The sequence below is a fragment of the Toxoplasma gondii genome, chromosome VI (genome assembly GCF_000006565.2).
Source record: "Toxoplasma gondii ME49 chromosome VI, whole genome shotgun sequence".
In the NCBI taxonomy this organism is placed as follows: Eukaryota; Apicomplexa; class Conoidasida; order Eucoccidiorida; family Sarcocystidae; genus Toxoplasma; species Toxoplasma gondii.
Window position 1 is genome coordinate 351,901 of NC_031473.1, and position 231,327 is coordinate 583,227.

Consider the following 231,327-nt stretch of genomic DNA (forward strand, 5'->3'; position numbering starts at 1 on the left):
GCCGGTCCGTGTCGACGGTGTTCGGTGGCGAAAAGACAAAGGTAGTCTGTCATGAACCACGAGTTCTGCTTGCATTCGGTGTGTCATTACAGGTATCTGCATAGCGCCGTATTCCCTGCCAGCTGGAAGCGCTTGTCATGCGAGCCCCCATGTGTGTGCAACGGGGCTTCGGTGCACGGCCACCTCGCAGGTGTGCTCGCCAATTCTTGCCACGGGAGAACGATGCCTACCGGAGGAGTCCCATTTGTGTTCGTCTGGCGTCTGCCGCCTCCGCTCCATACCGGATTCCTCGGTGGGGCAGGTGAAACTTTTCAATGTCAGTTCGTCAGTCAGAGCTTTTGGATTGGCTGACGAAAGAGAGACACCTACGTACAGACAAGTGAGACTGCTGGCTTCTGCGCTTCGCCAGCATCCTCGCCTTCAACCCCTTTCTCCACAGCTTGGCGCACGAGAGGCGCCGCAACGACGTTTGCACAAACGTGGCAACACAGCACTGGCTTCGTTGCGACGGAACTCTCACCGTATGCCAGCAGACCAGACACAGCGAATCGACGCAGTCAAAGGCAGTATAGATTCATCTCGCCGTCTCAAATCGATCGGCCGTAGTGGAGTCGAGGGCGACTTCAGCAGCAGAGTAAAGACGAAAGCAGAAGAGACGGCAGATGGAGAGGTGCAGAAACACGATGAGGAAAGGCCCTTTTCTGAGGGTGGTGATAGGCACCGGAGGCGATTAGCGTCCCCGGGATATGTAGAGAACGAGTACTTTTGTGTAGAGGAGGCCAGTTGGGGACAGGCCTGTGACGGCCTGTATGTGGTTTGCAAGTCGGAATGTGGAGTATGCTCGGAAAAAGGCATTTGCGAGCCCCTGTCGTCGACTCTAGGTTCGCATGAGTCAGAGGTGCTGCCTTCACAGATGGCGTTTCGTTCACTATCAGCCAATCGTCCTTCAGGGGTACAAAACGAAGCGTTTTTTCCGCTTCCAGGAGTACCAGCCAGGTCACTTAGCCGACAAGGAAAAGGGGAAAAAGTCGATTCATTGTTTTCTCCAGACTCAGATGGCGTATCTGTGAGTAGCAGTGAGTCGTCTGCCTTCGAAGGTACATCTCGGATCCTTCAGATTCCTCAGCGACAGATGTCCATACAGGAGACAGACGTGGCAGCAAAGGCACCTTCGTGGGGAAACGTACACCAAGAAAAAGAGGGAAGCTCAAACAGGTTCCTGCAGACCGTCCAGAACAAACAAGAGGCTGAGGGATGGGACCGAGGAAGAAAGGAGAGAACGAATCTTGACTTCGTCTTTAAGTACCGCTTCAACGGTCCTGGCAGATCCGAAGAGGAGCAGGAGGAGACAGAACCTGTCACGGCCCAGTCGCCTCTTCTCGAGGAACGAATTATGAAGAGCAATAGCCGCCAGGAAGGTGAAACCACAAGCGACAGTTCTGGGGAAAACGATGAGCAAGATGATGATGACGATGCTGAGGACATTGGAAACGAGAACAGCGACGAGGGAGTTCTTGACGGTCAACACTTCACAAATCAAGGGAAGAAGAAAAGGCTTTTCACAGCTAAACGGCCGATGTGCAGCAAGTCTTCTTCCTGTGGCGTTCCATCTCATCTCGCTTGGGCCAAATATCCGTCGTTTGATGCTTCTTCCAACAGCAAGAACTACAATATCCCCTGCGCTGCCGGGGCATCACAACTGCTTGCGCCTCTCTTCAGCCAGCCGATACCTCAAGCTCTTCCCATGCCACCGCCTGTCGTGCCCGTCCCCTTCCCTTACCCAATCTCCACGCCTGTCCCCACTCCCGTTCCGACCCCGGTTCCGGCGCCAGTTCCGACCCCGGTTCCGGCGCCAGTTCCGACCCCGGTTCCGGCGCCAGTTCCGGCGCCAGTTCTGGCTCCTGTCTCCACTCCAGTGCAAACCGCCTTTCCTTCAATGATCGCTGCGCCTGGTCCCATGCCCCTGTCTGGATCTCTGCTTTCTGGGCAGATCCCTCCTCAGCTGAATCTGCCCTTCTCGCTGCCTGAGCTGTCTCCTCAGCTCCCTTTCTCTACTTTTGCGTCTCCAGGTGCAGAGACCAGCGTCTCTCCGCAAGCCGCTGCGCCCGCAACCACGCTTGGGCTCCAAAGGTCCTCCGCACCGTTAGGAGCCCTGTTGGGGGCGGATCCTACCGTGCAGACAAGCAGCCTTGTGTCTCCGTACCTTGCTACGCGGGATGTCTCTGCTTTCCCGTCTGCCGTCTCCATGCCGGCAAGTTTCTCGCCCAACAGTCCCGCCTCAACCGCGCCGCCTCCTGGGGCTCCGGGGTCGCCGTCTGCCGCACTGGCGGCTGGAGCGGCCCGAGCCGAGGCAGACGCTGCGAGAACTTTGCTGTCGCAGGCTGCCTTCTCTCCCTTTTCATCTTTCTTGGTGTCTCCGCAGATCGGAGGCTTGCTGGCTGTAGCTGCTCCTGAGGGTGTGGCCGCGGTGCAACAAGGTGGGGGTGGCGGAGACAGTCTCCCATTCGGAGCTGCAACGCTGGCAGCTCTGCTTGAATCCATTCAAGACAGCGATGCGGGAACCGTGGCGCCTTCAGGGGCACAGCGCCAAGAGGGCGTTGTGTCTCTAGTGCCCCCCGGGCTTCCTGGGGGGCTTGGAGGGTTCCCCCCCGTCTCCGTGCAGCCGAGAAGGTACCAGGCGACGCCCAGTGCTTCCCGGAGCAGCCCCGCCGCGTTGGGTTCTATGCGCCCAGAAGATGCGGTCATTCTTGTCCCTGATGAAGTGCAGACTGCGACTGCGTCGGAGACAACCCGCAACGCTAGGCTGGCACCCCCACGGGAAAGTCAAGGAGGGACAGGCCAGGAGCGTCTCGACATTTCACTAGCCTCTCCATCCCCACTGGGTCTTGTGAATCAGACAGCTCGTCCTTTCTTTCAGTCCCCTTTCTCCCCTTCAACACAGGCGTCTCTGCCAGGCGGCCTGGCTCTGCCGCCTGCGCCTTCTTCGTCTCCGACTTCAGCTGCTTCGCTCTTCGCTGCGGTCGGAGGCAGGTTAGGGGCAGAGGAAGAGAAACAGGGACTTGGAGAGTCGAGAACAAAGTCAGCCAACAGCGACGAATCTGTTGGCGGAAGCAGGAGCTCTTCTCTGCAGGCTGTGACGCTCTCCGTGGCTGCTGGACTGGAGGTGCCTGCAGGGGGTCCAGGGATCCTGTCCCCAGAGGGGAGAGAAACTCTTTCAGATGCACAGTTTTCCGCTCTGCTCCAAGAGCTGCTTCTGAGGCGAGACGCGCTGACAAGGCAAACGCCCTTTGGAAATCCTGAGCACACCAGTTTCTCGTCTGAGCGGGGAAGTCGAGGAAACAGTGCCCCACTGCTGAGAGAGGCACTGGAGAGACAAGAAGGGCTAGAGCGGCAACAGACGCTGAACAGACAACACGTTCAGTTCCCGGGAGAAACGGAATGGCAGATGTGGTGGCCAGAGGTGCAAAGCGAAGATGTGACCAGCCGCCTCGCGGAAGGCTCTTCTCTTCAGCTGCCGGTGAGGGACGTGACAGGAGAGAAGCAGGGAGAAAGGGAACCAGGCGGGGTGTATGGACCGTCGAGCGAGAGAGAGGAAAGTGCACTTTACGGCATCCCGAGGCGCAAGCAAGAAGCAAGAGAAGCGGCGAAGACAAGACAGCCAGGAGAAACCAAGTTGGCGGCAGAGACAACGAGACGTGATGCAGAAGCGACGCGGCAATATGGGCAAGACGGCGTCTACCCTCTCCTGTCGTTACCGCACATCACTATGCGAGGAGAGGACCGCGCATTAGGAGGCGAAGGAGAACAAGAAGGAGCGAAAAACACCCAAAGAAGAAGCGACCCAGCATGCGCCAGACATCTCGATCTGCTCCAGAACAGAGGCCCCGGAAAATCCTCTCTGATAACGTGCTGCTGCGACGAGGTAGGAGTCGCAGTGACTGAGAGGGAAGGGGAGGGGTGGATGCACATACGGAAAGAAGAAAGAGAAGAGAGAGAGACACGCATGAAGGTGTCTGCCTTTTGGAAAGCCAAGCAGAGACCGATGGACTGCTTCTCGTCATCGTGAGCAGATCCCGTTCATGTGCCAGGAAACTGCCTGTCCTCTCTCTGAGACGTCTTGGCCTGTGTGCAGGTTTTCAGTTTCCATAGAGCTGTATGCGCCGAGTTTTTCTTTCAGGTTCTCTGTTTCTCGTTGAGGGTGTCGACTGTCTCGAACAACTCTTTGTTTTTTCGCGTGACCTCTCCCCGGCCGGAGTTCGGCTGCAGTTGAAAGGCCCCGATCGTTCTCCTTTCGGCCGTTTTCCTTTGTTATTTCCTTCCTTCTTCTGCTGTGGCGTACACATCTCCTTTCTCTTCACTGCTTCGCACTGAGCACGTTGGCGAGCGCTTCCTGCCGTTTTTCCACCACATTTCGTTTTTCCCTGCGTTCTCCTCCCTCTCGTTTGCTCAAGTTCCGATTCGCCGTCTTTCCAAGCGAATCTCTTGGAGCTGCTCGATGCTCCTCTCCCTCTACCCTCACTGTTGCTTACCGCCTTTCACTTGTGTGTATACACTGTCTCCCTGGTGCCTGCAGCGTTTCTTTTGTCCGCCGCCATCGCCCTTTGCTGGCCACGTAGCCTGCGAAACACGTCGGGGAGAGCAGTCTGCATGCTCGGGCAAAATCCCCAGAGAATGTGGTCCCGGACTTTTGTGTGTGAATTATCGCTGCGTTCCACCGTTTCCCTTTGCTACGGTTTCTGGCTCCATCAACCGTTCGGCCCCCCTTCAACAGGTCGTTCCTCTTCCTGAAGATCCGCCGCCTTTCCCTGAAGTCTCTGCGCCACCCGCTGCCGCTTTTCCCCCACCACCTCCCTTCTATCCTTCTTCTTCTCCCCCTCCTTCTTCGTTTCCTGCTCCAGCTTCTCCTCTCGATGCACAGGCATCTCTCGCTCCCCCCTTCTCTGGATCGCTCGAGTTGCCTTTCATTCTTGGAGAGGGCGTCTCGCCTTCGCTGGTCTGTCCGCCTGGAACGCGGTTCGCCGGCGTTGGAGACGAAGAGGCTGAGAGAGACTCCACTTCTAAGAGAGACTTTGTCGAAGAGAAAACGCTTCGGCGGGGGCAGTGCCGGCCAATAGACGGAGAACGATGCACCTTGGACAGCGACTGCGGCTGGTACGAGTTTTCTATGGCGTTTTGCGACACCACAGACGGACGGTGTCGCTCCGCCTCTCCCCATGCTTCTTCGTGTCTGCTGCATCTCCGGACGCTTTTGCGGCTTCTTCTCTGGGTTGCAGAAGGCGACGGAAACCTCAGCGGTGAACCGCGAGCGTCGCTTTCCGCTGCAGCTGCCTCTGGAGTCTGTCGAGAGGGACACCGGGCGGAGCTTGCCGCCTTCGAAGTGCGAGAAGAAAGTCGCAGAGAGGCGGATAAAAAAGGCCATACGGCGTCCCTGCCGGAAGAAACCAGCGTCCTGAGTCCTCAGGTGCTGCTGGCGTGGATGCCGTCTCACAGAGGAGCAAGGAAAATCGATGGAGCCCAAGAAAGCTTCCAGAACGCCTCGAGCTTCTCTGCAGACACTTCAGCGCCTTCTTCTGGATCGGGACCGGACACAGCGAATGACTACGTTGAACAGCTTCGCGAAATCCGAAGACGTTTTCTATGCTGCTTGATGGAAGATGTCAAATCAGAGCAGCAGCGGGGAAACCTCCTGTCGGTGCTCTCTTTGTGGGACTGGCGGACAGGCGGAGAAAGGCCCTCCTTTCCTGATGTGCAAAGAGCCAAAGACGCGGACTTTGCCTGGCACATGGAGTCGCGAGAAGCCGGAACGTCGTTGCCTTCTTGGCTTTTCCCGATGTTTCCTGAGGGCGTTGTAGCGTGCGAAGATTCAGACGAAAGTCGAGCCAGTGTCGACGAAGAAGCGCAACGAGACAGAAGACCGAGAGACCACTCGACCGCCAGTGGATACACCACATACGTCGAAGCCGACTTGCGACAAGATCTGCCTTCTGGCTGGGATGCCGAGCTCTCGGGGAGGGAAGAAGTGAACAAAACAGAAGAGAGAAAGACGCCTGCCAACTCGGTGGCAAGCCGAGGAACACTGGAAGGAGAGACAGCAAAGGAAAACACCCACAGAGAGGAAGCTTTGTACTCAACTAGAGACAAGACTGAGGTGGAGAGGCCCGAAGCCCCGTCTCCTTCGTCTGGATCGCTTCCTCACTCGCTGCCGTTTATCTCCAGCGATGAAGCGTCTGCTCTTTCTTCTCCTCTCTCTTCTTCCTCCTCTGCTTCTCCATATTCTTCTGCTTCACTGGAGGGAGACAGTTCAGAGCCGAGAGACGCCGGAAAGGCTGGGGCGTCCGAGATACTCGCGACGCGGCAGCAAGGTCAGGAAATTGTCTCTCGTCCTCGCCTTCAGAGAGAAGAAAGGCGACAGAGCGAGTGGCTACACCAAGGCGGAGAGCAAGGAAGAAAGGAGAGAAAGGTGGAGTCCGATGCGGATGGCGTAGGACTCGAGGGTCGAGCGAAGGCGAGGGTCCGAGACAGAGAGAATGATGACTCGGCAGAGGAGGTTGAAGCAGCAAAGAGAGATGAAGCTCCACAAAAGAAACGCGAGAGAGGGGGGGAAGGCACACATGCTTTGCCGATGAGAAAAGACCGGCCACCCTTCTCTTCCACGCGTCTCCACTTTTCTTTCCAAGCTTCTTTCGAGCAAGTGGCAGACGAGAGGAGAGAGGAGGCCACAGCGAAACTCGAGGACCTGGCGAGAACGACAGAAAGTCTCAACGAGCAAGGCAGAACAGGAGGCGAACAGAGAAAGCGGAATTCTTCTGAGGAGACGGCGAGGAGAAGGGGCTTTTCCTTCGACCGCGCCTCCAGCAGCGTCTCGTTAGACGCTTCGCCTTCTCGAAAGAAAAATTGGAAGCATCGCCAATTCCCCTCTGGAGAGTCGAGCGAAGCAGACGAGCGGCCACAGGAGGCAAGTGGAAGCATGGAAGAAGAACGCGACAGAGGGGCGACTGACCACACGAAGGTTGAACGCGAGAGACGCGAGCCTGATCGTGGAGAAGATCGAGAGTCGAGAAGAAGCGCGACCGCGAGAGACGAAGAGACCGAGAGAAGAGACAAGACAGGAAGCAGGTGGAGAGAGAACTCAGGAAAACTGCCTTCGTCGCTGCTTGTGGCGGGTGAAGCGGAGACAGGGAACAAACAAGACAGCGAAGCATCAACGCTAGAGGCCAGAGAAGAAAGGAGTGCTTTTCCTTCCACCTCTCGAGAGGGAAGCGAGGAGAACGCGACGACAAACCAGGGTCTGCCAGTGAAGAATCCTACTCAAATGGAACAGAAGAATGCGCAGGAAGCGGCCGAGCTAGGAATGGAGACAGATACAGGCTTCTCTTCTTCTGAAGGAGGAACTGTGTCTCCATTTTTCCACGCACCACATGGCTCTAGTTCCCTGCCCGTGGCGTCCCCTGTTTCTTCTCCTTCTGCTAAACTCGATTTCGCCCCAGCATCTTCGGAGTCGTCCTCACATGATGCCTCGTCTACACAGTCCTTCTCGCCGCCCGCAGGGTCTCGCCCATGGGGCATATCAGCTTCTCTCCAGGTCCAGAGAGAAAGCGATGAAGGCCGAAGGCAACGCCCCGCGCCTGCGGACGCTCACGGTGGACTTGAGGGTCGAGAGGAGAGAAAAGAGGAGCCCAGAGACACGTGGAGAGGCAGCGCGAGAGAGAGGGGCGAGGCAGAGCGACACCGCGTGCAGATACCTTTTGGTGGGGTCATGAATGAGCCACAAATGGAAGAAAGCGGCGAGCAAGAGGCAGTCGAATCTCACGTTTTCTGGGAAGGAGAGGTCATTGTCACTCTTGATCGAGGAGGGAACGGGACGCAGTTGAAACGCATGAAAACTGTAAGGAAGAAGTCTCTTTCTTTTCTATACAGGCCTTCACTGGAAAAGAGAAACCTTTCTTTCCAACCAAAGAAACAGCGCCAACATAGTTGCTGACGTTCTGTACCACCTGCATGTCTACGCTGGCAGACGGTTTCTCGCATTTGTTCCTCCCAAGTTTATATAGATACATAACTATGCATATTCAAATATACCTTGATACACATCTATACACATGCATATACATATATGCATGTGCGCCTAAAGCTTGCAGGAGTTTAAGGGAGCTTTCTGAAGAGACAGAGAAAACGCTGTGTCGGAGTCGGTGAGCACTGCCCATCGCCACATGAGACGGACTGTGGGATTCACAAGACAGAAATTCAGATGCAATACAGCAAATCCTAAACCCTCTGCCTGTTGTCTCCATTTTCCCCCTGACTTACTCGACCTCAGCGTCGGCACTCGCTCCAGCTTATCAATTAGCCCTGATCAGTGACGGAATTCACGGGGCTTTTGTGACTTCTGCGGTGGCTCTTTTTCTTGTGTACGTACAGCACGACATTCTCTCCCTCCAGAGCTCGCTGCTTCGCGCTGCCTCCGCCCTCCTGCCTACTCCGCCACTGTTGGAAGACAAGTTTGTCTCTCCTGCGAGCACGCAGTGGAACTCGAGAGACGCGGACGCCGACTCCGAACAGAAAGGAGATCGAGAGGAAGAAAGCGATGTGCTCCGTGAGAAGGAAGAGAACCGCGCAGGCGGGAAATGGTCTTGGGCGGTCCTGTCGCGCGCTGGAGATGATCGCCAGGTGTATGTACACCTCGCTCTCCGGTGTACGGGCCTTCGATGCAGCTCCTACAGGCGTTCTCACCCGCTCGCGCGAACAGCCGAGAAAAACCGAAACCCTTTCCCCTTCTTCTCTGCCTTCCCTTCGTCAGTCGCTGGGCGACAAATCACAGAGACGTCTGAGGAATACGTTCCGGCGGAAGGGGAGGCGAGGATGAGCACGAGCCAGGACACAGACAGCGACGTCTTGGCAGAGCAGCTGGAGAAGAAACTCCTTCAGTTTAGATATTTCCTTCAGTCTCTCATGGACTCTGAAGACGGCCACTCTTCTCCCTTGCGCGCCGCGGAGTCGGAGAGCCTGGATTCGTGGCTATGTGAGTTTTTCGCCGTCCCTAGGGCTCCAGAAGGGGAGGAAAAGAGTCTTGATGGAATCAGACAATATATCCGTGCTTAGGCTTTCAGCATCACTTGGTTCGTGTGGAAGTCATGAACACTCCGCAGAGGCATGGAGCGCAGCCTCCAAGAAGGCGCATGCCGCTTTTTAGGGGTCTTGTGCCTTCATGAAAAAAAGACACGCAAGATGCAGAGGACGAGAAAAACTCGCTCGTGAGTTGACGCGACCCTCTGTCTGACACGCTGTTCCACGTGGCCAGCCAAACATGTCTGATGTACAGACACCTGAAAAGGGCCCAAAACGGTCTGCTTTCAAGTCTTCCGCTGTCTCGCGGACCCCTATTTTTTCTCGGTTTTCAGGTGAAACTCTGCGGTCCCGTCGCGCCCGAATCTCTCTCTTGCTCGCTCCTCAAGCGCTGGTTTCAAGTCCGTCCGAGTCGTCTGCGTCGTCTGCATCGTCTGCGTCTTCTTTCTCCCCTCGTTCAGTTCGCAGCGCTCCTTCAGCTGCGCTGTCTTTCTTTCTCTCTCCGAAGTTGAGCGACCCTGAAGTCGAGTTCTCAGATGTGCTTCTCGACCGATTTCTCCTCCTCTTTGCTGGACAGGATGAGGAAAAGGAGCTCGTCCGAGACAGAGAGGCGAACGCAGAGCTAGACAGGGTCGCAAGAGGACATGCGAGAGAAACCGGCAACGAACGCGAAGCCGAGGATAACGGCGAAGATCAAGGCGAAGAGGCCCGCGCCGAAGACAGAGTGCTCAGGTATCTCGAGAGTCTCTTTACACACGCGGATGGCGAAGTTCGTGCTTCTGTGCTTTTTCTTTTTTTCAGTCACCTCTTTGAGTCTGTTGACTCGCGCCAGCCGCTCGACCGTCTCGTGTCTCCTGAGCCGGCTGTCTCTGTCTCTTCGGCTTCTTCCGCCGTTCCTCCGGAGCCTCCAGAGCCCACTGAGGAGGCCAGAAACACGAATGAAAAAAAGAACTTTTATGAGGCCTTCCTCCGAATCTGGAAGGAGATATTGCATCGCGAACTCAGCGACCTGTACGGGGTGAGTCAGAGGCACTGAAAGATCAGAACTGGAAGGAGGAGCGCGGCTCGAAATTCTCACGGAAACGAGAGAGAGGTGTAGTCTGAGGTAGAAAGGTGTCGACAGAGGAGATAGATAGAGATGCTCGTCGAGACACGTTGACAGACAAAAGAGAATCAAGATAGAATACTACCACAGAGGCCTCAACGCGGAGAACGCGAAGCCACGCGGAAAACCTAACTGAATCCACTCTTGTTGAACAACCTTCTAACCGCCGTGTCTACGTGGTGAGAAATACAGTGTATCGAGTTTCACTGCCTCATTCGTTGTGGCTCCTCGGTCTTCTTTCCTGCCCTCATCCCCTGCCTCTCAGCCTCGTGTGTCCATCGACGCTGTCGGGCACCAAGCGATGACTCTCGTCATCCATTTCTCCGTAAGTCACACCCGAGAAGAGCACGATATTCGTGAGCATACACCTAAACAGCTGGGCTTCTCTGCCTTCTTGTTAAGAACGTGGTACACGCTCTTAAGAGAGATATGACTTGGAGGGCGGAACAGCTGTGGGAGGCCTAGAGAGCAGAGAGGAAAGCAAGCAACGCCCCCCAGCGGCGCCTGAAAGGAAAGCGAGAAGAAACAAGAGAGCAAGGGGTCGGGGGTCATTTGGGGAATCTGACATGGAGGTGGCGGTCGAGATCATACGGGCGGCGAGAGCAGGGAAGTTTGTTTCACCGAAAGGCGAAGTTTAACCGGGAAGCTAGGCTCGAACACTATGAAAACCGAGTATCAGCATAGATTCATAGATGAACATACTTCAGTTCTAGTGTCGCGTTCTCCTCCTGTTCTGCTGTTCAAGGTTTGGGTCAGAGTCTACAGAGTCTAGTTGGGGAAGTAGCTTCAAACATATGTAGTCGAGTTTCAACCGAGATGCACCGCCGGACGTAAGGAATCGTTAAATGGTTTTTTCTTCGCTCGGGTGGGAGGCCCAGGCACGCATGCAGAGGCTTTGCCTGCGCGAAGCGAGACTTTTGGAGTCCGTCTGTTTTCAGTATGTAATAAATACACTTCCTTGATCCATGTTGAGATCTATTTGCCAGGAACTACATCTGCTTCTTTCTGTGCGGATTATCTGCGTACATGGGACCTGATATCTGTATATCTCTATCAATCTGTTTATCTACCTGGACAAAACCTAAGCTTTGGAAACACCCGCGGTCGCGAGACACCTCGCCAGTGCCTCACTCTTCATTTCTCGTCTTTCTACTTTCCCTGTATCGAATGCCATACCTGTTTGAAAACTCCCGTCGTGGACACAAACCGGAGTTTGAAGAAGGAGACACGGATTGTCGTGAATCGTCTCCTTTCTCTGGAGGTAGAAAGTCGCATTTTCTGACCCTGCCCGACTAGGGTACTTGTGGAAAGCGGCATCGCCTTTGACTGTGTAGACACAGCCGTCCTTCCGCATTTCCTTGTTTTCCTTCCTTAGGTAGATGCAGAATCAGTTGTCGCCGTCAAGCGACAGTCCATGCTGCCTAGGAGTGCTCTCCTGCAAAGAAGCAGCTTTTTCCAGGGTGTGAGACCCCACGAACTTCTTCTTTGTCTAGGTAAGGAGTTTGACTTCTTTTAGTCTCCTCGATTCTTCTCATCCAGTCCGCCGTCGACCTGTCGATTTCTGCCGTGTCTCCTCACCTTCGCTTCTGTATGCCGCCTTCGGTGTTCCCTTTTCTTATCTGTCTTTTCTTTCTCCTTCGATTTTGTGTCCCTCTTCTGTGCCAGGGCACCACCTTCCTTCGCGCTCTGTCGGCGCCGTCTCGCCCCACCAAGATCTGCTTTTTTTAGTCAATCTCAGTCGGATGTCTCCTCCATTTCTCCACCCGGATTCGCCTCGTCGCCCCTTTTCCTTATCGCCGCCCACGTTCTCCTCCACACAACCCTCGTCCTCTCCTTCATCCGACCTTCCGGTGCCTCCTGCTTCGCCTTCTCCTTCGTCTACGGCCTCCTCTCCCTCTCCGACTCCAACAGGAGTGTTACCTGTTCTCGTTTCCGCTAAGCCTTCGCCGGATTCAGAAGAAGAATCTCCTTCGCCCTCGAACGCCTTCTCCTCCCAAAACGCCCCTGCAGCAGATGGGCACCAAGAAGCGGGAGGGCACCGTGGAAACAATGGAGACAGTGGAAACAGTGGAGACAATGGTGATAGAGGAGACAGTGGAGACAATGGAGATAGAGGAGACAGTGGAGATAGAGAAGACAGAGGAGACAGCCATGCCTCGGGGCGGCTCGCTGGCCAGCCTTCGATCCGGCGGGGGCCACTCCATTTTTCGCCCCGCCTTGGAGAGTTGCTGGGGAGCACGAGCTCGGCTGAAGAGGCTCGAGAAAAATGGAATCTAAGAGGAGGGGTGCTGCCTTCCGAGAACTCGCGACGGCTCTCGTTCCAACGGATGCAGCGAAGCAAGAACCCACACACAGTTTCCGGAACTTTTTTCTGCTCTTCAGAGAGCGACGAAAAGAAGGGAGAGGACGTGAGCGAGAAGGGGGCCAGCGAAGAGGACAGAGAAAAACCGAAGGAGAGAGAGGACGATAGCGAGGCAGGGACCCTTTTCGATAAGGGAAGTCGCCAAGACAGCAGCAGAGAAGGCAAAAGCAACGGAGAAGGCAAAATCAGCGAAGAAGGCATCAAACGAGGTGCCGAGTCATCCAAAGCCAGGCGACAAAGGTGTGAGGTGGACCCAGACAAGAAGGAAGTACGGCAAACCGTTAAAGAAGGTGAAAATGCGCGTGTACCACGCCCACGGGCTCTCGCAGCGCCTCCTGAAGTTTACGAGGGAAACGGAGACGATTTAGAGCGGGAACTGTCTCTGCACCTTGCCCCTGTCCTTCTCTTTCTCGATTCTCTCGTCACAAAGACATGCGCAAACACATGCTTCGGCATGCGAGGAGAAACAACTTTGACTCACAGTCGTGTGAGAGGCGAGGAGTCAGAAGAAGGACCTGACGCCAAAACGCTGGGTCACGCGTTTTCAGGAGGCGGAGACGCTTCACATCTACGTCAAGGCGACAGCCTAGAAGTAGTCGCTGCAGTTCCTATACGAGTACGTGATGCCTTTCCAAAAGGCGAAACCGTGTCGAGTTGTAATTCATTCACATCGCGACGCCGCAGGAGTGCTCCAGACAGCTTGAAGTGTTGGATCTCCACGGCCCTCAAAACGCTGCGCAGAACGCGATGTTGTGAACAAACTGAGGACAGAGACCGATTCCAATGTCCCTTCGAGTCTTGAACGCTATACATACATATACATATAAACATGTGTGTGTATAACATATATATACATATAGATATGTAGTGTATATATATATATATATATATATGAAATGTAGATGTGTAGATAGACACGTATATATATAACATCTGCATAGATATAGATATGGAAGTCTCGAAGACGAGGGGGGTCGACGAAACGGAAAAGGAAAAGCCTTAGGCTGTGTTTGACTCTGTCAAGAAACTGTTGGGGAAGTAGAAGAGAAATTAGGTGGGGACAGGAGATAAGCTGTGTTAGACCAATTTCTCAGATTTTGGGCCAAGTGATAAAAAGATGCCGACCGTTGGTTCTTATAGGTCTTTCGTCTCGCAGGCTCAGATTGGTGTGCGGGGACAGATTTGGTTTTTCGAAGCTAGCGAAAAGATCTCGATTTGTGATGACTTTTTCCGAGGTTCTTCCCTTCTCTCTGTTGCAAAACGATGAAAACCTTCGAACCCTCGCCTGTCGCAGAGAGCAAAGACGATAAAGGGCAAGGTTTGCCTAGCATGTAGACTCGCAGATAAACTGGGTGTTCTAGGCTCGACGTTAACACGTTGGGAAGATTGGCTCCGGTAACCAGAGACCTCCCGGAAAAAACACACTAGAAGTTGAAGTCGCTGACTTCCCAGATTTTCCGCGTCTGTTTTCTTCTGCGTGGACCTCTCCTCTCAGCTGCTTCCAGTTCCCTACAGCGCTCCCGAGGCGCTTCTTCCTGTCATTTCCGCGCTCAAACGCCACCTTCTTTTCCCCTCATCGCCTCGCTCTCCCTATTCTCTCGCTTCTTTCCTTCCCGTCGGTTCCATCATTGCGAGGTGCTGGACGCACCCGCGACTCAGTGAATCTGCAGACCTTTTCAATTCCCCCCAAGCCGTGGAGGCGCGAGATTTCCTGTTTCGCCGTGTCTTTCCAGTTTTTCCAGCGTCTGCAAAGGCCATCGCTTTGTTTCCGAGTTCTACACCTGCTCTCGGGTCGGCTGCGGAGACGGCGGGAGGGGCGGACGCAAGCGCGACGGGAACTTCAACCCTCCAAACTGAAAGCGAATCGTACTTTCTCACAGGCCAAGCAACGTCTGCGTTCGATACTGAGAGTTACTTTCCTGCCCGTGGAGAAGAAAGCAGCGGTGGGGCTGCAAAGAAATCAACCAACTCAGAAGGGAAAATGCAAAAGGAAGGCGGCGCTGTAGGCGGGGCCGCAGTCGAGGACAGTGCAATCGCGACACAAACGGACAGTGTCACGGTCGTGTCTAGGAACGGACAGACAGAGAAAGAGAACGGTGCAGAGGAGCAAGACGGAAGACAGACACCGAGTAAAACAAGCAAACAGGAAAGGACGGAAGGAAACGAAGAACACTCGAGATTCGGTGAAGCTGGACCAGACACAGGTGATGACCTAGGTAGGGTGTCCACGCGCTGGCGTACGCCTGCTTCACTTGCAGGACTCCTGAGAGAGCGACGCGAAAGATCAGACTTGCGTCGGGATTAGTGGCATGGCAGAAAAGGGAAAAAGTGGGGGGTTGACGGTCGACACAGAAGCAAACGATTCGCAAGCACGGAGTTAATCTGGAAGGAACAGGTGTGTCTCGTCGCGACAGTGAAACGAAGGAGGGTACAAAACTGGAGTTTCACGACATCTCTGTGGAACAGGTAAACAGTAACCAACACTCTAGATATGCAGAGGTTCACAAGCACTCTGGCGGTCAGATAGACAGGGCTCACAATCACAGGTTTTTTTCTGACTGTTCATTCGATGAACCCAGCTCGAGACATTGGATATCTTTTGACGAACAGCGTGTGGTTATTCTATCGATAAAGGGACGTTGACTTCGATCGTCCACCACGGGGAAACTTGAATGAACCAGAACCGGCAACATTTTCTGGAAGTCCCAAACGACGGGACACTAGAGAGGAAGCGAGAACCTCAGATGCACGACTTTCAGGCTAGCAGAGTACCCACAGTGAAACTTCCAGTCTAGGGTGTTACGCGACAGAAAAAAGACTTTCTTTTTGTCACATCATATGCGGTGTTTATCCCCGCCCGAACAATACTGCCACACTTCGCTCTTTGTCTCACCCCTTGGCTTCTAACGTAGAAAAGCTCTGGAAGACGATACCCATTCCTAGGCGCCTCACAAAGACCCCTTTCAGTAGCTCATCTTAACTGCAGGGCTCCACCATGGACCAGGTTTGCTACGGAACATGCTGATCTTCGAGATGGTCCTCCGTTTAGGAGAAGTCATTGAACCCTTTACACTTCTACGTTTTAAAGCAGGTTATCCTGGAGCTGGGGGCTCACTTTGTGAAGGCATTCGTCGGAAGACCGCCAAACTCAAGTGTCTGTTTTTCAATCTCAGAAGCCAGGCGTGAGGATCGCATTGTGGACAGAAGGTCAGCCCAAGAGGTTTTTTTCCGACCGCACTAATTCCTCAAAGAAAGAAGCCTGCTCATGGCAAGCGGTCGCATTTCGTGTCTGAGAGGTGAGAGGGCTTTCACTTGATGTATATATGGCTGATTCACATAGCCACCACGATCCGGTGGCTTGGGGACAACTCTTTCCTGTAAATGAAATAGAATATGTATGTGCAGGAAAAAGACTGTGAGCACGAAGTTGAAGAAACAAGGTACTTGGTGGTGAAACGGTAGTTGAACCAATCTTTTTTTGTGCTGAGCTGACTCCAGTCCCGATAAACTACAGTTTTGCTTCAATTAACGTTACCTGCTCCAACTTGCCTCAACGGCAACCGGTTAAAGAAGGAAACACAAGAATCGTGGTCCTGAACGCAGAGTCTCACTCCGTAATCGTGTGTCCCTGAAGCCCTGATGATCTTCGGCATTTTAATCCATTGTGTTCAAGCGGTTCTATCTCTAATTGACTCAACCTCTTAACAACGCTCTGGCAACAGACTGGACCTTGAATCTGCATGTCAGTTTCTTTCGATATCTCTGCCTCTACTAGCTCTGCGTTTCGTAAGCCTGAGACAACATGGGCTTGAGAGCCAGGAGAGAAGAACTTCTCCGCGGGGACAGCCTGACAAAGAACGGCTTTGCCAAAGTCTTCCCTTTGTTTTCGAACTCTTGAAAGTTGTACCACGGGATTTCTGTAAAAACCCGTCCACACGTAGCCATGCACGCTGAGGCGGGCAGACCCCGAGAATCGTGCAGGCGCCTCCCCCCCACTCGAGTTTTTCCCGGTAAAAAACACATCGAACAGAGAATATCCTGGCTTCAAGACTGAAACGGAGCTGAAGTTCGCGCCTTACCACTGACGAAAACGCCTGAAGCCCCACAAAAACGAGACCCGTCCACCTCAGAGGCGACTCGTTCGCGGTCGCTACAACGCGCCCGGAACCTCGGCCTCAACGAAGCAGCCCAGTGTGGGCACGAGGCGTTCACGTTTTTCTCTTGGATATTTGATGTTTTTAACTGGCCCGCGGATTCGTTTTCTCCATGTTTCACCCAAGTCAAGAAGAAATTTCTGTTTAAGGAAGGCCGCCTCCCCCTCTTTTTCTTCACCCGTGCTTTCTCCCCAACGTTAAGCGCTTGAATACGTCGCAGGCGAGCGAGTAGGCTCGCGTGGACGCCTGCCCGGAGAAAGTCTTTTAAAACTAACCCCTGTCAACAAACTGGAAATTTTCTGACTTCGCGTAACCAGTGGACAAGTCTCTTCTAAGAAACAACTGGGTTCGCCTGCACGATTCGCCCCTGCTTTCTCATGTCTCCTCCGGGCTAGGTCCTCGCCGAATCGATTGTCCTGATATGCGCCTTCGCCGTCTCGCAGGTCTCCGTAACTGACACCTCTTTTTCTCTGACTTCCTTGTTTTTTTGAATCTTGCTCTCTGCTCTCAGCACCCGTTTTCACGGACAGGGCCTACAATTCCCTGCCTCCCTGTCGACCCCTCATCATTGCCCATTTTCCAGCATCCTCTTAAGAACATGTGCCTCACGGCCTTCACCGTTTTAGTTAAGGAGTCCTTTGTACACACCTTCACTCGCCTGCCAGTTTTTTTCTACCCGCCCTTGCTCTCTCCTTGAATCCGAGCGAGCAGCAAAGAGCCTCCACCAACACAACCCGGGCGGTGTTTTTATGAATTGCCTGTACACGCTGCAGACTAACGGGTACAGACACCGCGCTCAAAGCTGTCCGCTGTCCCAGTCCTACGGGAGCGCGTAGGAACCTGACAAGGCCTTCCTCTCGAAACCGTCGTGTTCTTGGATCTGCTCTCTTTTTTCTTCGTCTGCCATGTCTCTCTTTCTGCGTCCCCCTGCAGCTCCCAATGCCGCAACCACGGCGAGATGATGGCCTCTGCGCGAGTGCCCGGAGTTTCGCTGGTGTTACCAGGCGAGAGAGGGAGGAGCAGGAAAGCAAGCAGTGCCAAGGAAAAACGCGTCTGCTGCTCGTTGAGCACCGGTCTCCACAGGGACGACGCCGGACCCTTCACTGCATTTCCTGTCTGCTTTTCGCGATCATTTTGGCAGGCTGTACTCTCCATGTTGATCTAAACCGAGGTGGGCACAACGACTCGAGAAACGGACTGGCAAACTTGGCTCGTAATTCCAAGTGGCAGCTGGCCGCGGCCGACAGTCCCTGGAGTTTCACCGCTGTGGCAGCTGCCTCGCCTCTGAGGGAGACTGCTGAACTGGACAAGCGACTCGAGAGCGATCAAAACTCACAGATATTATCGCCCCAAAAGAACGAAGACGAATTGAGGGGAGAACCGGCTAAGAAACACTTGCTTGAGAGGCAAAAGGCGGACAACAGCTTGCTCAGTGGACCTTTCCAAATTGACAGTGGCCGTGGCTCTCGAAACGCTCGTGAAGAGAGATCGTCGCTGGAGTTTGCGACAAAGGACGAAGAGCAGGGGAACGATATCGACATCAGCGAGGCGTCGGAAAAAAAGGGTACATTGACGCAGGCGATTGCTGGAGACCACAGACCCTTAGGCGAGAGGGAGGATGCAAAACTTCAGAAAAACGAAGTGAAATCAAGTTTCCACGGTGAAGAAGAGTCTCCGACGAAGCGGAACGCGACGGGCGATGAAGCCGGTGGTGAGCGAATAAGGAGTCAACATTCTGGAGGAAGAGAAGGGCAAGAGACAGACTCACAGGAGCTCCCAAGTGATGAGACAGAGAACAGGAAAGGCGAATCTCAGAGGAGCCATCCGGTCCCTAACACAGAGACTTCGCATTCTCCCGCTCGATTCTTCTTTTCGCTTTCTTCCGGGCTTTTCTCAGCCTTTGATGACACGACTCATGCGAATGAAGTGCAAGCAGAGTCAAATTCCCCGGCGTTAGGTCAGGCCGGAGGCCAATCACTTCAGGACTCTCGCAGCGAGACCCCGTTCGTCCAAACAGAAAAGCTCATGAAGGTCCCATATGAGGCGCACAGCAACGTCAAGGGAGACCATGCAGACGTCGGCATCTCGCACTCGAGCAAAGTGACCACCCGCGCCCGTGTCACACATGCTGAGACCCCAGGGATCACCCCGCCCCCGACCGCCGCCCCGCTCGAGCAGACTGCGCAGGCTGTAGATCAGCCAGAGACGGCCCAGGAGGTACCAAGGCTCGGGGTAGACAGTCCGAGAGAGGACAATAAAAAAGCGGACAGACAGGGGACAGAAGATGCGGTGAGTCTGGCTTCTGTCGAACATGCTGAGACCCCAGGGATCACCCCGCCCCCGACCGCCGCCCCGCCCGAGCAGGCTGCGCAGGCTGTAGATCAGCTGGAGAAGGGGGCCCTGCGAAAGGTTCAGCAGAAAAGGATACATGAAAGCGTTCAGTTATTGGAACGGACTCGTTCTGACAAGCCGAGAAGCAACCCCGTTCTTGGAAGAGACCCGAACAGAAAACCGGAGGAAGAGACAGATCCGCAAGATTGGGAGTCTCTGAAGGCGACCGGTGACTCGCAGACGACAGAGGGTGTGAATCAGGCCGAGAAGGAACGCAGCGCCTTGCCAAATGCTGGGATGAGGCTCCACCGGTCGAATGTCTTACTTGCAAAGGCCGGAACAGGTAGGGAGACACAGGAAGACCTGCGGGCAAAGCAAGACTCCGAGTTGGAATCGCCGGGAGACAGCCGCAGCCCGGGCGGCGGCGTGCTTGGCCAGCAGCGGGAAGAAGGCCAAGAGACGAACGAAGAGAGAGACACAAACGCGACGACAGCAGACGTCCCTGCGAGTCAAACGGCACGCCGCGAACGCGGGAAAAGCGGCAAGGCGTCAGAGCAGCCGTCCAGTGAAGGCGAATCGCCGCAAATCTTCGTCGACGTGCTCCAACTGCCGAGACAGTCCTCGGTTGCCCCCTCGGAGAACATCGCGGGTTCACCTGTGGCCTCGGTGTCCATGTCTGAGGTGGAAGACGACTCGACACCACGCGTGGAGATGGGAGTGAAGCGGGCGGCCGCGGAAGTCGACGCAGATGTCGGGAGCTTTCTTGAGCAAATGCAAATCTTCGACCCAGAGGTTAAGGGTCTCCGTCGGGGCCTCGCAAGCCTTCTCGTCGCCTCCCTCCTTCTCCCGGCTTTCCACTTCCGGGGAACCTCGCTTTCGTCGGATATCCACGACTTATGCATGCAGCGCGAAGAGTTGGCGGGGTCGACGTTCTTCGGGCTTGTGTTCTACGGCGTTTCAAGCGTAGTGAGTTTCCTTAACAGCCTATCCCGCCAGCGCCAGTTCAGGAAAAGTCTCGCCCGCATTCAAGCCGGCTACTTCCGAAAGAGACAGTTGGCCCTCACGGCCGCTGCATCCGCTGCAGCTCGTCGAAGGTTCAGGCAGCAGCCATTCATCCGGCCAGCGGCCGTGAAAACAAAGACGAGAACCGCGAAGAAATCCCCGAGGATTGGCATCAAAAGGCCGAATCGACATGCCGCAGACGCGCGGCTCCGCGTCGAGAATCGGCCGCTCGCCGGGGGAGCTCGAACAGACACCGGGCAAGCGCAGGCATCTCGCGAGGCGAACACGAAGCGAGAGCGAGTAACGGTAGCTTCGGAGAGAAAAAAAGGCGAAGCAACGGCTCCACGGGAAACGGTGGGGAGGAAACATGAGGGTGGAGGCCACGCAGGAGGCCAGCGAGGCCCCGTAGATTCGCAGATCGAGCAGGCGATGGGCTTCTCGGGAGAGCCGCAGCCAAGGCAGGCGACCTCTGAGCGGAGAATGCATGAAGGAGGGGAGAAGGGAGGATCTAAGGGCGAAGAGCGTGCAGAAGAGAACGGCAAGCCACGAGCCCCCGTACAAAAGAACAAGAAGCCCAACCAGGTCGATATCAAGACTGCGAAACAGGAACTGCCTCTGCACGTGAGCATCCGGTCTCGGGACCGTCGAGTGTCAGTGGATTTGGACCTTTTTGAAGCTTCCATGAGTCGACATAAGAGCGCGAGACAGGTTCCAGCCCGGAACAAATCAGAGCCTGCGGGGTTTCCGCTGTCTTCGCGTGCTGGGGATCAAAAGGTGCTCGTTCAAAGTAGCCGCGGTGACCGACTGAAACATTCCGCAGTGGCTCTCAAGGCAAAGCCCGTTGTAGCGCCTAAGACCCAAGAGAGCACAGAGAAACACAAGATTCTGGAGGCGCCAGCGAAGTCCCAGAGCGAACCCGCTCGAGACGCTGCGGGCAACAAGGCCTCGCCTGAGGCTGACTCGAACCTCGACCCTCAGAAAGGCCGTCACGGCCCCGCCAGGGGGAGACTCAGCCAGGCAGAGAAGACGCTGGGTTCTCCGGAAAACGAGGGGCGCAAAAACCGCTGGGGCGCTTGGATTGTTGCTCTAGAAAGAGGTCTGAGAAAGCATGTGAACGGCGACGAGTTGACGGGTCGGAGAGCTCTGAAGGACGCAACGCCTCCTTGCTCCGCTGACACGACACTCCCTGCCACCCCACAGAACGCGAAGGCTTCCTGGCGCCCCTCAGCGTCGCGGACTCCTTCGGCCTCTCCGCTACACTCCGAGAGCCACATGAAGGCGCAGCCCGCGTCGGGCCTTGCGGGGCGAGACGGGTCGCCTCACGGGGGGACTCTCTCGGGGGCGTCCGACTCGGAGGACGATGAGGCCGAAGAATTGGGAGATGGAGCCGATAGCGACGCGAAGAAACGGGTCTCAGTTACACGCGCACGCGCCCTGACAAGGCAGAGGAACGCCCTCTTTCGTTCCGGCCGAGCGAAGGCTGTGAAAGCCGCGCTCCTCGCGGCAAAGGCAGACCTCATGGATCAAGCGTTCGACGCCCTGACGATCCGGCAGCTGTGCCCGATCAACGGGGCGGTGGGGATTATTGTGGTTCTCTTCACGCTTTTGTACAGCGTCGCGGGTCGCCTGGGTCCCGAATCGACTCAGGCCGCGTCCGACACGGTCTCTGATCCCACATCCCTTGCATTCTTGGTCCTCACCTTTCTCGTCTCGCTGGTTCGCCTGCAGAGAAGCACCAAGAGACTCGAGGCGCAGCGAGCCCTGATGGAGAAGCGGCGACAGCAGAAGGCGCGGAATTTGCTGCGGAACTACTCAGACACACCGGAGGGGTGGCGCCGACAGCGGATCCACGCCCCCCTGGTCTACGCGCCCAGCGGCCGAGAAGACGCAGGCGTCCGGGGAGGCGCCGGCGAAGGTAACTGCCGCGGCAGCTCCGCCCCACCGGCGTGGCGGCGAGGCCTCGTAGACTGGGTGGCGGCGAGACAGAAACGAAGGGAACAAGAGAGAGGGAAGGACATGGACCAGCAATTCCACTTGTCACTAGGTGTAGAAAAACATCCGACACCGGATGCCACTCCAGAGCAGCGAAGCGTCACACGCAGCGGGTGGCGAGCGAAACTCATGCGCGGGCTGCGAAGACGACTCAGGCAGCCGTCTGAAAAACACGATGAGGTGCAAGACGAAGGAAGCGAAGCCCATGAAAACGAGTTGTCTTTTGAAGTTCACGACCTCGCGATGGAAGATGTCTCGGTGCAGGAGGACCTGACGCCGCGGTAGAAGCTCTGGGCTCGAGGCACCTGCTTGCGCTCTCTTGAACTCCGCTTCCGACGGAGGGTTTACTCCTTGTTGCAAGGACCCCCGTCCATGCTCCGATCTGAGACACGAGTGTTTAAAAGTTTCTTCCTGGGGAGTATAGACTACAACCTGGAATACTGGTTTAGATATTGAAGGTCAGTTTTTTCGTGGCCCTGCGTGTTTTGTCAGAGCCACGGGAACGAGTATTCTATGCCATGAGGGAGAGGAGGCGTTTTCGGAGCATCTTTACATTCGGTTGGGCGTCGAGGCTTGAGGTACCTCAAGGTAAAACAACTTTTCAAAGCAGGAGAGGATTTCCCCCTGGACCGTGTTTGCTGTCTGCTTTTTTCTTCGAGCCATCTCTGTTTCTGGTTTCGATATCGGCGAGCGATGGCTATTCGGGCAGCTGCGATCCTTACCACGCTTCCCCGACGTTTGTATCCACAACGTTGGCCTTTTGAAACTGCAGTTATACAGTGCTTGAATGGTATTTTTTACCGAAGGAGGCGGTGTTGAAAGAACGGAATTCCATCCAAAACCGAAGCGAGTTCCACCCACGCCACTGCTTATGGCAGTGTAACCCTGCAAATACAATCCTTTTCCCGCGGGTTCGCGCTCTGTCAGCTGAGCTCACAAAGAAACAACCATAAGCTTTCTCGTCCTCCGGTGGAGTAGCCTCTTCACTTTCGACGCGTTCTGACTCTACCCTTGTTTTTCGTGATGTCTTCTAGTGACCACTGGCATCACCGCAGAGCAACAGAATTGCGACCGTTCGAAGCGCTCAGTATTGCCGTCCTTTTGGCAAAAGGTTTCTCTGCTTCAGCGACACTGTTCGTGCAACAGCGGGAACCTGCTCCACAAAGAGAGAGCCGCAGTTCTTTAAGTCCTCTCAGTTTGTCTTTCTTCTCAACCTGGAGGAAACTGAGCAGTTAAGGTGGTCCAGAAACCCGTACGAGGACTGATTAGGTCCATCTGACCATCTACGTTGCTACTCGGTTATACATGGTAGACGTTAACTTCCCGGGTACAAAAGCTTGACGTATCAAAGCAACACGAGCGTGCGAAGTCGTGCTGTTAAGGATAATATTTCTAGACTGAGTAAACCACCTTCCTTTGATGGTCTCACGCGGCACAAGGAACAGAATCTTTCTTTAGACATGAAACCGTAGCTTAGGGCTGAGGCGTGGAGCACGCAGAACGTGTATCACAGTTCAACTCTAGATACTGCGACTACCACTGGAGACGAGCGGAGCGAGGAGAGAGATGCGTCGACACGGGAGCCCCGACGAAAGTGAGCTCCGAGTTCGTGTTGAAAGAAGTCCAAAAAATGACCCAAGCAGAAAAAGTTCGCAGAAGTGGATTTCTTTCAACCAAACGGTGAGTTTTTTCTGGGTTGGAAGTTACATCATCGTACTTCTCGAAGTCCCTGCATGTCTGCCGAAACACAGACACTGACGAGACACTGACTCCCGCCCGCGTTTCTCCCTGTCGCTGACGAGAGCCAGAAGCGGAGTTGCTGGAAGGCTAGCTGCCAGATGAAACAACTCCAGGGAAGCTTCTCGTTGGTTTCGTGAAGCAACGGAATGAGAAATGCAGGAACAGGTGTGCAGAAGAAGTGGGGAAATGCAAGGTATATTCCTTTTTCCTTCAAGGGGACGGGGGGTGCGACTCGCGCTACACAAGACTTCGGGCGGGTCTGGTGGTCCTGAGAGCTCATGTCTGTCGTGATCGGGGCACGTCGATGTAAAAAACAGCAACTTGAGTGTCTTTCTTTTCGGACAGAAGACGAGCAACTGGAAGCACGCGGTCTAACGAAAGGGTTTTCTCCGTTTTCGTCTCGATGAGGGAACTTCAAACCAAGGCTTGCTCTGAGTCTGGAAGAAACCGTGGGACAAGCGACAGAGGGGTGAGATGTTAGGTCGCAGAAAGAAGCCCCTTTGTCTGCTCCATTCCAGAAATTGAGCGCAAGTTGCCAAGGATTCTGGAATCCAGTGTGTGCCATCCAAAAGGGTTCGGTCAAACGTTATTTCTCCTACTCAAACCCTGTTTCTCTCTCTAACCTTTTCCTATCGTGAGTCCACTGGCTGGACGACACTGCACGTGCAGAGGAGGGTCCTGTAGATTTGTTGTTGGCCGAGAAAGCCACTACTTAGAACGTATCTTTCCCGGTGTTGTGTGAAAACCAGGGGTCTTTGTGTCTTTTCTTCCTAACTTTTTCCCGGTCAAGTCCGGGACCCCGTCCCGCTTTCGCGTCCGATGCAAGGGTACATGCCTTCTGAAACGACCTCGATGCCTTGCGCTGCTCCTTTCCCGACGAGGTCGCAGAGTTTCTTCCTCTGCACATTTTCTTTGGTGTTTTCCCTCTGTCTAAGCTCCCTTATACGTGCCTTCTTCAGCGATCTCTCCCTTGAAGCCTCGTCCCGTCTGTCATCTGCGTAACTAGCGGCTGTCTCGCTCTAAAGACAGACCCATTCTCAGCCGGCCGGTAGCCCTCTGCTTCCGGTTCTTTCTTCAAGAGCAGCATCCTTGTGTGTCCTTTAGTGACGGGCTCATGTTTCTGTACACAGGTTTTCCTCTGAAAGGCGAAGCAGAAGGGGCAGAGAAACGGAACACCAGCATGGATCGCACAGTGGGAAGGAAGCGCGGGGGAACAGCTCCTTGGCGAGGCGACCGCGACGCTCCCTGTTGCTTCTGCCATCTCTCTTCATAGATTTCGCTTGTTTTCCTTGGCTACGGTGTTTTCCTGTCTTCTACTTTTTCACCTGCTTATCCTCCGGAGGCTCCGTAACTTTCCTGCACTTCCCCTTTGGCTGTCTCGGCATTTTCTCCGGTGCGTTTGCCGCAGTTCCAACAGCGAAGGCGCTGTGGCTTTTCCTTCGTAAACTTCCTCTCTCTCTTCACCGGAAACAAGGACTCTCAAGGCCGACCGTACCTTGGTTTCCCTCAAAGGAACGAACGGCTTGTGAACAGGAGCAGCAATGTGGTGCGATCATTCACAAAAAGAAAGCAGAGGGGCGGTGGGGGCAATTACACCATGTCCGCGCAGTTGTCGGATCTCTTCCAACTGCGTCGCCATGTCTGTTCTTGAGACAAAGGCGTCGTTCCGACATCGTGCACTTTCCAATCGTGCGTAGTTTCGTGTTGCTTTCTTTCTTTTCTCTGCTCTGTCGCCTTTGTCCGTTTTGCTGGCTTCGCGGCGTCATTCGCTTTGTTCCAGAGGCCAGAGCCTTGCGCAAAGCACAGAGCCCACCAGGCAACGTCCCCGTTTTTTTCGTTTTTTCCATTGTCGCTTCCAGGTTGAAATGGAGCTCGTTCTCTTCTTGGGCTCAGCAGTCGCACGTCGAAACTCAGCCCAAACGTACGGCCAAGCCTTTCGATTGAAGTCAAGTCTACAGTCTACCGTAGAACGTTCCGTCTCGATTTCCACTGTTTGTGCTCTGTCAAAACTTCTCCAGTCTCCATGCCTTCCCCTTTTTCCATTTTGAGTTGTCGGGGCCTAAGAATCGACGGCCAGTGAAGAATCGCTCCGAGAATTCGGGAGTACGCAGCGCCACAAAAATCCGAATGTGGCGAAACAAAGTAAATTTCTCCAAAGTCCTCCCCTCCACGTCTCGGTCTCCCCTTTTTTCGGTAGAAGACTTCATTTCCGACACCCGAGAACGCAATATCCTGGGTTCCAGACGAACGACGTTGCATTTTCCCGCGTTTGTCCGTAGCATTCTTCAACTTTACCCTCCCGTATCCGTTCTCTCGTGTGTTTCCGTGTTTCTGTGTCCGTCTCGGTGTGGTCTTTTCTCTCTTTCCGGAGTCTCCTTTCGCTGGGTTGCTTCTCCATCTCACGGGGTGAACTTCATTCCTCTTCTTTCGGAGTCCTCCTGGTGTCGTTTTTCATCCGCGTGCGGTCCTTCCGTCTTCCCAAAGAGTTTTTCTACAGCTCCTTTCCTCTGTTGTTTACCTTGAGCTACACCTCTCATAAACATCTTTCGACCAGCGAAGAAGATGGGACTGCAAGTGGAAACGCAGTCCTTTCTGCTACGGCAGATTTTCCGCCTGGTGCTGGACTGCTTGGTCGTGGGGGTATTTCTCGGTTGCATGGCGTACATTGCAACGGTTGAAAACACGTGGACAACAGTGTCGGCGCGCTTTGTGCCGTCACTCCTGGGGTGGGCCACTTTCCTTTCCTCGATTTTTATCTTCGAGCCCCTGTACCAGCTGTATGACGGGATAACGACGGGGCAGTGGCCGTCGTGGATCTCGCGGCCAGGTGCGGAGGCACACATGCACGGGCAGTTTTCACTGGAGAAGAGATCTGGGATGAAGGCCCGCGAGGAGAACCTTGTGGAACCCGACTCGCAGAAGGCTTTGTTCCGCACGAAGCACAAAGCACTGCGCTTCAACCGACTCGTGACGGACTTCAAGATGCGCCGGAAACTCAAGTTTCGCCAGGGCTTCGTCAAGGCATCGGTGGTGCGTGTACTCTACTGGCATCACCTGATCCGACACCGGATCCACCGCGTTAGCAGCAGGCCTTCCTTCGCTCTCGCGACCGTCGTCTGGAACTTCGCGTGGTCTGTGTCATGGTGCCTGACGCTTCAGCGCTGGCGCCGAGACAGCTACGACGACCAGTGGGACTTCAGCATGCTCCACGGGTCGGACTACGCGACGCAGGAGTTCTTCCTGTCTGCGGCCACTCTCGAGTTCCTCATGATCTTCCTCCAACAGACGGAGATCCTGCAGATGCTCCTGTGGCCGTCGTTCTGGATCGAAATGTTCACGCTGCCGCCACTCACGGTGCTCGTCTACTTCACCTTCACGTCCGTTTTCTTGAACCACTTCATTGCAGCAGAGATCCTCCTCCTCACGGGCTGGCTGCGCTGGATCAAGACCTTCTTCATGACGCGCTTCATCAGTGCGTCGGTCGTCTGGGGCAACGCGACCAAGGGTCATGTCGTCCAGCTCGTTCTCGGAATCATTTTCCTGCTCACAGCCTTCGCTGCCGCCATGTTCACGTCCGACGGCGTGAATCCCGAGTCGATTGGCGACCTAGACCGGAACGTGTACACCCTGAAGGAGATGTTTAACTTTTGGTACTTTGGAGTCGTCACCATGTCCACCGTCGGGTACGGAGACATCTCGCCGCGGACGATGACGGGGCAGTGCTTCTGCATCGCCTTCATCGTCACCGCCTTGATTTGGCTGCCCAGCGAGTTTGGTCGCCTCATCGAGTCCCTGACGTCGCGGAGAAAAGTCTGGGGGCGTCTGCCGCTGCGAATCGACCACACGGCCTTCGTCCTCCTGCTCGGCGACGTCGAACCCGCCCAGCTGTCCACCTTCTTGCAGGAGGTGCGGCTGCGGAGAGCTGTGCCCCCGAAGATCGTGGTCCTGAGCAACCACCAGTTCGAGGACTACCGGAACCAGATGGAGGAGGCGCAGAGCGGCCAGATTCGTCTGTGTCTCGTCACGGGCGAGGCGGGAATCGGCGGCGACCCTTCGGACCTTCTCATGGTCCAGCCGAACCACTCGCAGGGGGTCTTCGTGCTCTCTTCTCCGTCCGCACTGACGGCGTACTACGACCGCCAAACGCTCACGAGGCTCCTCAGTTTGATGCGGCTCCGAATCGACCCGTCCCACGTCGCCGTGCAGCTGTGCACGAACGTTTGCGCCAACATTATCGCCTCCATGGGCTGTCTGAACTACTCAATTCTGAGCGACTTAAAGATGGGTTTGATTGCGAAGGCCCTCTGCGGCCACTCGGGCATCATTCCCCTCATTTGCAACCTCTCTGGCAGCACCTATCCAGATGTGCCTCTTGGGAAGCTCACGAAGCAGTTCCCGCCCGAAACACTTCCTGGCCTCTGCGAATATGTCAAAGGCGCCCTGCACTCCTTGTACGCCTTTCGCGTCCCGCCCTGCATGTTTGGGGTCCCCTTCGAGGAGATCTGCCTTGGCTTGTACTACTGTGCAAACATCATCTGCGTCGGGATCGAGCGCGACCCGGAGCCCAGACGTGTCGATGACGAAACCGCTTTCGGGTGCGGCATAGGCTGCGCGAATGTCGGCACTCTCTGCAAGCGCATGCTCGAAAGGAAGCCCCAGAAAAAGTCAAACCGTCGCCGCGCGTCAGCCAGCTCCGTCTCGCCGGCAAACAGTTCCATGCCGCTCTGCTTGGCCTCCCAGTCCTCATCGGACTTCCAAACTCTGACGCCCCGCTCCAGAGACGGATCGCCTGGCGTGCGAGGCGAGGGGGCCCTCCCGCGGCAGGGTTTGCAGGCAGACGGCGCTCATGACTCCGACGGGTCTCGCCATGTCAGTTTCTTACCCTCAGGCAACGCTGTGAACGCCAGGACTCGTGCGCGGGCCTCGCCGACCCTACGAGCACGCAAGCGAGCCGGGGGAAGCGGCTCGGACTCCGGCAGCCACGGCGAGCAGAGGGAAGACCAGCGGTCTCACCCAGACGGCTTGTCCCCAGAGAGAAGGCACACTTCCGTCTCTGGCCTTAAACAGCCGAAGGCAGCGCCTCATTTCTGTCCCTCGCTGTCTTGTTGTTCTTCCGTCCTCACTCCGGAGGAAGCGAATTCGGACTCGCACAAGACCCAGTCGAGCCCCAGAGACCCCGGGCTTCCCTTCTACGGGCCTTCTGCGGCTCAAAAGATCTCCTTCTGGGTCAACCCCGCAGGCGCGCACTACTGCCTGAGTGAGGGAGACAAGTGCGTGATCATCGCGCCGTCGGTGGGCGCCGCCGAGTTCCTCGAGTCCGCCACAGTGGTCCCGTGGTCCCATGTTTTCTCGTCGCCTTTGGGGCGCTTCGTGGACCTGCTGGCGACTCAGCCGGCGCGGGCAGCGGCGCAGGCGGCGGGGCAGGCAGTTGCTTTGGCTGTGGACGCGAAGGAAGCGATGCAAGTGGCAATCACGGCCACGAAGGATGCCGTCGGGAACGTGGCGAGAACGGGGTCTGACGATGAAGGTTCCGCTGTGTTGAGCGCCCGCGATGACGACATGTTGTCGAAGAAAGCAGGAGGGACTGGAACTCAGGTGACGCAGACACTGTCGCCGAAGAAGCACAGAGAACGCCCAAACCCACCCGGCGGCGTCGCGGGCGGCGCTCGCGGGCTGACAGGGGTCGGAGGTGACCCGGCGACGCCCCAGGAAGGGAAGCGCGATAAGAGCTTCCTGGACAAACCGACGCAAGCCAAAACAGTCAAAGGGCCGCCGGACAGCCAAGGCCAGGGAGACAGTGCAGGGAACGTGCAGAAGGAAGGCAGTCAGGAAGGGAACAAACTCCGGAATGGTGAGGAGACAGCGCCGGGAGCGGACGGGCAGCACGAAGGCAGTCGACACGTTTCCGGCTCAACTCACGAGAAGCGTGAGGTTGAAGAAAGCCAGGTGCGCGGCCGCAGTCAGCCGCGAGAAGAAACCCCAGCCTTGGGCATGGACGCAGGTTCACTCGTCGCCACAGTCGACGGACTTCAAAGGCTCCGGGGCCCAGACGAAAGGAAGCAGAGCAGGCTGAGCGAGGGAAGCCTGCAGTGGTCACGGACAGGCGAGCGAGAGAAGACTAAGACAGCGGGAGAAGAGAAGTTGGAGCCACGTGGGCAAGCGAAGCAGTTCTCGCCTGCTGCTCAGCCCTCGATGGCTTTCCCCCATTCTTCTTCGACAGAGTGGGGTGACGGTCTCACTCTCGAAAACGGCGCATCCGGAGCCCCAGTCTCTGACAGTCGGCTGTCTCTTCGCCCTGGGAACTCCAGAGCGGTTTGCTCGGCCTCCGTACGAGAGTCGCGTGACGCGCGTCCCGAAGCTCAGCAGCGCTTTTTTTCGAATCCAGAAGACAAGGCCTTTTCCACGGACCGCTCGGCCAGTTTTACATCTTCCCCAGGCAGAAAAAGGCAGAGAGGAGAGTCGAATAACGTCGAGGCTTCTTACTCGTTCCCAAGCCCTTCTTCACGCAAGTCGTCGTGGGAGGCAGAGCCTCACTCACCTTCTTCGTGTTACCGCCCTGCCTATTCAGTCCATCCTCAGGCGCCTTCCGACTCGCCTGCAGTTTCGTCTGCCGGGTCTCCGTCCAACTGTCCGAAGCAGTCAATCCCGTCGCTGCACTGCCTAACCCCTCCACCTTCTGGCTTGACCGCTCTTGCCGCAGACGGGAGGGCAGCTTCAGAAGTTTCCGCGTCTTCAATCGGGGCGCTCGCTCCTCGCCTTCTCCCGCTCCATTTTGCCCAGCCTGCGTTTCCCCTCGACGGCGATAGGGAGCCGGCAAACGTAGAGAACGTGGCGTCTTCACTGAACACAGAGAGACCGAGTGAGGCGTCGAGTTGGACGCTCGACGAGGGTGGTGGCTATGTCTCTTCGCGGGAGCTGAATCGCGGCAGGCGCTCTCACGATCACCTGCTCAGAGGAGAGCGAGACCGCGACGAACCAGGCTTGAAAACAGGGAGAAGCTGGGCAAAGATGCCGGCAGCCATACCCTCGCCTCTGCAGCTCCGAGAGGGAAGAACAACCGAGATCAGTCCGTCTGCAGCTGCCGGCGCCAGCACTGTCATCAAGAGGCTGTTCAGCGCCGCCGCGGGGCCAGGAATTTCTGACCGCCATCCCATCCAGGCCTGGGATGATGGAGGGGTAAGCATCGTGCCCCGACGGGTCAAGACTCCAGAACTTCCGACTTGCGATGAAACCACAACACATGAATCTGTGTTATATCTACACATTCAGCCACAGGCTGGTTAACTCAGTGAATTCGTGGTAGAGTCGGTGAAAAACTGATGCTGTGCAGTCGCCTCCAGCCGACGGTGACTAGCCGACTCAGAGCTGGCAAAAACACTGGCCTTGAGCTGCGCGGGTGTGGCCTCCCCTCGCTCGCGTCTCGCCTAGTTGTATGCAGATGTACTCATTGCTCTTTCTTTATTCATTCGTGTGCTGATGTGCCTCCACAGAATGAAGAGCTCGTCCAAGCATGTGTCCGCAGACAGGCTTATGTCCTATCGGGGGTTGTTTCACAAACTAAGACACAAAAGTATGCATGCACATGTATTTAGAGAGAAGGACCAAGATAAAGATATCTGGATCGCGTCAGGGCGACTATGGCGTCAATGGTTCTCAAAGACTTTTGCCTGCTTTTCTCAGGATGAAGAAGCGACCGTTCCCGTGGTACACGTCGGTGACCAAGAGGATGATGACCGTGATCTGGATCCGCTATCCGTCGGGTGTGCAGAAGGGGGACATGCAAGCACGAAGGTCGTTTCTTCTTTTCCAGAGGCGGAAGACGACCCCGGGGAAGCGGAACGTAGTATAGACGCATTTAAGAAACACGGGTCCAGACATAGTGGACGAGACGTTCCGGAGAGAGGCATTTCTCGGGATGCTGCCGCGCGAGACGAAGGTGGAGTGACGGCTGATCCAAGGAGAAGCGCGGCTGTAGCGGGAAACGGGGATTCGGACGCCTCCGAGGACTCGAGCACTGATGAGTCTGACATTTTCGCAGAGCCTAATAAATCGTATTCTGACCAGGTAAAGCCATGGAACGCACATCTCGATCTGCAAAAACTCTCTCGTGGCGAGTCCTACACACCTTTTGGTGCGCTTGCGTACGAGCGTATCCGTGGATAGTTCAGTCAAGGGAGAGACAGAGAGAAACAGCAAAGACTTCTTTCCACCACTGCATCACCACTTGTTCTTCGCATCGACATAAAATGCAAGACTCATTGAGGAGGTTGCACATTTGTAAACAGACGCATGTACAGAGAACGGGAAGATTTGTCTATAGACAGGCAGGAGCCCTCGAAGGAGGGGAATCAAGAGGAAAACATGACAGGGAAGTGGCTGCATTTGCCTGGCGGAAGGTAAAACGGCAGTGCTGTCCCGCGTCATAGGATTCACGATCACTTGAAGTTCTGGTACGTACGTCTGTTGCATGTGACGTTTCTGCGACACATCCTGTACCGATTTCTCGCGTCGTCCGGAGGGGTCCCATGGCAAAATATGTTCACTTGAGAATCCCCCACTGTTCACTCGCGGTGACCTTTCCAACTTCCTGGATCGACTTCCCCTGCAAGTTGCTACTGTCGGCAGCTGGGCTTTTTGAGTCCCGGCCAGTGAACGTCTGGCTGTTTGTCTGAGTTTCTTTGCGAGCCTTCGGCTGTTCTGTGTGCCTTGATTGCTCTGCTGCACTTCGTCGGTTGTGATGTGAGGTGAAGTTTGCCGGCAACGACTGTTTGACGTTTTTTCAAGGCTTCCTCTGCGGAGTCTGATGTTTCCGATCTTTCTGTGTCGTCCTTCTGCCTTTCTGTTCGCTCAGATCTTTGCGTCGAGCTACCAGGAAGCCCGTCGTCTTATCTTCTTCAACCCTGACCGGCCTCTTATTCTCATTTGCGGATGGCCGAAACACATCGGAGGCTTGCTGATGAAGATTAAAGCTATCGGCGGGTGGAATGTTATCGTTCTCACTGCAGAGGTAACTCGACTGTGTTCACCCAGGTTGTCGTGTTTCAGTCGCATCTTGTTTCCCGCTTTGTGTCCCTGATCAGTGCGAGGAAACCGAGTTCGTCGATTCCGTGGTGGTCGTCTCCTGTCCGTTTTGGCTGCTTCTGTCTTTGTCTCTCCCCTACCTCAGTTTTTTCGTGTGTCTCTCCTGTCCGCCATCTCTGTCGTGTTGTTTCTCCTCTTGCGGGCGCCCTAAGTCGCGTTTTTCGGTGACTCTTATTTCGCCTAGCCCTCGATGGGAGCCTCCGTTTGTTGTAGACTCTGTTGTCTCTGTGTCCCTTCGTCACCCTCAATGGCTTCTGATCTGTTTGTCTGTCGTCCCGGAACTGCGTGCAGCCTTCTTCACTCATTTGCCAGTCCAAAGCGTCGCTCTTTTTCCATCTTCTCTCTTGCGCTTCGGTTCTTGTCTTTGTCCGGTTCTCCCTCTCAGGCGCCGCCGCCTTGGGGAGACTTGCGCTACGTGCTCCCGTTCCGAAGGTTCACAGCCATCGTTCAAGCCCGGCCGCTTTCCGAGATTAATCTCGTCAGGTGAGACGAGACGCTGTGTGGGTGCCCACTTTTGACAAGAGAGAAAACGAGTTGTGCTACCGAAAACGTCACCCTGAACGCGTCTGCATAGTTTTTTCGAATTCCAGATTAAATGATGCAAGTGAATGTCACAGTGGTGTCACGACCGGTGCGATGCACGTGCTGCGACACTCGGAAGGAAAACGCGTTTTCCTTCGTGTCTAGAAAAAACGGAGGGTCGCTGTGTCCTCAATGGCCAGCTGTGTGTCCGGCGGAGAGAGTGGAGCGATTGCTGTGATCCATTAGCTTTCTCCGCATTAGTCTCCACTGTTTTGTGTCGTCGGTGGATTCCACTTTGTCAGTCTGCCCACTGGAGATAGAACGAGACGAGATCTGGCCTCAAAGGCAGCGCCTCTCCGGTGACATCGCCTCGCTGGCCGTACCTCTGCATTTGTCCTTGCTTCTCAGTAGTCGTTCATCTGCTTCCTTTTCCGTTGTCCGCTGGCGTTTATCAGGGCAGGCGTTCTGGACGCTAAGCGCTTCTTTATTTTCCCTCTCGGGCTCGACAACACACTGACCGCAACTAGTGAATCAATTGCGCAGCAGGATGACCGCAATGTCATCCTCGTGTATCTTCAAATCAAGAATTTGCTTCTTCAGGTGAGCGGATGAGTGTGTCGAAGCCCCCGAAGCAGAGGAAACAAGCCGGAGTGGTTCGTCGTATCCTGGGTCAACGAAGTGGATTGTCTGTCGCTGCCCTGAACGGCATCGGGACGGCATCAGTGAGTCGTTGTAATGACCACAACCAGTGCAAAAATGAGATCTCCTGCACTTCCGATTTTCACTCAAAGCCGTTTCTCAAGAGGGTCTGCCTTCTTCCTCATTCACGCTTGTCGCAGAGCTCCTGTTCGTTTTTTGGATTGCCTCAAGCTGCCGTTGTGACCTTTACGGTCGTCATTTGTGACGAGTGTACCTTTGACCTAAAATCCCCTTTCTCTGTGTCAAATAAAACTCTACTCATCATGTCCCCATCCGGAATATCTACAAACCTCTCAAAGAACTGCTCGTGCCTCAGAGGTGACAATTCCAGCGAACTATATATATATATATATACATATATATATATGAGTTCTCGCATTCATGCCTGCTCAGAAAGCGGATATGCTTCTTCGTCTTCGCACAAGCTTGCCTCAGTGGCCGGGGGTTCCTGGGTGGCGAGGCCCGCCTCGCCGGTCGGGTGCGAAGACGGGTGAAGCTGCTGAAGCTCCTTCGAGATCTGGAACGCGGAATTTAAGGCGGAGGCGGCCTCAAAAGGATTCCCCTGTGGCTCAGACTTCAGCCTGGCCAGCAAGGAACGACGGTGTGTTTGCTCATCCGCTGTTTCAAAGGCAAGCAGTGCACCAGCAGTCGTTTCCTCTCTTGGACGAGGGCAGAACCGAACCGAGGGGCGAGACGCCAGAGCGTGAGCCTGTTTGTCCTCGGCAGACGCCTGCTTTTGGAAGTGAGGACAGCCTGAGGCAACAGTCACAGAAGCGTTTACGCGTTCTTCAATCTGTTCACCGTACAGATTATTGTAGGCAAGATGGTCCTGCGAAGACTGAGGACAGAGGAAAGGGCAGAGACCGTTTTTTCCACGATGTCTCGCAACACAGTGCTTGTCCGGAAGGACGAAACATAGAAGGCGGACTGCAACTAACAAATTTCTTTCCCAGCCGACGTCACAGCTCGCTTCCAGTGTGTATGAAAGAAGCGAAAGGCACATGTGATGAAGGCTGCGAAGAAAGGGACGGACAGCGCGGCTGGGAATCTTGGGGAGTGCCCACCGATCCAGAGTCAAGAGCGAATGAGCAGCTCGGACACGGTCTCGAACAGTGCAGGATTGTCTCAAATCTCACTTCCGGAGAGAAGGCGAGAAGCGCTCTAGGGGACCTGCTTGCCTCTGCTACGGAAAGGTGTAGGGAGGAAGTCCAAAGTCGAAGACGTCCTTCATCTGACCTCCGTCCAGAAGAAAAAGAGAAGGTCGAAGAAGCAGACACGAGTGTCAAGAGAGGGCAAAGCGACAGACATCCCCATGTCGACAGGGTAGGACAAGGCAGCACCTGGAAGGAGACGGAGGATGATCGTGGAGAGGAAAGCAAGAGGTCAAGCACATGTCGGCGACGCCCTGCTGACTGTGGGTCCTCGGATTTCCCGTTTGCAAGTGTCGGTTCGGCGGAAATCATGAAAATCGCGTCGGAGGCGTCCCTGAAGACAGACTCTTCACCCTCTTGCCTCGACACAGAACTCTTGCCGCAAGATTTTCTTCATGGAAACCTTGAACTAGGGCGAGAATTCTTGAGTGACAACTTGGCAAGTCCGGCGGGGTACACGGATCGCGAAAGGGTCACCAGGGAAGGCATGTGTGCAGCGGCTTCTACAGGGGCTCTTCAGAATCGAGAAAGTCAACATTTGTCTCCACCGAAACGACGAGGAGTCTCGTCTTCCCCAGCATCATCATTGGCTGTCTCCAGCAGTTGCCGACGAAGGATTACCGCGTGTCTTCGGCTGTCCAGAATGGCGAACAACAGGGAGACAGGAGGTCACTCGGCAGCGCGTAACCGGAGCTGCGGAGAGACGACAGATCAGCAAACGAGAAAGGAGATCGAGGGGCGGCCGGCCGTCGCTGAATTTGACAACCCGGTCCGTTCCCACAAAGACAAAGGAGCACATGCGAGCAACTGTGCTGAAAACGCTGCGTCCAGTGGCGAACACCAGGGCGCGTCGCCGCTTTCACGGCATGCCAGACGAAACGCCTTGCAAAATATAGAGGCAAAAGAAGAAGAAGCGCTCATGCTCGAGTTACATGATCAAAACAACTGGAGATTTGTCAACGATGATGAATGGTAAGGTCGGTCGAGGGAGACAGTAGGCAAATCTAGAACTTTTGCAGATCAAAGCACCAATCATCAGACGAAATGCGGAACGCAAGAGGCCCAAAGAAATCCACCTGTCAGTCGAAGGACGATGGCAAGGAGGCTCTTCCGTTTGCGCAGGGGGGAAACTAAAGAAGCCCAAGAGAGCAGCGATAGAAACCCATGACTGCAATACATAACAAAAATGAAGACGCCAACACCGAATCCATGTTCGTTCAAATAAATAGACAAATCGGTACAGATGTGGCACTGGGGATTCGAGGCGCGACTCGGTGATATCTTTATAGTTCTTTTCCGTGCAAAATCATTCGCCGTCTCTTTTGTGGGAAGAGCACTGTGTACCGCGGCAACCCTTGCATTTCGTCGTCTTTTCAGGATCGACCGGAATGTAAAGGATTACCCCTGCTACAGCTCAGCTACTTACCTGCTCTCTCCAGAATATATCAGTGGAAACCTCTTTGCGGATAGAATGAATTTCAGTTTTCTTACGCAACACCCTGCCATCTCCCCCTACTCCGTCACGCCGCAATTCCTCTCGGAGCTTATTGGCTATGCTTTCACGGGCAATTGGGTACGTGTCATTCTCGATTCAGTGGGTGTCGCCGAAAACAACAATAAAAGCGAAAATGTAGCACAGAAAACAAGCCTCCACAGGCGGTTGTCGACCAAATGGTGGACTTGCTGGCGGCTCATGCGTGTGTCTGTCGAGCATGTGTCATGTGTAGTTGCATGTGTATATACAAGAACAGGCCCCTACGTTGTTTGTATTAAGTTCGATCAAGTCTTTGTCAAAAAGGAAACGCAATTGAAACAGTGGGTTCAGTACATGCGGAGTCGGAGTCTTTTTGGATCAGTCTTGTAGTCTCGCTGTGAACAGAGTCGTATCCTCGGTGTGGTGGCGCCGAGACGTCTGTGGACGTATAAATGGACAAAGGCAGATAGACACAGAGCCATGTGAAATGTGACTTCTAGACATTGGCGCAGGTATACAAGCAGAGTAGCATACACACTTCAATTTGTATATATATATATATATATCGATGGCAAAAATAGGAATAATGGTTCTCCATCTGTAACTGTATCGATGTGTGTATATCTCGGGCAATTTCGTAGCTTTACAAGCATATGAGGCTCGAAAAAAGGCAACTCGACATACTAAATGGAATTGTGAAGAGAACAAGAACTATTCTTGTTCTCTCATCGTCGGACGGCTTTACCGTGGCTTGGATGCCGCCTGTCTGATACTGTCAACGGGAGAACGAAGAAAACATGTGTTTCCATTGTTGTTCGATAGCCGGGTATTCAACTGGAGTCCATTCCACCCTCGTCCCTGGAAGAAGGCCTCACATTCGGAGATTTGTTTCGTACCCTGCTTCTGGACAAGAAGAAGATCGCTGTCGGGTTGTACCGGTGGTGAGACAAGATTTGCCTTCCTCACTTCTCCTGCCAGCGGTTTCGTTTCAGTCTGGGTAGAGATAACATTTCTGCGTTTCGTAATATCCGGTATCTTCTTGCATAGAGTAATGAACGTGTTGCTCTGGTCGGCTGCTGAGGCATATCTCTTGCTTCCTTGTTTTCATCTTGCGTTTGAAAGCAGTGTAGCGTGCTCACTCCTGTAATCGCTCCACGCAACGTTCCGTCTTCTTTTCGTTGTTCACCACAATGAAATTTTTTCTCTTTTCTGGACATGTTGCGCGATCAGTGGTAGAAGTTTATAAAAGGGCAATAACGACACATTCCGTGCTCGGCGATGTATTCCCCTGCTCGTCATGTGTTTCCATCGTTCCATCGGTGTCTTTTACTCAACTGATTCACTCTTTTTGTTTCGCCTATCATCTCTTTTCCTGACCTTTTGTTTTCTTGCAGCGGTGTAGGATCACTCAGGAGTTACGTCTATACATGCCCGCCGCGGCATTGCCTTCTAGAGTCGACAGACCGGGTGTTTGTTATTCCAGTGGGCTTCCCGCGGCCTCCCTTGTCTCCGGAAAAAGTAATAAAGAGAGTTAATGCATATCTGGCAAAGACAGTGGCTGCTAACTCTAGATAGGTTCATCGTTGCATGTCAGTCGAAGACCGCGACAACGTCGCGATGCCCCCTCGCAAGAGTAGAGACGCGAACAGAAACTACGCCCAACATACCGAAGGCACGAGACGAATCCGCACAAGAAAAGGTGCTACTGAGCGTGACCAGATCGTTTACGCTTCTCTGAATGAGCAGAGCGTCCCCATTAATTCCGTGATAACAGAGATTCCAGATTATGGGCCCTGTTTGTGGGTTGTCTCAAAGGGCCATATTCTTCTCAAAAGACTGGCAATGACGAGCGTGTGAGACTCCCCGTGCTCTTAACTGTATCCTCCTACCCCTGGAAACGATATTTCCTGGGCATGCTGCAGAGGCGTCATGCAGGATTCAATATGTGTGGTTGGTGTCCGTGTAAAAAGTGGTATCTACTCTTTCTCGTGGTAGGAACAGCCACGGCAGGCATTATGCAACTAGGTTGTCCAAAAGGAATGCACAAAAAGCTGCTGAGTTGCCACTGTCTAACGGTGATATGGCATCCGAGTGTTTCGGCTGGGTCCGTCTTATTCGTTATCTGCCCGTATCATTTTCCCAAAACCGAACTTCCGCCACCAAAGCAACGCAGCTGTAGTTGTCCAGGCTCGTAGGCATATCTAGGAAGACACGCGAGAGAATATGTCACTTCCAGAAGCTGACTGATACTGATGAATTGCCTGTTGCATACCCAACAAATAGAGCTGCCGAAAAGGTCGCACTTGCACCGTTCATGGCATGGCATTGTTGTTCGCGTCGTGTTTCACTGTATTATCCGAAGCCTCAGGGCTCACTGAAAGTTGCAGTGAGGCTGTGCCCTCTGCATGGAAGAGGTGGTAGAACGGTGTACACTTCGAGCGACGCCTTTGGCAGTATTCCCTTCAAAACATTTGACAGAAGCAACCAACGGTTGCCTTCCCGAGAAGTGATTTGGCGGTGTAAGATCAAGATGGTCGGGGCCACTATAGTCCGTCAGGCCCCTTAGATGCCTGCATGCAGTCCGACCTCTAGTGACTGTTCCTTTCCGCGGAAGACCGTCACACCGAAGTGACTAGATTGTTGTGTTCGGAAACACAAGAACGCACACACGCTCAAAGTTACGCGAAGTGGCGAAAAAACAACTCCAAGCCATGCATCTCCGCACCGCAGGCAAAACATTTGATCGTCGTTCTAGTACCCGGTGTGGTGCCAGCTTACAGACAGCAACAGATGTGCACCACGAAAACAAAGAGAGGTGGTTCATTGTCCTATCATCCCTGGTGTCGTGTGAGCCTCATGGAAGAGGACGATTGTGCAATGGAACCTGAATACGAATACGTGCTCCTCTTAGTGAGAGGCAATCGCGAGCATATTGTGCCATGGCAGCACGCGAACAATATCGATTGCTGAGGAAAAGAAATCGCCCTACCTTTCCACCAAAGAGCGCACTTCGGTAGTCACTGACGGCCAATATGAAGATCCAGTAATTCTGCGCTGCTGAATACGCGGTCTCTCTGTCCTCTACCCTGTTACGCTCTCGGGAGATCTGCAACAAACCCAGCGATCTGGCGCATGAACAACAGCTGCTTTGTAGGAAGAGAACGGCGATCAGACAATTTATAATACACATTCAGAATGAAGACTCACCATGCTCTGCCTGCCGCGTTTCTTCAGCAGCTTCACCAAATACCAACGTTTTTGCAGCAACACGATGGGCGGGACTGAATGAGTGCCTCGTTCTGTTTAAGCAAATGCCAGGCGCGCTTAATGTTGGCTGATGTTACCTCACAGCGAATTTGGACGCTCTGAGACAGGCTGATAATGCCAACTGATGTCAGGAAGATCCGTCCGACATTCTTCTTCGGGATCGGCTCGAAGATGAATAAGATCTGCTCCCAGAGGATTCAGACCCACTAAAAGGGGAGAGATATGGGCCTGAAGAAAGCGAGTCGCTTGTCGCGTAACTGGCTCTGCTCGAAGTGGAAGAGTCGCTTCCTGTAGATGAACCAGTGAGCCACCTTCTTCTGGTCGACGGGGTACTTTCGCTCGAACTCGAAGATCGCGAGCGAGGAGAGCGGGGCGAGATTGGTGAAGAACTTGATGAGTCCGTGCTGCTGCCGACGACTGGTTGTTCCGTTGCGTTCGCCAATGAGATTGCACCCAACCTACCAACTGTTAAAGTCCGTCTCTGTTGGGGTTGTGATTGGACAGCGTTCGCCATTGAGATCGCTCCCATCGTACCAACCGTCAGAGACCGCCCCCTGTTTGTGAAAGCCGGGAAAAACGGAGGTTGGGGATGCACGACAACCGGTGTTCCGTGTGGAGCGTAGACCACTCGCTGTGCCACTTGTCTGGGGGATGGAACCGCGGACAGGAAATAATAGACCGGCTGGGCGAGTAATCCGTCACCTGCTCCCACGCCACGAGGTACATTGACACTCGCCTCGTGAGCCGGCTCAGTCCCATACGCGACAGGGCCAGTCGTACGGGATGTGCCAGCGGAAACTGCTGCTGACGGGTCTGCTGCCGACGCGCCAGCTGTGCCTCTGCCTGTGGCTGCCCCATGTGCACGAGCACCTGTCGAACTTCCGGTTCCGTCACTGGGGGGGGATGGAAAAAGCCCAAACGGGACAAAATGCTGCGGTATCGGCTCTCCCAGTGGTGGCACAAATGACAGTCCTGGCGTGGACGGTAACAAGGATGGTTCCAGTACGGTGATTGGCGTAAAAATTGGCAGCAAAAGCGCTTGCTGTTGAGATGGCTCCCCAACGGGCGGAATCTGTGGGGGAGCCGCTGTGGCAGCCTGTAGCGAAGCCTCTAGCGGAGTCTGTAGGCGACCCTCTGGGGGAGTCTGTAAAGGAACCTCTGGGCGAATCTGTACTGGACCCTCTGCTTGGGGAGTCTGTAAAGGAGCCGCTTGGGGAGTCTGTAGGGGACCCTCTGGTGGAGTCTGTAAAAGAGCCGCTGTGGCAGCCTGTGGCGAAGCCTCTAGCGGAGTCTGTAGGGGACCCTCTGGTGGAGTCTGTAAAAGAGCCGCTATGGCAGCCTGTAGCGAAGCCTCTAGCGGAGTCTGTACGGGACCCTCTGAGTGGGCCTCTTCGCGAGACCCTGGAGGCTGTGTCGTGGCGAAAAAATCGTCAACATTGAATCCTCCGCCACCACCAGAAGTTATAGAACTCTCTCCAAACAGAAGATGGTCACTAGGTGTCAACGGCGACAGTGGTCGCTGGCGTGCTGTTCCTCTCACGCCTTCACCCACTGGCACCGTCAATGGTGGTACAGAATCGCGACTCGATGATCCCGGCAACTCCAATAGCTTTTGTGGCGAAGCTGGGTCCTCGAGGCTTGAGTGGGCCTCTTCGTGAGACCCTGGAGGCTGTGTCGTGGCGAAAAAATCGTCAACATTGAATCCTCCGCCACCACCAGAAGTTATAGAACTCTCTCCAAACAGAAGATGGTCACTAGGTGTCAACGGCGACAGTGGTCGCTGGCGTGCTGTTCCTCTCACGCCTTCACCCACTGGCACCGTCAATGGTGGTACAGAATCGCGACTCGATGATCCCGGCAACTCCAATAGCTTTTGTGGCGAAGCTGGGTCCTCGAGGCTTGAGTGGGCCTCTTCGTGAGACCCTGGAGGCTGTGTCGTGGCGAAAAAATCGTCAACATTGAATCCTCCGCCACCACCAGAAGTTATAGACCTCTCTCCAAACAGAAGATGGTCACTAGGTGTCAACGGCGACAGTGGTCGCTGGCGTGCTGTTCCTCTCACGCCTTCACCCACTGGCACCGTCAATGGTGGTACAGAATCGCGACTCGGTGATCCCGGCAACTCCAATAGCTTTTGTGGCGAAGCTGAGTCCTTGGGGCTTGGTGCAAATTGCGCTTGCTTTGACTGGGGAGGAGTTGCGGGAGGAGACAGTTGTCGGCGCTTCTTGCGGTGAGCCTTCTCAGACGGGCGAGGGGGGGAGTGTTCCTGTCTTTGACTCACATATGGGGAAGGTGGTGAATCAGGTTTCTGTCCTTGTTCCTTCCCCGTTCCGGCGCTTGCAAAAGCCAACCATGGCGTTGATCCGAGTGTGTTGGCAATGATAGCAATGGGCACTAGACTGCAGATGATGAGTCGTACCCCTGTGCGGTGATCGCCGGCCCTCATTATCCAAAACCAAGTTTTGTAAGAATCGAGATCGGGTTTCGGAGGTCAAATGGTAGTACCATTGCCTGTGCTCTGGATTCCAGGCCTCCTACGATACTCCGTGGGATGTACAAGTCTTTCCTACTTTTCTATGGTTCGTGCTTGAGACTGCCTACACAAGCAGAAAAGGCTTGAGGTGAGGACATACGCGTTCCGCAAAATCAGGTAGATGTCGCAATGCTGCAGGTTCTAACTGGAATGCAAGGCGCTTCCTGGGCACTTGGACGAAGATATTCCGCCTACACATCCGTGCACAGCGACGCCGGTGAGTTACCCAACGAAGGTCGACCCAGGCTTCTGCGCAGGGGGTTGTTCGCCCGACACTTACGGCGTATTCCACGGAAACATAAAGAAGTCCTGATGTGCAAGGCAGGCGAGAACTTGCATCAAGGATTATTCGCTGTCCTTACTTGAGACAAATCTGTATTAACAGGAAAGTGAAGAGGGGGGGGGGAAGTGAGGCGGAACTGATGCTGGTCCCTCCTCATCACAATGATTCGAAGGGCGCCGCTGTCTCGGGTTGCCGATACCACACCGCCAGCTCTTCACATGAATGCCGCACTGAGCAGCACATGAGTGACATCAACTGTTTCAAAATAAGTAACAGGTCTAAAAGACCCTCCTGATTTGTGATTGCGGGCTGTCACAGCGACGCGCCCTACACATGGACCAATGGTTCACAACGGATAGAAAACAGGCTGACAACAGAACGTATTAGTGAGTATTCACGTGTTCCCGCGTCGATTCTGTTGAGTCATATCGGGTGTGGGGTCCTCCCACCCGCCACCATGCGGGCACACCATTTGCGTCGTTAAACCATCCCCACATTCTCGAGCCGTCTGTTATTGAAGAACGTGAGTGCCTGTTTTCTCAAGAACCGACGGTTCACTCACTTCACGTTTCACTTGATAATGAAGCGTTGACATTAAAAATGAGAGATTCGCACGCAGTTGCATTTATGCTCATCTTACGGGCCGCTGTCGCGTCGCGCCTTGTGGCAGTCAGTAGAAACGAAAGTGACACACAGTAGTGCTCCGACGGCCGCTAGTGTTGGCATCAACGCTGTGTGGGCCATGCAACACGCCCTCACGTCAAGCGTCATGCATCTGGACGTCCTACAACAACGACAGTTCTGGCTGTCAGATAATGCATACTTAAGGCTTTTAAAGAAACTCCCCTTTCGCCTTCGCCGGGAAGATTCAACCTGGAGGGCCGGAGACGCAAGCGTCTGTCCCATCTCCACCTCAAACGTCTGGTGATACCTTTTACGCGCCTCAGCGATATTTCATGCACCAGGTGAAGATGCAGCGTGAAAACCTTCTCCTGGGACTGCATGGTTCCTGTACTTTCCTTAAGCATCCTTATACATATCCGCAGGTGGCCCCCGGAAGACGATTGACGCTTTATGCGACGGACACGCGGGAGAGCTTAGTATCCCTCAAACATATTCACCGGATGGGTGCAGTTTTTGGCCTAAACTGGTGCTACGAGCTCGAACCGATTTGAGGAAAGATACCCGAAGAAGGTCCGCAGGCGGAGGAACATAGCATAATCTCCATCCAGTCAAATATGCATGCAGATATAGCATTCTGAGCGGATAGCTTGCTGTGAACGTTTATTTGTGCTGCGTTGAAGGACGCTAGTCTCACGATTTTCAAACGCGCTGGACAGCCTTTACGTATCCAGTAGCTCGAAAACTCAACAGTCAGGCTAAAAAATCACGTGAAAGGAAAGGGTGTAGTGTGACTCCACTGCTCATATTTCTTCGGATGGTCCAGTGGGGTACCTCTGACACGTCAGTCAGGTGATCGTTCACCTGCTGGACCGCTTGTCAAATCCGCAAGCCGAGACTTTCATTCCCGTGCTTCGGGTGCGATGTCTGATACCGAGCTGCTGTGACATCCGTGATGGATTGATCAGTAACACAGATTCCCTGTACATGCGAACAAATTAACTGTTGCTTCGGATTCTGGCACTCAGACGAAAACAAACGGGGTGCTGCGATCACACCCGTGTACTTTCCGTCAAACGGAGTCACTTCGCGTTGCCGATTAATGGGGTGTCATCTGCAGTTCGGCACACTTCTCGGAAGACTAGAGTGGATCTCTTGCCATGGGGATTTTGTTTAAGTGCGCTGTAATCTCCATATACATATCTATCGCTGCATAGTTCATTTCACTGAGCCACCTCAAATTTCTACCTTGTACAGAAGACAGGATCCAAAGCCGCTAAATACTGAAGAACGCTGCTTCGAGTGTGGTGTGACACGGGGCTACACACATGATACAGGGGTTCCCTTTTTTTCAGATTCAGGGCAGTCCAAACCAGGGCATTGTCTGGGGGCATTCTAGAGATTGGCCATTCACATTGGCACGTCTGTACGTATCGTACTGAGCGGGTATCCCAACCGGTTCGCCGATGATGGAATCACCCATCTGGAAGAAGCCGAAAAATGTGGGCGACAACAGTCCCGACACCGGTGAAGGATCCTGTGCCGCGTTGACGATCGAACGCGCTATCGATGCGACTTCAGCGTGTTTTCTTCGGTGCTCATTGAACCGCGCCACGATGGGAAAACCTACTGTTTCTTCAGACAACAAAGGTAGCATTCGTTGCGTGACCGGGATCGACTGCTTGGCTCGGGCTTCTGAAGCTACCTACGACGCCACGCACGTCTGATTAGTGTCTGAGAGTTTCTTCTGCTTTGTGATTTGCAAGAATTCCTCGACATTTTAGTTTCTAGAAGGGGATTGGAGCGATTGGAAGTGACGGAACTGTCCATACTTATTGCCATCGACCGGTGCCTACTACAGGAAACAACATGTGGTTTTTTCAAAGCCATGCAGAGCGCAGCGAGGCCCGTCGATGCATAAGTTTTTTGCGGCTATGCTGTTGCACACCGATCTTCCAAAAGTGTGCGCTTATTTGTTGTCAGGTCGGCCAACTCGTGCTTGCAAGGTGCTAACTACGTGGTAAATGACAATATGCGAACTCGACGACGCGCTGCAGCTCATGATGCCGCTTCAACTGCTTTGATTATTCACTGCTACGAAAGAGGACCTCTTCGAGTTTGCGGTAACGAGCATGGACGCTATATAATGATATGCGAAGAACGCTTTTGTCTTGTCATGGCCAGGCTGCACTTGGAGGCCCTCTACGTCTGGCACTTTACGCGACGTAATCGATCCGTGCGTCGCTGCGTCTTGGTGCAATTGCATCACAATTTTCGGATTCAAATTCTTTGAAGAATCCCTGAGAAACAGTCTCGTGTGAGTCAGTATGTGGATATCGTTTCTGAGGAAACGTATCCCCTCTCCTGCACCTCCAAAACAACGGGTGGTGGAGCTGGTGCGTCCCCACAAGAGAGCATGACAAAACATGGGGACTCACAGCGGATGGCGAGGGAACGAAATTGGTTTCCCCGTTGATGCCACAGCGTGCAACCGCTTTTAGCGAACGCCGCTCCCCACTCGAGTCACAGGAGTTCATTGTCCCCGAGTGACCCGTCACACTTCGCAGGTCTGCCACGGCCATCCAGAGAGGAAAGCGAATGCTGACAGGAGGCTACCATTGCATGGACATTCACTCACACGAACAATGGAGAAACCTTTTCCCACAGAGACCCAACTTTCGTCACATAGGTGACTTTCATGATGATACGTACATCGAGACGTGCTACCGTGTTCGAGCAAACGTGAGGACGACCGACAGACTGCACTCCTCCCAACATGTGCAGTTCTCGGCAGCACATATGAGAGGCAAAACACAAGCCATCCTCACTTCCCTCCCTCTGCAACCTTCACGAGGTGTCGGTACACCCCGTCGGGGATTGCCATAAGTTCGTCGTGCGTCCCGACCTCCACCACCTGACTTCCGCGTTTATCTTCGTTGCTCAGGACGACGATCTTGTCTGCACAGTCGACACACACATCAGCATTCTCTCTGCAAGTGCCACCACATTTGTTCCCTTATTCTTTGCACTTCCTAACTGTGTGGAACGGAACCGACCAGCTGGTAAGGTTGCGTTCAGGAGCTCTCGGTTTTATCCTGTCATCTGCGTGGTAGTAGTTCTGTTATCACTCGTGTTACCAGCAAGAGAAAACGCAGGAACGAGGATGCAGCACTGCTCCGATGCTTCGAGCAAACGAACGAGGGCCGCACTGTATGGGTTCGCATTTCCTCTCACTACTCACAGATGTGTGTGCGCCACAGTCGCTCCTGTCTGAGAGGCTTTCTCCCAGTCCGAGGGGGGACCGACAACCGTACCATACGAGAGCCGTCGTTCTCGAGGAAGCAAGCAGGTGCAAAGCGTACAAGGAGGACGTCACTGAGCACCGCCCTCTACACGAGTGATCTAGGCTCGGGAGGGAAGTCTCCCCTGTTCTTGAACACGATCCCGTTGAAAACGACAATTCCCCGTGAGGTGGAATACGGACGCACGTATTTTAAAAGTATATTTAGAGAGCTCACCCCCCCCCTTACAGAGTGCGGAAGTGGGCGCGAAAGTAATCCAGTCTGAAACTCCGATCAGGGAATCTAAACAAGCTTTCACTTGTTGTATCTACTTGTATCTACCAAGCGTGAGAAATTGACCTCGCCAACTCGTTCTCTGTGACTGCCGTGCACCGCCACCTCACTGGACTGCTCAAGGCAAGTCGAAGCGCATGCCGAATCTCAGCAGTCCATGTTCCAGAGAGAGAGAGGGACAGAGCTAGCTGCAGTCATTGGATAGGAAACAGCGAACAGCGACTCCTACCGGCGTCTCGAACTGTGGACAGTCGATGAGCAATCATGAGGGTCACTCTTTCCTTAGTGGCAATAACGTTGTCGAGCGTTGCCTGGACGATGCGTTCGCTTTCTGCGTCGAGTGCGGATGTGGCTTCATCCAAAATCAGCATCCGCGGTTGCGTGAGCAGCGCCCTGAACGCCAGTCGTGTCACAGATGACAGAGAACTAACGTCCGGAAAGTTCTGACTTGATTGACCTGGAGCTATACATCGGTGCATCTCTTGTGAGAGCAGTTCTCAGCTGCATTCACCTCCTCCTATGCACCCCGCCGGCAGCAAGCGCACCTTGCGATAGCGATTCTTTGTTTCTGTCCACCCGACAGCTGACTTCCACCCTTTCCAACTTGGGTGTCGTATCCGTCCGGAAACGTCGAAATGAAGCTGTCGGCGTTGGCCAGCTTCGCCGCATGCACGACTTCTTCCTGAAGGAAGACAGAAAGCAACGAAAGTCGTTTCGATTCAGACGATGAGAAATCCATCACTTGCATCTTATGCACTTCCTCGCGTTCAACGTCGACCTATAGGAAGGGGAGGAAAACCGGACGGGGTTCCGGATGCTGCAGGCCGCAAAACTCTCTGTCGTTCGCAGCCGTGTTTTTTCGGTGTAGTGGCTCGTTCTGCTCTGCAGACCACAGGGCTTCGAGCTCTTCCCAAAGTCCCGCCTCTCTAAAATCTTCAGCGAACAGTGAATATGGCCATCGCCCCAGAATCGGTTTCTGCGGGACGGGCGGCCTTCAATGCACGGCCCTAAGATGCCACAAAACACGCGAAGAATGGAGAGCGCAGTCCAAAACTCTGATTGAAGAGACAAGTCAAAACTCCTACGAACGTTTAATGTCGCACAAGCAAAGGTGCATCTGCGAGGACTCGATGCTGCGTCACAGCGCTTCTTCTACAACGGAGGAAACCCAGTTTTCGCTCGAGAGAAAAATCTCTCTGTCCTTCCTTTACTCGACAGAAAGCACACTTAGCGTTCCTCTTTGTGCTCGCAAAGTCATCCCTTATGGAAGGGAACGGACTCACGCGTCAGAGCGACAACGCACTAGATGGGGTGTTCTTTCGATTCAAGCATGATCTCGATGAGTACCTACAGTGCTACTCCACTAGCATCATACGTCTTTCTTTTGACTGGTAGAGCATCTACTGCCGGTCACCAGCACCCCAGTGGACTGCCACCGCAGACCGTCGCGCCTGTTTGCCCGCAGATGGCCAGAGAAAACGGACTGCAGAGCCACTGGCTCGGCACCAGGCAACCTCTCAGACCGCGACACACGAGAAGCATGTTGCACGGACCTCCACATGAAAAGGAGACCTTTTCGGCGGCGTCGGGGGCGCCTGTTGAGGCGACATCAAGTAAGACAGAACCTGCATGTCTTCTCTCCTAGAAATCCACGTGTGCGCAGAGAAGAGAGGAGACTCTCCTCGCCGTTTCTGGAGTCCCCAGGCGTGCTCAGCGAAGTTTTCTGTTTCTTTCGAGGCCTATCAAGTCTCCCCAGCTCTTTTCCTTTGCCAAAATGGAGCCAGGACTTAATTAGGAAGAAACGGATTGCTTTTTTTTCATTCCCTTCGATTTCACCCTCGCGAGAGTGTACTAGAGAGAGGCTCCTGTAGCCTCAGCGGAACGGAGGAGAGAGCTCAAATCAGGAAGTCAAGAACGGCATTTCTTCCAAGTCACCACACCTGCACGGGCCTACGCCGCGACTTGGCCTCTTCTCATCTCGGTGCCAGCCTCTCCCGGCTAAACGTCGCCGTTCAACGTCACCAGGAGAAACCACGAGAAGCGTAGACAGACGACCTCACAGCTGCCTCTTACACATCCTACCACTACTACTACTACTACCTGGGAGGTAGTTTCTAGGGCACTCTGCGCCGCTAAAAGAAAGTGCATCTGCACTCCGATGGTCTGGTGGCGCTTGCTTCATCGTCATGTGAACGAAGTATCAACACAGACGAAACACCATCAGGTGTGCCATACAATCCCTTTGCAAGAGAGGCCTGGTAGGGCGGCCGCAAGTAGGTGAACGGTGCTCACTCCCAGGAGATAGGGAGGAGAAGACAAACCGACGAAGTCGGAGACGAAGCGAGAGGAGCTGTCGGCGAAGCGCATCGCTCATTCTGGAGAGGAAAGAGACGTCGTACTGAAATGCATGCAAGAAAGAGAACCTTACCAGCGTGGCTTCTGGCTTGGCGTAACGGATGTTGTCTGCGACCGACATGCTGAACAGAACCGGTTCCTGCCCAACCAAGCCGATGAGAGAGCGAAGAGATCTGCAAGTGCCGGAAGTCAGGAAAAAACGGAGAACTGTCTGTCGACGCATCAACTGTTCCTATGGGGCTCCGCAGATCTTCTCCCAGGTTGCAGTTCAGGCACTCTCGACCTCCCGAGCTCCACTACACATTTTTGCATGCATTTTTTTTCGCGCGTTGTGGCTCACGGCGAGAACAACGGTGTGTTGGTTTCAACGCGTCAGAAGTCTAGTGATCAACAGAGTTTAACAGGACAAGAGGCCCGCCAAGACTCCTACAGTGCAAAGATGTTTCCAACGGACTTCATTCGGAAGAACATAGAGCGGAGATTCAGCTCTCTTCTCCTTTCTGCTCTCGACCAGAGCGGGTGCAGGTCCTCCCTCACACAGCCCAATTCGTGTATCGGTGGACTTTCTGGTTGCTCTCGTTCTTCCACTTTTGCACAGTACCTCTGTGTTTTTCTCTTCCGCCACGCCCCCCCCCGTTGGTCCGTCTCGCAGTGTCTCTTTCTTTCTCTTCGGACCTCGAGGCCGCGCCAAGACGCCGTTTCCTCGCCTCTCTGCGCTGCAATTTTCTGTCCCCGCGCTTCTCCCTTCTCTGCAAGAGGAAACTACCTACTGGATGTTGATTTCGCGGATGTCGATGCCGTCCAGAGTGATTCTGCCGTTCCTCGGCAATTCCACCTCACGCGTCGCGTCCGCGGTCCGGGGGCCTGACGGATCGGAAGACGCGCCAGTCTCGACGCCCGAGCTGTTCTCCAGGTCGTAGAATCTCTCCTGAATTCACAACAGGCGAGGGGAGAGACAGAGAGAGAGCTCCAGACGTCTGTGACGAGAAACGCAAACCGGCCGGCTTCCAGTGCGACGAGCGCATGAAGAAGCTTCAAACAGTTCCAGGACAGAGAAGCAAGAGACACAACAGCGTTCGCTGGAGAAACGAGAAGGAAGATGGAGAGTCCATCTCCAGTTCCCTTCTGCGGGGTTCGACGACGTTTGCCTTCCAGCCGCGAGCACAAAAAACAACACAGGGGACAGAGCGCAGGAGCACCCGTTTCCACCCTGGAGGAAGACACAGAAAAGCTGAAAACATCAACGCACGAGACGCACCTCCGCATGCGCGCAGCTCCTCCCCGACGAGAGGCAGACGAAACGCCCAGGGAATACAAACGAAGGCGAGACTCGCGAGAGCTCGCTGTGTACAGCGATTAATCGTACACTGGAGTGTTCACTGGACGGTGTCCGGCAGAAAGAAGACATCGCAAGAGGAAGAGGAAGGAAAGCGGACGCCCGAGAGAGAGCGAACACAGAAGGACGGAGACGCGTCGTAGCCTCTCCACTGTGTTACAGTGTTCGATGAAAGAAACGAACTCAAAAAAGGAAGACGGTCGCTTTAAAAGGCGACTCAGGGCCTACGCATTTCAGCTTAATTTCCTTCTGCACTTCACCCGTGACGAGAACTCTGAGAACTTTCACAAAGGACAGAGGCGGGGATCTGGCAAAACTGAACCTACGAGAAGCTGCACGACGGTCGACTTTCCGCAGCCGGAAGCGCCCACGAGAGCAACAGTCTCTCCGGGCTTCATCTCAAAGGAGAGCTCCTGATAGACCTGAAAAGACGCAGGAAGAGAGAAGCAGATAGAAGTCTCAGTGACTTTCGATGCAGAGCGTCGACCGCCGGAAACTCGACCCCCCGTTTCGGCTTCTTTTTGCTGTGCTTCTCTGGTCTACCGAGACGCATATAAACGCCGAAGAAGGCATCTCGATTTCAGATCCGTCGGTACAGAATGTCAACCTCCTGCTAACTACCTGAGTTAAACAGTCCATGGTTGAACTCTTTCGCTGCTTGGCTGGTCTTTGCTCCTCCGGCGCTTCGCCTCGTCACGAGCAAAGAGTTGAACGCGAGGAACTTGACAGGGAAGACAGGAAACAGACTGTTTGGGTCTCTGCGACTCTTCTTTCTGCGTGCTGGCGAGTTTCCGCAGCCCTCAAGACGAATGCGGAGCAGGATTTCCAGTTGCCAGTGCAGACTGGAGTGCAACGCAGAAGTAGGAAACTGTGCGAGGTCGTGTGGAAGAGCGACTTCCGAACCACACACACAGAGGAGCGGCGCAGGGGCGTCACCCAATCCTCCGTGTACGAACAGATGTCGACCGAGGCAAAGACGAAACTTCACTTTGATCAGTTTTGCGCCGATTCTTTGGTTGTCTCTCCACGCGTCTAGTTCTCTGCATATGCAGTTCCGTTTTTTTCTCGCGTCCTCTCGAAACCTGAGAAGTCTCGTCTCTCTACGCAAACGCGCCTCCCGACGAGCCGGGTTGCCCCTGCTCTCAGGCATTTGTTCGGCCGCTCATCACGTTCGTTTCAGCCTCCGTTTACTTTCCTGCCCGCCTTGTTCTGTTTTTCTGTTTTTCTATTTTACGTGTGTCTCTCTGTGCGAATCACCTTCTCCGCTTTTTTCTTCTCGCTCCTTCTTCTCCCCTCCTTGTCTGTCCTTCGTTCCGCCTTTACCTGTTTTCTGCTGGACTCACTGGAATGTTGGGGCGCTCGGGGTACCGGAATCGAACTTTCTCGACTCGGACGAGCCCGCTGAAATCCTTCGCGTCGATGACTTTTCCGCCGGTGTCCCGCGAGTCAATTTTGGAGGGCTGCGATTCGAAGCATAGCGGCACAGCAGCCAGAGAGCAAGTGGTTTGACTCGCGATTCCAGTTTTCTTCCAGTTTCCACTGACGCCTTCCTAGCTCCTTTCGACTGAAGAAAGGAACTTCAAAGCCAAGGCCACTGCAGAGCGCGGAGGACTCAGGAGCAAAGAGGAGGGGTGAACGCCGAAAGTGAGGAGATCGAACCGAAGGAAGTCGAGTTCCACGGTCGACTGCACGCAAGAGCGGCCGCGGAAAAACGAGCAGAACCGGGAGAGAAACGTTCCCCGCATAAGTGAAACATGCATGAGCGAAAAAGCGCACAAAAACAGAGGAGACGCGAGGCGAAAGCAACAGACACAGAGACAGAAGAGAAGCAGGAAAGGCGTCGTGGTGTCACAGAACTCGACTTCGCCTACGCGATCGAGAATGCAGAAAATGCGTTCGGACGCCTTCTCGGCCTTCCCTGCGTCAGAGGAGAAGAGAACGGCTTGACCGATGGAGGACCCCGCAAACATGAGGGCGAAGGTAGTCTGCATGATCTCTGAACAAGGAACACGGCGCGGAAAGGGAAGCACAGAAGGAAGTCGATCAAGACACCCTGCGTTGTTTTTCGGGGAGCCCCAGAGAGGGAGCTCGCGGCTCTGGACTTCAAGGTCCGTCGAGCAGCAGAACGCTTCACTCGGCAAGGAAGGAGCAGTTTCTTCTCTCGCGTCTTGTTTCGCTTTCACGGCTTCGTTTTCTCGCCGCGACCTGCGAAAAGAAAACAGCTCCCCTATAAGAACTCGACTCTCGAGCCTGCGGTTTGGTATCGGCTTTTTCTTCAGAGTTTTTTCTGTCGCGCGTTCGGACAACCAGTTCCGTGCTTGCGCGCCTCCTCTGAAGGCCGCGCCCGCCTCTCGACTCCCGTCGCTTCTCTCTTCGGCTGGATAAGAGAAAACGCTGAACGAAGAGGAGAGTACGCACTGGCATCGTTTGTCGACTTTCGTCTCCAGGTGGGGGAGTGTCGGTCGACTCACCCAAGGGATTCTTCCCTTCGCTGCTCACGATCTGGCCGCCATACCAAAAAATCAGCGCCTGCAGAGCGTACTGAGCTCCCTGACAGACACGCAGACGCAGCGGCAAGGAGACGCTGAAAAGAAGAAAGACAACCGGAGAGCGCGGAGAACAAAGAACTGTGAGCGTGCAACGACGGGATCAAGGACGACAGCGAATCTCCCGTCTTCAGGACCTCGACGGGCATTCCGCATGGCAGGTCCTTTGACTCCGAAAAACTCTGCGGCAGCCTCGATGACCCTTACCCCCCCGGAACATCCCCGAGAGCTCGGTGGAAAAAACCTCTCATTCGAGAGCGACAGATCAGGCTTTGCTAGTCGAGCCAGAAGGCAGGAGAAGGAACGGAGCGAACCGCGGATGCGTCTCTCTGCGCGGACGAGTCTTCATGAGCAGGCACCGCGACGTTCCAAGAAGCAGAAAGAGAGAGAGGAGAGAGGAGAGAAGCGAGAAGCTCGGGAACTCACGAGGAAGCAACAAAGATCTCTCCTCGTCACTCACGTTCCGTCGACCTGCATGGCAGGCGTGACGCGGCATGCACAGCAGAAGACCTTTCGAGGTCACCACACACACCGCCTCGGACGTCGAGAAGTCTCGATCTTTGTGAACCACAGGGCTCTGTTTTGTGTGGCGGAACGAAGAAACCAAGCGCTTAGGATGGAGCTCACTGGAGAGCAGGAAACGGATCTTCAAACGAGTGTCGACGTCCTCCCGCGCATCCGAACCGAAACTCAAACGCGCTCCAGAGAGACGACATAGAAGACAGAGACGTACAATGAGAGAAGAAGAGACAACGCGGCAGGGGGAGTCTGACGTCCGACCTCGACTCGAGAAGTCGCTCGCCAAAACGTGTGTGCAGTGTCTTCTGTTTCTTTCCAAGTTCTCCAGTCCGAAGAAACCGGACACTCTGACATGACTCGATACAGGGACCTGCCCGCCGACTCTTTCCTACTTTCAGCGGTCCTCCCTGTTCATCTTTCCTGTGACATTTCGGCATCTCTTTTTCTTGGTTTCCTCGCCTTCTCACCTGACTGAAGCCCCAGAAAAAGCCGAGGAGAGCCGCAGCGCGCTCTTCTTCCTTCAGCGTCCTCAGAAGAACGCTCTGGTACCGTTCCGTGAAGTGAGGCTCTAAACCGAACGCTGAAACAATGCGAATACCGTTCAGAGCCTCGCTCATCACGAAGGCAGCGGTGTCGCGGTCCTCCACCTTCTCCGCCTTCTTGTTCGCCCCCTCACCTGCAGAAAAAACTCCAAGGTTTCCAAAGCCTCGTGAGGCTCCCCATGAAGCTCTCCGCCTACGCTTGCGCAGATTGAGGCAGAGCAAACTACGCAAATGTGAGCCTACATGTACACACAGTTTCGTCGAGATTTGTACCTATATCTAAGAAGATTTGTACGGAAATGCGGGTGTGAAGCGGCAGTTTTCGAGGTGGCGTGCATACATCGACGCGACTCGGAGACCCAGCTTTGAGGAGACAGGAGAGAGAAAAGGAAACGGAGATAGAGCAGGTGGGGAGATCAGGTTTGCTCTGGGAGACGTGGACGGTCGCAGACGAAGAAGCAGACGCACGGAGCGAGCAGTGCAAAAAAGCGCGAGACAGAGCCGGCGCTGGGGAACTTCTGAGGAAGAATTCGAGAGAGAGAGGACCGTGGTGAAAAGCCAAGCTAAACGCGTGGACTTCCAGTTCTGCGGACTTTTCGGAGCCGAAATGTGAGACTGAGCGGCAGTGGCGGGGAGCAGAAGAACAAAACATGCGAGGACCACGGCGGCCAAGCGCGCGTCTCCAAAGAACGCGATGATGACACCTGAAATAAAGATAATGGAAAAAACAGAAGAAAAGCAACGGTCTCTCGCGCAGTCTTCAATCACGAGTTGACGCACACACGCATTAGGGGAGAACAACCTCTGCGATGTTGGATGCTTCTTTAGTGAGTGGACGTTTCCAGAAATCAAATCAAAGTAGCACGACACCGACAAGCAAAGAGATGTATACTTTCGTTCACGAGCACTGAAAGACGCGTCTAGACGCCTACGGATGCAGAGGGATCTGAAGCGACGAGTGAACAGTCAAAAAGCTTTCCGGCCTACCAGTGACAACAGCAGCCAATCCCTGGGTCATCGCGAGTGCGTTTCCAGCGCTTCCTGTCTTGACGAGAAGGACGTCGCTGGAGAGAACTCCCGTGAGATATCCTGAGGTCATTTTTTAGAAGAAGCGAACACTCTGGCGCGGCGTCTTCACTCTCGTGCTCACAGAAAGAATGAACTCACGAGACCCATGGCAGGACAAGTCTCAGACAGACACACACAGTGGGGAAAAGGCCGCATCAAAACGCTTCGAGGGACGATTTCGAGGTTCCCGAAATCCGGGGGGTGCATGCGCCCCAGGAAGGTACGTTTAGACACCGCAATGCCTACGCAGGACAGCGCCGTCGCCTCCAGTTGATGGCATCTCCAGAGTGCAACTGGGGCTGTATCTCTTCCCTCCCCCTCCGGCTCTCGGCTCAAAACTCAAACCTCGATTTCTTCGCGGCAGTTCGGACAACGTTCACCTACGTCCTGCCTCTCCATGAGACGCTGCGGCCGTACGGCAGGCCGCGGCTACAGGTCAGCGGGCATCAGCAGCTCGAGGCCTGCAAAGCCTTTCGTCTCGCGCCTTGCTCACCGACGTTGTTTTCCTGCCGGTCGAAGAAGCCGACTTCTTGGTGGAGAGTCTGAGTGAAAGTCTGGCCGCGAAGGAGAGAAATGAGCTTGTAGCCGCTTGCCTCGATCGCCATAAATTTGCTGCTCTCCACGAGCAACTGACACCCCGCCATCGCAACGAAAATCAAACTCCAGAAAGAAGACTGAAACAGGAAAACAAGAGAGACGCATGCAGTCCTGAAAAAACAGGAAACCTTCGACTCCCCAGCGGCTAACCGCACCGAACACATATTCCTCTAGACACACTCGCAAATGCATCGATCCACCAACATGTACATATATATATAAATATATATAAATATATATAAATATATATAAATATATAAATATATAAATATATATATATATATATAAATATAAATATATATATATATATATAAATATAAATATATATATATATATATAAATACATATAAATATATATATATATATATAAATAAATAAATATATATATATATATAAATATGAAGATATGATAGGAATGTAGAAGATGACTATACATCAGAGTCTGTGTACGCAAACAGCGTATGCAGACTACTCATTCATGTACATTTGCATGCATGTGTGTGTGCTGCGCAGATCTCCACGGCAAGTTAGAAAGCGAAAAACGGCAGTAGAGAGGACGCAAACAAGGGAGTTACGTGGATGTTTACTTCGTCTCTTATTTTCTCCGGATCAGGGAAGTAGTAGACTTTCACGAACTTGGAGAAGATCACTCCGAAGACGGGGTACGTGGCGCTAAAGAGGCAAATCGAAACACAGAAACTCGCACTCGAACCGCATGCGTTTTTTTTCCGCATGCATGCACGTGGATCCCAGCATGGAGGCTCCACGCATCTTGACATATCTGCCTAGATCTCGGGCTTCTGGACGGAGACTCTCAAGAAGACATCCACACGGAGCTTGCACAGCAAGACGCGGGAGCATCGAAGGCGAGGCACTGACGAGAAAGGTTCTTTCGACACCCGACGAGACCCGCGAACGAACAGAGGAGAAGGAAGGAACGAACTCCTTTTTCCGGCGAGAAAACGCAAACTCGAACTCATGAGTCGCGCTCTAGATTCGCACTCTCCACAAGGCAGCCTTCTCTCCTTCACTCTTAGGAAAGGCGTTAAAGAAAACGCTCGAAAGAAGCTGACAGTGGTCTGCCTCAGCTCTCTACAGTTTGCGCGCGCCTCATCGATTTTGGTGCTAAAGATTCTCCCGCCCCTGGACATGGTCAAGCCACTTTGTCGAAGAAGCTCTAGCGAGCGAACTGTGGAAAAAATCCTTCTAAGGCTGCCTAAACTTCGGTTCTGAAACAAACGTTTTCCTGGGCCAGGAAGAGAGTGTGCATATGCCCCCCCCTCCACGCATGAGCAGCTTCCATGCAAAGCGAGGAAGGGAGAGAAGTCTCCAACTCTCCCTCGCTCTCTCTCTCTCGCTTGCTCTACACCGAGAGAAACGGCCTGTCGAGAGAGCGAATCTGACGCGCGATACTTCCACTTGTGTCGCCTTTAGCCCACGACAGCGACAGAGACGGCAGTCGACTGCATGCCTCCAACCTCGAAGAAGACTTAGAAGACTTCTTTCCGACCCAGACTGACGACCAGACGAACGCGCTTCTTCTGTCTCACTGCTGTCCTCGCCTGCCTCACCCTGAGAGAATCGCCGCGAGCACTCCACCCACACAAAATGGCCACCAGGGGCGAAGAAGTGAGAGAGTTCGAAGTTGAAGGAAAGTGGAAGCGCGTTTCCGGAACGCGGCGAAGGCACCGACTTGTGGACTCTCCGCTTCGCTCATCACTGCCGCGGGCAGCGAACTCGCTGAAAAAACAAGTCGGCGAAGGTCGCGAAACAACTCATTTTTATTCCAGACAGGCATGTTTCCCCGAAGCTTCAAGGGAAACCTCGACGACGCGATCGTTTTCTCCCCATATGCTCGCTGTCCCTCGGCCCCCGTCTCTATCTTCACCTGCTGCTCTGTTTCCTGTCTCGGTTTCTTCCTCTTCTATCTTCTTATCTTTTCTGCTCTCTCGATTCGGTGTCTCACTCGGCTGGAGTAGAACCTTCTTGGAAGACATCTGCCGAAGAAAAGACTGAACTCTGCTTCCCTTCGACTGCAGGGAGAGCCGCGCAGAAAGCTGCTGCGAAATGGCTTCCGCCGTTAGGTCTTTCTCGAAAGGCGGAGGCGGCAGGCCATGCGCCTCTTCAGCCTCCCGCGCGAGCCCCGCCAGCTGCGACTGAACCAGCTGGTAGTAGAGACCGTCCTGTGAAGCGAAAGAAAGGCGAATAAAAAATTAAAGAGAAATGAAACCTTCTTAGATCGAACGTTCCAGAAGAAGGTCCAGGAACTGGCGACATCCGGAAAAACAGTTCAGACGAAAAAGGAGCACCTGGACTGGAGACAAAGAGAAAGAGGGACCTCCCAGACTGGAGTGCAAGGTTTTCTTGTGGAAACAGGAGGAGACAGAACACGCACACTGAAATACAAGGATTTTCTAAAAAGAAAGAAGAAACAATTGGAAAGAAAGCGAAAAGGTTCCCGACAGAGAGAGGCAGCGAAACGTAGGAACGATTGGAGAAAGTCGGAAGCACGGCAGAGGCTTCGCCTACGTAGGACTCTTACCATCAGTCCCAGACCTGACACAGCTCACGCACCTCAAAAACGCCTCTCTGAAACAAAGAAAACAAACAGCTCCCCTTCTCCTTTGTCTCTGAACTCTGTGAAGAGCGCGTTGCTTTTTGCGCTGGTGAGCTGCTTTCCATCAACTCGCTCTGCACAGAGGGTAAAAAAATTGCTGGGGTTCCTCCAGACATCCCTCTAGATGTTTCCTCACTCTTCTTGGAAGCATCTTGCGCAGGAAACCGGAGGCCAGAAGTGAAACTCGAGGAAAGTATACATTAACTCTTTGAAATGCTTGATTCTCTAGTCGAAGAGAAAAAACGCATTTTTTACTTCCGACATACCTCCTGACTCATCAGAGACTGGTGCGTACCGACTTGCACCACTTGAGAGCCGGTGCCGTCGCGGTTATCGAGGACGATGATTTGATCGGCGTTTCGAATCGTCGTCAGCCGATGCGCAACGATGAGTGTGGTCGCGTTCGTCGTCTTGATCAGGCTGTCTAGAGCGTCCTGAGCACCGAGAAACTCGAGAAAGTCGACTCAGCAGAAAACTCGCAAGGGGAGAGCGAGGCACGCGCCCCGCGTCTGAAAGAGAGACGCTCGACGTCCAACGTTCAAAGAGAAAACGCGCGAGGCGACGAAGGCAGTGCCTCCAGGCTTGTCCAGACACACTCGCGAGAGGATCGGAAAAGACAGAACAGAGACTTGGCAGGTTCACAGTCTGTGGGGTGTATAGGCCTTGCGCACAAGGAGACGGAACGGCCGGAAGGGCAGAGAAGGAGAGATAGAAGAGAGAAGAGGGAAGAAGAAACGAGGAAAGGGAGAACAAAAAGAGACGACAGAGACCAGAAGAAGGACGGAGCAAGGAAAAAACGAACAGGAAACGGAACAAGGAAGGGGGGGAGGTTGGGAAGAAAGACGTAAGGGCAAATAAAAAGACAAACGCCCCTGCGGAGACGAAGACACGCATGAGAGATTGGGAAGGACAGAAGTCGCAGGCGTCCCCCCCGAGAAGGAGATACCTCGACCGAGAGCAGCAAAGCGAAAAGAGACAGAAAGAACGTTTTAAAAAAAGGAAAAAGGAACTCGGAGACACTCGTACTTGAACTACTTTCTCAGAGACGGTGTCTAGGGCAGACGTCGCTTCGTCGAAGATCAAGATGGACGGCCTCCGAACCTGCAAGAAAAAAGAAAAATGCAAACGTCTGCGACTCGCTGCGGTCTCCTTTCGAACAGCAGCCAAGAGAGGAGCCTCTGCGTCCGGCAGAAGACTCTCGACAAAGGCACGATCCGCCACTGTCTGCTTCGAATTGGAGAGACACAGGAAAGAACGTAAAATTCCAAGTAAAAAGTGAAGGCACAGGAGCAACGAAGGACGCTTGGACGCGTAGGTGAGTGAAAGAAACAGAGACAATAGAGATCCGAGGAAACTGAAGGACTCTTCATTTCTAGGAGACAGACAAACATCCCAGACTTTTTCATGGGGGTTGTGTGCATTTCCTTCTCTCACGATGTCCGATCAAGGCAATGAAAATGTCCGTTATCTACGACCCCCGCCAGCTCTTTTCAGACCTCCCTCTCGCCGTTCCTCAGCTCCGTCCTTTCTTCTCTCGTTTTCTCTCGGAACTCAGAGAGATCGGTGTAGGAAAGATGTCTGTGCGTCTCGTTGAAGACACGGTTCTCGCTCTCTTCAGCCGTTTTCAAAGATCTGCATCTCGCTGTTTTCACTGATTTTCTCCCTTTTGTTCTCCGAGTTTTTGCCCATTTTCACTCTTTCGCCTTTTTCAGCTGACCAGAGCCCGAGCAATGACAATGCGTTGCTTCTGTCCCCCTGAGAGCTGGCCGCCGAACAATCCGCAGTCGGTCTGGTATTTGTCAGGAAACTGCGAAATAAAATCGTGAGCATTTGCCTTCTTCGCTGCCTCTTCGATTTCCTCCTGAGTCACAGGATGGTCTGCTCCCAGGGCGATGTTCTCTCCGATCTGCAGAAACAGAAAGGAGCTTAAATGGCTTTGAATTTGCCTGAAAATCTCCGTGTTTGTACCTTTCGCAACGAGGAGAAACACAGTCGCGAAAAAAATGTACGCAAATGCACTGCTTCCCCATTTGAGCATCTCGAACTCGCAATCCGAACTTCGCAGCCTCAGTGGCAGGGAAGGGGAGAAACAGACAGCGAACGATATGAACGAGGCAGCGCGGGGAGGACAGAAGACAGAACAGGGTGGGCGAAAGAGGAAAAAGAGCCGGAGGGCGCGAAGGAAGGTGGAAGAGAGGAAGGAAAACCATCGAAGGAGTGAAGGAACAGAGAAAAGCGCAAGAAAGCCTCAAAGTGCAGGGAAAAACAGAGAGAGGCGTGGAGAGAGAGGCGTGGAGAGAGAGGCGACGAAGGAGCGAATGAAGGAAAGCTGAAAGGGAGAAGACAGAAGAAAGAACAGAGGGGGAGTAGAGAGAAAACAACAGGAAAGAAAAACAAGACAGGATTTCGCGGTGCCGTACCGAGATGGAGAAAAGTTTCGCTTCTTGACTAACGATGCCTTGCTGTGCACGCAGATACTGAATGTTGATGTCCTTGATCGGTCTGAGAGGAAATGGAAAATAAAAGCTTTTAAATTTCAGGAAACCGACTTTGAATATGAAAGAACCACACAGGCTCTCATCCCTGAAATAACGAGGGCAAGAAGAGCTCCCCTCTGATCGCTGCAGGGCGTTCAGAGGTTGCGAAGGAAGTGAAGAAGCGAAATAGAGACGGTCTGCTTCGTTTTTTCTGTCGGGAGATGCCGAGGCGCGAACCACGACGCGGACGGAGAGAAGACACTCGAGGGTGCGTCGAAACAGTGAAACAACAACGCTGAAGGCGTCGCCGTCAAAAAGGAAAAAGAAAGGTGACAGACGGAAGGAGTGAAGAGACCCATAAAATGGGGGAGAGCAGCGCAGAGAAGAGCGGGCAGCTTAAGAGAGGCGCGCCATCCACAAACTCGCGCTTTTCGTCCCCGTCCGAAACGCAAAGAAGCTCACATGTCTCCGATAAAAATGCATCCCTCGTCAGGGTCGTAGAGACGTTGAAGCATCTGCACGATCGTCGACTTTCCACTACCTGCACAGAAAGCCAGGCGGAGGGGAGAGGGAAATCTGCATCTCACGCGAACTCGCACTGGCTGCAGTGTCACGACGCATTCCGAGCAGCGAAAGCGTAGCGGTGAACAAGAAAAAATGGACTTGCCGTCGAAGTCCACTTGTGCACTGCATGCGGATTTCCTACTGTGCGGTGACGAGCATGAGAAGAAGTCTTCAGGACGGCCTCACCAGAAGAGCCGACGAGAGCAATGGTCTTGCCCGCTGGCAGAGTCAAATTCAAGCCATTGAAGATTTTCTTCTCCTTGCGCGCGGGGTACGAAAAGACAACGTTTTCGAAGCGAATGTCCGCCTGTACCAATACGTCTTTCTGTGGCAGACGCAGAGAAAAAATCGAAGGAAAAGGAGGGAGAAGTGGAGAACTCTCGTGCAGAGAAGAGGCAGGAGCCTCAGAAATCTCCGAAAAAACAAAGGCGAAGGGTGGAAGAAAGCCAGATGCACACGAACGCAAATCGAAGAAGTTCGACAACCTTTTCCCTCTCTCTTTTCCCCTCGTCTTTCCGTGTTTCTCTTTCCTCCGGCCTCCTCTCAGAGCGTTGCATCCATCTTGCCATGCATGCAGTCGTCCTCTCCGTTTTTCTTCTCTCACTCCCCATCGAGTGCCTTACTCTTCCCTCGGGGCTCAGAGGGTCGATCGGAGACTGGCGCTCGATGACAGCCAGCATGTCTGCTGTCGCTGCAGCTCCCTGCAGAGAAAAAAAAGAAGAGAAAACGGAAAAGAGAGAGTGCAGCTGCGCCGAGCAGAGCAGGACGGCCCGAAGTCGACGCCGAGAGAGGGAGAGAGGGACAGAGGGAGAGAGGGACAGGAAACTGAAGCCAAGGAGGCAAGAATCTCGACAGGAAGAGACGAACGAAGACCCGCAAAGTGGAGAGGAAAGCGGAGAGACGGAGACCTGGAACGGAGCGCGGCAAGGAAACATGTGAGTTGGAGATGCAATTTCTCGTGCTGTCACGGATTCGGATCTCAGGATCCCCAGTCTCTCTCGTAGCCCCGCTGTGTGTCTTACTTTCATGTACGCAGTGAGGTTCGGAACAATATTTCCGACGGCAAAGCAGGCCTGAATGACAGCGAAGAATACCGTGATCGCATCTCCGCCTCTGAATTTGGGCGTCGGCCACTCTGACGGGTCGCTGCCTTCCTCGGGAGGATCTTCATCTGAAAAGAACACAACGGCATAACCCGTCGACCGTGCCCGTGGTTGAGTTATCCGGTTCGCCAGAGCAAAAACGCGGTCTCCTCTTTCCTCGGAGACTCCAAAGGGATCTGGAGGGAACTTCTGCATCGCAGACCTTTTCCTTCTTTCGAAGACAGACAGTCTCTCGCAAGCGTGTACGCAGATCAGCAGCAGCAGCAGCGACGCCCTCCTGACGAAAGAGTGCCGAGAGACAAAGCGCGAGGAGGAAGACGAGCAAACTGTGCTGCGCCAGGTTCGAAGTGGAGACTTCCAGAGAAGCTCGGTCTCTCCAAGACGAGCAGGGATGCAGGGCATCGTCAGGGGGCAGGCAACGAAGGAGACGAAAACAAAGCGAGACGCCGGAAGGCGAACGGGAAAAAAGAACCCCCAGAGACAACAAGTGCAGGAGACCTGCAAGAACTGGTGGGCTATGCGCGTGGAAGATGAGAAACGCAGAAGGGGAGAGAAGGAGCGCAGGACAAGGTGAAACACAGAAGGTTTAAAAGACACAACTGAAGGAGCGAGAAGAAGCAGGCAGAAGAGAGAAAACTTCTGCCACAACCACAACGAGCACGGACAGAGGAAAGAAGGAAAAACCGAGGCGAAACAGGACAGACCCCCAGCGCCAGCCCACCAGGGGCGACACAAAGAAAGAGGCAAAGCTGTGATAAAGAGAGAAGAAAGGAACCGGTCTCGAAGCCACAGGAGACGAACAAAGAGAACAAGGGAAGAGAGAAGGGGAAGGAGAAGGACGATCAAAAGGAGAACAGCTACAGGGAGAGGACGAAGAGAAAAAACCGGAGCAACAGCTGAAGGGAGGAGAGCAAGTGCAGGTGAAGTCCAAGGCGAGCAGGGAGAATCTGGGGAAAAGCGAAAATCGAAACCATTTCCGAGAAAACGCATTTTTTTAACCTCACCACCCAAGGCTTCTTCGACGCTGTCGGCGACCATCGTGCCTCCATACCAGAATCCCAGGGCGAAGAGAAGGAAGATTGTCCCCATGAGAGTTCCGATGCCTGCAGCACAGCGACAAGGAGGCGCATGTGGACCAGATCGGCTTTTCCTCGGGGTTCACTCCGAGAGCTGAAGCGGAAAACAGAAAAAATGCGAAACTTGGGTGTGCAGCGCCCTCCTCCATACAGGTGGAGAGCGCAGAGGAAGTCCAGAGCCTTAGATGAGCAGAAAATCCTGGCGATCAATCAAGAAGTCCTGGCTACTCGATTTCAAAGACTTCATCTAGGCGAGCAGGAAAGATGCAAATGCAAAGACTTCTAGGCGAGCAGGGAAGATGCAAATGCAACGCAGATCCGGAATCGCAGGGTGACAGCCGACAATAGTCCTTCTTCCAGAGAGCATGCAGTGCGGATCTGAGAACAGCTGATGACTCTGGACAGGGATCCAGCTTTCCTCTGCATGCAAGAGTAGTAGGTACAGACTGATCTTTTGCGTGTCTAGGAGCATGTCGACTTCTTGTCTCACACTCAAGGATGCAACTCAGCCTGCTCTCTGCTACAAGGACTGCGTGAGACGTTCCCGGCGTCGAAGAGAAACCTGTCTCTCGCTGCACAAAGCTGCGACCCACCCCCCAGCCCCCCCCCCAGTTTCGCAGGCCGAAGACGCGCAGAGACGTCTTCGAAACTCGCGAGAGAGACCAGCTGAATCGAGGCAGAAGTGAGCGACGCGATGTGACGCACGGATGTCGAGTATCTTCACACCCCACAGGAAGCAACGCTGCGGACAGAGGAGCAAGCGCTGAAACTTCCTCTTGCGATGTCCCCTCCTTTGGAGGGAGGGAGACCCTCGAATCGAGTGAAGAGAGGCGCGAGATGTCCTCGAAGTTTTCCAAACTTGTGACCCCCTCCATGCAAGACACACCGACATGTTCTTCGAGACTGTTCCGCACAACGCGACGACCCAGTCCTGGCGAGCTCGAGACAACTGACCGTGGCGGACTTCAACGTCCTCCAATTCCCTGTCTTTCTGCCGAGAACAAGCCTTTCTCGGCCGCTTGCATGTCGACCTCTGATCAAGGAAACGAGGTTCCTACTGTTGATGCGAGGACCCTCACATCGCTGGCACCTGCCTGTTGAACTTTGATAGGGCGCTGGCGCGTTCTGTTCGCTGTCTGTGGTGAGAGGAAAAAACGGTTCTCCCGCTTACAGAGTGAAGAGCGAAGGCTCCAGGACATCCCGACCTTCTCGGCTTCGTAGAGCTTCTTCTTGTACGCGTCCGCAGTTCGCTCTTCTCCTCTGAGCGCGACGACCGTCCGGATGCCGAGCAGCGCCTCCTCGGAGAGACTTCCCGCCGCTTTGTACTTGGGCATCGCTGCGACGACGCACGGAAGCAATGACATGCGACACAAAGTCGAGGGCGCAACGCAGCCTTTTCACAAGACAGTTGGCGCAGTGCAGAGAGATCTGCCGTGGGAAACGCGGCTGCTTGCGTTTTTTTTCGCCAAGACTTCGACGACACCCGCGCCCCGAGAGAGAAAGCTTCTCTCACGAAGACGCGGCTGCGGAGACGAATTCATGCAGGGCGCTGAGCAGGCTGTACGAGCTCAAGCAACCGAGAAGTCAAACAGTAGAGAAGGGAGTGTGTAGTGAGAAGTCTCTGCCTCAGGCGTACTTTCTTGTTCGGCTTTGCTGAGACAGTAGCCTAGAACGGCTCCGAGCAGAACAAGCAGAGGAAGCCCAGAGAGTGTGACCAACGTCAATTGCCAGCTGCGGATGAATCCCAGCACGAGGCCTCCCAGAGTCACTGTGGAGAATTGAAACATCTGAAAAGCGAGAAGCAGACAGAAGAATGGCGCGCGAGAGAGAGATAGGCAAAACATCCGCATCAAGCGACGAAAAAAAGAGAGAAGAGAGAGAGAAAAAAGAACCTCTGGGTGTCGTTATCTCCCTTCCCCTTGGTCTCCTGTTTTTTCCATTTTTCTCGGCATTCTTTTCTGCTCCTTTCTTTCCTCGCACTGCTTTCTTCACATCTTTTTCCTGTTGTTTTCCCTGCCTCCACTTTTGCCATCTCCCTCTCTTTCTCCATCTTTCTCGCTTCCTAAACTGCCTTCGTTCTCGCTTCTGTCGCTCATCCTTCTCTTTCGTCTCCCCCGCTTCCTTCCCCGTCTTCCCTTTCTCTTCGTCCTGTCGTCCTTTTCGCTCCCGTCTCTCCGGTCGCTCTCCGTTCCTTCGAGGTCTCTTCGCACCATCGAGAGTTTTATTCCGATGGCGTTGCGAATTGTGACGGTGTCTGACTCGAGGCGCGTCGGCAGAGTGCCTGCGTCGTTCATGTCGAAGTACGCCATGTCCTGCAGCAAGACAGGTTCTGCAACGAAGAGAAATCTGAAGAGTCGAATCGGCGCTCGCGCACAGAAGAACGGAGAAAGACGTTCTTCATCGCAAGAAAAGACGGCAAGGAAGAGAAAACAACGCATGCAAACCGGAGACGACTACACGGAGTCAAAGGAGACAGCATCCATGAGCGAACCAGAAGTCCAAGACACGCACAAACAAAATGCGCAAGCAGAAAGGCGCCGAAAACGGACATTCGAAGGAGAGGGAACAACAGAGGAGAAAGGCTGTCCCCTGCGTCGTCGAGAACGAACAAGATGTCTGTCGTCCGTCCTCGAGACACGAGGATAAAAGAAAGCGTATTTTCTTGTAGCCGTCGAACTCGAACTTTCCAATCGAAGCTCACACCTTCAGGTTCGCTTCCCCGTCTGCAACTGCAGACAGACGGGGACAAAACTCGAACCTGGTCGAGCGTCGAGCTTGAAAGGTTCGAGACGCTTGAGCTTTCCATTAGGTTCTTCACTGCACCATTCTCCACGTGCGACGCGAAGCGACAGCAACTTTTCCCGAGACGGCCGTCCCCAAGCAACAGGCGAAAGGCGTTGACGCAGAGCTCTGAGAGGCTAGGAGACGAGACAGGGCGCCTGGAGAGGCGCAGAGCCACCCACTAGAGAAAACGAAGAGGAAAGCGCAAGTCGAAGAAAAGCGTTTCCCAGCGAGTCCCGATGAGGAGAAAGGTCGGGAGGAAATGCCTCCTGAAAAGCAGCCCTACCTGTCGGAGGATCGCGCTGAAGTACTGCAGCTTGATTCGCGCGATTTGCCGGTCGGCGACAAATTCAAAGCATGACGCCGACACCCAAGAGGTGACGAACGCAGCCGCCTGTGCAGAAAAGGAAGCGAAGCGATACGCGGCTCAAACAGCTTCGCGGATCTTCTCGCGCCAGAGAGCCGCATGGCCAGAGAGGAAGACTTGCCTAGCGAGGGGAAATGAGCTTCCTAGCTAGCGCGAAGGCGCCTGACACGCAGAGCGAGAAAGGTTCAGCTCTCTGGAGCAAAGAAGTTCGTTGCTCAAGAGCGAGAGGAGAAGCTAGAAGAAAACGGGTCGCGTCACTACATGCAAACGAAAGGCAGACAGACGCCTGCTCCTCAGTGTGTGTATGGGGTAGCAGCCTCCGACGTTCCTTCCACGTTCGCCGTCAGAAAACGAGCAACTCAGTGAAGAGAGTCCTCGAGACTCCCGGACGTCGGAAGCGAACTGTCTGCGAGGTCCACCGTCCAGCGCAGCGCATGCGAAATCCCCGGTGGGGGACTCGAAGAGAAATGTCCCTTTGAGCCATAGAAGCAAGAAGAAGAGAGACAACCGGCAAGAAGAATGAGAGACATCCGAGAGACAAGAGGAAGAAGGAAGCTGTTCTGTCTTCTATCAGTGAAGAACGAGGTCGCAAAGAAGAAAGCTAGAAGGAAGAAGAAAGAAAGACACAGGGAGGAGAAGAGAGAGGGACAAACAAGTCAAAGAGAGGGACAAACAAGTCAAAGAGAGGGGGAAACAAAGAGAAAGACGCAGAGGAGAAGAGAGAGAAACGAAGGAGAACAGATGCAGGATCCGTCCCCAGAAAGCAGAGACGAGGAGGTGACAAAGCATCGAAGAGCGCTTACGGCGACAGCGACCATGAGAGTGCAGACGTAGTTCATGTCCAGCGTCGTGTTGAGTTCGTTCAGCATGTCTCCAAAGAGAGACATGAAGATGGGCTGAAAGGCAAGGGAGATTCGAGAAAGTGGAACGAAACGAAACATGACACGGGGCGCAGGGTGTAGATACACTCCAAACTCTGCACAGTTCTCTTCCTGCGCGCAGCGATATGCGTTATGCGTGGGTAGCCTCGAGAAGCAGGCATCTTCTCTTATGTCCAGTTTCGTCCCCTTGCTCAGTCGATGGACTGATACAGGGTGCGAACTGTCTACACCTGAAAAAAGTCACGGACACTGTTTCTCAGTCTCTCTATCTCCACACGAGGCGCGAGAGAGTCCGCATGCGTCTTGAGACCAGGGAGAAACGAGGCAAGCTTCTGCGGATCTAGAAGAAGTTTTCGCACAACGAAGTTGCGTGAGATGCGGCGCTCGGAGACACTGTACGCTCCTGGACACAGAGAGGAACGAGGAGGAGAGAACAGAGGAAAAAAAAGAGAAGAAGGAAAAAGGAATGGCGAGGGAACACATACAAGAAGAAAGGAAAGAGGAACACAAGAAAAGGAGGAAGGAAGAGAAGAAGGTCGCACAGAAGGACCTACCATCATGGAGCCTCCAGCGATGCTGAAGAGAGCTCCGACGACGAGAAGAACGAAATCTACTTTTGTTGCGTATCTGAAGAAGAGAAGACGCAGCACTCAAGCCACTGGAGTTCTCCAGCTGGCTTGTTCGTCCACCGAAAAAGGAATCAGAGGCGAAAAAAGAGACAAAGCAAACAGGACTCGAGAAAGAGGAGAGAGGTTCGCCCAGCTGCTGCGGCCTTCTCCAGAGAAACAAACGCACGGCTCGGCCATACAGCCTGTCCAGCGAGAGTCGAAACGATAAACGCCAGATGGACCTCTCGTGTCTTTCAGAGTGTTGACGAGCTGGCGGCGAGAAAACAGAAGAAGACCGAGGAGCGCACAACGGAGTGACGAGGTCCAATCAAGGCAAAGGCCAGTTGTCCTCGTCTGCACCCCTCAAAAAAGAGAACTGCGAAAAACCTAGCAATCTCTTTTTCTCTTTCGACAGAGAACCTAGGATTCATGTCAACGCCATTTTAAGAACGACAGATTACGACTTGAACTGGGTGAACAGAAGACAGCCGAGCTGAACGGACCGTGTGACGACCATCGCGTCAGGCGTCTACCTCAGACCCGCGATGCGTTTACATCTGGATGCTGAAAGAGGGTGTGCAAAACTCTAAATTTCTTTCGCTTCCGAAAATCATCACTTCGCAGCAGAAACGTTTCTAGATCCGCCTCTTTATGTCTTTTTATTACATCCTAAACTGATTCAGACAACAGCGAACCTATTTCGCCGGCCATGCAAGGCACAAAAATGAGGAGTTCAAACCCAAGGAGAGGAAACGACGCCCACAGAGAAAAGAGGATACAATGGAGAGAAAAGAAAGAGCAGAGCGATGAGAGAGTTGGAGAATCTCGGAAGAACGTTGTCAGGACAATTTCCAGGAAGATTCGCTTGCGACAGCAACAGCATCAGAAACTCCTGAAGACGTCTCCAGATCGGCGTCCGTCACCAAGAAAAACGAAAACGACGAGGAAGAGCAAGGCGAGGAGTGCACTCACGTGTACGGTGCTAGGAAAGAGCTTTTCCGTTTCGCCTGATGAAAACGCAAAACACACTGGAAAAAGCGCACCAATGTGCCTCTGTCTTCTTTCGCGTTGCCAAAGGATCTTCCTCACCAGTTCCTTCCTTTTTCTCTTGTGCTCTCCTGTTTGTCCGTTCCCTTTTCGATCCATAAAATCCACCCAGCTTTCCGACATATGAGACATTCTGCCGCAGATCAGTCTCTCTCTCGTCCGAATCTCTCCCCGCTATCCAGACGCTTTTCTCTGTCCCAGGCATCTCGCCATCTCTTGATCTCCCGTCTTGCTCGTCTGTCGCTCTCGCCGCCTCCTTCCGGTCTTCGCCGCAAGCTTCTCTCTGCCCTGCGCAGCTCTTGAGCAGAAGGTTCTTGAAAGAGGAGCTCTGTACTCACCTCTCCCGCCGCTGGCGCAAACGCCCTTGTCTCGTCTGTCTCCTTTTCGGAGGCGGCATTTGTCAAAGCTGCGTCCTCATTCAAGGCCTCTGCGGCGACTGCGCTGGCGGGGAGCATGGGCGCGACGAGGCCTGCAGTCTCCGCCGCGGCGGCCGCCACTGTCTCGGTTGCCGCCTCGACTTTGGAGCCCAACGAGCCGGTAGCCGAAGCGCGGACTTTGCCGGGCTCCGGCCCCCCGTCTGCTGCTTCGCTCATTGTCGGCGAGTCTGGAAGCAAGGAGAGGAAAAGAAGAATCGCGTTATATGTACAGAAGACGAAGCGTCTGCAGCAGAGGCCGATGGTGCAGAGTTGGAGAAGCCGCGGGATGGAGAGTCGGAAGAAACACACGGAGACCGGGTGGCTTTCGCGCCTGAGCTGGCAGGCCGCGGTCTGCTTGTAAACTTTTCTTGAAGACGTGGAGGGGAAAACAATCTGGGCTGTCCCAGCGCGAACAGCGAGCAGATGCCTCAGGAGAAGTGACAGAGACGAAGCTCTCCTATACGCGGTTGAAACGCAGAGGCAGAGCAGAGGGAAGGCGCAGGAAACCTCGCGCGATGCTGCGCAGACGTGTATACGTACAGCAACGCGATAACCTCAAGGTGAATCGAGTACGGAAAGACGAGAGTGTCAGGCTGCAGGAACACCGAGAAGTGACGGCCAACAGAGTCCATTGTTCTTTTGCTAAGAGCGGCAGGCCAGCCGCTCTTGTTTTGAAGACGGGGGAAAGGTCTCTCTGTTCTTCGAGTCGACACACTGAGAAAATATCACTTGTTCGGCAACGGATCAATCACGCAAGCAAAGACCCGCAAGATGTGAAGAACCGAGGAGACTTTCTTTTCCGAGTCGAGCGTCTAGGACGTCCGTTTTCCGGTGTTTCGCACGAACCTGCGAAGAAGAGAAAAGCGGAAGGGGAAAAGACTGTGAAGGGCGGCAGAAAGGGAGCGCAGGATTGCGCTCGGAAAAGAGGCGACGCGTCAAAATCGGCGCGCGAAAGGCTCACACAGGCGGCGTCTGGTGTATGCACACTGATCGGTGGAGGCGAGATTGAGCGTTTTTGGGGCGTTTTCTCGCTTTCGGATATATAGAGGTCGCGCGAGAACTGGGGAAGAAAAACTCGAGAATTCCACTCGATGGAGAACAACCGCAACGGCGGAGTGGACTAACCTGAAATCCGGGAGCGCCTTTGCAGACAGCGTTCGCAAATGAGAGTCGCTGAGATAGTGGCAGAGTCTCAGAATCTCGAATCGGTTGAGAGAACGCGCCCATCACGAGCTGGCGACAGACCACCGCAGCGAAGCGAAGACTGGAAACGGATCTAGACAGGAACGAGGAAAGGTCACGAAGAATCGGAGAGGAAAAAATCGAGCAGACCCGGACAAAGACGAAGAGGGAAAGAGAGAAAGAAGGAGCGAGAATGGAGAGAGGAGGAAGAAGAGGAGGGGGGGTGGGCGACTCAGAAGACAGGGTTCGCCGCAGATCTTTTCTCGGCGGTTCAGCGCCTCAGAACGCGAAGAATATACGCGCAACCGGCGAGTTTTTCTGCCCCTGGAACCGGCAGCGAAGCCGTTAGAGCAGAGCCTGTGAGAAGCCGGTTACGGAACGAGAAAAAGGGAGAATGGCGGGCGAGGCGGCGGCGCGGGGGGACGGCTAGCCGAAGAAGGCGCGTCCGAGCAGAGAGTCTCTCGCGAGCGAGTCCCGTCGGCGCGGCCGTGCGGGCGATGGGAGGACATACGCGCGGGAAGGCGAGAGTTTCGTGGTGTCTGAGCTGAAAATCAGATTGGAGCTGCACAGAGAGACAGAGAAGCAAAGAACGCAGAGAACGCGAGCGTTCGTTGGATGACGTTGGTCTCGTTTGTTTGAGCGGAGGCTCTTCCGCAAAACGCAGCGAGTCGCGACCAGAAGAAAGGTCCGGAGGTGTATGTACACCCGAGAAATATAGGATCGCGTGTGCAAAAGAGTCTGCGCTCGCGCTCTGTCGGAAGGCGTTTCTCCTCTGTGATTTTGCGCGCCCTTTGTCTTCGCACGTTGCAAGATCGCGGGAAGGTGACACCGAGTGTCGTCTTTTGGTTTCGACGTGTGTACAGTTCCGAACAGTTGCAGGGAAAGGTGTATTCTTCGCGACTTTCTCAACGAGCATCTGAGGTCGCTGTTGCATACGCAAACCCTCACTCAGCCCCGCCACACAGCTCGCTTTCCGCCTCTCACGCGAGTTTCTCAAGTTTCAAGAAGGGTTTGTGCAGAACGCGAGAGCGACGGGGAAAAAGAGTCGGAGTGGACTGGAAAAGTGAGACTCGCTCAGGTGTGAAATCCCAAGGGAAGAGAACCGCGGGTGGTGAATGTGACGAAACGCTGGCAGATGAGGAGTGTGAGCGCTGTCTTGTCAGGAGTCCACGGTTGTCGGAAACAGAGAAAGAATCCAGAACAAAAGTAGACGGAAGCCACTCCGACAGATCAACTCGTGAAATCTGAGATCGACCAAACGTTTGACAGGACACGCTACACATCGGGTGGCGCGTCGGTCGCCTCTTTGCGTACCCTCTTGTTCCTTCTCCACATTCGCCGAAATGCAATTTCCGCCGTCGCTGAGAAGAAAACTCCGCGGGAAACTCGAACCCCATATCGCATGCGGCACACCCTCTCCGTCTTAGGGAACTGGATGGAGTGTGGATAGTTTCACGAAAGCCTGAGAATGCCAAGAAATCCGTTTTCGCTGCCTTTGAGAGTCAGGCGGCTGTTTGGTCAGCAGTCCCGAAAGTGGAACAACTGCCTACAGAGTCTCCTGTCGCTGTCGAGGTACACGAGTGAGGAAAGTAGTCCGTACATTATGCTTAGAACAGTGCCGATCTGGAATGCGTTCGACGGTCTCGCCAAGGCAGATGCCTTGGGAGGTTTTAGGTGACCCAAGTCTGTTCCTGCAAAAGTGTGCCGCTGGAGACAACGGAACTGATGCTTCGCGTTTAAATCGCAGTTAACATTTCCCTCAAGTAAAAAGGGCATACGGTGCTCGACAGACGATAACTGGAACTCGAGTCCCTGTGCCACAATGTATCCCAAGAGAGCACCGACAGCAACCTCCTTGAAACGTGACCAGCAAGAATTCAAAGATGCCATTGCCAACTCCACTCTCATTAAGGATGATGATAGATTGACCTAAGGATTCTGTAAAGGCGAACACTGGGAAAGAAACAAAGTGATTTTTCTAAGTCTGCATAAACTGCATTTTGTGGTAGGGAGTCGACACGCCAGTCCCGGCGCAAGCAATGACCTCGGCTTCCTCTCCACTACTTTTTTGCTCTTGCTGAAAAAGCACGTCAGAGTTGCAATTCTCCCACGACTCCACCGGTCATGGGTTCTAGGCGCCGACGTTCTTGCATCATTTTCTTTTTCATGGAATATTTACAGTACCGCGTCGTAGGTTCTGAAAACGCGTTTGGTTTCTTGCGGTAAGGATCGCTGCTGTGTCTGAAAAAGGGGTCGCGACACATAACTGTACAACGCATTACGAATCAACGAAGACAATATAGTAAGTAGAATCACCTCTGGGAAGTTCCCAGAAACTTCGTGCCGTGCACAGTGTAACGGGACTGCACAGCCTCGACGTCTTTTTCCCCTCGTTTATCGCTTGCCTCTTTGTGTGGTGAGTTGTGTCGAGTGTCGCTCCGAAGACCGCGATGAGAGAATGAACACTTTCGCAGACGCAGGGGGCAAGCAAGACAAATTGAATAGAAACATTAGAGCACCTAGGAGGTTGAATGTGGCTCGACTCTTGAGCATTCCAACGACCGTGGTTACTCCTTCAGCTGTTGACGTCTCTGTGTCCTTGCACACGGGACTCGCGAAGAACCGTGCAACACTGGAAAACGAAGCGGCAGCTGGTCATGCATGTGCAAACATGTGCTGCAACTTTAACGACGACCATATGTGGTCTTGAATCAGCAAACAGTGCGGCAGAAGGGCTCTGCGTTGATGCAGGAGAGACGGGCCGCATTTGGGTGGCATCTGCTCATAAAAGAATTCACGCCTCTCCAGAGATCGTCAAATGAAACGGGAGAGAGCAAGCGTTCCACCAGGGCTTTTCCGTCTCTGGACAAGTTGTAGTCTTTCTGGTCGACATAGATCGGCGCCCTACCAGCGGAGACCAGGGTTGGCCGCAGCAGTGGTGTCTTTAGCAGCACTTTTTTACTTGTCCATGTTTCCGTTTTTTCTCCTTTTGGAGAACCTTTGCTCTCCAGCTCTCGCTGCGCCTTCGATTAGCTCTCGTAGTTGTCACTCTTGTCACTCGTCCGACGGTGCCTCCCTCAGCGATACAGAAGCAACCGCAAACCAATGAGCGTACGAACTTCGGTTTACGGCTAGGGGTAGTCTCACAGTAACGTTCTTCCGTCTACGATTCTTCTAGCGGTACCCTTTCAGTTAAAGGTCTTCATAAGTATCTTCGAGCGTTTTACGGTTAGCATAGCTGTGCACTTTTCAAACCACGATGTGCAGTTGCTCGCCTATTTGACACCACAGCCGTCACGACACAATCACCTGAATGGTGTTTCCTGGCACACTATTCGGCGTCTTTCTGTGCAGTGACGTGCATTTTCCACCGATTTATGAAACAGATAAAAAGTGGAGGGCCCCGCGGTTGCCAGCAGCAACCAGACTGAAGTTCTGATGTCTTAGACTTCGAGGTGCTCTACAGGACTCTATTTCTCACTGTTGAACCAAACAAAAGAACGGGGTCCCTTCTGATCGAACTCTCCAGGAAACACAGAACAAAGGCGTGACGGACTCAGATTGAAAACTACTTTACTCTGCGCGCACAGAAGTCTCGCCGAGTATCAGGGCAAGCATAGGCACCCTCACATCCGTCGAAACAGAGCAGAGGACCCGAAACTGGAACCTCAGCATCCGTACCTCAACAAATGTGGCGCGCATACTCAGAGCCCGTCAACTGGCTGCTTCTTGCGGAACAACCTTGCCGTCTTCATCCTCGTCAGCCTTGACACGAACACACGACAGGTCCCACGATACTGAGAACAACTCGTTATGAGGGCAGCAACACTTCATTTGATTCCTGTACAGCACGCGGGTCGAAAAAAAACCACCAAAACGTGGCACCAGTCAACACAAGCGTCCAAACTGGATGCCAGTGGAGGACACGGCTTCCAGAAAAAGCAAACGCAACAACGAGGTCAGCAATCGAAACCTCCGTTCCGTAGTTACGCACGTCACGCAATGACAGTCGGTCCAGCAGGACAGCCACAAACATATTGCTCTGCTACAACTACGATTGCTATTCCTACATCTTTCGCTAGCTAGGTATCTCCACGCTTCGAGACTCTTGGGGGCGACCCCCCCCCCCCCAACAAGGCACCTCAAATGTCTGCCTTCTACCTCGAATCCCGAAAAACGCGCGCGTCCTCAAAGCTACAGTCGCGCGTAGACTCGCACATTCTCGCGGCTCTCTAGGCGTGTCTTGCTGTGTGTGACTCTGGAGCTTTCCCCGGCGCAAAGCTGCGTAGATTGGTGTTGCAGTTTGGATGGTTAAGTACATTCCTCACGCTTGCTGACTTGCGCGCAGTGAACTTACAAAAAGACACGGGGCTGCGTGTTTCCGTAAAGGATTGCAAACGCTCTACGTTCTCTCGCGTTAGCGGTGCTCTGTTGTCTGTTTCGCAGAAGTGATACTCAGCTGGCAAAGTGCTTCACGAATACTTCGTCTGCTGCGCCGGAACAGACGACTACGCTCGCGAACGACATCTCCACCGTGAGCCTAACTCGAAAGCGCTTACTTTGTACAAATCACTTCCCTTTTCTGAAGGACAGACAAAGCATGCGTTTCACGAAAGTGCACAGACCAGGCGACTTCGCGCCAGCAGTGCGAAACGGCCGTGTTTCGTTCCATTCGGAACAACTGACACTTCGCCGGGCGAAACACGGACACAAAGGTTAAGCCGACATGGCAGTGGCAGTTCGCGACGCCTAAACAGAACCGGTTACAAGAGGAAAGACGTTTCGCCCGAATCAGGGTGACAAACTGAGAGGAACTCCCGCACGTTCTGCACCACAGCCTCCACAAAAGTGGGACATCTACCTGTCAACACGGGAAAACACGAAACAACCGCCCCGTTCGTGCCTGCATGCAGCAAGATCACTCTACCGCACTCACTAAGCATTCCGAGAAACGCTGGCGAGTCTCTACTTTAAAAAGAGAACTCCACACCTTCATCTCTCTTCAGCACACAGCACCAATTTTCCCTGGGCATTGGTTTCACGACTGCACTTCCTCTTCCGCGAGCATGCACATGCGACTGACGTCGGAGGACCGCCCGCGAGGGCTGACCCGCCAACCCCGTTGCCCCGGATATTCTTTTTCGTCGGGGAAGAAGACACGGACGAAAGGGAAACAAATCGATTAAAAAGAAGAAGAATCTGGCGAAAAGGTAAAGCCGACGACGGGGCTCGAACCCGCGACCACGAGGTTAAGAGCCTCGCGCTCTACCGACTGAGCTACATCGGCAGATACCCACCACACACGCGAGAACTCGGAGAAAGGTTCCAAACAGACTTTCTAACTGCCAAAGAAAGAATCGCAGAAACACAGGATATCGGGTCTTTTCTCAGTCACAGAGGACATGCGAGCTGCGTGGGGACACAAATGAAAGAACATGCTGATTCATGAGCAAAGCATGTGGAACTCCACTGGACTTCACGTCATGCGGGACTTGTCAAACCCCTACTACCTGAAAGCGCCGAATAGCGACTCCGAATAGAACTCGACACTCACAGCACTGGCATCACATCTAGAGAGATGCAGCCGCCACAATCATGGTCTTTGTGTCGGTGAACTGCGTACCTGACGTCTGAGGGATGCGGGGACTGTACACCTCCCTGACAGCCAGCAAAGGCGTTCGAGATACTAAAGAGTCCAGTTCCAGGTGACGTTTCTGTCCTCTAAGTGCTCGTTAGCAAAGCAACGCTCACAAAAAGAGCACGTCAGCTCGGAGAAAACATAACACCAGGACAGCTACGAAAATCCAGAGGAGGCACGATGGGACTCTCGCCGATGTAGCTCAGTCGGTAGAGCGCGAGGCTCTTAACCTCGTGGTCGCGGGTTCGAGCCCCGTCGTCGGCTTTTTCCGGACGCGTTTTTTGAGAGAAAATGTTTGCATCTTCGTCGGCGATCGCTTTTGCGGAAGACAGAGATTGCTGCCCTTCACTGAACGACTGCGTTTTCTCTGGGGGACACCGCACACGGTTGCCGGGCTCGGTTCTCCACGGCTTTGCTGGTGGATCTTCTTAGGAGAAAGAATTCCCCCAGCACGAACAGCAGAGAAATGGTTTTATCCGAGCCACCGAAAAAACCCGTAGATTAGACGGGAGAGCTTCGTTGTAAAGCCTCCCGACAAATTATTGAAAGGCTCGGCGACAAGTTCTCACAGGGAAGGTCGCTCTGCCTCTTCTTGTTGAGAGCGCGAGACACCAGTCTCTACACGAAACTGCCACTCTGTGTTGAAAGAGGTTCTACTCTAAACACATGCTGTCTTGCTGGATGCTGTGTCACACACTGCACAAAGAAGCAGGCAAAAAGCTGGCAGGAAACTTGAAAGCAAAGATACCTAAATCCCCGAACCAGGGGTGTCAGTTGGGGTGTATGTACACCGCATGGAAGTCTTGAGAGAAGCTCTCTACTTTTTTTTAGTAGCACGAAGGAGCAGCGACAAAGACGGCACCCATCGGACTTCGCTGCATACTCTGACAGTCAGAGAGAGGAAGAAAAGAGGCTTTCCTGCCGCGTGTCGTTCAGTTGAGAGCCGAACGGGCGGCGATAAGCTGGCCCAGAGAAGACCCTTAGCTGGAACGCGGAAAACAGGCAAGTCCACACGACTATGTGTGACAAGGCGTCTAGCTTCAGTTGTCTCTGACAGGTAGAGAAAGCGTCGCTGTGGTGACTGACGACAGGATGCTCATTAGCGGGAGCACAGTTCTTTTGGAATTAAACTCAGTGGATGCGTTGGAGAGAGACCCCGACAGGCAGCTGCCCACAGTTCGCCTCTCGACGCACTCAGAGTCAAAGCCGCAGCACTTGACTGCCAGCAGCACAGCCTCTGTCTCTTTCAGTCTCAGCATCTCATCCCCTCTGCGAGGAGACGAAGACTCACCGTCGTGCAGCGAGGCACCGGCAGGCGGCACCGACGACGCGACGACCCGAACAGCAGCAGGAGAGCCACCCAGAAAGAAAGCCAGGGAAGAGAGAGGAGAGAAGCACAGAGGGAGAAGCAAAGAGGGAGAAACGGAGAGATACCGGACGTCCGAGGAGCCAGGGGAGAAAAGCGAGAACGGGAGACGCCCCGGAAAGGGAGAGGGCCTCCCCTCCAGAAGCAGAAAGAGTTGCAGACTGCCGTCGAAGAAGACAGCGGCAGTTCTCACGCTGCCGTTGCCGTCTTCCCTACATGCAGAGATGCCCCCCTGAAACACGGCGGCAGAAAAAGAGTAGGAGAAAAAGTGAGAAACGCAGAAGCCGCGTTCGACACGCACTTGACAAGACACACGATTCGCACCCCCCTTTCTTCGCTTGCTCGCTTGCGTGAATTTCTCTGTCCCGCGCGAGCAGAACGCACTTCCTCCTTCCCTTTCGCTGCCTGTAGAGACCGACGAATTTTCTTCTTCCTCTCTCCGCCTGTTTCTCGCGTCCCCGCCGTTTTCTCGAGCTCGTAGAAGCAGAGAAAAAGAGCAGACGCCGCGCACAGTAGGTCCGCCCCTCTGCAGACGCACGCAGCTTTCTTTTTCTGGGAACGCTGCGGACGCCTTTAGTGAGAACGCGCTGCTTTCTCCGCATTTCTTTCTCGAACGAGACTTTTCTCTCGGGAAATCGCCACACTCGCCGGGTGTGCCCGCCAGAGAAGACTTGCGCCACTAAAAGAAGGGAGACACTGCGGTGAAGAAGAGTGAAGAAGAACAGCGTTGCGTCGCCGCGCGCGCTCGTCGCTTTTCTCCTTGGAACTTCTTCATTTGCCGAGGAAGCTGCGCTCCCCGTCTCCACTCTCCTCCACACTTCCGCTGCGTCGATGTCTCCTCCCGCGTCTGCGGCCTCGGGTGTACGTACACCGGACGCCGAGCCGTCCTGACGACTCTGCAAGGAGGACGTCAGCGCGAGTCTGCGCGGCGCGCGCCCGCCGCAACTGCTCAGGTTCCTCTCGCCTTCCGTCCCTCGTCTTCGTCGCGCAGCTCTGCCTGCCTCTCCTGCTTCTCCTGCCTCTCTTTCTCTCTCTGCATGCTGCGACTTCAAAATGCCCTCACGCGGAGGCGCGTACTCGACTCCTCCTCTCTCCTTCGTTCCACAGCCGCCTGAGCCCCTCGGCAACAGCGGCACGCTCTTCTACAGGCCCGGTCCCGCCCCCGTCTCCTGCCGCACTTCTCATCGACACACAGAAGTGAAGGCTCTGAGCAGAGAGGCCGGAAACAGGTCCTGCCTGCGTCTCCGAGCGCGCGCGCTCTGGGAGGAAGACGCCGCAGGCTCGCCCCCGTGTGCAACCGCAGAAGATGCAAGGAAACGGGTGCACCAGACAGAGGCAGAGACGGAGGAAGACAGAGAAGGCGAGGAAGGAGAAGAAGAAGGAGAAGAAGGAGAAGGAGAAAAGGGGAGAAGGGATACAACGCGCGTTTCTTCTTTCAACAAGTCTTCAAGAGAAACCGCCGGACATCCGAGAAACGAAGACGACGAGAACGGCAAACTGAAGTTCCCTTTGGGACCGTGTCTCCTTCGCTCGCGACACGACTTGCCCGCATCCCGTGCAGACAGCTACTCGAGTGTATGTACACCTGGCCCTCACGCTGGGACTGGCGCTGACTTCCTCTGCCGCTACTCTCCGAAAAACGACGCTGGCTTCTCGCCTTTTCCACCGCAACTCATCCAGTCCTCCGCCGTCCTTCCCTCTTCTTCTGCTTGCTCTTCTTCTGCTTGTTCTTCTTCTGCTTGTTCTTCTTCGTCTTCGTCGTCTGCTTCCTCGTCTTCATCTTCTTGCTCAGGAGAGGGTCCGCACTCGCAGGCAGCCGACGAATTTGTGGCTTTTCAGCGAGTACGCTTGCAGTTGCTGTCTCTGCAGTACACCGAGAAGTTCGACCCCGTCAATACGCGCCTGGTGGACAGACTTCTCCAAGATGTCGTGAAGGCCGTGGAGAACTTTCAGGTCCTTATGAAGAAGTGAGGTGCATGCACACGCATGGAGTTCAGCGAAGGGGACATGTGATGCAGAACTGCGGATGAAGAAAGCCTGTCAGTTGAAGGCGCCAGCTTCACACTGGGGCCAGAGTGACTTGCCGGCATGTTTGCCTCCTCAGTCTCTCTGGGCATGCGTTCTTCGCTCCCTCCACTCACAGCTGCTGGCTGTACATCCTCTGTTTGCATCTTGCACCGATGCGTCTTTTGCGTGTCTCTGCTGCCGCACCGTTTTCTCTGACGAATCCTCGCACTTGAATTCTTCTCAAAAATATTAGTCAAGTGTTGCTTCTCAGGAGGCCCTCGTCGATGACTGTTGACTCTGCGGCTCTTCGTCGCCGGAATCGCCCTCTCTCCCTACACAGCGGTATATCTGTGTGAATGCCATCTGTGCTCTTCGGAGACATCAGTTAATAGCAAATGTCCCGCGACCGCATCCGCTAAAAACATACCGATACACATATACATATACACATATGTATATTTATATATATATAGATATATTTATATGCATACACATGTGTATATATATATATATATATAAATATGTATACGTGGAAGCGTGGGGATTTCGCTGGCGGGGTCACTCTTTTTTCTGTGTTTAGATTCAAGGATTTGCAGTCTCAACTATTGAAAGAGCGCGAAGCTGCGGCGCTGGTGGAGTTGGCGCGCATACGTTCGGAAGAGGAGGCGAAGAAGGCTCAGGAGCGACTGCGAGATGTGGAGAGAGCACACGAAGAGAGAGAAGAAAAGTGGAGGCGAGAGAAGAGAGATAAGCAGCAGACGGCAGAGACGCTCAGAGGACTGCTCGCGCAGGCGAGAGAACAAGTCCTCAAGACAGAGGAGAAACTGAAGAAGCAAGAGTAGGTGCCTGCGGAAAAGCGCCAGATGACGTTCAAACGAAGCAAGGAGAATATCGACTTCACTTCAGCATCGCATCTCTTCTTCTCTCGCCTCTTTTTCTCTTCATCATCTACCGACTTTTCTCTCTCCTCCCTTTTCGTTTTCCTCTCCTCACCACATGGAAGGCATCCCTATGCAAATATATATATATATATATATAATACATACATGCATGTTTATTTATGTGTGTTTGTCTCTCTCTATCTATCTACAGTTATGGACCTTTGCATGCGTCTACTTAAGTAGAGGCATGTGCATGTGTATATCGCTACGTGGATGAGCCTGTCGCATTTCGATGGCTCTGCGTGTCGAGGTGAACTCTGTCACATCGCCACTGCTCTCTTCCTCCCATTCTGCTGTCTATCCACGCTTGTCTCCTTTCCTTTCCTTCCCGCTGGCGTCATCCTCCTTTTTCGCCTTTCTTGTCTTCCCCGCTCTCTCTGTCGCCAACCTTCCAGAGAGCAGAACAGACACCTGAAGCGCATGCAGGGGACGAGTCGTTCTCCGAGCCTCCCGCGTCGTTCTCCCTCAGGGCGTCTGGCGCCTCTGCGCAGCGGGAGGAGGCCGCTGTCTCCGCCGGACTCGCGGGGGGCGACAGAAGTCCAGAGCACTCACAGTTCTCCCCGAAGAGAAGAAAGGGAAGACAGAGAAGAAGGAAGAGAAGAGAGAGACGAGTGTCTCTCCGACCAAGTGCGGCACTACAGGCAGCTGGTCGAGAGTTTGCGGGAGCAGCTGGAGGCGGAGAGACGTCGGGGACGAGCGGCCAGAGACGCAGAGGCGGGTGTACATCCACTGGAGAGAGAAGCGTTTTGGGAAGAGCAGCTGAGGCAGAAAGAAGAAGAATGTCGCGTTGTGAGAGCTCGCGTCGACTCCCTCAGTGCTCTCTGTCGAGTAAGAGAAGCTCCGAAGAGGACGAGAAAGGTGGATCTCTTCAGAGTCTGTCTTCGAGAGAGAGAGCGAGGGAAAAGTAGATCTCCTGTTTAGATTTCATGGTCGTGTGACGCAGAGAAACAGCTTTTTCCAGGAGTCGATCTCCCGTGGTAAGGGCGGGAGCTGCCCTTGGCGAAAAGGCGAGCACGATTCGCGCGAAAAGTATCTCTTCATTTGCATGAGAAAGGCTTTCCAATTTCCTCGTCGTCTTTTTCGAGTGTCGAGACTGTCGCGATACCAGGCGCACTGTGTGAGGGGGAAGGAAGTCCGAAGGGCACTGACTCTGGAAAGCATCTGTTTCAAAGCAAACTCTCAGATTCTGCTGTGCATGTGCTGTGCCTAGAACAGGGAACTGCCACCGGTTTCGTAGGCGTCCGTGAAGACTCCATCTGCATGCAGATGCCCAGACATACATCCACTTATGTACACTTTTCTATCCATGTATATGTTTACATACATATACTAAATAGTACATATAAATGCATATATATATATATATATATATATATATGTAGTCGGCAACAACATCGTGAGGGTGGTACATGCAAGTGATACCTGTATCAATCTGTTTATGTGGGTGCTGATAGGTATACATGTAACACCTGTATATATTGCATATATATATATATGTATATATATATATATGTATATATATATATATACGTATGAATACGTAAATACACATATACACACGCATACGCCCATATGTATACATGGCTCTATTTGTTTTTGCAGTTGCAAGCAGGTGAACGTGAGTGTGTGTCGAGAATGTTCTTGGCTTTCAGGAGCTTGAGCGTCGAGCTGGTGGCGTGGATCCTTCGACGGCCCTTTGCTCCGAGGCGCGAGAGGGCAAGCGACTCGTGGAGGCAGCACCAGACGACTCGTCTGAGTCTTCTGCAGCTGCACAGTTTCCAGCGCCAAAAAAACGCGGAGAAAAGAAAAGAGAGAAACCGCGGGGAAGAACGTGGACTCCTCGCAGCTTGTCAAGAAAAGGCGACGAAGTACCGAGCAGTGGAGACAGCGAAGAAGAGAGAGAAGGAGAAGAAGAGAGAGAAGAAGAGGGAGAAGAAGAGGGAGAAGAAGAAGTTGAAGGGTGGAAAGCAAGTACGAACGCAGAGGAAGACTTTGTGGAGGAAATGGAGAACGACGTCGCAGATCTCGTCGCAGAACTTGAGCACCTTCAAGTCAGTTTGAGAAAGGGGAAGCCCAGCCTTTCTTGTTCTTCTAGTTGCTTCAAGTCGTTCTAGATCTGTTTTTCTTCCTCGTTCTCTTGTTTCTCTCCTCTTGATCTTTCTCGGCGCACTCCGTTTCTTCTTCGCTCTCCTCCTGTTTTCTTCCCCTTCTCCTGTTTTCTTCCCCTTCTCCTGTTTTCTTCCTCTTCTCCTGTTCTCTTCCTCTTCTCCTGTTCTCTTCCTCTTCTCCTGTTTTCTTCGCCTTCTCCTGTTTTCTTCGCCTTCTCCTGTTTTCTTCGCCTTCTCCTGTTTTCTTTTCCTTCTCCTGTTTTCTTCGCCTTCGCCTTTCTCTCCCCTCCATGTTCGTTCCCCTGACTTTGTTCTGTTTTCCTGTTGACTCTCGCCTGCTGTTTCTCCGCCTTCCCTCCACTTTGCGGCGCGTCTCTGCAGAGGAGACGACGAGAGGATGCGAAGGAGCTTTCAGGAGGGCGTCGGGCGGCAACCAGAGAGGAGACGAGGCAGGCGCAAGATCGAGCAGAGGAAGAGTAAGGGAATATGCTGCGTTGCATGCATCGCGCGTTGCAACAACGAAGACACAAGCGGCGTTCTCTGGACGAGCTTCTCGAGAGAGGCCTGCGGAGAGCTGTCGAGAGAACGGGAGACAGTCTAGCATCGAGACTGGTTCGTGAGACGCCTGGAAATGCGCGACTCGACAGAGTTCACTGTAGTAGCTGTGGTAGACGGAGTGCGAGAAAAAGCGACAAGGAAAATCTTTTCTCATGGCACGAGCAGAGAAGAACGCATTTTTGCTTTCCTCGGAACTTCCTAACATGCGAGAGTCTTCTTTTCTTACAGACTCGCCGATTTGAGCGCCAGGGTGAAGCAGCTGGAAGAGCAACTGGCAGAAGTAAGTGCAGAGAGGAAGATGAAAAAAACTCCACTTTCTCTCTCATGCCCTCGGAATTACCTCGAGGAACGCCCCCGTTTGCCTCCACCTGTAACTTTCGTTTTCCTCCCTTTGCCTCGTTCTCTTCTTCTCCTCAGGTCAGTCTGCTCTCTTTCTTCTCTTCTTCTTCTCTTCATTTTCTCTCCTTCTTCTCTTCTGTTTCTCTCTTTCTTCTCTCCTTCTTCCTTCCTTCTCGCTTCTTTTTCTTTTTTGCCATGTCTCTGTTCGTCCTTGAATCTCCCCCTTCTCGCCTGCGTTTCTGTTTTTCGTTTGCTCCAGGAGAAGCGGCGCAGAGCGGCTTTGGAGGCAGAGCTGGACGCGGTGCGACGCGACCATGGCGAGGCGGGAGAAGTGCAGAAGGACGAAGTCTCGCGTTCGCATTGGGAACATACCATCGGTCTGCTGGAGAAGGAACGCTCGCGGAGCTTGCAGAAGGATGCCCTCATCCAGCAACTTGAAACGGCTCTCACGGAAGTCAAAGACGAAGTCCGCGGCATCGTCGAGAGAAAGGAGGCACTTGAAGAGGCACTTGAAGCGAAGCAGAAACGAGCATCGGAGATGGAAGAAAAGGCACAGGTGAGGCGAAGCAAAGCAAGCGGAAGAAGAGGCGAAGCAAGCGAGCGGAAGAAGAGGCGAAGCAAGCGAGCGGAAGAAAGCGGACGCAGAGGAGAGAAGGCGAAGAGAAGAGAGAGAAGGTGAAGAGAAGAGAGAGAAGGCGAAGAGAAGAGAGAGAAGGCGAAGAGAAGAGAGAGAAGGCGAAGAGAAGAGAGAGAATGCAAAGAGAAGAAAAGAGATGAGGCAGGGTCGACGTGGAAACAGAGAGCGATGTGTTTGGCATTTAGGAAGGAAAAGGAGAGAGAGAACAGCGGCTGCTCTTCTTCTCTTGTTGTTTCCTTGCTCGAAATAGAGAAACTTGTCGACTTGTCATTCTCTGCTCAGACTCTGGAGCGACGCGTTCAAGAGCTTGAGGTGAGCCCCAGAACTTTTATCGGAACGCTGATATTTCTCTCGCTCTCTCCTCTTCCTCTCTGCTTTCTCGTCTGTTCTCTCCACTTCGTCGTCTGGCTGCTTGCATCCTCTCGTCTTCACTGCTGCGAATTCTTTTGGTGTCGCCGCTGTTTTTCGTCAGACCGCTTTTCTGAAACTCGAGGCGCAGCCATGCCCAGCGACTTCTCCCGCCTCATGCCCGCCTCGACCGCCTTCTTCTTCATCCTCTTCTTCGTCTTCTTCCCCCGAGGAAGGACTCTTGCACGTACAGATCGCAGACAGAGACGCACAAGTTTCAGAGTTGGAGCAACAGGTAAATGTGGACTTTCCTGTGGCGCTAAAAAATCGAAAATGACAAGCCTGTGTGACGCGCGCGCGCATGCGCATGCATTTCCACGACATCTGTCTCATCAAAAACATATACGTAGCTCTTTCTGGATACACCAGTGTCCGTGTGTTTGAAGAAGTGCAATTACCCATAAATAAATATATAAATAAATTAATATATAAATAAATATAAATACATGTATATATACATATATGTACATATATGTATTGTATCGTGAGATATATCGAAGAGAACGGCTACATATTCCTATATTTCTCAACACTGTATAAACATGCATGCAGGTACAGGTATGTTCTTCGAATGAGTGCTGTGGAACGCGCGTTTCTCTGAATGTGCCTATTGGTATTTTTTATCTACGTACTATCTATGTTTCTTTGTGCACACAAATGTTTGCATAATTCTTGAAATTTTCGACATGCCGCTTCCTCTGTTTTCCTCTTTTGCCAGGTTGCTCGTCTTTCGCAGCTGCTCGCGGCGGTGGAACAGAATCGAGGAGAAGAACTTCAAGTTCTCACAGAACAACTCGCTGTAAGAAGGCGATTCTCCATTGACTCAAACATTTGTCGATCTGGGTCAATCCAAAGATCTACAGAGCGTCGCTGCTCTCAGGCGTCGACGAACGTGTGACGTGTATGGCGTACAGGCCTTCTTCGATCCTTGTCTCTTGTTTTTCTTTCGTCCTTTTTTCAGGCGTCACGGAACAAAGTCAAAGACCTCGAGAGCGGTGAGGTTTCCTTCTCGGCCTTTCCTTCACACGCAAACGCGGGCCATCCTTTCTTCCTTCCTTCCTCTCTCTTCTCCGTCTCCCCTCTCGCTGTCTTCTCTCTTTCGCGCTTCCACCATCTTCGGCGCTGAGTCCAGACGCATACATATGCATGCACGTAGATATACATGCAGACATATATTCATATAGACATATATACGTATACATATGGACATAAACTGATGCATTCTTGTATTTCTTTCCGCATGCATTTATACAGTGGCGCATATCTCTACGTGTATCTGTCTGTCTCTCTCTATATATATACATATATATACATATATATATATATACATATATATATATATATATATGTAAGTTCCTGTAGTTTTAAGATTAGGGTAGGTTGTGTCTTGAGTTTGTAGAGGAAAGTCGATTTCGGCATTTTTCGTATTTTTCACGCATAAAATCGATTCTTTTCTTCAGCGGCGACTGGAAAAGAGAAGACGGAGGCGCTCTGGCGCGGCTACCAACTGCAGCAGCTCCGCGAAGAGCTGTTTCTCTCGGATCGAGAAAAAGACTCTCTTCACAGAGAGGTAAAAGAGTGCAACTCGCGAGCGCGAACAGGCAGCGCAATCTGGAACAGAGAATCAAAACTTCGAGGCAAAGAAAACTCCGCATAGAGACTCCACGAGAAACAAAAACGGATCGAAACGACATCTGGCGCATGTATATAAACATTTAGTGATGTCCATCTACATACCTATACGTATAATATATATATATATATATATATATATGGATAAAGGCGAATATGCATGTAGGTATATATATATATATATTATATTTTACTTTTGTTTCATCAGGTGAACAATGGTCCTTTTAGATTTACTTTCTCATGCAGAATGCAGCATGGGAGTCGCGAGTTCGACACGAGTGACAACATCTTCCGGATGCGGTTGGACGCTAGAAACTACTCTTTGCATTTGCATGCACCGGCCGGTCTGCCAGGTTGTGTTCTTCCATGGAAGCAAAGACACTGGGGATTCGAGTCACAGTTCAGGGATTTTCTCGTGGAAGAATACTCTCTCGCTCCGTGAACAGCGAGCTGCACACACAGACGCACCAGGTCCGGAGTTTTCTTCTTTTCTTCTTCAGCTGGCTGTGAAAGAAGAAGCCGAGGCCGCGCTGCAAGAACTTGTCAAAATCCGAGAAGAAGAAAAGACCCGCCTCCTCGCCGTACGCCTGAAATCGGCCTTCTTTTGCAGACGCAAGACGGAGCCTTTCACACTTTCCAGAACAGGCGAATTCATATATATATATATATATACATATACAAATATACACATATACAAATATATACATATGCAAATATATGCATATATATACATGTAGACTGTGGTCTTCGTTCCTTCATACCTCTGTAGCTCTCGACGTTCACACATCTAGATAATACGAGAAAACCTATGTTCAGCGAGATATCTACTTTCTTTTACGTATGCACGCATATTTATACTTATTTAAATGTACATATATATATATATATATGGATATATTGGGATATATGTCGATACAAGGATGCGTCGGTGAACGCGCTTGTGCGTCTGGAGCATTTTTCCTTCGTTTCTTGTTATTTTTTCCATGTCAGGACTTCGCGAAAAGCCGACAGGCAGCTAGTGCAGAGCGGGAGGCCTTGACGACTCGGGCAGAAGAAATGGAAAGACACTTGCAAGAGTTGCGAGTAAGGAGAACTCGTTCTTTCAAGACAGAGAAAGGCTGTTCTGCAGTGAACCTCGTTTGCCATCAGACGTCTCTTCTGCGGCTTCTCTGTGCGCCTTTCGCTGTCGCCTTCCCCCCAGGGGCATTTCCAAGAGAGCGAAAAACAACAGACTGAAATGTCCTTTCTTGCACTCTTTCTCAGTCCAGAAAGCGCAAGATGGCAGCACGAGGACGGATCTTTCCGACTTCCTCGTTGGTCGCGCGGTCCTTCGAAACAGAGACACTGCCTCTGTTTCCTCCTTTCTCGCTGCGTTCCGAGTTTTTGTGCGTCCGCTTCTCTGAAGAAGCGATGTTTCTTTCTTCTCTCTTCTCAGGTGCCTTCTCCCTCGAGCCATTTTTCGTTGTGCGGCTCTTTCGCCTGTGTCTCTCGCTGGTTTTCTCAGGTCGAACGAGACCTGCTGCAGCAACGCACTGCCGTCCTCCAGAGTGACTTGGAAGTGAGTCCAGTCTGCGGGTCTGCGGCAGTATCGTGTGAAAGACTGAAAGTGGAAACGAATGAAGAGAACAGAGAGCCTCCTGCGTGGATGCCTTCGCTTCTTCCGAAGCTGTTTGCGCGCGAGCGGAACAGGCTGTCCCCTCGCTTTCTGCGTCGTCTTCTCACCAAGAACAGGGAAGAAAAAATCGCAAAAAAGGCAGACGAAACCTCTGTACATACTACTTCGCACGGTTACTCAATATAAGCAGGAAAGCTGAACATGTCTGCGTGGATGCGTCTCCAAGGATGCAGAGAGAAGGTCCTGTTTTATGGAAAATCGACAATTTTCACTCCACAGGACTCGTTCCGGAAGAGAACATGCACAGACCAGAACATGCACAGACCAGAAAATGCACAGACCAGAAAATGCACAGAAACGGGCAAAAAAAAGAGCACCGTGTTCGACTTCTCTTCTGGCGAGGCGCCCGTCGCCTTTCGGCGTTCTGTGGCGGGAGCATTTTCTGCTGCGCGTGAGAAGCAATGTCCACTGGCGACGGCGGCCTCGAAAGGCGTCTCCGCGTACATACTTTGTCTGTCCTTTCGTCGACTTTCTCCAGACACTTGGGCGTCTGAGCGAGGAGAATTCCTGTCTGGCTGACGAGATGCAGTGCATGCAAAGGAGACGCGACGAACTGGAGGAGCAGCTGCGTCTGCAGCGCATGGCTCACGAGCAGGTGAGAGGAAAAGAGGTTGAGATCTCTTCTCCCTCTGTAGACGGTCGCGAAGGCCGAGCAACCTTCTCCTCTTCCCGGCGGAGTGCAGCGTCGAGCGTTCAGAGGAAATGCTCGGCGCGCATCCAGTTTCTTCCACGCTGCACACCAGAGGCAGCGTAGACACAGCGAACAGTTGCGCGCGGCCAGGTTGGAGTCTGCGAGAAAGAATAGAACTTTGAATGAGGCCGTGCAGAAGGCGAGAGGAGGCGCAGAAGACCCATGTCTTTTTGTGTCGAAGTCCGGACTCGAAAGAAAATCGCAAGAGAGACAGAGTCAGACGCAGACACACAGGCTCAGACTGGAGATATGTTGGATGCTGGGGAAACTGAGACTGGAGCGGTGAATCGACTTTGCGAGTCGGTACGATTGACAACTGCATGCTCGTCGGTACGAGCATCACATGCAGGAAACGCCTGCAACGGTGTGCGGGGTTGAGAGCCGTCCTCTCTGGAAAGTCAACGGTCATTGGTTCTCACTTGGCTTTGCGAAAGGCGGTGTCTCCTCCTGCTTCACTGGCTTTTTTGTAGGTCGTCAAGGAACTCCAGGAACTGCAGAAGCGACATGAACACACCATGGCGCTCTGCTCGCAGGTGCGAAGATGTTTTCTTGTCTTTCTTGTCGTGGAACTCTCTCCAGAAAGCAACGCTTCTTCGATTCCGACCCGTTTCGACTCTCGGTTCAAGTCGACAGACACGCATGCAGTGGAAACGAAAAGGGGGAAGAAGAAAGGAAGAGTCGCAGGTGCCATCAGAGACATGGTCCATGCTTCCGTGCATGCCTTACTTTCTCTTTTCGCTCATCTGTCTCTATGTCGTTTTCCTCTCTCTTTTATGTACCTACTTTTCTCTTTCTTTCTCCTCTCTTCGTCTACGTCTCTCTCTCTTCGTCTACGTCTCTCTCTCTTCGTCTACGTCTCTCTCTCTTCGTCTACGTCTCTCTCTCTTCGTCTACGTCTCTCTCTCTCTCTGCCTCTCCGTCAGACCGTTCTTCTCCATGTTCTTTCTGTCTCTTCTTCCATTGTTCCCTCTCTTTGCCTGTTCTGCTGTCTGTTCAGCTGACGCTGGAACGTTCGGAGGCGGTGGAGGCGTCGGAGGCACAACGGCGCCGGACTGTGGAGTTGGAGGTACGATTGTTGTCTGCTGAAGAGAATCCTCCGAGGTTTATTTATATCGCATCTGTTTCCAGCAGTATTTTCAATTGAGTGGCGTGGACCATGTCCAGCTCGATGTTTCTCATAACTCACTCCTTTCACGAGAAATTCGATCTTTCTTCGTCTCGTTTCACTCTCCTCTGTTACCGCGTCTCATGCTCCGCCTCACGGACCGTTGCCAAAATCGCAGCTTCCCGGGTCTTCTCAAGCTTCCTTGTAGGGACGCCTTCGAAGAAAAATGCTTCTGATGTTTTTTACCGACTCTCTGCATCGTTCTCTCTTTCTCGTCGCCGCACTCGACATAAGCCTCCTCTCGAGATCTCTTCCTTCCCCGCTCGTTTTTTCATATACTTCTCTCTGGGTATCCCTGCCTCCTCATGCCGCTTTCTCCCTCTCTCTGTGCTAATTCTTCGACGTTTCTCTCTTCCTCTCTTCCTCTCTTCCTCTCTCTCTTCCTCCCTCTCCATCTGCCTCTATATATACATATACATATATATATATATATATGCTTTTTTGTATGTCTTTCATCTCTCTATCTCCCTCTCCATAACCATGTATCGTCTTGTGTGTATTTATATAAATATATATATATATATATATACGTGCATGGGTGCTTGTGCATTTTGTCTTTCTTCCTGTGTGTGTCTCTTTCTCTGCGTCCCCCTTTTGCTCCTCTGTTCGCATGTGTGAACCGGTCTGCGGGTGTTCGCTCTCTTTCTCTTTCGCTTCATCTGCTGCAGTCCGAGTTGTCGCTGATGGCCGAGCGGCAACAACAGATTTTGCAGGACTTGGCAACGACGCAGAGAGCTCAGAAACGCGCGGAAGAAGATTACTTTCTTCTTCTCCAGAAAATGGAAGATCTCACGGAACAGATCGCCTCCGCTCCTGCCGACAAGATGCCCTCTCCCAGCGCCTCAGCTCTCACCACGACAGTCTAGGGGAAAACGCTGGGGCAAAGATGCACTCCCATCTTTTAGAGATATCTATTTATAAATATAAAGGCAAACGAAGTGCAGAAACAAGGCGAGCCGCTGAGTTCCTCGGTTTCGGGTGCGCGTCAGTTTTTGCGAACGCAGATCCTATACGCATTCGCATGTGCGTATGCATGCATCTGTAGACTCACAAATCCTCATGCATTCACATGTATCTTTGTTACTGTGTGAGATCTGTTAAAAGGCTTTGCTGGAGCAACGTCGAAGAGAAGAGTTTCTCCTCCGCATCTCCTGAGAACAGCCGTTTTATACATATATATATATATATATATATATATATTTGTGCCTGCCTGCTTACATGCATGCATATATATATATATATATATATATATATGTTTCGAACTTGTCAAACGCTTGCTTGTTGAATTGCAGTGGAATAGTTGGAGAGTGACGAAACGCACGAGGAAGGCGGCGAGTTCTCTCTTCCTCTCGTCTTCGCTCTTGGCTGTTCAGTTTCTCTGGCTGTGTCGCACAACACAAAGAAGTCGGCTGGATCCATCAGCAGGCCTCCTCCTGCCCTTCGTGGGTGGAATGTTCTGTAGCGATGAAGACGCTTGTTGCGCCTCTCGACTTGAGTCTTCTTCAGCCTTCTCGATAGTCGAGTATTTTTTTTTCCCCTCCGCGGTTTAGACTCTACGGTTGGAGTCCAGCCGGAAAGGTTCGTGTCGAAAGCATGCATGTGCGACGCCTCGTCGTCAGGCTGAGACGCCGTCGACGTCGTGAACGTCAAGCGTTTTGGATAAAAAAATACGAGAAACGAACTGAAGCGAAGAGCAACAAAAGCAGCGCTGTCTTTCTCTCGTAGCCAAAGGTCCACTCTTCTCTCCACAGTGTGCAAAAAAAGGCAAGACACCATCTGCTACACGACTGCCTCTTCCTCTCTCTTGTCTCCTTCCTCTCTCTTGTCTCCTTCCTCTCTCTTGTCTCCTTCCTCTCTCCGTCCTGTTTTCTCAAAGGAAGAATTTGTGCTCCTGCAGAATGAATTTCTGCAGAGTATTCTGCTTGACGCCGAGTTGCATGCGTTGCTTCTGCATTCGCTTGGCGAATTGCTCGCGAGGCAGCACCACTCTGTGCTTCACTTCTCTCTGCGTTCTCAACTGTTTCTCGGATAATCCACGGCCGCTGCGCCCCAGACAAGCCAGCAGGCGTCGGTGTTTCTCCTGCCGCAGGCGAAGAGCGAGTTGCGCCTTCCGTTGCGCCGGATCTCCAGGACAGTGAGAACTTGCGAGAGCAAGAGCGCCGCGTTCTCCGCCGCAAACGTCTCGGAGGCTCTGTACGCCCTGAGAGACACGGCAACCGGAAGCCGGAAAGAGACATCAACAGACGAACTCGCGTCCTCCTGTGTGTGCGGCAAGAAGCGAAAGAAAAACAGTCTCCAGGATGAGGAACCGGAGAGGCGCGTCCTCGCGCCGACGTTTCTCTCGAAGAGCTGCTTCACTGCTTTATTCTTCCGAGTAGTGCAGCAACCAGACAGTGCTTCCGCTCGAGCGGGAGAAAAATGCATGCAAAAACGCATGAGTCGCAGAAATCCGAGAATCTGAAACTCAGCTCCGAACTTTCCTCACTCCCGAAAAAGGAAACAAAGAAATCCAAGTTCGGCTGAAGAACTCCACTCACGCCACTCCCCCCCATATGACCTCAGTCCCCACACACAGAGAAAGACATGCACATAAACTTCTATTACATAACGCTAGACTACACAAACATGAACCTCCGCAGACACAGATGCACACGGACGCGTTTCTCCGTTATACGAAAACCTGGAGTACTTTTTCCTCTACCATCATGAGCATCTGCTCCATCGTAAGACATGCAGAAGAACATACATGTGCGTACATACTCACATACTTGAATAGACACATGCATACATATAACTACAGGTGTGGATCTACCTGTACATACATACTTACATATATGCATATATATATACATATATATATATGCATATATACATACATATATATATGCATATATATATATACTGTTAGAGGGACTGTGAGGTGTGAAGACGCCGACTCGCGGTGCATGAAAACATTTGGCTTGAGGTCTCTCGGCGAGGAAGAAGAAAGTCGAAAAAGCAAGAGAAAGTGGAAAGAAAATGTTTTTTCAGTGGGGGTTCGAGAAACTCACGTAGGCATCCGCGAGGACTTGCGCCTCTGCATCGCCGGGCACCCTCCGTCCCAGGCGCTGCTTGTAAATGTAAGCGACATGTCGATTGACGAGTCTGGCGCATAGAAAAAAAGCAGAAATTCAGAAAGACGAGAAGAATCTCCAGTCCGAGACACATCGAAAGCGCCGCTGTTGGCAAGCGTACTTGCTTTTCTTCTGTCCATACAGGGTGCACAGACGCGCAGAAAGATTCACAAAAGATGCGCAGACAGAGAGACACAGGGAAACAATCCTGCAGCTTCAGAGCTCTGTTTAGTCACTCCTACGTACCGAGACAGCCACAGAGAGAGACAATCCTACTCCTACCAAAGATACAGATGCATGTTCGTACATATGCATCCACATTTGTCTTACGTTGGATATAGATCCACAGCTACACACTAATTAATTTTGGTGTAGACATCTAGATGAAGATACATAGACACAGATAGACAGATTGATAGATACATAGGGAGATATAGAGATAGACATATACATATAGAGAGAGAGAGCGAGAGAGAGAGATACAGTTGGTTACGGAGGCAGATGTGGACCTGCAGACGCAAATACCGGTACCCACACCAACAGAGAGGACTTAATTTGCAGATGACGCCACAGCAGTCGCCATGCGTCGAGACTGTAAAAAGCGAGAGACTAGGAGAGAGTTTTGCCCGAAGATCAGGTCTTACTCTCTGCCGTCGGGAAGGCGCAGATCACCTGTCTCCGTCAGTCGCGCCTGCATGTCTCCGCTGAATAGGTCCAGGAAATGGAGGAAGAAAAAATGGAAAACCGTGAGAAAACTCAGACACCGTGACACTCGCCGATAGTGCAGAGATCCCCAGTGAAGAAATCCAAGGCACACGACGCATAAAATTGACACACCACATATACACAGGTTGAAACCAAGGAATGATATACTAACGCACAGAAATATATATATATATATATTTATTCTATACATATATATGTATCTAAATATTATATATAGATATATATATATATATATGCGTGTGTGTGTAAATACGGCATGTAAATATATATACATACATACGCATACACACAGATAAGAGCACATAGATAAAAGCGCACAAATATAAGTATATATATATATATATATGTAAAGGTGCATGTAAATGTAGGCATGTAGATATGAATACAACTATGTAGAAAGAAAAACGGTGCTATGTGTGTGACTGTGAAAGAAAGAGGATCTCGTCGACTGAATTGGAGATGCGGGGGAAGTTGATGCAGCCGCCACTCTCGTTCTCGCCTGCGTTTTCCTGCTTCAACTGTCTTCTCACCACTGGCGAAGGATGCGTCTGAAGTCCTTGTCCGTCAAGCCTTTGCATTCTTCTCTCAGTCGGGCATACTCATCTTCGATGTCTCCTCTCGGCTTTTTTTGCACGTCGCTCGGCTCTGCAGCCTCTTCTGAGGCGACTGTCCAGGAGTCGCTGTCGTCGTCGGAGACGTCTTCCCAGAGGTCTTCGTCGGCGCTCTGAGTCTCTTGGATCTCGTCGAGCGTCTCCTCAGGCTCTCGGTCGCGTCGGTCGCCTGTGTGACTCAGAGCTTTCTGCGTTTCTGCCAGCTGTGCGCGCCTCTCCAGCAGCGCCAGGTACGAGGCTCGGAAGTCGAAGCAAGGCTCGAGCGCCCTCTGTAGCGCAGAGTCTGCGCTGTCTGCCCATCGGAGCTGCGTATGTCCCTTCGACTGCATGTGTTGCTGGGCCGCCTCCACGGAGGCGAAGCGCTGCATGCACCAGAGACACCGCGGCTTCCTCATCTGCGCCTTCCAGATAATTCTGAGAAACCTCGCCGGATCCACCAAGAACTCCGCGTGAGGAAGCGCAAAGGAAAACGTCTTCTGCATGTACGTCAAGTTCTCTCGCCACGACGCGAAGGGCGCATGCAAGTCAAACAGACTCACACACTCTGGAGAGGTCGCGAGCGCCGCCAAGCGCGCCTTTTTCTCCAGTTGCTGCGCCTCGCTCGAGATCCCGCGAGCGCCGCTTCTCTCTGGAACAGACGCGGCACCGTCTGTCGCAGCGCCCCGCGAGGTCTCCGAAGCGGCCAGAGGAGGCAGAGGCCGCGGCCCGGCCTTCTCCGCCTTCTTCCCTTTCAAATGGTCTTCCCCGCGAGAGGCCAAGACGCCCAGAGCCGTCAAGGTCGCGACAGCCTGCGCGCGTTCTCTCTCCGTCGGAGGCAGAGGCGAAGCAGAGGACGCGAGAGAAGAAGAAGAGGAGGAGGCGAGAGGAGAAGCAGAGGAGGCGACAGGAGAAGCGGCGTGGACAGAAGAATTGAGGAGAGTTCTGTGGAGGCGAACTGCGGCGTCGATGTGAGCCTCCTTGTCTCCACTTTTGTCTTGTTTGAGTTGAGAAGCGAAGAGAGCAACCTGGATTTTTCGCGAGAACTCTTCCTGCGTCACAGGTCCTAAGTTCCCCACACTTCGGCGCTGATTGTAAGAGTGCCAGTCGGAGCGTTGATGCTCCTTTCGCTCAGTCAAAGTTGAAAAAGAAACGCGGCAGCAGCGACAAGCAAAGGCAGAGGGAGGGGAAGAGGGAGGGGCCCTGCCGCCATCCACGGAAGCCTCCATGGTTCGTGCGGTGTGTGAGCAGAGAGAGCGAAGGAGGGCAAGGTGAAACCTCTGAGAAGAGACTCCAAAAGAAGAGAGACGAAGAACTCCGTTGGCAAATTCCGAGAAAAGGTCTGCGGCGTGTGTCAAAAGCACAGAAATCTTCAAGGTCTCTCTCTTCGCCGCGCGGGGGACGGACGAGCTCTCTCGCGCTCACGAGCTTCTTGCGCAGGCCTTGAAACGCTCTCCTCGTCCTCTGGAACGCGAGACAAACAGCAAGACGGTTATCGTGGAAGGCCAAAAGAGTCAAAAGGTTTCAAATTCTTGCTCACGCTTCACTTTTTGCCGGAGGCCGCGGGGAGTTCCTGGGAGGGCGCAAGTCGCGCGGAAAAAGAAGAAGAACAGCCGTGGAGAGAGGCGCGGAAGAGGACGCGAGAAAGAGCTGGTGCATGCGAAGAAGGGAGAGGATGGGGAAAGACGGTTTTGAATCTTTTCTTGTCGCGGACAGCAAGTTGAGAGACCGTGTCTCCAATGAGAGAGGTCAAGGCTCTGTGACGTTCGACTCCCGCATGACGCAGCTTGAGTCGCGCCCTCTTGTCTTTTCTCTCTGCAATTGTTTCGAATTTTCTGATTGTTGTTTGCGTACACTGTTTTAAAGCCGCTCAGCGGAAGATGAGAAGGAGAAGGAGCGGTGAAAACAGAGAGAAATTGAGGCGAAGCATGCAACGCGGACGTCAAGAAGTCGCTGCATGCGCGATTTCTTGACGCCCCGCGCTGCGCCGCTGCGCAAAGTGACAGGGCCTCTCGCCAGTCCGCGCTCTTCTCTCTTTTCTCTCTTTTTTCTCTCTTTTTTCTCTCTCTTTTTTCTCTCTCTTTTCTCTCCCTGTTTCTCTGAAAGGTGTGTCTGCACATCTGGCGAGAGTTCTTCTCTTTGCGTTAGCTAGAGCAGAGATTTGGGAGGCGGAGAGGCAGACAGATCGCCGGAGAACAGAGCAGAACGAGAGAAGAAAGGAAAGGCTCAAGACGCTTTGCGGGGGTCTCTGGAGATGCCGCCGATCTCGCCAGCGTCGTCTTGAAAAATCGCGAAAATGTCTTTTTCTCGTCTTCGCAAATGCTGAGGTGTCTGTGAAAGAGATGAAGGAACTGTGGAGTTTCCAAGGGATTTCTTCTCTTAAGAAGGCTCTGTAGTCTTTTCTCTCGCCTCGCATTTATCGTGTTGTTCACGGCGACCAACGCTGCTTCTCGTCCTCGCATCTCATCTGCAAGGTTTCTTTCCTTCCTCGCTTGCCCACCACTGCACTTTTATCCCTGTATTTCTGCCTTGCATCTTGTCGTTTCTCTTTTCTCTCTCTCGCGCGCGCGCTCGGCGCCTCTCGAGTCCTTCCGCTCTCTGTGTCGTCTTCCTCCGCTCTGTTGGAGCTTCTTCTCCCCGTTGCGTTTTTTCCTGCTCTTCCCCAGCTTCCTCTCCCGTCAGATCCTCTTTGTTTTGAGGTCTCCTCCTCGCTGCGCGGGCAGGCGCTGCTCTGCATGCAGGCTTCCGGACATTCCTCGCCTGGGCCAGAGAAGAACACCGGAAAAAATGAATGCGGAGTACGCGTTTCTTTCCTTCTCGCGGGGGAACAGCTCGCCTCGTTTTTCTCGTTTCATGCGTTTCTCTCTCTGCCCTTCCGCCCTCTCAAGCTGTGGCTCTGTCTCCCCTCCCTTCCTCTGTCTTGTTAGCCTCGCCTCCAAAGACGCAAACGCCTACATGCGGGCATAGTTCTGCATGTGTATACAGATCTGTATGTGGATACAGAAGAGACCTCATCTGCTTGCATACAGTGATATCTCATATATGTTTATATATATATATATATATATATGTATATATATATATATATATATTACTGTATATGTACATAGCTGGACGGGGATTTGGTGTAAACAGTGAGACTTTTCTCTGCTGCTAATTTGGAAATCATCCGTCTGTGCATGTCAAAGTCAGAAACGTTACAGCCTTCCTGCTGTTCACTCTACACACATCTATGCATATTTACACCTACATATATATATATATATATATGTATGTGTTTATGATATATCTATATATATACGTGATATATATATATATATATATATATACGTAAGTGACTATGAATAATTCTCCAGGAGTCGCCTGGTGTCTACGGTGTGGGCCTTGAGGAAATTCTGGGAGTGTCCTTCCCTTGGTCTTGTTCGCATGCAGACCTTGGCAGTCTGCGAAGCTTTTTCTTGTTTGAAAGTGGAGGGACGGCGCGGCCGAAGAGAAGACTTCCCCCGGCCTGTCGCAAAGCTCCGCAGAGAGGAGGGCACCTGTGCAAGAACGTCCGTCGAACGTTTCAAGGCTCCCTGGAAAGGAGTTGCTGGCACTCGTGAAGAAGCGGCGAGAAGCTGATGGGGGACCTCTGGACGCGCGCAGATGGCTGGAGGCGATTCAGCGGGGGCGGACGAGGAGCGAACGCGTCGCAGGAGTTGAAGAGACGAGGAGGCGCGCCTTCAAGACGCCAAGGCGCGTCGGCCTCCCTCAGAGGCGAGGAGAGCAACGGCACCTTGTCCAGCCGCGAAGAAGAGAGAGACCCTGTGCAGCCGCGGGAGAGGGAAGGGCAGAGAAACATGGCGGACTTCCACGTTTCTGGAAGAGAGACGAACGGAAGACGAGAGAGAAGCGACGATTCTCTCGCGCATGCGGGAGGTCACTTGCATGTCATGTCATTCAAGGTCTCGCATTTGATCGGCTCTTCCCCGTCCTCTCCTTCCTGGTACTCTGCGTCGCACTCTCCAACGCGAGCAAGTTTCCCTACATCGCCTGTCTTCTTGTCTCGACTTTCTGCGTCATCGTCGTTCGTCTCTCCTTTGCCGTCGGCTTCTGCTTCCGTTCCGATGAGCTCCCCTCACTCTCGGTACTCTTCTTCGCGTCTCCGAACTCCAACGGATGTCCCCTGTCGGACGCTTCGTCCTTCTTCTTCTCCTTCCTTCTCGTCTTCTCTCTCTTCTTCTCTCTCTTCTTCGTCTCCCTCTTCTTCTCTCTCTTCTTCTTCTCTCTCTTCTTCGTCTCCCTCTTCTTCTCTCTCTTCTTCGTCTCCCTCTTCTTCTTCTCTCTCTTCTTCTTCTGCCTCTCCTCTCTCTTCTTTCTCTTCTTCTCCGCGTTTTTCTGGGACTGTGCATGCAGCTCGAGCTCGGCGCTTCTGGATGACGCACCCGACCGAGGTTGCGGCCGCGGTTTGCGCAGACGCTGCTGCTTCGCATGTCGCGTTGTGTCGAGAGAAGGGCCGTCGCGGAGAGAGAGACTCGAGCGAAGGTGGAGAGACTGCGGCGCGAGCGAAGAAGCAGCAGACGCTGCTCGTGCGCTGGTTCACGACCGACGCTGGACTCCACCTCACCAGCGGCGCCATTGCAGGTAGGAGAGGAACCGCTCGAGACGCAGAAAAAACGGGGACGGAGAGGCTCATGGTCTGCGTGGAAAAGCATTTCCAGCCTGCTCTCGACGCGCAGGTCCACTCGTCCAGAATCGACGTAGCGGTTGTCTTCCGTTCCGCTCCTTTCTCTGTCCTCCGTGGTTTCGTCTTGCCTCTCAGTCTGTCTCCTCGTCCTCTCTCTCTCGACATCTCTCTCGATACGCCGCGTTCTCTGCGTCTTTCTCCGTCTGCGCCTTCACTTGTCCTCCCACTGTCTCTTCCTCTTCCTTTCCGACTCCCTTCCCTCTCTTCCGCTCGCCAGTGCGCGACGCCGCTGCTCGGCTTATTCCTACATATCTATATCTATATCTATATATCTATATATAGAGATATAGATATATATGTTGAATAAAATACATGTGTATTTATGTCTCTGTGTGTATATGTGTTTATGTTTCTCTCTCTATGCATGTTTGTATCGAAGAAAACGGATGCATATACACCCTTTTCTCTTTGCATGGATGTCAGGGAACAAATGGTACATTTGTATTTTTATAGATGGGTGTGTGAAGCTCTTTGTCTGCAAGGGGAAACTGCGTTTGTGGCTGCATGTAAATGTATTTCTGTGACGCAACATTTGCGAATTTTTTAGGCGCGGTGTCTCGGACAGCGACTGCTCCACTGGATCGGATAAAGGTAGTTCTTCAGCTGCAGAGAGGCGAGCACTTGAGTCTGAGTCAAGCTGTGCGAAGAATCCGGACGCACGAGAGTGAGGATCCTCGAGCGAAGAGAAGACCTGGGTGGACAGGCTTTTTCCGCGGGAACTTGACGAACTGCGTCAAGGTGATGCCGGAAACCGCCATCAAGTTCTACGCCTACGACTTCATCAAGCAGCGTCTCCTCCACTTCAAACAAGAGAAAGAGCAGAATGCATGCAACGCAGCTTCCCTCGTCGCCGCAGTCGCCCGCGAAGAACGCGCCAAGGCCGCGCGAGGGGGAAGCAGCGAACAGCCAGACGCAACAGGCGCTCCCTCCACGCGGAGGAGAGAAGCAGCGAGTCCGAAAGAAGAGGCAAAGGAGAAGAAGGACGTTGCGAGTGTGGGGAAGGACGTCGGGGCGGATCGAGAGCTGGAAGACATTTTCGAGCGCCAGAGAAGACGGCCGACTTCCGAGAAAGAGGATCAGTCTTCCGGAGCCCACAGGTCCTCAGAAGGCATGGGGACTGGCGGAGGCTGTCCAAGCGTCCCCGCGGTTTCTCTGACGCTTTTCGACAAACTTTTGTGCGGAGCGGCCGCGGGAATGATCGCACAGTTCACAATATATCCGATGGAGATTGTGAAGACTCGCCTGGCTGCGTACTCGCCGTTGTGCCGCTACGATGGCATTCTCGACTGCCTGGTCAAAACGTTCAAGGAAGGAGGCCTCCGGCGTCTGTACAGAGGTCTCGGTCCGTCTCTTCTCGGTATCATTCCGTACGCCAGCATCGACCTCGCACTCTTCGACACTCTCAAAGGCATGTATATCAGCCTTGTGTTGCTACCTAAACTGTTGAGTGAAGAAGAACGAGAAGGGCAGGCAGGAAGAGAGCGGCCAAGACGACTCGGAGAAGAACTCCCCTCTCAGCCAAACGAACAACGTTCCTGTGTCCAGTCATCTTCCTCTCAGAGCTCGCCTTCTTCCAGCATCTCTTCTTCCTCCAGCTCTTCTCGATCGCCTTCTTCGTTGCCTTCCTCGGGCGCTGCTTCCCATCCGCCGTCGGCGTCTTGCCTGGTGTCTGAGTGTGCGCGGGAGGCGTCCGCGGCTCCGTCGGGGCCTGCGTCTCTCTGTGCGCGGACTTCCTGTGCGTCGTCGGATCCGCATGAGGCCCACAAGAAGGCGGCGTCTCCGAACGTCTTCGTCCTTCTCTTCTGCGGATGCGTGAGCTCGCTGTGCGGCCAAGTGGTTGCCTATCCAACAGCGCTTGTCCGTACGCGCATCCAAGTCGACGGCGGCGATGGACAACCTCCAAAATACAAGAACAGCTGGGGTGCCGCGCGCTGCGCCTGGTCCGACGGCGGCGTGAGAGGTCTGTACAGAGGGCTGTGCGCCAACCTCATGAAGGCGGTGCCGGCCGTCAGCGTCAGTTGGCTGGTCTACGAAAAGTCGAAGGAGGCGATTCGACGGAGCGTCGAAGCCTACGAAGCGAACGAGATACGCAGCTGACGCCACGGGGGGAAGCATCTAGACGAGAAAAAGGAGAAAGTGGAGAAGGTGGAGAAGGCGATCGAAAGGGGAGAGAAGAAGACAGGACATCTGCAGGTCCCCACTGTGCAGTGCAAAAGGGCGAGGTGCAGCCACAAATGACAAGAGCCTCAGCGAGAGAAAGAAACGGATTTCAGAGGGACCTTTCTCTTGTCTGCAACTCCATCTTCCTCTCCCATCTTCTCCGGCTTCCTCTCTGAGTCTGAGCTTCTTCGCATTCGCGGCAGTGCACCAGCGGGTGGATTGCCTTTCTTCGGCGTCCGTGGGGATCGCTCTACAGCAAAAGAAAGGACTTTTTTTATTCCGTCTCCCCTCGCCTTTTGCAGCTTGTTTTGTACCAGTGTGCATGCCTTCCACTTGCAGTTGAAGACTTCTAGCGGCCTGGGGCCGTGCGACGGCCGCGCCACAGCTGCGTTTGTTCAAGTCCTGGGTCAGCCAGAGGCGACGGGAGAGAGAGAGAGACGAGAGCCGCGTCTTCGTCTCTCTCTGTAGGGAAAAGCAGAAGACAGAGGCAAGGGGGGACGGAGGAGAGGAGAGAGTCCACGGAAGGCAGAAAGTGTACGCCAAGGAGCGAAACTCGGCGAGCAAAGACGGCGCTCGTCGCATGTTTTTCCTCTCGTGAGCACGGTGGAAAAAACTCCGTGCATGACAGATGGTCGGGACCGAACTGAAATCCGCTGCAGTTCGGCAGCAGAACGATGGTCCGTGGAAGTCGTTGATGGTAACGAAAAAGGAGGCGAGACTGGAAAAGAAGAGCGATGAACTGTCACTTCAGAGCCTTTTCTGGACATGTCGGATGCTCTGGTCCGCATCGATAAAAGCAAAAATGGCTCCACGCGAATCTCACTCGAACAGCCAATACGGAACCGGCATGCGCAGAGAGACATGCATCTGGAGAAAGAATATATGTTAAAAAAATGTAGATATAGAGATATTTATAGCAGAAAGCACTGCCTGGAGCCCGAGTGTCCGTCGCTTCCGCTTGTCTGTTGAGAAGAGTCCGTTTCAGCAGACGTTTTCGGTTGCGTGCTGTCGAGCTTTCACAATTTCGAGGGATGGAGGTCTGCATTGAGTCGATTAGCTTTACGCGCAGTCGGCGATCAGCGAAACGAGACAAAAAAAAGGGATATGACCTCGATACAAAGCGTCAAAGCTCTTGCCATTTCCATTAACGGAGCTGCAAATTAGATTCTCTGCGCGCCCTTGTGGAGTCATAAGTTGACATTCTGACGTAGCCAGTGTTCAGTTTAAACGTAGCGCAATTAGCTTTCTATGATGTGGTGTGAACGACGTTTTCGCACATAGAAACGACTCCCTCACATGCCGCTTCTCTCCCTCACCCGGAGTGCGGAACTCACTCCCCTGAGAGGTCGGGCAGCAGTTCAAAGGAGTGTCTGTGTGATGCATGGAAAAAACGAGCAAGGGCTTCACAAAAGGCAACCTTTCCTGAAGAAGTCGTTTAAAGAACCCCAGGAATCGCGAACGCATTCGTCCTTGCTTCGTCGGAAGAACAGTCGAAACAGTGTCTTTGTTATCTGCCAGCTGCTACACGTTTAGCCGAGACTAAAATGGGTGCTTTGTGACTCGTGCAATTTCTACTTTTCCCCATCGGAGAAGGTTTGTGTGTTCAGTGCTGCATTTTGGGGTGCCGGGGTCTTTGCCCGGCTCGTGGCTTCGAAAACCTACTCCGCAACGGTTTGCTTGAAGAAGTTGCTCCTTTTCCAGGAATCAGCGGCTTGTTCACTTTCACTTTGTGTTGAAAGTAGAAAACGGAGGCGACAAAAGTGAACAGAAACCCAAATTTCTCCTCCCGCATTTCGCGAGAGAGTCGTTTAAGAGAATGGCGCATGCTGTCACTGGGTAGCGTAGTCGGAACCATCGTCCTTGTGGCAAGTTTTAATTCTCCGATTGTTTCGTTCTTCTTAAAACTCTTCTCTATTCTCCACATTTAGTTCATGGATCAGAATGCGCAGATCTGGAGTGGCTGCAACTTTGAAGAGCTCCAAAAGACAGTGTACGTCGTGTTTGCATGCTCTGGGTGTATTTTCTGGAATCGGAGCTGTTGTCGGGAAAACGGCTGCACCGTAGCACCCTGAGCACCATCAAATCACCTGTATTGTTGTATCAGATTCCTCTGACTTTGTACAGAGATCCTTGATTCAATCCCTTCTGTGATTGCCTTTTTTTACTGAGCATCGCATGCTCACAATGTGCTCTCCTGTCATGTCGCCTCTGTTCTTTAGGTGACATCTCAGTCCTTTTCTGAGGGCTTTACAACGTTCCGGTTCTGTTTGTCTGACGATTTTTATATGTTTTTTTGAGTCGTGGGAAGAACCAGGGGGCTGCTGTCGCCTCTAAGGTGCGCTAAACCTTCTGTTCGCGTGTAGGTCTGTTCGCGGCGGGGCTGGCAAAGCAACCCCGACGGGGAGAATTTCTGTTAAAAGAGGCGCCGATTGTTTTCTCTCCTGACTCCTGTGCATGTCACATCTTCCCAGGATCCATGCTGGGCGCTTTTTCTGTATTTCTGTGTCTTCCCTAAATTCTTTCTCTCGACCCCTTCACCTCCCGTCTTCGTGTGTTGTGTCATATCTGCTTGGGACGAAGGGGTTGTGGCTGTCGTAGGCTTCTTTCGCCAGTTTTTTTTTTTGCTATTTCGAACAAAACAGTCGAAAGAGAGAACTGGCAAAGAAGCCAACGCATGCGATCCTTGTGCTTGCGGCTGGAAGTTGAAGACCAATAGCAGGAACGCTGGGTTTCTCGGAGGGTCGAAGTTTCCTGGTTGTCATGGCGCTTCGCCTTTCCACCCCGCTGCTCATCGCAGATCGAGTGCGAACGAGCTGGACATATCGGTAGGTTTCGTGACAAGAGTGGAGGCTATGTGAGCTCTGAAGGAATCTAAAACTGACGCAGGATCCATATCTGTGAAGACTTGTTGATCCATTTGTACCGGCACCCTGGCGGGGTTATGAAAACGACGGAGCGTTATGCTCAAGTCACTTCACACCTCATTCTCCACGTGCGTCGGCATATTTCTCGGAGTCTGGCCTCGAAGAAGTGACAGTGGTCGATGCTTTTCGCGTCGGCATCCGAATTTGCGAGTTGTCACTGCGGCGAACAGCCGAGACACGGTGGAGGGTTTACGGTTCAGTAGTCTGCCGTCTTCGTCTTGTCTGTTCTGTGCACTTCTCTGTAGGCACTCGCGGTACAGCGGTGGAGTCCGGTTTTCGCTGCCGCGGTTTATGGTAACGAAGCGGACGTATTTGTCGACGAAGTTTCGCCGTCCGTCAACCGTCACGAAATGGGGAAATCCGCAGTACACGCTTCCCTCAAATGTCCAGCGAGAGATGCAGGAAAACAGCGCTGAAGGTGACACGGATCAGGCAACATCTGAAGAACTGGGAGGACGGACAGGCAAGAAGGAACTTGGGAGGAACGGGAAGTCTGCAGGGAAAACGAAAAAAGCGGCGGATACGGCCGCGCAAGAAGTACAACACACGCCCAAATACTGTGACATGCTTTTTCTACATCAGGAAGACCAGCAGAGCAGGCGAAGGCCGCATGCGAATTTCTTTTTCCGGTGAACAGACACGGTTCATCCCCGAACCCCGTCAGCATGTTGAAAAGACCTTTTCTACAGATAACGAACGGAGCGCGTTCCGCTGCTTTTGGACAAGAGAAACGTTTTTGCCGCAGATGGCGCGAGACACAAGTGCCCTCACACAGTCGCATATCTAAATCACCCTGTAGGAGGACCAAGCGTCCTTCAGGAGGTGAAGAGGGCAGAAAACGGATTTGGAGCCTCTGTGGAGTCGAGTTGAGCCTCAGAATGCTGGCAAGGTGGTAGAGAGCTTCCTACTGTTTCGTTCTACTGGAGCTTTTTCTCGAGCCATCACGCATTTCTCTGGCGATTGTAGTAGAGTGCACTGACGAACTCAGACCCGACACAGTCTTTAGGTGCTGACTTCATGTGGACCAGTTCGGACACAGAACCATTTTGAGCGAGTCAAAAGCTCATACAGAGTTTCTATCTTTTGTCCTTTTTTTAAGGGAGTGTTTCGAAACAGGGCGACTACATGTATCTCGAAGCCTCCATTTCCATCTAATTTGTGTGACGGATCTGCACATGTCTACGTATACCGATGGCGAGTCTCTTTCTGGATCTCTCAAGCTGCACACACCGGTGTCTGCGAACGGGAGAAGCGAAACGATTTGCACCCCAACAATCAGCGAAGGATGATGGGTACCGTCCGCACATGCAGTACTGGCCGGTTGAAGCAGGAAGAAGCCTTAACAAGCTACTTTCGCGGCGGATGTCGGTTTGTACAAAGCATGTACTGACACGAAAAGTAGTGCAACTGTAGCGCCGAAATCGGGGAAACGATCGGCGATACAGTCTCATCGGGTGGCAAGCACGAAACAAAAACAAACACGATATATGCCATCCTCGAAAATCGTTCAGGTCTTTGAGAACGCTTTCGACATTGTCCTGAGCGCGCATCGATATCGACATCGTCTAGCACCAAGGACAACGTAAGGTGACGGCGCAGCAGAGCGTCTGAGAACAACACCGCTACTATGGACAACTAGTGACTTTCGTTCCGAGGCCCCGGCAAAGGCCGCAACGAAATTCTGTCGCGGTGTCAAGCTGGACCCCACGAGGTGTGACGCCAGCGGCTTCGAATCCCTGACATTTTCTACACTGGAATAACCGCTGAACACTGTCAGCTTGTCGATGTCTTGTCAGTCGCAACGTGTGGTAAGAGCACAGAACAACAGATGCTCAGAGCTGTAAACGGTTCGCGAATCAACTCTTCAACATTTCTTTGAAGGAACGGAATGGGCAGCGTGACTGTCAGACTTTCCGTCTTCTTGAACCTATCTCTTGGACTGTCGTCCGTCTCGAGGCGAAGCACGTGAAAGAGGCCGACGAGCGCGTCAGTAATCAATTAGTTTGCTGACAGGAAGCTCGCAAGCGATGCAAGAATGCCGACAGAGATAGATGCAGTGGCAAACGCAGCAGCCCCCGATGTCACAGTAAGCTTGAGCATGCACTCCGTAGAGGCGCTGCCGGCCTGAGTTCTCGATTGCTTTGCAACGCACTTGTAGCACAGATGCTTCGCGTCGGCTGGGAGTTCACTTATACTCAACGCATACTCTCCGTTATCTTCCTGTTCTGCAGCAACTGCGGCAAGTGATCCATCAACAAGGGAAGTGAGAGCGACCTTGGACGCGCATTTTCCGTCTTCGTCATCGTACACGTTCTGTACGTCCGGAGGGTCCAAAGTCAAGTCCTTACATTTTAGTGACAAGGCGTTCCCCGTGACTTTGACTGTCGCCACATTGATCTCTCCTGCCTTGCACTCAATCGCCGATTTGATTTCAGACGCGAAGACTTTGACCACAATTTTGCATGATTGCGACGCAGAGTTGTCGGTATTCTTGCCTGAGGCGTCTTGACTTGGCTTTTGGCACTTGTATTGGAACGTCTTGTCCGTTCGTTCGGAGGGAAGAGTTAGTGTGTATTTGGAGTTTTCTGAATCGTGAATTAGTGTGGCTCCCGAGACAAGCGTGTCCAACGCCACCGTGTTACTGGAATCTGTGTTGTCGTAAGCCTGAGTTAGATCGGCGGGTTGAAGGGTCCAGGTTGATGGGCATCGGAAGGACGCTTCGCGGTCATTTCCCTGAAGAATCAGCGTCAAGGTGCTCTTCTCAGTGCAAGAGGGCGTGGTGTCAGTCCCCTCTGGCGCCTGAGACGTCTCGGAAAACACGGGCAAAACGCACAGAAAAGCCAGAACCACCGCCAAGCTAACGGACGCGCCTGTGGCCTGCATGTTGCCTGAAACGTGAGAAAGGGGACAGACAAAGTTCTCTAGTGAAGGGCGCTGTCGAAAGCGGTGTGATTCTAGAAAGTCTTATGGAAATAAATAAAGTGAAAGCAGAGGCATGTCTCAGTAGACGAGAGGACTTCTGTACGAGAACCTCAACAGCCTTCGTGTCCTGTGAAAGAGCGGGGCAACTCCTACTCGCCTAACCCCCGGTAGGCGGTGGATTTTCGGGCTCCTGTCTTGTCGCCACCCCCCAGGTGTGTTACGCCACACAGCAGCGCCTCGTACCGCCGCTCGTACCGCCGCTCGACGGTCTTTCGTGTCTTCTGGAGGTTAGACACAGTATCTCATGGCCAACGGAGGGAAGTGTCTTGTCGTTTATACTGAAGTGGGTTTCGCCGAGTCGCCCCCTGAGAGCATCGCGGGAAAAAGTCGCGGCTCTGTCGACTGTGTGAGGCACACCGGAAAATGCGTCAGGTTTCTGTTCAGAAACGCCAGGTGCTTTGACTGGAGCGAGCACCACGTGAGGGCCGGAGGATTTTCTGTTCAGTGAGGAAAGACTGAAAGCAAGAGGAAAAGGAGTATGCCTCCGTGTCGACTGGAAGCTTGGTTTCGGGTCCATTTCGGACTTCTCTTTGTTCAGTGTAAAGAAAGCCAACGCCAGGATGGGAAATCAAAACGGCCGGCACAGCAAAAACAGTAAAAAAGGTGCAAGCTACTTACAGTGTCGCTACAGTAATACCGTACCGGGAACCATGCAACTGCAAATGCCTCTATATGACTGAAAAACGTTGTTCCACATCGGTCAACTCCCCATTGCTGCTGCGATGCCACAATCTGGTGGAGACGGAAAAAGAGTCGGGAGTTCAGAAAAGAAACGTGGGCTTTAATTCGAACGCTAAACAGGTGTGTCACGGCTACGGTTAACGGGATTGGAGGCGGTTAGGATTGTAACGTGAGCCTGTTTTAGTCAGATGTTTGTTCTGTGGGCGTTGAGTTCATACACCGCCGGCCTTATGAGCAATCGACCCGTACCGTGTCGACACTAGCTTTCATTAAAGCAGTACTAAAGCTCGTCTCGGCTAGAGTGAACCAGTAGAGACAGCCTTGCTCCTAACTATCCACACACAACGCGAGTGTATTCTGAAGTGGCATTTTCGCTGTTGTCCCAATTGATGTCCGGGGGGAGGCCACTGGGACCGAGTCCAGCAAACTTGTGCACGTCTTCTTTGTCCCAAGTCAAACATGAGAGTCAACAACAGGTCTCATCTATGCTCCTTCAAAGAAGTGGCTTTAAAGCTTTAAAGGAATTCCAACACGAGCTGGGGAGAGTGTTCCGGGCTACCACAGTGGCGGGTTTAGACTCAACATGAGACTCCGACCACGGCAACACATCAATGCGTCAAGCACGCTCACTAGATACTTACGAGCAGACCCAGGTGCGTTATTACTCGTTGAAGCCGTTGACAGCTTCTTCCATGCTAAGGAAAATGCGATGTGCTTCCGCGAGTGGAGGTCGTGCCGTTGCTTGCAGCCGGAAAACGCTCGACCGCCGTGCTCTTCCAGTGGAATACATTTGCCGGACACTGTGCATAGAGACACCTGGACATTCTGAAAGCTTCTACGGTACGTGTGATGCTGTTTCTTCACCCCTGACGCAGATTCTGTTCAATTTGTCTACAGCACTGTTGAGAAGAAGCTGAATCTCCTAACGTGCACACAGGTGGCAACAACAACAGCTTCAGTCATTTCCCTAACTGCATCTGAGGAAAAGAAGCGGACAGCTGTCATGAGTTTGAGCTGTATGCGACTCCCTGGAAACAGAATGCTCCTGTGTGTGTTATTCTACACACATGAACAAAAGCTGCTGTTTCTGGAAGGTGTCGCCAACATGCAGATGAAAGACCACATGGCAGGCAGTTCATGAGTGAAGTTTTTTCAATTTAGTGAGCGTTCGTTCGTCGCCTCATAGGTACACCTCTGCTGGTCAGTCGCATAGCCATTTACGTACTATTTGTCGTAACAGAAATTAAACAGAATCTGTGTTTGTTGAGGTGAAACTCCATCACCAAAATCCATTCGAATGGCTCTGGTAACATCTGCGTATTTAACGTGGACGCAGGAGTCGGAACAACTGGCTTCCCATTGACCATGTGAGGACACACCGTGTCAGGGCTACTCAAACCGTCGTACAGCTCTTAAAACTGTCTAGCATTTGGAGATCCTACATCTCTCAAAAAAGATTGCACACCGCCGAGAGAGTGGGGATGCTGTATGCATAACATGAAAAAAATGTGTCCTCGTAATGTATCTTTCTGTCCATATTCTAACTTCACCCCCTTTCAGTCGAGGGCCCTGCCTCAAAAGACAGATGAGAGAAAAAGAGTGGAGTGTGGCATTCGCCTTGTGCCGTCATTCACACGAGAAGCTCAGCACAATATCTTTCTCACTTTTTGTGTGTTCCCAAGGCCGGCAACGAGGCTCAAATTCTTGTAAGCGAGCTTGTGCGAGGCTGTACGATCGTTTTCTAAAACCAGTACCTCCTGGTTCCATCCTGTCGGCCCTGAGAAATAGGGGGACAGCAGCCGTAAAAAACGGTTGATGCAATTCCAGTGTGCAGATATTTTAAAAATATACGTAGTACGTCTATTGCGGGGCTATGTTACTACATTTTGTGTGGAGTGGGTAGCATCGCGAACTAAGCCGATCGAGGTACCGGGCGATGCGTCCAACGCCTGGTTGCCAGTCTTTCATTTTCGGAGTCTCACAATGTCCTTACGTCATGTTTTTATCTTCCTTCTTCTCACAAAAACCGACTTTAAAATGAAGAAGCGAATGTGTGTTGATATTTGGAAGCGTCTTGTCTGGTCGCACATTTGTCACATTTGTTAGTTCAGGGAAACACGTCTAACGAACTCCCTACGATCGTTTTTGGCAAGTCTCCGTATATAAGCCGATCTGCGGTGTCGCGCCTAGGTTCTATATACGGACGCGTGCTTTGCAAAAATATGATGGTTTCTTTTTCCGTCCCCACGTGGTGAGGCAAATGCATGCGAAAATATTTCCCTCACTGTGTAGACCAGCGAAGAACTGGTAGTATGGGGACGATGGGGTAGCCTTTTCGCCCCTTTGTGCTGTGCTGGAGCAAAAACATGAATATTCGGCTGCTCTAAAGACGAGGTAAGGGCAATTTCACCCCAGTCGAGGACGGAAAAAAAGCTGTGCCTCTGCCTTCGTCTCTCGTATGTTATTCGCTGTCTCCCGGTCCTTTTTCCCGCGGTGGCGACTGCGAGAGAGGGCGCCATTTCAGAGCCACCCCACAGCAGGCCACGTTTCAGTTTTCTTCGCGTTTCGGCCAACTCCGACGGGTCTCGTGTCTCTGGCTTTTCTCTGCAATCCGTTTCTGCTTTGCAAAGGTCGTTGACACGTTTTCCACGCCTTTTCCTGTCGCTTCGGGTATGCCGTAGAGGCGCAGCGCCGCTGAAACGGCCGCATTTACGCGTGCATCTGTATGTATGCTGGAACGCCCACAGAACCCACCATTTATTTGCGCATATCCTTTTCCCTATGATTTTGCTCCTGAATATCTGTATTTCTGCGTATGGGATACGCCGGGGAGCGCCTGTCTACATCGAGTGCGGGCGTCTGGCGCGAGCGTTGAGCCTGCCAGGGAATGGGGGTGCCGGCTGTGACGAATCGACGGCGCAGTTCCCCATGTCCTCCTTTGGGCAATCCGCAAAGATTCTTTTTTTTCCAATGAAAGTCTCTCGACTGTGTCTCTCCGAATCGCTGGCTCTTTGCCGGGAGGGGCAGGCTGGCCAATCCCCGCTGTGTTCCCCTGTTTCTTAACGTTCGTGTGGTGGCTCTACGCGCACCGGAACTCCACGCGAGCAGCCACACTCACGTTTTTCCTCCTGCATCTCGATGGTTTTTCTTCAAAATGCGTTTTCTTCCAGTGGCGAAAGGCGCAGCCATCTCTCATTCTCGATTCGCCCACCCACGTACTTGACACCGCTGTTCTCTCTGTGCAGCTGTCGCGGGTCGGCGCGAATATGTGGCTTGTATGATGTACAACCTTGTGCATGGGTGTATTTGCGTGCGTGAAGACTCTGTTCAGTTTGGGGGAAGGCTGGCAGGCACCAGAAGTTTTTCTTCGGGCGTTTTTTGTCGCCTGCTACAACCAGAGTTGACGACTGGGTGTACGTGCATGTAGTGCCCCTGTGGATGTTCAAGTGTCGGTTTGATGAGAATTGCACGCAGAAAGTTTGCCAAATTTTCAGGGTTTCGACGCTGTGGTCGATGGACGTTTTCTTCATCTGGATGTGCAAGCACCTGGTGTCCGGATCCTTTTCTGCATTGACGCGTGGCTGTGTCTTGCGTGTTTCCTTCAGGACGTTCTGGTGATTTCTCCGATCTGTCGCCAGGATGATGAACTTTAAGAAAAAGATCGTGAAGCCTCAGGGCGTCGAGCCCACTGAGATCGAAAACGAGGTCGCCAAGTGTCTCTTCGATATCGAAGTAAGGACCCGCGAAACAAAAATCCTCCAGACGCGTACGCATATACATATCTAGATATATGAGTGCATTTTTTTGTAGAGGTAGTGTTTGTGTGTGTGAATGTAGCGAACTAGAGAGAGAAGGTGAACAGCGGCGGATGTGTACGTGGGCCTTGTGGCATTGGTTTGACTGGGTTATCAGTGGGTGTGTACGCCGAGGGTGTATGGGGTTCGCTGTTTCCAGCGTCTTTCCTTGTCAACGACAAAAATTCGCGCGTGAAGACGTTTCCTTTTTTCGTCTCTTTCTCCAGACAAGCAGCCAGTCGGACTTGAAGGGAGATGTCCGCCACTTGGTCATTAGCTCTGTGAAGGAGGTGGAAGTACCGCAGGGGCGCAAGAAGGCGTTTGTCGTCTTTGTTCCCCATGCCGTCTACCAGAAGACAGTGAAGAAGATCCAGGGGCGCCTCGTTCAGGAATTGGAGAAGAAACTGAAGAAGCATGTCGTCCTGGTCGCCCAGCGCACAATGCTTCCTCTCGACTTCAAGCGCAAGGGCCTCAAGGTCCGCCCTCGCAGCCGCACTCTCACTGCTGTTCAGGATGGCATGTTGGAAGACATTGTCAGTCCCACAGAAATCGTTGGCAAGAGGTAAGCGCGTCTTTTCAAACCCTATGTTCGTGCTGTTCTGGAAGAAGACAAGAGTCCCCAGCTGCTGTGCAGGAGGGGGGGATTTCGGACCCTGCTCACGTTTCTTCTGTTTTTTTCTCGCGAGGATGGCGCAGTGCCGCGCCTCTCGCAGTTCGGGGACGCGTCCGGTCGAACTTTGGTAGAATTCCTTCGTCGCTTTTGTGTATCTTTCCTTCAGAATGCGCGTGCGTGTTGACAATACCAAGATGCTCAAGGTGTTCCTGGACCCTCGCGACAAGCAGAAGGACAACATCGAGGACAAGTTGGAGACCTTCGCGGCGGTCTACAAGAAGCTGACCAACAAGGACGCCGTCTTCTCCTTCCCTCAACATGTCTACTAATCTGGTGTCTCGGTCTCTGTTCGCCTTTCGCTCGCGGGACGGGAGGGCGCAGAGAGGGGGTTCCCTCGCTCCTGCGAGAACAAACGCATGTGTGGGCGTGGTTGTAGGGGAGTAGGAGACGAGCCAGAGACGACCCTCGTGCATGTCGCGAGTCTGAATGTTTGCAGGGCCTGCGCGACTCCTAAAAGGCCTCTCTTCGTCGGTCCTCTCCGTCACAGCTGCGCTTCCCGCGGCCCTAGCCTCTCGAAGAGAGACTCCTTGTCACTTGCCTTAATGCACTCAAGGGTGTTGTTTGTCTTGTGTGGAGGTGTCGCTCTATCCTGCGGTGCACGCGTTTGTGGGCTGTGAGTTCGGACCTCTCGTCTACTCTTTCAAAGTATGCTAGACTTTTTTCTGTTCCGGCTCGGAACAGGTGCATCTACTCCCGAGTAACCGCGCGGTAACCAGGAGACAGGACAAGGAAACACGAGGCATGCTTTGTGTGCCGGTCTCACTCGCAAACCGTGAAAACGAAGCGCCCTGGTGTGTCGCGTTTAATAGCTTACGTGGACATTGCCTTTTGAAGCGGCTCGCAGGGTTGCACCTGTATGTAGACGCAGGTTAGAGCACAGCTTGGCAGTGCGTAAATGTCAGTTCTGTTTCACAACGGTTCGCTAGGTTTCCGAGTCCGTGGGTCTCCGAATAGCAGTGGTAGAAATCCATGACTATCCTGAAAGGCGTGGAACCTGTACCGGCAGATGATAGTGCTGACGTTAGCTGAATTGGGTAGCGGCGGATGTTCGAAGATGAGACGCTTACCAACTACCATTCTTGGGAATGCCTCCTTCCCAGTTAACAGTGTGGAGGTGAGGGGTTTAGACGCCAAATGTATCTTTGGCAAATTTGGAACGACAGAAAGGTTCGCGGACGGTCTTCCGTGCGCTGGAGTCACAGTGACGTTGCCACGTGTCAAATGACATGCGAAACGCAAGGGAAGCTAAATCTTTGGAAGAACAGCAGTAGGTTACCTCGGTCGTTGAGTTTTTGTGCGAAATTGAGGATTTCTGGGCCGCGGCTATCGAATTTCGTTTGAGCCACGGGACTGCAATTGACGACCGACGCAGCGTGCTGCACGCCGGCACGAATCGCTTGCTTCAGAAAGGTCACATCGCCTAAATAGTGGAGAGAGTGAGGCATCGATTTGTTTTTCACGCACTCAACTGCCCCACGCACAAATATGAGGACCCCTTATAAATCCTAAAGCGATTTCCAACAACCGGTTTCGTTGAAAACGGGCGAAGAGCGGACGCGTCAGACTTCGCAGTTTTGTTCAGGTCTCCTCACACTCGAAAAAAGAGAAGTCCTCTCCAAGCGAGGGCAGCTGAACAAAGAAACGAGGCTTCTCTGTAATAAGACCGCAATTGTCGAACGTGTTCGATTCGCCAAGTGCAAACCAGGAGGGAAACGTGGCGGTTACAGAGGCACTGGAAGTCGTAACGCCTTTTTCTCTGGGTTGAACGGACCAAAAGGCCGGTGACCAGGCTGCCACTGCATGCAAAGAATCTCGATTTTTAGACTCTCTCTCTTTTCTATCAGCAGGACGCCCTCAGTTTTGTTTGCTGGAGCATGCACCTTTCGTCTGATCGGGGGTTCGCCCGCAAATCATACAGCAATCGCTTTGCTTGTGACACACACGCAATTTTATTAAGGCCGCGCAAATGAATCAGACTGCACTTTTTCGCGGGTTTCCGGTCTCTACATGCTGTCTGCAAAAGGCATTTCCTTCAACTTGTAGACAAGGTACCAGAACACGTGATTTCTGGAGCAACGCTCTAACTCAACTATGTAGCAGACGCAGGCTCTTGTTGGAATCGACACAGTTATGTGCACCCGAAATTTGATTTCCCGAAAATCAAGCCTTACCCTTGCTTTATTTGAAGACGGTCGAATGTTTTCGAGAACTCTACATAAACACGGGCCAGCGTGGCCAACGGAGCAGCTGCCCCATTTTCCTTTGACACCAAACACCCCGGGTACATCGAGACGACACGCATGAAAGCATCACACAAGCGAGACTTACTTTTCGGCTTTCATTCTCCGAAGGCACAAAGAAACTCCATAGACAGGAAAAAGAAAGATCGTCGCAATTTCCCTGCCAAGCTGTTCTTGGGGCCAATCTGAATCGAGACAGAGCAGCGTGCAGAGCATCTAGTTGTTTAGCTTCTCTTCCACGACTGTGAAACCGACGCTTTGTCTCACAAGATGCGAATCACAGAACAGCTCCTGCGACAGCGGTCCGAGCACAATGACGGTATTCTGTCTGAGCTGGAAGAAGTCGCACTCCATCAGTTCGAGATCGAGAAAATCGAGAATGTCGACAAGCTGTGCAAGCATCTCAAAATTCTTCTTCTACAAAACAACATTATAGGTAGGGGGCTTTTAGAAAACACCGGCTCGAAGCCGCCGCGGGGCTTTCGTGCTTGTCGCCCTCTCCTTTTCCGATCCGCGCGACTCCTGTCGCAGAACCGCGGATCGTATGGCGGCCATCGTTTGCAGGTCTGTGTTCGGTGTCAAAAGCTCAGGATTCGTCCATACGTTCCTCCACACTGTCTGTAATAGATGCCTTTGTTAAGCCGTAGACCCTTGCAGAGAATAGCCCTGTTCCCCTCCGTCGAGATATGGAACAACGAACTCAGATGAATGTGTGTTAAACAGATGTCGCCTTCGGTTGCACCACCTCAATACCGTGAACGGAAGAAGCAGGAAAGTGGCTTCACTCACATGAAGTTACTTTTCAGTATAACTGCGTAGGCAGGCTTCCACAAGAAGAGAAACGGATGCGTGTTGGCGATTCCTACAGAGAAAATTGAAAACGTCCAGAGACTCAAGGAACTGGAGTACCTGAATCTGGCACTGAACAACATTACGAGAATAGAGAATCTCGGCGGATGCGAAAGTTTGAAAAAAGTGAGTGTCTCGAGACGCACGTTTCCCTCTCGGATGCTCTCAGAAGGGACGAGGCATCTTGTATTCTTTGTGTTCGTCTCCAGAGGACTGCGTAGATTTCCCTTTTTAATTCCACGAATATCGAAAAAAATGTGTGCCGGCATTTCTTGGGCGAAACTTTTGGGACTGTCCAGATGAAAAAGGTGGAAGTGCCTTCTTCACATTCTGTCTCTTATTCAGATGTCGCACTGCAGCGAAAGGAGCCGGGAATGGGGGACCAGTTATCCACCACCTTTCCTTTTCAAAATAAAACCGCTAAATCAACTGTTAGCCATTAAAGGGTGCCTTGTTCCTGGAGGAACGGCCGCCAGTTCAAATGGAAATGATCGGCCATGCGCTCCACTCTGCTGTGTTCAGCTCGATTTAACTGTAAACTTCATCGACGTCACTGACCTCGAAGAATCCGTCCTCAACTTGAAGGATAACGAAAAACTGGAAGACCTTTATCTAATGGGCAACCCGTGCACAGAGTACGTGCAACCAGCTGTTTCCGTCTCCATGTATACGTCCGCCTGCTGCGTGTAAAAATCTACATATATATATATATATATATATAAACAGATATGGATATATGTGCATATGTATGTATATATGCATATATATATATGCTAACACGCACGACAGCGAAAGATTGGAGGAGCCGGATCTTGCAAAGCCTTGACGTTCACCACATGCAGACGAGCTCTATGCACCTATCCGCCTGTAACAGTCACGCACGCATACGAGCGCTTACTTGCGATTCCGTGGACATACACGCGTTTGTTTCGAGTTGTATCTTTTACATGTAATTATATACATATATATATATACATTAGAGTGTATTCGGTATATTTCATGTTGTTGCCGGCTCGAATGTTCTACTTGTGTTGCTGTTTGGTGGATCCTATGCGGCCGTTTGACTCTGAAGCTCGTTCGTGCTTCTGGTTTGCTTCCCCTCTCCTCGACCATTTCAGATGGGATGGCTGGAGGCTTTTCGTCGTTGCCAGTTTGCCCCAGCTGCGTCAACTCGACGGCAAGCTCATTACACCGAGTGAAAGGATTGAAGCTGCGAGACGCCTGTCGTCTTTGAAATCTCAACTAAAGGAAAAAATCAAAGAGAAACAGGCCAGACCACAAAGTAAGCTTGGCGCTAACTGAAGAGGACTTATATAAATATATATATATATGTTTGTCGTGACGTAATGGGGTAGGAAGCTACAGCAAAGGAGAGAAAGATAAAAATATACAAAGGTCCCCAGAGACACGATAGTGTTACTGACAACATACAGAATCAGGTCGAGCAATGGAAGAACCAAGCACCGGCGCCAGAGATTGAACTCGCTTGGATTGCCGTAGCGTTTTATGAGTTGATAGCTTGGCTCTAAAAAAACAAGGCTGAAAAATGGAAAAAAATGTCTCCAATTTTTGCCTGGCACAGCTCCACTTGTGCACTTTGCGTTCCCGAACAGGTGAAACATCTTCGACTGCGTACACCACAGAAAACAGAAAGAAAATGTACCTTGAGATGGCGAGGGTGAGCTTGACCCCCGCGTCAGGTCGGGGTTACGTTTTAACTTCGAACGGCGATCACGTACACCGCAGACGCAACTGTAGAGTCGAAATGAAGTACATGACGATCGTCTGAGGCCTAGCGGCTTCTGTCACGAGCGAATCATTGCATATAACGACCGGTGTAGAAGATTCACAGAAGGCAGTCGCAAAAAGCTACGCAGGGTCTGCACGATATTGAGAAATCCATGATGGTACTCAGACCTTCAGGAAAATTGACAAGTAGCGACTGGTTCCACTTGTCAGAATCGTGACTCGAATGGTAGTCAGTGGTTGGGTCGTTCTTGGGTTAGAGTAGGATCTTCTCAGGTACTCAAGGAGATGCTGTGCCGCAAGCAATACACATCTACCTTAAATAGAATCTCGACGGTCATAAGTTGCGTCAAATGATCTACCGAAGGTGCTTAACAATCTTAATTACACAAACCTGAACCCATTTCATACGAGCTGTTCGATCACACCTCGCATACGTGTACGTAGCCTATATAAAACTGTACATACGTATATATACATATATAGAGAGAGTTCGCAGAAAAGGAATTGCGTTGATTTACCGCGAGCAAACGCGGCATCATACAAGCTGCATGGAATCATGAGCTCTACGGATTTGCCTCACAGAAAAGCAGAATTCTGCGAAGAGATCAGGGGGCTAGAGTGGTGATGCGTCTGACTCTGTGCATGACAGGAGCGAGAAGAAAAGGAGAGGAAAGCAAACGAAGGCAAGAAGAAGGCAGGTGCTTCCCGCTTCACATCTACACTTCCTTTGCCCGGACAGTCTGCCGCCCTGCTGGAGCCTCGAAGATGCACAAGCGAAGCTCTTAAAGCCATATTACCTCAGTTCCCCGCTGTTTTCTGTTCGTTTGTACATCTGGACGCGACAGATAAAAGAGTCCTGTAACGAGATACAGTTATGAAGAGAAGGACGCCAGTCCCCGGGAAAGAAACAAGTACACCGTCCTAACCAGTCACATTTTTTCATCTCAGCCAGTAGAGCATGAGTCTGTTCAACCTAGGCATGAGTCTGTTCAACGTGATCATTCTTAACGCAGACTAACAACGCATCTCTCTCAATTTATTTTCGTTCATCGCGGCCTTGGAAATTCGGATCTATTCAGTGACTGAGACACATGAATTGAGACGCTCACACCTTTTTATATTTCTTTCACCAAAAACTGGGGTAGAAATTTTTCAAACTCGGATCAATGCACTTGGAATTCAAAACTCTTTCTCTACGAATCCATGCATGATTCTGTCTCGTGAAAAGCGCTCATCCACTCTCGGTTTTCTCGCTCTGGTGCGCAACTCAGGAGCCTGTACAGCCACCTAGCGTGTACACGAATAAAGGCGAAATCCGACAGTGCAATCAAGGTGAGGCAGAACTTCTGAGGATGGGACAACCTAGTTCCTCCCTTCAACTGAAGGAGTCCTGTGCTCACAGCGTATACTGTTATTACATTCAAGAGCGAACCGTCATACTCGATGGTGTTCTGTGTCTCCATTAGACAAAATACAACTCAGCCGGAGTAGAAAGAGACAAAAGTATGGAACCTCGGATACTGAATATGAATCCAGTCATCAGACACAAACAACTAAGTCTTTATGGTTCCCGTACACCGCTACCCCAATGAATCGCTAATTCTCTCTGTCTTGAGTAAAACGTTCAACATTCGCCTGCAAACTGGTGACTGCAGGCCGCTATCGCTTCTCGCTCGACCAGTCCTCCGAACCGGATAAAATTATTCTCGAACTCGAAGCCCCAAAGTAAGCCTCCTGTAGATTCACCTGTGTATGTCCGTCTTCATGGTTCATCGAGATAAAGTAGATTACAGGTACCCTTCTTCTCTCCTGACGCTCTGTAAGCGGCTGCAGCCACAGCTAGACACCAATAGAGAGGCAAGGGACAGATAGGTGACTACGCATGTGAATAGACAGAGGGACGCCGAACGAAAGGTGGAAAGACAGCAAGTAGGTTGAAAGACGGATCTAAAACTCGAGTATGAGACAGCTGGAACAGACAAGTCGAGACACAAGGAAAGACGAGGTGTAGAGGGTAGAGGCAAGGTGCCTCGAATGACGCGGGAACCAGCACACAAGGCAAGAGAAGCGAACGAAGAAGGTCGACTTGAACACCGAACGATATATGCGTCGACAGAGATGCTGTTTAGACATAAGATGCTTGAAAGTTCAGGAAAAGAAAAAGATCCGCAGACGGTTCGAGATCATTTTCAAGAACCTGCCTTCCGCCAGAGCGAAAATGTTTTCCTCTTCATGCTCCTAGGTACCTCTGCACCTCGGCGATTGACGTGGATGTACATCCCAGTTATGTCCGCTGCACGATCAAGAGTAAGCTCCAGCTGCTGTTCTTTGGAGGAGGCTAGACGTTGTCTTAATCAGCGCCATTCTGGAAGCATAAAAGGAAGATGTATGATAAGACTGCGCGTAGAGTATCGAACGGTAATAGGTGCTCCAACGCTCGTCTACGTCTCTACCATACCTTTTCCCTACAGCTGAGCGGGACGCAACGATCCTCCAGACAAAGAACATGATATTTTTTCTGCTCTATATCGCGGATGTTTCACACGACGCTTCAGTCTTCTTCACAGATGCACCTGTGCAGAAGGATGCGTGAGTAACTATATCGTATGAATGCGGCTATTGCTGTGTAGCGTTGTGTCACCTGCATATCCGCTTCGATACATTTTTTTAGATATAGGTAAGATATAGGTAGATAGACGTAGACAGAGAGATATTTATGTGAGTTCGCCTCTTCTTCCACTTTTTGACTGGTCGTGCCTTTCAGAAGGCCTTACTGCAGTTCAGATTTCTTGTTTCATCGATGAGTCATGTTTCCATTTAAATACAGTGTCTGTGCCTCGGTTCTCTGTTCATGCTAGACAAAGTTACTCAACTCCGACTGCCGGCTGAAGTGCGCGTCGAAGAATCTCGAGTGAGGCCCCAGCCTGTAAAGGCGACTCCGAAAGTTACGGTCTTCTTCACGGAGACGTTTCCTCAGGGCAGCCAACAGCTACACCTATCTCCTGTGCCATATGTGCAGGCATGCCGTCCTCAGTTCTCCTCTGGACTTGCCTCTCTCTCAGTCTGTCGCCTCGCCTTCATCCGGTATATTTATACTTGTTTTCCCCCTTCTGTGTACACACTTGTGTCTGCATACTCGTCCTCGTTCATGCGTCCTGTGACCTGCCTCTGTTCACTTCTTTTCATCCGTCAGTTTTCTCCTGGTCGTGTCTACACACCTTACCATCTGCCACTGCCTTTCTTCCATGATCTCCACCATTCTTTCCTCCCTGTAAAAAGGTCTGTCGCCTTTGTGTGACCCGGACCTCTAAACATCATCAAGATCGACATACTTGCCTGCTGTGCTGCTTATAGACGCACTTCTCTGCCTACCCTGAGTCCACCGCTCTCTCTCTCTCTCTCACTCTCTCACTCTCACTCTCAACCCCTAGGATATATCTTTGTACGTAAAAATGTGTTGAAGTTGCTTCGTTTGCATTCGCCTCTTCACCGCCAACGAAAACGCAAATGTTTACTGCCTCTACAAATGACACAAGAGTCTTTGTTTGTGTGCTCTACATCTGCCGGCCTAACAGGTTCAGCGCTCGAAAGCGACGGGACATCTGCGGATAGAAATGCCGCTTGTCGAGCCTCCTCCTTGTGCAGTTCGCAGAAAGAAAATCGTTGCTGCATCTCCAGTCTCCGGTACGAATTGTTCAGGGAACCGTTTTCTCTGGCTCCTGTTTCCGCTCTGCATTCCTTCCGAGAAAAGAAAGTCCATACGCGCGCGTTTGCCCGTTAGTTCCCCCACAATGGTCACACGAGACAGAGAGCGAAAAAGAGGAAGGTGGAGTTGTCCCTTGAGGTAGGTTCTTATCCTTGAAGAAGATATGTGAGTTTTCGTGGTGACGACGCGTTGGAAACGAACGAGGACGCCTGCAGTTTCCTCGATATTTGATTGATCGTTTGTTGAGGACGGAATAACAGGCAAGTGCTGCTGACGAGAAGGGAAGAGCAGATGGCAACGTTCTGTGTGGCCATAGGGTTTGGAGGACTTGCGACTTTCTTCAGAAGGGATTTTGTTGTCGCTGTGTGTGCATGCGTCGATCCCCAGAGAGAGACGAAGAGAAGCGACAGGAAGCGAACAAACGCGGCCCTGCCCACCCAACGAAAACCTCTGCTGCGAACTCCGTACCCATCAAAGAAATGCTAAATGTGACAGGAAAGGCGAAGCAGTTCATGCCGGAGACGTCGAGCAGGACTTTCTCTGCAAAGACAGAATTGCGTAAAATATTGGAGCGCAAACCTGGGGGAATAACCGCAGGGGGCGGTGGTCAGTGTGAAGTGCCACAGAGGACCGCCGCCGGAGACCTGGAGGCCGACGGATTCTTAAAGGGAAAGGAGAATCTCGCGGAAGCAGAGAATTCAGGCAGAGCAGAAGAAGATCGATTCGCTGACGACGACGCTCTTCCGGAGCTGGAACTTGTGTACTGAGAAAAAAACTAGTATTGCTTCGCTACTTCATTTTGACTCTTTCCTCGATATCCTTGGTCCTACACCCGCGTGCATCAACTTCTTGACAGTGTCAACAGAAACAAACAAGAAAACGAATAACTGTCTGGTTTCTCTGCGTACGCAGACGGTGGGAACATACTCCTCATGTATGATGGAAAAACGGAGATCGGCTACACTTTTTACGGGTGCCAAGAGTGGATTCTTTTCGGAACTCCATCTCGGTATCTCCGACTTCCTTTCAGTTTACTTGGAGGGAGGTGCGAGCCTCGCGTTTTGTTAAGTAGTGTTTAAAGGGTGTGTACTCGGCAGGCTTCTCTCCGTTCCAACTCGTCTGATCCTAAGTTCACAGTGAATTATATAGATACAAGAAACATGACACGAATCATTAGATCTTTATAAATGGCAAAACCGCGTGAGTTCCGATCTGTTGGTGGGGAATACCAATAGTACTTCGCTGAGATAGATATTACAGCGTAGAACTGTGTAAATAGTGTTGTGTTCAGACACAAGGAACTGGGCAAGCATCACTCCATCTGCATAAGCAACAAAAAGAATCTCAACGTTTCTCTTCTTGAAACGCTTGTTGTGTAGAGTCTGCGCCTTTCATTGATTAGTTCGGGTCTGATCGTTCCGCCAACCAAAAGCCGTCGCCAGTTTGAACAAACGTTCCCGCAGAAAAAGGCGGCTTATGCTCGTTGTCCCTCTATACGGTCAAAAAAATGAATTTCGATCGTTTGTGGACTCGTGCTGTATGTTGGTGGTGAAGAGGGAAGGTGCAGGACTGTGATGCCCCAGTCCAGCGCTTTGACGGCAGCTCGGGTTTGGCTGTGGAGAAACGGAAGCTCTCCTTTGAAAAGCTCGATTTTTTCCATGATACGTTGTAATTCACAGGGCCACCTTCCAATGTCACTCACTCACACAAGGCAAGTGTCTAAAGCAGAGATGCAAGCGTTGCCATCGGCGTCTGTGGCGAAGCAACAGACCTGGGGTGTTCTGTAGAAATGGCGGATGAAAATTTCGCATCTTTCGCACATGAGTCTGGCGCTGGACACAGACCTGTTCTGCGCCATGTTGTAATGCTACACAGAGAAGCAGGGTAATCTGTGGACGAATCAGTTGACTGGAATAGAGTTCTCCATAACAAAGCTGTCGTTCACAAGTCACTGCACCGCTATATATAATTACTTTTCAGAGATAGAATGTAACGCCGGCCCTTACCCATCTCGGCTGCGTCTTCCCGAAAGCTGGCCATGACATGGGATGCTAATGGAAGGGTTCTATACATCTTTGGGTAAAATCGGTTGACTCGGAGGGTTTCTGAGTGCTATGCTTGTTCGCTATGACCTCTGTTGTCAATATTCACTTCCGTACCGCAGCGAGCAGTTGGGACGAGCGAAGAAATGCTGCGTACAGTTATGGACCGACCCTCTCTCTGGCTTTAGGAGTATCACATAGAGAAGGGAATGTCAGTGGACGGCATCTTTCGACGAGAAGCTTCCTGATTTTATCCAGATGCACCTCAGGCGCCATGACCTTGGTATTTCCCCGCAGTCCAGATCATCTACACCAACGTTCTTGCAGCAGGGATTCGGAGAGTGCGCGCTACTGTTTGCTGCTCTTACAGCTGAAACAATGTGAAGCTACGCTCTTCCTTTAACCACATTTTCACGCTATCTGCTCGAAAGAGTCTGTTGTCTTGTCTGATTGCTTGCTCAACGACACCACCACCGCACACCGTTCATGTGTCTACGCTAGACTCAGACGTCGGCAGCCTTTCGCATGTGTAAACGTAAATTAGAGGCAAACATTCGATGTTACGTCTTCCGTTTTCTGCCCATTTTGCCCGTTCTGCACCTTTTGGGCCACTCTAGTCGAACGAAAACCCCGCTTTTCCTTTTACCGCGCCGGCTTTTCTTGACACGCATGCACGGCTTTTCGATCAACACACTTCTTGCGGCATTTCGGCGTACCGTCGACTCGTTTTTTATCGCCTTTCTTCCACGCCTCCGTAACTTTTTTCTTTCGTTCGTTATCGCAACAGAGAGGCAACTTCGAAAGTGCTTCTTTACCGTCCTCTGTGTCAACTTGCTTCTTCGTTACTTCTTTGACGCATCGCAAACGCTCGTGTTGCACGCTGGCAAGCCAGGCGCTGCGACAAGTTCGACTTCCGCTTTTCTCCGCCATTGGCTTTTCTCGACGGGGAGCTTTTCCTGGCCAAGACCGTGTCTCCTTTTGCTGTCGTCTTCGTGTGTGCTTTGTCTTGGTTATCTTTCCGCCCCTACGTTTGAAACGAGTCCTATTGACATATCGCGAGTCTTTCTTGCCGCGTTTTTCGTAGCAATTCTCCAGGGCGGTTCTTTTCTTTCTTGCTGCTCTCTGTCTCTCTCTGCTCTCTCTGCTCTCTCTGTCTCTCTCTCCTGTCTGTCTACTACTACTGCTTTTCCTGTTCCTTTCGACCTCCGTTTATGCCCTCGCTCGTTCGCAACCCATTCTGTGTCTCCGCAAGCAGCTTCTTCTCATCCATGTCGGCTGTAGGCGCCTCAGACGAGCAGACAGACCGAGCCTCGTCGCAGACGCGCGAGCTCTCTCGTTCTTTCGTCACGCGTTGACGCGTTGGAAGAGGAAACAAGAGAATGCGTCAAGCCATCGAAGGAGAGAGCAACATTCAACTGCGCAGCGAGACGCAGAAGGGGGAATGAGGATGCAGTGGCGGCTTCTTCGCGGTCCGTTCAGTTGGCGTACGCAGCTGCCTCTCTCCACTCGGTGGACGATAAAGAAGGCACTTGGAACGACAGAGGGAAAGCGGGGACGGAGAACGGAACCCAGAAAAGCAGCCAAAGGTCGGAATCCTCGGCGTTGAAGGAAAAACAGTACCGAGTGGGACGAGAAGGACCGACGAGAAACAGAGGTCGTCTCGCTTTTTTGTCCTCCAGCGACTCAAGTCCCCGCTTCCACGTGTCTCCTGTCTCTCCGTCTCCTCCCCACATGTGTTTCTTCGCCCTCTGCAGTCTGTCTCCTGGAACGACCCGCGAGGAAATGGGGAGAAGCCCCAGCGTCTGGTCCGCTGTGCATCCGCCGACTACACCCCAGAGAGAAAAAGATGGACAGAAGGCGGACGCCGGTCGAGAAGAACGGAGGCGCGGTGGATGAGGAAAATACCAAGGCGTCCGGAAGACAGCCGCAACGAAAAGGCAGAACGAACGAGAAGTTTTCTACGCAGCTGGATCGCCAACCCCCCCACTCCCATGCTCTCGCCTCCACCTCTTCTTCTTCCTCTTCTTCTTCCTCTTCTTCCTCTTCTTCTTCGTCTTCTTCTCCCTGTACCTCTCGTTGTCCGTCTGTTTCCTCATCTTCGTCATCCGCGGCTGCGGCTGCTCGCTTCACTTCGTCTTCTAGAGTCCTTGCGCGCACAAAGAGAGAAGCGTCTCGTCCGCAGCGTCCGCCTGCGGCGCAGGTCGCGAACTCTGTGAGCGGCTGTCATCGCAGCTCCCTGCAGTCTCTGCTGGCGTCTCCGGATTTTGCGTTGGCTGAGTTGAGTCGGAGAAACCGGGTGCCGAACCCAAAGGCGATCTCTCCCCTTCCCTTCCCGTATCTGAACGCGTCGCTCGCTTTGGCTGACGAGCGGAGCAGAGCAGAAGCTCCTTCACACCGACGAGGAGACGCCGGCGCCCGAGCGGAAGCCGGCTTCGCCCCCCAGGCTCCCGCCGCGAGTCTCAAAGACGAGGCGGAGCGGGGAGCCAGAATCCGAGACACCCAAACCTGGTGGGCCTGGGTGAAGAACAGCTTCTTGCCAAGAAGCACGAAGCGAAGCGAGATCCGAGAGACAGCAGGCCCCGAAAAAAGAGAGGGCGAGAAGCCGAGGACCGATGCAGGCTGGAAGCGACAAGACGCCTGCAACGCCTCCTCGTCTTCCTGGGAAGGAGAACGCGACAGAACCGACGGCTCGGCGAATGAAACGCCTCCCTCCCTGGGCATGACGCGCCCTTCGAACTTCCCCGAGAGCCCCGCGTCCTCTCTCCTCTCGGTGCCGCAGCAGCGACCGCGTCCCGCGCTTCGCGCATGCATCATCGTGTGGGCAGACAACCGGGTGTATCGCGGAGAGACGTTTGCCTCTGCCGTCCGACACGGCTGTGGATACACTCTGTACGGAGGGACCGCGTCGGCCGCTGCGGCCTTCATCGAGAAGGAGCCGAGACGGTGCCTGCAGCGAGCTCACCTCTTCTCGCGCTCCGCTGCCCAGGTCCTCGGCTTGTCAACGCCCCTCCTCGCGTTCAACGACTGGAGCGCGCTGGCCCTCCTCAAGGGTGTCGCAGGAACGCGCGACCTGCCTACGGTGTACAGACAGCCGGCGCAGGCTGACCCTCTGCTCCTGCATGCGCGCCAGCCGCCAGTTTCGCAGTCGGACTGCCTCGCGCACCTGCGCCTGGTGACCGGGAAGGGTGGGACGGGGGGCGCCCGCGGCTGGGGCTTCGCTGGCCTGGAGACCTGGAGACGCCCGCAGGGAGGTTCGTCGCGGCGTCGGGGAGGCAGGCGGCGCAGAAACGGAGAGCGCGCCAGCGATCTCGAGGCTGCAGAGGATGCCGGAAGGCGAGAGCGCTCGTGGAGGGGCGCCGCGGCCGAGGAGGAGGAGCAGCTGGCTGCGGCTCTCGCCGTTCTCGCGTCTGCCTCTCCTCGAGTCCCTGCAGGGTACTGTGGCCACTGGGAGAAGGACCAGCGGTCCGGCTGGGGGGTCTTCGTGCGAGGGAATTCCGGACTCAAGTACGAAGGCTTCTGGCGAAACGACTGTCGAGAAGGACTGGGGATACAGACCCTCGCGCAGGGCGTCCGCTTCGTCGGCTGCTTCCGAGGCGGCGTCCGACATGGCAAGGGAGTTCTCTTCCAACCGAATGGAAGTCTCTACGCAGGCGAGTGGGAAAACGGATACGTGGTGAAGCAAGAGCTTCTTTTCTTCGGCGCTGTCTCTCCAGAGACAGCCGATGCATGCGTCGACGGCCGAGGGGCGACATGCGAGACGACGGGGACAGCGGCAAGGCTGCAGAGAGAGAGATCCAGAGGTTCCACAGGAGAACAGCACGAAGAAAAAGGAACGGCGGGAACTTCTCGCGCAGGTAGTGCGTACCGGAGGCGAGGCGAGAAGGCGCTCGACGCTTCGGAGGCAAACACAATTCGAAGAAGGCGACCGCACAGAGAGAACAGAGAAGGAGAGCGGGAGGGGCCAGAGGCGGCTGTCTGTCTCTGCGCGGAGACCGGATGTGGGGAACGACGAGAAGAAGCGCGCCATGCCGAGAGGCCTCTTCGGATGAAGTTTTCGCAGTCGATCTCCTCGCCGGTCATTGACAGCAGCGACCTGCCTTCGTCCTGGGATGAGACAGAGGAGAGAGAAAAGGATGAGTCACCTATCATCTCCTGGAGAGAGAAGAGAGACCGATTGCGGACTGGCAGCCGAGCAGAGGCCAGCGGGGCGCGTCAGAAGCCTCGGTCTCTGCTGTCGTGCATGCAGACGAAAAATGTGCACAGATACACGTCGCCGGGAACGCGAGAAGAGGACCTAAAGAGAAGGCGACGGAGGAGAAGAAGAACAGGAGGCGAAGGTGGACTCGCTTCCCCGCGTCACCGAGACGCCTCCAAGAACAACAGAGAAAAAGCGACAAAGTCCCAACCGGAAGGCACAGTTCCTTTTCAAACGAAACTATCTTTCTCGTCTTCCTGCATGTCTTCCTGCATGTCTTCCTCTTCTTCCTCTTCTTCGTCGTCGGCGCAGTCCCCACGACGCGGGAAGGGAAGAGCAGCGCATGTGGATTCTGTGTCTTGCGCTGTTGCATCAAATGGAGACTCGACCCCGAGACTTCTGCCGCCTTCCTCTGGATCTTTGCCCTCTCGGACGTTTGTCTCTTCGGCAGCAGCAGCGTCTTCTGAGGAGATATCCGTCGAGCGTCACGGCGAAGCGCCGCGCTGTGTGAAACACAGCGCATGGGCGAGGAGACGCAAGGAGACCCAGGAGACTCAACGGTCTTTGTGTGGGGTGTCCGAGGAAGGAGGGACGCGTCAAACCGGCCGAGAGAAGGGAGCAGCGCCGCAGCGGAGTTCGAGTGGAGAGGGAAATCGGGAACGGAGTTCACCCAAACACAAAGGAGACAGATCGTATCCCTTGCCGTTGAATGCAGCTTTTGGAGAGAAACCGACATTTTCAGTGTGCGATCCGCCCTCACAAAGTGGAGAAGCCAAGCGCGACGAGAGACAGAAGATGTTCGTGGATTTCCAACGCCAGATGGCCGAGGCGCGTCGCTTGTCGTCGGCAGCTGCATGCGAGGAATGGGGCACAAGCGAGGTTGCTCACTTCTTCGCCTGTCAGGGAGTTCCCCTGGCGCTCCGGGAGCTGCTGGTCTCTCAGGACGTCGACGGCTCTGCCCTCCTGCAAATGCAGGAAGAGCACCTGGCCGAGATGGGAGTGCATGCATGGGAAGATCGGCGACTCCTGCTGTCAGTTGCAGGCATTCTGCACAAACTGAAGAGACGGCACGCGCAGCGGACGCTCTACGCGTCTGCCGAACAGCTGGAGCAGGCTCAGGCGGTCGTCGCGACTCTGGAGATCCCCGCCGACGAAATCAGCATCGAAGGCCGCGTCGGCGAAGGCGGCTACAGTCGGGTGTACAGGGCGAGGTGGAAGTACACCCGGTCTCTCGAACTCGAGCAGCAGCGCCAGGGCTTGCTTCAGTATCAACAAGACGTCCAGAACTATTACGCTTGGGTTCGCCAGCACGCACAGAACTCGACGTCTTCTCGCTTTTCCGGCGAAGCTCAGAAACCGAAGGCCGGGCGCAGCTTCGCTGCTCCTGGGTGTGAACTCGCAGCGTCATCTTCCTCGTCTGTCGCGTCATCGTCGGAGTCTTCACTGAAGGACCGCACGAGAACTGAAACAGATAGGCTTCAGTCTCTTCGCGAGTCGCGCTCCTCGGGAAGAGCGGATGGCTCTCAGGTGGAAGGACGCTCGCTATCCGATGCCGCTGCCTGCAAGGCCGCAGGCTCGTCTGTCTCTCCAGAGTTCTTGCCGGCTGTCCTCTTCCCAAACGCGTTCTGTTTGGATCCCGCCGGCGACGGGAGTCTTTCCGCGTCGACGTCGCTAGCCGTCTCTCTGGCGCCTCAGCTGCCAGTGACGCAGCCTTGTCCGTGTATGCAGGCTTATCCTCTCCCGCCGCCTGTCCCCGCGTTTCCTCAACCTCGGTGTTGCGAAGGCTTCGCGAGCGGCTCTGCGTCTTTCTCTGGGGACATGCGTGTCGCAGTCAAGGTCTTTCGTCAGCGCGAACTGCGGACTCTGCAGCGCAGCTTCTTTTCCGAGTTGTCGGTGCTGGGTCGCCTGACGCACCCGAACATCGCGATGCTTCTCGGCGTAGTCTCCGCGCCGCTGTATGGGCTCGTGACCGAGTACGTTCCAGCAGGTTCGCTCTTTGACCTCCTCCATGTGCGACGGATCCCTCTCTCGTTCAGCCAAGTCGCGCGGTTCGCCAGAGACATCTGCCATGGCATGCGGTACCTCCACGAACAGGGCGTTCTCCACTGCGACTTAAAGAGTCCGAATGTACTCCTGGGCCGACGCGGAGAGATCAAGCTGTGCGACTTCGGCCTCGCGACCCTCATCGAGACGGCTCCAGATGCTGCCGACGCGCGCTGCGAGGACGGCGAACGGCGCGATCCTGCTGGAGGCGACGCGGCGGCCGCGCAGTGGGGCAGAGAGGCTAGGAAACCGCAGCTGCAAGAGGCGCACCTGGGATGCGTCGGCACTCACCACTGGATGGCTCCCGAAGGCAAGGCCAGCGCGAAACTCGAAACGCGAGACAGAAAAGAGAGGAGAAGAAAGAGAAGGCAGACCAGAGAGAAGGGAGAAGAAAGAGAAGGCAGACCAGAGAGAAGGGAGAAGAGAGGGAAGGGAAAGAGAAGAGAGGAAAGAGAAGAGAGGGAGGGGAAAGAGAAGAGAGGAAAGAGAACAGAGGAAAGAGAAGAGAGGGAAGAGAAAGAGAAGAGAGGGAAGGGAAAGAGAAGAGAGGGAAGGGAAAGAGAAGAGAGGGAAGAGAAAGAGAAGAGAGGAAAGAGAACAGAGGAAAGAGAAGAGAAAGAGAAGAGAGGGGAAGCGATGGGCTCTTGGGAAGAGTCGAGAGAACTTGGAATTTTTTTCGTTGGTGTGTTCTGCAGTTCTTCGTGGGGAGCCTTTCACGGCTGCTGCGGATGTCTACTCCTTTGGCATGGTTCTGTGGGAGATGGTTGCGAGGAAAATTCCTTTTGAAGGTGAGTTCTTTTTTAGTGTGTTTTTCTCCGAGTCTCAGAGTCTCAGAGTCTTGTTTTTCTCTGCACTTTCCTGTTCTGGTTTGGTCTGTCTCTTCGCCATTTTTTTTCGTCTCTGTCTCGTCTTTTTGTATCTCCCTCGTTTTTTTATTTCTGTCTGTCCCTAGTCTCTCTCTGCTTCTCTCTGTCACTTTCCTCTCTCGCGTTTCTGCTTCTTTCAGGCATGAATAGTCCTGCGCACATCATCACGGCAGTGGGGTACGGCGGCGCGTCTCCTGTGTTGTCTCCGTCGCCTCCGCCTCTGCGGGAAATCCTGGAAAGATGTTTGAGTCCTTCTCCGCAGAACCGGCCTTCGTTTGCGTGGTGCGCTCAACAGCTGCAGTCTTTGTACGCGGCAAATACGCTCGACGTCGAGGTGAATCTCAGCACACTGCTGGGTCTTGAGTGAAGAACTGGAGGCATGTTGGGAGAGCGCTTCTGAGTCCCAGGCCTTGGCGCGGCTGAGGCGCTCAGGTGAGGCATGCTCCTCTCCTGTCGCGGTTGTGGGGGAGAAGAGAGCGACGGGGGACGCGCTGGTCTCTGCTCCTCAGGCACAGCCTTCCTGCGCCGCATCGGCGGTGGATTTTACGCGGGCAACATGGCGTCGGAAGCGATGGTAATCGAGAGAAGGATCGAGCAGGCGCGGAAGAGGAGCTGTCTCATCTTTGAAGAAGGTCGAAAGAGAGAGGGGGAGGAGAACATGCAGGAAGAGAGAAGACCTCGAAGAAGCAGGGAGAGGAAAAGGGCAGGCGCGAAACTCGCGCCTGCCCATAACGGAGACAGTCCGGCGAGCGAAATGTCACGAACGAGGGGAAACAGAGAGCGGAGAGAGACGGGGAGAGGCACCAGCAGAAAAAAGGTGGACGCAACCAAGCAGCAGCGGGGGAGGGGAGGGGGGGAGAACAGGAAAACGAGAAGTAACGAGAGAACGGGGAAGTTGCCTCTCGGAGGGTCTTTCCTCGCTTGTGATGAGAGACAATGAGCATGCAACTGAATCGGTCTATCGCAGACTCAAGGGAAACCACTGTTAAAAAGAACTCTTTTCCTCACAGATTCAGCTCTCAACCATCTGCGGAAGCTACAGCGCGTCCCCTAGATGGAGGGAAGCTTCTTCAGAGCGATCCGCTAAACTCCGGACCTCTCTGCCTAAAAAAAGACCTCTCATAACAGAAACTTTTCCGTGAATGGAAAACGCGCTTTCAAAGATATATATATATATATATATATATATATATTGTGAATGTGCATGCAGTGGTTATACAGTTATATATATATATATATATATATATATATTATATATATGAGTATATGTTGAGAGAGAGAAGCTTTTAGAAGGGTACGAATCTACGGAGAGAGGTGCATGTAGATCAATGTAGCGATGTGGAGTGTGTATGGTCATCTCAGCTGGCGACTGAGAGTGGAGAGGCATCTCTCTATTCGTGGGGAGCGTGACGGAGGTATCTTTCCTCGCTATCTGAGAATGCCAAGAAGAGAGAAATGTGGAATTTTCAAAAGAGAAACGCGTCACCGGCACAGTCACTGTCTCCGTGTGTGTCCCTGAGGCAACAGCCATTTTGCGGCTTCTTCGTTCCTCACGAAAAGCGAGGCAAACGGAGAACGTAGTGGATTAGAAAAGCGAGAAAAACGCAAGGGAAAGGCATGCAGCAGAGAAGCGAGGTCAAGGGAGAAGCGAGAAGGGAGAAAGAACAAGACCGACGAGGTGCGTAAGGAGGCGAGGGTGAGAAGAAATGGGGAGAAGACATGAACAGCGCGTCAAAGGAAATGCTAGACACATGACTTGTCTGCTTGCTTCCCTTCACTCTGAAGCTCTCCACTCTTCCGGAAAAAAACCGTCTCGCCTCCTTCCCTTGTCTCTTCCTTCGCCGCTTGAGAAGACAGACGGAAGCCGCCTGTCTCCTCTGCTGCTTCCCTCGACGCCGAAAAACGCTTTTGCCGCAGAGCAGCGCATACCCAGATGAACAGGGACGCACATGGCAGACAGTGTGCATCCACGCGGGCATGCATGGAGGTAAGGAAAAAGGAGAGAGAAGAGAGCGAGAGGAGGAAACGAGACGAATTCCCCAAGTCACGACAAGGGGGGCTGGGTGGGAGGAAAGAGAAGAACATTTTTAAGTCAAGACGCAAACTGAGAAACGTCAAAGAAGCGAGAAAAGTCAAAGGAGAGAGGAACTAAAGCGGGCAAGAAATCAGAAGCGCTTCTGGAACTCGTTTGCCAGCTGGGCAAACTGGTAGTCGCTGAGGAGGCCTCGACTGTACGCTGTCGCCAGAACCTGAGAAGGAATCAAAAACATGTCGATACAGTAGATCTGCAGAAAAGAAGAGCGTCAACGACGTTCACACCCACAGCGCTGGGAGAGAAATTGCATGCGTTCTTGCGGAGAGCGCATCCCCGCTTCCTCACCTCACGATACGCATGAGTCCTGAAGGAAATGAAAAGAGTTTCTCCTTCGAGGCCAGATAGAAATACTTTGTGTACGAAGAAGACTCTGCATCCTAAAGGAAACTCACTGCTCTGCCAGCATCGTGTAAAACGTCCGGAGTGGAGATGCTGAAACTTACCTGCTGGACGGCCGCGAGGGTCTGCGTCTGCGCTGATTTGTCGGAGGCAAGCAGCACAGGCGTCTCTCCACTGCAGAGCGAGTTCAAACACAAAGTGGATCGAAAAGTGAAACGAGAAAGCAGAGCAGAGAGAGGAGACACAAAGAAGAGAACGCACAGCTGTGGAGGCACCACCGAGTAGGAGAATCAGCGGCCCTACGCTTCACAGGGAAAGTCTGTTGCGCGTCCAGGAGAGAGGAGCAACGCGTAGGCGCGAGCAACGGAGTCTCCACTCGATGAATGCGAGTCTTCCGGAAAAAGGTCCGAGACAGACAAACGGCAGCGGCCTCCATTTTGAGTCGCGTCGGTCACTGGAGATCGGTAACGACCAGCACAGAGAGCTGTGGAGAAAAGAGAATCTGCGCCACTCACTGCCATGTGATGTGCATCGTCGTCTCAGCCTGAAGCATGGTCGGTTCGCCGTCGATCTGCAGCGGAATCTCTTGAGGCAACACCAACTGGATGTCCCGGCCCTGACAAAGTCGAACCGGCTTCGCCAATCCCACCTGAGAACCGAAGCCAAGCCAGTATATATATATATATATATATATATACAAATCTATATGCATATATGTATACATATACATACATATATATATATATAAATATATACAAATCTATATGCATATATGTATACATATACAAATATATATATATATATATATATGTGAGACATGTGTATATTTGTGTCCAGAAGGTTGTCCAGTCCTGGAAGGAGTTGGGTACGTCCAGAAGAGTTCTGGATTGGCAAATCGTGGGTGTGTGTTGGTACCTGAACTTGGCCGAGGTGAAAGAGACTCTTGAAGCCGACAACTTCGATGAGTTGATCGTTGATGATTTGCTGTCTCCACCGAGTAGGGCCGTTCGGCGACTTGATCTCGCTTTTCGTGCCTTCTTCTCGTTGCGCCTGCTCCTTCATTTCTTCACTCTCTGCGTTCTTCTCTGATCCGGCAAGTCGCTGAGGCCCTGCAACATTCGGCTTGCATGCAATCTCAAGCTTCGGCTCTTCTGGCCCTCTGTCCACCGCGAGAGTTTCGGCGCGTTGACTTCTGCGCATTTCTCTTCCTTCTCGTCCGGACGCTTCAACAGTTTCTCTCTCTCCTCGGTTGCTCTCTTCCGACTCGGAACCACGAGGCCCACAGCTCGCGCTCTTTCTCGAACTCGCAAAACGCGTCCTTTCTCCCTCTTCTCGCTCTTCTCCTTCTCTCCGAGACGCAAAACGCGTCCTTTCTCCCTCTTCTCGCTCTTCTCCTTCGTCTCTCCTAGGCCTTATAGACGGGGAGTAGGTCGCGTCTCTCGCGTTGCTACAGCCACAGCAATCCCCGCAGCAGAGTTTCGTTCGGTTTTCTGGGAACCGCAGCCAGGCACTGCACGCCACACGGCCTTTCCTGAGTCGCTCTTCAACGTTTCTTCCTCGACGCGCGCGGCGAGGAGACAGTTCGGAGACAGATACGTCTTCCAGAGACTGGCCGCGCGTCTGCCAGACTCCTCTTCCTGCGCCTCGCGCCGATCTCTTCCTGTTGTGGCTGTCCTTCGTTTTTCTGTTCTTCAGCGGCGATGTCGAGCAAGAGACTCTTGACTTTCTTTGGGAAGATCCCGCGAAAGGCCGGTCTACAGAGTCGTCGTCCTCCTCAGCTGCTTTCGACTGAGACTTCTTCTGTCGGTCTCGGGTGCATCCATCCGAATCCTTAGGTGAGAGTTCCTGCGGAGCAACTGCGGGGGCGATCTCGGGATCCGCGGTCGAGCGCGAGGCCTTGCTGCCGCTTGGAAGATTCCCGCGGTCGCCTTCATGGCGATCTCCCGCATCTGGAACAGGAGTTCTCTCGAGTCTTCGCTTCTCTCGGCTCTCCTCGGAGACGCAGCGACGCCTCGACCCTGCATCCGTCGGCGAGGCACCGCGAAGCTCAACCGCAGGTTCCCATGGCGGAGAAGACAGAGCAGAAGAAGAAGCTCGAACGGAAGTCGCGTGCACAAAAGAGGTAGGTAAGGAGGAGGAATTCAAGGAATGGATGCTGAAGTGCATGCGTTCGTGTCTCGCGCGTTTTCGCCGAGAGAAATTGGTGTGGAGGGCGTCGCAATACTCGCCGGAGAGCGAAGAAGACATGCGAGGGTGCGGGGACTGGGTCCTTGTCCCCGCGATGCGTTCTCGAAGTCTGAAGTCGCGGAGAGAAGCCGACACCGGAGGAGCGGAGTCGGTACAGGCCGAGAACCGCGACGAAGAGGACCGAGCACCCGTCGAGACGCTGTCTCCGCGAGGAAAAGAAGGCAACGTGACCTGCGCCCCGCAGCAGCAGCAGCGACAGGCGCGGAACTCCTCGGCTGCGGCCTCGCAGGCGCGGCGGGACCGGTGGTGGCTAGCGGAGACACTGCGACCGGAGACAGAGGTCCGAGGAGGCGCCAGGTGGAAGACCGCTGCAGACGACGCTGGGGAGAAGGACGGAGGATCCGACAGATGTACTTTCTCCACCGCCTGCCGGTCCTCGCGCGCCCTGCTCAGCCGCGTATGCATGCGCCGCCGCGTCGCCGGCAGTGCATGTGCACTCTGTGACAAATGGGAGACTGCATGCGACCTCGACTCCCTGTTGTGCGAGACGGGGAAAGAAGGCAGCAGCTGGCGCTGCTGGGGCGCGCGGCCTACGTCGTGAGAAGAATACTGCAGCGAAGGAAGCGGAGAGAGACCGCCCGGAGACGCCGACGCCGCCCAAGACTCCGGAGCGGTGTCCCACAACTCCACTCCGCCTGGAAAGATCAGCAGAGGAGGGCAAAGAGAACAGACGGTAAAGCGCATGCGCCCATATGTTTGTTCACATATGCACCGAGGTGAGCTTGTAGGCGAGGCTGCAGGGGCAGTCGCCACACCGGCAGTCTCCATGCAGTGCGCCTGACTACGGAATCTGAGGATCGAGACAGAATCGACAGGACTCGAATCTCCGGTTGGTCACCGAACCGTGCTCCAAATGCATATGATGTACAGGGCGAACGACCGAAGCAATCGAGAGACGGAGACATCGAAGATGCACAGGCGGAGACGCGTCCACGCAGCTGCAAGCAGGCGACCCGCTTCCAGGATGCCCCACAGCGGCGAGACGCGAGGGTGGCAGGCGACAGCGAGAGTACGTTGAAAATCGCTTGTCTAAATACGGACGGATTCCCCTTGGACGAGTAAACCGAGGACGCATATCTGACGACTGTTGATTAGCGGCAACACGGTAACCAGGGAAGTTTGGTTTTCCTCAAAACGGTTTGGACCAAGAGGCGCAGCAACATTCGTGCACTTTCAAAGGAACCCCACAGACACTTCGCTGCATGCGCAGCGCTCGGGGAAAGCGTGAGTGGCTTCTCGCCTGCATGCAGCCGCTGTGGGCTCTGAAAGGGAAGACGCTGTTTCTTGACCGGAGCACGACGCGCAGTTCGGTTTACCTGCGAAACTGGGGATGTTGACGACGCAAATGCCTTCCAGATACGGGAGAGCGATTTCCTGGCCGTCGCAAAAGATCTTCAGGCCTCTTAAGGCGATGTTGGGGGTGACGAGAAAATCTCGAAAGCCGACTTCGCCGTAGAGAAACTTGTTTCCGAGCTGCATGCAGGAAAGAGCCGCGAGACGAAACGAGTGCAGCAGCGGAGGTGGGGAGGGCCTTGAGAACTTGAGTCGCTTTTTGCGCAGAGACAGTGAATGCACATGAGCTGAAAAGGACGGTACGGTACATTTTGAAACGAATGCAGCAGCGACGGGTCTCCGCTTTGTTTCCGACAAAATTTCCCCTGAAACACGGTGCTCGTTCGGAACCGCGCGGCGGCGGCGCGTCTCATCGCGGGAGAAAACAGGAAAAAAACGCATGCAGAGCACCTTTGCCGAGCATCTTCGCCTGTGATGACCCCATTCAGCAGTACGCACCGAGGCTCCGGTACACAAACGTCAGGAGTCCACCGCGCGGCAAAGACTCCAAAGACGAAGGTCGTCGAAATGAATTCAGGAACTCCACTTCCACTAGTACGAGACAACAGTCAACCTCTTGTAGCGGCTATCTATTGCATGTTGGTGACGTAAACAGAGCAGCCACCCACAGCTTCTGGGCGCGCTTCAACCTCACACACAAACAGAGAGACACTTGCCGCGAGTCGCCGGCACGGCGCCTTCGAGAGGTCGCGGCTCCGAAGAAGACTTTCGCGGCTGCGGAGACCCAAAGTGAAGGTTTTGTGGCGACTACGTTTTGCCCAGCTCTCGAGTAAACCGAACGTCGCTCGTCTGACGCTCAACATACTGGCAAGGCCTCTTACGCGGCTCTGAAACAGCTCGGGATTCTCTTCCCGGAGCTTGTGGAACTTGAGGACAATCCGCGCAGCCACACCCACATCGAGGTAGTTCGAGAAAGTCGTTTCGACGAGCGTCGCGTTCGTCTTGTCAGAAATGACTGGAAAGAACATGCAGACCGCCGATGCACGCGCGTAAATAAAGAAAAGTCCGCAGGCGAAGCCAGCTTCGCCAGTCTGTGCAGGTGTTTCGACACCGAAAGGACCTCGAGAGCCAATTTTGGGAAGGAAACGGACCCTCTGACGACCGTAGGCGCTCGTTTTCAAGTGAGGCCTGCCACAACGAAGCGAACCATGGCTTTCCCAGGTCGAGAAGAAACAGCGCGCGGCCTCTCGCAGGGCATGGAGGGCAACTGCCCCGACAAAAAGAGACAGCAAAAGGGACAGAAGGAGACAGCAAAAGGGACAGAAGGAGATAGCAAAAGGGACAGAAGGAGACAGCAAAAGGGACAGAAGGAGAGAGAGAAGAAGAGAGGGAAGATGAAGTTGACGTACCTTTCACTTTCCAGAGATCGAGAGTGGAGGAAACGGCGCTTTGAATCTTGAGCAGGTGCTGCAGGCGTAGCCACACCAACGCATGCAAGCCCAAGCGCGTGAGCGAACGTCGGCGGACGACCGACACTGCGTCCCAAGGTCGCCTGCTGCAAAGAAGTTCCCCAGACACTCCCCTGCGTTTCTCCTTCCGGTCTCTTTCTCTCTGCGTCTGTGTCCTGTGTCCCTGTGTTTCTCGCTAGGCTTCTTTCGCGAACTCGCAGCCTGCCTTTTCAGCTCTCTCCCCCCCAAGGTTCCCCCCCCCCCCCCCACACACAGGCTTTCGTCGCAGGGAGCGTGCATCTCGGTGTCGCGGAGGCGTCTCTCCGTCGGGTGTTCGTCTGGGTCCCTGAGTGTACCTTTTTGTTTCGCCTCTTCTTTGCGCGTCTCCTACCTTCATGATGTCTCCGTCGAAGGAGAAGCCCCAGCCAAGGACGTTGCTCAAATCGTTGCCGGTGCCGAGAGGACAGATGCCAACAGGGACGAGGCTCCGCAGGTCGCATGCGCGATCCCGTGAACCCCAAGCGACGCCTTCGCTCTCTCTGCGGCCGCGCCTGCCCTCGCCCTCGACTCCAACCTTTCCTGCGGCCTCTCCCGAGTCGACCTCGTCGCCAGTCTGCGCCTCGCTGCCTCGCTCCTCCTCCGCAGCTTCTGCCCCGTACACCTTGTGGATGCTGTCGATGATCCAACCGACAGTCCCGTCGCCTCCACACACCAACACACGGAGCCGCTTCGTCATCGCCAGCGGCCGAAAAAAAGACAGCGCGCGGCTCGGTCCCCCTTCCGCCTGGATGTCGATCACCTAGCGAAGGAAGAGACAGAGACGCAAGTGAAGTAAAACCAGGAGGGGGAACGCGGAGAGCGGTCAAGAGACGATGAAGAAGAGCGCGACGGAAAGGATGGAAAAGCTACGCGAAGGAGTACACAGGGAGAAGAGAGGCGTCCAGAGCGTCGGTCGAATGCGAGAAGCCATCGGACGTTTCTTCCATTCGTTTTGCCAGCGAGGAGCAAGAGCAGAAACCAGACGCAGAGAGAAGGACGACGACAGAGAAGACTTGTGTGTACAGGGTGCAGGCGCAAGCAACAGGCAATGACTTGGAAACATTCGGTTCGCAGACACGGCAGCTGGATTCCTCTCACCGCGCGTACCAACAGCTGGAGAACGACTCCTGTGTTGTATTCATGTCCAGCTTTCGTCACTAACCTGGAGAGGATTGAGGATGGCGACCAGATCTTTGTAGATCGCTTTTCCAGTTTGACCGCCGCTCTTGACATTGACAAACACGAGGAGAGGCGTCGCTTGGGGCTCTGAAAACCACAGACTCGGATTTGACCGCAGTCGCCAGACAGCGGCCATCGGTGGCATCGCCTTTGCCACAGTGTACATCATTTGTGTTCGGCTGCTTTCCCTTCTGCGCGTCTTGCTTCCAGCTCCCGGGAGCGAGCTTCCGTTCCTTCGGGGCGTCTTCAGTCTCAGCTTCTTTCCGGAGACGACAGACGCGTCTTCCTTCTCCAACGCTTCCTCAGAAGGCGCACCTGACTTCTGCCTGCCGTCAGGCTCGGTCTGCCTGGCATCCTGCCCCTCACTCCCTTTCTCCAGTGATGGTGTCCGCAGGTCTTCCTCGCTCCGTTCTTCTGTGAAGTCTGTGAAGCCTCCCACTCTGACGACGTCGCCGGAGCCGAGACCGTCGTTCTCGCTCTCTGTCTTCTGGCACCTCGATTCGTCTCCCTCCTCGCTGGTTGCCGCGCCCGCAGTCGGTCTGTGGCTTCCCAGAGGCTCCGGGGGACCGTGACAGGCGAATGACGACGCGGCAGAAGCGAGGAGACAGGCTGTTCCCTCTCGCTGCTTCTCGTCCCGTTGCGTCGAGGCCAGCTTTCGACGAGCGTTGTGAGGGCAGGGAGGGTCATCCCTCGCTGGGGTGTGGAGGGTCTCTCCTGAAGAGTCGGGAGCCCAACCGTGAGGCTGACTCGTCTCTGCCGCCTCGCGGTCTCCTGTCCCTCTCGCAATTGCTGCACTGTCGCCATGCTGCTCCACGGCTTCTCCCGCTTGCCCTCCTCCAGTGCTCTTGTTTTCTCCCCACGGGGAGGCGTCTGTTCTCTGCGACCTTGCGTCCTGTGTCTGTTCCGCCTCTGGCAGTCTCTGCGTGTCTGAAGACGCGGCAGTGAGAGACGGAGCAGCAGAGTCTGTGGAACTGTCGCGGGCCGTCGTTGTCGGCTTCGGCTGTCCTTTGCTTTCGGAAAAACGAGACAGAATTCGTGGAGGTTCACTCCGTCCTCCGTCTTTTTTTCCTCCAGGATCCACCGGAGGGTTGTCGCTTCCGTCTCCCCGCGTTGCGTCCTCTTGCTCTTCTTCGCCTACGAGTTCACATGTCTCCTCCCGAGGCTTCTTCTGCGCATCCTTCTCTTTCTCTTTGTCCACAGACTCGTTCTCCACTGACTTGCTCTCCCTCGTCGCCTCGTTTGCCAGTGGATCTTCTCCGCTCTCCGCCTCTCGGCTGCCTCCCGAGTTGCCTCGGCACTCGGCTTCGCCAGAGGCCTGCTCCGTCGACCGGTTTTCCTCCACTTCGCTCGCGAGCTGGTGCGCGTCCCCCTTCCCTTCTCTCTGTTTTTCATGGGCTCCCTCGAGTCTCGTCTTCCCTCGCTCACCCTGGACGACTTGTTCGCTGTGTCTTTGCTCGAATTTGAGCGATTTCTTCAGCGGCTGCACGATCGCTTCGTTGAACTTCCTCACGCCTTCCTGCACCTCCCGCAAACCTTCCTTGACGACTTCCTTGACGCCGACGCGGCGCCAGAGGGAGGAGGCGACTCGGAGGAGGCCGCGGTTCGAGGAGAGCAGCGAGAAGCTGAGACTGACAGCCGAGGGCGGGAGAACGAGCTGGCGAAAAGGACCTAAATCGCAGAGCGGAGACGGCAGGCGGTGGCGGCACTCTTCGTGGAGCGTCCGGTTGCACCAGAGACAGCGGAGGCCGTCGAGGCCGAAGTTCGAACTGCATGCGAGGCCACAGCAGCAGCAAGTCGCCTCCGCAGAGAGGTTCCCCTGAATGAAGACATGGGGCGTCGGCGCGGGAAGACACGGCGTCTTGCAGTCAAGTCTCTCCGCGAGGCGGAGACACTTGGTGTGGGCGTACCGCTGACACAAAGTGCAAGCCCAGCCTGTGTTCCGGTAGATCAGGAAACCGGAGATCAGCTGCCGACAGACCGAGCAGTAGCGCGGAGACGAAGAAGAAGAGAACGGCTCCCACTGATGCAGAGACTTGGGGATCAGACCCTGAGACCCCGATTTGTTGTAGTGGTGGACCCGGTACCGCCAGAAGATCTGAGAGAGAAGCAAGAGGAAGCAGACGGTCGCCAGGACGCTCAAGACGATGTGAATCATCCGCGAGGTCGCGCCGTCGGTGGCCAGGAAGGGTACTAAACGAGCCAGGCCGGAGAGGCCGGCCTCGAGCGCCGCCGCCGAGACATTCTTCCATGTGCGGAAGCAGAGCCCCAGGGTCTGTGCAGCGAAACTGAGGAACGACGGACAGTCGCTGTCACCGTAGTATGTGCAGAAGAGGTCTTCAGACGCGTCCGCCGGGGGCGAAGGAGACACGGGGACTCCCAAGCAACACCCCAGACCAACGAAGAAAAGCACTGCCAGCGAGGCCAGCAGAAAACGGCGCGAACCATGACAAGCAGACGAAGGGCCAGCGCAGAGGGAACGCGAGGCCAGCTGCGCCATCTCCGGGGCCACCGCTCACGAGAAAACGCAGGAGGAAAAGAAGGAAAAGAACGAAAAGAAGGAAAAGAAGGAAAAGAAGGAAAAGAAGGAAAAGAAGGAAAAGAAGAGACAGACAACGAAGAAGGTTCCAGGGAAACGGACGCAAAGACCGCGTAGAACGTCCAGAGAGAGAGAGGGGACAGCGTAGAGTCCAAAACGTGGAAAGACCGAGAGACACATGCGGAGAAACCTGGAGCGCACCAGAGGAGCCTCGCCAGAGAGGAAAAGAAGGATACGAAAGGGTGAGAGCCGTCAGCGAGACAAGGCACGCTCTACTTGTTGAACAGAAACGAGGAGTAACGCATCGGGTCTTCCTGGAGGAGTCTCCTTGTGTCAGTGCGGAGACACAGTAGTGCCATTGTCGGAGGGAGACGCGACGATAACAGAAGACAAAAAAAATCGCGGCAACCGCGATCGACGGAAAGGAGAAGGACGAAGTGACAGAAACACGCAAATGAGAAATACAAGGACGATGAAAAAAAACAGTGTATCGATAGTTCGTACCCCGTCCTCCGGCGTCGCCTCAAGGTCGACGCAATGATTCGTTCCGTCGGCAAACGTCAATTGGACATGTGACCTGTCGATTTTGAAGACAGTTTTCGGAAAGGACGTTTTCTATGTCTTGTCTGTCTTCTTGTTAGTCGGGACTTGCAACTTGAAAAGAAAGGAAACCCTGAGAGGGAAGATGTGCTTAGGAAGGAAGGCGCACTGGGCCGTCTCCAGTCCGGTCACCCCTGACGGTCTCTCATAGTGTCCTGTGGCCTGTGACACTGTCTAAGTGAAGATGTGTAAAAGGGATTGCTTCCTCCTCGCTCTTGAGCCCTCGGCGCCCGATCGCCGCAGATCCAGAGAAGTGGAAGTTATCCGTCAGCTTTAAAGTGCAAGGGAAGGCTGGGACATCGGGCGCCGCGACTGAAGGGAGAAAGAAAAACAAGTTCCTCGTACAGAAGGGCAACTCTGGAGAGGTAAAATGTGTCACGTAGGGGAAAACGCACTGGTCTTTTGCGCGAGAACGGAGTGGCTAAACGAATTTGGGGCGCGGGCCGGGAAAGAATGCGGCGTCGCCAGTAATGCTCGTCGTCACCTATCTGAAGGAAGAATGCACTTACAGGACTCTATCGTTTCCCTTCTAACAATTTTGGCATCGCTCGAAGAATGTGCAACAGAAAAGCCAGTCACCGAGCCGAGATTTGCACCGTTGACCACGAGACGAGCCGCTGTGTGGAGGGCCGGTGCGATGTTCCACAGGTGAGAAAATGCGAAAGAAGCGCTTTTCGCGGCCCAGAAGGCGAAAATTGGCGATAGAGAAAAGGAAATGAGGAGACGGGAAACGGGAGAAACGAACCGCGATTTGAGAAAACAAAAAAGCGTGCCGCCACCGGTTAGTCCGACAGGATAGTGTGGAGACAGACATGTCAGCTGACGGAAGACGGGTGCAGCAGATTTATATTACAGTCTCACTTCCTTTCAATATCATCTTTCTCTGGGAGAAAAGGCTCGAAAAAACACTTGCGAAAACGGGTATTTTTTCTCCGTTTATAACGCGAAGCAAATCCCTGCACGCAGGTTTCGGACGATGCCAGTAGGGACGTCTGCGGAGCGACTGCAAAGCTGGGGCAACGAACTCGGTACGACACAGCAGGAGTTTGTAGGAAAGCCACAAAAAATGATCTTTACACGCACTAAAAACAGAGCAGACAAGGCACTTGTCCAAGGGGCCGTTTCCTGTTTCGGGCTCTGGCAAGACCTTTTCTCCAATTTCTAGGTCTCGAAATGGAGATGTGGTGACTCTGAGCAAGTCAAACAGATTGTGTAAGATTGTACACACGTGCAGGTCCTGCACCTGCCTCGATGCTGCCTTTCAGAAGCTTTTGACACAGAGGTGACAGGGACGATTCTTCAAGGATCTCTCAGAGTTCTCTGTCAGGAGCCTTGAAAGACATCGATACAGGAGAGTTACTGAGCACGTTTCCAACGAACAGAGGCCTTCGGGGGAATGAGATCGTGTCACCTCGTCATGTGGCGCTTATGGGGAAAATGCGAGAGAGGGGGGACTAAAAGTTTACCTTCTGATTGCCTCTCTTTTTCTGATGTGAGAGCTGTCAGATTCGTGGAGCTGTGGCTCATGGATGCTTGGGATACACCCATGTGCGTAAGGGTGCGAAAATTCTAGTATACGACCGTATATTCGTAGGTAGAACCCACTTCATAAATGAGCTGTTATGTCTTGCTGTTGATCCATAAATGAAGTCAAAACGATCTGGACAATTCGGCTCCTTGTACAGACGATACACTCGTTTTACCCATGACACGCACAATACGCATGAAACCTTGCAAACACAGCATTCGGCTTCCCATGAGAGCTGCAAATGCGGCATCATCGTAAACTGGATAGGTAGATACTTCCTGCATATGCTACAGATCCCACCACGTCATTACCCAGATTTCCGCTTGATTTGATCGAGAGATTCAATCGAAGTTCAGGTACTTCGTTCTGGGTGCTAGCAGGAATGCTGCCACATACAGGGCTTTCACAGGCGAAGTCTGGACATGTAGTAGCCTAATAAGTTTGATGAATGCCTCTTTCAGAAGTGCAAGCAAAAAATGGGGTATGTTTCGTTGACGTCCAGTATCGTTTCTGGGTAGGTAACTGGATGTCTTCAGTCTATTGGGGTGCAACTTGGCAGCAAAGCCCGAACTCGTGGCAAACACCGATCAGTGGAGAAATCCAACACTAGAATAACTCCGAAAGCCTTGACTATGAGAAAAACTAACTTCCACTTTCTGACGATGTCGACTGTGTTGACAGACAGACCGGTCAAATTCACATATCAGGGCAGACTGAGACCAATCCTGTGACCGTCATATTCGCTACAATTACTGTTTTCAAGAAGCTGCAGTACCCGTTCTCACAGGCATCTGTCTATTTGATTTGAGATGGAGAGCTTGTTTCGTAGAGTGTAGCGTTTTGATATCGTAGCGCTAGCACACGCGGGTTAGTGGTGACGTAGTGCGTAACTCTCACACGGAGTTTAGCAATTGTTGTACCTCTGCATTCACCGACACCATTTTGCAGGCGGTTCAACGGCGTTCCCAGGGATGGGGTGTCAGTAACGGTCCAAGCTGTAAACTATGGACTTCTTAACTTAAAAGGAAGAGGCATCTCATTCAGGAGATCACCCTGGCATTCGCTGTTTGCTGATATCAGCAGGATTCCTGAATGGGTCACTGGAGACTACATGATTCGGGAGTGGCTATGAGAAAAACCTCAAATCGAAAAGCACGTTATTCTGATAACAAGTCGGTGGCTCTGGGACTGGCGAAAGAGCTGGAATGCATCTTTCCAATTGTTTGCGCGCAAAGGACGATGCCGATACAAAATAGTTGTACGGTCGTGCAGCAGAACAGGACATGTCTGTCTAAGTAGCGCAGCAGCGGCTGCAATGTAAACATCTCTCTATGAATTGCATTGGAGTGACTAAGATTCTTTAAAGACACGTATATGTCTGTCGAAAAACGTTTTTATCATCCGTTGTACATAATGGACCCAGAATTCTTCACATATGGAAGACGTTGCCTGGTTCTGGTGCGGATACAGAGCTTCTGTAAGCTCATCGACGAGGCCTTTTGATTCAGAGTTGCCTCCCAATGTGTCCTGGTAAGGAACAAAAGGCCCAGAGTCGTCATATCGTGAAACCCTTTTTGTGACTGTAGAACTGTTCAGACTTGCCGGCGGTTACCATTCTGCAACACTTACGACCGTAGTAACAAGCTGCGCAGCTTCGACTTTCCGCTTAAGGCAGCATTGCTACGGTGTTGCACCAGATACAGAGCCTGCGAAGAAGGGTTAGCGTAAACTCTTGAACAAAGTGCTCTATGGAATTTACCGACAGATCTGGGGATGAACCGGCGTTTGTTGCTTGCCCTGTGAATTGTATTCTGCTTTCTACCCCTGGTCTTGTACAATCTTCTATGCACAGCCATCTACAAACATCGATTCTGCAAGGCAAGAAGCGATAATGAATACGGCAGCTAGAACACCCGCTCGACATCGCCCCTACCTTTCCCATTACATTGAAAAGAGCAATGCTGCTACTATTCCTGTTAGCTTGACGAAATCCTCATTAAAAAACGCAGAGCATAATTGTGCGAATATAGACCTGCGTCATGCTGCTCCAATCGTTGATCGATTAATTGCCATCAGCCAAGAAACGCTACCACGAGGCCCCCGCTCTTGCATTTCAAACAAGCGCAACCACTTCGATATGCGCGATGGGAAAGATCCGACCTAGTCGCAGCGGCCGATAAACATCCTCCACTAGTCCAACCACATTCCACACATCCGTCGTCAAAAGCAAAGACATAAAGGGATTACTGAGCAAATGACCACAGCCGAATATTACTGCGGTCTCAGAAATGGAGCAGCACCGTTACGGGAAAACCCGCATCGTGGCTCCATGCAAAACGCGTGAACAAGCTTGATAACAACGTGCCCAAAAGGCTTTGGCGACGCGGCTGCTTCGAGAAAGGAAACTGTGGTGGCTTCTAGTGAAGCCTAAAATGTTTGGGACACTTTACTTGCCCCGAGAATCAGAGAAATGAAAGTTTCGGCAAAATCTCAATGCTACCACTATCCTCGCGCGCGGGGAAGATACCTCCCCCCGACGCGGATCAACATGGGAAACCGCAGCATTTCTAGAGCACCACTCATTTGTTCTGCCTGTTTAGCTTCGCTTGTTCATTTGCACAATTTAACCACCGAAACCGTAGAGGGTTCTGCCCTGGCGCTTCAGGGAGTAGACGATGTCCATAGCGGTGACGGTCTTTCTGCGAGCGTGCTCCGTGTAGGTGACGGAGTCCTTGATGATGTTCTCAAGGAACACCTTCAAGACACCACGGATCTCTTCGTAGATGAGACCAGAAATACGCTTCACACCACCACGACGCGCCAGACGGCGAATGGCCGGCTTGGTGATACCCTGGATGTTATCACGCAACACCTTTCGGTGACGCTTCGCGCCTCCCTTTCCCAAACCCTTTCCGCCCTTGCCTCGGCCCGACATTTTGCAGAAAAGACAGGATGTGCGTAACTCGGAGTGGAAACGATACAAAATGTATCGAAAGAATTATGGGTGCAACGAAGAGGCGAAAGAGTGAAGCACTCAAAATTGATGTGGTTCACCCGCCGGCAATCATCCCCCCTACACTCCCTGCCGTCTCAGACCCACTTTCAGACGCCGCGTGCGGGGGGATGACAATTCCCTGACACCAGGTGCACCTTTCCGACCCGGAGTTTTTAAACGAGCTAGCCGGCTAGTAGCAGTCTGTGCGACGAATAAAAGGGTGCGTCGCTGTGTGGATGGTGGTGATGGAGATGATGTGGCGGGGGTTTGTTTTTCTGCCGGGATACGCAGGATTTACACACACACACACACACACGCAGTTGTTCTCAGTTGCAGTGAAATCGGGTTGCCGAGTGGATATGTTTTAGCGCCCGTTCAGAAGTATAGCGTAACACCTCGCAACAACTTCCTGCTGCACGGTGGTGCATAGCAATCGGGGATGCGTTCGATTTCCCCTCGTCTTTTTTCTACCTGTTCCGGCCAGTTCACACCGGACCATTGCGGTGGGAGTGAGTGAGTCGAGGGAGCATCCCACGACGCCTGCCTGCCGATACACACGAAGCTGGATTTTTGGACATAGAAACACGAGGACAGTCACTGGACGTCTGCTTTTCCGGCGGTACTGAGACACTTTTAGAGAAAAATTGCTTCGTGGACGCGGCCCAGTCCAAAGCGCCAGCTTCGAATTGCACGCAGCTACACTGGTCCTCCCGTTAACATCTCACCTTCCGCCTCTGCCAGGATTTTTTTGCCCTGTGAAGAGCGGAAATTCTTTTCACGGGTGTCTGTGTTGCGCCCGGTTTTTTCTTTTTTATTTACGCCGATTTCTAACGTGCGATCTGAGCTGTATGCAGCATCTGTTGTATAGTAGTTCGTAAATACGTCTCAGAATATCTATGGAGGGACAGTTGCTTCGCCATGTCTGGGGCAAGCGAGTCGTATAGAAACATTTGTCCCGTGCTGTCTGCAGTAGCGTACACGCTTATGACTGTCGTTGTGGTTGCACCAGTTGGGGTGACCGCAGCGCACCGGTTGTTTTATGGTCCTACGTCAAACATTACCTCTACCATCGGGACGAAGTTCACTAGTTGCCGCACGGAGCGATCACTAATCACGTCAGCGATGGCACGCAGTTGGCGTGCGATAGCAGGGTCTGTAGTACCTAATGTTTAAAAGTCGAGCCGTGAAAATGATATTCAGGTCCCCTTACGGTAACACATTCGGTAGTGATTGCGGGTGCAGGGTGGCTTTCACGACACCGATGATTCTGTTTGAAAAATATTGAAACAGTGTGGATGGTGGTTGCAGCCAATGAATGCAACGTCGTCTTTCTCTCATGGACAAAGATAATGTACATTGAGGTGTGCAGAGTTGGCGCGTGTCGTGCTGGAGCACGCGAATCCGACAGACTAAGCCAACCGGCTCCTCGACGAAGCAAACCATGTACTCCGGGTATAGCTGAGCTTGAAACTTTTCAGAAAAGCGCCATCGTCGAGCACTTAGGGAGACCAAACGTTAACGTCGAACGTAATCGCCTGTGAGTATTTGTGAGGGAATTCGATGTACGTTTGTACAGTGTCACGGTCCCGGATCAACAACGTTATTGGCAGTTTCACAATGTACGCACGACACGAATTACGCATATAACTAGGTAGTTTAATACGCATCTATGGAGAATTGTAATACATTTCTGGATAAACTTACAAGTGCCCCTGCGAAGGTGAATAAAGGAAGCACGTTCGGGGTGCGTCCCGCGAAAAATACACTCCGATTTCGCACAGAGGGCTTTGACGCTTGTGCGGATCGGCCCACGCTTCTGTGTCCGAGAGGTGCACTTGCAGTCCAGCATCGGTATGAACGACTGCGAGAAACACGTAGAGGTAGAGAAGAGGAGGAGGCAGCAGATGGACATAGAATGTGGTTGACCCGCGACGTCGGAATTTTTTTCCTTTGTTTGTCTGTCTCTCAATCTCTCCAAAGAAAGACCTCCGTGTATATTATGTGCACTAAACTGCGTAACTACCTAGAGAGCGCTATTCTGTAGATATATGGCTAACCAGATCTACCGTTACACCAAACGTGATACTCATTCACATGTAGCAAAATTTGCATGACTGTCGGTGTCAGACGAGTCTAGATACGGTGTAGATAACTACTCAGGCTGACACGCTTCGACCGGTCACGAATGCCAGTGAACAGAGGAAAACAGTTTTGTTTGGCGAGCTTCGACACGCACCGCATCTGCTCAGGGTTTAGATGTTTCATTGCCAGAAGCTGGAGTGGGGGTTTTGGGTGTATATTTCTAGATATTGTTCGGAACTCGGCATCGGGGCCCGCAACAACGCTTGTCCCTTTGTAAATAGCACGAATGGTACAGCAGACACCAACCTCACACAGTAGTTCGAAAATTATAATTGCGGCCATAATGTACACCATTCAAGATGGGTGTGGTAACCTGAGGTGTGCAAAATTGGCGATGGTGGACTCACACGTGGCTGACATTTCGTTGTTGAAGCGTTGGCCCAGAGTCAAAGTCAGAGACAACTGAAGCTGACAGTGGACGGCATGGCCTATAGTACGGGCAAGGCTTTGTAAGAGACATTGCACATGGGTAAGGATTAAGCACTGCCGTCATCAGCGGCAACCTTACAATGCCATGAGATCTAACGGTGAAGGCGACTATATGCCACGGTGACGGAAAACAAATCAAAAGAATATTCTCCACAGGGGAGAAGGACTTCGCCTTCACACTGCCCTTCCCCATCATTTCAAACCTTCACTCACACCGATAATCTGGATCTACCAGACCAGGTGTCTGACATAACCGAACGGCTGCACACCTCTGTTCTACACCTCTTGACACATTCACATATCCGATACCAAAACTTGGGCACATGGAAAAATACCGTTAGAAAACGCAAACATCTATTTCCAGACTTTACTAGTTACATATGGAAGATAATCACCACATCTAATTTCACAAACACAAAACTCTTTCAATGTCAAAGCACCCCAGTTCGTAGGCATGACGGACGTGCGACAGATTTCGCCTGAACTTAGCACAACTTCGTATGTACTAGCACTCTCTTGAACTCTCTTTGCACTCACAAAATTCCCTGTTCTTGGGAATGTCTCCATCTTGCCCATATAGAAATTTGATTTGTCCAGCCGTAGAAACAGCTTTTCGAGCACGTTTGGCACTTCAGCTGTCTGGTATGGAGGCACCGAGGCCTCCAACTTTGACGAGACGCTCCGCGATGAGTAGGAGACATTCCCTTCACGTAACTTGCCAAAATAATTTCCCCCCTATGCCATTACTGTGAAGCCGTTTATTCCATCTCGACTGCCAGACACCAGGAACATAACCACCACCGTCACCTTGCTCTCATTTTACAGTATTCAGCCTTTGCTACTCGAGGAAGATCGTGCTGAAGAGGAGATGCTAGGGAATACCGGTACGATTCGAAAGTATGTTACGAAGTGGTCGACTGGAATGAAGTTATCTGGGTGTGACAATTCGATCAAACCAGACGCCGCTTGTGAGACTAATCAATGGCTCATGCTAAAGATTCAGCATTCCCCATAAACAAATGCTGGGAAAAGGCAACTCTGAGGGTGCGAGACCCGAGACAGGGTGTGCGCCGCTGTAGGGGCCGGACCCCTTTATGTTTGGTTGAACCGGCCTGCTCCGGATGGAACGCCTTCCCCTGATTGGCAATGGCTTGGCCGTTGCAAGTGCATCACCGCAAAAAATATGTTGAACACTCGAATGGTACTGAGATGCGCACCTCTACGTCAGCACTGTTGATCGAACAGCGTCCACGAGTGTACAACCTTGCCTGCTGCTTACAGAAGGCGCTTTAAGATGCATGATGACTGTCGCCTAAAAACACGCACAAAGACGAGACAGATTAATCACTCTGAAAAGTTGGCTCCCAATACGGCTCCGCATCTATACCCGCGAGCGACCCACACATTCAAAACAAACACGGGGAGGCTAGAACCAGAAAAGACAGAACGCATGCGATGTGAAACATCAGCATGAGCCGGAATTCCCTACCCGAAGAAGCACAGAGACGCACCGATCCAAGAGCCATGTTTCGTCTGCAGCTTGCAAGCGGACAAGTTACCACAAGTGAAAGAGACGTGCAACCACGGAAACCGGTCACCTGAAATCCTTTCTCGCAACTGGAAGAACACACACAATGAACTAACCCTTCGCTGATAGTAAGAGAAAGAGCAGAGACTTCCCGGCTGGTGCTTCGCGGAGTCGAGATGCTGACTGCAGATTGCCGTGTCTGACAGTCTACATCGATGTTTTTCAGACCCGCAGCCCGTGGTACTCATGTTAAACAAAAATGAAAGTCAGTTGCTCGCTTCGCCTTTTCCCCGGTCGTGCTTACTCGGCGGAGGTGAGGGAGAACCACTCGATGACCTGGACTGGTCTGATGGTTGCCGGTCCTCATCTGAAACAGCGGCGACCCCCATCGGGACAGACTGATCCTCGGTCGGGGACCCGCTGAGGACAGGAAGGGAGAAAGAGCCAGAAGAGGCGAAAGAAGTCGTGGACAGAGGACCTGTTGAGGAAGAAGACTCCTTTTTCTGCGGAGGACCTAGCCGAGAAGAACGAACCTTCCTTCTGCGGCTGCCTGTGACAATGGAAGACGTAGGATCTCCTGTGGAGGACGGAGACGAAGTCGCCCGCGGGGCAGAGGACGGAGAAGCTGCAGAATAAGATGCTGAAGTCAACAGCGTAGAAGCAGAAGGACTTTCTGTCCGGCCGCCGGTACGGGAAGAAGGAGACGCTGTCGGGGAATCGGCGGAAGCAGGAGCTGAAGAAGGCCCGGTGGAGGGGGGAGGCACTCCTGGGGTGTCGCTCGAGGCCGACGGAGACGCAGTCGACGATCCAGTCGAGACAATACGAATGGTGGCAGACGTCGGCGTCGTGAACAGAGGGCCTGTCAATGAAGAAGACTCCTTTTTCTGCGGAGGACCTAGCCGAGAAGAACGAACCTTCCTTCTGCGGCTGCCTGTGGTAATCGAAGACGTAGGATCTCCTGTGGAGGACGGAGACGAAGTCGCCCGCGGGGCAGAGGACGGAGAAGCTGCAGAATAAGATGCTGGAGTCAACAGCGTAGAAGCAGAAGGACTTTCTGTCCGGCCGCCGGTACGGGAAGAAGGAGACGCTGTCGGGGAATCGGCGGAAGCAGGAGCTGAAGAAGGCCCGGTGGAGGGGGGAGGCACTCCTGGGGTGTCGCTCGAGGCCGACGGAGACGCAGTCGACGATCCAGTCGAGACAATACGAATGGTGGCAGACGTCGGCGTCGTGAACAGAGGGCCTGTCAATGAAGAAGACTCCTTTTTCTGCGGAGGACCTAGCCGAGAAGAACGAACCTTCCTTCTGCGGCTGCCTGTGGTAATCGAAGACGTAGGATCTCCTGTGGAGGACGGAGACGAAGTCGCCCGCGGGGCAGAGGACGGAGAAGCTGCAGAATAAGATGCTGGAGTCAACAGCGTAGAAGCAGAAGGACTTTCTGTCCGGCCGCCGGTACGGGAAGAAGGAGACGCTGTCGGGGAATCGGCGGAAGCAGGAGCTGAAGAAGGCCCGGTGGAGGGGGGAGGCACTCCTGGGGTGTCGCTCGAGGCCGACGGAGACGCAGTCGACGATCCAGTCGAGACAATACGAATGGTGGCAGACGTCGGCGTCGTGAACAGAGGGCCTGTCAATGAAGAAGACTCCTTTTTCTTCGGAGGACCTAGCCGAGAAGAACGAACCTTCCTTTTACGACTTCCAGGGACAATCGACGACGTTGGATCTCCTGTGGAGGACGGAGAAGAAGTCGCCCGCGGGGCAGAGGACGGAGAAGCTGCAGAATAAGATGCTGAAGTCAACAGCGTAGAAGCAGAAGGACTTTCTGTCCGGCTGCCGGTACGGGAAGAAGGAGACGCTGTCGGGGAATCGGCGGAAGCAGGAGCTGAAGAAGGCCCGGTGGAGGGGGGAGGCACTCCTGGGGTGTCGCTCGAGGCCAACGGAGACGCAGTCGACGATCCAGTCGAGACAATACGAATGGTGGCAGACGTCGGCGTCGTGGACAGAGGGCCCGCCAAGGAAGAAGACTCCTTTTTCTTCGGAGGACCTAGCCGAGAAGAACGAACCTTCCTTTTACGACTTCCAGGGACAATCGACGACGTTGGATCTCCTGTGGAGGACGGAGAAGAAGTCGCCCGCGGGGCAGAGGAAGGAGAAGCTTCAGAATAAGATGCTGAAGACAACAGCGGAGAAGCAGAAGGACTTTCTGTCCGGCCGCCGGTACGGGAAGGAGACGCTGTCGGGGAACCGGCGGATGAAGGGGATGAAGGGGATGAAGGGGATGAAGGGGATGAAGGAGATGAAGGAGACTTGGAAGGGTCAAAATGAGATGTTGCCGGGGAGCTAGCCGGAGACGGTGTCGATTGCTCGGAGGAGGAGGAACTTTCAGATGGCGGCGAGGAAGGATGTGCAGAATCCATTGATGCTGTCGGCTGCTGTAGAGCACCACCTGAGAAACCAACGGAAAACGGTCGACTCTCGAAAGGGTGAAATTGGATCTCCTCCGGCAAGCTGTCTTACTTGTCTAGTACGAGTTAGACGCGAAAGCGGCGGGCATGCTGCTTTGTTGCCCACCACAGCGTATCGCTGCGACAGGCCTTTGGAGAATGACTGACTGGGAGACTGTTTCCGAAAAAAACCTTTGTCAGTTCGTTTGCAAAGCACAGAAGCACAGCCGACAAAGAGGGACATCCCTGGAGTAGTTATATGACTACACATCCCTACATAATATCTGCCTACGGATCGAACTGTCTTCCTGGACCGTCACCATCCAGATACACCCGTCCCCACAACCCAGAGACGCGTAAACGATACGCCCATTCGTACGGATCATCAGGCTGCTGTGAAGTGACGAGATACTCGGCTTAACTTACGAGTTTCGTTGATGAATTGTACAAGCAACGAAGGCTGATTGACGGCCACACCTGCAGGACACAACCCATCACGTTGCGAGTGAAACAGTGAACTCGCAGTTGTCCTGAAGAACAGGGAACAGCTTTCTGTTCTTTCAGAGATGTGAGTCGGAATGGCCAGTTGTTCGGTATACAAGCCGGGCCACCATCGTGAAGGCTTACACAAAGACGTACTAGGCAGAAATGCTGGCGCGGAAAAAATTTCTTCGGCACCGCAGAGATCCGCCAGAGGCGAACCTGGGAACGGCACCATCTCTTGGCAGCCTCAGTGCACTTCGTTGGAAGAAGTGAGGAAGCGCGCTCTCTTACAGCTTTTAGAAACGGTTCCACCTCTTCTTTCAGTGCTTTCCACGGGTCACCTAAAACGGTGTGCCGCAAATGTTCTTGTCGCAGTGTTTTTGCCTGTTTCCACCATCGAGAAAGCGCAGCGTGGATTTACGGCACTGCAGTCCAAGACTCTCCGCCCACGAACCCGCAACGGACAGAGAGGACTGTGAAGTCGGGGAAGAGAGCAGCGAGAAGCGACTGAACTGCTTCCGAAGTTCGTTCTAGCAAGCATGTGTGGACGTTACGGAATAAACAGAAAGGAGCAGACAGTGCATGCAGGAAGACTGTGAACAGATTCCACGACCGCGGATTTCCATGAATCAACAGTGTGGCTTCCAAGGTTCCCCAACAAGGAGGGGGGGAAACTTACTTTCCAGAACTCCCGGATGCGCATCGTCCCACTCCAGTAACGGGTCAACGACGTCCCAAATTCTCACGAACACTGCAACCTCTGCAGGGAGAAAGAATGCCCACAGCAGCGGTAGCTGCACCCGTATAGTGGCCGCCTTCAAGAGCCGATAGGGGCGTCGCACGCTCCCTACTATAACTTCTCTCATACACATGCAAATTCCGTACTGCATTTGCGCGGACGCACACAACCCTCGTGCTCTCTTTACTCCTACGCAGCTGTGCGGGGATCCCAGGGATCCCAATTACATGCATCAAGGACGTATGCGTGCAGAGACGGATCCTTGTCACACATGCGCTTTCGAGTTTCTCGGGAAAACGCAAGTGTACATATTCACTTCTACAAGGACCTCCGCAAGCGCCATGCAGAAGCATGGATGTGCATTCACGAGGATCTGCACAGACGTATAATTCCCCATGAGTACATCATGGTGTGCTCAGATCAGCCCGTGCATATGCCAACTCCTGTACAGTGCTGAGGAGGGTGCCTGCTCACAGTCGACCAGCATCCAGCCTACCACGTTCTTTCACCTCCCAAACACAATCAATTCCTTGTCCTTCTGAAGACGCATGAGAAATGTCTGACAGGCGCACGGCGTATTACCTTCATAGCCCCTTCGCTGTGTGCGATCCCACCTGGTAGCTGACCAGGAATCATAAAACCGGACTCCTGGCGACTCTCATCTACGCGCGACAACCGCTAATGAAGACCCGCACCCGTTTTCTTGTCGAGCGCAACCGAAGGACGTACAAATAACCGGGTGCTCACCGTACATTCACAACATGTTTCCCGGGCGTGGATGCACGGACGCATGCAACACTCTCCTTCAGCAAAAAACGGACTGTTGGACCAGTCTGTACCGGCTGCATGCGGGGTTTCCAAGGTCCACAGTAGCTAGCGCTATCACACATGTTTGACGGTGCACCTGCGGGTTTACCTTAACTTGCATCTTTCCATCTTCTTCTCCTCTCTGAACCGAGTTCCGTATCTCTTTCATCCCGCACTGTCCGTTTTTCCAAACAGCTCGTATCCTGTCTACGTATCCATTGACTTGGATGGTTTTTCACCTCTATGCCTTACTCGGTACAGGGCTCGTTTCAAGTGGGCATCGCGTTACATACACGTGTTGTATATCTTTTAGATCAGCAGGTACCGAAGAGCTGCTCAACAGAACCCACCGAAAGACAGGCAGTACGTTTGGACCGTGGGAGGGCGCGCTGCTTCGCCATGGTCAAAACTTACCACCAAATACCGAGTGAAACAACATATACGGTGTTCTTGGCGCCATAGTCGCATCGGAGTGGTAATCACAGAACGCCTCGACCAGGTCACCAAGCAGAAGCCGACGTAAGCTCAAAGCTAGCTCTCCATCAACACCAAGTCTTCGCCAGTGATGCTCCGAAAAGGACAGCATGTCTGCGACTACAGGTCTTAGATCCGGCGCTCTTTCAAATATGTTGTAAGCCTTGGCGAGGTACGTGTAATGGCCAAGAGCGAAATCATTCACGACAAGATGTCGCAGCAGTCTCTTGACCTCTTTCTGAGGAGCCATGAGAAATCCAGACTTCACCTTTGACAGAATCTTCAACCTCCTGATTACTGCTACCTTCATCTCGGAGGCCCACCGGCCTGCCTCTGAATCTGATGAGAAAGGCATGCAGAGCAAAAAGAAGCAACGGATAACTGGGACGCAGAGTCAGAGGTACGCTTTTTCACCGCCTTCACACCAAGCTGACACTTGTGTAACGCAGCAGTTCATCCCGCTGTCAAGGAACTGAAACATGAATGGCAAGGACTTTGCACGGTGTGAATGACAGGCCCTGCCCACAGCGGAACCCTATTAACGGAAAGAGGTGAACCACAGGCCATGCACCGCTCCGCCTGAGGAGAGCCTCGCCTTAGCAAAACAAGGTTTCGGGTGCTTCTGTTCACGTATCTCGTTCGACTTTTCTCAGCTATAGTCAACGGAGAAAGCACGACTAGACAGCACGAATACGTTTAGGAAGCAGACAGGTGTTGGGTGCCTTTCACTTTCCTCGTCGACCGTGCACGAGGTGAATCTTTTGTTTTTATCCGCTACATAGTCCTTTCTTGAGCTCAAAAGTGCGTGGCTGCCTGTTTCCCAGCTCCTTAGGTCGTCTCCTTGATGGCACCTCGTTCAGAAACACACGCGGTGGTATTTTGCATGCTATCTCTCACTGTCAGGACTTCTCGCACAGCTCCTTCCCCCCCTCCCCCCGACAGCGAACGGCATTTGCTTTCAGTTTAAACGCAACGCGTTGCTTCCTAGATTGGAAGGCCCAGACGCACTATGCCCTGAACCCTGTGGCATAGCACCTGTTTAGTAACTTCGTAAACGATATTTACACTTGGTATGCGCCGATAATACTCGACTGCTCTACAGTTTAGCCGCTAGTCCTGGGACTGTCGAGAAATCAGCTTTCTCAGGTCAACCTGTGATTCCTGCTCCTCTACACGACGCGGTTCTTACCGGGAGGGAGCTCCTCGAAACGCACTAGCGGCTCGACGACGGTAGCCAGTTCCTCAAGTGGACTCATGGCGACTGCGAATTCGTCCAACTCTTGTGTCGGCGAAACGTTGCGCGCCACAAGCAGACGTCCTGGAGGCATCACTCGAGCGCTTCGGCACTTTGGATTGTTCTTAGATTCGAGGAACTGTGGTCGTGAAAAGCAAGCCCGCAAAGAGGTCACGCGGGAGAAAAGGAGCACATGCAGACTGCCTGTCTGGCTCTGCCTATAACGAGGTTCACTGTCACTGGCTAGCGACGATGTGCATCTGCACCCTGACACATGGGCATTTGACGTGTGCGCAGGGAAACGGAGGTGATAAAAAGGACGGCTCGACGAAGCAGCTCCTCAAGATGACGCTCAGCGAGTCAACGATCACGAAAAATCGATTCTCCTCACTGGCTAAAAAGCAACTCTTTTGAGGAGTCAAACGAACGATTCACCACGAGACACGATACTGAGACAGTGGCCCCGGCGACCCGAGTTGGGCACTGTCGTCGGACATAGAGAACCTGTTCAAGGTACCATGTTCTCGTCAGAGAAAGACTTGCGTTGGACCAAGGAAAAGAAAACTCAGGCACCCGCCTCTTCTGTCGGAAGGTCAGAATAACTGTCTACATACAGCTTGGTAGAGAGCGGGGAGCGGGATAACGGAGAACATCCCCACAGTGCTTCGAGTCTGTGAGAATTGGAGAAGCAGCAAGTCTTCGCTGAGACAGCTAAAGTACCGAAGAGTCCCTGGCCTGCCGATCTCCGTCATGCTCAATCCTAAGTGTTTCCCTTCCTTACTTCAGCTAGCTTTAGGAGAAAGCAGTTGCGGCTCCCGTAGTGGGGAGAGAGTCTACGCTGCTCTAGGCATGCCGCGTCTAGTGCTCTTGTCGGCCAGAAGCACAGCCGAGTTCGCAAAAACACGATCGACCAAGGAGGAACGAGGTGCTGGAGCTCTAAACGTCCGTGAAAACGAAACCATCAAGTCACCCGTTACGCGTTTCCCCCCGATCACGTTCACACACGGAGGCGTTCTCTTGCTGCCATAGACTGGGGAAACAACAACGGGGAGAAGGAAGCTTTTCTCACTTGTCACGATCGCCGGATTATTCGAAGGGAGAAGCAGCAGCGCCATGCTGTCTTCAGCAAGTTCTGCACGCACGGCAGACAGGAGACGGATTCTTGGATTCAGGCGCTGCTTCTGGGATTCAATCGATTCACCGCCCCAGGAGCCCTCGGCTCTTGGTTGAGCTGCGCAGCCCATTTCACGCAAGGCGCGACATGCGGCCAGGCGTTCTTTCCTGTGTCCATCGTGCCAGTTCAATAGCAAAGATCCCCAGGGAGTTGTGCTCCCATTGGTACAAACTGCAATATAAGACATCAGAGATCAAACACCAATCAGAAACAACGAAGGTCGAACAGGCAACACGAGACGACAACTTCGCCAACTGCACGGGAAGCAGTGCAGCGCTAAAGATGGAACTGCAAATTGCGAAGTGAGCAATGCCGGGGGTTTCTGTGCTTCCTATGGCCGAGCTCTTCGCACGGTTCGCCACGTACGTGCTCGGAGTTCGGGCCGCTCCGCCAGCCAGACGTCGAAAAGCAGCACCAACAAGTCAGGCGCCATGCTGAGAGCTGCTTCTGAGGGAAAGAGAAGAGCAGATGACATGACCGGAGACGCGTCGACAGAGAGCACAGTGCCTGCGGTCTTAAGTCTCCTCATCATCCCAGGCCTAGTGGAGCTTTAGCGCAACGCGTTTTACCAGGCACCTGTCTCTTTCTCACAGCGACGCAACCGCCATTTTACTGGAACTCTATGCCTCCCAAGAAACATTTCCCTCCATGTTTTGATCCACAACACAAAAGGCTCCATTGCTTCAGTGCGTTGGTTCAGTGCGATGATGAAATCTTTCATTCGTCCGTCAGAATCAGTGTTTGCCCATGTCGATCTTCCATAATTTGCTTCGGTGGTTCTAGGCCCCGCCGTCCTCCCTCTCCACGTGTCTTACGGCGGTCGACTTCGTTCAGGGCGTGTACGGACCCTGTGGCGGTACCCTGACCGTGAACAACATCGAGGACGGCGCCCCCAGAAGCCTTGCAAAAAAGATGCTCCAGCATCTCTTTGACGACTTCAGGCTCGAACGTTATACCGAGTTTTTTCGCAACTGATGTACGGATGGTTTCTGTAAGCTTGTTCCGGCCGAGGGCGGCGGTGACAAACTGGGGAGTCACTTGAAAAGACTGCGCCTGGACAAGGGCGTCGAAGCGGCTGACGTGGAACTGTGCAAGAGCTGCTTGAGAGAGGATCGCCGACACAATGTGGAGAGTAATCAGTCTCCGAGGTTGTTTCGAAAGCTGCATCAGTGCCTCTTTAACCTCATTGAAAGAACCAACGGAATGATCCAAGAAGGCCGACGGGTCGAAGCCGCTGCCTGAGGAAGAAATGACCCACAGCACACGTTCCAGTCACGACGACTTGGGAGCCTTCCATATCTTTCCTGCTTTTACGTATAGGATGGATGCACAACGGCGCCTCTCCCGCAGAAATCGGGTGCCGATCGAGACTCCTCAAGAAAGATCTGATGTGATGCAGGCCGATTATGAACGAAACTGTCAGACCGGTGGGTCTGTCAGGACTCACCGGGTTGTGTAATAGAGTTGAAATACTCTGTAAAGGTGCTTTCCAGACGCGACCACTGTATCGGCAGGTTCGGCTGGTCCTCCAGTCCTGCCACTTCGCATAGCAAACCGGAGAGGACAAGAGAGGCGATGCATGCAGACCGGCGAGGGGAAAACTCTGCAGACCAAAGAGCTGCTGCGTGACCAGACCCAAGGAGACAATCTATGCACACACCTCCACCGGGAATGCACACCCACAGAGACCCCCGCTAGTGTCGCCTATAAAAAATTCCAGACGGCAGACACGCAGAACAAGTGAACTGTCTGATTCCTTCTCGATGGAAAACGCCTGGGCTACACAGTGGCTGCCTAGACGCAGGAGAACGAAGCTCCTGCGCGAAAGGCCGAATACCCAAAAAAACATGTGTACGGTTCAACGACCGACGCGTTGCTGCTCGAGAAGGAACCAAGCGCCTACGTGTAGCTGCGTCGGCACCTGGCGGCACCCATGGTTGAAGGAGATCCCTAGGTCTGGCATCTGCAAAGAAAGCGACACTCAGGCGAGCTAGCGGTGAAGCACGACTGACAACGCCATGGTCTATGTGAGGGGGCGGCGAGAGAACAGAGACAGCACGCGGGCGAGTCAAACGCAAAGCCGCCTACATACATGAGCACTGACAGCTCCGAAAGGATATGCACACATTTATTTGTCCCGCTGATAGTACACAACCGAGGAAGGCAGTAGACATGGTAAGCAAATATGGAACTAAACCAGATATTCAGGTGAGATTGAGCACACAATACGAAGGAGGCTGCCGTAGCAGCAGCACCATAGCTGACCCACTACCCATGGTCCACTAGCGACATCCCGGCGAGCTTGGCTGAACTACGTCAAAGGCTCATCTGAAGCTCCATGCGGACAGCCCATGGGTCGGCAGAACACGCGTCTTCACCCCGTTCAACTGCCCTCTCAGTCCACTGTTGCTCTCCAAAGTCCCACACAGAAAACAACTGCCAAAATAGATTCGCCGCAACGCGAAGGTGCATTGTACATGCAGGTAGAAGATATTTAAAACTGTTATAGTACAACTGATAAAGTGCAAGATAAAAGGTTGTGCACAAACGAAGCTGGACGGAGACGGGGGTCTGCAACTCGACGGGGGAAGCAGAAACATGGTGCTCCGTCTTTTTTTCGCGAGATGGAGTGAACAGGAGCAAGTCACCCACACTCAGGACGCGATATGGTCATTTCTTTTCTGGCTGGAGAGCGCCTCACCAGGGGACCTGTGTTTGTCGATGAACGAGAGCACCTTCGAGTTTTTCGAGAAAGCTGCACACACGAAAGTAGACAGTGTGCAACGGAGTGGAGGAGACAGCAGCTTATGAGCTAGCCACCGATCGGAGAATAAAGAGACGAGCCGGCGAGTGAGAGCCTAGCAAACGGGACTCTCTCCATTTGCAGTTGTGGGGTAGCGACTGACACTTGGCACATTTAAGAAATAGTTATGAAGACAAGCGTCTGGAAAAGATCCGCCCGAGCAGCTGGACAAACCAGCAAGAGAGACTCTACGATATTTCTCGACCTACGCACATCGTCGCTTCCGTACTTTGATTGCTATAAACCAAAATATCGGATTTGAACATTCACCCGCAGTCAGCTCAGAAGGGGGGAAAACTACATCGCTCGTACAACCCACACGCATGTAGCGCTGCAGCGGACATGACGCAAAAAACAGACACAGTGCAGACGCTTCTCACCTTTTCGGAGCTCTGGGTTGGACATGAGGTGGCGTCGAAACACAGACAGCAGTGAAATGTCACCAGCGTTAATAGCAGTGTAAAATCCTGAAGAACATGCACAGTAAAGGAGCAGCTCTTCAAAAGCAGGTGGGAGTTTTTTCAGCTTCCATCGGAAAAAAGAAAATAGTTCCTGTCTTCGACTGGTAGCGATCAGACAGAGAAGATATGAAGGTCGAGATAACACAAAGAGCTCTTGTCCTTGATAGTACCTCTAAAAGCCCAAAACAAGAAGGCACTGCACCTGAAACTTCCATGCTGTCATGTTAATCAGTTTTGATCGTTATTGATATGTTATTGACATGTCCATGACAAAAATATGATCAAACCTCCGATTTTGGATGGAAATACTCTTAACCCCGCGTAATACGCGAGTAGCAACATTCAGGTACGATACGAAGTGGTGCTACGAACCGGTGGGCGGGCACTGAGTTGTCTGGGTGCGGCAGTTCCATCAAACCGAGAGCTCGCTGGTTCTCCCCGAAATGTACTGAGGCGCGAACTTGTATCCGGTAAGCAAAGAACTCCAAGAGCCAACTGTCCCAGTTAAAGACAACCGCTGAAGAGAGATTCACATGTAAATACTCGCCTCCAAAATACTCCAATATATACATACATATGTACTCATCAACTCATCAATAAAAGGCAGCATAAACATAACTGTATTCTATTATACACGGAACCATAGACACAAACCCATTCATCGGTAAAACGATTCATCTCTCCATATATAAATTCGTCTAACAAAGAAATAACCTACGCACATAGATGCGGCGAGAGGCGCATGCATTTCATTTTCTTTTTTGCCTCAGATGAAGAGACGCAGTTGGGAGAGGAAACTAGTGGGCATGCGCTACATGCGGGAAACAGAACTTCAACGTCTCTGCTTTGTCTCGCGCCGTTTCCTGACCTAGCCTGGGAAGGTGCTGTGCGTGGTAGCTTGCCAGACACTCCACACAGGCGCCTTGCACATCACGGCCTCTCCACCCTCATTTTCTGAGCTGTTTGATCTACAGAAGATAGTTCGTCGAAGGTTTTCCTAGAACAACTCATTCAACTGAGGAGTCATGACAGAAAAGGGAGACGGAGACAATGGGAACTGGGCCTGCCTCGTGCGGTGCATACCTTCGACTATAGCTGCGAACTTCAAGGCCATGGAAACGGGGGATCTGTGGTGCAGAGCAAGCATCCGACTCGAGTGCTGGACCAAGTCAAGGGTGACTGCGTCAAGAAGAGCATTCGCTTGTTCGCCGGTGAAGCCGCCGCGCCTGAGAAGGTTAGCTTCCATTGTGCTCGCCCTCCACTGAGATCTCAGCAGGCTTGTCCGCGGGAGCAGCACGCGGTCGGCAGGAAAGTACGAACGCACGTACGAAGAAAAGGCGGTCAAGAACTTGGAAGACAAAATCACACTTAAGCAGCGTTCCAAACTCCGGTCACTCTCCGCCTTTTCTATGTCACGAAGAAACCTGTGAAGGCGGTACTTGTTTCTTTCATGCAACGCCTCCTCCACGATATTCCACTGAAAAATAGTGCTCGCTGAAGAAAGACAAATGGAGGAATACCACGCGTTGGCACCGTTCACGCAGGAGGCACACGTCAGCGAACTTCCAGAGCAGCCACACCTTCCAGGATTCTTTTCTCCGAGACAGAAGCGCGTAGGAAGCACAGGGAAACGTAGTGACGGCAAAAGAGGCTCTTTTGATCTGTCAGGACACCCTACACGTTTGAGCGCACCAAACGAACGGATGACAGGTTCTCCCACATACATTCCTCGGACAGGCACAACGACCAGAAATGCCGTTGGCTCTGCATCTTTTCAGGGAATTCACCTTCCAGTTGTTCCCTCCCCCGGTCTTCTCTGTGCTCCACCCAGAATGGGTTCCTTCTTGGCATAACGCAAAACGCTAGTGCATGCCTAGGGAAGAAGAGTGACGTGTACTACTGGCCACGAATACAGCGAATCAAATTCTCAAATAAGTCGAGGAACGTGTATTCACATGGGACGGATGACGATATCCCTGTATTTCTTTCTATACAAGAAATCTCCGCAGCGAGTTGCTAATTGTACTCTACAAGACAACACAAAATGGAACTGGGCCCACTGCCTGGGGGACAGCTCCCTCTCCGCTTCCCCAAACAGGCTGCTATCAAACCTTTGGCACTTGTCTTGTCCTCCAAAATATAGTCTTCACACCTCAACCTTTCGCTTTTCTTTGTGGAGAGACGCCCAGGAACTCCACCCGCCAAGGCGTCTCCTTCCATCCTACCTGTGGGTGCCAGATTTCTTGGCCACAGAGACGCAAAAACTGCAGGATACCTTTCGTTCATTCCTGAATCAGGCACATGCGAGCTCGGAGAAGCGCTGGAACCTGGTTGGGCGCCCCAAGAACAGAGGACAGAAAGCAGAGAGAGAGAGAGAGACAGGAAGGAGAATGATGATACAGGCTGGGAAAATACGTGCTCAAAGACATCGATGTTTGAAAAACTAACACACACGGTTGTTTACATGTATTTTCTCTCCAATATATATTTTCATTTAGTGGTTTTTTATATCGGTCAAATTGGAATAATAATGTTTTTGACTTCTTCGAATTAACATAATTATAACTGAAATGCCGAAGGCAGAAATGATTTTCTCGTCGGGTCATCTGGATTTTCATATTCAAAGACCATTCTGTTCAAACAGGTTTTAGATCATCGACATGCCAAGAGCCAGACCAGATTCGTATCATTCATCGGTCTGACACGTGCGAAGGCGTATGACAACACAAGGCGAGGCAAGAAGATTGCTCCCTAGACGCCAAAAGGAGAGATCGGGCTCTTTTTATGCTAGACTGAGATCCGGAGCGGAGAAAGACTCGATGGAAAACGGAAAGCGACGCAGAAAAAACACTTTACAGATGCGTTCAGTCGCAGTGGAAGAAGCTTCGGCACAGCTCCATGGGGCGACGACACCGACGAGAAAGCTTCTTTACACAGGAACCTGGTAAGTCATGCAAGACGAGCAGAGAGCCAGCATAAAGATGAGGAAAGGCAATATTAACTTAGGAACTCCCCAGAGAGTCACGGTTCTTAGAACACGAGATCGTCTGAGCGCCAGCGAACTCTTATCCCAGTGAAACCTTTTGAGAAGTCCGCGTCGCTTGCGCGAAAAATTCGTTTCTTAGTCTGCTGATTTCCATTGGCATAGGTTTTGTCTGGCTGGATCGCCCGCGTTCCCCAACCATTTGGAAAAATACTGAAAAATGCGACGAACTCAAAAGATGCATGCCCTTCAGCACCAGCAGTGAGCGCGATTCCACTCCCAATCTCGACAGCAGTACCGCAAGACAGTCTGCTGACCAACTGGTTCCATATCTACCATTAAAACCATGTGGACAACAGAACTACGATGCTCACGGACATGGATTCAGTGTCCAGAACTCCATGGTCCTTAACCACGATCCCATCTCCCAAAATCTAGACTTCAGTTTTTTCGTTCTTACTCGGGCAACAACCCAGCAATCAACTCACTAGAACATGGCATTTTCCCTTGAACAGAGCCTACAGCGCTCTTACCTTGTAGCGGCGCGGATTCTGGCAGTTGTGGCTGTTCGGCGGCGTCTGTCTCTCCTTCATCGCGTTGATCTGGAACCGCCCATGCACGGGGTTTACGAGGTCCGCGTCTACTCTTTTTGGAACCCACTGTTTCTCGTGACTTCTCTGGCTGCTGCGCCTGTGGTGCGCTGCTCGTGCCCTGCATCGGGCTCCCAGTGGACTGCTGTTCTTCTGTGTCTGGGCAAAACGTGTCTTGTTCTTCGCCGTCTCCTCCACCCGGAGGCGTAGCCGCGAGCCGCCTGTGGTGCTCGAGGAGGCGAGAAGATGTGCCATTGATGTGGTCACTTCCTCGGTTCCATACATGAGCAATGGGCTGGGAAACCGATGAAGTGACGCCCGACCGTGGGCTGGTCCAGCAGGACCGGTAGTACACTTTCACAGCGTATAGAGCGGCTGCTAGAGTAAAAAGACAGCTGACAAGCAGACCAACACGACCTTTTTTATCTGAAAACCTCTGCGTCGAACGCCGGCGACGCGACAAGGACTGCAAATGCACAGCTGGTCTACCATGGTGGCGCTGACGCATTCCCATCGTTGACCGCTGAGAGTCAGATGCATGAGCTTCCTGAGCTCTGACGGCGGCACCGGTAGGGCCGCTGTCGGCCGGGGACTCGACGGTTTGAGCCTCCATGGACTTGCGAGGTCAACATGAGCTTGAAATGAAGAACGGACCCGCCAGGTTGACGGAAAGAGTCAAAATCCCGACGTGAAGGATACCAGTGTGCAACTGAGGGACAGGGAACTCATGCCGCCGCGGAGGGCGCCCACAAGTCAAAGTCCCGGTCCTCCTTCGACTTCGGCTCCTCAAGCGCGATTCGAAGTTTTATCACGCAAGCCCGACACAGTACCCTTCTGTTACCAAGCATTAACGCCCTTGGCCACAAAACATCTACCCAACTCCAGTCGCTCCGGCGGCAAAAACGAGCGCAGCAGATGCAGAGTTCCCCGGGAACCTAGTTGAATGACTGCTAAGCGTGAACGGTTTCACATTGAAACTGCGTTTCCACGGAGAACTGCGAGACAGGCAAACGCAATGAAAATCCCTGCCTTTTGTCGTATTTGATGGCCGGGACACATGCAAATGCCAGGGTCCACAACCGCTCTACCTGGACTCCAGTGGCAGAGCAGCCTCCGCGTCTCGAGCTGTGGAACCGGGGTAGTACCCGAAGGCTGCCTTCTCCCGCTGCGTCGTTATCAGAGAATGTGGTTGTGTCTGCTTCGTTTGGACGAATCCGATGAGTGACGGATCAAGCAAAGATGATGGAAACACGTGAAAGGAAGGACAGAAGCTCGCTGAGACAATTTGAACTGCCTGGCGGAGTAAGGGCGCGACGACCTGAGGGGGCGCGGGGCTACAGGGAATGCGGGAGCGGGGCTACAGAGTGAATGCGGGAGCGGAGTTGCGCAGTGCACGCACCCGCCTTTGACAAGGTCCGCAAGGGTCACACCGACGGTTCTACTCAATGAGGATGCCTTGTGCTCCTGATTTTAGTACACGGACTCCACAGGCACTTCCTTGCTCACTCGAGCACACTGTGGAATGCCGCCTTTTGAAAGGCACCACCGTACGGTTCCGTACAATCACGCCAACTGCACGTAGTGGGGGACTGGTAAACCGCGAAACGAACAGGCTTCGTTCCATGGTATTGCGGGCGCTATCTTTGGATTCTTCGACCTGGGTATGTATAGCTTCTAGTTGCACTCTTACAAGTAATCTGTATAATTACTCGTCTTACCTCTACACGTAAATACATAATCTATGACTCTATGTGAACGCAGCTGGAGGTTTCCAGGCATTTAGCGCTGAAACAAATGCTAGAGCAGAGGACGCAGATCACGTCGCAAATACAGAGACCATAGATTCGTGTGTCTGTGCTTCAATCGGGAAACGAACGAATAAAACTGACGCGTGAGAATTCCCCGTAGTGAAGGGAGGAAAAATGGTTGGCAGAGCAGCACAAAATGTGTGGATCTACCCAGAACGCATGTGCACCTGAGATTGAGAGGCTGACTGTTAGTGACGCCCAGGAGACGAACCTTTGATTCGTGGACAAACCAAACCAGCTAGGAATCACCAGTTTAAACACACCATGAGGAACCGCGAGATGTCGTCGAACCCTGTCAAGTTCCTCGTATCCATTTGCCTCACGGCGTGCTTAGAAGCAGACCAAAAGATTTCACTAATGGTGCTAGGAAATAAGATAATGCACTGCTTGAGGTGTTCCTGAGCGACGAATGAAGGCTCGAGTCCGATAAAACTTGACATACCGCGGCACCGACCGAGAAACAGATCAGAACACTCCGAGACAGAAGAACGAGGCAAAATGTGCAGAGCAGAACGCCGGACGCGAGCGCATAGAGAACAGATCAGCCCGACGGTCTGTGACTCATCAGATCTTGCGTCTCTTGGCTATTCTTTCGCCAGATTCCAGAAGCGTCCTCTCAGGAATCTCTCCTGCCAGAGTGTTTCCTTGGGAATAGGACGGAACTTCTCCAGGTTGCACTCTGCACAGTCGGAAAAGGACAAGGGTCGCGAAAATGGAAAGAGAATCATGTATAGCGTCGCAGCTTGCGCTCTTAGAAATTTCGGAAACCGGCTCTTTGTTGGAATGCCTCATGGTCTCTTACAGCCAGGCGTTCCAGACTCGCTTTATCCGCACTGGCACGGTTTCAACCTATTCTGTGTCACATGACTGGCAGATCTGCGGCATTCCGGCCATTTTCTACTCGACTGAAACACGCTACAAACCAAAAAGCAGGCAGCATTGCAATTCCTGAGACGCGACTGTGAAGGCGACTTCGGATTTACTCCACCTCTTGCGTATCCCATGTTCTGCGCGTAAGGTGTCGATCACTGTTCCCACGCAGCGAACCGTCTGCTAGGTGTTGTGTGAGATGGTGGAAAGCCCTGAAATATGCGCGACCATTTACGGGGCGCTACGTAAAACTGAGGCCTGTCCGATAATGATTTTCGTATTTACTCAAAAATTAGACTGCTCATCAGCCGCACCCGGACTGCCCTCTTCGTTTTCGACGCCTTTGTGGAGGAGACGGGCGCCTCAACTTGCAAAGCGACAACCTGAATAGATGACGCAGATGTGCGTCCTCTACTTGCGTTTCTAGTGTGGAGCGCATGCAAACCAGGTGAAGGATTGTTTCCCCATCATCAGCCTTTGCTCCTTTCTCCACCCGAGGATATCTGCTGCTAGCACTGCCGCATTTTGGTCTCTCTTCTACGTCTGCTTAACTGACCCCAGGACCGCCTGATCCGTCAGCGTGTTCACTCTCTCCCTCGCGAGAGCGACGCCCTGCTTCAATGCACCGGAAAACTTTGTTAATTTCTCTTCGTTTTTGCTGTTGCTTTTTCCCTATCTACAAGACGGCCATTGAGCAGAACTACTTCCTCATATCTTTGGAATGCGATGGGCCTCAGCACGAGCGCCTTCACCCACGCGTTCGTGTTTTCCACTTACGTGAAACGTTGGTCCGAGACAAGCGAAGCGATTTCTCTGTCTCCTCGTAAAGGTATCGTTTGTTTCTTTTCACCACACTCTTCCGTTTCTCGGCTCGCATCCCCTGCGTCGGCTCTCGCCGGCAGTTTTCTCTCGACTTGACCGCTTCCACCTCTTCTCCATTCTTCTCCTGTCTTTTCTGTCCCTCTTTTCCCTGCTGTCTCCTCCAAGAATCCTTTCTGTTCGTCATCGTGTGCCCCAGGAGCGACTGCTGCACGTGGACTCCTAAAAAGAAGGGCACCCCCCTTCTCGCTGTCCCTCCTGTCTCCTGTCCTCAGATTTGCCGCACAAGCGTCTCCTGCTCTGCAGGGATCATCGCTCCTTGCTTCTGCCCGCGACCCTTTCTCTTTGTCACGGCACAGCGCGTCGTCTCCCTTCGTAGATTGAAGAGAAAACGCACTGTTCCGTGGATCTTTCCACTTTTTGGTTGAGGGGAAGCTGTGCTGAGGTGATAGGGTCCATTTCTCACTTAGATCTTGATTTCGAGAAACGAAAGCGTCTCGGCTTGGTCCTTCGACCTCTTGTTCACAGCCTTTCCTCGGTTGCTCTGCTTGTCCCCCGACACCCGTTGTAACTCGCGCTCTGACACTGCTGTCATCTGCGACTTTCAACTCGACGCCGACAACGGACAGCGGCCTCACACCCGCGCTGTGTGCTGCTCGAGTGTCTCCGTTTCGCTCGAGTCTTCCCTCTTGTCTTGGCCCTTCTGTCTGTTCTCCCTTTCGAAGCGTTGCTGCAGAGGTTGAAATGCCATGAAAGCCAGACCTCTCTTTCCTCGCGTCCCCACCTACGCGGCCGCCTTCTCTTCTTCCGTCTCGTAAGTCTGCCTCTCTGAGTCCCGAGCAGGCCAGGCTGTCGGTCGCACCGCAAAATGCATGATAGAGAGAGTCCTGCGTCCTTTTTCGAAGAGACGCGGCCTCTTCAGGGGTTCTCTGCACTCCAGAAGCTGCGTTGGCATGCGCGAGAATGTCCCCACTAGGAGACGGAGACACTGGCGCCTTCTTCTTGCCCGGACGCTCGGACACAGCAGGCACCGGCTGAAGAACGGGTGGGGGGGAGAGAGATGGCAGCAGCTGCGCATGCGATGAAGACGGGAAGGCTACAGACGCAGGGACAGCGGACCAGGTAGAGACGAAGGAAAAACGACCTTGGTCTCGTAGGACACCTTGACATACGGGACCAGGAGACGAATGTGTATCCATCTGGAGAACTTTCTCTCCGTTCGAAAAACCACAAGACATCGATTCGCTCCTAATGGCTTCTGCCATTTCCTCTCTGGACCCTCCGTAGCACGCGTTAGTGTCCCCACACTCACTGCCCTTCGCCCGTTCCACCCTGTTCTCCCTCCCCTCGACACTGATTTCCTCCTGTCTCTCCTTTCCTGAAGTTGTGTACCTTCCATGCAGAGAAACGACTTCACACGATGCAGCTGAGCGTTGCCGTGCAAGCTTCTCGGCCTGGGCAGCCGCTAAACGCGTGAGACGGGGAAATTCGACCTCAGAAGTGTGGTGCGCATCCATAGGCTTGGACAGCAAGCTCGCTGCTTGTCGTGACAGAGGTGGAAAAGGCGAACTCGACGCAGAGGAGGGATGGGGACACAGAGAGGAGGAATCAGAGAAGACAGCAGGGAAAGGCGTCTCAGGTAGGCTTCGGTTCCCCCCCTCGTTCTCTTGTTCTCCTCGCGACGCATGCATGGATGGCCCAAACAAGTTTCGACGCCGGCTGACAGTCCACGCTTCCTCCTTTTCCACCACTGAAGCGCCTTCTCCCGCATCCTTGTCAACAGCACCGCGCGAACAGACCTGCGAGCGCACAACTGCCGGCTTCACGAACAGAGGCTCCTCCGACTGTGCCGGCCAGATGCACTGCTTCGAATCTCCGCCTTCACAGAAAGAAGGACATTGTCGTCTCTTCGCACTGATCTCGAGAGGCGAAGACGAGAAGGAACCTGCAGTCTTCGAGACAGGGGGAGACAAAAGAGACAGACGCCGCGCAGTCTCGAGTTGAGGGAGTAGACCCGGTTTCGCAAAAGACAGGACTGAACGGTGCGGTGAAGAAAACGGTCCCGAAGCGTGACGAGAAGAGGAATCGCGTGCACGCGAGGGTGAAGAAGAGCCATGTGGAAAACAAGAAGAGGAAGAAGCGAGCGAGCTGGACAGATGAAGACTCGAACGGGAATGGCTCATGCTGCTTGAAGACTCGCGAAGAAAAAGATCAGCAACCGCCTCGGAGAAATGTGGACCCTGAAAAGGACAGCACACACAGGAAAACAGAGTTTCTATTGACGCCTGCTTACACAAAGAACCAGATTCATACACATATAGCTATGTGAATGTGAAGTTACATTTGTACAGATATATATGGCAACGTCGCCATGCATTGCTGTACGGTCTCATATACCATGGACAGAAACAGTGATAATCTCACAAATACAGATATTTGAGTTTGATCCAAGTACACGCGCACTATACACGTTTCCATTGTGATTCCATTTCTTAGCCTCCGTCCTACCTGAGGGCTCTCGAATCCTAGGTGACAGCCAGCAGGGCGTGGAACTCCAGTGCGAGGGTCGTTGTAACGACTGCAGAAACCAGATTGGTTTTCCTGACGGTTTTCTGAATTTTCCTCTCTGCTGAAGGTCTTACGGCTGGCCTCGAGAAGCTGAGAAAGGACACACAAGAAGAACAGATCTAACGGGAGGGGGGGGCGATTTGCAGAAGAAAGGAAAGCCATCAAGACGAGGAAATATGCAAAGACGCTGTGTTCCTCCAGCTCGTTCTCGAGATTTCTAGGTGGAGAGATTGATCGAAGCACTCACGTGCAGATGCTCGGGTACAGAGCTTCACAGAAGCACAGTCATACACCGCCCTTCGCAGCGGCGGCTCCATCGAGGCATGCAGCTCTGAACTAAACCAAGGTTACAGCGCGTTCGTTGAGAAAAAACTCGTCTACACTCACGAAATCCACAGACATGCGCATGCGTGTCTGTCTGGAGACAAACAGCCGTGTCTATCAGCTCAGCGACACCAGGGAGAGATCCATCAGGACACCAACCACTGAACTCTCGGTTTAGTTCGACTTTAGTTCGACGAACAACGCGCCCGACAGGCAAGCCCACACCACCAGGCACGAGTGCTCACTCAAAACACAAGCATCTGCAAAAAGCCGCGAATGCACACCTGGTACACTTGACAAACTCGCTCGAATGCGTTCAAGTCCGTCGGCCTCTCGCCCACACGAGGAACAGCGGTTTGCCGCCCTTTGGAAGTCTGCATGTCTTCTCCTTTTGCGCCACAACTGGCCCTGAGGTGCTGCGCTGTCTCGAAGACTTACGACGTTGTCTCGTTTCGCTGCTCCAGAAAGAACAGACAGTCCTGTCGAGGCGAAGGGGAATAGCGCGACCTTCTGTTTTGTGTCGGCTCCGATTCTGGCCGTTTCGTCTCCGAGAGCTACACCCAGAGCTGGAGCACTTGCACCCACAGACGCCGGGTACAGACCCTGAAGAGTCGAGAAGAGAGGGGCGCAGCTTTCGTTTCCCATTTGGCGAGGAAAGGCTCTCGGCGAGGACAGAGGAAACGGCCAAGAGTTGGACACACGCCCACTCCCTGACTTCTCTTCTGTTCTCTCAGGTTCACCTGCGTCACTTCGTAGCTCCTGTGTCTTTCGATTTTCTTGTCGGCCATCTGCCAAATCTCTCTCCGTTTTCCCCCTCTCTTCGTCTTTCTCCAGCTGCTGTCTTCGCTCGTCTCCCGCCGTCCGGTTTCCACCTCCAGCGCCCAGACTGAGAGAGAGAAAGGAGACAACCGTCGAGAGACTCCTTTGGAGCCCAGAAAAGAGCGCCGATCGCGGTCGGGCGTCGCGCGCCTCTCTCTCCTCTTGCCCGTCCTGCCTGTCTCCTGCACGCATGAACCTGTCCACGCCAACATGTTGGTCTTCCGGGAGACCTGCGCGGTCACTGCAGGTCGCATTGGGCGCCTCTGAAAGCTGCTGCTTCGTCGAAGACCTCAGGCCTGTGCTTCCTCGATGAGGTACTTGTCTCGAAGTGCTGCGTCTCTGTATGCGTCCTCCTTTCCTTCTGACAGATCGTCCCGCCTTCCCGACAGTCCACACCATCGGCCTGCTCTCGTGGGCGCCGCTGTCCGTCCTTTCTTCTCTCTGGGCTTCTCTCCTGTCTGCTCTCCCCGCCGCCTCCCCTTGAAGCCTGCCCCGGGGGTAACTCTCGGCTTGCAACGCGGCAGCGAGCGGCTGACTCCTCTCTGAGCACCTCTGAAAGGAAGAAACGAAAACGCGAGGAAGAACAGACGACACGGTCTGGACAGGAAGAGACTGTGGAGCTGGAGGCCGTAGAGGACTGCTGCTCCATCGTTGAGGTCGGAGGGAGGGGGCGACTCTGTCGAGGTGTGCACTCCGCTCGTCAAGACTGCCTTTGCATGCTCCTGGGGCGGAGGGGACAGTTAACCTCGCTTTCTTCCTCGGCAAACGATCATCCTCTTCTGGAGCAAGGCAGCTGCGAGTCAAATCCTCTGGACGCTGTCCTTGTCTGTGCGCTTCTTCTCTCCATCTCCACGCCGACACACCAGAGAAATCTCCACAAGACGCGGACGAGGGAGACCCTACTGGAGCCCCTAACCTCTCGCCTCCTGCCAACAGGCGAAGGGACAGCTGCGTCTGTGGCCTGCCGCTCGGCAGAAACGCGCTTCCCGTCCGACATTCGCTTCTCCCCCCTACTGTGTCTCTCCTCGTTTCTCCGCTCCTCGTTGCTCCACATCCTTCGCTCTGCATGCGAGACGAGGGGAAAAAGGCCTGACGTCCTCGTCTGCCTTTGTCTCCGAAAGCCTCTTGCCCACCACTTGTGACGGCACGCGAGACAACGGAGACAGAGGCCTCTTCGGCGGGACTTGGGAGCCAGTCCACCTTCGGGTGAGCAGAACTGGCCGACGGAGCCAACAGCCCCGTGGGGCTTTCCGGTGGGCCGAAGGCGGCTGAACCACGGCTTTTTTTCTGGATATTCGCGCCTCTCGACACAGACGGAGGAGCTAGCTGTTGGTTTCCGTACAAGTGAGCGAAAGGAGCGATTGAACGAACGTAATGGGAAGAAGAAGACGCAGAAGGAAGCGCGCCTGCATCCTGAGCACTGGCTTTCTCCTGTCCATCGCTCTCAGCAGAAACAGCCCCCAGAAAAGTGGAAGACACAGCCACAGGGAACACACTCCCCTCGCGCGCAAGGTGCACAGGCTTTGTTCCAAAGCCAAGAATTCTGGCCACAGGACGAGGCGAACTGCGTCCCGATGGCGACTGAGAAGACCCGCTTGGATGCCTTTCCTCACCGCGGCCTTGATACCTTTCCAACGGACTCTGCGTCCGGCTGCGATACCCCAACTGCAAGCGCGTCAGTGCCGCTCCCTCTGAGGCTGTTCGAGGGTTTCGACGAACCTCTCCGCGTGAGGAGGCTGAGGGCAACCTGACTGGCAGTTTAGGAGGACGCACACTGGCAGGCACAGGCGGCAGCTGCAGGACTGTGCGTTCTACATTTCTCAAAAAAACTCCACTTCTCTCTGATTTGTCCTGGCGGAGAGACGCTCCAATGGCCTGGGCACGAAGCCTTGAAGCCCGCGTTTCCCGTGGCTCGGACAGAGGCCGTCTCCTTGGTCGCGAGAAGGCTGGCCTTTCTTGAGGTGCTCGACGGCTACCGAAAGCGGGAGAGTCGCTAACAGAAGAGGACTCTGGCTGCCTTTGAGTCGAAGTTGCTGGCTTCAATTTTCGGGAATCCGGACGCCAACCTTGGTGAGAATGTGACCCTTTCTCCAGGGGCAAAGGTAGAAAAACTGACCGTCCGACTCGGCTCCCAGCAGCCGCGACGGCAGCACACTTTCGCGGTGTTTGCCCGGTTCCTGGCGCTCTAGAGCTGCTGGGGTAGCCTTGTGTGCTACGTATTTTCTCCTCGTTGCAAGAACGCCGTCCAGTGGAAGGAATTGAAGAAAAATCTGCGAAAGCAAACTTTTCTTTTGCCGAACACGGGGTCCGCTGTCTCAGCAGGGAATGAGAAACCGCCGAAGTAGCGGCGCTTGGAGGTGTATTGAGGGGGAAAATCGAACTCGAGAGATTCCGCTGACGATTGGTTTCTCGCTCCTTTCGTAGAGTCGACATCTTGACCCGCAGGAGACACAGCAAACCTGCAGAGAGAGAAGACAGCAACGAGTTGGAGTGACACTGACTTTTCCAGACGGACAACAGAGGTAGGGAAGGGTTTAACGAAGAACAGAAAACAGACCAACTCTCCTCAAGAGGGAAAGAGACTACATCGCCGGACGACGATGCCTCACAGAACCATGACAAAGTGGAACAGGGGATTTCTTCGGCTATCAAGACAAACAGCACAGAGGGGGGCGTTGTCGAGCGGACATGCGAACAACGCGTGAAGACGTATTCCTCTTGATAGAGACCGAGGGGAAAGCGAGACGACAGCCAGAGCGAGAGTGGGAAGGACACGAACTGCCAAGTTGAGGTTAACGCTTTGAAAAGCAGAAGAGGTAAGAACACGAGCTTTTTTCGTCCGTAAGACAAAAGACAGGAAACTGGACGGTCGTCGCGATTTTCCCAAGATGCACACCACCCAGCCACCCCTAGCGCGAAGCCGACTGTTACACAGCTTCTCGACACAATCGGCGCTGACAACGAGAAGTTTGGCAGTTTCGGCAAACAACTGTTTCTTAGCGGAAATCTTGATTGACACAAGCTTCTCTGACCGTTGCCATATCGGAAAAAGTGTCGTCATATGCCACGGAGAAAAATGTACGGGGACCTAGCGAGCGAAGCAGAGCCACACCTCTTTTCAGCGTGCAGCTCGAGAAAAAACACAGTGAAACACGCCGTCATCATAAGACAGGGGAAACCGGTGGAGGAATAGGACGATTATGAAACATAGATGAAGGACTTTGGAACGCTTGAGGCGCCTCACGTCGTGATCTGCTTTGGTAGAGTGTGTGAGACGAGACGAGACAGCTAAAGCATGGGAAGAATCCTGGTAAAGGATAGCTGGATGTAAACGTTTGAAAATAACACTTTTTTCTCAGCGCTGTAGAGAAAACTCTCATATGCAAACGGTCGAGCGCGTTGCCCGAAGTGCAAAAATCGCTTTCTCAGGTCTCTCTTGCCACCCGTCGTTTAGTGTTGCAAGACACTGCTTTTATGTTTTCTGTGGTTTCTCTGGATGCCAGCTCTGCTCGTCATCGTGAACGACTAGGGGAACTTCAGTGCGTACTCCCGGTGTCCGCGCTACACCTGAGCTCGTCTTAAAATCGTGGCTTGGATCTCTTTCGAGGTACATAACCTCTTGAAACTGAATGGAAAAACGCAGGACACTTCGTTCTATGCTCGCCCAAAAGAGATCATACACGGGTACAACTATTTCGACCTGATAAAGCTACAACTGCAACGCTCTACGAAGCCCTACGCAGGCTACAGTACATCATGAACTTCGGTCGGATGCATGCAGCGTATTTCGGCCGTCCTCGAATAAACCACCAAGCCTTGTGAAACAACGGAAAACACTGTCAGGAAATTCAAGACGATGCTGCGTTGCGGGGTCTGGCCATTCCTTTCAACATCAACAGCCCTTCTTGCCGCCCTGACATTCGCTAACTAACAAATGGAGGTCCGATGGCTTTGCTGAGAACGCAGACGACGGCGTGTACTACATGCACGCTAGCACTGGTTACCACAATGCCACTGTTACTGTGCCGCAAGCATGTTCAAACGAGCTGTTCGTGAGCAACTTTCTTTCCCGCCAGTAGATACGGTTTTCGGGCAACCCCCGTTGCAGGTCACTTGCGAATGCTTGCGCTACTGATTTCTCAAGGAAGTCCTAGAAGCTCTGCGCTCACACGTCCTCCGTATTATGCTGAACATCCGGCGAGAAGTAGGAAACAATCATCGGAGTCCCTCTTCGTTAACCGGGGGTCTCCTGCAGTCCAGCGTCGGATATCCATATTCGCATGCAGGGCCGCACACTGGCAGAAGCTCAGCTGTTCAGAATAGAGAGGGTATATCTCGTGAAGTTCACCGACCATCATCTCTTCGAGATGTCACGCATTCAAGAAGCTCCGCTTCACTTAGACACAGGAGCAGTCCTCTGCGGACGTTCCGTTCCTGCGTCAGCCCTCGTTTCCACTGGAGAGCCTTGCGAAGCTTCTTACCAGGGGCAATTGGAGGCATATTTCCTTTCAGCGTGCGATGAGAATACGCCTGTCAGAACTTCTCTTTCGTCGGGAACTGTGCACTCCGGAATCGCAAGCGGCACATGCCGGGGTTTGGAAGCACGGCTCTGCCTACGACACGCACCTGGACGTGGATCAAGCGAGCCTCCAGTTTCATGTCAATCTCTCCAGCTGGGCAAAACGAAGTGCCCCACGCCATTTGTTGCCGCTAACATAGGGTGACATGTTTCCTCACGGCTGTTACACTCTGTATCCTTGCGAGTGCCCTGTTAACCCCGTGTGCAGCAACCGAGGAGAATCTAGAGGGCGGCATCGCAAGACGTTTTCAGGGGGGCAGAGGCAGTAAGCAGTGTGGACATTTTCATATGCGTCTGCTTTTCACATCGGCTACGTTCTACGCGTATTTTATGGATTTGCCCCTGAGAGAGATGCCCACAGCGAGGACAGGAGACTACCGGGTTAGCAAAGGGCAGGACTGAAGTCTAGAATGCCGACTACAGCGTGACAATTTGGCCCGTGCTCTTCTTGTAGACGGCTCGTGCCATTTCTTGAAAAGCAGTTTCAGAGTGCAGAGACCTGTCTTACGACGCCGAGATGACAGGAGGATTGCTTTTGTCTCGAATTCCGTACCCCCCGGTACGGCTGAATTGCAGAATGTGCGCCGCTCGCTCAGCTGCGCGTCGGGTCTGATGATCCCACATGAATTCTCGCTTTACCGGGAATCGCTTTTCATAGAGGAGAATGAATGAGACCCCTAGCTCGAATTCGCGACTTCTTTGTTGACAGAACCCTCGAAGGGGAAACGAGGGTATTTCACAGGTGTACTGTTGTGCAGGACCCGGTCCGTTTCGCTCCACATTTGTTGACTCTTTTCGATAGCTTGTTGTAGCGGTGCCTCAGGTTCTCGATATCTCTGCCCTTGGTTCCGTGCCACAAGGTATCATCGGTCTTCAGTTTCTGTCTGAGTTTTTTCTTCGTGTGCTGGCCGCGGGAAGTGTTCTCGGGTGATCCTCAGGGATTTACCTCAGACTTTATCGGCGACATTCGTTTTTTCCTGCACGCGTTTTGTTAGCGGTTAGCTCCGCCAACGCATGCCCGGCTCGCTTCTAGCCACAAAGCCAAGACGAGGGTTCGCGATCGATGCCATGTCTCCAGCAGCAGCTTTTTCCCAGTGAACGGTTTCCTCCGAAACTTCGTTTTGTAGATCCATGAGAGTATAAAGTATGAGGGAGGAACTTTGCCGCTTCAGTTGTCCGCCCTGCTCGAAAGTTAACGCCGCTTTCGCTCAGCCTGTGGACTCAAGCGACTCAAGATGAGGTGCACTCTTTCCGGCCCGGCAAATGGCTGACGTTTCGATGCATCCTAAACCAAATCCGAGTCGCTTGAATTTGTCTTACACCTCCAGTCAGAGGGATGTGAATTTCACTGCTCGCGTAGGCAACCTTTCGCGGCTTTCAATCCGCGTGTGTATCGACCTTAGAGACCAGTTGCATAGCCATTCTCTTGTGACAACGATTTTGTGTGTACTCCGCTTGCGGACTACCATGATCTCTGGAGACTTTAACGCTGGAAGTAGTCAAATTTGTCCAGTTTCCCGTCCTATCTCACCAGTAGCAAGCGGCCCTTGTCCTCTTTCGCTTGCCGTGGCGTTTGTTGTTTCGTCTCTCAAAACACGCCAGCGCATGTTGCCCTTCTCTGTTTCGGCCACCTGCCCCCTTGCCGACTCGTTCTACCTACTCAGCGTTCAATGGCTTCTCTCGTCTGTCAAAAATAACTCCGTCCTGCGGCAGCAACGCTGGCCCTTTCAGCTCTCTAGCATGAGGCTCCGCCAAATCGAAGGAACCGCCTGTCTACTGGAACTTACCTGTCCATTCCCCGTTAGCTTGTTCCCGGCGTCTACCAGATTTCCTCTCGTCTGTCCCTGTCTACCCTCGACTCCGTACGTACCACTCGATCGCCGTTTCATGCCCGTAGATGAGTCGAAGGCTTCGGTGCTCTGATTTCCTCAGGTTCTCCTATTCCATCACTCTTTGCCGCTTTTTACAGTCAACTGAAAACACTCAGAACTTCAGTCCTTTCCGTGTCGGATTGTAGCAGCACCTCCGTGTCGGCTCATTTCTCCCTGGTTATTGACCACGATTCATTTGGGTACGCTAGTTCACCGTCGGATGTAATACGTGGGCTGGGTTAAAAATGTCTCGAGAGAGTTTGTTCCCTATCTACTATCTAAAATTGCGTCAACACCTTTTCTCCTGGAGGCTGTGCCTCCAATTTTAGCCTGCTGGACTCTCCCCTGTGGTTGTGGCAGGAGCCGTTGGGAAACAACTGGATGCGCCACTTCCTTTCTCCCTGCTGTTGTATTTTCCTTGTTTCCTCGCTCTCTGAAGTAAACGGGCATGTAGCACGCAAATGCTGTAAAGAACTTTGGTATTCGGGCCAGAGCGCAGCTGCTTTGCGACCTTCACACCGTTTCTCTCTGCTTTCGAACTGCGCGGCTGGTATCGGCTAACAGCCGCCACGCTGACGATCACGTTTGTGTCAAGAACCGATTTCGACTCCGACAGCAGTTTTCCCTTGTTCATACCCCTGTCATATTTCCCCTCTGCGCCTCGAGACTTCTGGGGAGACGCTCGTTTCCTCCACCTCTACTGTGTTGTTCGCGTCTCACGCGATTCAGTGCCTTCCCTGCTGGCCAGCGTGCGCCCCCGACTGTCGGATTCTTTGTTCCTCTGCAGCCTTTGCGCTCTCTCTTCTCTCCCTCTTGCTTCACTACCTTGCCCCTGCTTTTTCACATTCGGCCATGCTTCTCTCGTGATCGTCAGAGTTCCACCCTTGCACGCGTTCTGTGTCCTGCACACGTCCAGCTAAAAGTGTTGAATTTCAACAACATACAACGTTAAGATAATTTCACTTCGGTTTTGTTCTTGGCGTATTTTGCTCGTGCGTACCCTTCTCACAATCGCCTTCTCTGTCCCCACATCTCTAGTCCTCACGTCTCTAGTCCCCACATCTCTAGTCCCCGCTTTCCTAGTCCCCGGCTTTTCTGTCTTTGCTTTTCTTGGAAAAGCTGCCCTTCTCTTCTGTGGCCCAACCGCCAGGCATCGCGCGCCCGGCTTGTCGCGGCGGCGCCCGCGCTCTTCGTCGGGGTCCTATGATGGCAGATCTGACACTCGAGCCCCGGGGCGCGGGTGCGTCGCGTTATCTGATGACAGATCTAGAGGATTTGGACTCGTCTGAAGGGAACAGCTTAGTTCCCTATTCGCGGTTGGGCAAGTCGGGGAACACGGATGCGAATCTGTACTCAACTCCAGACATGACGACTCGGTACCCGGGGTCGCGGGGCCTGCTGCGGGACGACTCGCGGGGCTCTGGGGGGCTAGATGACCCTATGGGGTTGCCGATGCGGTCCCTGTCCCCCAAGGATCTGGGGGGCCGGGGCGGCCCGCGCCTGTCTCCCGCCGAGCTGAAGGCCCAGGTGAGGCTCCGTAACATGTGCGGGAAACCTCTGCGCCCAGACGACGTGCTCGTGACGCGGATCTTGACGGGGGAAAAGAGCTACTGGGAGGCACTGGACGAGATGCGGAACCTGTGTGCAAGTCTGACAGTGGAGAACGAGAAGCTCAAGACCGGCAACGCGAAGGCGACGACCAAGGCGCTGGAAGTCGAGCAGAAGAGCCGCGCCGAGATCCGGAGACTACAGACTCTGCAGCGCGTGACCCGGGACGAACTGGAGATGAAGCTACAAGACTTGACGGCGGAAAACGTTCGACTGCGGCAGTCGCGAGACGTCGAGAGGGCGCTCCAGGAGCAGAAGGTTCACATGCAGAAGCAAATAGAACGGTTGAAACAGGACAGTGAAGAGAAGGGACGCTTGGCGGCGCAGCGCGCTCGCGAGATTCACCACCTGAAGGAGGAGACGCAGCGTAGCACGGATGAGGCTGAAGCGTTGAAGGGCCGCGTCGAGAGCCTCCAGGCGAAGCTCGCTGAGGCGATCTCGCAGAAGAACCTCCTGCTGATTCGCGTGAAGAAAGACATTCGAGACATCCAGGACTCGGCGCAGCAGGCGCGGGAGGCCGTGCTCGCTGAGAAGGCGCGCAGCGAGCAGCAAGCCGCCGAAGTCGAAAAACATGCGCAGATGCAGCTCCAGCTGCACGAGCGAAAGATCCGCGATCTCCAGCAAACGGTGGCATCGGAGGAGAGCCAGGGCGAGTATTACAGACGAAAGTACGAGGAGGCATCCAAGCAGCTGGCCAAGCTGAAGACACAGTTCGACAGCACGCAAAACAAGACAGAGACAGACATCGCATTGCGAGAACGGAAGCTCCAAGAACTGAGCGAGAGCCTGAACGCTGCGCAGAAGGCCAGAGACCGCAGTGCGCAGGAACTCAATGCTATGCGCTCCAAGTACAACATTCTCAGGGGAGAACTCGAGAAGGCGGAACAGAGACGAAACCACGCCGAACAGGAGGCCATTCGAGCCGGGGTATGCGCCAGCGAATCGAAGCGAGATTGGACGGCGAAACGAAAGCAGGGGAGGGGAAACGTGAGGGCGAGGGACAGCATAGGCGCAGCAGTGGGGGAGAGAGGGAACGGCAGAGTGAGAGGGTCGCATGTGAGGAGAAGCCGTGGCGAAAAATCCACTGACACGGATAGGCCGCCTCAGCACGAAGCGGGAAGGCATGCGCCTTGAAGTCTCTCTGCGTTTCGGTTTGCTTGGCGCTAGACGGGAGCACAGCCACACACAGAGCAGGACAACAGTGGAGGCGGGAGTCTCTGCGGTCTCGCTCTTGACGCACTCTGACCTGCAGAAGTCAACGATATATGCAGCATGTAGAACAGCAAAAAGTCTGCCTAGACTTTACCCACGAGTAGATTTCGACGCGATCTTGCATGTTTACCCCGGAATGTGACGCGCCTCACAAAGAAGGGAGCAGAACCTTTGTGGGAAGCTTTCCTCATGGTGTTTCCAGAAATGCAGAATTCTGTTCATTTCCACAGTGTTTGAGATAGCAGAGGTCCCATAGTGATCCTTCAGAGGCTGAAGCGCCGGGAGTCCCGTGCGTTTTACTCGACTGGCAATTGACTATTGCTTGACCGTGTCTGTTCCATGTACCACCACCGTAGTGACGTTTCGGCACAGCCGCTAGAGCTCGCACGGAAGAATCGGCTCCTTAAATCCACCAAAACGCCCACCGACGTACGTTTTTTTCGGCGTTTGTCGTGCAGCCGCCGAGAGGCTCTGGCACTCTTCACGGTTCTCGTGAAAAGCGTGAAAAGGTGGAAGGCCTGCCGCGCCTTCTGGGCCTCTAGAAACGCCGCTTTTTCCGTGTGTTCCCCTATTTCCAATGCTTCAGGCAACCGTTTTCTCTGAAGTGCCGCAGCTGAGCGCACCCTCGCTGTGTGTGTGTGTGTTGCGTGTCTCAGGCTCAAGTCGAGACGATGGACGTCGGCCGGAGCACGCTGGAGGCAAAAGTGAGTGAGCTTCAGCTCGAACGATCTGGCCTCATGGAGAAGCTTCAACTCGCAGAAAAGGAGGTGTCCGAACTGCGAGAAGCGAAGAACAAAATCAAAGCTTCTCTGGACCTCGCGTACCAGAAGGAACAGTTCAGACTGTTGGAGGAGAACAGCCGCATCGGCACCGACTTGAAAGTCGCGCAGCAACAGCTCGACACGGTCACGCGACAAAAGGAGCAGCTTCAGACCGACGCAGAGCGCCTGCGGGGAGCCGAGGAAGAACTGCGAGAGATGCAAGTTGACTTCCTCAAAATGAAAACGACACTGCAACTCGTCCAGGGGCGCCCCTGCGACAACGCTAAGGTCGTTGCCGATGGCGTTGTCAACGCCCTTCGAGCGTACGCGGAACTCAAAAAGGCAACTGAAGTAAGCATGCATGCCTTTGGGGTCGGGATAAAATACCAGGCTCTGTCGGAGTCTTCGAAGAGGTGCCAGTCCTTGCGCCTTGTACCATCTCAAGTCCTCGGACTTGCTTTGAGATCCCGGTTCTCGTCTGTTGACACCTGGTGTCAAGGCCGGCCAGCACCATCCTGAGCAAAATCAACTGACGACAACTGATCTGTTGTCCTTTCGGTGGTCTCGTCGCGCCAGTATGGAACAGCGGTGCTTCAAACAGCAAAACGTCGCCTTCCACTATTGGTCGACCTGTCAGTTGTTGGCCTATATGTCTATATCTATCTATCTGTTTCTCTTTATCTGTCTGTATTTAGATCTGTTCACGTCTATCTCTATCTGAATCGACATGTTCGTAGGTCGTCTACCTGTGGGTATATCTTCGCCTCGCTGCTGTGCTGCTACACGCGGTGTGTGCACCTCTCCACGTGTATATATGCGGCTTCTGCCTTTTGCTTTTTCTGCGCCTCAATTGTTTTTTCGTATGTTGTGTTCTTTCTAGCACCGCGTCGATCTGTGTATCCAGTCTCCTCCTGGCGTTTTATTCCTTTGTCTGTCCGTCTTCTTTGCAGACTCAGGAGCAGTCGATGGCATCTCTCTCTCAGCAGAACCAAGCGTTGAGTCAGAAGGCGAATGAGGCTGCGACGCTGACGCGAGAAATGCTTACACTTGAGTCTGAGAATCGGTCTCTGAACGAACACATTGCGAGTCTGACAGCCGAACTGCGGAAGATCGGAGACCAGCAGACGGCGCTGCAGTTGGAGAAGGAGGCGCAGGACGAAGCCTTTCGCCAGCAGATCGAACGCGTGCAGAAAGAAGCTGAAGCGCGTCGGCGAGAACTGGACCACCAGCTCGAACAGGCGAAGGAGAGGCATCGTCAGGAGACCACGAAGCTGACGGCAGAGTTGGATCGTGTGAAGAAACTGCACGACGCCGAGAAGAAGCGCACCAGCGAGCTGCAGGTGCAGGTGGAAGATGTGAAGGCGGAGGCGACTCAACACACCGAGGGTCTGGAGAAGAGGTACCAAGAGCAGCTCCGAGAGCGGAACGCGCAGATCGAGGCCTTGAGCTCTGAGCGGGAAGAGTTCGCTGCGGAGACGAGGGCTGAGATTCAGCAGCTGAAGAAAACACATGCAGATGCGTTGAAGGCGGCCCGGGCAGACCGGGACAAAGTCCTGGCTGAGCGAGAAAGCCACTACCAGCAGCAACTCGAAGAGATGCGCACGCGCCAGGAGCAACATGCTGCGTCGCAGCATCACCAAAGGCAAGAGCTGCAGCAGCGCCTGCAGCAGTTGGAACTTTCGTTCCAAGAAACCGAAGCGAATCTGCGTCGCGAGGTGGACGCGAAGGCCGCCGATGTGCGGTCGCTGCAGGGACAGAAGGAGAAGCTGGAGCGCGAGCTGGGCGCTGTGAAGGAGCGCCTGGAGGACGAACAGCGAAGCGCAGATAGGAACCTGGAGCGCGTCAAGCGCGAGAGACAACAGGACGTCGAGAGACTGCAAAAGGAACTGGACGACGCGACGCGACTCGCCGCCGAAGCTGAACGCACAGCTGCAGAGAAGATCCAGAGTCTCGAGACAGACGTGAAGAACACTCGAGACCAGTTGAAGAAGGCAAATGCAGGCAGCGAAGAGAAAGAAAGCCTTTTGGAGGCTTCAAAGACCAGGTACGCAGACCTCGAGAACAAACACAACGACGTGGTGCAGAAGTTCAATGACCTCTCGGAGGAAAACAAGAAGCTCAAGAAGGACTTGAGCGCGGCAGCTGACGACAAAGAGGCGAAGGAAAAGCAAATCAAGAAACTGACGGACGCACAGGCTCGAGACCAACAGGAAATTGCGGCCATCAAACAAAAGGAGAGAGAAGCTATCGCCGCGGGAGACCGCCTAAACGCAGAAATCGAAAAACTGAAGGCGGAACACCGCTCTGCAGAGTTGAAGCTCAAAAATGACATCGATGCTGTCACCACGGATAAAGAGGCAGTCGAGGTAATCGAAAGGAGAAAACGAAAATAGAGACCCTTTTCTTGTTGACGACTTCCAGTGGATGTCATTCCATACGTATTGCGTTCTCAACTCACGTGGTGCTGCGTCTCTTTCTTCCAAGGTCGTTTTTCCATGTCAGTCCTTTCTCCGTCACGACTCCCCTCTGCCTTTGTATCATATCCCTCTTTCCCTTGGTGCTTTCATGTCTGCTCTTCTTCTCCTCTCTCCTCTTCTTCTCTCTCCCCCCCCCCACACTGCTCCTAAGCGAGCGTGTTGTCTCGTCCCCCTCGCCTCGTTTTCTTTGCTCTCCTTTCCTCGCTACCTTCGCCGTTCCTCTGATTCACCGCATTTGCATAGTTCTTCGTCTCGGCGGTCTCCCACTTTCCTTCTTCTGTGTTTCGGTGGCGTTTTCTGCTTTTCTACAGGTACCAGTCACGAGCGATATAACTAGATAGCTGCGATGTTTAGGAACACAGCAAACGCTACACACCTCAACTGGCGATGCATTGATGAAGTTGTCGTACACGCACTCAGCCGACTAACGGGAGACAGCCACAAGCCCACAGCCGTAGCTTCGTAATCTCAGTGGTTTGCCCTCTCAGTCTGTCAAGGATGTCGAAGCGCAGACACATGCTGGTTTTTCAAATGCACGCTGGCTACCGGTATACTTAGTGCGCTCGACGTGATGGTCACTGGGTGTCTCTCCCTTGTGCAGGCGAAGCTGGCGCAAGTTCAAAAGATGCACAAGGAAGAAGCTGAGGCGCTGAATAGTCGCATCGCCCAGCTGACAAAGGAGAAAGCGGACCTCGAGAAGGCCCAGCGGAACCTGGAGGAGGAGAAAGCTGCCCTAGAACAGGAAAAGCGAAAGGCTGCAAGTGAAGCAAAGGTGAAGCAAGACCTCCTTGAGCAAAAGATCGCCGAACTTCAGAAACAAAATCAAAACCTCGAGAATGGGCTGAGAGCGGCGAAGGCCGCTGGAGCAGCAGCTGCCGCGAGGCCTGCCCCCGGCGCGCCAGGTCAGGCCCCGCCCGCAGCTCAGGCACCACAAGCCGGCGCACCCCCGGCTGAAGGTAAGAAATTCCTGCTGAAGTCGATATTCGTTTCCTTTTAGGATGTGTTGTAGGAGTCCACAGGCATTCATCCCCTCGCTTTGCTGCCTAAGCCATCCAGCTGGCGATTACCGCATCTCTCCACATAGAAACATCTCTATGCCCCGAACTCAGTGGCAGCACTGATTCACCCACGTACCAGTTTGTGTATGTATTCAAACGACCGGTACTATCAAGCCTCTTCTTCCAAATAGATTTCATGGAAAACCTAAAATTCGCATGTTTGATTGCTCTAAATCTAAATTCATCTTATAATTTTGGTTTCTTAGTTGCAATGACCTTTGTACTCCAAATAATTACAGGTATCACTCTAGCGTTTAGATATACTTCTGAAGCATCTTGTGCATTTGCCTCAGGAAGTGGAGGAGTTGGAACACGAAGTGCTTATGATTCTGTGCTCTATCCTGCCTTTGTCCCCACAGAGACGCCCGTCTTGAATTATAGACAAACAGAACGCTGTGGCGCTTCCGCAATCTGAAGAAAAACTCTTGTCGGTGTTTTGTGTCTGTATTTCGTCATTGTCTTTCTACCGAACCTCTCTTTTCTTTCTTACATGCACCCCTTGCTCTTCTCTACATTGTCAAGCTCTTCACTGGCACCCATTCTCGCCTTGTCCGGCTCTATGGCTGTCGTCGCTGCCTTTCCTGTCTACTGCCTCTCGCCTCTTCCTTTTCTAATACTTTGCCTTTCTTTCCACTTTCTTGTCCTGTTCCTTCGCAGAAGGAGGCCTTTTCTCGTGGTGGGGAGGCGGAGCGGCAGAAGCTCCACCAGAGGCGCCTGCCAGTAGCGCCGGCGCACCAGCCGAGGCAGCACCCGCGCCAGCTGCCGAGGCTGAGAGTTCCAGTTGGGGCTGGTGGTAATGAGTTGAATCACACAACACAGCCAAGAAGAAATGAAAAGCAGGGAAGGAAGAACGCGCCACATGCGGCCACCATCATGTGGATGTCTGCTTTCGCTGCCAACAGGGATGTCACTGATGCCTACGCAAGCATTTTATGCTTATCGATATATATATATATATATATATATACATATATGTATACATATATGTATGCACATACATGTATATGTATAGAGCTGTGTATACGTTATTTGTCAGTCGACACTTTTTGTTTAGTGTTGGAGAGAGAATTTGAAGCCTGGAAGAAAATTCCTTTGAGGAGGACTTGCGGGTACGTTCGCATGTAGCTCACGTATCTGTTTTGTGTCTCCAGTGCGTTTGTTGATTTTATGCACGATCGCAGACACGCGGGTGTACGAGCCTAATGAGCATGCATGCACAGGTACTGAAGCACGCACCGAAACAGCGTACTCGTCCTCTCCTTTTTGGCAGGCTCACGGACATGTAGGTGATACGCGTACATGTACATATATGGATATGCATAGAAGAACTTCTCCACATGCAAAGCCATGGATGTGCACACAGTCGCCCATTCCTAGGTAGATGGGCATGTGTAGCATTGCGTTTCAAGGGTGTTCTCATCTCTCACCACTACGCGTCAAAACAACAAATGAAGATGGCATGCTGGAGTAGTCTTCGACGCGGCGATGCTGTATTTGTGGGCTCGTACCTGGTTTCTGTCCGTGCTTTCGTCTCTTATTCCATCTTCTATCTCTCTCTTCTGTTACTGGTACCCATATTCAACTGTGACCACTTGCACACTGTCCTCTTTCTCGCCTTCTTGTTGTCTCCTCTCTGAGGCCCATTTGACCTTTCCCCCCGTTTCTCTCGTTTCGAGACTCCGCCTTTTCTGAGACGACATGGAGTTCACAAAGGCTGTTCTCTTTGTCGGAGTTGTTTTCCCGCTTGCGTTGTCTTCTGTTTGCACATCGGGATCCAAGTTTCTTGTGAAGCTCCTTTGCGTTAGATCCTTTCTCACGTCCACGATTAAGCGCTGCGTAGTACATGCTCTTCGACAGAGGACCGGGAGACAGCCTCAACATCTTTCACTGGATTCCTGTTTCTTTCACTCGTTGTGTAAAAGGAACGATTTCTGTTTCGTGGCCCAAGCCAGTTTTTTCTCCTTTCACTCTCGCTTTTGCTGCACTGAGAGGGGAGGCTCCAGCACGGACAAGGGGAAACTCGCCTCCCTCCCGTTGTGCTCTGTCAATATTTGTCGTTTGTCCGTCCAAAACAGACTGAATCATGGCGTTATTCGCCGTCTACTGACGTTGTCAAGGCTAAACGCGTCCCCTTTTCCTGGCTGTCAGTTCACCTTAAAAAACAGCAACTCACAGAAGACTCTTCAACAGTTGCGGTGTCGCTGCACATACGCGTGGGCGTGCATAGACCATATGTGAACACGTACAGAAAAATACAGCTTTCACATTTAGAAGACTGACATATGAACCTTTATCTCGCTTAACTTTTATGGACGTTTCACAGCAGATATATCTACCTAAACCCTGATTGCATGCGTGTCGCGCAGATGTCTAGAAACACGTAGGCGGTCAGGTGCTTGCACTTGGTTTTTTGTGTCCAGGCATCCTAGATCTGAGTCATTGGGCGGGCTGTCCAGCAAAGAAGCCAGAGGAATAGCACAACGAAGGATATGAAAATGGGTGGGTATCCGTCGGCTTCGCACGTTGATATTTTCAGCGGTGCTTCTCATCGAAAAGGATCGTGGAAGTGCCAAAAGCTGTGCCAAGGAAAAGCTACCCACATTCATGTCTTCGGTCCTTCAGCTCACCTACCTAAAATCCTCTACCATTAGGTGGGGTAACAGAAAGGAAAGTGTCTCGCGGCAAGCCAGACGTGTAGCAACCTTGAGTCCCCGTTCTTCTTGCAGCCTGTGATAATACTCTGCCCCAAATATCTCAGTTCTTTTCTTCAGAAACGTTTGCGTCTCATGCGCTTAGCGCAGGCCGCCGACGTTGTGAAGTTTCTTTTCGAAGCGGACATGTGCTGGTAACATCCCAGTGTGTCACCACGAGCTAACATGTACGTCGTGCTCTCCACTGCAAAAGTGAACTGGCATCCTACACAAATTCAGAAAAGCAGAGTTCTTACTCTTCTGCAGCGGCGCGTGTGCCTTGCTAATGTGCTACACTCCTCTGCCGGTTCTACATCTGGATGCTTGCCAACGGCAGTTAGGACCACCAGACAAACCCCCAGGACTGGCGCTACTTCCTAGTTCCAGCCCCTTCTGTCAGATACATACCTTCCGTCTCCTTTTTTCCACTGCAATGGGCAGCGGCCAGCAAGACTTGCTGCAACTACTCTATGAGTGTGCCATCTGCGAAAGTGGATTAATTCGTTCACTAGTCTTTCAGGCGCAAAAAGGAAAAAACGTGTAGACTCGCGGCTATCAGTAGTTACCCTGCATTGCAGCAAGCTTGTGATGCTTTGCTGCGGTTGAAGAGAGTTTCAAAAGGAAGATACGTGCTGTGTCTGTCTTTTCATACGGCATTACGCGACGTCTGCCGTCTAAAACCACAAGACGGACAAAAACTATCGAAGCCACATATGAAAGACGGTGCACGGACACTCTTCTCACGCTTCGACTGTTTCGATGGCTTCCGAAGACGTTTTCTCGCGAGACAAGCGAACCGCACTGGGAGTGTGCTGCCCGCTTCTTCCGGGCGGCGTTCAAGCAATACGTGGGTTTTTTTCGTGCGCACAACAAAGTCCCTAAAAGAGTCACATGAGAGATCCATATATGCCTAACAATGCATCTCCCTCCGATCGTGTCCTATGCAAGACTGCGTGAAGGGCGGAGAAGCAACCCACCCAATTTTCTGTTTTCTCGTTCGTGTCCGGAGACTAACCGCGAAACGCGTGCGCAAATTAGTATGTCTGCGGGGGCCCCCAGGAAGCCAAGTAGCGACGGAAAAGTGGATTTCCTTCTTTAATGCTTTTGTGGAACGGTTGTTTAATTGGAAACACTTTCTCACAGCGAAAGAGGAAAATATTTTCCCGTCGCACAATCTCCAAACTACCTTTCGCGCTCGAACGACCTGTCTGTGCTCTGTCGGTCGAGTTCACCTTTTTCGCCGCGCCTCGATTTCCCCTCAATACTCCCGGTCGGATATTTACAAGAAAAAACAGTCAAGATGAATCCTCAGGACAAAGCAAAGCAAGCCGTGGTAAGCCTTTTGAGCATCTGTGCTCTCTCCGGAAAGCAAGGAGTTGAGTCAGGCAAGCAAAACGCATTCTTGGAAGGCGGTGGCCACCCCGCCAAACTGGACTCGATGGAGACAACACGGAAGCCAGAGGGTGGGGGAGATCATGCAGAGAAGAGAAAACGAAGGAGAGAATGCCAAAGCGAAATCAGCAGAGAAAACTCAAGAACACAACGTACACAAAAGAATGCGACTTGACGGAGTGTAGGCGGTATATCAGCGCTTGTTTCAAGATCCCAGGAGACGAAGCAACGAAATTTTACTGGCTACAGCGGAGCTAACAGAGACGGACTAAAATGAAAAACGGACAAGAAACATGCCTTTCTCAAAGGAGGGGTTTCAGCCAGCCAGGAAACATAGTTCCTTACCAAAGCGAGGACGCGAGAACCTCCGAGGCCTCGCCGTCTACGTAATTTCTTTGCATTGCGTGTATGACACCACTCTAAACTATGGAGAGAAACACAACACTGCATTCTAGAACAGAACTCTGTTTAAATTTCTTGCCAATGGAAACCTTTCGATTCCCACGGGTCTCTTGTCTGCGCACGTGCCGTTCTGTTCGCAAAACAAGGTTTTTCTTTGACCTCACTTCCCTGGTGTCTCTTTCTCTCCCTTCAAGTTCCCCTCTATCTCCATTTCGCCTGTTCACTTTTTCTATCTCCTCCCCGTTTGCCCCAATCGCCGAAAGAGCGAAAGCGAAAACACAGTGGGGGAAAGGACAAGGTCGAGAAGAAATAGTGTTGCTACTTTTTCTTTTGCTTTTCGCAGGGCTACTTCGCTGTCGATACTTATGTACGAAGCGGCATGAAGGTCGGTCTCGGGACCGGAACGACAGCGAAGTTCGTTGTCGAGAGAATCGGCCAACGCATGCAGGAAGGGTCTTTGAAGGATCTGCTCTGCGTCCCGACTAGCGAGGCCACTCGGAAACAGGTAACCTCTCATTTCTCGTCTTTTTGTATCCCCATGCAAACCTGCATGTGTTACACCTTCTCTTCTGTATTGCATGCGTACTTTAAGACAAACCTGCCGCGCCTCTGGACGCCAAAGTTCCGAGAGCATGGACGCGCTCCTCTGAGAATAACGCGTGACTAGCAGGCAAAATGCTACGTTTTGGTGACTGCTCACAACCACAAATATCCACCTATGTAGATGTGCCTGTAAAAAATGAGTGCACATTTATCTCTGTCTATCTAGCGATCGATATTTACACAACGTGAATTTCTCTATGGAGATCTGTGTGCATCTGTGCTGGTACGCATCCACACATGTCTACATATATATATATATATGCATATATATATATATATATGCATATATGCGTATTTATGTTTTCGGAGATTCACATGTTTCAGCACATGCGTGTACATATGAGATGCCCGTAAACGTGGATGCATCTGTGCATCTGCGAGTAGCAGGCGTCAGTTGGTTTGCTTGCCTTTCGCCGCGTTGCACTGTCAGCAATCTGGAGACCCCTAGGACCCGCGAGTCTCCCGTTCCCGTTCTCGACGTTCAACCCACTGTCTCTTTGTCTACTCTTTGTCTTTTTGTGTCTTTCTTCGTGTACATGTCGCGTGAGTGTCGACGCGTTAAAGGCGCTGTGGGGACATGACCAACCGGACTCCAGCGTCGTTTCTGTGTTTTTAGGCAGAGAGTTTGGGAATTCCTCTGACAACTCTCGACGGCATTGCAGACTGTCTCGATGTAGCCATCGACGGAGCTGACGAAATTCTTCCGCCCACCCTCGGACTCGTGAAAGGACGGGGTGGCGCCCTGCTGCGCGAAAAAATGATCGCTGCAGCTGCCAAGACATTCATCGTGGTAGGGAGAGCGACACAGTGAAGAGCGACAGAGAAAAAAGAGAAAGAGGGGCAAAACACAAGGGACCCGAGACGCGTCTTCCTAATAACGAAAAAGAAAGCGTAGTGCAGAGCACGAAGATCAGGATGAGAATGTGCAAAAGATACAAGCAAACAAAAAAAACAAACGAGACAGAGAATCGTTGAAAGGATCTCGCAGCGTCACGGACTTCCCGTCGTTTTTTCTGTCGTTTCTCGCGTTTGTCGAGCCTTTCTCCTTTTGGGTCGTTTCGGTCGCTCATGCGCCTTTCTGTTCGTTCTGTCTCGCGCCGATTCGTCTGCATGTTTTTTGCGGCCTTCAGACACCTGTTAGTTCTCTTGTCTCTTCGCGGCGTTCGTCTCCTTCAGGCTGCGGATGAAACGAAACTCGTCTCCAACGGCATAGGCTCCACGGGAGCTCTTCCTGTTGAAGTAGTCGTCTTTTCCGGCTCCCACACAAAGCGCTTGCTTTCCGCGTTGCCTTCGGTGAAACGCCATGGCGGTCGGGCGGAGTTTCGCAAGAGAGCTGGCGCCGCGACCGGAGAAAAGAACGGTGGCCAGGAAGATATCCGGGAAGAAGACCGATTTGTGACAGACAACGGAAACTACATCGTCGACCTCTACTTCACAGAGACTGTGCCCGATCTTCATGAAATGGACAAAGAACTCAAAAGCGTAAGCACAACAGACGCTAACCACAACGACCAACACTTCCCGTCTATTCCGATGCGGTCGCGGCTACCTTTCCACTGCCCGGATTTAGACGTACATGCTTGAATTTATATATTTATTTATATATATATATATACAAATGTAGGGCCAAGCTAGAGAGACGAGAAGAGAGGCGAAAGCCTACGCAGACCAGGTGTATACGGTACCAGTATCACAATGCTTCGGTTGGTGCGAATAGGCTTCCGTCATGTGCCTATTTTCTTTTCTCCTCGCTGGTCCTGTTGTCCGTGCTAATTCTCTTTTCGTTGCTGATGGTAAATCCTCTCGTGTTGGTCGTCTACACACTTGAATCGATTCAGGTGCTCTTCCGAGTCATTTGATCCTTTGCGCTGGCCCTTGCGGTGGTTGTCTGTGTCGAAAGATCGTCTGGAATGCATGCATAACGCCTTTCTTTGCGTTTTTACAGTATTCCATGTGCGTCTTTCCCTTCCGTTTCACGCGCGCTCATGCGTGTTTCGGTTTATCTGTCTACAATTCCTTTCCAGATCCCTGGCGTTGTCGAGACCGGCTTTTTTCTCGACCTGGCCTCCGTGTGCCTGATCGGCAAGGCCGACGGCTCTGTCGCAACGTTGACTGCAGAGCGCAAATGAAAGATTGTAAAACACAGCTTTACGCAGGGAACAACACTTTGGAGACACCAAATACGATAAGCCAACTGAAAGCGCCTCAAACAGACTGCCTGCACGGCTGCCTACAACTTTCGGTCTTCTGAGTTACAGGTTTCGTTTACCGGAGAGCGGACTTGCATTCATCTTTCGTCTTGTTTCCTGTTCTCGTTTCCCGTCTCTTCGCGGAAACTTGGATCTGAATCCGTCGCTTTTGCATTTTAAAACGACAGGACATACACATTTTACAAGAGAAGGGTTTCTGAGAAACCGACGGAGAGGCTGAAGTGCAATCGAAAAAAGAGAGACCATGGTTCGCGGAGCAAGTGGACATCCTGTTGTCTTGATCTTGTGTCATATTTATTCTGCCGTCCTACTCTTCGTTAAGCTTTCTCTGTTGTTCGCTGTGGATGTCGAGAGCCGCTGTTCTCAACATACGGTCTCTTGCCTGTTCGTTTGGTGGGGGCACTGTAGGACACAGCTATTTGTTTGTATCCGCTTCCCGTCATCTTTTCCTCCATCCGCATCTGCACATTTTCCCCGGGTCTTATTCCCCTGTTCCGACACGGAAGACTTAAGTCGTTATATGTCCTGTTTTGCCGACGAGCCGGTGCGAATCAAAGTCTTTTTCTCACATACACGCACTCTTTGAGACTACCGGCGAATGCCATAAAAGGCAACACGGGTGCAGCCCAAATTGTCAGAGTACTCTCGATCTGCGGACGCGTACAGAGGTATAAACATGCGTGTGTGTGCTTTTGTTTTGTAGTTAAACACATACAATAACTATATACAAGTATGAACATGTACACCGAGTAGCGAGCCAGTCCCTGACAAGAACACATGGCCGTTCAGAGTCTCTGCGGTGGTCGACAACTGAAGACATGTCAGCGAGCTGCTTGTTCACCCCTTGTCCGGTGAGAAACCACAACTCCAGGGTTCTAGCTGCACCTCTGAATATACGGGGCATACGTTTTGGTCCCTCAAGAAAATGCCGGGTCGACAGAGCTCTTATTTTTCTACTTCTCCTGTGGATGCAGTTGATGTGGCAATGACATGAAGGGTCGTACTCCCTTGAGCTTGGTCCGTCGTGTGTGCTGCTCTCACATGGTAGAAAAATATCGCTTTTTAGAGAACAGCCACGTCTAGATTGTGCCGTTGGGCTGATGAGGGTTCTCGTCCAGACGCCCGAGCAAAACAAATATTTCAACTTCCATTTTTGCTAGAGAGCGCGACACGAGAAACTTACGGAAGCCCTGTTGGATGAAGTGCGACGAACTTGCATGAGCGATCGTCCTGAGCACCAGCGATAGGCTCGTTTCGGCGCTCGTGTGGTTTTCGCATTTCACGAAGAAGCGTGCAGTCAACGATAGGAGAAAAAGATCAAAAGATTGGAGAGTTGCTCGTTCCAGCTTCCCTTTCCTTTAAAGCACCCACCCGGAAGAAAGGCACAGACCTCTGGGAGGATGGGACCCTTGGAAAGCAAAGTTGCTACAACTTCCTTGCTTTTTATTTTGTGTGTGATCTCTCCTCTCGTTTATGAAGACTAGTCTGAGGCCTCTGCATGAATAGCCAGAGCGTGGATTCCTTCGTCGAGTTCCTTCTGCAACAGCGCGTAGACCTTCCGGTGCCTCTGAAGCAGAGGCAGACCTTTGAACTCCGCGCTCTTCACGAAAATTCTGGACAGAACAGAAAACCGGACTCTTCTAAGCTGAGCGAGATGTCACCTTTTCGTGACAAAATTGGGTAACAAAGCGGCGCAGGAGCAAAAGACAATCACAGAGCAGGTGGCTTGATTGAGAAGGAAGAGTCATATAGAGAGACACACGCAACCCTACGAAGATGCAAAGCGCAAAGACACCAGAGAGTGTGAAAGAGAGGCAGTCGCGATGATGGAGCGAAATTCGTTATCACTGATAAACCTACGCATTCCATACAGACTAGCATCAGGAAAGAGACTGCTACGAGGAATCTCACGCTGTTTTAACAGCTCGCAGACAAATGCTGGTTTTCCAGACATATGCTCGATACCACTTTTCTAGGTGCGATGACATGCAGCAGAGACAGAGAACGAGAGGTGGAGTGGAAGCCAGCAAAGAGACAGCGGAAAAGACGAAAACAAACCAAGAAAGCGACGAACCTGAAGTGCGTCTCGGCAGACCTGAGCCCTTGCGTTCCTTCGTGCCCAGCGTGGAGGGGAGTCTACAGAACATGGACAAAGACCAAGGAACACAGACAGTCGAAAAACACCGGAAACCGGCAAAAGCCAGAGAAGACTGGACATCTCTGTCGCTGTTCTTGATAAAGGTTTTCTTGTCGGTCCTCACCTCATCAACCACCTGCAACTGTGTAGGCTGGAGACCCTCTGTGAGCTGAGAAGTCAAAAAAAGACAAGCACAACAAGCATCGGAGGTTCGGTCATGAGAAAATTCCAACGTGCGTGTTCATGTTATATTGACAGACTTATGCAGATCAAGAGACGCTCACTTTTAGTGGACAGACACGCTCAGCGAACCACATGCGCGGCAAGGCCTCGATCACACGCGTGGATCCCGTGAACTCCTTACGACAGCTAAATCGGTTTTACGTCATACACCAATAATGTTTATTTATAGAGGAAACTACTCAAAAAAGCAACCGCTTCTAGAATATATAATGCAGTGCCAAGTTGTATGATGGTTTGACTCAATGATCATGCAATATTGTATCGTTATATCCCATTGGACAATTTCGTAAACTTTAAAATAAAAAACTAAGCAAATCGCCAGGTCCATACACCCTTCTGTTGCTGTTAGGATTGACAGCTCAGTGCATCGAAATGAGTTCCACATCGGTGACGTGCGTTAGAGGTGGTGTACCTGAATTTCTGTTCCCAGTCGAATTAACTGCGAGAGAAAATACCGCTCCGTACGATCACTTCGAAGATAGGTAAAGTCACAACCGATGCAGACATACTGTGTGGTAGGCAAACGGATGCGTTTTCAAGTGCGTAGCCTAGGACAACCGATCTGGAGTGTGAATGGAGAAGGAAACGGCAGGGAAACCCCGAGTAACTTGGAGCAAACAACTTGACCTTCTTCGCTTCCAAAGGGAACCGCGGGTTGCACGAAATACGCACGAAATACGCGTCACACACATCGACTCTTTTTTTCTCGGAAAGAAAACGTGTCTGCGTTTTATTCTTCTGCGTGGCGCGCTGACCTTCTTTTCAATTGCGAGGGTGACCGGACCCTTCAAAGTGGTTTGACTCGCAGAAGAAGCGAGACGAGAGAGAGAACGGAACAACATTTCTGGCGGCTGTTGGCTTGCTGCAGACACTCTGCGAAAGAGAGACACACCTCCCCACTCTAGCGGCGGATTTGCCCCTCTAAAGATTTCCAAGCGCTCTGTTCCACTGTTCCTCCCCTTCGACCGGACAGCAGGTGAAAACGAACAAGCGGAAGACTGAGAAGAGATGAAAGAGTCACACGGAAAGGCGAGTGCAAATGAGAGAGGCTGCAAGGGCGGATAAAGGGCAGAAACAGGTTTTTGCCTCAAGCGGAAAGTGCGTGCGGCATCTGAACTGAAAAGACACAGGCTCCGCACAGAGAGACACGCCGTGGAAAGGAGAACAGCAACAGACAGGAAGAACACCGGGACGAAACAAACAAGTGACAGAGCTGAAAAGCAGGAGAAACGGGTATTTCTACCGCGCGGGGAAACGGCGGTGCCACTCTGTGTCGGCCAGCAAACCTGGCTTATCCCAGAAAGTTCACTTCTCGACAAGGATCGAGGAAGAGAGGGACATAAAGGCGTCTGAGGAGGGGAGCAACAGACCCCCATGAGCCTCGAGGGAAAGGAATGCAACCTGCGGAAAAGATGCTCACTAAACGGCGAAGAGAACACACACGCAGCCTTGGCCGCCTTCCCGATACACTCTTCGAACGGGGAGTCTTTTGCCCGTTTCGTCCGAAAGAAAAAGGGAAACTCACGACTCCAAGAAGACAGAAGTAAGTATCGACATTTCTCTATTGAATCCCATCGATGTCCCTGGGTTGAGCCAGAGAGACGAGACAAAAGCGGAGACAGGGCGCTTCGATGAAAAAAGCTAGCTTGCAGAAGAAAAAAGGGGGATTACCCTGTGAGAAAACGGGGGAAAGTACAAAAGACCATTTATAGGATAGGTGTCGCCCACGCTATTTCGAAAGTGGGCCGTTCGGTTTATTATGTGTACTTTCACCTCGCGGCTGTCGGTGTCTTGCACGCCTTGAGTTTCACTACGCGCCGCAGCGCCGCTGCTGTTTTTGCGTTCCTTCGGTTTCTTCACCAAACCCAACCATCTTTAGTTTTTAAAGCATCTTTTTCCTTCCTCTCTTTGCGCACTTGTTCAGACCACCCCGTCTGTGTCGCGCAAAACCCTCGTACTCTTTTGCCGCCGTCGGTGGAAGCCGCTGCCCAGCACGCAATTCCACGTGCGTTCGCCTTTGCCACCGCCCTGATGTTAGTGTCTCGTGATCCTAAACGACTCACAATGACAGAGTCTCTGCATTCTGTAAAGGTGGGCGTCATGCATGGACTCCTGTGTTCGCTCGTAGTAGAATCGAGAAACAGCTCCTCAGACGCGGGCACAGTCAGTGCAGTGGTGTTGAGAGTTGCGGCTTCAGGTAGGGAAGTGGATTGACACGTCTTGCCAGATGCACTAGTTACGCCAGCACCGCCCTTCCTCTCAGAAGCTGCAACTTTTTTCAGCGAACTTATTGGTCTGCAACTCTTCCGTAGAATTCAATGGGGAGACAACGTTCTGTTGTGAATGGCTGCTCCACAACTGCCAGCGAAAACTTCCTTAGGATCTCAGTATGCAGCAGGATCAATCAGAAAACGTTCGCAAAACTCCACCTGCTTGTCTTATGGTTGTGCGTCTCTCTTGTGAGAGGAACCGCGCTCAGACAATGCCTCTGAAAGAACTCTGCCCTCTCGAATCTTTCTGGTATCCGCCAGCAGTCTACCATCATAACTAGGGATTGCGTGGTGCCCTTGCTGAGAAGTTCATGCCACTCGCTCTTGTAGTTCTGTCACTCGGATAGGTTATCGAAACTGCGGTAAGAAAACGGTAACTCGGTTTCAAGGTGTGACGGCTTCGCCGTAAAGTCTAACCGTGACAGAGGATTTGCAGGTGCCTCGCACGGGACTTTGAGCCACGCTTCTTCTATTTTAGGCTGCCAGTTCCGGCGCCTTCAACCCTCTGAGCTCCACGACAACAAAGCAAGCAAATCACAAACTGTCATCCGTTTTGATTACTGTCATGCAGGTTCGCGCGGAGTCGTGTGCTCGCATGTGTCTGTGTAAGCTCTATAGAAGAAATGTGGTTGCGAGATCCTAGGTGGTGGACCCTCTGTTCAAATGTGTAACCACTGCCGTTTGCAGTTTTTTTCCCGCGATTTTTTGTTTTAGAACCCTAGATCCCTTCACTCAACGCCCTCTGGCTCCCTGCATGCAATGACCGTCGATGAAATTCAGTCTGCATGGAGAAAAACACTGAATAACCGATAGCCGTCAAGGCACAGGGGAACGTAGATCGCTTGCCCGGGGCAGCATCACCTCGCTCTAAGAAGGCTCCTTCGTTTCCCTCGTCCATGTGCAGTCACACTGCTTCCTTCTTGGTAGTGAGATTCTCAGGAAGTTTGCCTGACTTCAGGCGGGCTTGCCGACACCAGCCAACCCTCAGGCTCCCGTGAAAGGACTCACACCGCTCGAGTGCGCAATTCTGTCACCACAGAAAACACAGCGGTAATGCAGCCTGCTTCTGTTGAGGAATCTCAACGTAGCTCTAACTGCGAACGCCATCCACGACGAGTTGTGCCAGATATGAATGCTGTTCGATCCGTGTATGAAAGGACACGAGCTCTCAACCCGTTCTATCGTCAAACCGAATAAACAGACATTATAGTACCTAGGATACTGAATACGACTCCAGTTATGAGTTACAGGCAACCGAGTTCTTTATGATTGCTGTACACCACCACCTCACTGGACCGCTTATGACGATTTCATGCATTCATGTGACTTTTGAGAGCTCCCCCCTCGATGCTAGGCAGGAGTGGAAAGCATTTGAAAAGAAAGTAGCCAACCAGACAGCTCGTCCCGCCGCTTCCGGGTCTGTCAGGAAAGCAAGCAATTCTGAAGGATTGGCTTTCCCGGGACTCGTTAGTGTGGCTGCTCTACAGCACTCTCTGCGTGCGTCACTCTCTGAAGAGTTGCGTTTGGCGCGTTGTCTTCTTTGCCAGGCTCGCTGCTTTGTGTGATTTCATCGAACGCCGTTCTTCCCGCGGTAACAGGACCGGCAGTGAAAGTACCTAACCTCTCCCCGAGATGGGAGGCTTTACTGAGTTTCAACTCTTTCCCGACTTTCCCCGCTCTTGCACGTTTTCTCTCGACTAGCAGCAAAGTGTCTCGCGCCGGATGTGGCTGTGTTGGCGGCGATTAGACGACTCGCGTGTTTTCCGGTTTAGATCTCCGGGAAACTTTGCCAGACGCTGCACACTCTGCCGGGAAAAGCGGGCAGAAACGAAACGCGGGTGACTGTGGGAGAAAAACCGTTTCCGGATATAGACCGCCCCTCCGCAACATGCTTGAACCCCTCTGCGACTGTGCTATGACACAGAGACCGGCGATGTTCGCACGCTTATATGTGAAGGGTCGAATGGAGAAGGGGTGCCGCAGCCGTTTGCCGTTTCGACGCAAGGCGTCTTATTTTTTTCTTCCTTTTCGACTTTCTTTTCTCTTTCCCGCGTGAAGTATCGCTGTCAAGGAAAATGGGGAAAGCAGGAAAAGGAACTGGGTCCTTCGGGAAGAGGCATGGGAAGACCCACTTCCTGTGCATTCGGTGTGGTCGCCGTGCGTACCACACCCAGAAGAAGACCTGCGGCGCTTGCGGTGAGTGTTTTCTCAAAAGAACGAGTCGTTCTGTCGTCTGTCCAGAGTGAAGAGCCATTCGCGACAGTTGTGACCTCTTCTCCGGCTGCCCGTGTCGCACCAGACTGCAGTCGATAAAGAAGCAAAGCCGCCTAAACTTCCCAGTGCTGCCTGCTGTGTGGGGAGCGTCCACTTCACCTGGAAGACCGCCGGGACTGAGCAAAGAGAACGATTCTTGAGTTGGGAGGAACCAGAAACGCCTTTTTCAGTCGAGGGGAAATTGCCACACCTTCCACGCACCTTGACCTAGGTCGGCCGACGCCGCTCGGCCACCGCCGCTTTTCTCCAGGAACGTCGCTGGTCTGCATGCTCTGCTCAAAGAGTCTCTTTTCGTCTCTCGCCTCTCTTCTCTGTGACCTCGCACTTATTTCTCTCAATTGTGGACATCTTTGAGGTGGACGTCAGCCCATCGCCACTCCCTCTGCTTGTCTGAGCTTTCCACCTCTAGTGTGTCTACCTGGCGTACACTGCTATCTCCTCTGCAAATGGAGTTTCTCCTACTTCACCCTTTGTTTTCTCTCCCCCTCGTTTTCATCCGTACGCGTAAAAATGCTCTCAACAGGGTCTTTCGCCATTTCGCTCCTTGTGAACTTCCCTGGGCGTCAGGTGTGAGAAGGGATGGCGTTGACGGAGAAGGGGAAGAAGGGCGGTGTCGGAATCCTGTTGGGAGAGACACTGCGGTTTATTTGTGCTTTGGGATGTAGATTTATCCGTTGTCTCCAGTCTGACGCCTTTTGTCGTTCAAGGAACAAGACTGTCAAAGTGCTGTCTTTGACCCGTATGTACAGCTTGCGCATACACAACTGGGCGCTTCAAGTATACGCTGGGCACCACGATTCTTAAGCTCCGTGTGATGCTCTGTTCGCGTATCGTGTTCTCTGTCGCTTTCTCACTCAAGAAATATCTTTTCACAATCTTTGCGTCGCCACTTGGAGAACTAAAAGGAGGGGGGCGCCACTCCCTTTTTCCCAGACGTTTGTGTTTTCGCTGCTGCGGCCCCGAAGGCCGCGCCTGCCGTTTCTTTTCATTGGGAAGTTTCGAGAGGCGACAGGCAATGAATGGTGTGAAATCTGGCTTTTTTCTTCGTCTTTTCAGGATACCCCAACGCTAAGAAGAGAACCTACAACTGGAGTGAGAAGGCGAAGCGCCGCCATACCACCGGCACTGGCAGGTAGGCAAGAAAAGAGCGCCTTTTGCGTATTTCAACCGCGTTAAGCTTCTGAAGTTTCGTGCGTCTCTTCAGTGAAGAGCCAGCGTAGGTGGTGATGTCGGTCACGATCTCTGAAGTACGCAGAGGCGTAAGCGACAGAGGAACCTGCGCTCTGCATGTTTTGATCCTTTCTCCTGTCTTTTCTTTTTTCCCCAATCCTATTTTTGTTTGTCTCTTTCTCAGGCTGGGACTGTGACCCTTTCTCTGGATTCGCTGAGACTTGTCTTCCAACTGTCGCCCTGTGTTGCCTCGCCTGCCTTCTTTGCCTGGTCTCTTCATTTCTCTCTGTCGCGTCAGCTTGCGTCGTGCTTGCCTCTGCTTTTCTTGAGTCGGAAAACGGTCCCTGAGCTTCTGAGTTGGTGGAGTGTTCGTTTTCTCGAACTTCGTTCTTTCTCCTGCTTCGTGGAAGCGACAGACTGCGCGTCTGGTTTTTGTGTGGGGTTTCTCTGCATGCGTTTTCTTCGGCATGCGTTACTGTGTCGAGAAGCGGTTCCACTGAAGTCGGTTTTCTCCTGCTCTGTTTCGTTTGCGACGTCTTTAGAGTGTGTTTACTTCGTTTTTGTCTCCAAACCGAAGCTAATGTTGCTCTCACCTCTCATCCCTTGCCTTTGCCTCTCCCCTCGAAACTCCATTTTATCTCAGGGGAGCTGTCTCTGTTTTTATGTGTCTGTTCTTCTGTCGCTCTGTGTCTTTCATCTGGGTCCGCCGGTACTTTCTTTTCTCCATATGCAGCGCTTATGAGGGAGGGTCGTTTTCCTCGCTGCATGCGTTGTTTCAGATGCCGCCACTTGAAGGACATGCCTCGTCGCGCGAAGAACAACTTCCGTGAGGGCACCAAGGCAACACCGGTGAAGAAGAGAAAGACACAGCAGAAATAAAGGAAGCCAGTAACTGAGAGGAGACAAGACTGTTTTCGAGGCTAGGTGCGGTTCGCCGCGGATTCAGAGATCAGTGGAAGACTTCGGACTGACGGTGACTTCTCGAAGAAAGGTTCTCGTTGGATTTCCTGCGTTTCTGCAGTCTCTGTAGCGGAGAAGAGAGGGAAGCTGCAGAGTCCTCTCAAGAAAGGGCAGCGTTTCGTCTCTGCTTCGAGTGTACCTCCACCTCGCACGTTGACTCAACAGTCGCAGTTGTCACTCTAAAGTCTCGCACCCTTTTCCAGTCTTCGTTTGTTGCTCGTAACCTCTACCTCTCCGGTGTCTCCTCGCTTTTCCGAGAGGACGCCGAGAAACGTCTCAAACTCTCAATCTGTACCGTGAAAAACCGTCGGCTGTCACCGTCGGGACGCCTGCCGTACCTCCCAAGTAAACCGAACAAAGCAAAGGGCAACCTACCTGTAGATCCCTGTACTCTGCTCGGAACACTGTGGTTAGCGGTGCAGGCAACTGACAAATTGAAGGTCTTGCACCTGTAGGAAGAGTTGCGCGACCTTGGGGTTGCGAACCAAGGTTTCGCGGAACAGAGTGCCAGATTTGGGAGATTTGACGAATTTGAATATTTCGTATCGTGGTGCTGGTAGTCTTCTCCTCCCTCATATGTTAGTCTACGCGGCACTGTTAGGACTACCTATATGGACGATGGTCGATTCGGTAATGGCTAATCTATACCCAGTGGTATACAACATTTCACTCTTTTGTTGCTTTACCAGTGCTATCGTGGGGCCCTTTAGTCAGGATAGGTATAGCTCTCTTGCTTTTTCTTGCCAGTCTTATGGAGGGAAAAAGCAGTCTGTTCCCTGTCCCTGGCTCTCGCGCGATTCAGAAGAACCCGCCGCAGACTCCCGCTTCTGTAGTTAAAAAACAATGCTCGAGGAATTTCCGATCGAGGGGGAGGGGGCCAGTGAAATAAAGAGCGACCGAGAGTTCTGTGAATGGTTGCTTCTTCGAAGTTGGGAAAAAGTTCAGAAGGATGCGTTTCAAAATCCTACACCATTAACGTTGGTCCACATCGGTTGTGTGTATCTCGGCGTGGTGGGTTGATTCCAAACTCGGAGGCTCTTGATTGTGGGTCGCCAGGAGGACCTCTGGAAGTTTATTTTTCTAGGCATATTGGATGTTTCGTCCAAAGTGAAGAAGTAGAACAAACTTGAGATGTTACAGCAATCTGAAGTTGCGTTTTTACTTGGATTGCATAGCACTTTATTAGAAAAATCTGGTACCTATTAAAAGAGGTGGATCGGTAATTCACGCGCAGGCCAAACTTTGGACATGACTTTCCTCACAGTCAAGTCCACTCGACACAGAGACGGTTTAGTGTTTCTGCATCTCTGATTCCTCCTGAAAGAACGTTAGTTGTTTCACCAGAAAAGCAATTCTCATCTTGAAGGGGGGTCCGCCACAGATACAACGTATTTGACCGCATGTGCCGAGAAAGACACCTTGTGTCAAGTTTCGTAGAAGCTCTTTGCCAATGAGGAAAAAGGGACTTTTCTGAAACTAACTCGCGATTTGGAGGTTCGCAGGTGTATCCTGGAAACGTCTGAGCGTGTACCGGCAGACTTTTCTGGGGAAAACACTCGAGGTCGGTGGACGCTTTCGAGTGTCGCGTTCGACTTCCGTTTTCTTCTGATTCTCTGACACAAACCTGCGACCTACTAAAGTGTTGTCTCAAACAAAGAATGACAGAGAAACCGCTGTCACTGAAGTTCAGAGGTGAACGCCTGCATTCGACAGTCCCATGGCACATTTGAACTCATGAAGAGCACGAAAATACACTCTTTTGGAACCCATTCGATCTTTAAAAAATATGGAAATCTAACACACCCAATCTGTCTTGACCAGTCCAGTGGCGTCGTGGTGTACACAGCAGTCATAAAGAACTTGATTGTCTGTGTCTCACAGTAACTGGAGTCCTATTGGGCGTCTCAGGAACTCTGGTGTCTCTGTTGAAATGTTGTGCAGTCCACGCACCGGACCCCATTTTTCGGCCCGCGGAGCGTTTACACAAATTCACGATCTCCTGGAAGTGAGAAGAGTACAACGTATTGTAGCGATGATGTCTGTCGTCTATTCATCCGTGAACATGAAGACACACCGCAGCGAGGTCGAGTGGATTTCAAACGCCTGACAAAGAAGGCGTGAACAGAACTTGAATCCGGTAAAAACATTTTTTTCCAGATCTACACCAGTCGTACAGACGCAGTCTATGAAACTCCCCAGAAGAAGCCTCCTTCTACGGTTTGGACCTAGTGGCTTTCTCACAGTTCAAGTTAAGAAGTCCTCTGCCCATAGCTTCGTCAACAAAGGTGAAAACGAGGTTCCCTTGTCTCGGCCACGAGGCTTGCATGGAAAAGAAGATGCACCCCCTCCCCTCTCTCTAGCGTCGTCCGGAGTCTACCATCAACTCGGCCTTGACAAAGAAGATTCCCCTTTTCTCTTCTTCTGCATTTCATTTATGCCACAGCGCTTGCCTGTGTGTGCACGCAACTTTCTCCTTTGGTGTCGAGATTTAAAACATGCAAAAAGAAGACAGAAGGAGACACGCTGGGCTCCAATATCTGGGCTGAATAGCCGTCCATCTCCACAGCGCCTCTCGCTGGGTTTCCCAACAAGTTTCGCCATCCGCTAAAAACTTTGTTGGCCGTTCTCCACGGGAAGAATAAACTCGAAAAAAAGAGTTCGCTTGCGTGCTTCCAACCTGTCTTTTCGCTTTTGAAAACCGTGTCTCGTCTGTCTCTCAGTGTCTCTGATTTGTGTCTCCTCGGTCGGGTGCGCAAAATCGAATTCAAGCGGTCTCGCACAACCATCGAAGCCGTTTTTTCGGGACTTTTCCCTTCTCCTTCGTTAAACTGCAGAAAACCGACACTGGCGTTCATTTTTTCACTTTTTCTGCCTCGGCCTGTCCTGTCGAGTTGCCGCTTCCACACGTTGAAACATCGAGACACTTTCCTTTCACAAGACAGAGAGGAGACTTTGCGCTTCGTCTTCTCTCGCTTTCTTCTCTTCTTCCCTCCTCTTTTCTTCTCCCTTTTGTTTCTCCCTCTTTCTCCATCCCCTTCCACGCACTCAGCTGTCTCTGAAGCGTTGTTCTCCGCCACAAACAGCCCTCTGTCGTCCTTCCCCTGTCTCCTGAATTCCCCCTTCCCCGTCCGTCTCTGCTGGGGCTCTTCTTGTCTGCTTTTTGGAAAGGCGGACAGCGTCGGTTTCACGAACATGCGTGCTCTCTCTCCGTTTCCACCTTTTCCCTGTCGCCTTCGCTCGCTCGCGTCTCGGATTTCTTCTCTCGCACAAACGGACCAGCAGGAGCAGGAGAGCAGAGGGCCTCGGGGCGCTTGAGACAGCTGAGGTTCACGGCAGAGCACGACTGGACGGACTTATCAGAGAGAACTGTCCTTGAAAAAGAAAGCAAAGCGCCATACGCCCAGAGTCGAGATGGCAAATGGACCTCGACTCTCTGCAGTTACACACTAAAGCATGGATTCCTCGGTTTCAGGGATTCCTTCAACACACCCGACCAAGAGGGACTCAGAAAGAGGAAAAAGAACTGCTTTGCAAGAGCCTAATGGCCGCGTCTCGCTTCGTGCCGGACGGCTGTTCCATAGAGTGCCACTACAACCTGGAGACACCGAAGACGAGGCTGCTCGTTTCCTCTTCTCTCCAAGCAAAGAGGACTGGAAGACGCCTTCCTGCCTCTCTCTTCAGCTTCTTGGCCCTCGCCTTCCTCTTTCTCCTCTCCGGCGAAGGCGCAACGCTGCTCTCGCCTCAGACGTTCGCTTCTCCAGACGCTACCTCCGTCGCTGTCGCTGTCTCCTGCGTCGCTCCACGAAGGAGACACTTCGCGCTCCCGCCTGCCAGCTGTCTCCTTCTTCGCGCGACAGGCGACCCTGCAAAGCGAAACCACTCTGCGTCTAGCACAGGGGGAGGGGAGAGGAAGAAGCGCGACTTCTGGAAGGAAAGGAGACGCGATGGACAGGAGAGAAAGAATACGCTTTCATGGTTCACGAGACGTGAGGAGAAGGCGGGAGAGACACTTGGGAAAGGACGAAAATGGGGACGAACAGGCGCGCTAAGACGCTGGCAGGGAGAAGAAAAGGCAGGAAGGAGAGAAGGGCGGTCTCTCTGCGGTGCCGATTTCGCTGGTGTATTTTCACTTCGGGAGAGCAGAAATCCGTTTCCAGACACTCCTCCTCGTCTCAACTCTGATGGGGATGGACAGCCGAGGAAGCGACTCGCTGTCTCTTCTGCGACTTCGGTGGGCGCCTCCGTTTTTCCGCACTGCTCTTTTCTTGATGGGAGTCTACCGAGCAGAAAAGAAAGACTCTCTTTGTTCCTCGCCAGGAAAGTGCGTTCAACTCAGAAGACGAATTCACTTCCTCGGTCTTCGCGGCACCGGTCTGCTCTGCTCTCCTCCTGTTCTCGCTTTTCACTCTCTTCTTCTTCTGCTTGTCACTCGTTCCTTCTCACTAGCCTGGCTAGAAGATGGACAAGGCTTCAAGCGAGAGGGGAAGAAAGAGGCGCGATCTTCTTTCTCCACCTGTCTCCAAGGGAGAGAGATGCGTCGCTCTCCGTCGTTTGCTCTCCTCTCTCAGCTTCTTCTGCCGGCCGGCGTTCGTCTTTCTCGCCTGCGTCTCGTGCTTCTTCTCCCCTGCCAGCCGTCACCTTCTTTTCTAGTTCTTCAAAGCCGCTGCCGAGCTTCTCTTCTTCGCCATCAGCCGCGACCAGACGCAGCCAGAAAGAAAATGATCCTCGATCCAGCGCTCTGCACTCGCAACTCAGCGACTTGCCTCTTTCCACGCTTCTTCCTCCCCCCTGGATGCTGGCACCGCCCTCTCTCGTCGCCTTCTACAATAATCACTCGAGTCCAAGCAAACAGGAAGTCCAAGATGGAGAAATGGAGGGAGAAGTAGAAGGAGAAGAAGGAGAGGAAGAAGAAACAGATGAAGGAGAAGAACCAGAAGGAGGAGAAGGAGAAGAAGGAGAAGAAGGAGAAGGAGAAGAAGGAGAAGAAGACGGAGAGGAGGCGGAGACAAGCGGAGATGCATTTCATGGAGCCAGGAGAGGTCGCAGGGAGCGCGAAACAGGTGTCGCGGCACCCTCGAAGCTTCCCCAGAGTGCATGCGCTTCGGTCGCTCCCCAGGCTAGCGGTCGCCCGCCCCTGCAGCCTGAACTTTCTTTTCTGTTTTTCCCTCCCAAGGCCGTGACGGCGGAGGGAGGCAGAGGCGGCGAAGGCTGCGTTTCTTTTCGACGAGAAAAGAGCTTGCCGAAGGGAGGCCCAGACGGCGCCCCAGGCGGAAAGGGTGGCGACGTTCTCCTCGAGGTCGGCGAGCCACCGGCCGTCGCGCTGTCTCCTCCAACGCGACCAGCCCACCCAACGGAGACGACGACGAAGACGCACCTGATGGAGACGGAGGCGAGTCCGGTCTTGTGTCGGCGACGGCGGCGCAGAGCTGGAGATCAGGCCTGCCTCGTTCGACGAGGAGAGAAGCGAGCAGCGGAAGATCTGAGCAGAAGGAAACGGGGAGTTTGGAAGGCCGAAGACGGCGGCAGGGGCCATGGCGCGATGCGGCACGGAGTGAGTGGCGCAGCGGCGAGAAACGAGGAGCAGAAGAGACAAAAAAGAAGACGCCTTCGACGCAAACATATGACACCTTGTGAAGGCGCAGAGCACTTTTGCGTTTGCTGCGCTCACCGAAGGAAGGGAGTGCGGCCAACTGATGGCTTTCCTAAACATATTCGAGCTTGTGAAAATGGTAGTCACCGAATGGAATCGTTCAGTCCCACAAAGTGAATCTCTCCTGGGAGACGCGCTGGTCTGACACTCGAAGAAACCGGAAAATCGGGATGGAGCAGTTGCGGCGTTTCCAGTCGTCGAGGAACTCGAGGACTCGAGAGAGAAGCAAGAGCGAAAGAACATCCGAGTTCTGCCGGTGGCGCGATTCTCGATGTGGAGACGCCTTTCCGTCTGCGTGCGTTTTTCCGATACCGGTGCCGGTCCCGCATACGTGATTCCACGGACTCTCAGTTCTCTCTGGTTGCCGCTTGCGGCCAGGCAGGATGCCGGAGAAGTTTCGCTAAGACACAAGAGCGATTTCTGATGCGACTCGCACCATCTGAATCGTCGTTTTCTCTCTCGCGTATATCTACGGGTGGTAACTGTACGTCGTGACGCGTCTGTGTGTATTCGTTTCGACCACAAGAATGCTCACTTTTGAAACTGGGAGAAGAACCTGCACAGAACTGCACCGCGTTCGGATCTCTGCCGCAGTGTGTTGATTGTTCACTTTCTCTCTGCATTTCGGGACCTGGTGGGAGCCTTTCTGGTTTCCAGTCTCTGACTCTGCTCGCAGGTGTACCTGTTCTCCGTATCAGACAGGAAGCCTCTGTCGTCTGAAGCCGATTCGAAGAATGCAGCCTCTCGCAGCGAAGTTTCCTCCTGCTTGCGCACATGCAGGCTCGACGTAGATTTTCTTTTCTCTTTCGCCTTCTCAGAGCGCAGGAAGCCATGAGCGAATGGCGGTGCCCCCCAACACCCTCGTCCTCGATGTGACGGATCTCGAGGAAGAGCTGCGCGAGCTGAAGGAGAGACGAAAGGAAGAAGAAGGAGACGGAAGCGACGAGGAAGACGCCCTTCTAGAGAAGAGTCTGCAAGCCATGCTCCGTACCCACGGCAAACGAGAAGAAAGTGCCAGGGAAGGGAGAGAGAACGCCCCCAAGAAACGAGAAGACGAGCTCGGACACGACGAAGGAGAACCAGAGAGAGAAGAAGGAGAACCAGCGAGAGTAGAGCAACGAGGGCAAGAGAGCGAACGCAGTGGAGAGAATGGAGAAGAGAGCGAGATGGAAGAAGTGGACGACGATGAGGCATTCGCTGTGTTTGCTCAGATGTTTAGCGAGTTTCTTGAAAATGCAGAAAAGCGTGACGCGAGCAGGAAGCAGGGAAGGAACCTCGTACGTCGCGGCGCGTTCCGGAAGGAAACGAAAGACGGTGGAAAGCGTTCGACACGCTACAGACTGTTTTTCGAGCGAGGCCCTCATGAATCACAAAAGCCGAAGAGCGACGAAGTCGAAGAAGACGAAGAAGACGCGGTGGAGTCTCTTTTGTTTTCTCCTTTTGAGTCCGAGTCCCTGGGGCCTGCGAAGAAGAGGAGACTGGCGAGGGCGGAGAGCCAAGAGAGAGGCCTGAGGCGTATCGAGACACGAAGGCGAAGGCGACGAACCTCTGCAGATGAAGACGAGGAGCTCGAGGAAAGCGTCGAGAGCGGGGGAGAGTCACTTGTTCAGCGAGTTCGAGGAAGGAGCGACGCTACGCGTCTACGATCCACGAGAGAAGAAGACGCGAGACACACAGAGAGAAGAAAGAGCGACAAAATGTATCAACCACGAGAAGAGAAAAACGCAAAGACGATGCCAGAGAAGGCCGTGGCAGAACACATGGCAGAGAAAGAAGAGATCCGTGGAGACAAGGAAGGAGAGAAAGAAGAGATCCGTGGAGACAAGGAAGGAGACGAAGAAGAGATCCGTGGAGACAAGGAAGGAGACGAAGAAGAGATCCGTGGAGACAAGGAAGGAGACGGCGATGACTGCGACGGAGACGAGAAAGAAGGCCATGAAGACGACGAGAAGAAGGCGCCTGCAGTCCACGGAGTGTATCTCAGTCGCGCAGGCCAGCAGCTGCTTCTCGCTCGGGGCGGCAGTGGTGGACGAGGCAATGCAGCCTTCCTCACAAATACGTAAGTGGGGGGGGGGGGATCGTAGAATCTTTCAGATTCGTTTTTCTGCGTTTCTGTGGATGGATTTGAATCATGTTTTTTTATCTGGTTAACCGCGAGAAATGAAAAGGCTTTGAACTGTGTAACTATTATTCTTGCGTTAGTAGCTACAAGGAACTTGCGAAGCAGGACGAACTTCCTTTACCTGACAAAGAGATAGCACTGGTGAATCTTTACTGGTTATACCCTCCGAGTCGAAAAACACACGGTTGAACTGTGGGTTTCGGCTTCTCGAAGAACAAACGTTTTGAAGCGTTGTCTCGCTTCTGGCTGATGGCCTTCTCCTCGGGTGAAGCCTTTTTGGAATGCTGGTGTCACTCGCAGTACTGCCTTTCGAAAGCGACAGCTGAACTCGGTGTATCACTCCTGCTAACGACGAGAGAAAGCGATTCCATCGATCTTGCAGTTGCTCGCGTTATTTTCTGAATGTTGTCGACTTGACTTGGATCCCCAGCCCTGGTGGTGTCTGCACTTTTCTGCCAATTCTTTTCCTCACTTTCGTTCTCCCGCACAGTTCGGATCTCCCTGTCTGAGTTCGGCGATGCCTTCGTCTTCGTTTCACTTTTTCCCCCTTTTCATTCGAGTCTTTCTTTCGAGGTTTTTCTTCTTTCCACTGTCGATTCCTCCCCGCTTTCTTCGCGCTCCCTTTGTCTCGGCTCCTTTTCAGCAATCGCCATCCAACGACGGTCGAGCGAGGCGAGGAAGGCGAAAGGCGCCACCTCCTCGTCATCCCAAACTTTGCGGATGTCCTCGTCGTGGGCTTCCGAGGTTCAGGGAAAACGTCTCTCCTTCAAACAGCTTCAAACGTCGCTCATAACAACATGCTGTACTCTTCTTCTCGCTCTTCTGCTCCTCAGTCCCTGTCTGCGTCGCTTCCGGGCGGTACGGGGACGGCTCTGGTGTGTTGGCGTTCTCCCGCTGAGTCTTGCTCTGCATCTTGGGAAGAGCAAGACGGGCGTTTTGACGAAGCAGGCGTTTCATTTCTCCACGGCTCGAACTCCGCGAAGAGTCTCTCGGCGGCACCCGGGTGTGCGACCCTGGAGACTGCAACGCGTTGCGATAGAGGCAACGCGGTGTTTCTTCTGGACGCCCCTGGCCTTCCGGATGTGGAGCAGGAGAACGGAAGTCGGTCTCTCTCCCCTTCTTCTCCTTCGTTTTCTGCTTCGCCTTCTCCTTTTTCAGCTCCTTTCTCTCCTTCCTCGCCTGCATCTGTTCTGGGAGGTCTCGCGCCTTGCCGCCTCACAGCCATGGTGCTCGACGCGTCGAGCCCCGTGAGTGGAGACCTGACCGAGAGGACGGAAAGAGAGCCATAGGCAAACGTGGAAAGAGACGAAGATTCTCCAAACATTTTGCCAGTGTGGTCCACCAGCTGAGAGAGACGCGACCAACAACGATACGTCCACACACGCACAGAACTAATTGCGTCTACGTTCAAACCTTCACATGCACATCCATGCTCATGTAATTTGACACCTATGCATGTAACTCTCTACATCTCTCTACATGCAAATCTCTATCGATGAATCTTTCTCTCTTTCTGTGCACCCGTCTCCATCTCTGTGTCTCTCTCTGTCTCTCTGTAGACCTACTAAAGTACTTGTGCACCTGGGCTGTTCTTCGCAGAAGCTGCTCAACCTTCCCTCCTGCGTTTGTGTCTCGGTGTGTCGATTCAGTACAGCGTCTTGAAATTATGTCTGCAGGTTTGTTTCCTGCGTGAGAACTGCCAAGAGTTTCTCGCTGCGTCCAACTTCCCGTTCTTCGGGCTGCACAACGGTCCTGGCAGGGATTTTCTTTTTTTTCCGATTTCCACGCGTTGAGGCTCCACGCTGAACTTTGCGCCAAGCACATTCTTCTCTCTCGTTCTTTGTCGCGCGCGTGTGTCTCAGTCGGAAGTCGCGGAAAGCTACAAACGCCTATGCAGAGCTCTCCACAGCGGACTCCCAGGGGCCTTGCGCGTCCCGAGGATCATCGTTCTATCCAAAATCGATGCGGCTGCCTCTCCGGAGAAATTGCTCGAGGTCGCGGCGTCGCTTCGCGCCTTCACAAAGAACCGGAAAATCTTTCAGGTCTCAGGTGCGAGCACTAAGGAACCCAGCCATGTGTTGTCTCTCCTTTCTACTTCCAGATCTCTCTTAGTTTCCTCCCTGAAAGTTCTTTTTCTTCCTCCTCTTCCTTGCCTTGTTTAGGTTCTCCAGTCTCCACAGATCGACTCGGGTGTCTTTCATTGCACTTCGCCCTCTCTGTGGGTTTCCTCTGTGTGCTTTCGCAGCCCACACGGGGGAGGGAATTTCGCTGCTCGTTTCGCAGACGCAAGAAATCCTCCGAAGTCTTTACGTCTCTTCGCCTAGTGACACCCAACTCCCGACGACGACCCCTGCCGCTTCTTCTTCCTCTTCTTCTTCCTCTTCTTCGTCCTCTTCTTCTCGCTTCTCTCCGTTTCTTTTATCGCGTCCGCCTTCTCCGAGTTTCGAGAAGATGCGGGGGGGATCCGTGGAGTCTGAGACAGAGCCGGAAAAACAAACAAGACAACGCCGCGAAAACGCTGTTTCTTCAGGATCAATCCATCGTCACCCACTGACTCGCTTGTCGTCTCCTTCGTCTCCTTCTTCTCCTTCTCCTTCTTCTTCTCCTTCTTCTTCTTCTGGCTTCTCTCCGCTTTCTGCAGAGCGCCTGCTGGATCTGTATCGTCAGCTGGGAGGGTGTGGTGTGAGAATTCACTTGTGGGAAGACTTGGAAGAAGAGAGACAGAGGAAACTGCGGAGAAGGAGGCTTGTGGGGAAGAACGTCCCTTCGTCTTTCTTCTCCGCACAGCAAGAAGATACACAGAGAACGCAGGCCTCACAACGCTCTTGCGAGAGAACGGAAAGCTCTCTGCAACCCCGCAGAGCAATCGACTTGGAGACAACTCTCTTCGCGTCTGCTTCAGAAGAAAAGAGAGAAGAAAGAGGAGAAGCAGAAGGAGAAAAACAAGAAGACAACGGAGAAGAAGGAGAAGTAGGCAGAGAAGAAGGAATGGAGACAGTCGGTGCAGAGGGTGTTCCGAGGCGAGTTGTTGGTGTGAATCGAGAGACAGAGAGAGAGCTGAGGCTGCTGTTGGCGGAGGAACGGAGACGGATGGAAAATGAAGAAACGCGGAAAAACAGATCGAAGAGGAAGAAAAAGAAAGCGACAAGCGGAGCGTCCGGTCTCGTTTCCTCCAGGGAAAAACTCGAGCACGAGATCGACGCCTTTCCTGCCATGCCTCGAACGCCGGTTGCTCTGGAGTGGACTTGGGAGGAAGAACCAGAGAACGAAAAACCGAGTGAGACAAAGTCATCGCAGATTCTCTCCAGGTCTCACACTGTGTGGCGCCCTCGTGTTCTGCATGCGTTGGTCTCGCTGTTCGACGACACTGCTGCCTCGCGAGTGAACATCTAGCTCTGTTCGGTATCGATATTTATGCGTCTCTCTGCCTCTCTGGGGTTGCGCTCGACCTAAGAAACCGGAGGAAAGGAGTGCCATGCGTTTGACTCTTGCTTCGTCCTGGTTTCTCCATCGACCGCAAACACACGCGGCCATGCGGGCCAACATGCAACATCCGCATCTGTAGAGTTGAAGACTTGTCTGTTCGTCTGGACGACCGCAGAAACTTGGACAGTGGCAGAGCTACGTGGGTACGTAGACGCATGCGCAAATGCCTGCGGAAATGTTGACAGACTGAAGCGCAGAGTTACATTTGTTTTCAGAGATGAAACCTGGGCGGATCTTCCGTTTGTCCGGGACGCTGATCGATACCCTGACGCGTCAAGTGAAGGAATTCGATAACCAAGCCACACTCCGGCTGTACAGACAGCTCGACGCCCGTGGCATCATCGAGGTGAGGAGACACTCTTTCTCAGTTTTCAGTTTTCCAGTCTTGTCCCTCTGCAAAAACCACCCCGCATTCATACCCCCTCTCCCAGTCTCGTGATCACGAAAAACATCCACGAAACAGATTTCTCTCTGTCTCTCTCTACAGCCACAGTGCGCGAAGGAAGGGCGTATGCCAACCTACCTCTACAGGACCATGCATGTGAGAGCTAGACGACAGTGGTCACTATATATAATTGTATATATATATGTATATATGTATATATATGTATGTATATGTATTTTTCTACGTGTGTGTCTGTAGTCGTGATCAAAAGGTAGTTGAGTATATGCAAATACCTTCAAGTGCACCGTATCTCTTTCCAGTAAGAAGAACGAGGTAATTGGTTGATTACACCGGTTGCACCTGTTAGAGTAACTTGAAGCGACTGTGTGTGTAGTATCATGACTGGCCGTAGAGGACCCTAACAACTTTAGATTTCAGTACCTGTGGAAAGGGCAATCCTATTTGTCATAGCTGAAAGTATGCCGACAGTCACCGTGTGATGCGCACAAAAAGACATCAAACAGTTGAGAATTTGGAACAGGAAGGTGCCACAGCGCTTCCGCTTCGCTTGAGACAGCAGCGAGTAGAGTCTGATCTGGAGTTTTGCGCAAGGTTTTTCTTGCTTTCTCTGACACCAGAGAGCTCTACGCTGTGTCGCCTTCCCCCGTTTCCGGTTCTTACCTTGGTGTCTTTTAGCGACTTTTCCTCGAGGCTGGCGCAGAGGAAGGAGACACGCTCCTCGCAGGCGACGCGGAGCTGAAGTTACTGCCGGCTTATAGTCGGAGAATGGAGAGCTTGAAGCCGCTGCTCTTGAGCGAGGGCCTGCCTTCTGCCGCGGCAGAGACAGACGAAGAGCGAGAAGGGAAGAGAGAAAGCGACAAGTTCGAGGCCTGGATCAACACAGCAGCTGAGATGCCGTAGGATGCTGAAAACTCGTTACTTTCACTTTTTTCGTTTCCCTTGCTTTTTGTCCATTTCCGTCGCTTGGTGTGGTTCTGCCTTCGCTTCACTTTGTTATCTTTCGCGTTGCTACCTCGGTCTTTGCCTGTGTCTCCTCCCCTGCACCTGCATGCGACGTCTCTCTCGGACTCTCAGGTTTCGAGGGTGCAGCAGTCCCCGTTTCTGTTTTTCCTCTACTCGCCACCAAACGTCACGCTCCAGCAAACGAAAGCCGTACACCTCTGTAGCGTTCATTTCCAGTTATTCACTTGCCGGTTAAGCATCCCATTCAAGCGTTGGGCTCCTCTGGACAGGGACTGCGTTCTTCGGCTATCTTCTGTGGCGTCCTGTTACTCAATAAGCTTCGGAGGAGCTTCGTCGTTGATCGTGTACTGACATGGGGAAGAGCAGTTGCGACGCAAATGCAGAAGAAGGCGGTTGAAAGCAAGGCGAGACACCTGCGTGAGATGGACAGTGCCTGACAGATCTGAAGGAAGACGAAAAAAAAGGCGAACGAACCCCAGGAAAGGGGAAAATGCAGAATTTTTAAATTCAACCCACATGCAACTGCACTTCTTTGCGAGACGTATTCTCCAGAGTTGAATCGTTTTTGCGTCTGCAGAATGTCGCTCTACGACCGCGGTGCGAGACGCTTGTGGAGAAAAAGGCGCCGCAGCTTCGTCAGACACGCTCGCTCGCTGGGCCATGGAGAATTTCTCGCGAGAGGCGTCTCGGCAGCGCCCTGGAGGCTTCACAGCTCGGCTGTGCATACATCCGAAGGACAGGCAGCGCGGAGACGGCAAAGCGAGACCGAAGAGGAAACGTGACGGAGGCAGAAGGAACATAGAACAAAAAAGAACTCTTCACCTCGAGAGAAATGTGTGGGTCGCAAAATCAGCGTTCTGAAAATGAATCCAACTAACTGCAGCTTTACTGAATATATATATATATATACATATATATATATATATATATTTGTATGTATATATGCATATATATGTATATATGTATGAGCGTATATGCATACGACATCCTGTGGAGTAAGGAGTTGTTTCGCGATCCAGGCACCTTTGTTTGGGGGCAGGGATTTGTTTTATTTCGGCTGAATGCGACTCTGTCAGCGTCTTGTCGCATGGCAAAGACTTTGCTTCCCTCTTTTCCCTTGTCAATGATGCATTCTCAATCTGCAAAACGTCATTCGAACGCAGTCCTGCTTTCTTCTCTCTCCACACGACCGACACCAGTGACTCACTGCGTGCGGACACTCTGCACCCCTTGACATATCTACATGTGATATATATATATATATATATGTATATATATATACGTATATATATATATGCATATAAATACATATACATTTCTGTGTATGTGAATACGCCGATTGTGTTGAATTGCTTACCGAATTCTACACAAGCAGCGACTTTTGCAGAGTCAAAGTTACCTGCGCCGTCATATCTCTCAGTGTGTGTCCGGGTGGAGGGACCTCTCTGTCAGCTAAGGAACTCGCGTAGGACAGCCACGGATTTATCAAATATGAACCCATCCTTTTTTTCAAGGATTTCTCAAGTAGAAAACTCGATAGCCTCTCTCCCCATTCGCTCGGTGGACTGCTTGCCTAACTGCTTGGTTTGCTGTCTCTCCACCAGCCGTACAAATATCTCTGTTTCCGCTCTACTGTTGTCTACAAGTATATATATATATATATATATCTAGTTATATATATTCATATATGTTTGTACATATGCTTATATATGTACATGTGCAGACAGGTAGATCTGCGATTCTATGTACATCTTTGAATTTGAAGGAAACTGCCGATAGTTGCTTGCAGTCGGGTGTCTTTCCAAGCCTGCGAGGAGACCACTGCACGGGAGCAGAGAAGCAGCGTTTTCTCGCCGAGAGAGCACACTCGGAGAGGAGAGACGTTGAAGAAATTGACAAAGCATTTGTTCCAGGACTTCTGTCCACCTTCGAGAAAGACGCAAAACACCGCCTACACATGCGTGGCGACCTGGAAAGAAGGCGCCGCCATGCCGCGGGAGGGAATGACTAAAATATACAGAGACGTTTTTTTCAAAGACATCCGAGACGGAGGAGAAGGAGGTACTGAGGGAGGAAAGAAGGATACACAAACGCAGTTTTTTGAAGAGATTCTTGTTAGTACAAGCGAAACGAGTCACACTGCAAGAGCAGATAACATGACACGAGCGAGACGAACACAGAGAACTATTTGCCATATCACTCTAGCAAATCGACAGAGAAAAACACAAAATCTCTTCGCCTTCCAGCTCGGAAGAAGCGGCTGTTTCTCCCTCTCTGCGTGTATCGTCCCTTTCCCTCATGCTCACATTCTCCCCTCCACCCGCCAACGGATCTTTTCACACATTCGCTTGCCGCTCTGTCCGTCCGCTTTACCGTCCTTTGTCTGTCGCTGCTTCATCCCTTCTCCGGGGAGCCTCAGAGGCTGGCGGGCGGCGTCGTTGTTCTTCTCGCCTGCCGACTCGCTTCCCCCCAAGCTTCGCAAACAAGTTCTCCCGCGTCTCAGCAAAGCCGTCATTTTCTCTGAGAAGACTTCCACCCGGGAGCTCGCTCGCTCTCAGCCGCGGCTCTGCGGAGTCGAACGTATTCCTCACAGGCTCGCTGGCGATCCACTCCCCGCGTCTCTCCGCTTCTCCCGACCAGGGCGTCTCTTGACCACACCAGAGAGAAGGCGAAGACGAGAGAGCGGCAGCGGGAGAAGACGGAGACAGAGAAGAAGAAAGCGTCGAGGGAGAGGAGTGGAGGAAGGAAGAATGAGAGGTCGCAACCGAGGAGGACACAGTAGCAAACGCGGAAGAAGAGCAGGAGAAACCACCGGAAGGCAAAGAAGGAGAGTTTCGAGAGAGAACAGCTTTTAGAAGTTGCCGCTGAAGATAGCGAAGCCTAGTCAAACGATCTGGAAGGGCAGTCCACTCGAAATGGGGGATAGCGACGACACACCATCTGACAGCAGAGAACAGAAGAAAACAAGGAGACCGAGTTCACGAGTCGCCACTACGTCATACAATGCCGCAGTTTAGGCTCTGAAAAAGGCCCAGGATGACAGACACCCAACAAGACACCGCGTTACCGATCTCTACGTCTCTTACGGAGCTTCGACCCATATCTTGCGATGCCTTCTATTCACCTCTGTGGCTTCTCTGTACCTCCATCTCACAACCACTGATGTGCTCTATCTGTCGAACGTTGATTGTAAAAAAGTCGCACGATCTATCGGACATTCCTGTCTATTCACAGATAGATAGATCACTCTATCTCTACATATATAGATGTATCGATCGTCACAGATAGATCCGTGCAGCTAGGTCTCTCCCCTGGTCGACTAGAACGCTTTGTTTCTGTCCAGCTCAATCTCTCTCCTTCGCTGCATCCAGCTGGCTCGCTATCTGTCTAGAAATCGCGCGCCTTTTTCTTATATGCGCAACTCCCTTCTTCGAGTCTGACCCTTGGGCATGAAGCAGTTCATGGCGCAGAGACGTCCAGGCAGTCAGTTCGATTTCTGCTCCCTCCGGATCTCGGAAAAAATTCTCCGGAGTTGCGATCTGCAGCGCCACACAAACACGGAACTTCTTTACAGAGCTTCCTCCACACTGCGTCTTCGCATATATATATATATATATATGTATATATGTATATATGTATAAGTATATGTATGTGTGTGTTGTTGTAGATATATGTCTACATATTTGTATATAGATGCACATATCTCAGGTACATACGTCGATCACTACATGTCTGTAGATACAAACACATACAGATATATACACATATATGAAGATACATACACACTCGAATACGAACTCATCAATACATATATATATATGTTTATATAGATACGTATTGAGGTTTATGTAAAGGATGTGCATGTGAGTGTGAATTTGAGGACTGACCTCGAAGGCAATCCGGTAGGTGGAATCGACGAGGGGAAGCGTGTAGGGAGGCGCGTAGACGGAGGTCTGTAGGTGGAGTTTGCGAGCCGGAGACAAAAGGTGAGACGACAGTTTTTGGAGATTCCTGAGTACTTCTCTCTCGAGTTCCGTCAAGGAAGAGGCGTCTGCATGCAGTTTTACCGCGTTCTTCCGAGAAGCTCGGAAAGCCGAGCCAGCCTCCCCTTCCGTGCCGCCGGGCGACGCAGCGACAGCAGGGAAAGACGTCTGCGCTCCCTGTGTGAACAACGGCAGTTTCTCTTGAGCACGAAGTTTGCTCTGTTGACTCGAGTCTGCATCGTTTCTCGCCGCTCCCGAGAGAGGCGAAAAATCCTGAGAAGAAGAGAATATGAGTGACTCTTCGTCGTCGCTTGCGGTGTCGTCGAAGACAGCTGCATGTTCGTCAAAGGCGAAGATAAAACCGGGTGCCTTCTCTCTAGACGACTCTGCGTTTTCAACCTGTCCTGCCTCCTCTCTTTGTGAGAGAAACGCGTCGACGCCGTCTCCTTTCTTCCTCACTCCACAGCAGTCTTCCTCTCGCTGTTTCTCGTTTTTTTCTCTTCCTTCTTCTGTTGGAGAAAAAAAGGCCTTGCCGCTCGCAGCCCCTCCGAAGAGCCAGTGGGGAGCGTTTGTCTCTCGCGTTTGTACAGCGGCCTGGTCTGGACTCTTTTCCTTGTTTTCCTCTTTTGTTGAAAGCGCGTGCCTCCGCGTCTCACTGAAAGATGCCGGAGACAAGTGCGTGACGAATTTGCGGTGGAGACGGCGAAGGAGACACACGATTTCGTTTCGCTTCGAGACCTCATGGGCGCGACTTGCAAGCAGCGTCTTGTCCACGATGTCTGCTTCGCACAAGTCTCCCGCCTTTCGCACTTCGCCGCTGTCCACCACACCCAACTCCGCTTCGTCTTCACCCCAAACATCGACCTCACTCGCCGCCTTGGTCTTTCCGTCGCTCTCGCGCTCAAACCGACCCAGTGACCTCAGCAGCTGCACATACACCTCAGCCGCTTCCAGGCTCCCCGTTCGCTCCTCTGGGGCTTCGCGACCTCCCCGTGCGGCGCCGAGGCGCTCGAGTCGCCTTCCGTCTCTTTCTGCGACCTCAAAAAGTGGAGAGTTTCTCGAGAAACTGTTCCACTGGAGAAGCGAATCCGCTGAGAGATTCCAGTCAAACACGCACCGAGCAGTGAAAAGCCGCAACAGATTCGCTGTGCGCTGCTGCACTGAAGCGTTCTGGAACTCGTTCACCTCTCTCGCGCCCTCAAAGGTCCCCGCGGCTCTCTCCCGCTCAACTTCGCTTCTTCGACCGACGCCTCGCCGCGCTCTTTTGCTCTCTTGTGAACGCAGGCGGCGCCTGGGGTCGCTCCGCATGTCGTCCAAGACGCGAGACATCTGAGGATATCCTCGGAAAAGCGACAAGAACTCCACGGCGACGCGTCGACCCAAGATCGAAGGCGGCCGCCACAGCAGGAAGGCAGCCAACAGGCGAATCGCGCGCTCGAATGGCAGGGGGGGCACAGCGGCCTCCGAAGGAGAAGCAGCCAAAGCCGACGCGAAGGAAGAAGGCGCAGAAAACAAAGAAGAAGGTGAAGAAGACACAGCAGAAGATGCAGAAGAGGACGGTTGAGACGAAGAATTCGGAGACGAAGAGAGAGGTGACAAGGAGACGGAATTGTTGAGTTCACGAAGAGCATGCGTTTCTGAATCGGGCATTCCCTCTGGTTCTGTGTGCGGAGTCGACGACCCTTCGTCCGTTTGTTTCGCCTTCGCTGCATGCGTTCCCGGACGAAGCGCGGCAAAGATGTCCTCGAAAAGTATTTCGAGAACCTCGTTCGCTGTAGCGTTCAGGTGTGGATGCGCAGTCGTGGTGGTGCACCCGAGGCGACTGAGGCCGAAGGCGGCGTCGACGAGAAGGTCGACTTTCTCGAAAGGAGAAACGTCCACTTCTTTGCCTCGTCCGTTTCCTCGACTTCGTCTGCTCTCTTCCGTCTTCGCGTCTTCTCGACTCGAGCTGAGGCTCGCTCCTTCAAGCGCGTCTCCTGTCTCTGCGACCCGTGCGGCGTCGAGTCTCCGCGCCTCTGTTGCCTCCGTTGAGCGTCCTGTTCCGTCTGCTGCTTCGCTCCCTAGCCTCCTGCCATTCTGCGCCTCGGCTGCTCTCGCGACTCGCGCGCGAAGGAGAGTTCGCTTGAGTCGCGAAATCGCGAAGGACAGAAATGGCATGTCTCTGCAGCCTGCCTGCCCCCAAATGTGGAGAGCGCGACACCAGAGCTCCACTGTCTCTTCTTCCCTTTCTCCTCGGAGCCTTTCTTCTCTCCGTCGTCTCTTCGCCAGAGCCTGCGTGCTGGCGTCTCGTCCAGTTGCTTCTGCTGCCGCTTCCTTCCCCTCTCCAATTCCTGGTGTCCATCGTTTCGTCTCGTCTCGAGGTACAGACGCCCTCGCCTCTTCATCCCTTCTCAGCTGCGGCGATTCGCGACCTTCAGCGCCACAATCTGTCTCCTCCTCTTCCTCTCCGCGCTGTTCTTGTACTTCCCCTCCGTCGCTTCTTTCTTCTCCCCTTTCGTCACCTTCCTGGACTTTGAAGGCAGCGAATCGATCGTGAATTGCGTCGCCGATTTTGACGAATTTCCTCCAGGCACCGGGACTCAGGCGCTGCTGCTGCTGAGGCAGGGACTTCTGCGCCCGGAGTGTGTCTCTGCGGGCAACAGGCTCTCCCTCTCGGCCTTCGCAACGATCGAAACATGAATGCGACAGCGAGGCTCCGTTTTGCCGAGTCCTCTTGCGCTCCAACTCCTTCTCCAGAAAGAGAAAAAGGTCACTCATCTGCACCAACTGTGACGCCGACAGCGAGTGCCGCGGAAGCTTCCACCGCACATGCCTCCACACATCCGCGACGAGGATCTCGAGAGCCTCGCCGTCGTCCTCCCCCGGGAGTAAAATGGGCGCGCGCGCAGCCGGAGAAGCATCGCGCCTTGCGCAGAAGGACTCGTGAGAAGACAAACGCGGAGAGGGAAGGAGAGACGGTAGATACGCCGGCGAGGCGGCAGCCTCGCTGTGCGATGCAGCGACCTCCAGAGCGACCAAGAAGCAGGGACGGTGGATAGCGAAACTCGCGAGAGCGCGGAGGAGATCAGACAAACTGTAAGAGGGAAGGAGAAGATAAAAGTGGAGAAGGAGCGGCCGAAACAGCGAGGCTGGAGGGTCGAAGGGAACTGGAGAAGAGGCGAAACGAGCGAAAGAGAAAAGAAGAAGAGACACCTGACTCGGCGTCCACGCTGAAGGCACAGTGAGACATAGTCGAAAAAAAAGAAATTGGAAACTCTCCCTCGCCCCTCCTGTGACATTCAAAAATCGGTAACAGTGGTTTCTCACACTGAAACCGGACCCTCGACTTCGTCCAACACTCTTCAAGTGATGGCCTTCGCCGCCTCCACTGCAATTCCGTTCTCCTGAAAAGACTCAAACTCCCGTCCTGCAAAGAAACTACTGTGCAAACGTTCGTCCAAAACCTCCAGGGCATTCATTGCGTCACACCACCGGTTGACCTGCCTAACGGACGCGCACTCTGCCCAAACGGCACGTAGAGACATATATATAAAACTACACATATAGACACATAGATATATATACATAGATATATATACATAGATATATACATACATAGATATATATATATATATATATATATATGTACATAGATATATATACACAGTTATATACATGGATATATATATACATATGTGAAACATGAAGCGCAAGAAAAGCATAAATGCAGCCATGAATGATGATACGTTGATGGATATGTTTACTTCGAAGTAGATGTATTCTCCGGTTCGAATGCGTTGACTTTCTTTGCCTTTAGATGAAAAATATATATGCGAAAGAAGAGTTATCCTAGAGGCCAAAGGGGTAGAGGAACCAGGGGTCTGCTTCCCTGGGAGGAAAACGGACTGCATGGAGGGGACACCGGTTTGCCGTCCTGATGGCCAGTCGCCACTGTGTTATTTTTCTCCTGCAAAGTGCGTTTCTTCTCTTTTCTTCGCATGCTTGACGGAACCGTCGCCGCTCACATACACTTTTCAGAGAGAAGAGCCTATCTCGACCACTAGCGTTTGACATCCCGCAAGATGCTCTAATACAGTGATCGGAGAAGCAGTCAACTGTCGACAAGGAAGCGCATTCAAGGACTCAAAGTCACGACTTGTGCTTCCAAGTAGGCGGTGTGAAGGAAATGGGGCAGTTGCATGTTTGACATTGATTTGCCTACACTATGGACGCTCTTTCCAGGTTTTTTTGTCTACCGAAGATCAGGTTTAATGTTCCGCTACGTTCGGCGATGCCATGACTCGGGCGTCTGTTTTCCACTTTCTTTCGATTGTTTTCGTCGATCGCACCTCCGGTGGTTCTCAGAAGGCCTGGCGAAACGCCGCGAGCCTCTGCGGGGTCTTCTCCACTTTCGACTGGCCTTTCCAGCTGCTGTTCTTCGCCGGAAGGGGAAAATGGAGGAAGAAGAGAAGGAGAGTCGGAGTCGACGTCGTCGGAAGGTTCAGACGGCAGAAGCCTCAAACGCGCCGCAGCCGCCCGGAGAAGAGACGCCACCAAGGCCGCCTGCAGAGCCTCTCGTCGGAGCCCACTGGTCTGGAGTTCTGCGTGCACTCCGCCGTCACTTGCCTCTCGGGATTCGTTGGCGCCTCGCCGGCCGTTTTCGCTGCTTCCAGCTTCGCCGTCGAGGACGCCAAACTCGCGAGGGAGAGACACTGGAGGGGGTCCGAGGACAGAGAGCATCTCGAGCACTGCGAGAATATCCCGAGGCTGAAAAGCCGGCAGTTGCTGGAGAGATCGGAAGAGCAGCCAAGGAAGCAAGTTCGAGGAGACGGAACTGAGGCAGCAAGGCACCGGAGAGACAGGAGACCGAGAAGACGAAGGAGCGAGCAGAGAAGAGGGGATGGACCCGTGGAGGGAAGAAGAGAGCGAAGAGGATGGAAGGCCGGAGCCGGGATGTACGCTAGACGGAGACTCGAGGCTCTCCCATGACAGCAACGGAAAAGGAAAAGAGTTAGGAAAACTGAACAAAGTCGAGGAGTGACGCGGGAGACCGGGCTGTTCCGGATTCGAACACCGCGTCTCTTTTCCAGGAAAGAGTTCTTCGCCGGAGGCCGAAGTTCCCTCGCTGCCCTCAAGCTGACGCGCGTCGCCGTCTCTGTCTCCGTCTTCCACGTGCGAAAACTCGCGTACATGCGCGTCAGCAGCAGCTCGAAAACAACCAGAGTCTGGGAAGCCTCCGAGTTTATGAAAATGCGCCAGAGCCGAACAGACAGTCGACAGGGCGACCGGCCCAACCTGAGGGTCCGCGGAAGGTCCTGCCGCCGCTGCTTCCTCAGGAGAGAGGAGAAGGTCCGACGAAGAAGCGAAGGGAAACGACCGAGAGGACGAAGAAGAGAGCGGCGAGAACGAAGAGAAAAACGCATCCCGAGGGGATTTGGAGTCGCGCCGTTTTTCTGCGGGACAGGAACTGAGAACTCTTTCGCGACGCAACAGACAGGCGGCGTACGTCTCGAGGGCATCGTCGGTGCCGCGTAGCGCCAAGGCCCCGGCGGCTTCCTGGCTGGCCGACGTGTCTCCTTCCTGTGGCGTCTGTCTCCTCGTTGGGCTCCGCCGCGGTCGCAGGGACTCCAGAAGGTCCCGAGAAAGGAGCGCCAGGGAAAGGGGGAAACGCGTCTTCTCCAACAGCAGCTCCGAAGGCCGTTGGCTCTCGAGCGACAGGAGTTTCGAGGAAGACGCGTGAAGCAACGCTGACATAAGCGCCGTCATCGCCTGCAGACCCCCGGGATAGACACAAGAGACAACAGAGACGCGAGGGATCGACGCAAAAAGCCGCAGATGAAGCACCCCACTGCACGCGAAAGAAGAACGAGACAGCCGACCTAGGCAACGCATGCGCTCACTGCAGGCATGCTTCCTGGAAAACAGAAAACAACGGTTCCAAAGCAGCAAGAAACCGGAGGCACCACGCGTAGGAGCACAGAAGAAAACATACACGTCCTCGCGTCCTTGTCACAAACGTATACATATATATGTATAGACAGAAACATACACATACATAGCCATATATATATATATATATATATATATATTTACATATCAACAGCTACACATGTATATACATCGAGATGAGTACATGTATAAATAGTATCCATTTGGCCGAGGGTTACGAGTTCAACCTTCTAGCCGCCTTTCCGTCCACACAGCAGGCTGTCATTCGAGGTGCCGAGCGGCTCGGGCGTCGAGGGGTTGCGAGCCACAGTGCCTCACCTGGGCGCCGAGACGAGGGCCTGGCGGGTCCGAAGCGTCGCCGAGGTCTCTGAACGTGTCTCCTTTCTTGTCTCCGCGGTCGGCCAGACCGCTTGCCTCGCGAGCTAAGCTGTTGCCTGCGCGCCCGGCAAGGTAGATGGCGCCAAGACGGTCGTGGATGGCCCGGCAAATCGCCGACAGTGTCTCCTCGACGAGGTGCTGCTTCGCGTCGACCGCGGTCGAGGCTGCCGCGGCAGCTGTCTCCAGCGCGAAGGGTCTTAGGCGAGCGACGTCGAGGGCAAGGCCGGCGAGTTCTTTGGGATCTAACTCTTGGATCTGGCGCCCAGCGTGGAGTCGGTGAAGGAGACTGTGAAGCAGGGCGAGTTCCTGCATGCGCTGGCGACTCGAAGGGCCTTCACCTAGAAGGCCTGAAAGCTCCGTTTGCAAGCGTGTCTCTGCGCCTCCCTTCTCCGGTTTCTTCTCTCTGTCAAGGCCGCGCTTCGCGTCGCCACGAGGCGCGAGAGTCCGCAACTTGAGGCGTTGCGCGAGCATTCTGTCTCGGAAGTGCCAAACGCGGGGCAACGCCGAGATCAGGGCGCGAAGGTCCTTGGCAGTCGCTCGAGGAAGGACAGAAAGAAGCGAAGTCCCGAGAAGGCCCGATCCATCGAGGCGCCGGAGTGCGGAGGCGACAGAGGCAGCCTGAGCGGCGGCTTCCCGCGCTTCGAGACTGTCGAGCTCTGGATTTTTGGCGGCCTTCGGGAGTGACAGGGTGGGGGAAGACGACGACCGTTCTTCCGGGAAGGGGAGGAAGAGCGACTCCTGCACTTTCAGCGATTCAACGACTCGGCTCACAGCGGAGAGAAACACGGCAAAGTCGCGCGACGAGAAATCCGCAAGATTCGCCGTCGCTGCCTCCAGCAGTTGGTCAAACAGCTTCAACCCAGAAGGCGGTACCGGCGCCTCCGGCCTCGAAGAAGCAAGAGGCCGCAAGACGGGAGCGAGAAAGCCTAGACACTGGAGATCCTGGAAAACAAAAAACATCGACGAAACACGAGGATCTCAACAAATCTTGAGAAACTGAGCAATCAAACAGATGAAAAGAACTTCTGCAGACACGGAAGGTTGTGTGCACTCGAGACCCACAACGAAAAACGAGAACAGAGGGAAAGAGTCAACTGTTTACTTTTATTCACGAAAGGGAGGATGTGGAGGGCTTTGATTCTTCGCGGATTCCTCGAGATGCCTCAAGACGAAAAGGCGTCACTCGCCGAACTGAAAAAAGCCACAGCCGCGCTTCTCCTTCACTCTGCTTTCCATTGCCTGTCTTGCCTCCCCTCAAAGTTCCCAGGTCTTTCTCATCCTCAGTTCTTCACTTGGCGTTGTTCTCTTCTCTGCTCTCCTGCGTTTTCCTTTCCATTCTCTCTTCCCTCCTGGCGTACATATTTGCTAGCCACCATGACGCAGACACAGAGGTACACAAACGCCTGCAACGCGTCCTGTTATTCAAGCCTCGTATTTGCGTCGATACATGGCCTGCGTTGTCTACTTGCAGTGCGCTGCTGCCTTCTCTCTTTGTCGTCGCGCAGATGCGAAATACACACCTGACGTCTAAGCACCCCGACGAATACTCATTTACTGGCCTCACAATGTCCGTCGTGCCGGATTCTCTTTCCCTTCTTTTCTTTTTTCTCCTTTTTTTTCCAGTCCTCTTCCTTCTTCTTTCTGTTTCCCTTTGTTAGGCTGCTCCCCGCCTCTGCTCCGTTTCTTCCTCTCCCTGTTTTTCTCATGTTTTCTTGCTTCCTCTGCCTTCTCCTGTCTGCCTCACATGCGCAATGTTGGAAATTTGTTGCGGCTTGGCAGTTCCGAGAATTTGCGGCACGCGCCTGAGCAGCTGAATCTGGAGAAGGCGCAAAACCTCCGACAGCCAGAGAGTCGCGAGGCTTCGAGCGGAGACAGAAGAGAGAGGCGAAGAGAGAGGCGAAGAGAGAGACGAAGGCGAAGAAGGAGAAGCTGCAAGCGCCGGCCCTTCGCCGGACCTCGGAGGAGTCGCGACGCCGTCCTCTCCGAGGAAACGAAGAATCTGACTCTGATTCTCCAGCGTCCGCCAGTGATACGAAAGCGAATCGCCTCCACACTCAGGACTGCCGGCGCCTCCGCCCCATGCAGGCGAAAACGACGCACGGACGGCCGGAGGAGACGGAGGAGAGAGAGAAGTTGAGGATGAAAGAGGAGCACAGCGGTCGCCTTGTTTGAGGAAGAGAACAATGTCCCTGTGAACCACGCGCTGCGTGTCGAGGAGAGACGCCCAGGAGGCGCGCGCCTCTTCTGTGGAGGGAGAAGAAGAGACAGGAGACGAGAGACTGAGAGACAGAGAACAGGACGCATGCAGAAGCCCCGCAACAGCAATGGGAGAGAGCGCCGCGAGCTCGTGAGGCAGACGAACCAAGATGTCCTGCCAGAGAGCAGGGTACGGCGGCAGAAGAGAAGCAGCGACGAGAGATGAAGAGGAAGAGAGAGACGAAGAAGATCCTGGAGCCGGGAGAGGAAGTCGAGACGCCTGGAGAGAATTCACTTCATCGACCGTCGCACAGATTTGCCGAGGAAATGTGGCGAGAAAAGAAGCGACGCACGTGAGGTCGTAGCCATTTGCATTGATCGGCAGAAAAGTTGGAAACGTCTTCAGCAAACCGACTGCAAGGTCCCGCGGAGGAAAGCGTCGCAAGAGGGTGAAGGCGGACGCGACGATGCAGATCGCTGGGGAGACATAGCGACAGGGAGAACGACGCATCACCATGGAAACCAGAACGCCTCACAAACTCCACACCGAAGACGTCCCCAAAGCCCAGTCTGTGCGGCAAGGCACTCTTGCCAAGTCCCCCTGCTTTCTACTTCCAGAGGTGCAAGTCCTCGACGCCTACGTAGCGGTTCGGAGGAAACTCGGTGGACGGGGGAAGCCAAGCGTATCTTCACGAAGACGTCTATGCAGTCCACACCAAGATTTGCTCTGAGACGCATGCGCCTAGATAGCCACTGCCACAGACGAAGGAGGCGCACATATCCAAGAGAAGTCAGGAGGCCGGTTTTTATACGGAGACTCGGAGATGGACATTTACGCAGGAAGACACAGAAACTCCAGGCGGAGGGCCCCCATACAGCAATCTCCGAAGAGACATACGCGTGAGGGCTCCGCGCCGTCCTTCAGAGAAGCCTTGAGAGAACGTTTTCAGGAGCAAAAAATGAGCAGAGAAAAAGGGCAAGAAGAGCGAGAGAGGGAAGACAGACAGACAGGCACAGAGAGGAAAGAAGAAGCGACGAGGAACGACGAGAGAAAAGAAGAGAAAGAAGAGGAAGACAGAGAAGCACCAAGCTGAAAGAGAAAACACCAACAGTCCCTGAGTGAAAAAAAGTCGCCATCGACGGCACTTCCTTACACTTCGGCTCCATGAGCTCTAGCCGCTGTGTGGCTTTCTCGGCTAATAGTCGGAGAAGCTGTTCCACTTCCTCAGGGAGCGCCGCCTGTTCCGTTGTGTTTCCTTCTTCTCTTCCTGTCACCTCCGCCTCCCCAGAGCCTGGGAGCCGCGCGGTCGCCTCTGTCTTCGGCTGGGCGTCAGGCGGGGGTGCTGGGTCAGTGGCACACACGGTCGAGGCAGGGAGGGGAAAAACGACTTTTCTTCTCCCCTTCTTGCAGGCGAAGACGGTCGCCAAGACATGCAAAGTCTGCGAGACCTCTATAGGCCGCTCTGCACTGTGCTGCGAAAACAGAAGAGACGCAGACACGAGGAGAGACTTGCTGGGCAAGAGGGCCGAGTCGCGTCCGACCACCGGTGTCTTTCGAGGAGAGCGTGAGGCGACTACTAGAGAGAATGGCGTCACATTCTTCAGCTTGGATTTCCGGTGCTGGTTCTGGACCTGTGCGCTGGAAATCCTTCCAGGTGAATCCTTGACACGGCGGCGCTGAAAACGCAGTCAAACGTGGATCTTGTTACGGGAGAGAAGCGCGAGAAGACGACGAGGACACAGAGAGAGAAAGAGAGGACGATCGAGAGGCGCAAGCGCAGTCCCACAAGCGCGCGGGGGGAACAGCCAGAAACGCGGAGTCAAGAGATTCGGAGAAACGCGGAGACAGCAGGAGAGAGACGCGGCGGGAGAGCAGGAGCGAGGGGAAACGAAACGAGACATGAGAACAGAAAAGAAGGCAGACGGAGCCTCTCCCGCCCGCTTTCTCCGACAAGAGAAGAGTCGAAGGAAAGATCTAGGTCTTCGTCAGAAAATATGGCCTTCCCCTCAAAGACAGATGCACAGTAGAAGCCCCACAGAAACGGAGGAAAACAATTCAAAGTGCGTTTTCTTTTACCGGAGACTTTCACAAGACCCGTTATCGATGGAAAAAACCTGGGCCTCTGCAAATTCGCTAAAACACCCGAGAGTTCTTCTGAGTCTCAAATGAAGATACAAACGCAAGGAGAAACGCAGATCTCTCTCAGACCAGCGTTGGTGACAAAAGCCGCGCGCGGCGTCTTCACTGTCGACGACGCCTGACTTCTCTCCCCCCTCTTTCCTTTCCCAAGTTGCTCTTCTGTTCTCGCCGTGTCTTCTTCTCTTCTCCCTCCGGTCGGCGTTTCGCGCTTCTGCGTTCTCGATGTCCATTTTTATCTGGGAGACTCACTGCAGCTGCTGAGAGCGTTGCGAGGAAGAGGGCAGCGTCTCCGCGGGCAGCGTGTCGCGAGGCTTCTCGACAGAGGGCGGAGGTGATTGCGCAAATGTTCTGCTCCTTCCCGTTCGCCTTCTGCCGTGCATGCGCCAACTGGAAGTCCCTGTCTCTCGCATTCTGCGACCTGCTCTCCGGCCGTCGCCTCTCCCCCCTCTCGCTCTCGCCGCTCCTCTCCAACGCCCTTCGCTTTTCCAAGGAGCTCCAGGGTCTCCCCCCCTCTGCTCGCGACACTGAGAGAGAAGAAGAAGCATCGTGAGGAGGCGAAGAAGAGGCCGGGGAAGGAGACAGAGAAGAAGGAGACTGGGTGTCTCTGAGGCGTCCACGAAAGTTTCTGTCTCGTTTCCTCTCTTGGGGGTCTGTCCCCAGAATTCGAGGTGGAGGCGATCGGATGCGTGCCGGCTGTCGAGCGAAAACGGCGCTGGTCAAGAGAGGCGCGCGAGCAGGGTGAGGAGCGGCCTTCTCGCCTCTGGTCGCGAGAGAAGACTCTTGTCTCTTCGAGCAAGAGAAAACGCGCAAACCTCCCGAGACGCACGGAGCGAAGGATCTCGCCCCGAGCGTCTTTGAAGCGAACTGCGCCATCTAGAAAAAAGACAGAATCACCGTTGCGTTCCTAGCCTCATTCACATGCAGCTGTATATTCATCTTTGCGGCAAAAACCGACTCACACGCTCACACACAGCTATATAGGGACAGATGCAGACGTTTATAGACGTGGACATTGGTAAATAAATTCGTTCAAGTTCATATATATACAGCTATATCCATATGTTTCTGTCTTTATACTTATCTATATCTATCTATATACATGTATATATTTTAGGTGTACGGATTTCGAGTCGTTTTGGATTTTGAAGCTGTTGTGCATATGGTCATTTGGAGAGGAATTTAGAGGGGAAAGGAAGCAAGAACCGCTCCGTTTTCTTCTCCTTTTTGCGTTGCTCGGGGTTGACAGGGAAACAATCTGTGGTAAATCAGGAGTTGTTTTCTTTATCGACTGGAGAAATCTTCGATTCATTCAGGAAAAGCGCATGTGCGAAAAGCGTGTGGACGCTGCGAGAGGCGCACTGGGAAAAGTGGCATTTCCGACATCATGCCTCCTGGAAAAAAACAACTACATGAACACCAGATGAGACTTTGTTTCGTTTCGATACAAAGTCGCCTTCTTCCGGAGCAGCAGACTCAAGTTTGCGACAGAAAATCTACAGCCGAGGGTCCTCGGTGCCACTCGCGAAAATGGCATGCATGCGCGCATGCATGCCATTTTCGCGAGTTTTCCAGCTCTTCGTAGGAGCCCAGACTCCTCTCACCTCTTCAAGGAAGAGATTTCGTTTATTTTCGGCGTTTCTCGCTGCCAACAAAAGGAGACGAAGCTACTGAGCGAGGAAGCCCGGAAGTCCGTGAAAAAGTCTTGTTGCTGTGTTTTGTGGCTGCGAAGTTCGCCGATGGACTATGCATGAGCGTCACTCCGCATCCGAGCCGTAAAAAGGAAACAGAGCTTGCGTCCGGTCTAGGAAAACAGACAACCTGGTGGACTCGTTGAAGGGTTGTAGAGTTCCATATTCTGCTTGTTCGAAGAAAAACGCTGCCTTTTCTGACGATCACCTCCGCGGCATATCCACCACGGTGGTGACACCATACGTGTGGTTCGAGAACGAGCAAAGACATTTCCTTTAGAAGATTATGGGGTGAGTGATTGAGAAAGAAAGGCGCCTTTGATGAGGTGTACGAACTGTAGGAAAGACTAGGTTTCTTTCGGAGCCGTGAAAGTACGTTTTTTCGAGAGTCGCCGGGCGAGACACAAACGGAAAAGCTAG

The 231,327-nt window shown here is 52.9% G+C and overlaps 25 protein-coding genes and 2 non-coding genes across 27 annotated transcripts; 15 read left to right on the forward strand and 12 right to left on the reverse strand.

The window, feature by feature from the left end:
• Positions 1-913: 913 nt before the first annotated feature.
• Positions 914-13,120, forward strand: TGME49_238970 (hypothetical protein; the record flags this gene model as incomplete). The annotated part of the gene is made up of 10 exons (XM_002366508.1): positions 914-3,922; positions 4,772-7,885; positions 8,419-8,593; positions 8,798-9,019; positions 9,399-9,795; positions 9,865-10,081; positions 10,434-10,493; positions 11,544-11,661; positions 12,551-12,798; positions 13,079-13,120. 10 exons carry the CDS (start codon positions 914-916, stop codon positions 13,118-13,120), a joined length of 7,602 nt encoding a protein of 2,533 aa, XP_002366549.1.
• Positions 13,121-17,623: 4,503 nt separating this feature from the next.
• TGME49_238980 (hypothetical protein) lies at positions 17,624-22,294 on the forward strand (the record flags this gene model as incomplete). Its single annotated transcript, XM_002366509.1, has 2 exons — positions 17,624-18,395; positions 18,582-22,294. The coding sequence occupies 2 exons, from the start codon at positions 17,624-17,626 to the stop codon at positions 22,292-22,294; spliced, it is 4,485 nt and encodes a 1,494-aa protein (XP_002366550.1).
• Positions 22,295-25,966: 3,672 nt separating this feature from the next.
• TGME49_238995 (ion channel protein) lies at positions 25,967-38,705 on the forward strand. The gene is made up of 9 exons (XM_018780537.1): positions 25,967-30,925; positions 31,430-31,813; positions 32,601-32,756; positions 33,216-33,313; positions 33,808-33,952; positions 34,445-36,174; positions 36,580-36,775; positions 37,499-37,617; positions 38,071-38,705. The coding sequence occupies exons 1-9, from the start codon at positions 26,312-26,314 to the stop codon at positions 38,249-38,251; spliced, it is 7,623 nt and encodes a 2,540-aa protein (XP_018637680.1). The 5' UTR covers positions 25,967-26,311; the 3' UTR covers positions 38,252-38,705.
• A 123-nt stretch (positions 38,706-38,828) lies between these two features.
• On the reverse strand, positions 38,829-43,432 carry TGME49_239010 (hypothetical protein). The gene has a single exon (XM_002366512.2). It carries the CDS (start codon positions 42,387-42,389, stop codon positions 40,071-40,073), a length of 2,319 nt encoding a protein of 772 aa, XP_002366553.1. The 5' UTR covers positions 42,390-43,432; the 3' UTR covers positions 38,829-40,070.
• A 2,247-nt stretch (positions 43,433-45,679) lies between these two features.
• Positions 45,680-71,239, reverse strand: TGME49_239020 (ABC transporter transmembrane region domain-containing protein). Its single transcript, XM_018780538.1, has 34 exons — positions 70,981-71,239; positions 69,778-70,043; positions 69,365-69,399; positions 68,339-68,411; positions 67,707-67,799; positions 66,823-66,930; positions 65,966-66,067; positions 65,392-65,542; positions 64,927-65,091; positions 63,684-63,782; positions 62,599-62,747; positions 62,200-62,277; positions 61,763-61,901; positions 61,475-61,553; positions 60,956-61,037; positions 60,253-60,441; positions 59,562-59,636; positions 58,802-58,969; positions 57,885-58,101; positions 57,490-57,658; positions 56,506-56,590; positions 55,815-55,995; positions 55,241-55,342; positions 54,847-54,957; positions 54,179-54,387; positions 53,118-53,196; positions 52,518-52,642; positions 51,990-52,106; positions 50,973-51,068; positions 50,081-50,238; positions 49,384-49,483; positions 47,501-47,637; positions 47,185-47,348; positions 45,680-46,338 (listed from the first exon to the last, which is right to left on the reverse strand). Exons 2-34 carry the CDS (start codon positions 70,030-70,032, stop codon positions 46,205-46,207), a joined length of 4,224 nt encoding a protein of 1,407 aa, XP_018637679.1. The 5' UTR covers positions 70,033-70,043; positions 70,981-71,239; the 3' UTR covers positions 45,680-46,204.
• Positions 71,240-76,251: 5,012 nt separating this feature from the next.
• Positions 76,252-76,324, reverse strand: TGME49_239030. Its single transcript has one exon. It is a non-coding gene; the product is annotated as a tRNA-Lys (tRNA).
• A 542-nt stretch (positions 76,325-76,866) lies between these two features.
• Positions 76,867-76,939, forward strand: TGME49_239040. The gene has a single exon. It is a non-coding gene; the product is annotated as a tRNA-Lys (tRNA).
• A 1,072-nt stretch (positions 76,940-78,011) lies between these two features.
• Positions 78,012-91,883, forward strand: TGME49_239050 (hypothetical protein). The gene is made up of 19 exons (XM_002366514.2): positions 78,012-80,008; positions 80,629-80,886; positions 81,385-81,817; positions 82,642-83,040; positions 83,479-83,573; positions 83,884-83,935; positions 84,254-84,550; positions 84,914-84,943; positions 85,104-85,274; positions 85,758-85,838; positions 86,001-86,034; positions 86,500-86,609; positions 87,172-87,252; positions 87,662-87,754; positions 88,176-88,229; positions 88,825-88,941; positions 89,508-89,570; positions 90,035-90,103; positions 90,871-91,883. The coding sequence occupies exons 1-19, from the start codon at positions 79,095-79,097 to the stop codon at positions 91,066-91,068; spliced, it is 3,549 nt and encodes a 1,182-aa protein (XP_002366555.1). The 5' UTR covers positions 78,012-79,094; the 3' UTR covers positions 91,069-91,883.
• TGME49_239070 (hypothetical protein) lies at positions 91,467-97,615 on the reverse strand. The gene is made up of 4 exons (XM_018780539.1): positions 94,572-97,615; positions 93,960-94,019; positions 93,253-93,346; positions 91,467-92,402 (listed from the first exon to the last, which is right to left on the reverse strand). Exons 1-4 carry the CDS (start codon positions 95,855-95,857, stop codon positions 92,073-92,075), a joined length of 1,770 nt encoding a protein of 589 aa, XP_018637678.1. The 5' UTR covers positions 95,858-97,615; the 3' UTR covers positions 91,467-92,072.
• Positions 97,616-98,248: 633 nt separating this feature from the next.
• On the forward strand, positions 98,249-101,451 carry TGME49_239080 (carrier superfamily protein; the record flags this gene model as incomplete). Its single annotated transcript, XM_002366517.1, has 2 exons — positions 98,249-99,251; positions 99,902-101,451. 2 exons carry the CDS (start codon positions 98,249-98,251, stop codon positions 101,449-101,451), a joined length of 2,553 nt encoding a protein of 850 aa, XP_002366558.1.
• Positions 101,452-101,779: 328 nt separating this feature from the next.
• On the reverse strand, positions 101,780-103,438 carry TGME49_239083 (hypothetical protein; the record flags this gene model as incomplete). The annotated part of the gene is made up of 2 exons (XM_018780540.1): positions 101,780-101,976; positions 103,177-103,438. The coding sequence occupies 2 exons, from the start codon at positions 103,436-103,438 to the stop codon at positions 101,864-101,866; spliced, it is 375 nt and encodes a 124-aa protein (XP_018637677.1). The 3' UTR covers positions 101,780-101,863.
• Positions 103,439-103,535: 97 nt separating this feature from the next.
• Positions 103,536-106,336, forward strand: TGME49_239087 (hypothetical protein). The gene is made up of 2 exons (XM_018780541.1): positions 103,536-104,339; positions 104,684-106,336. The coding sequence occupies exons 1-2, from the start codon at positions 104,275-104,277 to the stop codon at positions 105,069-105,071; spliced, it is 453 nt and encodes a 150-aa protein (XP_018637676.1). The 5' UTR covers positions 103,536-104,274; the 3' UTR covers positions 105,072-106,336.
• SRS23 (SAG-related sequence SRS23) lies at positions 105,803-107,679 on the reverse strand. The gene has a single exon (XM_002366518.2). The coding sequence runs from the start codon at positions 107,319-107,321 to the stop codon at positions 106,437-106,439; it is 885 nt and encodes a 294-aa protein (XP_002366559.1). The 5' UTR covers positions 107,322-107,679; the 3' UTR covers positions 105,803-106,436.
• A 2,705-nt stretch (positions 107,680-110,384) lies between these two features.
• RPS7 (ribosomal protein RPS7) lies at positions 110,385-114,151 on the forward strand. Its single transcript, XM_018780542.1, has 4 exons — positions 110,385-110,495; positions 111,707-111,833; positions 112,123-112,457; positions 112,675-114,151. Exons 2-4 carry the CDS (start codon positions 111,741-111,743, stop codon positions 112,835-112,837), a joined length of 591 nt encoding a protein of 196 aa, XP_018637675.1. The 5' UTR covers positions 110,385-110,495; positions 111,707-111,740; the 3' UTR covers positions 112,838-114,151.
• Positions 114,152-115,078: 927 nt separating this feature from the next.
• Positions 115,079-117,446, forward strand: TGME49_239110 (leucine rich repeat-containing protein; the record flags this gene model as incomplete). Its single annotated transcript, XM_002366520.1, has 5 exons — positions 115,079-115,244; positions 115,677-115,783; positions 116,180-116,292; positions 116,776-116,939; positions 117,271-117,446. The coding sequence occupies 5 exons, from the start codon at positions 115,079-115,081 to the stop codon at positions 117,444-117,446; spliced, it is 726 nt and encodes a 241-aa protein (XP_002366561.1).
• A 385-nt stretch (positions 117,447-117,831) lies between these two features.
• Positions 117,832-122,720, forward strand: TGME49_239120 (hypothetical protein). Its single transcript, XM_018780543.1, has 7 exons — positions 117,832-118,400; positions 118,678-118,738; positions 119,062-119,131; positions 119,649-119,713; positions 120,265-120,317; positions 120,982-121,090; positions 121,500-122,720. The coding sequence occupies exons 1-7, from the start codon at positions 118,365-118,367 to the stop codon at positions 121,877-121,879; spliced, it is 774 nt and encodes a 257-aa protein (XP_018637674.1). The 5' UTR covers positions 117,832-118,364; the 3' UTR covers positions 121,880-122,720.
• A 1,098-nt stretch (positions 122,721-123,818) lies between these two features.
• On the forward strand, positions 123,819-131,297 carry TGME49_239130 (Tyrosine kinase-like (TKL) protein). Its single transcript, XM_018780544.1, has 3 exons — positions 123,819-129,702; positions 130,088-130,180; positions 130,399-131,297. Exons 1-3 carry the CDS (start codon positions 125,001-125,003, stop codon positions 130,623-130,625), a joined length of 5,022 nt encoding a protein of 1,673 aa, XP_018637673.1. The 5' UTR covers positions 123,819-125,000; the 3' UTR covers positions 130,626-131,297.
• A 301-nt stretch (positions 131,298-131,598) lies between these two features.
• On the reverse strand, positions 131,599-143,039 carry TGME49_239250 (diacylglycerol kinase, putative). Its single transcript, XM_002366524.2, has 9 exons — positions 138,882-143,039; positions 138,072-138,479; positions 137,642-137,699; positions 137,114-137,247; positions 136,256-136,412; positions 133,608-135,574; positions 133,208-133,341; positions 132,797-132,866; positions 131,599-132,507 (listed from the first exon to the last, which is right to left on the reverse strand). The coding sequence occupies exons 1-9, from the start codon at positions 141,393-141,395 to the stop codon at positions 132,424-132,426; spliced, it is 5,526 nt and encodes a 1,841-aa protein (XP_002366565.1). The 5' UTR covers positions 141,396-143,039; the 3' UTR covers positions 131,599-132,423.
• A 1,902-nt stretch (positions 143,040-144,941) lies between these two features.
• On the reverse strand, positions 144,942-146,782 carry TGME49_239260 (histone H4). Its single transcript, XM_018780545.1, has one exon. The coding sequence runs from the start codon at positions 146,495-146,497 to the stop codon at positions 146,186-146,188; it is 312 nt and encodes a 103-aa protein (XP_018637672.1). The 5' UTR covers positions 146,498-146,782; the 3' UTR covers positions 144,942-146,185.
• A 2,004-nt stretch (positions 146,783-148,786) lies between these two features.
• On the reverse strand, positions 148,787-164,463 carry TGME49_239270 (hypothetical protein). Its single transcript, XM_018780546.1, has 15 exons — positions 163,495-164,463; positions 162,353-162,763; positions 161,189-161,275; positions 160,707-160,760; positions 159,909-159,968; positions 159,453-159,545; positions 158,821-159,243; positions 158,372-158,452; positions 157,901-157,963; positions 156,787-156,915; positions 155,538-155,936; positions 154,257-154,337; positions 153,521-153,571; positions 150,961-153,096; positions 148,787-150,440 (listed from the first exon to the last, which is right to left on the reverse strand). The coding sequence occupies exons 1-15, from the start codon at positions 163,553-163,555 to the stop codon at positions 150,418-150,420; spliced, it is 4,152 nt and encodes a 1,383-aa protein (XP_018637671.1). The 5' UTR covers positions 163,556-164,463; the 3' UTR covers positions 148,787-150,417.
• Positions 164,464-166,706: 2,243 nt separating this feature from the next.
• TGME49_239290 (hypothetical protein) lies at positions 166,707-176,550 on the reverse strand (the record flags this gene model as incomplete). The annotated part of the gene is made up of 5 exons (XM_018780547.1): positions 166,707-167,329; positions 168,298-170,579; positions 170,848-170,997; positions 171,670-174,509; positions 176,532-176,550. The coding sequence occupies 5 exons, from the start codon at positions 176,548-176,550 to the stop codon at positions 167,215-167,217; spliced, it is 5,406 nt and encodes a 1,801-aa protein (XP_018637670.1). The 3' UTR covers positions 166,707-167,214.
• Positions 176,551-177,388: 838 nt separating this feature from the next.
• Positions 177,389-187,748, forward strand: TGME49_239300 (hypothetical protein). Its single transcript, XM_018780548.1, has 5 exons — positions 177,389-181,035; positions 181,977-182,432; positions 183,032-184,447; positions 185,160-185,514; positions 186,274-187,748. Exons 1-5 carry the CDS (start codon positions 179,704-179,706, stop codon positions 186,411-186,413), a joined length of 3,699 nt encoding a protein of 1,232 aa, XP_018637669.1. The 5' UTR covers positions 177,389-179,703; the 3' UTR covers positions 186,414-187,748.
• Positions 187,749-189,203: 1,455 nt separating this feature from the next.
• Positions 189,204-193,459, forward strand: TGME49_239310 (ribulose 5-phosphate isomerase). The gene is made up of 5 exons (XM_002366530.2): positions 189,204-189,639; positions 190,444-190,605; positions 191,320-191,493; positions 191,880-192,185; positions 192,728-193,459. Exons 1-5 carry the CDS (start codon positions 189,607-189,609, stop codon positions 192,830-192,832), a joined length of 780 nt encoding a protein of 259 aa, XP_002366571.1. The 5' UTR covers positions 189,204-189,606; the 3' UTR covers positions 192,833-193,459.
• An 890-nt stretch (positions 193,460-194,349) lies between these two features.
• Positions 194,350-196,669, reverse strand: TGME49_239320 (BolA family protein; the record flags this gene model as incomplete). Its single annotated transcript, XM_002366531.1, has 4 exons — positions 194,350-194,526; positions 194,988-195,049; positions 195,175-195,219; positions 196,049-196,669. The coding sequence occupies 4 exons, from the start codon at positions 196,667-196,669 to the stop codon at positions 194,394-194,396; spliced, it is 861 nt and encodes a 286-aa protein (XP_002366572.1). The 3' UTR covers positions 194,350-194,393.
• Positions 196,670-199,510: 2,841 nt separating this feature from the next.
• RPL37 (ribosomal protein RPL37) lies at positions 199,511-203,290 on the forward strand. The gene is made up of 3 exons (XM_002366532.2): positions 199,511-199,759; positions 200,894-200,969; positions 201,787-203,290. The coding sequence occupies exons 1-3, from the start codon at positions 199,639-199,641 to the stop codon at positions 201,884-201,886; spliced, it is 297 nt and encodes a 98-aa protein (XP_002366573.1). The 5' UTR covers positions 199,511-199,638; the 3' UTR covers positions 201,887-203,290.
• Positions 203,291-204,852: 1,562 nt separating this feature from the next.
• Positions 204,853-215,435, forward strand: TGME49_239340 (hypothetical protein). Its single transcript, XM_018780549.1, has 8 exons — positions 204,853-207,518; positions 208,436-209,676; positions 210,383-210,986; positions 211,602-211,788; positions 211,985-213,016; positions 213,441-213,571; positions 214,307-214,527; positions 215,172-215,435. The coding sequence occupies exons 1-8, from the start codon at positions 205,386-205,388 to the stop codon at positions 215,374-215,376; spliced, it is 5,754 nt and encodes a 1,917-aa protein (XP_018637668.1). The 5' UTR covers positions 204,853-205,385; the 3' UTR covers positions 215,377-215,435.
• Positions 215,436-216,635: 1,200 nt separating this feature from the next.
• On the reverse strand, positions 216,636-230,204 carry TGME49_239350 (RAP domain-containing protein). Its single transcript, XM_018780550.1, has 8 exons — positions 229,469-230,204; positions 228,234-228,552; positions 226,628-227,556; positions 224,824-225,825; positions 222,906-224,325; positions 218,482-221,786; positions 218,036-218,133; positions 216,636-217,534 (listed from the first exon to the last, which is right to left on the reverse strand). The coding sequence occupies exons 1-8, from the start codon at positions 230,090-230,092 to the stop codon at positions 216,964-216,966; spliced, it is 8,268 nt and encodes a 2,755-aa protein (XP_018637667.1). The 5' UTR covers positions 230,093-230,204; the 3' UTR covers positions 216,636-216,963.
• Between the last annotated feature and the right edge of the window lie 1,123 nt (positions 230,205-231,327).

Bases quoted from the DNA above. Each gene is read 5' to 3' on its own strand.
- TGME49_238995 (XM_018780537.1), top strand. From the start codon at position 26,312: ATGGGACTGCAAGTGGAAACGCAGTCCTTTCTGCTACGGCAGATTTTC. The intron at 33,314-33,807 runs GTGAGACGAGAC...GGCGTTTATCAG, and splicing joins TCCGAGATTAATCTCGTCAG to GGCAGGCGTTCTGGACGCTA. The intron at 36,175-36,579 runs GTAAGGTCGGTC...TCGTCTTTTCAG, and splicing joins TTTGTCAACGATGATGAATG to GATCGACCGGAATGTAAAGG.
- TGME49_239010 (XM_002366512.2), bottom strand. From the start codon at position 42,389: ATGAGGGCCGGCGATCACCGCACAGGGGTACGACTCATCATCTGCAGT.
- TGME49_239020 (XM_018780538.1), bottom strand. From the start codon at position 70,032: ATGAGCGAAGCAGCAGACGGGGGGCCGGAGCCCGGCAAAGTCCGCGCT. The intron at 66,931-67,706 runs GTAAGCGCTCTT...TTTTCTGCACAG, and splicing joins CTCTCATGGTCGCTGTCGCC to GCGGCTGCGTTCGTCACCTC. The intron at 54,958-55,240 runs GTAGGCCGGAAA...TCTTTATTTCAG, and splicing joins ATTGGCTGCTGTTGTCACTG to GTGTCATCATCGCGTTCTTT.
- TGME49_239050 (XM_002366514.2), top strand. From the start codon at position 79,095: ATGCCCTCACGCGGAGGCGCGTACTCGACTCCTCCTCTCTCCTTCGTT. The intron at 81,818-82,641 runs GTAAGAGAAGCT...CTTGGCTTTCAG, and splicing joins CCCTCAGTGCTCTCTGTCGA to GAGCTTGAGCGTCGAGCTGG. The intron at 88,230-88,824 runs GTGAGTCCAGTC...GACTTTCTCCAG, and splicing joins TCCTCCAGAGTGACTTGGAA to ACACTTGGGCGTCTGAGCGA.
- TGME49_239070 (XM_018780539.1), bottom strand. From the start codon at position 95,857: ATGGAGGCTTCCGTGGATGGCGGCAGGGCCCCTCCCTCTTCCCCTCCC. The intron at 94,020-94,571 runs GTGAGAAGACAG...GGACCTATTCAG, and splicing joins AGACGCATCCTTCGCCAGTG to CGGAGACATGCAGGCGCGAC. The intron at 93,347-93,959 runs GTAAGACCTGAT...TCTATGCGCCAG, and splicing joins CGCCTTCCCGACGGCAGAGA to ACTCGTCAATCGACATGTCG.
- TGME49_239087 (XM_018780541.1), top strand. From the start codon at position 104,275: ATGGCGCTTCGCCTTTCCACCCCGCTGCTCATCGCAGATCGAGTGCGA. The intron at 104,340-104,683 runs GTAGGTTTCGTG...ACTTCTCTGTAG, and splicing joins CGAACGAGCTGGACATATCG to GCACTCGCGGTACAGCGGTG.
- SRS23 (XM_002366518.2), bottom strand. From the start codon at position 107,321: ATGCAGGCCACAGGCGCGTCCGTTAGCTTGGCGGTGGTTCTGGCTTTT.
- RPS7 (XM_018780542.1), top strand. From the start codon at position 111,741: ATGATGAACTTTAAGAAAAAGATCGTGAAGCCTCAGGGCGTCGAGCCC. The intron at 111,834-112,122 runs GTAAGGACCCGC...CTCTTTCTCCAG, and splicing joins AGTGTCTCTTCGATATCGAA to ACAAGCAGCCAGTCGGACTT. The intron at 112,458-112,674 runs GTAAGCGCGTCT...TCTTTCCTTCAG, and splicing joins ACAGAAATCGTTGGCAAGAG to AATGCGCGTGCGTGTTGACA.
- TGME49_239120 (XM_018780543.1), top strand. From the start codon at position 118,365: ATGAGTCTGTTCAACCTAGGCATGAGTCTGTTCAAC. The intron at 118,401-118,677 runs GTGATCATTCTT...TGCGCAACTCAG, and splicing joins TAGGCATGAGTCTGTTCAAC to GAGCCTGTACAGCCACCTAG. The intron at 119,132-119,648 runs GTAAGCCTCCTG...TCATGCTCCTAG, and splicing joins CTCGAACTCGAAGCCCCAAA to GTACCTCTGCACCTCGGCGA.
- TGME49_239130 (XM_018780544.1), top strand. From the start codon at position 125,001: ATGGACAGAAGGCGGACGCCGGTCGAGAAGAACGGAGGCGCGGTGGAT. The intron at 129,703-130,087 runs GCAAGGCCAGCG...TGTGTTCTGCAG, and splicing joins CCACTGGATGGCTCCCGAAG to TTCTTCGTGGGGAGCCTTTC. The intron at 130,181-130,398 runs GTGAGTTCTTTT...TGCTTCTTTCAG, and splicing joins GAGGAAAATTCCTTTTGAAG to GCATGAATAGTCCTGCGCAC.
- TGME49_239250 (XM_002366524.2), bottom strand. From the start codon at position 141,395: ATGGCGCAGCTGGCCTCGCGTTCCCTCTGCGCTGGCCCTTCGTCTGCT. The intron at 138,480-138,881 runs GTTAGTGACGAA...TTCCTTCGCTAG, and splicing joins CCATCCTCAATCCTCTCCAG to GTGATCGACATCCAGGCGGA. The intron at 132,508-132,796 runs GTAAGTTTCAGC...ATTCCTTCTCAG, and splicing joins CCCTCGCGGCCGTCCAGCAG to GTTCTGGCGACAGCGTACAG.
- TGME49_239260 (XM_018780545.1), bottom strand. From the start codon at position 146,497: ATGTCGGGCCGAGGCAAGGGCGGAAAGGGTTTGGGAAAGGGAGGCGCG.
- TGME49_239270 (XM_018780546.1), bottom strand. From the start codon at position 163,555: ATGAACGAAAGGTATCCTGCAGTTTTTGCGTCTCTGTGGCCAAGAAAT. The intron at 160,761-161,188 runs GTGAGAAGCGTC...TCGTGTGTGCAG, and splicing joins CAACCCAGAGCTCCGAAAAG to CTTTCTCGAAAAACTCGAAG. The intron at 157,964-158,371 runs GTACGTGGCGAA...CCGTGCGTGCAG, and splicing joins GCGGCCCGAACTCCGAGCAC to AACTTGCTGAAGACAGCATG.
- TGME49_239300 (XM_018780548.1), top strand. From the start codon at position 179,704: ATGATGGCAGATCTGACACTCGAGCCCCGGGGCGCGGGTGCGTCGCGT. The intron at 182,433-183,031 runs GTAAGCATGCAT...TCTTCTTTGCAG, and splicing joins AACTCAAAAAGGCAACTGAA to ACTCAGGAGCAGTCGATGGC. The intron at 184,448-185,159 runs GTAATCGAAAGG...TCCCTTGTGCAG, and splicing joins CGGATAAAGAGGCAGTCGAG to GCGAAGCTGGCGCAAGTTCA.
- TGME49_239310 (XM_002366530.2), top strand. From the start codon at position 189,607: ATGAATCCTCAGGACAAAGCAAAGCAAGCCGTG. The intron at 189,640-190,443 runs GTAAGCCTTTTG...TGCTTTTCGCAG, and splicing joins ACAAAGCAAAGCAAGCCGTG to GGCTACTTCGCTGTCGATAC. The intron at 192,186-192,727 runs GTAAGCACAACA...ATTCCTTTCCAG, and splicing joins TGGACAAAGAACTCAAAAGC to ATCCCTGGCGTTGTCGAGAC.
- RPL37 (XM_002366532.2), top strand. From the start codon at position 199,639: ATGGGGAAAGCAGGAAAAGGAACTGGGTCCTTCGGGAAGAGGCATGGG. The intron at 199,760-200,893 runs GTGAGTGTTTTC...TCGTCTTTTCAG, and splicing joins GAAGACCTGCGGCGCTTGCG to GATACCCCAACGCTAAGAAG. The intron at 200,970-201,786 runs GTAGGCAAGAAA...GCGTTGTTTCAG, and splicing joins CATACCACCGGCACTGGCAG to ATGCCGCCACTTGAAGGACA.
- TGME49_239340 (XM_018780549.1), top strand. From the start codon at position 205,386: ATGGACCTCGACTCTCTGCAGTTACACACTAAAGCATGGATTCCTCGG. The intron at 211,789-211,984 runs GTGCGAGCACTA...GTGCTTTCGCAG, and splicing joins GAAAATCTTTCAGGTCTCAG to CCCACACGGGGGAGGGAATT. The intron at 214,528-215,171 runs GTAGGATGCTGA...TTGCGTCTGCAG, and splicing joins AACACAGCAGCTGAGATGCC to AATGTCGCTCTACGACCGCG.
- TGME49_239350 (XM_018780550.1), bottom strand. From the start codon at position 230,092: ATGGCGCAGTTCGCTTCAAAGACGCTCGGGGCGAGATCCTTCGCTCCG. The intron at 225,826-226,627 runs GTGAGGCAGACA...TTTGTTTTCCAG, and splicing joins AAATTTCCAACATTGCGCAT to GATCTCCAGTGTCTAGGCTT. The intron at 224,326-224,823 runs GTGAGGCACTGT...GGGGGTCTGCAG, and splicing joins GCCCTCGTCTCGGCGCCCAG to GCGATGACGGCGCTTATGTC.